We start from the raw sequence: 288358 nt of genomic DNA on the forward strand, positions 1-288358 counted from the left end.
TTGAAAATGCTTTTGTTGAAATTACATCATTTCTCTTGAAGTGGAGTCAGCAACTCTAGATCATTCTTTCAAGAAATATGGTGTCTTAGTTGTCTAGTGCTGCCATAACAGAAATACCACAAGTAGATGGCTTTAACAAAGAGAAATTTATTTTCTCGCAATCTAGTAGGTTACAAGCCCACGTCCAGGGTGTTGGCCCCAAGGGAAAGATTTCTCTCTGTCAGCCTTGGAGGAAGCCTTCCCCTGGTCGAGGAGCTTCTCAGGTGCACGGACACCATGTCTAAAGGACGTGCTCTGCTCCTGGTGCTGCTTTCTTGGTGGTATGAGGTCCCCAACTCTCTGCTTGCTTCCCTTTTCTTTTATCTCTTGAGAGATAAAAGGTGGTACAGGCCACACCACAGGGAAACTCCCTTTACCTTGGATCGGGGAGGTGACCTGAGTGAAGGTGGTGTTACAATCCCACCCTAATCCTCTCAACATAAAATTACAATCACAAAATGGAGGGCATCCATACAATACTGGGAATCATGGCCTAACCAAGTTGATACATGCATATTTGGGGGGACATAATTCAATCCATGACATATGGCTATAAAGTGGAACTGAGAAATGGGGCAATGCCTAGAAAAGGTTGTAAAATTAATCAAGGGCTTATGTATTTATTTAAAGATGGGGAATACTATACCATAATTGGAATAAACCAATAGAAGTGAATTGGTTATGTAAAAAACAGTAATACTCAGGTATTATACAAGAGTAAAATTTTTGAGAAGATGAGGAGAGATTTCCACCATGTTGGAACACCTGTCTGTCAGTTTGTCATACTGTGGGGGCTTATGTGTTGCTGCGATGCTGGAAGCTATGCCACCAGTATTCAGATACCAGTGGGGTCACCCATGGAGGGCAGGTTTCAGCTGAGCTTCCAGACTGAGACAGACTAGGAAGAAGGACCCGGGAGTTTACTTCTGAAAAGCATTAGCTGGTGAAAACCTTATGAATAGCAGCGGAACATTGTCTGATATAGTGCTGGAAGATGAGCCCCCAGGTTGGAAGGCACTCAAAAGATGAATGGGGAAGGGCTGCCTCCTCAAAGTAGAGTCGACCTTAGTGACGTGGATGGAGTAAAGCTTTCAGGACCTTCATTTGCTGATGTGGCACGACTCAAAATGAGAAGAAATAGCTGCAAACATCCATTAATAATCGGAACCTGGAGCGTATGAAGTATATGAATCTAGGAAAATTGGAAATCGTCAAAAATGAAATGGAATGCACAAACATCGATACCCTAGGCATTAGTGAGCTAAAGTGGACTGGTATTGGCCATTTTGAATTGGACAATCATATAGTCTGCTATGCTGGGAATGACAACTCAAAGAGGAATGGTGTTGCATTCATTGTCAAAAAGAACATTTCAAGATCTATCCTGAAGTACAACGCTGTCAGTGCTAGGATAATATCCATATGCCTACAAGGAAGACCAGTTAATATGACTATTATTCAAATTTACGCACCAACCACTAGGGCCAATGATGAAGAAATAGAAGATATTTATCAGCTGCTGCAGTCTGAAATTGATCGAACATGCAATCAAGATGCATTGATAATTACTGGCAATTGGAGTGCGAAAGTTGGAAACAAAGAAGAAGGATCAGTAGTTGGAAAATATGGCCTTGGTGATAGAAACAATGCCAGAGATTGAATGATAGAATTTTGCAAGATCAATGACTTCTTCATTGCAAATACCTTCTTTCATCAACATAAACAGTGACTATACACATGGACCTCGCCAGATGGAGCACGCAGAAATCAAATTGACTACATCTGTGGAAAGAGATGGTGGAAAAGCTCAATATCATCAGTCAGAACAAGGCCAGGGGCTGACTGCAGAACAGACCATCAATTACTCTTATGCAAGTTCAAGCTGAAACTGAAGAAAATCAGAGCAAGTCCACGAGAGTCAAAATATAACCTTGAGTATATCCCACCTGAATTTAGAGACCATCTCAAGAATAGATTTGATGCGTTGAACACTAGTGACCAAAGACCAGAAGAGTTGTGGAATGAAATCAAGGACATCATCCATGAAGAAAGCAAGAAGTCATTGAAAAGAAAGAAGAGACCAAGATGGGTGTCAGAGGAGACTCTGAAGCTTGCCCTTGAGTGTCAAGCAAAAAAAGCAAAAGGAAGAATTGATGAAGTCAAAGAACTGAACAGAAGATTTCAAAGGGCCTCTCCAGAAGACAAAGTAACGTATTATAATGACATGTGCAAAGAGCTGGAGATGGAAAACCAAAAGGGAGGAACACGCTCGGCGTTTCTCAAGCTGAACGAACTGAAGAAAAAATTCAAGCCTCGAGTTGCAATGGTGAAGGATTCCATGGGGAAAATATTAAATGACGCAGGAAGCATCAAAAGAAGATGGAAGGAATACACAGAGTCATTATACCAAAAAGAATTAGTCAATATTCAACCATTTCAAGAGGTGGCATATGATCAGGAACTGATGGTACTGAAGGAAGAAGTCCAAGCTGCTCTGAAGGCACTGGCAAAAAACAAGGCGCCAGGAATTGATGGAATATCAATTGAGATGTTTCAAGAAACAGATGCAGCACAGAAGGTGTTCATTCATCTATGCCAAGAAATATGGAAGACAGCTTCCTGGACAACTGACTGGAAGAGATCCATATTTATGCCTATTCCCAAGAAAGGTGATCCAACCGAATGTGGAAATGATAGAACAATATCATTAATATTGCATGCAAGCAAACTTTTGCTGAAGATCATTCAAAAACGGCTGCAGCAGTATATCAACAGGGAACTTCCAGAAATTCAGGCTGGTTTCAGAAGAGGACTTGGAACCAGGGATATCATTGCTGATGTCAGATGGATCCTGGCTGAAAGCAGAGAATACCAGAAGGATGTTTGCCTGTGTTTTATTGATTATGCAAAGGCATTCGACTGTGTGGATCATAACAAACTATGGATAACACTGCGAAGAATGGGAATTCCAGAACACTTAATTGTACTCATGAGGAACCTTTACACAGATCAAGAGGCAGTTGTTCGGACAGACCAAGGGGATACTGATTGGTTTAAAGTCAGGAAAGGTATGCGTCAGGGTTGTATTCTTTCACCATACCTATTTAATCTGTATGCTGAACAAATAATACGAGAAGCTGGACTATGTGAAGAGGAACGGGGTATCAGGATTGGAGGAAGACTCATTAACAACCTGCGTTATGCAGATGACACAACCTTGCTTGCTGAAAGTGAAGAGGACTTGAAGCACTTAGTAATGAAGATCAAAGACCACAGCCTTCGGTATGGATTGCACCTCAACATAAAAAAAAAAAAAACAACAACATAAAGAAAACAAAAATCCTCACAACTGGACCAATGAGCAACATCATGATAAACGGAGAAAAGATTGAAGTTGTCAAGGATTTCATTTTACTTGGATCCACAATCAACAGCCATGGAAGCAGCAGTCAAGAAATCAAAAGACACATTGCATTGGGCAAATCTGCTGCAAAGGACCTCTTCAAAGTGTTGAAAAGCAAAGACGTCACCCTGAAGACTAAGGTGCGCCTGACCCAAGCCATGATATTTTCAATCACATGTGAAAGCTGGACAATGAATAAAGAAGACCAAAGAAGAGTTGACGCCTTTGAATTGTGGTGTTGGCTAAGAATATTGAATATACCACGGACTGCCAAAAGAACGAACAAATCTGTCTTGGAAGAAGTGTGACCAGAATGCTCTTTAGAGGCAAGGATGGCGAGACTGCATCTTACATACTTTGGACATGTTGTCGGGGGGATCAGTCCCTGGAGAAGGACGTCATGCTTGGCAGAGTACAGCGTCAATGGAAAAGAGGAAGACCCTCAACGAGGTGGATTGACACAGTAGCTGCGACAATGAGCTCAAGCATAACAACGATTGTAAGGATGGTGCAGGACCGGGCAGTGTTTCGTTCTGTTGTGCATGGGGTCGCTATGAGTTGGAACCAACTCAACGGCACCTTACAACAACAACAGCACTAACAGTAGGTTCATGATTTTGTCCCTTGTTACAGGAGAGAAGGCAGATGGAGAGGAAGCTTGGTAGATTCTGTGGCAGGAGACTAGGGAATCCCCCTTTGATTGATTCTATTTGTTGGTAGAACAGAAGGCAAGGTCTTCTGAGAGAGGAACATGTGGAGTCTGTCATGAGAGGAAAAATCAGGAATTATTCACCTAGAGAACAACTGTACTGGAGAAGTGTAGTGCAAAATTGTCATACGTTCACATGGTTTGGTAGGATTTATCCCTTCCTGTAAAAACAACCTTAACAATTTCAACCAACACTTCTCTGTTCCTAGCCCTTACCCTACTGCCACTCCATATCCTTACTCCAACTCAGAAAAATAGAAAACAGAAGAAGAGATTAAGTGAGAACATAATTTTGGGATTCTTTGTAGGATATAAAAATGTATGATATAACTAATTCCCCCAAAATTGGTAGAATAAAATCATAATAAATGCCACTTTTCTCATGCCTTGACCTTAAATTTTATTAAATTTGATGTGCCATACACATTAGACATTTTCCCAATATACTTGTGAAATTAAGGCAGCCTATTTCTCTCTTTGATCAACACCACTTTTAAATGACCTAAGAGACTTACAACAGGTCTGTAAAGCATGTCTCTAATATACCTGTGTCAAAAAGAAAGGCTGTGAATCGGTTTTGTATGGACTTCATTCATTCACTTACCCATTCATGGATTGCTATATGCCACCATACTTCTAGGCACCAAGGTCATAAAAATTATACACAGTGTCTGCTTTGCAAGGACCCACAATCTAGAGAGAGACATATTCAAGAACACAGACAATGGTAATACAGTGTGGAGAATGACTGTAATAAATGTAAGTGCAGGCTACTGTATGAGACAGATGAAGGGCACAAGACCCAGTCTGACAGAGAGAGGGATAGAGGAGGTTGGAAGACATGACACCTGAACTGGGTTGTTATCATGGCTGCAACTTAGCGAGGCGGAAAGGTGGCAGAAGGGCATTCCAGGCACACATTCTGATGAAGTCTGCAAAACTTAGGAAGCATATGGGAGCATAGCAGGGCTGGGGAATGTAATTAGCTCCATATGGGATGGAAGGACAAACAATGAGGCTGGAGACATAGGCATGGGCCCGAGAGCAAAGGTTTTCTGGGGGTCACTGAGGAGGCTGGAGTTTATTACCGAGACGATTGGGAGCTGTTGAAGAATGGTAAGCTTTAATTACATTAAAAGCATTGAATATATTAAGAGCAATCATCAGTCAGATTTGCATTTTGAATGTGACGTTACAGTTTTCAAAGAAGCCCATGCATCAGGGTAAAATTTTTATCTTTATACTCAGATTTTGGAAATGAATTCAAAACTTATCTATCCAACTTTCTGCTGAGAGTTATATTGCATTTGAAGCTCTCTGAGATCATTTCAGAAGAAAGGAAATGCACAAGCGACCGCCGTGTTGAAATTACAGCCCAGATTTATCAGTTCAGACAGCACTTACGGTGTCATACATGGATGAGCTAAGGAAGATGAAGCTAACACCATTAGAAACTATTTGCATATTTTTAAATGCAGCTACCATAAAAAATGTTTGAGGACAATCACTGGGATTTTCTATTCCAAGCTTTTTTTTTTTTTTTTTTTAAGGATGATGGAAACCACCCTATCTATTAGTTCTGGGTTCTGTTTCCACACAACCTCTTCATTCAGATGACCCTGGCTCATGCCATAATGACCCAGTAATACATGAGTTTGACGCTCAACAAACTATTGGCCTGTGGTGTTAATTGCTGCTAACATTTATTTAGCAGCAATGGACGATTATTTACTGCTCTGACATTTATTTCCCCTATTCTCTCCTCAACATGTGAGAGAAAATTCTCCCAAATATTAACCATAAAACTTGAGCTTGCTGGTGTTTAATGTAGTTATAGTAGCCAAATATTAAATGACATAATCATCATTTTACTGTTTTTTTTTTTTCTTTCCTAATTAGCCTAAATCTTTTCCTCTTATGGCCCATAACCCCTCCCTAAGCATACACACACACACACACACACACACACATACACACACGCACATCACTGCCATCCTGCCATTTTTCAATTCAGGCTAACCTTTGGGTCTGTCATCTGAAGGAAGATGCCATTAATAGCAAGAGGTTGTCAAGTCTTTGCTAATTTCCTGCTTAATAAAATTATACTGATGACTCTCTCTGTCTCTGCCTCTGCCTCTTGCTCTTTCTCCCTCCATTCTCCCCACCCCCCTTTCTTCTCTTTCTCTCTTCATGGTGTCTCTGATTTTGTATCTAGCATTTTTCTTGTAATAAGGCGGTGGTACAGATGAATTTTCTTTTGTTGAGATCAGCTGTTGTACTACTTCAGGATCTCGCTGATGGAAAAATAGAAGTTGCTTTTATGAGAATTTAGATAAAGATTTTAATAAACAGCTTCCCAAAATTTTCTATGAAGTGTAGTTCTGTAAGCCAATCTCTAAGAAAAATAGCTTAGATTGACTTGATTGCCTGATTTTTTCTGCATCTACAATTTTTCTGGGTGTCAGTCAGGTTTCTGAAGTTTTGACATCCAAGCATGTCACCCTGTGAGTGGACAGCGATCAAGTCTTTACAATAAGGGAGAGGAGAGAAAGGAGAGGTTATTGCGGTCAAGGATGAGACATAAATTTGTTATAGGGCACCTAGGTCCAAACCATGGATTATCCTTTAGGTTAATCACTTGAACTTTTTAAGTTTTAGTTCTGTTACCTGTGAAATAAAGGTAATATTACCCTGCCTAAACCATACAGAATTATTTAAAAAAAAAAAAAAGTAAAGTTGCAGTGTTTGACCTCCTCCAACATCACAAGGGGAAGGAGAAGATCAACAGCCCAAGGTTGATCCCCATGAGGCTGAGGCCAGGCATGCCTTTTGTACCAATTCTGACACCAACTGTCCCTCCCAAGGCTCTTTGTACTCCTCTACTGGGTTCAATAATTCATTGCAGTGGCCACACAGACGGTACTCACGATTATGGGGACTCTCAGGGAAGTAATGGGTTACCATTCAGGAACACGCGGAATACAGTTCTTCCATAAGAACAGTGCCTTTTCAGCTGTGCTCGCAGGCACATCTCTCCCTGACCCTGGGCCTCTGCCCAAAGGCACTCAGCTTTCTTTCTCTGTGGACTGGGAAGTCCAATGGGCAGTCTCTTGCTGCTGGGTTTCTGCTGCTGGGTCTCTGCTGCTGCTTCTCTCTGCCTTTAGTGTTATAGTTTTCTGTCTCTCTGTCTGCTGGTTCTAGGAGCTTCTCAACTCAGGGATCCCAGGTCCAAAGGACAAACTGGCTCTTTTTCCCTGGTGGTGGTGGTATTTTCTCTCTCCTGCCTCTGGGATGGCTCACCTTAACTCAGCAGGATGGCAAAAAGTGACCAATCCCTTTGGTAGGCCACAGTTACCATATCTGCACAGTCCTGCCCATTCACTTCGGTGGAAGTTACAAGATTATGGCTAGAAAGGCCACAGAAAAGCGACCCATTACACCGCACTATGCATGTCAAAGTAGAACTGTACTCTGTCGTGTTTTCAGTGGCTGATTTTTGAGAAGTAGATTGCTCGATCTGTCTTCCAAGCTGCTTGTGGGTGAACTGGAGCTTCCAACCTTTTGGTTAGCAGCCGAGCGCATAAACCTTTTGCACCACTCAGTGACTCCATACCGAATTACAGAGAATATTAAATAGGCACTGTATGGGAGAGTTTTTTTTAATTCTAAGTGCAAATATTTAGAATATTTTCAATAATAATTGTATGTGCTTCACTAGTGGTACAGCCCTGCCCCATTATCAAACTTAGTGACTCTAAGGAGCAGAAGGGTTTGGTTTTAAGCATACTGATTTGACATTTACTTCCCCTGCCCTCTTTCATCGTTTTGGAGACAACTCTCCCAAGCGTTACCCGTGACTGGAACATCCTGATGTTTTTTATCAGTTGCCATTGAGTTGATTATGACTCATGGAGATCCTGTATGTGTCAGAGTAGAACTGTGTTCCATTGGGCTTTCAATAGTTGTGACCTTTGGAAAGCAGTTAACCAGACCTTTCTTCCAAGGCATCTCTGGGTGGGTTCGAACTGCCAACCTCTCTGTTAGTAGTCCAGTGCTTAATTGTTTGTGCTACCCAGAGACTGCTGATGTTTAAGGTAATTGTAACATTTTAAATTAATACCTTATTGTCAGATGAATCATTATCAGTGAGCTCCATCAATCAATAGCCTGCCAAAGATCAATCACCTTCAAAACCTGATACGGGGGATTGATGCTCCAATCATAAAAAATCATAGGAGCTGATTAATATGTTTGACTATGATGATAATAAAAACATGAACACTTGTTTTGCACCTGCTTCATCATACCTGTGATTTACATAGGATTTCAGCAATGGAGAAAATACGGTCAAATATCCAGACATCTTGTCACCTTATATCAAACATTCATCTATTTGGAAACATTTGGGGCATTTGTATTAATATGCATTAGTCTTTTTTTTTTTTTTGTAGTATATTCTTTTTTAGCTCCTACACAGAATTCATGGCATTATGGAGACCCAATGTAAAGTCATTTTCTTTCTTCCTCATTACAAAGTTTCTAACATTTTTATCTGTTGCATTTTTGGGGATTTTTAAATTACAGTTGTCTGCTGAGGATTATTAAAGTTTGGCAGAGCTGCATACAATAGAGTTGGTCTGATTAAAGACACATTCATGTTAGCTTTATATTTAAGAGCAATGCCGTTTTTTGGAGTCACTTTCTTTTCCTCCATTTTCTAATAGACCAACAAGACCTTGATATAAGTGTCTTGAAGCAGGCACGTTGCTATTTGCCTACAATCTCCTGTTAAATGAATTTCTGTATGAGCATATATTTTTTCTGTTACTTAAGCTTGCCTGGTGACCTAAGGTAATTACAGCAGTCACCTTCCCATTCCTCCTGACATTCCAGTTGCCCAGATTTATTGTTGTTGTTAGGTGCCATCGAGTCCATTCCACCTCATGGCGATCCCATGTACAGTAGAAGGAAACACTGCCCAGTTCTGCGTCATCCTTACAATCCTTCTTATGCTTGAGCCCATTGTTGCAGCTACTGTGTCAATCCATCTCCTTGAGGATCTTCCTCTTCTTTGCTGACTCTCTACCAAGTATGGTGTCCTTCTCCAGGGACTGGTCCTTCCTGATAACATGTCCAAAGTACATGAGGTGAAGTCTTGGCATCCTTGCTTCCAAGGAGCATTCTGGCTGCACTTCTGCCAAGGCAGACTTATTTGATCTTCTGGCAGTCCATAGTATATTCAGTATTCAACAGCATAATTTAAAGGCATCAATTCTTCCATCTCTTTATTCATTGTCCAGCTTTTGCATGTATATGAGGCAACTGAAAATACTGTGGCTTCGGTCAAGAGCACCTTAGTCCTCAAAGTGACATCTTTGCTTTTTAACACTTTAAAGAGGTCCAGATATCCATTACAAAGTCATTTTATTATGATCATCTGCCTTTTTTCTTAGTCCTTTACCAAAGAAAGTTGCATTTCTTGATAAATTGCACCTTCATATTTTCCAGGGAAAAGTAACGGTATACCTTGAAGATCTCTGTTTGGCCTTTTCTGGCTCTGGATGGCTCTGCTTGAGCAAGTCTCAGACCTAACCTCTCTGCCTGGGGGTGGGCCGCCCATCCCACTCCCTTCTATGCCCTACTGCCGTAGGTCCGGTGGAAAGAGCCATGCTCTGGGAGTCAGGAAATCCAAATTATGATCCTGTTACTTTTACCAGGAGTCCCTGGGTGGCTCAAATGGTTAAACACTGAGCTTTTAACTGAAATGTTGGCAGTTCAAACCCACCCAGGGGCACCTTGAAAGAAAGGCCTGGAGATCTGCTTCCAACAGGTCACAGCCATGAAAACCCCATGGAGCAGTTCTACTCTACATACACCTGGTTGCCCTGTGTTGCAATTGACTCAATAGCGATTTTTCTTTTCTAACCAACTACCTACGGGACTATGAGGAAGTCATTTATTCTGTCTGGACTTCAGCCAACTGATCTTTAAAATGAAAATTGAGTTCTAAAGGCCCTTCAGACTCTTTCTTCTTTGGGGTTAAATGCCTAGAAAAATCATACTTTTAGGACAAGTGTTCGCTAAAGGTCCTGCTGAGATTCCTGGCCTCTGTCTTTACACCCCAGGGATGCCTGAGTCATAATGTCCACAGTGTTAAGGGTCTGAGCATTAACCTTCTGATCTAACTTAGCCGCAAACTGCACTGATTCCCATAGACTGACAAGTGTTTGGATAAAGAAGAGCGGTTCTGCAACTCAAAAAAAAAAAAACTCAAGCATTGTCAAATTCAGCCTGGATCAGGATTCTGGGAAAAAAATATTTTAACCAATTATGATGAAGACACTGAGGGAACTCCTAAACAGAACCAGGACAGTGCATGCCTTTCAAATGCACAAAAAATGTAAATCTCTCCTTCAATGCAGAATTTGATTCTAAATTTTAAGTTATAGAAAGGCAGCATTTGGTAATAATGGAATGTTCAAATATAGAGGCTACATTGACTAGTAAAGGGGCACCATTTATTAGTGGTAAAAGCAAAATGAGTTTGGGGAAAATACATTTGTTCAAGGAACTTTTTATCATTCACGAATGCTAGATATTTTTCTGAAGATTTGGTTTTTAAAAATCTAATTTGGATTTAAAATCCCTCCATGAATTTCTCATCTCTCCCCTCTACTTCTCGTCTGTAAAGATGTCTAGATTGGATTAAGGTTTCCTAGCTACAAAATATTCAAATCCACAAACCTAGTGAGCCCTTCTTTTTACAATTATGTCTGTAAAAAGCCTTGGAGCAGAAGGATGAAAAAGCCCAATTTCTCACATGTTGATACATTTGGGTAAGAAAACGGGGTTAATATGTAGCCCAGCTGAAAATATTGGACCTAAGAACGCAAGTGAAATATCCTTCCCCATCAAAGGCAGAAGCAGTTTTCATTTAAAAACAAACAATAAAAAAGAAATAAGGAATTCGAATATCCAGGCTCATCAAGCTTTTATTTGCAGTGGTTCTTAACCAAGGTTGATTTTAACCCTCAGAGGCAGTTGGTAGGATCTGGAGATAATAACTTTGCTTTCCACACAGGAACTGGAGGAGGCGTATGAAGGTTATCTAGTAGGTAGAAGCTAAACATCTTACAGTTCACGGGACGGCTCCCACAACAAAAGAATTATCTGGGCCAAAGAGTCAATAGTGATGCTGTTGAGAACCGTGGTCTGTACACATTGCACTTCGCAATCGTGATTCAGCAAGATGGCAGGAGTGCAGTCACATGGAATGTGATCGTGAGTATATCTTCCTGGTTTTTGTAGCCAAGTCAATGATGTATATACTCAAAACATAAATAAAATAAGAGCAACAAGCAGGAGAAAACTCTAAATTAAAACATACACACACACAATAATTTAACAATATTTCAAACATATAACAAAACAGCACTAGAGGGAAAAATAAAATGTCCCAAGTAACGTTTAGTCCAATATCATTTAATGTCATCATTGGTATTGTTAGGGTTAGATCTTCCATTTTGTAATTTTTTTCTTGCTGTTGTTCCTGTGCTTTGTTTCTCTGTGATCCCTCTCATGCTTTCTTTGAAATTATCTTAAATTTTTTTAGAATCTCATTTTAATCTAGCTCTTAGCTTTGAGCTACACCTCTTTTCATTGGTTGTGGTGGTTGTTCAAGAGATTGCAATTACATCACATTTTTTCACAGTCTATTTATAGTTAATATTATGGTAAAATACATTAGCCTTCAACCATGTAGGTTCATTAATTCTTCAAATATATTTTCTGCTCCATTCTATCTTCTCCTTTTGAAATGTTCATTAACTGTATATCAGAAATTCTAGGATTACTTTACAGTTTCCTAAGATGCTGATCATTTTGTTTTCATTTTTTTTCTCTCTCTTTTTAACATTGGGTATTTTTATTGATCTAACTTCAGTTTCATTAATTATTTTCTCTGTTATCTCCATTCTGTTGTTATGCTCAGTCAATTTTTTATTCCAGATATATATTCTTAGTTATAAAATTTTCATTTGGCTCTGTTTTTATAGTTCTACATTCCTGTTAAAATTTGCTATCTGTCCATTAATAACGAAAATAAATTCCTTTTTCTTACTGAGTGTGGTTATAATAGCTGCAATAAAGGCCTAGTCTGATAAGTCTGATAGTCTTGTGTTATCTCAATTTTGGCCTCTGTTGATTGTCTTTCTCTTGAAAATGCATCAAATTTCCTGTGTATTTATTATGTCAAGAAATTTTGAATTGTGTCCTGGACATTGTGAATGTTAGTTGTAGAGACTGTTCTACGATAGCCAGAAGAGTGTTGATTTTTTTCTTCCGGTTATCTCGGTTAGAATCAACCCTGTTTCATTGTTAGTCTGCAGGAGCTCAGACCTCAGTTCAGTTTTTCTTATCTTTAGCTGGCCACTTTCATTCCGCCCCATGCATGAGTGAGTCAAGGGTCAGCTTGACATTTAAGTAGATCTTTACACGGAAAATTTGTTGTTCCTCTTATCTGTTCTTGTCCTTTCTGGGCTCATCCCCCACTCCCCAACACACCTGTTTGCCCCAGAAACCATCCACTGGTTTCTCAAGCCAAGACTATATAAAATTGGTCAATAAACCCAAAAGCAAACCCAGTGCCGTCAATTCCGACTCATAGCAACCCTATAGGACAGAGTAGAACTGCCCCATAGAGTTTCCAAGGAGTGCCTGTTGCATTTGAACTGCCGACCCTTTGGTTAGCAGCCATAGCGCTTAACCACTACACCTCCAGCATTTCTAAATTGGTCAATAGAAAAGAATAAAATCTAACAACATAAATTATTACTTCATTGCTCGGAAAGGTGACCCTGAAGTACAGTAGAGAAGGAATGTTATTTCTAATAAACGGTGCTGGGTACTTGGATATACATACGGGGGAAAAGTGAATCTTAAATGTTGCTTTATTCATACACATACAAATGAGCCTTGAATCTTAATTTATTCACATACATACAAAAAGATTCAAGGTAAAATAATAAAGCTTCTATAAAATAAGACATTACCTTTATGACCTTACTATAGGAAAAATTTCTGAAATAGTACATAAAAAACATTATCATAAAGGAAAATATTAATAAACTGAGCTTAATGAAAACTTTTGTTTATCAAAATACACCATTAAAAGAGTTAAAGAGCAATCCACAAAGTGAAGGGAGATGTTTACAATACATATATTGCTCAAAGGACTCATACTGAGAATCTAAAAGAACTCTTATAGATCATTATGTAAAATGTAGATAATACAATTAAAAATGGGGGAAAAAAAGCTTAAACAAGAACTTAAAAAAGGCAGAAGACATATCTAAATGACTAATAAACATATGGAAATGTGATCAATTTCCTTAGACATTAGGGAAATGCAAATTAAAATGGTAATGAAATACCACTACATATATATATATATATATATATTTTCTTTACCATACCAGAAGCTTGGCTAAAAGTAAAAAGACTGCAGTGCCAAGTGTGGGTGAGAACATAGAACAATCGCACTCTCATATACTGCTGATGGGAGTGTAATTACTAAAGTCACTTGGAAAACTGACAATATCAAGTAACTGAACCATGCATTCTCTAAGACCCAATAATTCCATTTCTTGATGTATATCCAATGTTGTTATTTTTGTTTGTTGCCGTTGAGTCGATTCCAACTCATGGCGACCCCATGTGTGCAGAATAGAAGAGTTCCATAGGGATTTCAAGGCTGTGATCTTTCAGAAACAGACCACTGGGCCTGTCTTCCGAGGCACCTCTGAGTGAGTATGAAGCACCAACCATTTGGTTAGTAGTAAAGCCCTTAACCTTTGCACCACCCAAGGACTTCATATATATCCAACTGATATGCATATATACATTTTTAATAACCCAACACTAGAAATATCCAAAATTGTGCATTAAGTAGAAACAATATATAAAATGTGGTATATAAACAATATATAAAATGAAGTCTTATAACTCAAAGGAAGAGAGTGAACTACCGCTACAAACACCGAATGGATGAATCTCATGCAAACACGAGTGAAAGAATTCCGACACTAAGGAGTACATACTGTATGACTCCACTGTTACGAATTTCATGAACTGACAAAAGTAGTCTAAATGCCAAAGAAGTTGAAATCAGGTTTAGCACTGAGGAGGGGTGGGGGTGTATTCTGGGAGGGGAAAAAGAGATCTTCGGAGATGTTGACTGCATGGGTGTGTTCACCTTGTGAATATTCCTTGAGCTGTACTCTTATAATTTGTGTTTTTGTTCTTATATATACAATATTGTAAGAAAGGGTAATAAAAAGGTTAATATAAAAGGCTACTAACCTTTTTCCTTACATTTTTGAAGAGCATTTCCTATTGAGACTTAAATTAGTTTGGGCAATGAAGCTGAATGCACCGGTTTCCTTAATTTTTTTTTTTTTTTTCACCAGCTGCCGTCGAGTCCGTTCCTACTCGGCAATCCCGTGTGTGTTAGAGGAGAATTTGCTTCGTAGAGTTTCCAACGGCTGCTTTTTTGGAAGTAGAGCGCCAGGCCTTTCTTCTGAAGTGCCTCTGGGTATGCTTGAAACTCTGAACTTTCCATTAGCAGCTGAGCCTGTTAACCGTTTGCACCGCTCAGGGACTCCAGAGAACTTTTACATAGATGATATTGTGGAGTGTTGCTATGAAACATGTTAAAACAAAATGCACTTTGTTAAATTAATAACAAAATAATGATATGCTGTATTTGGTTGCTTTTTAGTAAAATAATCTATTAGTTAGGATAACACAGAAGACACATACACAAAAAAAAGAAGAAAAAATGGACATGAGAAGTAGAAAGGAACAGTAGAAGAACAGGGAGAAGAAGGAAAACCAGTGAGCCAGCCACTCGCTTTGTTTCAAACTTCATGAAATTAAAACTAAATTTCTATTCTGTTCCTAAATATAGCAAATAAACTCGTCGTGGCGTGTCACGTGTCACTGAATCGGCGAGGTCGATGCTGACTTCGAACTTAGGAAGACCGTATGAATTAAAAGCCTCCGAGAACTCTAGTGGTGTTACCGTCATCCTCTGTTCCTGTTCCTAAAGGGAGAGAAAAGTCTTCCCTGGCCAACTGATCTTATTAAGGGGTTATGTATCTTTTTATTTTTTCACTAAATCCAACTTACACCTATGGTAATGGGTCAAATATTTAAATAGCCTATTGTTGAAAATTACATCATGGCTAAGTTATTTAACTTTGGTAGATGTTGTCTCTCCCAATTATTTTTATTAAGCTATTCCCAAACAACCTAATATGCTTGATACAGAGAAGAGAGAAAATTCATCTTTCTTTTAATCTCTTTAATGTCTAAAGGTATTAAGAATATAACCAAAATTACACTGAAGGATTTTCAAAGACTTTTAAAAAACTGGCTAAGTTATCCATGACTGATCAAAGGGAAAAATGGAGTCTTTCTATTAAATCTTGAAAGAGAAAAGTTTCAAATCCACTATCTGAAGAGTTTCTCAAGCAGTGGCTGCTCTACTGTTTTCTTGTTGAAGAAAACTGATGATGGCTGAATTAGTATAAAACCTTATCTTTTTACAATATAATGAAATAAATCTCCTTTCAAACCCTAAAGCTTGAATTTGGTAGTTCTTTAAAGTGATAGCGTATTTATATTATTCAAATAAAACACAAATGACAGCAGTAGAGAGAAAATATTCTGCTTTATAAGTGCTTTAAACTAAATAAATGAATATTTGTTTCAACTCAACTCACAGATTTCTTAAACAATCTACGAAGCAATCAAAAGCTTCCTTCCATTAAGCTTTGATGTTTTCAGTGACAAATAGACCAGGAAGGCTATGGCTTTCCACCTTAACTTCCATCTGGATGGAGGCCGTGTATATATGCACCAGAGAGCCTCTGCATGAGAAGATGTGGTCAGAACTTGTAATTTCATTGAACAGCTACCTAATTTAGGAAAACACCCATGGGTTGCCAGACTCTGTCAAGAGTAGCAACCCGCACTAGGATGGAGGTTGATAGGAACGGATACAATATCATACAGTGTCTGATGACTATAACTCCAGGGGAAGGCTTAATATATATTGTGCCAGGTGGATCCCTCCAGGGCTACCATCTGTCATGCAAGAGGCCAAAAAAATTCTTCAACATCGCACTATCACATAGGATGGATGAAGAAATAGGCTTTATTGGGAAAAGGGAAATATCACTGCCAACATCAGCAAAGTAGAGGTGAAAGTACCTTCCCCTCCCTGTCCAGTGTCTTATCATTCCACAGAGATTCACATCTGGGCTAAGGCATCTGCTGGGCACACTGTGGGTTTATTTCTAATACAAGGGCACCTTCCCATCTGGAAGTTCCCTTTCTTATACCACAAGCATGAGTAAGGACACTTGGCAGTGGTGGAGCAGATGCTTGGGGCCAGACAATCTGCATTTTGGGGTGTCAGCTATTTCTAGAATTGACTAGAAATACCATCTGCCCAGCACCTGGAATATTTGGGCCTCAGTGATACTGCAACATTTCCAGTAGAGGAAGAGAACCTTTCACCACACTTCTACCCTGACAGGCTGGCTTTTGACCAGCCAACTCCGTGCGCTCCCAGAGGCATGTTGTGACAGTTCTGCTTACTTGCCTACAAAGAGGAGATTCCTGCTTTCAGCTCCTTACTTGATCTTTCGCCTCTGTGTAGGTAAAGTTATAAGTACCATAGACAACAGATAAGTGGAAATTTTGGTGAAGGGTAAGACAGTACACAATACTGGGGAAGCCAGCACAACCTGCATAAAGCAAGGTCACGGTAGCTGCATAGACACATCCAAACTCCCTGAGGGACCGAATAACTAGGCTGAGGGCTGTAGGGACCATAATCCTGAGGAATATCTAGCTCAATTGGCATAACATAGTTTATAAAGAATATGTTCTATATTCTACTTTGGTGAGTAGTGTCTGGAGTTTTAAAAGACTGTGAGAGGCCATCTAGGATACTCCACTGGTCTCACCCCTTCATGACCAGGGAAGAATGAAGAAAACTAAAGATACAAGGGAAAGACTAGTCCAAAGGACTAATGGACCACATCTACCACGGCCTCCACCAGACTGAGTCCAGTACAACTAGATGGTACCCAGATACCACCACTGACTGCTCTGACAGGGATCACAACAGAGGGCCCCGGACAGAGCTGGAGAAAAATGTAGAACAAAATTCTAACTCAAAAGTAAAAAAACAGACTTGCTGGGCTGACAGATACTGGAGAAATCCTGAAAGTATGGCCCCCAGACATCCTGTCAGCTCAGTAATGATGTCACTCCTGAGGTTCACCCTCCAGCCAAAGACTGAACATGCCCATGGAAGAAAAATAAGACTAAAGGGGTGCACCAGCCCTGGGGCAGGGACTGGAAGGCAGGAGGGAACAGAAAAGCTGGTAATAGGGAACCCAGGGTTGAGAAAGGAGAGTGTTGATGTGTCATGGGGTTGTTAACCAATGTAAAAGAACAGTGCATGTACTAACTGTTTGATGAGACACTAATTTGTTCTGTAAACCTTCATCTAAAGTACAAAAAAAAAAAAAAAAAAGACATCCGTACCAAAATCCTTTGTAATTTGAGCAGTTTATCAGTCCTCATATTAATCATATGTTTCCATCCACAGAGGAGCCTACAGCCCAAAGGGGTTAAGCTCACCTTGTGAGTGGTGATAGAATTAGAATCTAAATTTCAAATCCCACTGAGATTACTAAAAATCCTATTACTTTGAAACTGGCACTCTTCTGAAGTTTAGCACTAAATACATCATTGGAAGTTGTCACTCTACACTTTACATGAACGACCCTGCCTTCCATATTCACATGGTCACATTGGGGTTTCAATTAATCTTGCTTTTGGATCCATCCTCCCCTCCTCCCCCACACGACATTCTTTATAAAAAGAAGAGTCTCTCTCCATAGATATTTACTTTTCTTTGTATAAATGTTTATTAAGTCTCTAATGTATTCCAACGAATAAGGAAGATCAAAGAAGAATTGATGCATTTGAATTATGGTGTTGGTGAAGAGTACTGAACATATCTTGGACTGTCGCCAGAAGAATGAACAAATCTGTCTTGGAAGAAGTACAGCCAGAACGCTCCTTAGAAGCAAGGATGGTGAGACTTCTTGCTTACTTCAGGCACGTTATCAGGAGGGACCAGTCTCTGGAGAAGGACACCAGGCTTAGTAAAGTAGAAAGTCAGTGAAAAACAGAAAGACCTCAACCAAATGGATCGACACACTGGCTGCAACAATGGACTCAAACATGGCAATGATTGTGAGGATGGCACAGGACAGTGTTTCTTTCTGTTGTACACAGGGTCACTATGAGTAGGAACCAATTCAAAGGCACCTAACAACAACAACAACTGTATTCCAGGCCCTTTGCATGCAGCAAGATATCCAGGGATTCATTGAATATATTTTCTGTTCTCCAGGTGTATTTAATCTAATAAAAGAGGGAAATGTAAAAAAACAGAGTTATGAGCGAGTGGCTACAGGAGCTTTTTTTTTTTTTTCTCCCTCCACACCTTACCGCCTTCTCTAAGTCTTTCATTTGACTAAGTTGATTTGGGGGATAAGTTAACTCACCTTAACAAAATCATATTGCAGATTATTAATGAGTCTTCCTCCAATCCTGATGCCCCATTCTTCTTCATATAGTCCAGCTTCTCAGATTATTTTCTCAGCATACTAAGTGAATAGGTATGGTGAAAAGGTAGAACGCTGATGCACACCTTTCCTGACATTAAACCACACAGTATCCCTTTGTTCTGTCCAAACGACGGCCTCTTGATCTATATGTACGGGTTCCTCATGAGCACAATTAAGTGTTCTGGAATTCCCATTCTTCACAGTGTTATTCTGTAATTTGTTATGATCCGCATAATGAAATGCCTTTACATAGTCAGTAGAACATACGTAAACGTCTTTCTGATATTCTCTGCTTTCAGCCAAGATCCATCCGACATCAGCAATGATATCTGTTGTTCAACATCCTCTTCTGAATCTGGCTTGGATTCTGGTAGTTCCCTGTGGATGTACTGACACATAAACTCTCCTCTCAGGGCTCCCAGACTGAGATTGCGAGCTCTTGGAACAGATTGCCTAGGTTAGAGAAAGAAGGTATTTTGGAGTAAAATTCATACCTGATACACATGAGATCTCATCCAGAACATCAACGCCTAAATCATGGACTAATTATAGCCTTTAGGATTAGAACATATTTATTTTGAAATAATGACTTATGATTCTATTGGAAAATTGATGTGCAGGGATTAGAAAAAGACTTTCAGAAATCACCGCTGATTGGGGAAAAACACAGGCTTTGGTGAGAGTGTGTTTAAAAGGCTTTTACAGACTGCATTGAAGTCCCCTGAATATGCTCAGATGCTCTATATGCAGAAGGTTCTGGAATGGAGATAGGGAATGATGCTCTGCTCTGTGTTGCTGGTGACATTAGGGTTCCCACCGCCAGCTGCTGTCAAGCCGATTTCGACTGGCGGCCGCCCCATGTATGGCAGAGTAGAACTGTCCTCCACGGGGTTTCCAATGGCTGATCTTTCAGAAGTAGATCCCCAGACCTTTCTCCCAAGGCACCTCTGGATGGATTCAAACCTCCAACATTTTGGTTAGCAGCCCAGCGTGTTAACCGCTTGCACTACCCAGGAACTCCAGGACGTACGCAACTCCCAGAAAAACACTGAGAAAGGGAGGGCCATGAAAAGTAATCTTTAAGGTCTCCATTTCCGTGTTGAATTTTTATAAAAATACTTCCCTCCTCCTCTGTAAAGTAGGGTCAGGCGTGGGGAAGGATAAGAATTGTACCTATTGAAGTAAGTCTGGCCACGCCAATGACAGCTCAGGTCTGAAGCTGGGTAGGCACACGGAAAGGGGTTGCGGAGTAACGAGGAATCTCACAGGTTGTTGAAGAAATGTAAAACAAGTGCGTGATCTGGAAATGAGAGGGTTGGCAAAATGTTAGAAACTCTCAAAGTGAAGAACAATCTAGTGGCTGGCTGAATGTTTGAGTACTTTAGAAAAGAGTTTGAGCGTAGATAAGGTACCATGGTTTAACTTCCTAACTACTTAGAAGAGGCACAGAAATCATATCTGCAAGTATCCTAAGTTCAGAAACTTAGATATGATTCTGGCAATGTTGGTTAGGCCCATGCGGAGCTGCTTCAGGAAAAACCTGCTTTCAGTAAAGTACTGCCTTCCAGTCTAAGTTCAAATGAGAGAGATTTTAAGCTCCTCTCAGCTCCCTTGAATTACTGAAGCTGGGGAAGGAAGGAGAGAAAAAGAAACTAGTTGTCAACATTTGAGTGAGCAAAAAACAAAAAAATCAAACCTGCTGCCATCGAATCCATTCCAACTCATAGAGTAGAATGGAGTAGAACTGCCCCATAGGGCAAGGAGTGGCTGGTGGATTCAAACTGCCAACCTTTTTGTTAGCAGGCGGTACCATTAACCACTGCATCTCCAGGGCTCCATGTGTAAATTTGAAACCAAAAACCTGTTGCCATCGAGTTGATTGCGACTCATAGAGACCCTAAAGGACAGAGTAGAACTGCCCCTATAGGATTTCCAAAACTGTAATCTTTACTGAAGCAGACTGTCACATCTTTCTCCCAAAGAGCAGCTGATGGATTCGAACTGCCAACCTTTTGGCTAGCAGCTGAGTGCATTAACCACTGCACCACCATGGCTCCTGCATGAGAAAAGGCAGACATAACAGCAATGATTTCACAGGAACCAGCCCATGTTCTGTCAGCTAGGGCAAGCTGGCCCTTGACACAGAAATTAAAAGCCCTTACAGCCACTTTGTAGACTTTTAGGAACTCAGGTATGGACGTGTACAGCCCTTACCAAAGCAAGTCACCAAGGGGAGGAGGCCTGACTACTCAGTCAAGAGGACATGCCATTTAGTTTGCCATCAGGAAATGGTGCAAGGCACAATCAAAGAGACTATGAGTGGAAAGACCCCAATTTGGCATGTTAAAATGCCACAGGCCAGCTTGGGGCCAAGAGGCTTGGCATTTCAGAAATGTCTGCTAAAACTTGGGGTGTTGTAAGAGTTTTGTTTTCCTTTGTCTTTCTGGAAGAAGGCATTTCTCTGTCAGTCTATATTCCATGCAGGCAAACCACCATCCGTAATGTTTAGATATGCTTGGAGGGACTCAAGACCTACAGGAAATTCAACAGGTACAGGTACCCTACTGCAAGAATTTAGCTTCGGTTAGCTCTCAGACATGTGGGACCCAGGAGTCGCAAGAGAAAGAGGCCAGAGTAACTATCTGACAACCAATGCAGTAAGGGTGGGGGGAGTCTGCCCACTATGAGGCAGCAACCCTCCCACTCTGCTACCTAATGGAAGGTAGGGCTGCAGGGCTTCCATTCAAGAAACGTCCCAGGGGCCCAGGGCAGAATGAGAGAAGAGACTCCCAAGTGTGGACCATGGACTGCCCTCTCCCAATCTGCGGGGCACAGGGGCAACAAGGACTGTGTCATTCTTTTTCCTTTTTTATCACCGGTACTTGGTGGAATCTACATGCCATAAAATGTGTCCATAGTAAGTGTAAAATGCAATTATTTTTAATAAGTTAGTGGAGTTGTATTATCAACATCTCAATATACCTTTGGAACTGTTCCCTTACCCCCAAACATTTCCTTCATACCCATTTGCACTCACCTTCCTCTTGAATTCCCAGCCCTAGACCGACACTGTTCTGGTTTCTTTCTGAAGATATGTCTTTTTTGGAAATTTCATATAAATGGGATCACACAGTATGTGTTCTTCTGTATCTGGTTCTTTCATTTAGAAAATATTTTTCAGATCAGTCTGTGCATGGATAGTTTGCTCCATCTTATTGTAAAAGAGTAAGTACTTTATCGTAGAGATACACCGTATTTCGTTTATCCACTCACCTGTCGATGGACATTTGGATTGTTTCCTTTTTGGGGGTATTATGAATAAAGCTACTATGTATATTCATGTACATTTGTATACAGTCTTTGTGTGTGTGCATGTTTTCGGTTTTTTTTACTTTTTTTAAATTGTACTTTAGATGAAGATTTACAGAACAAACTAGTTTCTCATCAAACAGTACACACACTGTTGTATGACATAGGTTAACAACCTCATGACATGTCATCACTCTCTCTTCTCAACCCTGAGTTCCTTATTGCCAGCTTTCCTGTTCCCTCCTGCCTTCCTGTCCCTGCCCCAGGGCTGGTGCGCCCCTTTAGTCTTATTTTGTTCCATGGGCCTGTTCAGTCTTTGGCTGGAGGGTGAACCTCAGGAGTGACCTCATTACTGAGCTGAAAGGGTGTCCGGGGGCCATACTTTTAGGGTTTCTCCAGTCTCTGTCAGGCCAGCAAGTCTAGTCTTTCTTTGGGAAGTCTGTGTTTTCATTTATCTTGGGTAAATATCTAGGTGTGGAATTTCTGTGCCAAATGGTAAGTTTATGTTAAAGTTTTTAAGTAACTGCCCATCTGTTTTTCAAAGTGACAGTACCATTTTACATTGGATTCTGACTCGTAACAACCCTGTAGGACAGAGTAGAACTGCCCCGCACAGTTTCCAAGGCTGTAATCTTTACAGAAGCAGACCATTGCCTCTTTCTCCTGCAGACTAGCTGATGGGTTTGAACCACCGACCTTTTGGTTAGCAGCTGAGCGCATTACTGCTGCGCCACCAGGGCTCCTTAGCAATGTATTAGAGTTCTAGTTTCTCTTCACACTCATCAACACCTGGTTTTGTCAATCTTTTGGATTATAGGCTTTCAAATAGATATATAGTGGTTTTAATTTTCATTTCTCTAATGACTATTTTCATGATTTTTCCTATTTGCTTTTAGCTTTCACGTATCTTCTTTGGTGAAATGTCTATTACAATCTTTTGCCCATTTTTCAGTCGGGCTGTTTGACTTCTTATTATTGAATTGTAGTAATTATTTGGTATGCAACTCTTTTATCAGATACAGGCTTTGAAGATATTTCCTCCCAGTCCATGGCTTGTCTTTTTAAAATTGCATGTTTTGAAGCAAAAAGTTTTAATTTTGATAAAGTACAATTTATCATGTTTTCTCTTTTGGGGAGCATACTTTTGGAGTCATATCCAAGAGACCTTTGCCTAGCTCAAGATCTCAAAAATTTCCTCCTGTGTTTTATCCCAGAAATTTTATAGTTTTAGGTCTTACCTTTAGGTCCATGTTTTAGTTTGAGCTGATTTCTTGTGTATGGTGTTAGGTAAGGGTCTAACTCTATTATTTTGCAAATTTATATCCAATTGTTCCGACACTATTTGTTGAAAAGACTATCCTTTTTTCCTTTTGAAATGCCTTGGAATATTTGTAAAAACTCAGCTGACTATAAAAGTAAAAGTTTGTTTCTAGATTTTTCTACTCTGTTCCATTGATCACTAAATTTACCCTTACATCAGCACCACAGTGTCCTGATAGAGTAAGTTTTGATACTGGGTAGTGTGACTTCTATTTATTCTTTGTTTTCAAAATTGCTCTAACTATTGTAAGTTCAGTCCATGTAAGTTTTAGGGTCAGCTTTCCAGTAGCTACAAAGAAGCTTGCTGAGATCATCATTTCTTTTCATAGTTGCATAATATTTTATCACGTAATGTGGTATAATAGAGACAGTTTTCTATCCATGAATATTGAGGTTGTTTCCAATATTTTGCTCTTATAAATAATGATGCAAGAATAATTTTGCAAGTATGTGAATTTTTCCATAGGAAAAAATCAGAAAAGGAATTTCTAGATCAAGGAGTATTAGCATTTGTAATTCGAAAGCTATGACTAGATTGCCCTTCTTGTAACTAAAATAAAAAACACCCATTGCCTTTGAGTCAATTCCTACTCATAATGACCCTACAGGACAGAGTAGAATTCCGTCATAGGGTTTCCAAGGAGCAGCTGGTGAATTCAAACTGCCAAACTTTGGGTTAGCAGCTGAGCTAGTAACCATTCTGCCACCAGAGCATCCTTCACGTAATATGTACCAGTTTCTACTACCACCAACAATATCTGGAAGTGACAATTTCTTCTCACACTTATCAATTTAGTATACTATCACACTTTTGATCTTTTCCAAACCAATCAAGAAAGTGATACCTCGATGACATTTTAATTTGCAGTCCTCCTTTTATTAGTGAGGTTGAACATTATATATTTAAGAAGATTCATTTTACTTCAGCTGTGAACTGCCTTTTCCCAACCAGTACCCACTTTCCTATTAGTTGTTTCTTTGCTTCTTACTGATTCCTTACATATTAGGGAAATTATGCCACTGTCCAAAATGAATTGAAAATAGTTTTTCCAGTTTATTTTTTCTTGTTAATTTGCTTATGAAAGCTTTTGCCTTATATCATCATTTCATGTAATTTAATGTATTAATATTTTCTTTATTAGCTTCAAGGGTTTTGTGTAGTACTTAGAAGAGATCTCTCTGCTTTGGTTTAATAAAATAGTTCCCACATGGCTTCAGCTGGTACTCTTTTGGTTTTATATTTTTATATTAAAATGTTTGATCATTTGGAATTTATCCTGGTGCTAGATGTGATTTACAGAAAGTTTATATTATTTGTAATGACTCTCTGTGTTTCAAACCCATTAATCACCAGCTTTTCCAATTCATTTAAGACATAAATTTTATTACACGGTAGATTTTATTATGCTTTTTTATTTTTTTCACATTCTGGACTTCCCATTTTATCCCACTGATTTTGCAGGCATTTATACACCAATACAACAATTTAGTGATTATAACCTTATAATATATTTATAATATATTTAATACTTTTTATCGTTAGCCTTCCCTCAGCACTCTTATATTTCAGAATTTTTCTGCTTATTCTTGTTCACCTTTCTGCATGAATTAGGGTCAGCTAGTTTAAAAAATCCTTTTGACATCTTACTTGAATAATATTAATATTGGGATAATGTTCCAAGATCTATCCTGAAGGGCAACACTGTCAGTGATAGGATAATATCCATACACCTACAAGGAAGACCAGTTAATACAACTATTATTGAAATTTATGCACCAACTACTAAGGCCAAAGGTGAAGAAATTGAAGATTTTTACCAGCTTCTGCAGTCTGAAATTGATCGAACATGCAATCAGGATGCATTGATAATTACTGGTGATTGGAATGCAAAAGTTGGAAACAAAGAAGAAGGATCACTAGTTGGAAAATATGGCCTAAGTGATAGAAATGATGCCAGAGATTACATGATTGAATTTTGCAAGACCAACAACTTCTTCATTACAAATACCTTTTTTCACCAACATAAATGGCTACTATACACGTGGACCTCGCCAGATGGCATACACAGGAATTAAATTGATTACATCTGTGGAAAGAGGTGATGAAAAAGCTCAATATCATCAGTTAGAACAAGGCCAGGGGCTGACTGCAGAACAGACCATCAATTACTCTTGTGCAAGTTCAAGTTGAAACTGAAGAAAATTAGAATTTAGAGACCATCTCAAGAATAACTTTGACACATTGAACACTGATGACTGAAGACCAGAGGAGTTGTGGAATGACATTAAGGACATCATAAATGAAGAAAGCAAGAGGTCATTAAAAAGACAGGAAAGAAAGAAGAGACCAAAACGGATGCCAAAAGAGACTCTGAAACTTGCTCTTGAACGTTGAGTAACTAAAGTGAAAAGAAGAAATGATGGAGTAATAGAACCGAACGAGAAATTTAAAGGGCGGCTTGAGAAGACAAAGTAAAGTATTATAATGATATGTGCAAAGAAATAAAGGGGACAACATGCTCAGCGTTTGCCAAGCTGAAAGAACTGAAGAAAAATTCAACCCTCGAGTTGCAATAGTGAAGGATTCCATTAGGGAAAATATTAAACAATGCAGGAAGCATTGAAAGAAGATGGAAAGAATACCCAGGGAAATTATACCAAAAAGAATTGGTCATTGTTCAGACATTTCAGGAAGTAGCATATGATCAGGAACTAATGGTACTGGAGGAAGAAGTGCAAGCTGCATTGAAGGCATTGGTGAAAAACAAGGCTCCAGGAATTGATGGAATGTCAATTGAGATGTTTCAACAAATGGATGCAACACTGTAAGCGCTCATTCATCTCTGCCAAGAAATTTGGAAGACAGCAACCTGGCCAACTCACTGGACGAGATCCGTATTTATGCCTATTCCCAAGAAAGGTGATCGAACTGAATGCGGAAATTATTGAGCAATATCATTAATATCACATGCAAGCAAAATTCTGCTGAAGATCATTCAAAAACAGCTGCAGCAGTATATTGACAGGGAACTGCCAGAAATTCAGGCTGGTTTCAGAAGAGGACGTGGAACCAGGGATATCATTGCTGATGTCAGATGGACCCTGGCTGAAAACAGAGAATACCAGAAGGATGTTTACCTGTGTCTTATTGATTATGCAAAGGCATTTGACTGTGTGGATCATGACAAACTATGGATAAGATTGCAAAGAATGGAAATTCCAGAACACTTTAAAGCTCCAGTTCTCACTGCTTTTCAGCAACTTTCCTCTGTGTCTCTTATTTCACATTCCTGGGAAAGAATATGTTTTCCCATGCTCATTTTTCCAATATAGCCTATACAAGTCACTGATTCAATAAGCCATGGCCAGAGGGGTAGACTTAGATGATTTATTGCCCAGTCATTAGGAGTTGTGAGTAGATTCAGATTTTCTGAGACAAGGCTTAGAAGGTATTGGTACTCCAAATCCTTCCTAGAACACATGTCATGATGGAAATTGACCGGGCTGTTTTGTACCAGTCTTGGAAATGTCAATAATTACCTATTTGACCTCAGGCTGTACCAACTGAAATCCCTCAATTATAAATAAGTCTACTTGGGCTATTAGTTGAGCCAACATCTTGTGGGCTCTAATGGCCCATGACTTTACTATGGAAATAAATTAAGTTTATCTAAATACCATGATTGACTGAAACAACTGTGAATTGGTTTATCTTGCTGACACCAGGTAGTAGAGGTGAACTGTCAATGGGTTTGGCGACTAAGTTTAACAAACAGTGGCACATTTGTTATGGTAGTTTGCACTACTGGGCCATTCGTGTAGAAGAGACTTCTAGCTAGACTTAGGAATATGGTGTATTATTTGTGACTTCCATTTCTTTTTGGACAAGGATGTATTTTCTTGTGAACAATCTCACCTTACATTAAGCAATACCTTATTTTATTCATATCTATGACTATAGAAGAAATAAGGAGTAATGCACAAAGATAATTCTATTCTTCAGTTCATGTCAGAAAAAAAACAAAAGCTATAGAACATATATATAAAATAATTTAAAAGGTAGAACTAATTAGTGAATGCAAAACTATGTCCATTGAAAACATAGAAAACAACTTTATTTTACCAACACATACACACTGTCTTTATAGAATCGTATACAAAATTGCAGTAAATTTCAAATAATTTAAATACTGACAAAAAGATTCTCTGATTACGATGTAACAGAACTAAAAAATAAAAAGGAAGAAATAAAGGAAAGATAAAGAAAGAAAGAGATAAAGAAAGAAGAGAGAGAGAAAGAAAACTGCTATCAAAAAGAAATTTTGAAAAGCCTCTTCCTAATTATTTGGTCAAAGAAAAAGTAAAAAAAATCAAAATTGTAGAATATCCAGAAAACAATTAATTGGAATTCTGCATATTGGAATACACAACAATATAGCTAAAGTAGCATGCAGAGGAAAAATCATTCCTTAACTACTTATATTAGTGATCAAGAAAGAATTATAAAATAAAAGCATCCCACTCAAGAGTCTAGAAAAAAGTTAAAACAATCCTTTGAAACATATTTTAAAAAATGAATTAAAGAAAAGGACAGGCATTAATGGTTCGAGAATAAGAAAATTACAGCACTTATAAATAAATCAAAGAACTGTTTCTCAGTAAAAAGAATATAGTGTACTTATACATGTGTTTAGGTCTTCTCGGTAGTGTACAAACATTTTCTTAATAAACGTACATATCACTCTCTGCCTTAACAATTCTTGATAAATTTCTTCTTAGATATTTTATCTTTTTTTTATTTTATTGTATTTTAGGTGAAAGTTTACAGTGCAAATTAGTTTTTTTTTTTTTTTAATTATACACAAATTGTTTTGTGACATTAGTTGCAATCCCCAGAATGCGTTGGCACTCTCTCCCTTTCCCGTTCCACTCTGGGTTCTCCATGTCCATCTGTCCTGTTTTCCTGTCTTGTCCTGCCTTCTCATCTTTGCTTTTGGGCAGATGTTGCCCATTTGGTCTCATATACTTGACTGAACTTAGAAGCACATTCCTCACTTGTGTTATTATTTGTTTCATAGTCCTCTCTAATCTTTGGCTGAAAGGTGGACATTGAGAGTGGCTTCAGTTATGAGTTAGCAGGGTGTCCATGGGCCATGGTGTCGGGGATTCCTCCAGTCTGTTCTTTTTTGGGGGGAATTTGAATTTTGTTCTACATTTTTCTCCTGCTCTGTCCAGGACAAGCTGTTGTGATCCCTGTCAGAGCCATCAGTGGTGGTAGCTGGGCACCATCTAGTTCTTCTGAGAGGTATTTTATCTTTATTGTTGTTGTAACAAGAGTAGATGGGGTATGTTCCCCCATTACATTATTTTATTGGTTGTTTTATTCAGGAAGACTACTGATTTCTGTACATTACTCTTGTACAAATCCTCCTCATAAAAAAAAAAATTTATAGTTAACAAAATTTTTAATTTGATTATCTTGTATTTCTAATGTTGTACCTCTGTTTTCTTTGCCTTATCTAATCATCTTTCTGGAAAATGTTAACTAATAATACTAACAGTGGTCATCCCTGTCTTACTCTTGATTTAAATTGGAATTTTTCTAGCTTTCTTTACTAACAATTATGCAGAATTTTAGGTTTATTTTATTTTATTATATTATAGAAGTACTAATCTACTACAATTTTTTAAGACTTTTTTTCTTTAATAAAAAAGGAATGTTTAATTTTTTTCAAATGCCTTTTCAGCATCTATGGTGATACTCTTGATTTCTTTCTTCTGGATATATTCGTAAGGTAAATTGTGCTGCTAAATTTTCTAATATTTAAGCATTCTTCTATTCCTTTAAAGTCAAGATTTTGAGGGTTGCCATTGAGTCCATGTGCAAAGAAATCTTGGTCAGTAGGTGGAAAGGAGAGCAGAAAAGATACGCAATGAGAAACAGGGATGAGAAAGACCATGCTGAGTCAGAAAGGCCCCAAGAAAGAGAGAGCATAATGAAGGGGGATTAGTTCTAGGCTTTCCCAAGGACTCTCTGGTTTTTCATAAGCCTGCTGTGGGTACTTGACATTACTCCCTGTTTCCTGAGTTACCTTGACTCTTTTTCTCTCAATAAAATAATCCCCATTTAGCCCTAGCAAATGTAGATCAAATATGCCAACAAAAAGCCTGTGCCACTTTTCTAAACTCCACTCCTATGGGGTTGGAAGTGGCTGGGGGTGCAGATAGAGAGTACTAAACTCAAAAAAGAATTTTTGCATCTTTTGTAGCATTTCAAAGTGACACTGAAACGGCTTGCAGAAACACATGAAAGGTGACATTCAAGACATCTATTATTTATATTCTTATTAAACAGTCTGTTTTTATGTAAGCACCTTTGAAATTCACTTCGAATTAGTTTTGGCTTGAAATCCTCCTTGTACCCTGTTGACTGTGCCTGACAGGTTAAATTTTGAACCAATTCCATTTCAGCTTGAGTATATCTTCTAAAAACAAAACAAAACATTAATTATACATACTCACCGTTTTATACCATTCTCATTTTATTGTGTTTTTTTTTTCCTTTTCCGTTGTCTGTTATGTGCCTTGGCAGTAGCTGGACATATTTTCAAGATGATTTAACTATGTTAGGCTTCCAGTATATTCAATAAATAATTCCTTCAATGTGCTGGACTTAAAAGTTAAAGCAGCTTCTTGGGAAATATCATAGATACACGACTATCAGGCTTAGTAGATGACTTGCTTTAATTCCAATTCATTTCATCAAATATTTAGTGAGCACCACCTGCTATAATCAGAACTAACATTGGCATAGCGATTTTACTTATATCACCTCTCATAATCTTCAAGTAAGCCTCAAGAAAGGACATATATTCCTAATTTTATTGGCTTAGAAACAGAAACTCAGAGATATTAGGAAGCTTGCTCCAAAATACACAACTAGGGACTAACAGAATCTAGCCTCAAGTACAGGTCCTCCAACTCTAAATCCTTATACAGTTGTATTAGAACTTGTTGTTTCCCAGCACGCTTACCTACCTAGTGGGGGAAAAAAATAGCTGTACATCATACAGTCTCGGTCCTTAAAGAGAAGACACACTAAGCAACTAAGATCAATGCTAGAAAATATTCAGTAGAGCTACTCAAGGACAACACATCTGGAAGAAGAACAAATAATGAGCTTGCAGTTAATTGATGCCAAATAAAAAGAAAAAAACGTAATTCAAAGTTAAGTCAAGGGAAATGAGTCTTCGTGTTGTGACAAATATTATTTCTCTCATCGTGGAAAGATCCTTAACAGACTTTATCAATTTTCTTCAAGATTAATGCATTCTTTCATTCTCATTCAACATATATTTAGTGAGCATTAAATATGCCTCAGCAAATAAAGCAAGTGCCAACTCTCAATATATTTTTGCTATTGTGTACACATAATTCTCTGTGTATGAATCTGTGGGCCAGGGGTAAACTTTAAAAAACTGACTTAAAGAGCTGGGATATATTTCTCTCTCATGGGAAGCTCTGTTTCACATTCAGAGTGATGCTGAGAATCAAACCATTGTTAGGTTCTTCCATCTTCAATACGTTTGCTTCCAGGGATACTCTGGTTACCGTTATCCTAGCTCTCAAATTGGCAGATGGAGAATAAAAAAAGCAGGGCCCATATCATCTCCTCTTACTTTCTAGTGGAAGAACTTAGACATATGGCTATATCTAGCCCAAAGAGGGCTGGGAAATATAGTCTCTAGCTAGAAAAAAGGAGAGAATAAATTTTGCTGAACAGCTGGAGACATTCATCCTGGTGCATCTATCATATTACGCATCAAGAACATTGCCTCTGGATTGAGATACCCAGGTGAATATGCCAGCTCCTCTACCTACTGAGTGCATGATCTGAGCAAGTTACTTAATCTCTCTAAATCTTTTTCTTATCTGTAGAATAGGTGGTGCAATGGTTAAGAGCTTGGCTGCTAACCAAAAGGTTGGCAGTTGGAATCCACCAGCCGCTCCTTGGGAATCCTATGGGACAGTTCTACTCTGTCCAACAGGGTCACTAGGAGTTGGAATTGACTTAATGGCAATGGGTTTCATTTTGGTTTTTAGAGTTGTAATACTAACATTTACACACCCCCAGTTACAATTTATTGCCTCTCAGCTCCAAATTCACCCTTCAGTACCTGCTCTGAAGTAGTGGACTGGACTTTAAACATTTCTCCTTTACTAAGCAAAATGTAGGAGCCCTGGTGGCACAGTGGTTAAGCCCTTGGCTCTTAAGATTACAGCCTTGGAAAACTTATGGGATAGTTCTGTTCTGTTCAGTAGTGTTGCCATAGGGTAGCTATGAGTCAATCTGCTCCCTGGCAATTGTTATGTATTTATTTATTTATTTTTGGTGGAAGGGGAGGGGCGGTAAGGGAATTGCTATGCTTTGTCAGTAGAGGGCTCTGGAGAGACATTGCAGGAGGAAAAGTTCCTCTTCCTAGTGTACTGAGTTTGCCCTTTTTTGCACCTGCTGTAGTGCAATGTGAAACCCTGGTGGCATAGTGGTTAAAAACTGTGACTGCTAACCGAAGGGTTGGCAGTTCAAATCCACCAGATGCTCCTTGGAAACCCTATGGAGCAGTTCTACTCCGTCCTATAGGGTCGCTAAGAGTCGGAATCTACTCCACCGCAGTGGGTTTGGTTTTTGGGTAGTGCAGTGGTTAAGTGCTGTGCTGTTAATAGAAAGGTTGGTAGCTCTAACCCACTCCCCCCGCCCAGGGTTAGGAAGAAGAAAGACGAGGCGCTCAGTTTCTGTAACAGTTAAAGCCAAGAAAGCCCTGTGGAAGTGTTCTACTCTGTCACATGGAGTCGTCATGAGTCGGAATTGACTCCATGGCACCCAACAACAACAACAGGCACGGTTGGCCAGCACTGCAGATGTGCAGGGATATCCTATGCTGCTCTGGGAGAACCGTGCCCCAGAACATGCAGTCTTCTGTGAGCCTCGTACCTGCCTCACTGCAGCCCACGTGATGTCGACACTAATGCACTCCAGTGTTTGGGCCAGCAGCAGCACCAACTCCCTCTACATACCTCCCACCAGCCTCTATCCACTTGTACCCTAGAGATTTGTTTCCCGTGTCCCTGCCAATGTGGACGCTGCCCCACAGGCTACATGATGCTGCTGTCCTGACAGCAAGCAGGCCCTTCATGTCCTGACTCCCTCTGTATACCCAACCAAGGGCCACCTCTTCTCCTTCGCAGTAAGGAGAAGTACATATGGGAGGACCTTCTGTTTTCTCCTGTGCAGTGACTGTGGCTTAGCTTTGGCCTGGGCAACCCAACAGAATTTTCCACCATCCAGTGTACTGCAACCACATCTCGTTAAATAAGGTCTGAACTCCAGCCTTGAGGAAGGGGTCTTGTCTCAAGGCAGTCATTCCTCACCTACTTCCCCTCAGCCCCAGTGGGATTCAAGGTTCTTCAACTTTCTCTCTATATCTTTATAGTTACTCTCCTCTCATAGCTTTATGATTCTTTATATTAAACATCCTTTGTTCAAATTATTGAGTATTGCCTGTCTCCCGACTGGACCCACACTGATGCACCTAGCTTCTAACGTTTATTTTTGTGAGAATTTAAGAAATTTCTCCATTCTAAAACCTAACAAACACTATTCCTGGTGTGTACTAAGTTTCTAATAAATATTAATGCTGTCATCAGCATCACCTTCATTAGCAGCAGTGGGTTCTCCGTCGTCACTAAAAGCTGCAGACGTGATATGAATTCCTTCATTCAAAACTTATTACTCATGGTTAAAAGAACGAAGCCAAAAAATATACATATGTATATTTAGGGAGCTACTTAAACTTTGTGTCCTGGCTTTCCTATACCAATTCCCTGCTCCATAGTGACTGTTAACGTGATGCAAATCACCTCTAATCCCACTACCAGAATTACTATTAATATTAGTGTGCCCATGGCAAGTCATTTTGGATTTCCTTATTTAAAAAATTTATTAAATACCCTGCCCTGCCTATCTGGGTGTTTTGATCTAGAATAAAATGAGTTAAGTTTTTATGTACCAAAATAGAGAATAAAGTGCTGTCACTGTATAAGACTTTATTACTATGGTGGGAGGGTCCATTTAGAAAGAAATGTCCCCTGTAGCAAAGAGAGTTCCCATCTTATCTGCCTTTTGATTAAAAGTCAGTATAGTGGATTTTGGAGAATCCACTTTTGAATAAAAATAAGCTGCACTAAGAGTCTTTTATTTTTCCTTGAAAGTTTTATTTCATCTCTTTGTGTATGAAAAACTCATCAAGCCTGAGTAAAAGAAGAAACGATTCATTCTGGCTGTGATCTGTGGTGCCGGAATTTCTGTAAGTAGCATAACCGGATTAAAAAGCTAAACTAATGAAACACCCTCATCATTAGGATCTGAATGGAAAGGTCATATCCAGCCTTTTCCATGAAGAGGATCGCTAGAGACCAGTCGATATCAAAATGGAGATATTTGCCTTGCGCACTGTTCAGTGGAGTAGAGCATTGTGATCAAGTTGACTAGGTCTTTAACAAACTTCCTATCATTGTCTTATTTACTTCTTTTGTGAATACTGCTCGCTGCGCATAAGAGGCCTCCCTGTGTCTTTCAGATCCATCGTTAAACCCAGATGTATGCTTGTGGTTGTCAGGTGCTGTTGACTCATAGTGATCCCACGTGACTGAGCAGAACTGCCCCATAGGGTTCTCTGGGCTGTAAGCACTACAGGAGCAGATTGTCATGTCTTCCTGCCATAGAGCTGCTGAGTGGGTTTGAATCACCAACCTTTTGGTTAGCAGCCAAGTGCTTAACTGTTTCGCCACCAGAGCTCCTTGAGGTGAGCTTACTAGGTGTGTTAAACATAACCTAGGTCATTATAATTAACCAATATTTACTAATTGCATACTATATGCCAAACGCCATTTTCTTGTTCTTAAGAAACTGATAGTGTTGTTGAGGAAAAAGATAAGTGACCCCACCAAAAGGAAAATATTGCACGGTATAAGCAAAAAGTGCTATAAACCCCTTGCCATTGAGTCGATTCCAACACATAGCAACGCTATAGGACAGAGTAGAACTGCCCCATAAAGTTTCCAAGGACTGGCTGGTGGATTCGAACTGCTGACCTTTTGGTTAGCAGCCAAACTCTTAAACACTGCACCATAGGAAGTCAATTATAAGGAGGTAGAACATGTGAGCTCATGCACAGAAATGTGAATGTGAACATTTAAAGGAACGGGAGACTAATATTAAGTTGATAATGGTCTTTAAAGGTGGTTAAATAGAAGCCATTTATGTTTGTATAAACATCTTGGTTGGCTTGGATATACAACAGACAGCCTGTAGAGGAGTCTTGGGATAAGAGCTGAAGATAATTTAATATTTGTTTATATTGTCTAAGAAGAATTAGGAGCCCTGGAGGTGCAGTGGTTAACAGCTTGGTTGCTAACCCAAAGGTCAGCAGTTTGAGTCCACCAGCCACTCCTTGGAAGCCCTGTGGGGCAGTTTTACTCTTCCTATATGGTCACTATGAGTTGGAATCGACTCCATGGCATACAAAAACAAGAATTAGAATATACCAGGGATAATTCAGCAAGGAGGTAGTAAGAAAATGAAATACAAGAGAAGACAGAGGACACACATTTGTGTCAAAGAAATCATGAAAAATGCTTATAAATATGCAGAGAATTAAATTATTCTTTTTTATTGTAATGGATGAGAGCTTTTATCAATCTCTTAAGGGGCAGGAGAACTGTAAATGTTGTATGATGTTCCATGTTATGTGTCACAGACATATGTATTTATCTCATAATATCTAAGTGCTGCTCCCTCACATATGTAAGCCCCCTTGCAGGTAGTTAAGTCCACATGCCCAGTTCTGGCTAATAAGCTATGAGAAAATGTGATGTATGCCAAGTCTGGGCCAAGGCATTTAAGGGAGGGCGAGAATTCTCCAATATCTCTTTTCTCATGCTGCTGAGCACAGGAAGCCATGATACAAAAAAAAAAAATAGTGCCGAAATATGGAAGCAGATTGGATTCCTGAATCACTTGTCAGAACGAAACTGTCTTGAACAAGTGGATGTAAAGCAAACACCCTTTAATCAAGGAATAAATCCTTTTTAGTGTGTTAATCTACTGAAAGTTTAGGGTTAATTTATTTCCACAGCTTACCATAGCCTATCCTGAGTACAGCGTGTTAAATAGATGCAGTGAATTACAACAAAAATGATGAAATGAATAGAAATATTTAGACAGAAAGGACAGCTTGAGTTGTGGGATATTAGTAGTTGTGAGGAACACCCACACCCTCAATACCAGGAACAGGGAATGATACGCAAATGGCCTGAACTGATGTGAGTTTTTTTTTTTTTGTTGTCCTGACAATTTGGAATCATGACATAGAGATGCTAGTCAGTCTGTTGGGTTTATAAAGCAGGAAATGAAGTAAACGCCAAGAACTGGGTGATAATGTTTGGCTTAAATGGGCATTTGGAACAGAGAAATCTAGAGTGTAGACAGAGAGAGAAGAAAAAAACAGAAAGCAGATATGAAAGCCATTTCTGTGAAGGGAAGGGGGAAAGTAAAACACAGAAAGATAAACAACATTAGAGAGAAATAAAACCAAGAAGTCTGACCACCTTGGTTCTGGCTAGATGTAAGCAAAAATGGCAGAAACCATGTAAGCTAGAAGGCAGTGGTTAACATATTAAAAGTGCTGAAAGAAAAAAAAAGTCAGCCAAATATTTTATATCTAGCAAAACTATCCAACAAAAATTAAAACTAAATTAAAACATTCCCAGATAAACAAAAGCTGAGGGGATTTATCACTAGCAGGCCTGCCTTACAAGAAATAATAAAAGAAGTCCTTCAAACTGAAAATGAAAAGACCATAGACAGTAACTTGGATCACACAAGAAATAAAGAGCACAAGTAAAGGTAACTACACAGGTAAATATCAAAGAGAGTATAAATGCATTTTTTGTTTCTAATTCTTTTTTCTACCTGATTTAAAAGATAAGTACATAATGCAATAGCCCTAAATCTAAATTTATGGGAACACAAAGCCTAAAAATGCATTTTTTGACAGTAACAGAACAAAAGAGGGGAAAGAGGACAAGAGCTATAAAAGAGCAAAATTTTTGTATGGCATTAAAATTGTGTTGATGTCAATCCAAACTTGATTGGTATAAATTAAGATATTAACAGTAATCCTCAAAGCAAATACTAATACCATAACTAAAAAATATGTAGTAAAAGAAATGACAAGGACTGAAAATGCTTCACTAGAAAATATCTTTTAAACCAAAAAAAGGCAGTAATGGGGGAAATGGAACCCTGGTGGCACAGTGGTTAATAGCTTAGCTGCTAACCAAAAGGTCAGCAGTTCAAATCCTCCAGCCGCTTCTTGGAAACCCTATTAGGCAGTTCTACCCTGAACTATAGGGTTGCTATGAGTTGGAATCAACTAGAAGGCAATGGGTTTGGATTTTTGGCTTAGTTGAGGAAATAAGAAACTAACAAAATATAATAAATATTTTCTTATGTGTGACCAAATGATACACATAAATTCTATCTTATTAGTCATTACAGTAAATGTAAATAAACTCTGCAATTAAAAGGCACACTGGCAGAATGGATAAAAAGATAGGATTCAACTGTATGCTGTATAGAAGAGAGGTACTTTAGATTCAAATACAAAAATAGGTTGAAAACAAAAGAATGGAAAAAGATATACAATGTAAACAATAAACCAGAAGAACATAGAAGGGGTATAGTAATATCAGTCTTTAAGTCAAAAATTATTACTAGAGACAAAGAAGGACATTTTGTAATTATAAAAGTGTCAATCCTTGAATATAACAATTATAAACATACATGTGCCCACCAAGAGAGTCCCAGAAATAAACGAAGCAAAAATTGACAAAATTGAGGGGAAAAATAGACAATTAAAAAATAATAGTTGGAGACTTCAATACCCAACTCTCAATAACAAATCGAACAACTAGGTAGATCACTAAGGAAACAGAAGAATTGAACAACACTATGAACCAACTACACTGAACAGACATCTAAAGAATTGTCTGCTCAACAACAGCAGAATGCATATTCTAATCAAGTGCGCATGGAACTTTCTCCAGAATAGATCATATATTGTGCCATAAAACAAGTCCCAATAAGTTTAAAGGAATTGAAATCATACAAAGTATCTTCCCTACTCACAATGGAATAAAATTAGAAATAAAAAGAAGAAAATTTGGGGAACTTCCAAATATATGGAAATTACAAACACACTTCTAAATAATTAATCAAAGAAAAAATGAGAAGGGAAATTAGGAAATAGTTTCAAATGAATTTTTTTAAGAAGCATGGAGCGTAGCAAAAACAGTGTTCAGAGGGGAATTTATAGCTGTAAGTGCCTAATTTAGACAAGAATAAAGACCTCAAATTAATAATCCAAACTTCTACCTTAAGAAACTAGAAAAGGAAGAGCAAACAAAGCCCAAAGCAAGCAAAAGGGAGGAAATGATGGAGACTGGGGTGAAAAGAAATAGAGAATAGAAACGCAATACAGAAAACCAACAAAACCGAAAGGCAATTCTTTGAGAAGTTCTACAAAATTAACAGATCTTTAGTTTTTTTTTTTTTTTTTTTTAGTTAGACTGTCCAAAGAGAGAGCTAGAGAGAGAGAGAGAGCTCAAGTGACTGAAATCAGGAATGAAAGAGGAGACGTTACTGTCCATCTTACAGAAATAAAAGGGTTATAGGAAATACTACAGAAGTAAAAAGAGCTATACTTCATATCCACCAGGATGGTTATAATTAAAAAGATGACAATAACAAGTGTTGGCAAGGGTGTGAAAAAGTTGGAACCCTCGTACACTGCTGTCACAAATGTAAAGTGAGGCAGTTACTTTGGAAAACAATTTTGTAGTTCTTCAAAAATTAAACCTAGAGTTACCATATGACTCAGCAATTCCACCCGTCGATATGTACTCAAGGTAAATGAAATGATGTGTTCGTATAAAAACTGGCACATGAATGTTCACAGCAACATTATTCATAAGAGTCAAATGTGGAAACAACCCAAGTTTCCACCCACAGTTGAATGGATAAACAAAATATAATGCAAACATACAATGGGATATTACACAGTCAGAAAAATTAATGAAGTACTCCTACATGCTACGACATGAGTAAGCTGTGAAAACATTACGCTTCATGGAAGAAGCCAGACACAGAACACCACACATTGTATTATTCCACTTACATGAAATACCCAGAATAGGCAAAGCCACAGAGACAGTAAAGTAAATTAGTTATTGCTACACAATGGAGAAGGGCAGGGTAGGAAGTGAGTGCTAATGGGTATGGGTTTCTTTTGGGGGTAGTAAAAATGTTCTGTATTACATAATGGTGATAGTTATGAATACATTAAAAACTGCTCAATAATATACTTAAATGGCAAATTTTACGGTATTAAAATTGAATCTCAATAAAAAGAAATAAATAGACAAATGTAGGAAGTCCTGAGTTGCAGTTGAGATCCATTCCTAACTGTATCTAAGTCCTTGAGTTGAATTTGTAGGTGAGTCAGAACAGGTGCATAGGGTTCTTATTTACCTTTACTATATTGGTGGTTCAGTGGTTAAGAGCTCAGCTGCCAACCAAAAAAGTCAGCAGTTCAAACCCACCAGCCACTCCTTGGAAACCCTATGGGGAAGTTCAACTCTGTCCTATAGGGGCACTATGAGTTGGAATCAACTCAACGGCAACAGGTTTTGTTTTGTTTTTTAGGTTTTTACTGCAAGAAAATGCTTGAAGGCTTTTCAATGATTTAAAAGCTGCATGCGCATAAAGTGAAGGTGACTGTGATAGAACATTGTTGTGAGTAGAGGTTGGTTCAGTCGTTTCAAAGTGAGGGCAAATTTACATAACCTGAAATGGGGCAAGTACAGGTTGCCCGGGAGTAAGTCGGATGTTCGTAACTTGGGGACTGTCTACGTCTTGGTTCTTTACGAATTTCTCTCCTTAGTGTTGGGGCTCATCAAGGCAGCTGTACTTACAGTTCTGGGTTTGTAGTTTACCCCTGCATCCTTCTGATATATCATATTTCTCTTTTGGGTAAAATAGTGAATAAAAGTTATCTTCTTTGCAATCAAATCATTTCTAAGAGAGGAATCATGGGACGAGAGTTTAAGGCATTTTGAAATGAGACACTGGAGATCTCAATGCTCTGATAAGGAGTTCTGTATGTAGTTGAAAGCTATTAAAGGGTTTTAAGCAAGGGTCTAGTGTGACCAAAACAATCTTATGGGAAGATTAATCTGGCACCAGTGAGCAGTATGAATTAGAGGCAGACCCTTCCTGCTCTGAATGGTGCTGGGAACTATTCGTCAAATACATTACTTTCCACAGTTGCCATATGGGATTTTTCATCTGCAATAAACTGTAGAGATCTGAATATGTGTGACAGAATTATCTACTTGTTTCGATAAAAGAAAATTCCTGTCTTTCTTTGAATGCTGTTTTTGCCTGATTGGATATTGTGTCATAGAATCATGGAATAAAAAGTTTTAGAGCAGGAAGGAAAGGTTTAGCTCAATTTTCTCATTTTCAGATAAGGAAAGTGAGGTCGGGAGAGTTTAAATGACTTTTTCAGGGTCATAAAATGAATTAATTCATTAAGATTTGGCTCAGAAAAAATAAGGAAAAAACTTAGGAAGTAGTTGAATATCTTCAGCCCTATTTTCATCCTTCAATGATTCTTCATAATTTGGGCTGTTATATTTAATATGCTTATATTTTCTTTTGTGTCTTGAATGTCCGTGTTGTTTCTTTTCATAGACTGTAATTTTTGAAGTTAGATGTCATAGGCTTTACTACATTTATTATTGTAGTCTTCATGTTGTTTATAATATTATCATGCCTACAGTGACTAAAAAAAAAAATTTTTTTTTTTTTTTTACAGTGACTGCTCAATGTATACTGGACAGATGAGTGAAGAAATGAATAAACCTCTTTCTAGTCACTGGATACAATCTAAGAAGGAATGACTTCAATGTCTAGGCTAATATCTTAATTTCCTGAAAGATCTCATATGACTGTCACATAGATTAGTGAAATACTGGAAACACTGCAGAATATGCCATGCTTTTCACATTTATAGTTATTATACCACAAAAGAAAAATTGGTGTGGGAGGGGAGTTCTGAGGGTAAATATATTTGCACAGTATTGGTCTGAAGAAAGTCAAGCAGGGTTTCTTGCTGCAGTTTTTCAGAGATGTGATACACTAACATTCACTGTGAGTCTCCAAAAGACCTACATAAGATTTTCTCTCTGAACAACTTCTGAAAGTAGCATTCTAGGTAACATATTTTTGGAAATATTTATCTACTTTTTAATTTTTATCTTAACTTCCAGATTAGGGCTGCTGTTAAGAATGGTGGCATCGAATGTGTCTCTTTTAATCCTTTCTGATTCCCAACAACCCTATTCATTCATCTGAAAGGCTAAAGCTTCTAATGAAGATGCTTTTTTCATTATCTAAACTCTTTCTACTAATGATGCTGAATGAAGTGGCAGCTCTTTAAATCAGTGACATCCACACACTGATGAAAGCACCCCGACTGTATTGTGATGAAGTTCTCATCAGACAAGAAAGAATTTATAAAAATTAAGAAAAGGTACTGTATCTCTATAAAGCTAAAGTCATTTAAGAATTCTTATTCTGAGACCACACTCTTTATTTTTAAATTGATGATGAGAATTCATGGGACCCTTTTTGTTTGTTTGTTTTTTGCTTACTTAGTAAAACAAAAAGTTAATCTGGGTGATCCTATGAAACGTTTTCAAGGTGTTATTGGTCTGTCACCCCCCAATAGCCTGAAAATTGCTGCAGTCCCTCATATTTGGGCATATACTTCCGACCTTTCCTATTTTAATCTTTGCCCTTGTAAAACTTTTCATATTTGTTTTTTAAGAGGTATGATATTATAACCTCAAGAAAAAAAAAAAAACTCAGTTCAACTGATGATGAATAAAGGAAGATCCTCTCAACTAAAGTCCAGACAACTTGATGAAAGACTTGGGAAAGTGGGTTTGGTATGTTTTTTTTTTTTTGGTATAGGCAAAAGGGAGCTCTGATGGTGCAGTGGTTAAAAGCTTAGCTGCTAACCAAATGGTTGAGAGTTCAAATTCACCAGCCACTCCTTGAAAACCCAGTGGGGCAGTTCTACTCTGTCATATAGGGTCGCTATGAGTCAGAATTGGCTCGATAGCAACAGGTTTGATTTTTTTTTGGTATAGGCAAAAGTAGAGATCACTAGAACAAAACATTGGTTCAATAGGAACAAAACATTGGTCAATAAGAACAAGTAATGACAGAAAATCTTGATTTTATTTATGGTTAGTTACTAAACTGGTAGAGCAAGACAGTGTAATAGACTTAACTGTCTTGACTTGAGCTAGACACACATTTGAAAGTTTTTCAATGACCAGAACCAGTTCCAGTTCAACTCCTGGTGACCCTATGTATGTCAGAGTAGAGAACTGTGCTCCATAAGGTTTCCAATGGCTGGTTTTTCAGAAGTAGATTGCCAAGCCTTTCTTCAGAGACTTGGTGGACTTGAACTTCTAACCTTTCAGTTAGCACCTGAGCACGTTAACAGTTTGTACCACCCTCTCCGATGACAGGGTTATTGAAAAGACTGGGATAATTAAGTGTACTTTACACAATTTACTAACAAACTTCTTTGATGACACCATAGCATTGGTCTCAGCACTCAGATATTACTGGTTCCTTCTCCATCTTCTCATTTCTGTATTCCACAACTTGTCAGCTGAGATATGCCCACTCTTTCTTTTCTTCTGTTTGAATGATTAATTTTTGTTGTTGCCAGATTTTCTGAGTAGTGTGTGGTCTGCCCTGTTTATTGCATGCATTAAAATGCTAATCATGAGTTGGGCTTATTAAATAACTCACCTTCCTTCCCTGGAAGAGAATCACAGCTTAACACATCTCAATTTTCACTCAACCTTACCACATCTTTTCAGATTCTGAATTGCAGTAAGTTCCTGTCAGAAAAAAGGATACTGTCAATCATGTTTATCATGATTTTTGTCATCCTACCTGCATTCTATCTTTGTAAGTCTCCAGCTATGAGTTTGTCAGTGGCAGTAAGAGATGATGTCCCACTGAGAGAAATGTTTTGACGTAGACAGACAGTACTGAGAGAGAATGAACAATGGCAGATTGCATTAAAATACCCTTGTTCTAACACACTATTATAGCATGAGACAAAATGTTGGGTATTATGCTAAAAGACAAATTGAATTCCTTACAATATATCGTCTAAATCAATTCTGTCTTTGAGTACATAGACTCAACTACATTAGAATACATTTACTATTGAATCAGGACCATTAAAAACAAAACATTTAAGTTAGATTAATTCAGTAGTTATGATTGGTGTCTCTGTGCTCAAACTCCCAATCTCCTCTCCTCACACACAATCCAGCCATGTTTCTGAGACTTCCAGTAGTGGCTTCACTGTTCTGTCTCCCCATTTAACTCATGGACCTAGCTATCCCCTAGCCCAACAGGACCTAATATGACAACATTAACATCTGCCAACATTTATCAATAAATGTTATCGGGAAAATGAACAAAGGAATGAGGATTGTAATATATACATGTAGGGAAAGATATTTGGAAGGGTGAATGACCTTGCTTGTGTCCTCCTGTTGCTCAGAATGCAAGTGGTTTATTGAGTTTCCCCATGCCTCCACCCTTACCCACTACATTTTCAGTTCTATTCTACACCTCAGTTCTATTAATAATACTCTCGTTGTACTCTGAAATTGAGTGCAAAGTGTCATAGCATGACAAGACACTATCTGAAGGCAGAGAATATTCAGTCCTTAGGATGTAGCTGGGATGTTCTGCCGCTGTCACACGGGCATCCAACTAACACTCGCCCAAGTTTCAACTTCACATGGACAGCACAGTGGGCAACGTTTTTTTGGGACCTCAATTAGCCACTAGCTGCTTTCATAGTTTAATTATTTTTTTAATGTTTGAACCTTTTATGAAGTAATACAACCACACAGTTAAAAGATAAAACAAAACAACAAAAAAACAAACTCACTGCCGTCGAGTCGATTCCAACTCATAACAACCCTATATGACAGAATAGAACTGCCCCACAGAGTTTCCAAGGATCGCTTGGTGGATTTGAACTGCTCACCTTTTGATTAGCAGTTGTAGCATTTAACCAGTACACCACCAGGGGTTTCCACAGTTAAACCATTAAATAAAATTAAAAATTTTACAATTAAAATTAGATTTTAATCTTACCATGCCCCACCCCAAAACCATCCCTCAAACGACCATTTTAAATTTTGTGTTTGCTTCTTCTGGTGTAATCTTCATATTTTTAAATAATATGCTTTGCTGCTATTTCTTGAAGTATGTTTCAGACATTATCAGGTTCTGGAGAAAGACTACCTGGGTGGCTGCCTTAGGTTCTCTGGAGAAACAGAGTCAATTATATATATATATAGAGAGCGAGAGAGAGAGAAATTGGCTCATGTGTGTGTGGAGGCCAGCAAGTCCAAAAATCTGTAGGTCACGTAACAGACTGAAAATTCTAGCAGCCTTGTATCCTAAATCTGTAGGTCAGGCAAAGGTGGAGAGGAAGAACTCTGCAAGATGGCTACTTATAGCTTGGAGGCAGAATCCTACCTTGAGAAACCAGTTTTTCTTTTAAGACCTTCAACTGATTGGATGAGACCCATACACCTTATGGAGGATAGTCTGCTTCACTTAAGGCCAATTGATTTAATCACATGTAACCACTATATAATAACATCTAGTGTTTGACCAAACAATTGGGCACCTTAGCCTAACCAAATTAACACCTAAAAGTAACCATTGCAGCAGCACTAGGCTAGTGACTTAGCACAGCTGTACCTCCATTTCCTCATCTGTAAAAGGAATAATATCAATACCATATATAACTGGTGAGGTCGTGAAATGAAATAACAAGAGTGAAAGTGGTTAGAACCTCCTGGTATATAGTAAGCACAGAGTACATGTTGTTTGTTATTGATGCCATCATTATTAATCACAATTTTATTATTCTTTCTAGTTAATTCACTTTATAACATGAGGCTGTATTGTTCTAATTCCACCCTCATAATGTGTTATATATTAGGCACTGTGAACATCTGCTGAGTCCTACGAGATTTTTAAGTGCTTATGCTTGAAATTTGAAAAATAAGATTCGTTCCCAAATATAAAAACTGCAAAAGTGAAAATAATAACTGCTTAATTGATTGCAAACTTTAACATTATGTTAATTAGTCAACTGTAAACGTATTTGAAATTATCTGTAAGTCTTATGAAATATGTTGCTGTTGTTGTTAGGTGCCGTCCAGTCAGTTCCAACTCAGAGCGACCCTATGTACAACAGAACAAAACACTGCCAGGTCCTGCACCATCTTCACAATCCTCGTTATGCCTGAGTCCATTGTTGCAGCCACTGTGTCAATCCATCTCATTGAGGGTCTTCCTCTTTTTCACTGACCTTCTATTTTGCTGAGCATAAAGTTCTTCTCCAGTGACTGATCCCTCCTGATAATATGTCCAAAGTATGTGAGATGTAGTCTCACCATCTTTGCTTCTAAAGAACATCCTGGCTGTACTTCTAAGACAGATTTGTTTGTTCTTTTAACAGTCCGTGGTACATTCAATATTCTTCACCAACTCCATAACTCAAAGGCTTCAATTCTTCTTTGGTCTTCCTTATTCATTGTCCAGCTTTTCCATGCATGTGAGGAGATTGAAAACACCATGGCTTGGGTCAGGCGCGTGTTAGTCTTCAAGGTGACATCTTTACTTTTCAACTCTTAAAGAGGTCTTTTGTAACATACGTACATTTTAATATTATGACATGTATTGGAACCTTCAAAGACCATGTCATATTTTCCCAGTACAGTCATGTATCTCTTTACTTGAACAATAATCAAGGTTCACAGTATTTTCACTCTGATATTGTACCTTAGGAAATTTTTATAAAGCATTTCCTTTTTCTCTATGGTTAATAGCTGCCTAATTTTTTAACATGCATAATTTTCTCTGTACACATTATTTTCTACTGTGTCCCATCAGATCATCTTTTCTCATGAGTAACTCCTCCTCCAGAGATCTCTTTCCAAGAGCTCTTCTCCTAAGCCTCTCAAGACTTACTCCTCCCTAGAGGGGTTAAGAGCTTGGCTGCTAATCAAAAGCTTGGCAGTTCGAATCCACCAACCGCTCCTTGGAAACCCTATGGGGCAGTTCTACTCTGTCCTGTAGGGTTGCTGTGAATTGAAATCAACTCAACGGCAATGGGTTTTTCGGGTTTAGAGCTACTTCACAGCTGCAGTTCCAGGAAGTCTCTTCATCATTAACTCTACTGACTATACTCTAGCCTGAATTCCATTTCTTCCTCTGCCTTGTTTGATCCCCTCATTTCTCTGAAAGTACATCTTCAAGTAACTTACTAAGAAAAAGTTCATGGAAAATAATTTAACAACAACAAACAGTATATCTGAAAATGTCATTACCTCAATCTTCAGAAAAGGTTAGCTACATAATCTTCTAGGATAAAACTCATTTTCTTTCAAAATTTAGGAAATATTTCTCCATAATTTTAACAACCAGTAATTTTGATGCAAAATCAGCTGCCAGTCTGATTATCATTTCTTTGTAGGTAACCAATTTTTTCGTTCAAAAATGTTTCAGAACTATATCGTTACAGCTGATGTTCATGATGGTTTTTATGTTTCCTTACTTTTTTTTTTTTTTAATTTAGGACCTCCTACTGGCCCTTGGAATCTTGGAACTGAAAATGTTTCCATTATTTCTTGGAAAATTTCTTCTAGTCTTTTTTCTCCTTTGTTTTCTTTTGGAACTCTTATCCATCATTTCTCATCAATCTATCCTCACTTATTCTATTACTATATAGTTTAGTCTTTTTCTGGTTAAAATGATTTGTTTCACGCAAACAGGTACAAATAAATACATACTTCACATTTGTAGTGTCTCAGAGCATACTTAATATAAACAAAATGCTGCTTTTTTGCCCCATTTTAGAAAATATGCTACCTGTTGTGATTTCAGAAAATACTCAGCACTCAGGCCCTTGTATTAAATCTTGCTGGCTCCTGAGAAATTGCTTCACGTCTTGCTATTGTTATTTGGTAATTCTGAAGGATCATGTTGGGGTTGTGCTCTCTTTTTGGCTTTTACATGTACTGGAAACATTTCTTCCCCTCCTGTAATTATGTCTAAGTTTTCAGTGATGGGGGTCCTGATATCTGTTTTTATCACTGGTATTATCTGGATATCAATCAGTAAAAGTGCTGGCTCTGACCAGGATAGCACATGCTTGCTATCTGAGAGGCAAAGACAAAATGTGATCAGAACTGCACAGTCAAGAGACCCTAAGAGTGAATGGATGTGTTTCCACCTAATGCATTTGTATTTTTAGAGATGTTCTAGAATATAAACTTGTTGATGGAAGTCTATTATTAGCTTTTATATAGGGTATGTAAGTGTGAAAATAACAGGATAAAATTATTCTCTGTTGCTAGGTGTTTTTCTTATTTTCTAGTACTCTACTTTCTTCAAACATGAACCCTGCAAAAATAGGTTTAAAGAGCTCTGTCCTCAAAAAACTAAATCAAAAGCAAATTTTACAGACAACCATGAGTACAGCTAAAATCTAAAGCCGATGAATGATATGTGTTAAAACCTATAAATAAATAAATAATTTTAGAAATCAAAATGGCTGCTTACTTTTTGAGAGTTTTAGCTATTTCAACTTACAGTATATTATAAGAATCCTCTAAAACCCCATAAAATATTGCACTTGCAAATATTATAGATTCCAGGCACTTCCTTCTACTTTGTCAGTCCTTGCTCCAAAGTTACTCAGTTTACAAGTTACTCCAGAGGCATTGAGCTGGCAGCAGGGATTGTAGAACTCAACAGAGACCGTAATAGACCCTACCTCCCCCCCACCAAAGACTCCACACACACACACACACAAAAGAAAAAAACAGTTGCTGTTTAGTCAATTCCAACTTATTGCAACCCCATTATGTCAGAATAGAACCGTGTTCCACAGGGTTTTTAATGGCTGAGATCTTTTGGAAGCAGATTGCTAGGAATTTCTTCCAAGGTGCCTCTGGGTGAACTCAAACCACCAACCTTTTGGTTAGTAGATGAGGCTGTGAACATTTGTGCCAACCAGGGAGTCCTAGTAGACTCCACAGAAGAAGACATTTCCCAGACTGCATAATAAAAATGTTCTAGGCTAGGCATCAGAAAAATGGTGTTCACATCTCAGCCAGTGAGAAATCGGATACACTGATTAGCTTCTGATCACCTTTTCTCAAAGGACAGATGTAAATTTTAATAGATAGGAACTAGATGCAATTCAAATTAGAAATTATGTGCTGACAAAATCCAAACTAAGAAGGGCCAAGTAGGTGTTAGCAGCGAATACAGTAAAAGTTGCAAAAGCCGGAAGCTGTGTAGGGCAGAAACCTATCAGAGAAGGAAACCTAAAATATTTTCCACTAAAATGAGCAATAGAAAAGTGGTAAGACTGCACCCTGTCAAAGCTGGAAAACTTGAGCAACCCAGAAAAACAAAGCAGTCCTGTCGAGTTCTGGCTCTCGAAGGCTTCACTGCATTACACTGTCGGAGCATTATCGAGGGACTGATTTAATTCATGGAGGAAATTGTCTATAGTATTAAAGAAGAATTATTTGTGAAGACAGGGACACAGGAATAGTGGTATACCAGTGGAGTGGCCTCATAGGGCAGACAGGAAACTCAGAAACTTGACACTGGTTGGAAGGTCTAAATGCTAAAGCTGATGGGCCAACATCTGAGTATAATGCCACGTATCATTCCTATGTCTAACTCAATGGATAAAAGCTCCAAGCAAGTCATTCCAACAGGAGTCCTCCTTGAGGTCAACTATCATGCCGATGCTTCTCAGAAGTTTGGCTCTCCTCTCATCTCGTCCACTCAGGGATTGTCTGTCTTATTCTGGACAGTGTTCTAGATGCAGTCTGCAGCTCCAGGAACCTGACCTGCTTTTCTCTCCAGCACCAAATGGTCATAAAACTTATTCCCACCCTTGATCTCCCCCTATCTTTGAGTGACATGAGGAAGAAGGGCCAAGAAAGAGGCTTAATCTCTTTTTACTTCTAGTTTTGCTTCCTAACTGACCTTTGAGTAAAACAAACTGCCTCAAAGGAGAGTTAGAGCCCTTAATTAGCATTTTAAAATCCTACTCAAAACTGGTACAATAAGGCTCTAAGTCTTTAGCTTTGCCTCTAATCTAAATCCTTGAAATATTGTTGAGTGGTTTGTAATTTTGTTGTTGTTGTTCTCTCTCCTCAGCATTAATCCATTCTCTTTGTTTAAATTACTTCTGATTATCCTAGGATGCTTTTAGAATTAGGAGAGTGTCTCGGTGTCCTATGAAATTTTCAAGCAGGAAAAAGCTTAGCTGACTGCACCTTTCATTTAGTTCACAGTATTCTCTGATGGAAAAAAATCCATCTGTTTATTAATGTTAAGAAAATGAGCAGACAAAGCATTAAGGTATAGAACCGCTTCCACCACACACACACCACCACAGTGACATTGATTGACTTTCTCTAACAGCTCGCAATTCTGTTCTCTTGCTTTCTGCAGCCCTAAAAAACCTGCATGATGTAGCTAGTATAATGCCACCTGTATGTTTCTTAGAAGTAGACTGAATAACTATTTGTAAGTGCATCAAGTCGATTAGCAAGCACAATAGTGCTCTAGATAGGCACAGAAGTCTAACCTTCTTTTCAACTTGTAATTTATTCAGACATGCTTTTTATGGGGTGACAACAATAGTTTATTTAAGTCCAAAAGAAGAGAACATTCTTCATGAGCATTCTCATACCATCGAGTTCCTCTGCTCTGGCACCATCCTACAGAATTAAACCAGAACCAAATCCGTTGCTGTCAAGTTGATTTTGACTCTTGGTGACCCCATGTATTACAGAGTAGGGCTTTCTTGGCTGTAATCTTTACAGAAGCAGATCACCAGGCTTTTCTTCTGTGTTCTTTAAAGCCAGCATATCCATGGTACCGAAACCAGGTAAGGACACCACACACACACACAAAAAATACAGACCTATATCCCTCATGAACGTAGATGCAAAAGCCCTCAACAAAATTCTAGCCAGTAGAATTCAACAACATATCAAAAAAAATAATTCATCATCACCAAGTGAGATTCTTACCAGGTATGCAGGGATGGTTCAATATTAGTAAAACAATTAATGTAAACCATCATATAAATAAAAGACAAGAATCACATGATCTTATCAATTGATGCAGAAGAGGCATTTGACAAAGCCCAACACCCATCATGATAAAAACTCTCAGCAAAAGAGGAATAGAAGGAAAATTCCTCAACATAATAAAGGGCATTTATACAAAGCCAACAGCCAATATCATCCTAAATGGAGAGAGTCTGAAAGCATTCCCTTGAGAAGGGGAACCAGACAAGGATGCCCTTTATCACACCACTCTTATTCAACATTGTGCTGGAGGCCCTAGCCAGAGCAATTAGGCTAGATAAAGAAATAAAGGGCGTCCAGATTGGTAAGGAAGAAGTAAAAGTATCTCTATTTGCAGGTGGCATGGTCTTATACACAGAAAACCCTAAAGAATCCTAAAAAAAAAACTACTGAAACTAATAGAGGAATTCGGCAGAGTATCAGGATACAAGATAAACATAGAAAAATCAGTTGGATTCCTCTACACCAACAAAAAGAACATTGAAGAGGAAATCACCAAATCAATGCCACTTACAATAGCCCCCAAGAAGATAAAATACTTAGGAATAAATCTAACCAAGAGACATAAAAGACCTTTACAAAGAAAACTACAAGACACAACTGCAAGGAACCAAAAGAGACCTACGTATGTGGAAAAACATACCTTGCTTGTGGATAGGAAGACACAACATTGTAAAAATGTCTCTTCTACCCAAAGTGATCTATAGATACAATGCAATCCTGATCCAAATTCCAACGACATTTTTTAATGAGATGGAGAACAAATCACCAACTTCATATGGAAGGGAGAGAGGTCCTGAATAAGTAAAGCATTACTAAAAAAGAAGAATAAAGTAGGTGGCCTCACAGTACCTGATTTTAGAGCCTATTATACTGCCACAGCTGTCAAAACAGCCTGGTACTGGTACAGCTACAAATACATAGACCAATGGAACAGACTAGAGAATCCAGACATAAATCCATCCACATATGAGCAGTTGATATTTGACAAAGGCCCAAAGAAGTCTTTTCAGTGGGGAAAAGACAGTCTCTTTAACAAATGGTTCTGCCGTAACTGGGTATCATCTGCAAAAAAATGAAACAAGACCCTTACCTCACACCATGCACAAAAACTAACTCAAGATGGATCAAAGACCTAAATATAAAATCTAAAACGGTGAAGATCATGGAGGGAAAATGCTAGGAGCCCTAATACACGGCATAAACAGTATATAAAACGTTACTAACAATGCATAAACACCAGAAGAGAAACTAGATAACTGGGAGCTCCTGAAAATCAAACACTTATGCTCATCCAAAGACTTCACCAAAAGAGTAAAAAGGTTACCTACAGACTGGGAAAAAGTTTTTGGATATGACAATTCTGATCAGCATCTAATCTCTAAAATCTACATGATAATTTAAAACCTCAACAACAAGAAGACAAATAACCCAATTAAAAAATGGGCAAAGGATATGAACAGGCACTTCATCAAAGAAGACATTCAGGCAGCTAACAGATACATGAGGAAATGCTCACGATCATTAGCCATTAGAGAAATGCAAATCAAAACTACAATGAGATTTCATCTCACTCCAACAAATTAACCCAAAAAACACAAAATAATAAATGTTGGAGAGTTTTTGGAGAGACTGGAACACTTATACACTGCTGGTGGGAATGTAAAATGATACAAACACTTTGAAAATCAATTTGGAGCTTCCTTAAAAAGCTAGAGATAGAGCTACCATATGATACAGCAATCCCACTCGTTGGAATACATCCTATAGAATTAAGAGCCTTTACACGAACAGATATATGTGCAGCCATGTTCACTGCAGCACTGTTTACAATAGCAAAAAGATGGAAGCAACCAAGGTGCCCATCAACAGATGAATGGATAAATAAATCACGGTATATTCACATAATGGAATACTAAGCAATAATTAAGAACAGGGATGAATCCATGAAACATCTCATGACATGGCGAAATCTGGAAGGCATTATGCTGAGTGAAATTAGTCAGTTGCAAAAGGACAAATATTGTATGAGACCACTATTATAAGAACTTAAGAAATAGTTTAAACACAGAAGAAAACGTTCTTTGGTGGTTACGAGGGTGGGGAGGGAGGGAGAGAGGTATTCATTAATTAGATAGTAAACAAGAACTATTTTAGGGGAAGGGAAAGACAACACACAATACCAGCAAGGTCAGCACAACTGGACTAAACCAAAAGCAAAGAAGTTTCCTGAATAAGACCAAATGCTTTGAAGGCCAGAGTAGCAGGGTTGGGGGTCTGGAGACCAGGGTTTCAGGGGACATCTAGGTCAATTGACATAACAAAATGTATTAAGAAAATGTTCTGCATCCTACTTTGGTGAGTGGCATCTGGGGTCTTAAACACTAGCAAGTGGCCATATAAGATGCATCAATTGGTCTCCACCCACCTGGAGCAAAGGAAAATGAAGAACACCGAAGACACAAGGTGAATATGAGCCCATGAGACAGAAGGGGCCACATAAACCAGACTATATCAGCCTGAGACCAGACGAACTAAATGGTGCCTGGCTTCAACGGATGACTGCCCTAACAGGGAACACAGCAGAGAATCCCTGATGGAGCGGGGAAGCAATGGGATGCAGACCTCAATTTCTTGTAAAAAGACCAGACTTAATGGTCTGACTGAGACTAATGAGACCCAGGAGGTTATGGACCTTCTGTTAGCCCAAGGCTGGAACCTTTCCCTAAGCCAACTCTTCAGACGGGGATTGGACTGGACTATAAGAAAATGATACTGGTGAGGAGTGAGCTTCTTGGCTATAGTAGACACATGAGACTATGTTGGCAGCTCCTTTCTGGAGGCGAGATGAGAAGGCAGAGGGGGACAGGAGCTGGTTGAACGGACACGGGGAATACACAGTGGAGAGAAGGATTGTGCTGTCCCATTAGGGGGAGAGCAGCTCGCAGTACATAGCAAGGTGTATTCAAGATTTTGTGTGAAAGACTGACTTGATTTGTAAACTTTCACTTAAAGCACAACAAATTAAAAAAAAAAAAAAAATAGAGCCAGGCTGCTAACCAAAAGGTTGGCAGTTTGAAACTACCAACCGCTGCTTGGAAACCCTAAGGGGCAGTTCTACTCTGTTGTATAGAGTCATTATGAGTAGGAATTGACCAGACAGCAACGTTTTTTTTTTTTTTTTAAATAATTTATGAAGCATTTTTAGAAATTAAAGTTCAAATTGAATTGGCTCCTTGGTAACTAATGATAAAATAAACAAGTATGTCTACCGCCAGAAGGTCTACACACAGGGTTGGCAATAATAAAAAGACAGAAAGTATAAAATATATTGTATAAGAAGGCCAGTTTGTTGACCCTAGAAAGTTGAAACTTGGGCCACACTGACTCAAAAGCTGCCTGGGTTTCCAGAGTACAGTAAGGAATCTCCACCCCCACCCCCAACTGGCCCCAACCCGGGTTGTGATGGTAGTAGCCTCCAAATAAGGAAGTTCAGGTAATATTTTGTAACAAATGCAAATATCAGTATCCGGAAGCAGTTCACCAAGTGGTAAACACTATCCTCTCTTCCGTCCTCAGAGCACAGATCTGATTATGTATTGATTGGATTTTCAAAGTGGGGCCTTCGGTTTAAAAAAGGACCCTCAGGGAAGTTGCCTGATGAAAACTCTGTTTCAATATTATACTGGTACACAGCAAACATGGTAACAAAAATACAAGAGTGAACATCATAAAACAGCACAGGACGCACAGGCTTGCAATCTGGACAGGCCAATTTAGAAATGAAGCGCTCTCCTGTGTATGAAAATCAAATCATTTTGGGCTGTGTTGGCCTAGAGCAGCCAAGAGATTTTTCTAGTCCTAGGGCCTTTTTGTATCATTGCTTACCTCTAATTGCTTATTGGCTCAGCAAATTTAATGCAGAAGAGTCATCGGACAAGCCCAGGCATACACTGATTAGCCACTCCATTGTTTCTGACTCTTTGTTAAATGCAGAGCTGCTGTGATACCATCCACAACCACCTCCATTGTAATATCCTAACATAAAAGCCGACTCAACTGCGGCATCTGACATCACCCCTCCCACTGTGCATTTCACAGGACAGTACATTTATCTCTTCAACAGAAAATTTGTGCAAAACCTGATCTAGAACAAGGAGCCTTCTTAGTTTAAAAACTTTATATTTTTAATTATGAAAATAAAATACATCAATTTAAACAAATTTGGAACTCACACACACAAATGAGAACACATAAAAATTCTCCTGAAATCTCATTAAATGGATAAAAGTATTATTAAAATTTAGATTTAAAAAGCGTCTAGTCGGAATTGACTCAATGGCAGTGGGTTTGGAAGCCCTGGTGACATAGTGGTTAAGGGCTCAGCTGCTAAATCAAAAAGTAGGCAGTTCGAATCCACCAGGTGCTCCTTGGAAACCCTCTGGGGCAGTTCTACTTTGTCCTATAGGGTTACTATGAGTCAGAATCACAACCGGTTTCTGGTTTTTTACTCTTTTCTAGTGTCGATTGTTTTGTAAAGTTCAAATTTCACAGAGCTTAGAAATAAATCTGTTTGCATCCAAGGCACCTCATTCAGAATGGTTAGATTGGATTCAATAATTTTTCTATGTTCTCGAATGCCTTTTTAACAATGAAGAGATTTGGGAGCATCTTTCTATAACTACAGAATTAAGCTACTAAACTCTCTTATAGCATCTCTCTCTTCAAGGTTATTAGCCTCTTGAAAACACCTAGGTGTGTCAGCACTGGAGATGTGAACATCAGCTCCGACTGAAATGCTAACTATCAATGAAGTAGACACAGAGCCAACCAGGTTAAGTCATGGGAGGGCACTCAACACTGATAATCTGTATTGCTCCCTCTGTTTACTCACACGTTCAGAGGGATACGTGAGTTATATATATACATATATATTTGTGTGTGTGTTAGCTATCCATGATGGAACTTCTTTTTAAATGCGACTGTACTATTAGCAATTGAACACAAAATGGTGTATGCCATTGCAGCGGAATGCGATGAACCGGATTGTAAAATTTTTAGTGGATGTGGGCTACGTTTTCTACAAAAATAATATTTCGCATATACTGCAATAAGGAAAATGAGTCAGTGAGCTTAGCAGTTTCAATAAAAAAAAAAAAAATTTACAATAATCAGTGTAAAATTCTATTGATCTCCCACAATGAAAAACTGACTCTCACCAATTTTGCTTTAAACAGCTCATACGTCAAGTTTGGTGCTTATTTTGTAATAAATGCTGTAATTATAAACGAACAAATGAAAAGATGTCATAAAAGAAAATTTAATGATCAGAAAGCAAATATTATAACAAATTACTATATTCTATTTTTAGATAGATCTTTCATCTATAACATGTTATAATTAAAAACATTTCTTTCTAGTCTTTGCTTTTACAAATTCTTCAGTGATTTTGTCACAATTAAGCTGCTGAACGTTATCTGTTTCCAGACATAATTAGGACAATGAATTGAGTCTTTCTTGAATCTTTGTCATACACTGAGGGTTTTTGGGTCACTTCAGGGATGAAAATGAGCACTCTGTTGTGTAGTTTGTGATCACTGAAGTTAGGAATATGCAGAAAGCAATTTTGACATTGGGAAATACGCATCGTATTTTATCTTCTACCATGGAATCATGCGTGTCTACATGAGTAAAATTTGTCTTTCTTCAATCTGTAACTTAGTTCTCATGTAACAATGAAATTATCGCACTTCTCTGTTAAGGTCTGCGTTTAAGTCATTGAGCTAAGTCTACACTAATTTCTTGCGTGCCTTCATGCATTCTTCATCAGGTGTATTCACATTGTTTAAGAAGGAAAATTTATTTGAAAGAACTTCATACACTTTTTCATCCTTCTTTTCACACAAGATTCAAAGTGCATCAATGATGGTAGCGTGTGTGGTTACTGGAAATTGATCTCTGGTACTCAGTGCTTCTAGAACACTTCGGTCATTTACTTGTTTCTTTCTAACGCCTCTGCAACGGTGAACGCTTGATAATCAGTATTCGATGGTATTTGCTTTGTTTCGTCTCCAAAATCTCCTCTTCAGTATGCAGGTATCCTGTTAATGACTGGGGGTGATTTGTATATGTCTTTAAACACAGTTCAAACAACTTTGTGCATGACTGCCCTTGTGGCCCTGCGTGGACGTCATTTCCAAAGGGCACATTCTCAAGCACGGGAGCTGGTGTCCCTTTCATTTAGTGCTCTGCTAGTTCCCTTCCACTGGCACTCTCTTTTACTTGTGTCCTGTTTGCTTGGCATCTATGGGTCTTTGCTTTAGACAACTGGTGCCCCTGTTTTGCTGATGCCCTAAGCATGTGGTTACCTTGCTTATTGGGTAATCTGTCACTGGATAGACACTATGTTACTTGATTCTCTGGATTTTTTATGATTTACTCTTTGAGTTCTGGTGCCCAGAACCTAGTGTATACATAAAGCAAATAGAATAAATACAACAAAGAAAAATAGTATTTTAGGCATAAACTTTCACTATGTCTAAAATTGGGCTCCTGGTATTTCACTACTCTCTCTCTCCTCCCCACATTTAGTTTCGGGTCCAGAATTTCCTGTCTCAGTGAATGGCGATACCCCCAAACAAACGAGCAGACCTGAAACCTGGAAGCCTCAACACCTCCCTGCCCCTCATCTTCTCATGTCCAAGCTCTTACCACCTCATGCCATTAGTATTTCCTAATATCACTCAATCTATCCACTTCTTTCCTTCATTACCTCCTTAGTCCAAACGACATCATGTCCCACCAACAACGCTCTCCTAAATGGTCCTTTTATACTCACGTATCCTACTTTGCCTTCTGATCTACTTTCAACACCACAGTCAGAATACACATCTGATCGTGTCACATCCCAACCTAATCCTTGTCTACACTATCCATTTACCTCTCACGGTTACCTCCAGCCACACTGGCATCTTTGTTTTTTTTTCAGTTTCTATTACATAGAAACAGTTTCTATGTAGGTAATACGTATCTCCTTCCAAGTGGTTTTCATGCTTGCATCCCTTTATTCCTTTGTATAATAAACTGATTATTGTCTGTGTCCCTCACTGGTGTATACGTTTTTTGAGAGCAAGGACAATTATTGCTTCTTGGTGTTCCCATCTTAGCACCGTGCCTGACATATAGTCACTGATCAATAATACTGATTAACTGATCAAACGAACAGTTTGTACATAAGTTCATAAGTAATTGTATCAAAATTTTGCACATTGCTAAAATACGAGATTTATTTGGTTTAAGCAATTGATTATAGGTAGAATAATGTTTGGGATTAACGTTTTCATTCATTGACTTATCTATTGACCTATTTATTTCAAAAACATTTATTTGCAAAAGAACAGTGACAAATCCTGGACAAATGGTAAAAAATAGTGCCTTCAGAAACATACCAATGAGTAGGGAGGCTAAGAGATGTCTTATGCCTTTAGAAATACCTACAATATGAAGCAGTTGGTGATGAGTTCCTAAAGATATACCAACAACATGCCTTAGGAATTCAGAAGAGGCACAGAATTTTATATTTGCTATTTGATCCAGAAAGACCTCATGGAGAAAGTTGCACCTGAACTGGACCTTGAAAAATGGATAGGATTTCAATAGGTAACAAATGGAAGAGGAATAGAGGGACATAACTGGGTCTGTGTGTAGGGGGCGGGGGTGGACCTTTCATGCCTTTTTTTTTTTTCTATTCATGGTACAAGGAGCGATTTTTTTAATACAGTTTTAATGCTCCATCACTGGAATGCTAAGACATTTGCTTAATTTATGGGAATTAAGAAACAGAATATTTGAAATCAAAACCATTTCAGGAAATCTAGAAATTATGGTCAATGGAGGGAGAGGACATCAAAGGATAAAGAAATGACATGAAGAAAGATAATCTTTTATAACGGGAAACCTGGGGACACACTTTAAAAGGTGTCCTCCCAGAAATGAATGGAAGAGAGGCCAGTTGGGAGGCCATGAATGTGCAAATAAGATGCTCTGAGGGTGAAAGTTGAGAAGTTTGAGTCCATCCAGAAGCACTTTGGAAGAAAGTCCTAGTTATCTATTTCCAAAAAATTAGTCACTGAAAACTCTGTGGAACACAGTTCGCTCTTACACACATGGGGTCACCATGAATTGGGGTTCACTCAACAGCAACTGGCTCTGGTTAGGAGCAATGAGCATGAAAAGGGAGGGAAAGCTCCTGAGACACATCAAGGAAAGAATATACAGGAACTCACAATAGACTGAATTTGCAAAGTGAGAGGAAGGATTCCAAACCTCGTGTCCAAATTCCAGGGAGAAAACTGGTGACAAGAACAATAATAGAAAACCTAGGAGTGTATTCTTATTGGGAGGAAGGACAATTTTTTTTTAGACATTGTCATTATCTTGGCAAGGCACAGCCTACCTCCTCATTTCTGCTGCAGATCGAAGGACAGGGATACAGTGTGAAGCTTATGTGGGATCCCACTGCAGGAGAAACTAAATAGGACCAGTGAGAAGTTAAAGCACTTTGGTTTCCACAGGGCTGAAATTGCTGCACTTAGTCTAGTCAACAGGGCTGTTTTTCACTAATGTAGGACTCTCCTGTGAGCCAAGGGATGGGACACAGTAGACGGGGCTAAACCAGTACCCGCCATGGCACCATTGATGGAATTTGGTCAGAGTGGGAGCCAAGCTCCTCAGCCTTCACTGTACCGTGTGATCATATGAGAAACTTTAAAAAATATATTCATGTCTGGGTCCCACTTACAGAGATTCCAATTCAATAAGTCTGGGATGGGGTCTGGGTTTGCGTTTTGTTTCGTTTTTAAGTAAGTGGAAACTACTGGTTAGACTATAAAGGGATTTTCATGGCATTATTGGGCCATGGAAACTTGATGGCACAGTGGTTAAGTGCTTGCTTGCTAACCAAAAGGCTAGTGGTTCCAATCTGCCAGCCACTCTGTCAGAGAAAGATGTGGCAGTCTGCTTCCACGAAGATTTACAGCCTTGGAAACTACCCTGTACTATAGGGCAGCTATAAGTTGGAGTTGACTCCATAGCAACACATTTGATTTGATTTTGAGTATTGGGCCATGAGGTGAGAGGAGATAAACTGCAAACCATCTCTAGAGAAGAACTGAGCAAAGAGAGAAGGCAAACTGAGGTAAAGTCCTCCACAACTTTTCTATCACTGCACCCTGTTCATGTTTTCTGCTTAGCACTTAGCACAATTTGTAATTAAATATTTATCTGTTCATTCATTTTTCTGGTTTATTGTCTGTTTCTCCCATTGGAATGTTATCTATATGAGAGCCCAGGTCTTGGTGTTTATTCTCCACTGATTACCTAGCCCAATTCTCGGCTCATAGATGATAATAAGTATTTATTGATGAATGAACAGATAAAGTCAATTAAAATACCTGGCAATAAAGTAATTAGGTGGTGCTGCATATGTTTTCAAAAAGAGAATGACTCAGGGAGGTAAATATCCCTCAAAACCCCAGTCACTAAAACGAAAAGCTGAAGATTTCATTTATAAGATGGTCCATGTGCTCAAAGTAGGAAAGGATCATGCATGGATGTATGTAAGCCAAGTAAACCCAACCACTTCCAAAATTTATTCAAGTAGCGGAATACCTAGATGACATGTTGCCATTTAGTGTAGAACAACTTAGTCCTTTTTATGCTTTAACAAGACTTTTTTTTAGCAAAAAAAAAAAAAAAAAAGTAACTCCGTGTATTACCATTAAAAAAAAAACTGACACAGAAGTGCTTACAAAAATACCTCATGGGGGAGGGGGCAGGCGGCAAACACAAACGGTGCACATTATTTGTGTAAAAATACAGTATGTATCTTTTCGTTTATGTATTTTAAACACATGAAATATTTTTTAAAAATCACACTTAAAAAAGGAAAGATAAATTGCCCTTCAAGTTTTCTTAGAGTATATATTTGCTTCTGCTGGAAAGCAGATGCACGGGAGGAAACACTGAGAGTTTAAAAATAATGGGAAATGGAAAGCTTAAAATTGGGAAATGTTTATCTAGTGTTTTTTTTTTTTCCTTGTAAATTTATGATATATTGTTTAAGCTCTGGTGCCCAGAGCCTAGTGTACATATAAGGCATTTAGAGAAAACAAGTCTTTCTTCAATTTAGCAGCCTTAACTCCTTGATTCAGCTTGTTGAACACAAGTGTTCCATGGGGCCATGTAGGGAGCAATACTGATTGATCTGTGTATAGACCGCCAATGTTGACATTAGTAACATCCTGTAGAACTCTTGAAGAAATGTACTTTACACTCAAAGAATAAGTCAGTGACAACTTTATTTTGGCCTTCGTGTTTGTGATCTGATGCTGGTTAACAGGCCTATCTAAATCCCAAGCAAAAAAAAATCATAGATCTTGGCTAGATGAACACTGAAAGAAAGTTCAAGCTCAAATTAGATTTCCTAATTTTACGATTTTAACTGGGCTACTCTTTATGCTGTCTAAACTTAATATCCTTAAATATTTAACTAGTTTCATGTTAATGAAATGATAAATTATAGATGCTTCCAAAACATACTCTCAATCATTTTTTATTTCTGTTGTCGCCATTAAAAAAATAACTTGGGAATAAGCTGTAAATACTACTGTCATTACTAGCTTGGATGTTCCTTCTAACCTAAATGAGTTGTAATTTTCAAAGGCATTTGGAAGTCACTGGAATTCTTCATTTCTGGAAAATCAGAAGTGTTTTGTGTATACTAAAAATAATTTCTCAGACTATGTGTGCTGAAAGATCAGATTTTTTTTTTAAATGTCCATGCCATCTGGGATTTATACTTTTTTAAAATACTTGAAATCGAATTACTGGAAAAATAAAACAGAAACTCAAAAATATATAATAAAGCCCCAACTTTTTTATGAGAGTCAACAGGTATAAAATAACTCACAATTATTCATTCAAATGACTATAAATGTTTCTAAGGCTCAGTTTCTTTACTTATCTCATCTCAGAATGGTAACAGTTTACAAGCCTGCACTGGCCCATGGACCACACTCTGAGTAGCACTGTATTCATATGCTTTCTAGAATCGAACGAAAATATTCTTATGACTACATGCTTGAAAAAACAATATGTAATTCTTGGTATTGTTTAGCCATTACAGAAGTCTGTTTTCATATATTCTTCCTTATCTGGCGGATTTTGCATCTTACATCCAGATTTAAGTCTACACATTGCTTAGGGACTCATCAAGAACAATGATTTGGAGAGTTTTAGGTTAGCGAACAGAAGATGCAACACTCATGTCAGAAAAATGTTCTAAATTTTATCAGATAGCTTTTTAGAAATCCCTATTTAATTTTTTTCTTCCAATATTTGACCCTTGAGCAGAATATCAAATCTTCTTAAAGGAAATAAAGGATAAAATTTTTTTGATCCAGATTTATTATACCATATGTGCAAAATAAGATTCCAATATTCTTTTATTAAATTTCTTAGCCCTGAGGGGTATCTCCTGTCCAATTTGAAAGGATTTAGCATTTATAATTTTGGGGACTATATAATCAATGCCAAGAGAAAGATTTTGAATTATTAGGCCAGTGAATTTTGGACAGTCTAGAATATCAAGACAAGTAGTTTAAACACTCACTTTCAGACTGAATTATGTTTATTAACTACACCCACTCCTCACTTATTGACATGGTTAGGTTCCAAAGACCAGGTCATTATGTGAAAATGAAAGAGGACAATATCAGGTCACAAAATGGAGGATGACTCCATCATTACATAATTATCAAATTACATCATTACATAACTATCAAACCACTGAGAATTTTGGCCCAGCCAAGCTGACTCGTAACTTTAATCATCGTAGCCAGTGTTACTCTTGCCTTGAACCTTGGCAATTGTACTGCCAGACTTACATTGTTAATGCACAAAATAGTTGGATAGTAGATTTTTTGCTATTGTCATAACTGAGAGAGTCAGTAAGCGAGAAGTAGGTGTACTTAGGTCGGAAAATTGCTCAAAATTCCCAGATAAGAACAAGTAAGGGACTGCATCCATACTGTTGACAAAGATTCCGTTGAACATATCAAAAAAGTCTTTATTAAACACTACTATTTTTACATCAGATGATAAAGTGACAGTGAACTTACCTTTTTCTGCTGACATTTCTACCAAATCCATGTGACAGAAGCAGTTACATCTGATACACTTTATGGTGGTTACTAAATTTTCAGTGTCAGCTCCAATCTATACAGCGATACTTGCCTAAAATTTGTCATTGCTACTTATGATTGAGTATAGAGGTCAGAAGAAAAAAGAAATGAACACATACTCACGCGTGTGTGCGCACACACACACACGCACATGGATTCTTAAAAGCACAACAAAAAGGCTTGCCTGACATAAGCCCCTCCAAATGTTTTTCTTTATTTCTCTCTCAGCTCTCACTGAGAAGCATCTGAGAGAGCTGAAAACTAGGTGCACTTTTAAAACTTAGCATCTTCACTACAATGTAGAAGACAATGTTCTTGGTTACACCTTACCGTGAGCTCCTGTTTCATAATGATGCTTGCAAGCATCTTGACCATAACACCTCACTTTCCTTAGTACCCTGTAGACTAAATTTCTGAAAACTTCTTAAAATTCCTTCTTCTGAAGCTGACAATAAGATTCTTCTCTTATAAAAATTACCTGTATTTCTTTTATGATGATAATACTATCAGGTGAATCCAAATTCTGGATCTGTGAGCCACTCGTGCTAAAATCGTTCTAGATTTTTCTATTTTTCTAACTGGTATTATTCATAGACCTCAGCACTCTTGCACTGTTTGTATTTCTCTCCTCCTTGCTCCTTTGGACATTTTGGGTTAATTTTGTTCAATATGGAGACTAGTTTTGTATTCTTATATTTTAAAAAGCTCAACTAAAGATTTGTGGCACAGAGATCATTTTTCTCCCTATCTAACTATCAGGCTGATGAATCTGATTTGTACAATCATCGCCTTATTTTGTCCATGATTTTATTCAGAGTCTTTTCACGAAACACTGTATTTTTCCACCATGAAAATATCTCGTCCACTCTATCACTTGTAGAGTAGTTATTCTGGTCTGCTAGCCCAGCTCGTGCAGACCATTAGTTTATAATGTGTTGAGAGACATAGTTTCAACTGCATGCTAACTAAACATGCTCTCACGTTTAGATAGCATGATTAGGTTTCTGAAATTCTGTTTACCCTAAAGATCTTCGGGTGAATCACGATTCCAAGACTCCCCGAAAGTCTGAAATAACTTAAGAATCACCACCACTACCAGTTGTTTTCGAACTGATTCTGACTCATGATGACCCCATGTGTGTCAGAGGAGAAACGTGCTCTGCAGGCTGGTTTTTTGAAACGTGCTCTTCAATGGCTGGTTTTTTGAAAGTAGATCCTCAGGCCTTCATTCTGAGGGAGCTCTGAGTGGACCCACACCTCTAGCCTTCCAGTTATCAGCCAAGAGCATTAACAATTTGTACTACCCAGGGACTCCAAATTTAAGTATACCTATGTGTAAACATTTTTCTGATATTTTGTGTGACCATATAATTTATCATCCAAACCATGATGATAAATTCTGGCAATAACAAGGAGGTCTATAAATAATTACACTGCAACAACAGGCAAAAGCTAGAACCATCTTGCATGAAACAGGGCATATTGTTAGCTTATGGATATATGGCATGAAAGAAACCATGCCACTGCTCCCATCAAATAGATTATCTTCATTATTTACATACAGTATTTTTGAGAAAAATAAGTTACAAGTTTTTTGTGTATGCTAAACATTTTTTCTAGCTTGCTAAATCCCCTCTCCTGTAGTGTTTAAGTAACTGACTGTTCAGTTTCTATGAAGTCAAAAATAAAGATTGTGCCATATACATTAACAACCCTGGAAGGTTTTCCTGGTCTAACTGCTGTTAGATTTACTCCATATAGCTTTCACTATGCATGCATGTCCTCTGCTGTTCGCTAGTTTTGTTCTTAATTTGGCATTTTGCCCTTTCTCTGTGTTATGATGGATACTTGTCCCCTTTACTTACCATCTTAGTTCTTCAAACATTTTGAGGCACATTCCACCCTTTACAAAACGCTCTCAAAAAGAAAATACAAAAGAAAGAGAAAGGAAGGAAGGAAGGAAGGAAGGAAGGAAGGAAGGAAGGAAGGAAGGAAGGAAGGAAGGAAGGAAGGAAGGAAGGAAGGAAGGAAGGCAGGCAGGCAGGCAGGCAGGCAGGCAGGCAGGCAGGCAGGCAGGCAGGCAGGCAGGCAGGCAGGCAGGCAGGAGGCAGGCAGGCAGGAAGGCAGGAAGGCAGGAAGGAAGGAAACAGGAAAGGAGGGAAGCAGGAAAGGAGGGAGGCAGGAAAGGAGAAAGCAAATAGACCTGACTGTTTTCCACAAACATCCACCCTGCAGAGACATCAGTAGAAAGTCAAGCCTCTGGTATAATGCTCTCCATCAGCAGGAGAACATAAAGAAAAAATAAATCAGAAGTAAAATTTCTCTTTTTCATAAAGTACCTTTTCAGAAGGCATTTGAGACTACATTTGTCTTAGTTATCTAGTGCTGCTATAACAGAATTACCAAACGCGTGGATGGCTTTAACAAAGAGAAATTTATTGTCTCACAGTCTAGGAGGCTAAAACTCCAAATTCAGGATGCCAATTCCAGCGGAAGGCTTTCTCTCTGTGTCAGCTCTGGAGGAAGGTCCTTGTCATTAATCTTCCGCTGGTCTAGTAGCTTCTCAGCACAGGGACCCCAGGTTCAAAGGATGCACTCCTCTCCTGTTTCTTCATTCTTGGTGATAAGAGGTCCTCCTGTCTCTCTGCTCTGTTCTTTCTTTTATATCTCAGAAGAGATTGACTCAAGATACAAGCTCATCTTGCCTTATTAACATAACTGCCTCTAATTCTGCGTCATTAACATCATAATGGAAACCCTAGTGGTATAGTGGTTAAGTGCTACGGCTGCTAACCAAAGGGTCAGCAGTTCGAATCTGCCAGGCGCTCCTTGGAAACTCTATGGGGCACTTCTACTCTGTCCGATAGGGTCGCTATGAGTCGGAATCGACTCGACGGAACTGGGTAACATCATAGAGGTAGGATTTATAATACCTAGGAAAATCACATCAGATGACAAAATGGTGGACAATCACACAATACTGGGAATCATGACCTAGCCAAGTTGACAAACTTTTTGGGGGGACACAATTCAGCCCATAACATACCTTTATCTTTTTTTTTTTTGAGGAAGGTGCAATTAATCATGGAAAAATTTTTTTTTGTACTCACATTCAGAAAGTAGCATTTAAAATGCAAGATTTTAAAATAGAAGTTTTCCCCACAAATGCTAAATAGAAAAGCAGGTGATCAAAAGACAGGGTCTATACGACACAGAGAAAATTTGCAGGTGGCTCAGTGAAAGAAAGCACTAGGTTTTTTAAGAAAATCAAGTACCAACACACAGGTAAGAAGCCATAGCTGAGCAGGGGCAGAGAAACTCTTTCAACCCGGTTTTGGCTTGAGATGTCCAATGAAATGTCTTTTGACCTTTATTTCTAGACTTCAAAGTAATTGAAAGAAAGCAATTGAGAAGGGATTTAGCAAGCCAGAAAAGGCCCCTAAGTGTAAATAATATGTGTAATGTATTTTATGAGAGTGGTTTTTGGCTTCTTTTATGTCATATATCTGTAGGTTCGAGTGCCTTTGGGTAGAAGATCTGAGGTTTGGGATGAGCTAAGAAGCTGAGATATCAGGATATTCTGATAAAAGTTGTCTAAAGAAAGAAATCACTCACCTACAAAGAAAAAGGTAAATAACTGTAGGTGACTTTTTTTTTTTTTAATGATAGTGAGGTTAGCGTGGTGACAGTTTTTGCTTTGTCTATAAATGTGAGTGGGTAGTAAAAATGAGTTTAAAAGAAAAAGGTAAGAAAAATGTGGAATAGCTTTCCCAATTTTTTTCTAACAACTAATATAGTGTTTGCTGCTTACTCCCTTGCCACCTTATTGCAATACCCAGTGGGACAAAAGCAGAGAAGGCAGCACAATTGGGGGTATTTACTAGAATTTAGGTTCTGAAATTTTTTAAAAAAGCTCCTTTTATTTTCTTACTGTAAACAAAATAAATAGTAATACAGTACATTGTTCCAAGGCCATCACAATAGCAATGTTTTAAAGGAAACATTATTAGGAAGAAAAAAAAAAGAGTTTAAATTCTTTATACTGTGGATAATGGACTTTAGGATGATTCCCAAACTTCAGTGAGCATAAAAAATCAAAATGGAAGTTTGTTTTAAAAATTTTTATTCTTAAGTCATCTTTACAGAGATTCTGATTCTTTAAACCTGAAATGTGGCCAAAGCACTTGTATTATTATCTTTGCATCTTGGGTAATTCTTATTCAGCCTATTTCAGCTTGATTGTGTCCCATACCACAATCCTTCAGTCCACCCATTTCCGCCAGCAATGGTGGACACCTCCAAGCAGGCTGTCAGCATCCCTCCTCAAACATGAACAGCTAGCTCCTCTCCACTCTACTGCCTCAGGGCTTTCTGCAAAGCGGAAGGAAGCTGCTTGTCCTGTAGCCACGAGATCCAGAGGCACATGGGAGCTAACATTCTAAGGGCAACCCTAAACCAATGGGAAATGAAAGTCAGTGGACAAAGTCCCCAAGCTCTGATCATTTAAAGAGACAATTCTGATGTGTACTCTACAAAGTTCCTTAGAGGTCCCAAGAGGATTGAGCTCTAGCTGCCCATGATGGTAACCAGCTTAGTAGCCTACCTCTTCATATCTCTCTGTGCTACTTTTTTAGTCATTCACTAATTCTTTCTTTAACTGTATCTAATCTGCTGTTTAATTCACCCACTGATATTTTGTTCCTGTTGTTTAACCAATTTTATTTTTCATTTCTGAAAGTTCTAGCTGGTTTTTTTTTTTCAAATCCGCATGATTATTTTTTATAGTTTTTTTATTGCTTAAACCCTGGTGGCATAGTGGTTAAGTGCTACGGCTGCTAACCAAAGGGTCGGCAGTATGAATCCGCCAGGTGCTCCTTGGAAACTGTGGGGCAGTTCTACTCTGTCCTAGAGGGTCGCTATGAGTTGGAATCGACTAGACGGCAGTGGGTTTTAGGTTTTATTCCTTGTTAGTTTATGTAATTTCATCCATTTAAATATATTTCTGGAGGAATGATTTTATATTGTATATCTGATCATTATGATTATCTGAAATTATTGGGGTCTTAAATCTGTTGCTCTTGTTTCAGCTTCTTCCCACCCATGTGTCTTGTCTCTTTGTGTGTTTGGTGATCTTTTTTGAATTCTCTTAATCAGTGGAAAATCTGGGGCCATAAAATTAGGATGATTTTCTTCAGACAGGATATGCATTGCCTCCTCTAGGATCCAAGGTGTGTTAGCAGCCAGGGCCTACATTAGCTTCTTTCTAAGACCCTGGCAATAATGCTCTATTTCCTGCTCTAGGATCCAAGGTGTTAGCAACCAGGGCCTGTATTAGCCTCTTTTCAAGACCCCAACAATGATGTTGTTCAGGTTCATCTTCCCTATATGGTCATTAGCCTGTAGTCTAGCTTCCTGATTGCAATAAGGATGTTGGCACTTGCCCAGATGGCACATTTACCTTTATCTGGCTCGTATAGCTCATCTCTTAGATTAGATTTCGGCTCATTACTCTTTTCGAGATAGGAGTGTTTTTTGAGTATTTTTCTTTATATATATGGCCCTTGAGGGCCATTCAAAAAAAAACCTAGTCCCCATATTACCGAAAGTAGAATTCTTCAAGAATGTTTTCAAAGGGAGTCTTTCTGTGCTCAACCTACAGGACTTTGTATGCCTCAAAATACTTTTATTTTAATTAAAAAACTTGTAAATATAATTATACATATGTAACTAGGCTCAGATTTCTCTTCTTCAACACTTGAGACTATTACTCAATTGGCAATCTGATTCTTTTTGCCAGGTAATTTGTGTGGTTTTTATAGAAGCTTTTAAAATGTTCTCATTGTCTTTCATGTTCTTACATTTCACTCTAATGTATCGACGTGTGAGTGTTTTCTTATCTATCCCATATAGTCTTCTGTGAGTCCTTTCAATCTGAAGTTGCACTTATATTTATTTCTTGGAAGCTATCAGTTATTATTTCTTCATATATTTCCTTCCCCTTGTTTATTATTTTTTTTTTCTATTCTTCTTGAAAGGAGACAATCCATGAGTGACAGCACTTTTATTTCTCCCCTGTATATTTTATGCCTTCTTTTTTTCCTTCCCAGTAACTTCAAGACATGCTCACTAATATGTAGTTAGCAATTTAACCTATTCAAAGATAAGCATAATCGGTGCATGATGGTTATCCCAACCATACAATATGATATACGGAAAGGTCCTACTTGTACTCTAGTGGATAAAAACAATAGATACAACCAAGTATCTTGAGTTTTATCTTAGCATTTAGCCCTTAAATGAAAGTCAGTAAACATGGATTAACATGATTGTCTTAGTAAATTTATTTTCTCACAGTTCTGTAGGCTAAAAGTTCAAATCAGGGCCTCGGCCATGTTGATTCTGTCTTTGAGCCTTTCTCCCAGTTTCTGGTGTCTCCTATTGTTTCTTGGCACTCCTTGGCATCTATTTTCCCCATGTTTGTCTCCCTGTTTCTATCATGGTCTTTTTATAACTCAAAAACTGATTTGGTTTAGGATCCACCCTACCTTGTCACTAACATATCATCTTATAATGCAAGTACTCCATACATTAAGCAATTAAATATTTAAATATATTATATAGCAAAAATTACACATCAAAACAATTTCTAGATAAAATCCTATAAACAGCTTACTGTTAAGGACCTGCTCCCTGTTGTTGTTGGGTGCCATTGAATCAGTTCCAACCCATAGCGACCCTATGTACAACATAATGAAACACTGCCCACTCCTGCATCATCCTTACGATCATTGTTATGCTTGAGCCCATTGTTATAGCCACAGTGTCAATCCATCTCGTTGAGGGTCTTCCTCTTTTCACTGACCCTGTACTTTACCAAGTATGATGTCCTTCTCCAGGGACTGGTTCCTCCTGACAACATGTCCAAAGTATGTAAGACACAGTCTCACTGTCCTTGCTTCTAAGGAGCATTCTTGTTGTACTTCTCCCAAGACAGATTTGTTTGTTCTTTTGGCAGTCCCTGGTATATTCAATATTCTTCTCCAACACCGCAATTCAAAGGCATCAATTCTTCCTCGGCCTTCCTTATTCATTGTCCAGCTTTCACATGCATATGATGTGATTGAAAATACCATTGCTTGGGTCAGGAGCACCTTAGTCTTCAGGGTGACATCTTTGCTCTTCAACACTTTGAAGAGGTCCTTTGCAGCAGACTTGTCCAATGCAATGTATCTTTTGATTTCTTGACTGCTGCTTCCATAGCTGTTGATTGTGGATCCAAGTAAAATGGAATCCTTGACAACTTCAATCTTTTCTCCGTTTATCACAATGTTGCTTGTTGATCCAGTTTTGAGGATTTTTGTTTTCTTTATGTTGAGATGTAATCCATACTGAAGGCTGTGGTCTTAGATTTTCATTAGTAAGTGCTTCAAACCTCTTCACTTTCAGTGAGCAAGGTTGTGTCATCTGCATAACGCAGGTTGTTAATGAGTCTTCCTCCAATCCTGGTGCCCTGTTCTTCTTCATATGGTCCAGCTTCTCGGATTATTTGCTAAGCATATAGATTGAATAGGTATGGTGAAAGGGCACAACCCTGAAGCACCACTTTCCTGACTTTGAACCACTCAGTATCCCTTTGTTCTGTCCGAACAACTGCCTCTTGATCTATGCACAGGTTCCTCATGAGCACAATTAAGTGTTTTGGAATTCCCATTCTTAACAATGTTATCCATAATTAGTTATGATGCACACAGTCAAATGCCTCTGCATAGTCAATAAAACACAGGTAAATGTCATTCTGATATTCTCTGATTTCAGCCAGGATCCATCTGACATCAGCAATGATATCCCTGATTCTACGTCCTCTTCTGAATCCAGCCTGAATTTGTGGCAGTTCCCTGTCATATACGGCTGCAGTCGCTTTTGAATGACCTTCAGCAAAATTTTGCTTGCATGTTTTTGTTTTTTGTTTTGGGTTGTGATATTAATGATATTGTTTGGTAATTTCTGCATTTGGTTGGATCACATTTCTTGGGAATAAGCATAAATAAGAATCTCTTCCAGTCAGTTGGCCAGGAAGCTGTCTTCTGTATTTCTTGGCATAGATGAGTGAGCACTTCCAGTGCTGCATCTGTTTGTTGAAACATCTGAATTGATATTCTGTCAATTCCTGGAATATCACCTTACACTTTTAAATTTAGTAATACCAAGCTGCCTGTAGAACTTGTTTTGATCTCTGATTTTTCCTCAGGCTCCTTCTTCTTCCTGCATCACCTTTCTTAACATTTTTTACCTGGCTAATTCATTCTGGCATGCTCATTTCAGCACCTCCTCTGCAAAGCCTATCCTGTACCTCCTGGTAGGGCTATGTGGATTGCCTCTCATCTTCCCTAGAACTCTGAGCAAACCACTCATCTTTTACCACATAGTTCTGAAACCATCATCCTCTTGTCTGTGTGACAGACTTATGTACCAGACTGTTACCGCCTTCAGGTAAAGGCCATGGGTTCTTCACCTTTGGACACCCAGCACACAGCAAGGTGCATGCCACATAAAAACATGTCACACAAGTGGTGCTCAATTAACACGTGCTGAGCTGAAGTAAAAATAAAAAAGGGAGGGTAGCAATTCATCAACAGTCTTAATCCACCTTCTTCTCTCCAGGACCATCAGTCAAGTACATCGTTGAAGCATTTATGGCTGCTATGCTTGTTTCAGGGAGCTCTGGTGGCATAGTGGTTAAGAGCTACAGCCTTGAAAACTCTGTGGGACAGTTCTACTCTGTCCTATAGGGTCGCTATGAGTCTGAATCAACTCGACGGCAAAGCGTTTGGTTTTCTTGGTTTTATGCTTGTTTCAAGCCACTCAGGACACAGAGATACACATCTTTCTCCTCTTTTAAGAAAGAAACTTTAAATACAATGCACAGGAGAAAAAGCATCTTATAAAACTCTATCCAATTATGTCCAAGTGTCAGGCCTGTTGCAAGGAAAGAGGTTCTTGGGAAGACTGGGTGGTATTGACCTTTGAGAACTATCCTCTGACAACAGCTGGTGCTTACTAGAATGTAATCCTCCTCCGGATTCATGCTTCTCTCTCCTCATTCTAACGCTCAGCCTAGCCTTCAGCACAAATCTTTGCAATCACTTCTTGGGTATATCCTAAAATATCCCTAAGGTTTCTTTGGGGCTCAATTTAAAAAAACAGAATCTGTTCAGTGAATGAAATAAATAATGGATAAGACAGGTAGAAATCTCTCTCATTAGAGAGTTCACTCATAATTCAAAACTTGTCATAAGAATCTTGGCCGTTCTACCAAAGAGAATAAGTAGGTTTTGAGTGAGCTGGGACCCATGACCAGTTTTTGCACTGTAAACTCTCCTTCGCACTGGCTTAGCGTGTCTATTACAGAATAGAAATAATGGTGCTGCCTTCCCCCCCAAGCCCATATCTATGGCGAATCTGATTATTTTAGCCTCCTTGCTGGCCATTAATTGTTCTTATGGCAGCCTTAAATCATACAATATTTAGCATTGATCTTAAAATAGGCAGAACAATTGTCTGCTGTTCTTAATGTGGGACCATTTCATGCACAAGGGCATCGTCAATACTTACTGAGATGCAGGGATTAAATGATGCTCAAAAGGGGGCTTTTCAGTAGTTACAAAATACTATTTTGGCTTAATTTTTGAGGCATACGTAAAACACATGTCAATGTCATCAGGCTTTGACAGATAAAAACTAATGAATGCTAACTAAGCATTGAATGGTTCATAATACGCTACCAAAAATGCTCATGACCAAACGTTTTCCATCAACTGACAGCAGAAATATGGATTTCACTGGAAAATGCAGAAAAAAAATTGATAGATTCTTGATTTCTCGCTCTTCCTGCCTTTTCCCCAAATTTATAGATTCTTAGACAAACATTAGGCTAATGCAAAATACAAGCCTTTTCTTAAGCTTGGTGGGGTCTTTTCTTGCCTGCACAAACTGTCCCTGATTCTCTTTGAGGCATTTTTAATAGCATTTAAGCTTCATAGAGTAGTTAGACAAAATTGCACACAGGTATGAGAGAAACTCTTTAATTCTTTTTCATGCCAATTAGCTATTATCCCAGAAGTGCTGCAGAGTTCCTATACTACATACATTTCAGAATTACCTGAAGCAGAAGTTTCTTGCCTTTTATTTCTTTCTAAGAACTAGTACTCAGAATGTGCCTGGTCTCAGTATGCTACTGAACTGACAGCCTAGAGTCCACTGTCCTTACCCAGGTCCTGAATCAAGTGGTTCAAGAGCATTTTCTCCAAATGGAGTGTAATATTTGGCTCATATTCACATCTCCCTTCCAGCTTATAACACTTTTAAGAGGATACATCTCACCTATGTCTTATGGGAATTTTTCTGTCTCTTGCAAATGAGCTGCATAGTTGTATGAAAGAAATAATTCAGATTATGTAGATTAAAAATTTCTTAAAACATAAAACTGTGTTAATTATAAGGAAAGAAGGAGAGATGGAGTTGTGGGTAAGTGTCCCTTGAAATAACAGAAAAATTAAGTAATAACCCAATAATAGCTTTCAAATATGTAGCCTGAACCCACCGTGAACTATATAGTTTGAGATGAGGTCAGTTATAATAATTCAGGCCAGAATTCTTGTCTGAAAATCTCTGGAGAGTTGAACCAGATAAATCATTCTGACTTATAGTGTATAGTGATAGCTGTAGAGAAATTACATAAATTAATTAGAGGATCCATGGAAAATCTGACCTGTAAGGCTTAGTTAGGAGCCCCGGTGGTGAGCGGTTAAAGTGCTCCGCTGCTAACCAAAAGTCGGCGGTTTGAACCCACTAAGCGCTCCGTGGGAGAAAGATGTGACAGTCTGCTTCCATAAAGATTACAGCCTTGGAAACCCTATACGACAGTTCTACTCTGTCCTGTAGGGTTGCTGTGAACTGGAATCGGCTTGACGGCAGTGGGTTTCATTTGGTTTTGGTTTAAGGATTAGTTAATTGTCAATTAAAAAACAATCCATGTGCTGATTCTATACCCAATACACAAATAAAATAAAAATGGTGTGGTAGATTCACTCTCAGTACTGTGCCAACTATTTCTCTGTGCTCTCTATGCATAAGAGAGCTGCAAACTACATTTCCCAAAATTCCATGAAGCTTGGACAGCTTGCCCAGGTGGAAATTGGACACCATGTAGATTTCTATTCTTTTGGTAGTTGTTGTTGGCAAGAATGGTTTCAGAGATGCTGGGTTTTTCTGCGCAGTGTTCCAGGTTCCAGTCTCCCCTGCTCTCTTCTTAGATGTCAAACAGCAATTGTGACAAGAGGGCTTCCTGATTCTGGCATTGCTGTGATAACAGTGTTTTTAAAGTGACTATTTCTAATGAGAACTCCTAACTGCCCGCCATTCTTTTATCAGTTGCCAAATGAATTGATTTCAACTCACGGCAATCCCATGTGGATCAGAGTGGAACTATGAGTCAAAGTGTTTTCGATGGCTGATTTTCAGACGTAGGTTGCCAGGACTTTCTTCTGTGGTTACCTCTAGGTAGATTCAGTTTGAACCACCAACCCTTCTGTTAGCAGCCAAGGGCGTGAACAGTATTCAGCACTCAGTGAATCAGTCAGTTTCTCCTCAGGCAAGCCAGTATTAAGCCGCGGAGCACAATCCTTTAGCCCGTTTTGTTAGCACTCAATTCTCTACATTAGAACCATTCCACCTTAGAGTGGTTTCCGTTTCCTGCAAATGAAACTTGACTGAGAGGTGTAATTAACAAAACACTAAATACAAAACTTTCAAGGTTATAGATGAAACACACAACCACATGGAACATAAAAATTCCAGTAGAACAAAGAAGTTTTAAAATAGGAAATATATCATTTTAGAAGAAAGATGAAATATGTATTCTATTTTTATTCTATTAGTTAATTATTAATATTAGTTAATTATTAATATTCCATTAGTAAAAGTAAATGAGATCAAATCATCTTTTTAAAGAAAAAGACACCATACGAAGTGTCAAAAAGCCTTGTACCTAAGAAATGGTAATTAATTGAGTCAGATCAGGGTTAAAAGAAAGAAAATTTTATAAAGATATTACAGTAAAATGGTAACAAAATAGAGATTCATCAAAGATTGATTTCAAGAGAGAAATCATTCAAAAAGACAGAAAGAGACACCATCTTAGGAAAAAGGATATACAATTAATAGATAAATCTACAAAGAATTATAAATTGTTTATGAATAAAGAATTATAAAGTGGTATTAATCTTTACGTATCAAAATTATAGGTAACAGGTTTTCTTAAAAAACAGGTTTTCCTAGATCCTTGAAATAGAAGAAACTTCTTGGAACCAACTGAAATAACAACTCTGACTATAATAATCAGCATGAAGCTGGTTGCTATGAGAAGGAGGTCAAATATACACCGATTCTCTCACTTCTCCGCCATTTCTGTCACCAGCTATTTCCCCCGTGACACTCCTTCTCTGTTAATTTCAATAATTCATTGCAATAGAACTCACAGAAATGCCATAACTGCAATAACAACTCTAATATAACAGAGAAGGATATAAACAGAAACAAAGATATTCATAGGGCAAGGTTTGGGAGAGGTCCTGGCACAGGGCTTCCACATCTCAAGGAGACCCTCTTAACGTTGCAAAGGGGGCCCCTTACCCTTCCTGGAAACCAGTGTTCATTCTCACTGACCAGGAAACTTTCAAACTGGAAACTCAATTAATTCAATTGGAAGGTTTGGCTATTGGTCACTCCTCTCAGCTTTTGGCTGGGGTTTGATCTTTACACTCTGCTGCCACTGTCTGCGTCCACTGGTCTCTACCTCTCCTGGTACCATTGTACCCACTGCCTTCATTGCTGTCATAGGTTTACCTGGTCTGGGAGGTTCATAGCCCAGGGCCCCATGTCTAAAGGATGTGCTCCCCTCCTGGATCTTGTTGATCAAGAGGCCCCATCTGAGGCTCTGCATTTTAAGATTTTTATCAGCCCGAAAGGGTAAAGTCAACTGTTTTTCTGAGCAGGCTCCCCCAGCTGATCCCAGTAAAGGTCAGACTGTGTGGGGCCTCCCAGCTAACTCCAATAAAGATTATCTGTTTTTTTTTTTTTTTTTACTAGGGAGACCCCCCTCAACCAATTCCTGTAAAGATCAGACCTGGTGAAGCTTTGGAACCAGGACCAAAAGGTCAAATTGTTTTTAGGTATTGTAATTCCACACTGTACAATGCTATTTACCCAACTGATGAAGTTCTATTCAATTTCTAGTTTGCCAAAAAGTTATAATTAGGTGTTAAATTTTATCAAATACTTTTTTTTTGCACATTTTGAGATGATGATAAAATTTTTTTTTATTTCCCTTAATGTTATGAATTATATAGATTGATTTTTGAATGCTGAACCAACTTTTTGAGTTAAGATAAACTATACTTGATCATGATGCCTTCCTTAAATATTTTATGTGTGGTTAAATTTAACTTGCTATTATTTTATTGAGGATGTTTGTCTATGTTCATGAGCTTTATTGATCTGAATTTCTTTTTTTGTGATGGCTTTGTAAGATTTTTCAGTTAGGTTTGAACCTAACGGCACCAAATGACTTTGTACTTATTTGTACCAAATGAGCTGGTAATCATTCTTCCCCTTTCAAGTTTCTGTAAGAGTTTGCATAAGATTGATACTATTTTTTCCTTACATATTTGATAGAATTCAGCATTGCAACAATCTGCTCCTAGAATTTTCTATTTGGGAATGTTACTAATTAAAAATTCAGTATCTATTATAAACAAAAGGATATTCAGGTATTTTCCTTACATCAGTTTTATAAAATACTTTTTCAAAGACTGTCCATTTTCTCTAAGTTAAAAATTTCTTGGCATAAGGTTGACACTATTTTATTGCCCATTTAATATCTATAGTGATATTGCTTTTTTAATTACTTATATTTTCGATTTGTGTATAACTTAATTTTTTTAATTGTTTGAAATTGCTGTGAATTAACTTTATTAATCTTTTCAAAGAATAGCCTAAGTTAATTTTGGCTTCTGCTCTTATCTTTATTGTGTTCTCTTTTTTTTACTTATTTTGTGTTTAATGGGCTTTTCTTTCTATAGCGTCTTAGAGTAGAAACTTAGAGTCATTGATTTTAAACCTTTCTTTACTAATGTATTTAAATAATAATTTTCCCACTATACAAATCTTTACTAACATCCCACAAATTTTAATACGTTAAACTTTCAATGTCAATTTTGATATCCTGGATGAATTACAAATAACTTGGTTTACTTTTTAAATATTTGGATGTTTGCTAGACATTGTGTTGCTCTCTTTTTTAAAAAATAGTTTAATTCCATTGTGACCAAAGAATCTATTCTGTAAGATTTCAATAATTTAAATTTTTTTGAGATTTATTTTCAGATTATGTAGATTAAAAAGTTCATGAATATATTTTTCCTCATGATATGTCTTCCATGTATAGTTAGAGAGAATGTGCATTCAGTCATTCTAGTTTTTTGAAAAAAAAATTAATAGGGTCAAAATTTGCTTCTAGTGTTGTTCAGCTCTTCTATTTCCTTAAGGATTTTTTGTTTTCATATAATTGTTCTACATGTTACATAGAGATATTAAAATTTTCATCTATTTTTCCTTTAAATTTCAATTTTTGCTTTGTGTATTTTGAAACTCTTGTTATTAGGTGCATACAAAGTTAGGACTGTTACGTGAGAATTATTATGCATACAGAGTTAAGATTGTTATTAGGTGCATACGAAGTTAGAATTGTTAGATTGAATTGAGCTTTTAGTAATTATTAAATGTCCTGTTTTATCTTTGGTAATACTCCTTGTCTTGAAGTTTACATTGTCTGACGTTAATATACCCATGCTAACTTGCTTATGGAAACCCTGGTGGCATAGTGGTTAAGTGCTATGGCTGCTAACCAAGAGGACAGCAATTCGAATCCGCCAGGAGCTCCTTGGAAACCCTATGGGGCAGTTCTACTCTGTCCTATAGGGTCGCTATGAGTCAGAATCTGCTCGACGGCAGTGGGTTTGGGTAACTTGCTTATACTTACTATATGCATGATTTATTATTTTCCAATCTTTTACTTTCAACCTGTGTTCTCATATTTATAGTGCATCTCCTGTAGATAGGTTATAGTTAAAGCTTGTTTGTTTGTTTTATCGCATCAGGTAATGTTGTTATTTGCCATCACATTGATTCTGACACATGGCAACCCCAAGTATACAGTGTAGAACTGCTCCAAAGGGTTTTTAAGGCTGAGATCTTTCAAAAGTAGGTCGTCAGGCCTGTCTTCCAAGCCGCTTCTGGGTGAGTTTGAACCACCAACTTTTTAACTAGTAGTTGAGTGCTTACCTGTTTGCACCACCTAGGCCCTTAGTCAGGTGATAGCTACCTTTTAATTGAAATGTTTAGTCAATTTACATTTCAGGTAATGATCTATATGGTTGGGTTTAAATCTGTCATCTTGGTATTTTCTATTTGTCCCTTCTGTTTTTTATGTCTCTGTTCCTCTTTTCAAGTCTTATTTTTAATTAGTCAAATGTTTTTCTTTAATCTTCCATTTTACTTCTTCTATTGTTTTTTAGTTGTTGTTGTGTGCTGTGGAGTCGATTTCAACTCATGGTAACTTTATATGACAGAGAAGAACTGCCCCACTTGGTTTCCTAGGCTGTATTCTTTACAGCAGCAGCTCACCAGGTCTTTTCTCTTGTGGAGCCACTGGGTGGGTTCGAACCTCTGACCTTTCAGTTAGCAGCCAAGCACTTAACTATTGTGCCACAAGGGCTCCTTTTTTTTTTTTTTTGTTAAGGTCTACGTGTCTTTTTTATGTTTTAGAGGTTACCTTATGGATTAAAATATGACTTCTTAAATTATCACCACTTTTTTACTTAGGATTAATATTGTACATGTCAAACTTCGAAAAGTATAACTCCATTTACTCATCCTATGTGATAATATTGTTATATATTTTACTTCTGTATAAATTAACAATCCCATCACACTATGATAATATTTTCATTTGAATTTGTCTTTTTAGAAAATTCATTTGTACCAAAAGGTCTGTAATACCTAAGCTAATTTGATTTATATTCTAATATTTCTAGGGGAAGGCGGCACAATGGAATTGCATTCAGAGTGAGCCATAAAAAAAAAAAAAATCTAATCCTGTATGGATAGTAATCTTTATAAAGAGGGTTTCTAGAAGCAAGCAGAAGAGATGAACACCCATGGATGGGAGAAAGGCGAATATTCTTCATGCAGCTATGGCTTCCCTTCTAATTTCGACAAGGAGAAAACCTACATTTGTGTTTGCTTTCCTTGTTTTATGCTTCCATCTTTAATATTTTATTATTTCAAAACGTATGTAAGCAATGTAATCTGACCCTTTTTGTGTGGAAAAACACATATCAGAGGATTAGTTGCTCTGTAAATGGAGTGAATGTTAATGAACAATATTGCAATTTTCTCAAATGGAAATAAACATATTGAAACATTTTCTTCTGCCTGAGCTCCCTGTGGTTCACCCAACAGTGATACAACTCAGCTTCATTTCTTGAGAAGCCTACAAGCAGAAAGGCTTTAAAGCTAAGCACTAATTATTACATATTGTTGCTGTGTAAAAATCCAAACATTAACTGGAGTTATGATTACTTAGCATTAACAGGGCCTCTGGGTGTACAGACATCAGCACTTTGTATTTTCTTCTCCCCTTTTATCTAAAAAGCTATTTGGAATAAAAGCAGCAGACCATGTTCCACTAAAGTAGACAGAAGATATGTATGGAATGGTGGGAAGCCCAGAATACCAAAATGGAATCTCCTTAGCCGTTTTATTTATATAGTGTTTTTACTACTTTGCAAAATTAAGGGAAAGGATATATTGCCTTTAGAATCCTTAATTAACTGAAAAGAGGAAAAGTAGTAGCTTTCATAAGATTTCAAAGCCAGGGATTTTCAAATTTTAGGATGATGATTATCAGTTGGGAACTTTATTTAAAATGCATATAACTTGATCACATTCCCAGAGATTCTTTTTCACTGTGTCTCAGATGAGGACCAGAAATCTGTATGTTAAGAAAAATCCAAGGAGATTCTTTTGTGTGTTGTTCTAGGACCACATTTTCAGAAACACAACCTCAAAGATTTCTGAATAAAGATGGTGGGATAAATCCAGATCACAGAATCCCCTCCCCAATACTTAATGAAAGCAGCAATGACAACATTTTACAACATATGCCAGGAACATGCAAACAAGGAGCACCACCAACTTGTGTTATGAACTTCCAAAACTGGCAGCAATGAAAGGAAACAAAAGTTGAGAGTGATGATGGATATTTATAAATATAGTAATCTAAAGTAAACTTAAGAAACTAAGGGAATACCCTCTTCTTTTTTTTTATCTTCTGAATGCGGCTACATGGAAATGGTGCTGATGAAAGCGAGGTGAAACGAAGGAAGCGATACTCAATAATCAACATACCTGACTCTTTCTTAGGGAAGCAAAGTCATTGAATTGGGGGATGATCCAAAGCTAATAGGTACCCCTGCTTGAGAATAAGATATACATCCCAACTGGTAGCATGAACGCTGATCTACTTAACAAAATCTCAGAAGGGAATGTTGAGCCCAGTCTTAACAACAAAGATACACACTATCTTATCTGGATTCCCCAAACCCCCTTCTCCACCCCAACCTCACAGCTTAAGCCCAGAATAATAGAAAAAACAAGAATAGCTAGCCCCCAAACCGTAGCTACAAGGAGAAAGATAAATTTGCTCTCATTAAATTGGAGAAAATAGGAAGTCTGAATAGAGAAGCCTGTATTAAAAAAAAAAGCATGGCCAAAATGCAAAGAAGTGTCATGACAAATCTGCTCGCATGCTATCGGAAAGAAAGAGAAGGAGAGGAAAGACAAAAGAAGGGACATAGCATTTGGAATATAGATCAAGCATCCAGTCTTGGGGAAAATGAAAATACTTCCTTGAGTGTTTCATGTTGAAGAATAAAGACATAGTACCATGAAAAGTAGAGCTAAAAAGTCATAGAGTTAAATAAGAGAATGATATTAAGTAGAGATTTTAGAGAATTTAAATACTTACAGTAAGACTATTACACCAATAATTAAATAACTTTGAAACAACTAGAAATAAAAAAGAGACACTGAAAAATCAAATCTAGTGAGCTGTAAGAAGGATGAGATATTCATGGTGATTTCAGAAGAAAAACAGACAAGCAAATCAAGGGAAATGAAAAATAAAATAGGAAGATAAAATACAAGAATCTGAAATAGGATAATTTGTGTCGTTAATGTAAAAACTCAAACATGTAGAAAACATACGAAGGAGAAAGATTTACAAATATGTAATAGAATAAAAATTTGTTGAAATAAATGAAAAAACTAAGTTCTGTTCAAAAGAAATTTCTGTTCTAGAAAAATAAATTGAAGAACTACTTACATAATATTTATTCTACTTACTGTCTAAACTTTAAGAAGAAAGAAAGTTTTTCTAGGCCTCTGGGAAATAAAAACAAACTAAGCTGAGGGAAGCAGAACAAGACTGTTCTCAATTTCTAAATATCATTTTCTGAGTGAAGAGTAATGTCATTCACCCACAATTACAGATGTTTATAATGTCTAAATGTGGTGCCAAACATTCCCAGCTTCCCTTACAGTTAGGGTGAACCCTAACAAGTTCTGGCTAAAGGGTAAGACCTCAGACAATACAGCCCCAGTGAGCACATTTTGATAGAAATACTACATGATGAAATCCATTTAAAAGATGAATCAAAACAAAAAACTGAGAACTGGAAAACCAAACCTGCTGCCATTGAGTCGATTCGGACTCATAACTGCCCTACAGGACAGAGTAGAACTGGTCCACAGGGTTTCTAAGGAGCAGCTGGTGGATTCAAACTGCCGACCTTTCGGTTAGCAGCCTAGCTCTTAACCACTGCACCACCAAGGCTCCAACTGAAAGAGGATGCTATGAAAGTTTTTGAGGTAAAAAACACACAGGAGCCAACTTGAATGGATTTTAACTGGCCAAAGCTGGGACAAGTAGAGCATTAAAAGGAATAGTGACTATAATGAATTGAAACATCAAATATGTTAAAATCCATGAGATTAAAAAAAAAAAATTGCTGTTGAGTCGATTCCACCTCATAGCGACCCCATAGGACACAGTAGAACTGCCCCATAGGGTTTCCAAGGAGCACCTGGTGAATATGAACTGCTGACCTCTGGTTAGCAGCTGAGCTCTTAACTACTGAACCACCAGGGCTTAGAGAGATCAGAATTAAAACACATAAACATGAACTCCCCAGGTGACTGATGTTGTTAGGTCATCACCGTATTCTGAAAACTGTCAAGTAAAAGGAAAGCATCGAGGATGTTTTTTGCCATTCCTGTACAATTGTGCAGCAGAGTAACAAAACATGTGATCATGGGGATTCTTCTTTATAAAATTTCAGATAATAAATGAAGAAGGAAGGACAAAACATCACCATTGTGCAAACTCAGTAAAAATAACGGACCAACAGCAACAGCCATCAGTAGCTCACAATACCATTTGAAGAAAGGCTGACGGGAACTTCACAGAAGATGAATCAAGCTGGTTAGTATTTGAATCTCTTGAACAACCTTAATAACACAAAAAAAGAGACACTGAACATCGTGTGCTTCCTAATGGTATGCTATAGAAAATGCACAGTACCAACTATGAAGTATCCTTGCAAAATATAAAATAAAAAAATGAACCTCAATCTGATAAAGCCTATAGAATGTGGCTACTAGTTTAAAGGCAACGAATGGGATAAAAAGAACATACTAAATGTCACCACAGGGATGAAATTAGCAAAATCCCATTGTGAAAAATTTCATAAGGCAAATGACCTGATTTCTTCAACAGCTACACGGAGGAATGGAAGAGGAAGATAATAAAGACGATCAAGTCATTTTATTGGTACAAGTTCCCTATGTGGGGTAAATAATCCTCCTGTTTGTGTAGGATAGCCCCAGGTTGTCTTAGGCTGGCTTCTGTAGAGAAGCAAAACCAGTAAAGCATATAAATATATATATATACAGAGAGAGAGATTTATATCAAGGAAATGGCTCACACAGTTGTAGAGGCTGTAGTATTCCAAGTTCATGGGTCAGGATAGAGGTTTCTCCTGATTTACGTAGCCACAGGGGCTGGCAAACCCAAGATCGGCAGGTCAGAGAGCATAGTTATTGCTTACAGGCTGTGAAGATAGATGAATCCCAATATTGGAAGGCAAGACTGCAGGGGAGCTGCTAGGCTAAGTCCCAGAAACCAGAGATCATGTGAACAGGAGGATCCAGAATGAGCAAAAGCCCCCGAGCCCTACTAGAATGTGTGCCCACACTCAATGCAGGCCACACGCCCAAGGAAACTCCTCTTCAACCAGTTGGCTACTCACAGCAGATCCCATCATGGGTGTGATCACATATCAAAGCTCAATGGGGAGGTGACCACAACATCACAAGACTACCGAAACACTGAGAATCATGCCCAGCCAAGTTGACACACAATCTTAACATCACACAGGTTTTCTCTGTTGTTTTTTGGTTTTGTTTTTCCAGAGTAATTATTATAGCACCCTTTTTCACTCTCAGAAGTGTCCTGGGTTGTATGATGGAATATATTGTCACCCTACCCAAGAACCTCCATCATCTAACAAAATACTTAACCAACATATCACACGTCCACCTACGTTTCTATTTTGTAAAGATCACAAGAGAATAAAGATCGTAACCGACCACCAAGAGTTGAAGGGCAAGAGAAGACTTAGTTTTCTCTGACCAAACAACAGACAGGATTGAGACTTACAATGGCATCAGGCTTGCTAGGATGAAGACTTTCAAACAAGAGGGAACATGCAGAGCCTCTGGGGAGGGTACCCTAGATCATTCCATCATCAAGAACCCTGAATCAATTGAAATCAAAGCTCAATCTTGAGCCATTGATCACCAGTGGGGTAGGAAACCTCAGGGTTCAAACTCAATGATTCCTGTCAATGTTCTCTTCAGCCCTATAGGATTTTTTACCCAGTTTTGGTGACAGACGTAAGGCAATAAAATGCAAAAACTGAAGCCACAATTTGGGGAGCCCAAAGGTCCCTGGGTAGTGCTAACAGTTTGCTCTTTTTTACTAACATAGTGGTTGGCAGTTTGAACCTACCCAGCAGTGCTGTGGAAGACAGGACTGGCAATCTGTTTCTGTAAAGATTACAGCCAGGAGAACTCTACAGAACAGTTCTACTGTAATACATGGGGTCACCCCATGAGTCAAAATTGACTTGAAGGTGGTTTTCGAAGGGGGGAGGGCAGTTAATCAGAGGGGTGAAGTCCATGGGTGGTGCAAATAGTTAATGTGCTTGGGTGCTAACCAAAAGGTTGGAAGATTGAGTCTACCCAAAGGCACCTGGGAAGAAAGATCTGGTGACCTACTTCCGAAAAATAGCCATTGGAAACCCTGTGGAGCACAGTTCTACTCCAACACACGAGGGGTCGCCATGAGTTGGAATCAACCCGAGGGTAACTGGTTTTTAATAACAGGGCAGACACCTGATGGGAAGAAGGCTCTCTTGTCTCTCTGAGAGAAGCACAAATAATTATAGGATGAAAAGTTCATCCTGGGCATAGGCGGCCACCAGTGTGCCATTTACAGTGGAATACCAGGAGGGGCAAATACACAGGCTATGGCTAGGGTCTGTAGGGTCGCTATGAGTCAGAATCGACTCGACAGCAAAGGGTTTTTTTTTTTTTTTATGGATAAGCCTGGAGTGGTGGAGGTAGGAATGGATGAGGTCTACTAGTACCAAACGTGTAATGACCACCAAGAAGACGCAGCAACCAGACTAAGGAAAGAGGAAAGACTTGGAAGATTTGAAGTCCCAGTTATTCTGTTGTATGTGGAATTGGAGTTCAATACATACACATTTTAAATTTCTATTATAATTATTACTTACATTTGAGTCTTTTCTCCCAGTGCAGTTAGGCTCAGGGAAATAAGGGTTTCACAAAGAAACACAGAAACTATAATACAGAAGGAAATCAATCCCTTTTTTCCTTAATGTTAAACATTATTATCTTATGCTCGTTTACAGATACTTTTTTTTTTTTTTTAGTCACTGGAAGGTGTGATCATAATCTTCTGATTTGATTGAAGTCCTTTCTATGTTCCTGAGCTGGGAGCATATTTAAACTCATTGGCAGATCACTTTAATTGCTTACACTAGTCTCTGATTTTTTTTTTTTTTAACATATATTAATGTTGGTAACACAGACAAGTAGGCTTTGTCAGAAAGTAGAAATGTAATGTTGCTATCGTGTTTTTATATATTGTAGAAAAACCTCAAAAACTCTACCACCAATCATGTTTCATGATATCCAGTTGTTATAAGGATACTGTCTTAGTTATCTAGTGTTGCTCTAACAGAAAGACCACAAGCGGATGGCTTTAACAAAGAAAAATCTATTCTCTGACAGTCTAGGAGGATAGAAGTCTGAATTCAGGGTGCCAACTCCAGGGGAAGGCTTTCTCTCTCTGTTGACTCTGGAGGATGGTCCTTGTAATCAATCTCCCCCTGGTCTGGGAGCTTCTCAGTGCAGGACCCCAGGTCCAAAGGACGTGCCATTCTCCTCGCTCTTGTTTCTCGGTGATATGAGGTTTCCCTGTCTCTGTGCTCTCTTCTTTTTTTAATATCTCAAAAGAGATTGACTTAAGACATAACCTAATCTTGTAGATTGAGTCCTGCCTCATTAACTTGACTGCTGCTAATCCCATCTCATCAATATCATAGAGACAGGATTTTCAACACACAGTAAAATCATATCAAATGACAAAATGATGGACACACACAATACTGGGAATCATGGCCTAGCCAAGTTGACAGACATTTTTGGGGAACACAATTCAATCCATGATAGCTACTGTTTGCTTGGAGCAGATGGATGAGCTCCTGGAATACTGGCTTTTAAAACTTCTTTCCCCTTTGTGAACAGGTCTTCCTTGGTTAGCTTACAGCTTCCCACATTTCAAATGATGTTAACATTACTTAATATCACAATAAATAGAGTGGGAATTAGAACTAATGTATAAATCTAGCAAGTTGGTAATATTCTTCCACATAAATTTTTCTTTCAAAATGATGTCTTTTCTTAAATTATTCTGGGGAGGAAAGGCATGGTGATCTACTTCTAAAAATCAGCCACTGAAAAACCTCCAGACTGCCCTTGGGCTGTCCCTAATGTACTAAGCTTGCCTAAGGGTGTTTCTGCCCCTCGCCCTCAGGGATGTCAAATCACCCACCTTTCTTTGCTCCTTTGATAAGGTGTATACTTCCAAACAGAGCATTGCTTGAACTCTTCTAGTGATATTAGGCTTGATTGACTTGATGCTAAGAGTTAGAATCAGGTAGGGATTAAAAATAAATACATAAAATATTTTTAAATTGCTAAAAGGAGCAAGTGAATGCTAGCAAACAAATTACCTCTGTGGAGCACCTAGTCAGAGCCAGGAAGCGGATCTCAAACTCAGCAGTGGGTTATTTTATCTCCAGCAGTCAGGAGGCATTTGCTTATTTGCAAACATGGGAAATCGGGAGCAATATTGCTCCATTTCTCTGATTAAAATTGAAGAGATGGAGGCTTTTGAAAGGCGGATGTGGCTGAAGTGAAAGCATCAGGCAAGCTGCTTCCCCCAAAAGACCAAGAGAAACGAAGAAAATGACAGTAAAAAAACGTTCACCCGCACTACCGCAGTGCTCTGCCTGCCTGTAGACATGTGAAATATTTCTTCCTTCCCAGGACTATTGACAGATGATGGTAAAATTTCATTCTATCTACGAAATGGTGATTATATTACCTGTCAGCTGCCTACCAAATAGGGACATGGAGAGGATTAATGAGGATCTAGGTGCTACACTGATCGTTACCATAGAAATGCATAGATAAGCAGGGTAGCAAAAAAGACGAGTCATCTGCAATATTTTTTAGCCTATGGCTGACAATAATGGGAAGACAGGATGTCTCTTTGCATTAAGGAACCCAATAGATTAGCATGTCCATGGCTCTATATTGCTCTGCAGCCATCTCATGTGTGTGGGGGTGGGGTGGGGGTGGGGGTGGGTATGGGTGTATAACTTTTGCAGAACCATCAGCCAGGCTCTAAAAGAGTTCTAGCAGAACTGATTCAGCCCAATGTTCAGTGGACTTTTGTGACCTCAAGCAACCCCATGGCCCTGCAGACAACTGGGGCATAAAATATTCCTCTCTGTCAACTCAGTGTTTTCATAAACATCCTGGCTTTTAACTCTGTCCCCACACCCCATTTCATAGGCATGTATTGGGACTTTTCTCCTTCCCTTTCTGTGATTTGCTCTTCTGGAAAATAAACTTGAACACCCTGGTTTTTACTTCAGATATCCATGTGAGGCCATTCTACACAACTACCCCAAGTCTTATATCTATACTTTTTGATATTAAATGAGGACAAGGTCAAACCCAGACCAGGAACATAGAAGAATGGACAAAGAGTGGGGAGATGGCAACCACCCTGTCTTAGGACTTTGTGGCTTTGACTGTTTGCCACAACCCTGACTGCACCTGAATTTTAAGAATGAGGGTTATTTTGGTGGTCCAGGGGTGCCCAGAAGAAGGAGCACAGGGCTCAGCAGCAAGGGTGGTGGAGCTCTTTGCAAAGGAAAAGCTGAGCAGAGACTTGCCACTCCAAGGCCAGTGAAACTGTCAGAACCATGGGCTGGAATCACAGAGTGAAGCTGATATGGACTTGCATTATCTGCACGCAATACAGAGGTACAATCATAGGATTTTGGTGTGTGTATGTGTGTGATGCATGCATGAATTAGGGTGTGAGAATGTTGGGGTCAGAGTCACTGCTATCCAAAGCAGAGGCAAAAACCTAGCCAGGAACAAGGAAGCAACACTGGAGGTGGAGGATCATTGGTGAGGAAAAGCTGCTTGGTAGCAAGACCCCGGAGGACTAGGCAAGCCAGTGGGTAAGAGTGAGGGGGTTTTCCCTGCTGAGCTAAAGGAAGCAGCCCCACTGACAGCCCATCTGACAATATTGTGCAAATTAGAAAGAGGTGCTGCTTCCCCTGAACATTTTTCCTCCTCAATAGCTGAAAGATTCCTATAATAAGCATACACATCTCCGATGACTATGAAGCACCCAGTACTCCTTGGAGTTGTGCAACGCACAGCCTGCACAATCCTAAGTGGCAACCTGGAGTAGTAGTTGTTGTTGCTGCTGCCACTTCTAGGAAGCTGATTTCTGTGATGGGCGCCTTTGTGGCACAGCCTATATATCAAGAAGAACAGGGAGCAGTTTAGCAGCAGTGAGGGTCTGAGACAAAGTTATCCAAGTGGCACTGAGTAAGCCTGTGCTTGCCAGGATCTCCATGGACCTAAAACAGCTGGGCCTGTGCAAAACTCCTCAGGTCCCCCAAGGACTCAACCCTCCTGTGTGAACATTTGGAGATGACTGGTCGTGGCTCAAAGATTAGAGGCCACTAGACTCCCTCGAATGCCTCTAATAGAAAAAGGGAGAGTTTGCAAAGTAATGGGCTAAACATTTATTTCAGGAATTCATTAAAATAACAGCCATATGGACTCAAGATAAGGTGAGAAAGTAAATACAGATGAAACTCACCTAGTCAGAAAAAGCGAGTTTGGGTCAACGAAGGACTCAGCAGAAAGACTTCTATCTGTCTGTCTGTCTATCTGTTTGTCTCTCTTTTCCCTCAAGTACACGTGCTCTCAGAAACTCCACACACACCCACGCACACATATACAGACACACACACGCACTCACATCCTGAAAGCCGGCTGTTCCTCATTTATGGGTGGGAATTCACCATCTCTGATCTACTTCCCAATGTTTAAATGTAGAAAAATAGAAATGTCCATAAATAATCAATGTAATCTTAGAGAAGAGTTGCTTAAATCCAAATGTGTTTGTTCCAGCAGGCTAAGCTTCATCGTGACTTTCCTTCACATCGTAGGAAGGAGAAGGCCACTCATGCCAAGCCCAAGTGAGCCAGCACACTCACGTGCCTCAGCAGCACTTTACACCGCTGACTGAAGGCTGAAGCGTTTTGCCATCTGGGCGACGTGGGTGGTATGCTTTAAGTTTGGTGCTTATGTCTCTGGAAACAGAAATATAACCATTCAGTTTGTTTAGCTGACTTCCTCCTTTATATTAGAAAGGGAGATACAGATGATGGGAAACAACAATTCTAAGACAATGTCTATGCGTTACTGCAACACCCTGTAAAAACACATTGGTTTCCACGTTTCTACTCCAGAAAATCTTCTCACATGTTGCTGAGGCGAAATGATTCCTCAATATCTAGTCAATCCAGGACAAAAAAAAGAAGAGAAGTCATTCAAGTGGAAGAAAATTACTCAAACTCAATTGGCTTCATGTAGAAGTGGCCCAAGAGTCAAGAGAGAAAGAAAATACTAAGATAAGAAGTATGGAGAAATTGCTTTAATTCTGGCAGGGTCCAGATGGGCTGAAGTCAGAACTTGGCTCCCTGATTTGCATAGATTTTTTCTCTCTGGGCCACATGGAGGCCATTCCCACATCCAAGGGAGGCTTCTGAATTCAAACAAGTCGTGCTTGTGACCTCTGGTCCATCTCTCAGCCTCACGCAGATGTTTCCTTTCATGGACCTGGAAGAAATAATCATATCACTCAAGTTCAGATGTTCACCTGGGGAATTAACTAACATTTCAAAAGCTCTTCTTCTAAGAGCCGTGCTATGCAAAAGGAAAGTAGATCCTACATGCAACACAGCAGTTTGTGAAAGCAGGCTCCCCAGTGTGGAAAGAACATGCAGGAGATCTGACTGCCAGTCTTAGCTCTGCCACTGGTTAGCAGCAGAATCTTGAATAAGTCACTAAAACACTCTGAGTCTCTACTTCCTCAGCTATAAAGCAAAACATCCATATCTCAGGGACGTGTCTATGCTAACATACTCTTCTGCTTTGACCAGTGCACACACATGCACACACAGAGAGAGAGACAGAGAGATGTCATTGTTGTTAGGAGCTGTCGAATCGATTTTGGACTCATAGCAACCCCATGTGACGAAGTAGAACTGCTCCCAAGGGTTTTCTAGGCTGTAATCTTTACAAGAGCAGGTTTCCGGGTCTTTCTCCCGTGCTGCTGAGCTTTCAGTTAGCAGCGAGCTCTTAATCATTGTGCCACCAGGGATCCTTAGATAGAGAGAGAGTCAAGTAAACAGACAGATGGTCTTTGGAAATCTGGTGAGATGAAGAAGTGTTTTACATAAAGATTCTCCATTTTATTGACAAACATTAAATATGTCGAGAGATGAAATAAAAATTAATACTGCGTAAAGTCTTTGCAGGAGCCCTGGTGGTGCAGTGGTTTAGAGCTCAGCTGCAAACCAAAAGGTGGGTTCTAATCCACTGCTGCCCTTTGGAAACCCTATGGGGCAGTTCTACTCTGTCCTATAGGGTCACTATGAGTCAGCAATGAGTTTTGTTTAAAGTGATTGCCACCAATGTACAAGTACCTTGGTTGAGGTCATTTTCAAATCCTATCAACTGATGACACTTTGCTGTGCATTTAAAAAATGTTGTTGTTTTTAGGTGCTGTTGAGTTGGTTGCGACTCATAGCGAGTCTACGCACAACAGAATGAAACACTGCCCGGTCCTGAGCCATCCTAACAATCCTTGTTATGCTTGAGCTCATTGTTGCAGCCACTGTGTCAATCCACCTCACTGAGGGCGTTCCTCTTTTCCATTGACCCTGTACTCTGCCAAGTATGATGTCCTTCTCCATGGAATGATCCCTCCTAACAACATGTCCAAAGTATGTAAGATGCAGTCTCTCCATCCTTCCTTCTAAGGAGCACTCTGGTTGTACTTCTTCCAAGACAGATTTGTTCATTCTTTTGGCAGTCCATGGTATATTCAATATTCTTCTCCAACGCTACAATTCAAAGGTGTCAATTCTTCTTCAGCCTTCCTTATTCATTGCCCAGCTTTCACATGCATGTGATGCGATTGAAAATACCATGGCTTGGGTCAGGTGCACCTTAGTCTTCAAGGTGACATCTTTGCTCTTCAACACTTTAAAAAATAGATTATTGAAATACAAGATTGAATAAATGTTTTAATATGCCACCAGGGTTTCCTTAAAATTCATATCTGATGCAAAAATTATTTGTAAATGTAAACTTCATCTCACTTACTTTGGACACGCTATTAGGAGGGACCAGTCCCTGGAGAAGGACTTCAGACTTGGTAAAGTAGAGAGTCAGAGAAAAAAAAGGAAGAACTTCAACCAGATGGACTGACACAGTGGCTCCAACAATAGGCTCAAACATAGCAATGATTGTGAGGATGGCACAGGAGGGGGCAGTGTTTCCTTCTGTTGTATATAGGGTCATTATGAGTCAGAATTGACTCAACGGCACCTAACAACAGCAACAACAAATGAAAAATGAATAGAAAGAGGTAGCCAGTTGATTTTTAACTTAACACATCTTTATTAATATATTCATTTAGCAAATATGTATTCACTCCATACTATGTGCTGGTTGCTGTGCTGGGGATACCACAGGGAATTATAAAGAATAAGTCCCTGCTCTCACAGAGTCTGAATTCCGGTGGGAGAAAGGTGGTAATAGATAAACCTATACACACCTATCAAGCAGACATATCTGCTTTAAAGCAAAAGAAAGTAAGGTAAGGATATGAATAATGGTGGAGAGGAAGCCTTTTTAGGTAGTGCGGTTGCTGTATCAAAGTGGTGCTCCCTACCCATCTCCTCTCGGCACTTCCTCTGCACTCCAAAGGCCAATGGCTGGGAGCATCTGCAGCTCTCACAGGCCTTTCGTCCCCTACAGTAGCACGTGAGGCTTTCTCACAGCGCAAGCCACACGTGCTGGAGAGTTCACGATCCCAAAAGCAGCCTGCAGCCAAGGACAGTCAGGGAGTTTTGAATAAACACTCTAGCTTACTCACCCTTTAAGGCAAAATTAACTCTGAGTTATGTTCTCCACTGTCTCCCAGACTTTCCCTGGTGGCTAAGCTCCAATTGCCCACTTGACTGATAACACAGCCTATATTACCTTCCTTCACCTTCCTGTCTCCTTCCCACCTCCTCTACATGTGCTTCCTGCCCTCCATGCACGGGGAACGAAATGCAGCCCAACCCTGGGCCATCGCCATGATCGAGCACAGATCAGGTCAGTTGGGTTCCCCAGGCTTTTCACTGGCTGATTTTCTGGAAGCAGATCACCAGCCCTTTCTTTCTAGTCTGTCTAAGCCTGGAAACTCCCTGAAACCTGTACAGCGTCAGAGCATAAGCCTCCGCTGACACACAGGTGGTGGCTGCACATGAGGTGCATTAGCTGGGAATCGAACCCAGGTCTCCTGCATGGAAGGCAAGAAGCCTACCACTAAACTACCAATGGTTTATCCACATAGAACTACTTAAACTCTAATCCAGTCAGCTTCTGTGGAAACCCAGAAAGGAAGACCTCACTGATCAGAGACCTGACTCAAGTGAGTGACCACGCTACTACATGGGGTCTTCTCAGACAGAGAGAGGGGGGTGGACAAAGACCCTGAGGTGAGAGGGTGGACAGGCAGGATGCCAGGGGCTGTGACAGAAGCCATCAGTAAGTGGAAACTGGCCTTACAGAAATCACAGTCCAAAGGAGGAGGCAAACAAAAGAATCAAAGAAGACTGAGATAAGCATTATTTAGCAACTTGGAGAACAACAGAAGGAGAGATTGTTTTACCTCTGAGGGCTTGAGAAAGTTGCCGAGAGGAGATAACATTTAAAAAGGACTTTGAAGAACTTTAAGGGACTGGAAAGCTATTTCAGGTCAAGGAAGCTTCAGGAACAAAGAAAAGGAATTTGCAGGACTTGCCCCAACTTTCAGGAAAGTGGGGGCAGAGAAATAACATATCGCTTACCTGTGGCAACGTGCATATGACTATTTTCATTTTACTTTACTAAGCCTTTGTTTAAGAGTTCATACCAAGGCTGCTGGTGGCGCAGTGATTAAGTGCTTGTTAAGGTCAGCGGTTCAAACCCACCAGCCACTCCACTTCCCTAAAGATTACAGCCTTAGAAACCCTATAGAGCAGTTCTACTATAGGTCTATTAAAAAAACCTATGTAGAATCTCTATAGTGTCTCTACGAGTTGGGGTTTCTGTGCAGAAAAAACTGAAGTGGAAGAAAAGAGAATCCTTATTTTAAATAAGCACTTGCTACCTTCTTTAAAATAAGGGTTCTATTCTGAAAAGACAAGCCATGCATGTATGGAACAATAGAAAAATGATAGAGGTTGGCTATAGCAAGGACCTGCTCGTGGAACGCGGTCCGCAGGTGTTCAAAGTGAAGGAACCATCGTAGGACATTGATATTGTCGCTTTATGGGGAGAAGTTTTGAGCTGCTCCTTGCTTGTCATCAATGTCAGTTAGCCATTAACTGACACCTTAACATGCTCCCAAGTGTTGTTCAGCAGGTCAGCAGGTCCGGGGAGGAATCCCTGCTCTACAACAAACTGGCCATGTCCTCAGTGGTAGTAACCTCTCCATGTCTCGTTTTCCTTCCTGTCATTGCCAAGCATGGTGTCTGCCACGTACTTAGCACTCTACTAAACATTACCTATTGTTTACTCTGTCTCTTCCTCCTCCTCTTCTCACTTTTATTACTGCTACCAGGGTGTCCTTTCTTTTAAGAAGACTGACTTATGTTCTTAATGCAGTACCAGAAATACCACAAGTGGGTGGATCTCACAAACAGAAATTTATTATCTCACATTTCAGGAGGCTAGAAGTCCGAATTCAGGGTGCCAGATCTAGGCAAGGCTATTCTGTTCACTCTGGGGGTATTCCTTGTCTCAATTTTTTCCAGTGCTCTCTCGGCATTTCTTGGTGTTCATGCGGTGTCTGCCTTCCCTGTTTTTGTTTGTCTCTGTGCCTCATCAGCTCTTTTTGTATCTCAAAAATAATTTGCTTAAGACAAAGAATACACTGATAAAACTTCATTAACATAACAAAGAAAACCCTATTCCCAAATGGGATAACATCCACATGTATACCAGAACTCATTGCCATTCAGTTGATTCAGACTCACAGTGACACTATAGGACAGAGCAGAACTGCCGCATAGAGTTTCCAAGGAGCAGCTGGTGGATTCGAACTGCCGATCTTTTGGCTAACAGCTGAGCTGTTAACCACTATGCCATCAGGGCTCCATTCACATGTACAGGGGTTAGGATTCACAGCACATGTTTTAATCAAAAAACAAAACCAAATCCATTGCCGTGGAGTCGATTCTGACTCATAGCAACCCCACAGGACAGAGTAGAACCGCCCCATTGGTGTTTCAAGGAGCAGCTGGTAGATTCAAACTGCTGACTTTTGGTTAGCAGCTCAGGGACACACTTCATTCCACAGTAAAGAGACTACTTCTAATTTCTTTCAGCAAAGCCTGTTCTTGGCCTGCAATGAAGAACAGTCATTGACCCCATATCTTAGCCAGGATGCCCTTCAACATGTAAGCAACCACATTTTTAGGATTATAACTGACTTCCTGGTGACACTTCTCCTCTAGCATTTATTTTCTTTTATTTCTACAATCCACTTTCTGCTAATCTTCTGTAGCTGGTGCACACATGTATGTGTGCACGTGAGCATGCATGCACACACACACCCTCACCGAACATTCTAAAGCACATACAAACACATACTGAACGCAATTATTAAAGGAAATGAGTAATGACTTTTTTCATCTGTAAAATATGGATAATAATAGTACCTACTCCTGAGGACTGCTTTGAGGATAAAATAAATTAATATAAGTAACTCTTTAAAATATGCCTGGCCCCATAGTGTTAGCTGTTATTAATAGCTTTAACATTCAGTCACTTGCAGCTTGAAGTAATATTTTTCCCATATGTGGCTGTTAATATTAACTTCTAATATCCAGATTATTAAATGGTTCTATGTACTTAGAAGTTGCTACAATTGCCAAAGAGGGAAATATCACACCAACTAAAATACCCACGTAGATTATTAAAGGAACAGGCTCTTGATTGACAGAGCAATTATCTTGTCCCTAAATGAACATTTTCTACCATTTATAAAACCGTCCCATCCATGTCCAATTTCCTCTGTTCAATAGCTCTCATATTTCATCAATCTTTTTTGTGTTTCCCATGTCATTGGCTCTTAGGTCTTTGTCAGTTAGAATAGACAACTAAATAACACCAACAGTTTCATTGTCGTTAGTTGGCTGAGAAATTCAATTGAAAACATTTTTCTGGAAGATTGCTCACTTATAATATTTTCAACACTTTAACATTTATGCTTCTTGTAATTAACAATCTTTAAAAACCCACTGATGATTCAAAAGTACAAAAATGAACATAAGGTTTGCTCTGAAAGCCAAAGCTGATAATTGGAGAAATTGGTCTGAATTTTTATACTGTTTGGAGAACCTCTTGACATTTCTTTCTTATCTACAGAGGGAAGGGGGAAGTGCTGTTATTTATTCAATTAGAAATATATTATCAAGAACCAAAGATTAAATGGTGATGTGTAATAAATTTTAGTCTATCTGTGGGGGTTTCTAACTCAGGACAACTTCTCACCGCCACCTAGAACATTTCAGCCAATTCCTTCTGCAGTTAACCTGGGTTTAACTCAATAAGTATATTTCTCACTTTACTACTCAGACTAACAACTACATTCAGGAAGGTTGATATGCAATAAAAAATATTATAAGTAAAATTAAAACAACAATCTTCTCCTTTAGAAAACTCTACAGAAATTACCTTGAGATTGTGTGTTCTGTTGGATAATTAATTTCATTGTTCTCTTCTTGGTGTTCAGATTTGAAATCTGTCTGAAAGAGTGAAGTGTCTGTAGAGTGCGCAGATACCTGTGTCGTTGTTAGGTGCTGTCAAGTTGGCTCTCCCCAGCACTGTCCACGACTGTCTTCTGAGGTCCTTTCCCCAGCAAGTTCAGTCCTGCATTACCTACTCCTCTCCCACCCAACCCACATTTCTGTCATCCATATAATACTACACGTGGGTTGGGCATTTTATTGTCACTAATTTTTCTTTCTTTTCTATATCACCAAATAAAGTTTTATCTCCTTAAGGGCAGGGACCATTTCATGAACCTCTTTTGACCCCCAGCAGCATTAAGCACAGGGACATACACCATTAAAATATAGATAGACAGACAGATAGATAGGCAGATAGATGATGATGAGGGTTATGTGATTTAACTATAAACAATGACCATAATTTTCATAAATTGATTCCAAACATTAGTCTCAATATTTTATAGTCGACCTGTTTCTGTGTTCCTTTCAAAACCCCATAAAATAATAACATTCTTTGTTTTAAAATGTAGGCTATAGAAGTAATGGAAATGTAAGTAGATCTGATTTAAACTAGCAAGCATTGCAGCAGAGCACAAGTCAAAATAAGCAATGCCTTCTAGTTCTATAAAAAAAGTTGTTAGGGAGGGTAGGCAAAGCCTGACCAACACAATTTTGAGTTTTTCACATGTATCACAGACTTCAAATGTCAACTAAAACTTTATCTGAAAGCGTATTACTAGTATTTCAAGCCATTTTCAGAAATGGCTTTCAATTAAAATGTTAACGGCATTTCTCCATTTCTACTCTTTTTCAGCAATGCAAATTCTTGCTTGAAATATAACTTCATTTATTTCCAGCCAGTTTACATAAAAAGGATCCAAGGTTGTTGCCTCTAGAGTTTGCAAGAGGGGGAAAGAGGAATACCTAGAAACAAAGAAAATGAAAAACTGTTTTTATATACAAAGATTGGGAAATTATACCTTTCCAACCTTCAAAATGATTTTGAAATCTAGGGGACTCGTTGACTCAACTTGAAAACAGAGTTATTTCTCACATTTTCTGTAACACATGAATATTGTTGGCTATAATTATGGATCTATAGATTTTTAAATTTTCAAATCTGAAAAATAGGAATTCAAGTTGTAAGCCCTTTCTGAAGAAATGATGAGGAAAGAATGAGAGAGCTTTTACTGACATCCTTATCTAAGCAGACAAACCAAGCGGCACCAGGCTTTACACCAGCGATTCTCAAAATTTAAGTAAGAGGCATGTAGCAAGTTGAGTAAAAACAGGTTCCTGAGCCCCTCCTTCCAGAAGATCTAGTGACCTATTCTTTGAGAAACTGGTTTATATTCTTGAGATTATTAACCTGAGGTCATTAAATTTCTTGGAAAATTCAAAAGTGCAAGGTCAAGAAAACCAAACCAAACCAAGTGCCATCGAGTCGATTCTGACTCATAGCGACCCTATAGGACAGAGTAGAACTGCCCTATAGAGTTTCCAAGGAGTGCCTGGTGGATTTGAACTGCCAACCCTTTGGTTAGCAGCCATAGCACTTAAGCACTACGCCACCAGGGTTTCCTCAAGGTCAAGAGAGGTATGAAAAGTTGGGGTTCTTATTTTAAAGAATTATCGTTTCTATTATATCTTTTTTTTTTTATCTTTCAATGGGGCATCCCAACAAGGTGTATAGAACCAATAAAATGTGTGCTCTCCCTAAAGTAGACAGTACTATAAAATACCCACGGAGCCCTCTTGTTATCATATCGTTTAAAATGTAAAAAATACAGATCTCATAGAGAAGTTTCCATGCTTCCCAACCACTCTGTTCCCCTCCCTGGAAGCAACCAACGTTATCAGTTTCTTCTGTGACCTTCCAGAGTGTGTGCATAGGTAATGAAAAACATTCTTCCCACACTTGCTTTGGACACAAATAATATCATGCTCTATGCACTGTTTTATACCTTTTTTTTTTTTTCACTTAGTATATGTTGAAGATACTTTCGTATCAGTTCATAAATTCCTCAATCTTTTTTTTTTTTTTTTTTTCTTTTTGGGGTTGCTTAGTATTTCATTGCGTGTCTTGGAAGAAAGTCCCGGCCATCTACTTCTGAAAAATCAGCCACTGAAAACCTCCTGGAGCATAGATCTGCTCTGACATACATGGGGTTGCCATGAGTCAGAAACAACTTGACTAGTATTCCATTTATGGCTTTTATACTTTTAACTGAGGAAAGAGAGAATGCATCTATCACAGGGGGTGGATCACTGTGTGGTGTACAGTGCAGACCACTGTGCATGGTAGGGTGTAGATCATTGGGTAGTGTAGATGGTTACAGTGTAGTGAGTGGGTTACTGGGTGTACACTGGGCACTGTAGGCTGTAGATTGCTGTGCAGCACCATGTAGATCACTGTACAGCATAGGGAGCAGATCAGTGTGCAGTGTGAGGTGTAGATTGCTGTATACTGTAGGAAGCATGTCACTGTATATGGTATAGATCCCTGTGTAGTGTAGGGAGTAGGTCACTGGTGAGCGTAGCATGTAGATAGCTGTACATGGCCAGGAGATCACTGTGTGATGTAGGTCCCTATGGAGTGTGGAGAATAGATCCCTGTGCCTTCTAGAGAGTAGATCACTCTGCAATGTATGTTATAGATCACTGAGCAGTGTGGGGTGTAGATCACTGAGAAGCTCATCTGAATTTAAAGGTCATTCTCTTGTACATAATGATCCTTTAAGTTGGAGCAATCTGTTTTCCAGCATTGGCTTTTCTTTAGTGTCCTTCCTGTGTCTTTGATGGCGAGACATCTCAAAAGCAGGTTTGCTGAGCACCCACAGTGTGCAGGCATCACAGAGCATAAAGGTCACAGAGGACTTGATGCCAACATAGCATGCTTTACAGTCTGGTGGGGTGGTAAGCCGCAGGGAGTATTAGTGAAAACATTTACAGTTGAATTTAATAATGACCGAGGCACAACCTTCACTGGAAAAAGCAATCAGTGAGTGGTAAAGGTTTATTAGAGGGAAGAGGGTGGGATTCATAGGGAAGGTGGATTCAGAGCTCTTTATTGTGGGCAGGGGGAGCCAGGTGATGGAAATAAGAAGTTTATGCAAGGCTTGTTTGAAGTATCAAGCTTAAGGTAAGAGATGAGCTTAGAACACCATTTCCCTCAACATGTGGTCAAGGACCATGTGTACCCTTATCATCTGGGGCAGTCTCTTTTTAAAAGCAGACTTTTGAGTCCCACCCCAGACCCACTGAATGATTCCGGGAATATGCATTTTTAACACATCATCCCAGGTGATTATTAACTGCACTAAGGTTTGAGAACTGCTGGCAAAATGACCAAGATACACGTGCAGGTCTGTAGAAACGAGATGGAAGCTGTGGGAAGGCAGAGAGTGAGTCTGATGAGGAAGTTGTACTGCCCATCCCTGGTGTACTTACTTATACTCAGGGCTGATGCTGAGGCCATGAGCGTGAGCAAAGTGGAGATAAGCACTGCTTGAAAATGGACTTGAGAATGTTAAGAAGAAAAAGCAAGGCATGATGAGGACCTTTGAAGACAGCACTGCCAAGCCGATTTGGGAATAGATCCAGGCCTTCCTCGGTCTCACTCCTCTTTTCCCGAGAGGACTGAAGGGTGGGTGGCATGGTGGATAGTCTGGGATTTTCTTCTTTGAGCTGGAAGCAGGAAATTGGGCCCTGCTAGCGATGAAACACAGATAATAAATCTCACTACTTCTCAGACGTTATGAAAAAACACATATCCACCAATTTTATGGTAATTCTCAGTGCTTCCAAGCATGTAATTCCCCAGACGGAGAACTTTTAACGCAGTTTCACTGCCTGTGGAATTAACCTAAAGCTTCTCCACACAGTGTCATCCATTGTGTCTCCTCACACACCTTCTAGTCTTGGCTTCCACCTATTTCTATACATACCACAAACGAACACTTCTCTGTCATGCCTGTCCCTTTGTCCCTGTTGTCATCTGCAGCCAGAGGGCCTCCCCGCCTGTTCCACCAGACAACCTGCCATCCTTCCATCTTTTCAAATCCTGCCTGCCTTATCCTTCAAACCCCATCTCAAACACCAACTGTTTCATAAAACCTTTGTGATCCCACCTGATCCCCCTTCTCTCCAAATCCTCATAACCTTTTATGAGGATTTATTACCTCCTACCTGCTTTTTTTACCTGCTCTTCTGGTTATTTGCGCACTAACCTATCCCTCTGCCTGGGCTGGAGGCTCCCTAGAATGAGTTCGATGCTCTCATCTTTTCTAAAATCCCTCCTGAACCTTATAGAGCAGCCTACATATAGTAGTTGCTCAGTAAATACTCATTGAATGAAATTGGACTCAGTAAATCCTTCAAGGCTCACTATGATATGCAGAATAAAAATAACTTATTAATTTCAGAACTGTCCTGCTTAGCGAAAACATGAATAAGGCATCGAAAACCTTATTGAAATATAGGTAACTTGCATTAGTCACTCGCTGTCGTTGTCAGGCAGAGTAGGGTTTCCTAAACCTGGGATTTCCCGCATGATTTGTAAAGCAGAGGTAGGCTTCTCCCGTCCACTCTAGTCTGCTCTTTTCACCCATCAGGCGGTGACAGCACCAACCTGTGAATACTTGGGGAGGCAGAAACCCAAGTCAGCTAGTCTCTTTGTCTAGACACAGGGCTATTCATGGAAACTGCATATTCATGATGCCAGTGAGTATCAGCTGACAGCATGAGCAAAAATGATTGATTGCCCATTTCTCCATGAGAGCACAGTTTGGAACAAAAAGCCTGATTATAAAACCACGGACATAAAAACAGAACGCAGCTGATGGTGTCTTCGATTATGAGCTGAAAGTTTTCTGCTAACTTCATCCTGAGTTCTTCCTTCCCATGGTCAGGCACCCTGTGATTACACTTGACTGACAGGCCTTGGAAGCCACGCTTGTTAACTTACAAATTAGCCACTAAGTGCCTTATGAAGGGTTCTTGGGCTTCCCTAGGCATGGCCTTTGGTAGTTTAAGGACTCTGGCCTACTGGATTTGGAGAGAAATTATTCTATCAGCTCTGCACAATCTGGGAAATCTTGTACCAGCTTCGGAGAACTCCAAATGCCTCTGATCAGCCCGTCTTTTGATTGAATTCAGAAATTCTCTGTTGCCTCCAGCTGGCCATTTCTAAAGCTTCAAAGTGATGTAGCTTATGGAAACCCTGAGCTGGAACTGGTGTGCACAGAAAAAGACAAGACATATAAATCTTCATTCCTGTGTGAAGAGCTATAGCGTGTATTCTCGGCAGGCAAATACACGAACTATTGCAACGGAGACACTCTAGTGAGAGCAGAAATATAGTTTTTACCTTTTTCTTCCTTTTTTAAAACACCACTGTGGCTGGAAACATAAGACAGATGAAAATAATTTGTGCAAACAACAAAGAAGTTCAATAGTCTTTTACATTCTTTTTTCCCTTGTATTGATGGAAACATAGGGAGACAAGGAGTTTCATGTGACTCTGGGCCAGAAACACTCATTCAGTCCTCTTCCAAGGAGTTGGTATAAGTATAAAGTTAAGACAGAAGAAAAAGAAAATACCTAGAGTCAGAAAGTGTTATGCATTACAGCACGTTCTCACTTCAAGTAAGGAGAGGGACAGTGCCATTTCTTAGGCTCCTACCATCTCACAGCCTGCCAATTGTACGAGAGTACTAGAACCAGACTGTGGGTCCCTCATGCTTCACCAGGATCTACATCCACTTGCCCTGCCTAACCTCTGGTACCGTTCACCTCTGCACAGTCTCCCAGTGTTTTGTAGTGGATTTTGTGCCTAGAGTTTTAAGTTTTTTTTTTCACATTTTCATGTCGAATACTCTCAGTTTCAGAGAAAGGGGAAATAAAGGGTACAGTGAGGATGCAGAAAGTTGGGGATCTCTGGTCGGAGTACCCATCAAAGCAAACTTTTGGGGAAGCAGCTTTTGAAATGGTCCTGACCTTTGACTCTGTAAGTCTACTTCAGAGAATCTAGTCTTAGGACACAATCCAATTTGTGAAGAGGTACTCAAGAAAAATATGATTATTTAATCATTTGAGACACCCTTACCCTCTTGCAAATTTAGAACTTCTCTATGGTGGTAGCCACCACGTATTAGCTGAGGAGCTCCATGAGCTGACTGGCCCGTGTATTGAAAAGATTCTTTAGGTAGATGTGGCAATCACCGCGCACTCATATGCCAGGCATTTTAGAAGGCATATCTCTTCTAATCTGTACACTAACTCTTTGAAATTACTGTCTCCATTTTCCAATTGACAAACAGAAGTACAGAAAAGTTCACTGACACCTATATGACAAGCTAGTAATTGGCAGGACACTGAGTTTTGCACCCAGGCATTCCAAGTCCATGGCTTGAGTGTTTAACAACTTTCTTTTACTGCAAGAGACACTGAAGAATATGCACCCCCTCACCACCTACAGGCTCACACGGCCCATTCCTCACTGACACTCACTGCCGTGGTCAGTCACGAGAGTCCATCCGACTGTGTTGTAGCCCTTAGTGATGAGGGTACAAAATGGCTGAGAACTGTTGCGTTCATCAGGTCAGATCCCAGAGAGATTTAGGTCCTCAATGCCCAGGGACTCTTACCCTGATAAACTGATGTGTCCTTATAGCTTTCCTTGTAATGATGTTTCCGCCTGGCTTAATAGTGGAAAATTGTTGTTGTTGTTAGCCGCTGTCCAGTTGCCCCTGACTCATGGCGACCCCATGTACAACAGAGCAAAATGCTGCCTGGTCCTTACGATCGGTGGTGGATCAGGCCTCTGTAATCCATGGGGTTTTCATTGGTTGATTTTCAGAAGTAGATCACCAAGCCTTTCTTCCTAGTCTTTCTTAGTCTGGATGCTAATTCAACATCATAACAACTCACAAGCCTCCAGCGACAGATGGCTGACGGCTGGGCATGAGATGTTTTGGCAGAAAGCTGAACCTGGTTCTCCTGCATAGAAGACGAGAATTCTACTACGGAACTACCACTTCCTCCATTAATAGCTGAACACTTACAAGAAATTGATTCATTTTTATTTTAAATCAATAGAATCGGTCAGGATCCTGGGTCATCACTTTTGCCATCAGTTCATTCATAAAACCTACACTGTGACAGGCACTTTCCTGTGAGCCATAGCATTGTTGTAGTTTTTAGATGCCATTGAGTCAGCTCCGACTCACAGAGTCCCATGTATAACAGAACAAAACATCGTTCAGTCCTGTGCCATCCTCACAATAGCAGGTATATTTAAGCCCATCATTGCAGCCACTATATCAATCCATCTCAATATTTTTTCTTAGAAGATAGCTCTTTCTACACACACGAAAAAATCAGAACAGAGGAACAAAGAAAAAAAAATCAGAATAGAGGAACAAAGAAAATGTCAGCAGCACAAAAAAAAAGCCCTACAAAATAACAGCGATAAACTCACACTTATCAATAACCACACTGAATTGCAAAGGGCTTAAATGTACCCATAAAGAGACAGAGAGTGACAGAATGGATAAAAAAAATCAGGAACCATCAACATGCTGTCTATAAGAGACACACCTTAGAAACAAAGACATAAATTATTAAAAATCAAAGGATGGAAAAAAAATCAGAATATACATTTATGTGTCATTAATAGAGGATTCTGGTTAATCTTAAGATAATTGACTCTTTTAGTACATGTTCCTTGTACATTAATATTTAAATCAATTGCTTATCCACTCAATAGTCATCAGTTAACAGAAGGAGGCAGGGAAAACCAAGCTGGATTTTTTTTTTTTTTTTAATGTGTTATAGATAAGACAAAAATGACATAGAAGGCGGAAAATATTTTTTAAAGCCACATGGAAGAGACCCACATATTTGAAAAATGATTTATTTTACATATAATTGCAACATGCAATGTAGTTTAGAATTTTCAGGTCCCTTACAGGAGCATTCAAAGTTAAAATGTTTACTTTGATAAGGAAAACCTACTCGTGTATAGAGCCCTGGTGGCACAGTGGTTAAGCATTTATTTTAGCTGCTAACCAAAAGGTTGGCAACTTGAATCTACCAGCCGCTCCTTGGAAACCCTATAGGGCAAATCTACTCTGTCCTGTAGGGTCACTATGAGTGGGAATTGACTCGATGGCAATGGGTATATTCATACCTATCCAAACATTTAATTAATAAAACATTGTTTTGTTCAATTTTCAAGCAATCTCTTTATAACAGTTTTAAAATTAAGTACCCATTTAACAAAAGTCACCAACATCTTGTCCTCTTAGAGTTCATCTGGGCTCTCAAGGGTGACAGCAACTGGAAGAAGATTCTGTAACTGAAGGGTCCATTGACAGCCTCAGTACTACTTGGGTTCAACCTCTCTCTTCAAATATGGGAGCCAGGAATAACTTTTCCAGCCAGTCCAGATACAGAAACACTCAGATAGGGGCACTCTCAGGAGAAACAGCAAGGAGAAATTTGCCCAGGTGCCTCCTCTGGCCAAACACTCATATACCTCTCTCAGGTGGGATCACAGAGGTAAAACTCTGGGGGCTTTTAGAAAAGTGTTGTTCAAAACAAATAATGATAATTGCAGAAGAATTATCTTTCCCTGTCACAGTTTGCCACTTTCTGACTCTGCATGTGACCTTGGACTCCCTCCCTCAAGCCTTATTGTTCTCGTCAGTAAAAAAAGAAAATAATATTTACATCCTAAGATTGTGATGACGAGTGTATGGGAGTAGTGTATTTAAGAAGTACCTGGGCGGTGCAATGATTAACGCACTTGACTACTAACCAAAAGGTTGGAGGTTCCAGTCCAGCCGGAGGCACCTCGGAGAAAGGCCTAGTAATCTACTTCCAAAAAATCAGCCATTTAAAGCCTTACGGAGAACAACTCTACTCTGACGCACATGGGGTCATCGTGAGTTGGAACTGACTGGACAGAAACTGGTTTTTTAGTGTATGTAAAACACCATGCTCAATGTATCTTAGACCCCCTATTTTCTCCTCCTCTCCCCAGCTTTCTTGATTAGGTGGGAATCCCAAAGGTGAGTGAGAGAAGAATTTCTTATTGTGATTTGATGCTGGACATAATGCATTGTCGTAGTTGTTAAGTGCCATTGAGTCAGTTCCGACTTGTAGAGCCCCGTGTATAACAGAACAAAACATCGCTCAGTCCTGTGCCTTCCTCACAATAGTAGGCATATTTAAGCCCATCATTGCACCCACTATATCAATCCATCTTGTTGAGGGGCCCCCTCTTCTTCACTGACCCTCTACCAAGCATGGTGTCCTCCTCCAGGAATTGGTTCCTCCTGATAACATGTCCAAAGTAAGCAAGACAAAGTCTTGCCATTCTCACTGCTAAGGAGCATTCTGGTTGTACATTTCCAAGCCAGATTTATTTATTCTTCTGGCGGTCTACGGTACATTCAAGCCAGTATGTGCCTGGCAGTTTGTTGTACTCTGGTGGCTTGCGTGTTGCTGTGATGCTGGAACTTGTGCCACCAGTATTTCAAACACCAGTAGGGCCACCCATGGTGGACAGGTTTTGGAGGAGCTTCTAGGCTAAGACAGACTATAAGGCCTGGCGATCTACTTCTGAAAAAAAAAAAGAATCCGGTGAAAACCTTATGGATAGCAGCAGAACATTGAACATCCCATAATGCATTAGCTATGAAATAACAATACAAGCACCGTATTCCTTTATGCGCTGTTTGCTAGTTTTCAAAACAGAACCGTTTCTCTTATACCATCTGATCCTCACAGAAATCCTGCTAAATGATCCTAAAAGATGCCATCGATGAAGCTGTGGATTTAAAGAATTGTGAAAAGATGTGGTGCGTGACTAGGCCAGAAGATGAGGACAAAGGATTTAAACTGTGAAAAGGAAAAAAACAAAATGCTTTTTAACGTTTTCTTTGCAGGGAGATGACTGTTCCCCCAGCCTCTGCGGGTGCGCGCATGCGCCTGCCTTTTGAGCCACGTACAGAATGGCGGCGCGCACAGGAGGGGAAGACCGGAGGGAGCCGAGGCCGAGGCCCAGAGATAGTTCTCGAAGAGAAGAGAATAATTATGCAGTATCTGCACCGCCTGGGTATGGATTACCCGTGGTAAGAAATTCATCACAGGTGCCTGCCTTCCCTCCACCCTCTCCTCCTCGCTCCCACATGCAAACGCAGAGTGTGCAGGCCTTTCTCTGGACACAGGGAACGCAGAAGCAGGAGGACAGAATGACGGGAAATGGAAGGTGAGGGAAAGTGAGGCAGCCAAGGGTATCCCAAGGCAGCTGGTTTGGGATGGAAAATAAAGGCACTTGAATTTGTTTATACTTGACAGCTGCAGAAATGCGAGACCCTGAATAGACTGTGTCAAAAAAGGAATTACGCTGTCTTCCTTGTGAAGCTTAGGAAGCACTGGAGGGGGGTGGAGGGCCGTGGAGACAGTCTCCTCACCTCCCTCAGTCAGTCACGATGGAATTTAACACCTCACCTGTGCTGTACCGGCGTTGAAATCCTTTTAAGAAAGCTATTTATGAAGACATAGGCTGAATTTACATAACAGCTTGGGGAGAACATGACACATTTTTAATATCTGAAATAGCAAATGCCTGAAATCTTACTAAAGATGGCCTTTGCTGCTTCATCAAAGCAGGTTATTTATAAACCTGTAAAGTTTAAGTTGAATCCAATGTAAGTGACAATGGCCAGGGGATTGGATGCCCGGGGACCTCCCTTGTCTCTTGCATTACCCATCCCCTGGGCTTGTAGGCACGTGGGACTCACGCGCAGAAAGACTGCCTCTCCCTGTTCTTAATTGGGTCCCCAAAGCACAGTGCCTCCTCAGGCATTCTTTTAAGTACAGATCTTCATACCTCATCAGTGGGTAGCGGTTATTTCTTTTGCTTTGAGACAATTTTCAGAAAAGTGAAAGGCAAATATACATCTGGAAAAGACCGTACTTCTTCAAGGAGAGTGGCGGGGCAGGCATATTTCTGTCTTTTCTAAAAAAAAAAAAAGGGGGGGGGGACGGTAATTAATGGCTGTGTTCCTGGGATCTGTAGCTCTGAAAAAGAGGATGCATAGTCCCTCCATCAGGAAGGGAGAAGGAAGCAAAAAGGGTAAACGTGAGTGGTAACAACTTGTCGGAGACAGCACCAGCCCTGGACTTTAGTGCTGTCTTGGCTCAGCAGTTCTCGCTTTTTTCAACATTTTTTTTTTAATTTACTTTCACTGATTATAAACGTAATGCATGCTCATTACAGAAATAAGTGTAAACGGCAAAGTATAAAAATGAATAAATCTAAAATTAACCTGTAACGATACCACCAGTACGCCCTGACAATGAACATTTTGATGCATTTTATTCCAATCATTTATTATTTGTTTTTAAATATCAGTATTAGAGTTTCTGATCATTGTTTCTTAATTTAACCCCATAAAAAAATCAGTTGCTGTCAAGTCAGCTCCAACTCATGGCAACCCCATGTGTGTCAGAGAAGAACTGTGCTCCGCAGGGTCTTCAGTGGCTGATTTTTCAGACATAGATAGCCAGGACTTTCTTCCGAGTCACCTGTGAATGGAGACTCAAACCTCCAACCTTTCAGTCAGCAGCCATAGCCCTCTACAGGGGAGTAACTTACTACACTACCTTATATCCTTCTACAACATTGATGTTAGAGTCTATACAACATTCCATTAGGTACACACCATTGTGTGGCTATTTCAGTATGAATTTCATGAATATCCTCTTTTATGGATATTTAAATTGTTTCTTTTTTTGTTAATATAAAGAATTTTTTCATAAGAATTTATATAAATATAAATACTTGCCTCATTTTTTCAATTACTTCCTTATAATAGATTTCTAAAATTAGAATTGCAGGATTAAATACATGGGAATATTTCTATTTTCAGGCTCAGGTAGTTCCTTAGAGACATAGCTCACATAGCCCAATTTTCCTTTTCTTGGTATTTTGGTTAGCAGCTGAGCACATAAACTGTTTTTATTACCCCCCAAATCAAAAAATTTATTGCCATCAAGTTGATTCCAACTCATAGCAACTCTATAGGACAGAGCAGAACTGGCCAATATGGCTTCCAAGGTTATAATCTTTCCTGGAGCAGATTGCCACATCTTTCACCTACAAGACTGGTGGGTTCAAACTGCTGACCTTTCAGTTAGCAGCTGAATGCTTAACCACTGTGTGACCAGGGCTCCTCTTAAAAAAAAAAAAAAAAATCTTAACCACGCCCAAAAACCAAAAAACCAAACCTGTTGCTGTCGAGTTGATTCGGACTCATAGCTACCCTATAGGACAGAATAGAACTGCCCCATATGGTTGAACTGCTGACCTTTTGGTTAGTAGCCATAGCACCTAACCACTAAGCAACCATACCCAGAGGCAGGATTAAATAGCTGCTTTTTAATGATTGGTTCAGAACTTCTAAGAAAATCTGACCAAAATTCTCCTCTGCACCATTCTGAAATTCCTTTAACAAGAAACCAAGTCTTTTATTACAAAATAGTTGTAAATCTTATGTTGTAAATAGTTACGGGGAAGAAACTCTTTAACTTAAATTCATGAGGTACGTATCATATTATTTCTTTTAAATGATGTGTCTCATTCCAATATCAGCATAATTTTTGTAAATATGAAGAGAGCAGAGCCGTAAGTTCCAATTTTGGTAGGAAAGAAAAGATACTCAGCCCAGACCTCCACAAAAAAAAAAAAAAAAAACTTTAAGGATTCACCTCCTACTTAATTAAGATCCTGGGTTAAGTGCTCTGCTGCTGACCAAAAGATTGGTAGTTTGATCCCACCCAACAGCTCCAAGGGAGAAAGATGTGGTGATCTGCTACCATAAAGATTACAGCCTAGAACACCCTATGGCGAATTTCTGCTTTGTCATTTGGGGTCTTTATGAGTCAGAATCTACTCCATGGCACCTAACGTCAGCAACAAAGTACCTGCATTGAGGGACTTCTGCTTCAGCTAAGTTAATTTGATAGAGACTGGATGTACTCCCCCCTGCCCCCCGCCTGAAGCAGCAACAACAGAAAATATGAGATAAAATATATGTAACAATGGTTTTCAGGACACTGGATGTTAGATGACGTCTTAGTCATCTAGTGCTGCTATAACAGAAATACCACAAGTGGATGGTTTTAGCAAAGAGAAATTTCTCCTCTCACAGTCTAGTAGTCTAGAAGTTCAAATTCACGGCATTAGCTCCAGGGAAAGGCTTTCTATGTTGACTCTGGAGGAAAGTCCTTGTCATCAGTCTTCCAAAGGACGCACTCTGCTCCTGGCACTGCTTTCTTGGTGGCATCAGGTCCCCCATTCTCTCCTCACTTCCATTTCCTTCTATCTCTCCTGACACAAAAGGTGGTGCAGGTCACACTCCAGGGAAACTCCCTTTACATTGGATCAGGGATGTGACCTGAGCAAGGATGTTACATCCTTCCCTAATCCTCTCCAACATAATCCTATCTTGCCTCATTAACCACAGGTAGAGATTAGGATTTACAACATACAGGAGAATTATATCAATCACAAAATGGAGGACAACCACGCAATACTGGGAATCATGGCCTAACCAAGTTGATACATATTTTGGGGGGACACAGTACAATCCATGACAGGTGACAAGTGGGAATGATTCCCAGAGAGATGAAAAACAGATAAGTTTTAGGATTGCCCAAGTTTATTGCCTACAAGGAGTTTCTAAGCTACAGTCCTGAGAAGGGAAACCCAAGTGGAAACCAGCAGATACCCTAAGTTGAAAAGTTAGAGTTGAGAGTCTGCGAAGACCAGAGCAATTAGAAATCAAAGGACAGATGCCAAGGAATAGGGGACTGCACAGAGAAGGAAACCCAGGGACCTGCAAAGAGTTCCCCTGAGTATTCAGCAGAATTCTGATCACATGAGGAACCTACTCAAGACCGTGAAAAGAAATAGCCAGAAGGAATAGAGGAAACCGTTCCCAAAGTTGGCGTAGGCATGGGAATAGAACATATTCCCACCATCTAGACTGGAAACTTCACAATTCATGGAGGATTCAGTAGCATAATAATCAAAGGGGACTTGCCTCAGTAATGGGGAATAATTGTCCCTGGACTAAAAGGTAGTCTGGATATTATTCACAAAAAAGAATTCAGTTCTGATACATGCTATGACATAGATGAACCTTGAAAACATTATGCTGAGTGAAAGCAGTCAGACACAAAAGGACAAATACTGCATGATTCCAATTAAGCAAAATATCTGGAACAGGCAAATGTATTAATGGTTACAAGGAGTAGAAGGGAGGGGAAGCGGGGAGTCATTATTTAGGCGGCACTGAGTTTCTGTTAAAGGTGATGGAAAAATTTGGAAATGGATAGTGGTGATGGCTGTACAACATGGCGAATGTCATTAATGCCATTGAATTGCACACGTAAAAGTGGTTAAAAACACAAATGTCTTGTTATGTACATTTCACCACAATAAACTGTACACACAGATATAAAAAGTATTATATAGGAAAAAAATTGTAATATTGTGGTAAAAAATTAAAATAAAAAAGCTACTCTGGTTCTACATATGCTATCTTAAAAGCAAGACACAAATAGTTCAAACAGTTTCCAAGTTATTTAATTATGTGCCAGAACAAATCTCAAGACTATTAATAGGCATACAGAAATATCCAACACAAAACAAGGTAAAATTCATTTGGAGTTGCTATAAGTCAAAAATCAACTTGACAACACCTAACAATAACTATATATATGTACCTGTATATATATTCTTAATATTTAAATCTCTTTAAAATATAATTTACTGTTTTAAAAAATAATAACAAGGTATTTTGGGATTTATAACATATGTATAAGTAAAATGTATGACAAAAGTAGCATAAAGGCTTACAGGGAAGAAACGGAGTAATACTATTAAAAGGTTCTTACACCGTATGTGAAGTGCTATGTTGCTGTTGCTGTGTGTTGTTGAGTTGATTTAGACTCATAGTGATCCCATATGACAGAGTAGAACCGTCCCGTACGGCTTCCTAGGCTGTAATCTTTATAGAAGAAGATCTCCAGGCCTTTTTTCCCTCCCACAGAGCAGCTGGTAGGTTCAAACCACCAGCCTTTCGGTTAGCAGCTGAACACTTAAACATTGCACCACCAGGGCTCCTTAAGTGCTATAATAGTACTTAAAGATACACTGTGAAAAGTTAAAATATATAGACTAAAAATATTAAAAAACCAAAACCGAACCTGTTGCCGTCAAGTTGATTCCAGCTCATAGCGACCCTATAGAACAGAGTAGAACTCCCCATAGAGTTTTTCCAAGGAGCTCCTGATAGATTTGAACTGCTGACCTTTTGGTTAGCAGCCATAGCTCTTAACTACTACACCACCCAATGTGCCACCAGCGTTTCCAAAAATACTAAAGCAGCCATTAAAATAATAAAACAAAGCATAATAGCTAATAAGCCACCAAAAGAGATAAAAAAGAATCCTAAAAATTAAAAAAAATAATAATAATATAAGGTAGCACAAAAAAAGAAGAGGAAGTAATGGAATAAATGAAAGAAATAGAAAATAAGCAGCAAAATTATAGACTTGAACCTAACCCTATCAGCAATCACATTGTTTTAAATTGTCAGATTGGGTTTAAAAAGCAAGACCCAAATATAAATAAATAAATATAAAGACACAAATAGATTGAAAGTAAAGGATAGAAAAAATTATATTAACACTAATCAAAAGAAACCTGAAGTGGCTATATCAATATCAAAGAAAATTACCAGGGATAAAGAAGGTCCTTCCATAATGATAAGCCCTGGAGCCCTGCTGCTAACCAAAAGGTGAGCAGTTCAAATCCATCAGCAGCTCCTTGGAAACTCTATGGAGCAGTTCTTATGAGTCCTACAGAATAGTTATGAGTTGGAATCAACTCAATAGCAATGGGTTTCCATAATGATAGAAGATCTAATTGTTAAGAAAAATAATATTCCTAAACACTGCTGCATCTATAATAGTGGTTCAAAAATGCATGAGCAAAACTGTTAGAATTGCAAGGAAAAACAGAAATTCATAATTGTAGTCATCAATTTCAGCAATGATCTCGTAATATTTGATAGAACAAGTAAGGATTGGTAAGGATATAGAAACTTGAACAACACTATCAGCCAACTTGACCTAACTGACATTTATATAACATTTGATCCAACAACAGCAGAATAAACATTCTTTTCAAGTGCACGTGAAACATACCAAGATAAACTATATTCAGGACCATGAAATGAATCCCAATAAATTTGAAGATTTTAAGTCATACAAAGTATGTTATTCTACCACAGTGGAATTAAATAAGAAATCAGTAACAGAGAAGCATTGAAAAATATCACATAACCCACTTCAAAATAACTCATGAATAATAATAAAAAAAAAAAAACCAAAAGATAAAATGGAATTATTTTTAACTAAATAAAAATAAAACACAACATTTGAATATTTGTGGGATGCCACTAAAGCGGTAATTAGGGGAAATTTTATAACATTAGGGTCACTATATAAAGGAGCCCTGGAGGCACAGTGGCTAAGTGTTCAGCTGTTAACCAAAAGGGCAGCAGTTCAAATCCACCAGCCGCTCCTTGGGCACTCTATGGGGCAGTCATACTCTGTCCTGTAGGGTTTCTATGAGTCAAAATTTTCTCAGTGTCAACAGGTATACAACTAGTAGGGTTACTATGAGTCAGAATTGACTCGATGGCAATGGATTTGTTTTTTTTTGTTTGTTTAAGTATCAATATTAAAAAAAGAAGAAAGAAAGGTCTTCAACTAAGGACCATAGCCTGTGTCTTAAAAAAAACAAATTAGCCGGACTGAGTCCAGTACAACTAGATGGCGTCTAGCTACCATCACTGACTGCTCTGACAGGGATCACAATAGAGGGTCCCTGACAGAGCTGGAGAAAAATGTAGAACAAAATTCTAACTGAAAAAGAAAGATCAGGCTTGCTGGCCTGACAGAGACTGGAGAAACTCTGAGAGCATGGTCCCTGGACACCCTTTCAGCTCAGTAATGAAGTCATTCCTGAGGTTCACCCTTCAGCCAAAGATTGGACAGGCCCATAAAACAAAAAGAGACTAAAAGGGCACACCAGCCCAGGGGCAAGGACTAGAAGGCAGAAAGGGACAGGAAAGCTGGTAATAGGGAACCCAAGGTTGAGAAGGGAGAGTGCTGACACGTCATGAGGTTGATAACCAATGATTAAAACAATATGTGTATTAACTGTTTAGTGAGAAACTAGTTTGTTCTGTAAACCTTCACCTAAAATACAAGAAAAAAAGAACAAGTTATATTCAAAATAAGACCATAAATATCACAGAAGAATCAGTTGGGGAAAAAAAAAAAAAAAGCAACAACTCAGTGAGACCAAATGCTAGTTCTTTGAGAAAAGTCAATAAAATCAATAAAACTCTAACCTGACTGTTTAGGAAAAAAAAAAAAAGAGAAGACTTAAATTACCAATATCAGGAATGAGAGAGGTGATATTACTAAAGATTCTAACAAAGAGAACAAAAGAATATTATCAACTACTGTATGCCAATACATTTGTCAACCTTGATAAATGGAAGAATTTCTTGAAAGACACAAACTAACTAAAGCCAACTCGAGAAGACAGGCCAAACTGAACCTGTTGCCATTGAGTTGATTCCGACTTGTAGCGACCCTACAGCAGGTAAGCTGAATAGTCATACACCTCTTAAATGAAATTTGTAGTTTAAAATATTGGAAACAACCAAGAGGACAACAAATACCTCCAGACCCAGATGGCCTCACTAGCAAATTCTATCAAACATTAAGGAAGAAATAAAACCAGCTCTACACAATCTCTTTGAGAAATTAGAAGAAAAAAGAACACATCCAGGTTTATTTTGTGAGGCCAGTATTACCCTAATACCAAAACCAGGCAAAAATGTTACAAGAAAAGAAAACAACATATCAGTATCCCTCATGAACATAACAACAAAAATGCTAAACAAAATTTTGACAAATTAATTCAACAGTATACAAAAAGGATAATTCATCACAACAAAGTGTGATTTATCCAAGCAATATAGAAGGAAACTTCCTCAGCTTGATAAAGAACAATTATGAAAAAATTAATCTTTCCCTCTAAGATTAGGAACAAGTCAAGATGCCTGCTCTTACCTGTGCTATTCAGCATTGTACTGGAGCTTCTAGCCGGTGCAATAAGGCAAGGAAAGAAAGAAAAGCCACCCAGATTGGAAAAGAAAAAGTAAACTATCTTTGCTCTCAGATGACATGATGGTCTGTGTAGAATACCTGATGAAATCTACTAAAAAGCTACTAATACTAATAAGTGAGTTTAAGTATTAGTAACAGTCGAAATACTGAAATTAAAAAAATATGATTTATAATAGCATCAAAATATAAAATATCTTGGGATTAACCTAAAAAAAGTGGTGGAAGACCTACATACTAAAAACTACAAAATATTTGAGGAATTAAATAATACTTAAATAAATAGAGTTGTACCTTGTTCATGGGCCAGAGGACAATACTGTTAAGATGACTATCTTCCCTAGGTAGATCTATAAATTAGATGTAATCCCAATCAAAATGCCAGCAGGCATTTTATACATTTTATAGAAATTGAGAGCTGATTATAAAATTCATACAGCAATGCAAAGGACCTACAGTAACCAGAACAACTTTGAAAAAAAAAAAAAAGAACAAAATCTGAAGATAAACACCACCTGACTTTAAGACTTATTGTAAAGCTCCAGTATTCAAGATAGTGTGGTTGTGACATAAACTTGACAAATAGATCAATGGAACAGAACAGGAAGTCCATAAATGCACTCACACATGATGCATGGACAACTGAAATTTGACAAGAATTCAAAGACAATTCAGTGGAGAAAGGATAGTCTTTTTCAATAAATGGTGCTAGAAAAATTTCATAGGTATATGGAAAAAAAAAAAGCTTGAATTCCTGCTTCACATCACATGTACGAATTAAGATGGATTTTAAACCGAAATATAAAACTAAAATCTATTAAAAAAAAATTCTAGAAGAAAATATAGGAGAAAAGTTGTAACATTGGGTTAGGAAAGCTTTCTTAAAAATGCCATCAAACGCATAATCTACTAGAAATAATTGATAAATTGGACTTGATTAAAATTGGAAATTTCTGCTCTTCTAAAGACACTGTTAGAGAATGAAAAGACAAGCTACAAACTGGAATGAAATAGTTGAAAAACATATATATGATAAAAACACTTGTATCCAGAATATATAAAGAACATTAAAAAAAATCTACAAAAATGGTACAAACGACTCAATAAAAAATTTGAACAGACACATCATGAAAGAAAACATACAGATGAAAAGTAAACACATGAAAAAATGCTTAGCATTAGTCATTAAGGTAATGGATATTAAAACTACAGGGAAATGCCAGTACAGATGGTTAAAATCAACTGGTCATAACAAGTGTTGGTGAAGATGTAGAAGAATGGGAGCGCTAGTACACTGTGGCAATGTGAAATAGCACAGTCGTCTTGGAAAATAGTTCAACAGTTTCTTAAAAAGTTAAACATCCCCCTACGATATGATCCAGCCAGCCCATTCTCAGCTATTTATCGAAGAGAAAATTAAGCCTACGTTCATACAAAGACATGTACCGGAAAGTTTACAGTGGCTTAATTTGTAGTAGCTCCAAACTGGAAACAACCGAAATATCCATCAACAGATGAACTGATAAACAAATGTTGACGTATGGTACGATGGAATACTACTCAGCAATAAGAAAGGAGCAAAGTACTGATACACACAGCCACATGGACGAATCTTAGGATAATTACACTGAGTAAAAGAAGTCAGACAAAAAATTTAAAGAAGTATTTATTGTTTGATTCCATTATATAAAGTTTTAGAAATGCAAACTAATGTATTGTGACAGGATGCCAATCAGTGTTTATGTGGGGACAAGATGTGGGAGAGTGGTAGGCGGATGAAGAAGGGATTATAAAGGGACTCAAGGAAACATTTATAGATTACACATATTTTCACTGTTTTGATTGTGGTGATGGTTTCACAGTTGTATGACATATAAATATGTCAAAACTTATCAGATTGTACATTTTACATGGTATAACTTATTGTGTGCCAGTTATAACAAATGAACTTGCACTGAATCCTCACTAACTCAGCCTGATATTCAGTTTTTCAAAAATCAGAACCTCATTGACTCCTTATTTTTAGTTTATTTCTTATTGTTTCCTAAAACAAAGCTTCTATTCAAGTTATGTAGGTCCTTCAACTTTCTCCATGTGATACCCAGTACCACCATAAGACCCAAGTAAGAGGGTCCTCTGCCCTGGGCCACCTACTTTTAAGGACTCCACTTATTACACACGCACTTCAATACACTGAAGCAAGATTCCATGATTGCTTTTGTCACTTGGAATCCAGCACACAGCTCTGGAACCTCCAGCCCAAACCATAAATAGCCACTCTCATGATTAGGGCAGGTCAGCCCCCAGGAAAACCTTCTCTTGATCTCTTGCCTTATGTCCTCAAAATAAAACCCAACCATGTCATGCACTCCTATCATTTAAAAAAAAAAAAAAAAAAAAATGCTTTCACTGGAAAATTCTGTTTGTTTATTTATAAAGCTGCAGTTTTGCCAATTCATTTATCTGTGATCCCAGGCTCCACACTGATTTGCCAAGTCCCCAAGAATCAGGGCCAAGTTTCCCCTCCCTGCTGAGAACTCAGCATGAGACCTGCATCTCCCCTGTGGTCTCTTTCTAGTTCTTATTTCTTCAGCACATACATGCAAACCCATGTGTCTTAGTTATCTAGAGCTGCTACAATAGAAATACCACAAGTGAATGGCTTTAACAAAGAAAAATTTATTCTCTCACAGTCTAGGAGACTAGAAGCCCAAATTCAGGGTGCCAGGTCCACGGGAAGGCTTTCTCTCTCTGTCGGCTCTGGAGGAAGGTCTTTGTCATCAATCTTGCCAGGTCGATGTGCTTCTCAGCTCAGGGGCCCTGGATCCTACTCCTGGTACTACTTTTCGTAGAAGTATGAGGTCTCCTTGCCTCTCTGCTTCTTTCTTTTATATCTCAAAAGAGATTGACTCAAAATACAATCTAATCGTGTAGATTGCATCCTGCCTTATTAACACAGCTGCCTCTAACCCTGCCTTATTAACATCATAGAGGCATGATTTACAACACTTGGGAAAATCACATCAGATGGCAAAATGGCGGACAATCACACAATACTGGGAATCATGGCCTAACCAAGTTGATAGTTATTTTAGGGGGACACAATTTAGTCTGTGACACCATGGCATGTAGTAGCCTCCAAACCAAGAACTCCCCAGTCTTGTAGACTGTTTATCTGATAATTTGCCACTACTATCACCTGGGAAGTCAAAAGGAGCTTCATCTAAGCTTTCTTTCTTCCTCTTTCCTACCTTTGTTTCTAAGAACTTTTCTGGCTAAACACACAAACAATTGCTGCCGAGTCGATTTCAACCCACAGAGACTGAATGTCAGAGTATAACTGTGCTCCATAGGATTTTCAGTGGCTGATTTTTCAGAAGCACATAAGATCAGGCCTTTCTTCAGAGGTGCCTCTGGGTAGGCTTGAACTTCTAGTGTTCCAGTTAGCAGCAGAGTGTGTTAACTGCAAGACCCAGGGACTCTTGCTTAACACACAAATTCTCTAAAATTGTTCACTCTTTTAATGGCTTTACTCCTAATCTTGCCTATCAGGTCTCCTGACTAACTTTCCATCACACTTCCACACGGCCCAGTCTTGGGAGAGCATTTGTTTTAGTTTCTTCATGTAAGATATCTTCACATCCGGTAGCATTTCTTCACTGAATGCAAGTTCAACATCTCTGATTTTATCAGACTGAACATTTCCCCAAATCCTTGGGGCACTGGGTTTTGAGTTTTACTTGTAATGCCCCCCTTGACTAATAAATCTCTTCTTACCACCAAGACTTCTTCAGGCTTTTTTCATGCTTTGAGCATATGGCCGTGACTCAAACCCATGAAATCTTAATCTTTGAATGTTAAACTGACAAAGAAACATCACATTGTCCCTGCCAACAACTCCAAACTATGGATTGCCCGTAATTGTACCTATACACCTTGTCTAAATATTATTTTCATGGCTGTTAACTTGTCTGGAGTAAAGTTTTCAGTGTTTAATGTAAACCTTGATTTATTTTTTATCTAGTTGTCTTTCGTCTTTTTCATTGAGTAGTATTACTATCCCTTAATCATACTTTTCTACAGCAGGAAATTTTTGTCTTTGGCTGATTGCGTACACCTGGAGATGATACAGCTTGGATTTTCTAAATTGGTTCTCTTTGTAGAATAGCCTATTTATTATCACAGTACAAGTTATTTCACTTCATAGCCCTGCTAAAGTTTTAACATAATTAAACAGATTAGGAAAAAAAAATTAGGGATCCTATGTTTATTTGGGCCTAGAGAAATACCCCCCACATATCTGTCAGTTAGTCATATTGAGGGGGCTTGTGTGTTGCTGTGATGCTGGAAGCTATGCCACTGGTATTCAGATACTGACAGGGTCACCCACAGAGGACAGGTTTCAGTGAGCTTGCAGACTAAGACAGACTAGGAAGAAGGACCCGGCAGTCTACTTCTGAAAAAATTAGTGAAAACCTTATGAATAGCAGAGGAAAATTGTCTGATATAGGGCCAAAAGATGAGCCCCCCAGGTTGGAAGGCACTCAAAAGATGACTGGGGAAGAGCTGCCTTCTCAAAGTAGAGTCGACCTTAATGACGTGGATGGAGTCAAGCTTTCAGGACCTTCATTTACTGATGTGGCACGACTCAAAACGAGAAAAAACAGCTGCAAACGTTCATCAATAATCAGAACCTAGAATGTACAAAGTATGAATCTAGGAAATATGGAAATAGTCGAAAATGAAATGGAACTCATAAACATCGATATCCTAGATATTCGTAAGCTGAAAGGGACTGGTACTGCCCATTTTGAATTGGACAATCATATAGTCTACTATGCTAGGAATGACATCTTGAAAATGAATGATGTTGCATTTGTCCTCAAAAAGAACATTTCAAGATCTATTCTGAAGCGCAACACTCAGTGATAGGATAATATTCCTACAGTTACAAGGGAGACCAGTTAATATGACTATTATTCAAATTTATGCACCAACCATTAAGGCCAAAGATGAAGAAATTGAAGATTTTTATCAGCTTCTGCAGTCTGAAATTGATCAAACATGGAATCAGGATGCATTGATAATTACTGGTGATTGGAATGCAAAAGTTGGAAACAAAGAAGAAGGTTCAGTAATTGGAAAATATGGCCTTGGTGATAGAAACAGTCCTGGAGATCACATGATAGGATTTTGCAAGACCAGCTTTTTCATTGCAAATACCTTTTTTCACCAGCGTAAACAGTGACTGTACTTCTAGACCTCACCAGATAGAATACACAGGAATCAAATCGACTACATCTGTGTAAAGAAGCAATAGAAAAGCTCAATATCATCAGTCAGAACAAGGCCAGGGGCCAACTGTGGAACAGACCATCAGTTGCTCATATGCAAGTTCAAGTTGAAACTGAATAAAATCAGAGCAAGTCCATTAAAGCCAAAATACAACCTTGCATATTTCCCACCTGAATTTAGAGACCACCTCAAGAATAGATTTGACGCCTTGAACACTGATGATTGAAGACCGGACAAGTTCTGAAATGACATCAAGGACATCATACAAGAAGAAAGCAAGAGACCATTGAAAAGACAGGAAAGAAAGAAAAGACCAAGTTGGATGTCAGAGGAGACTCTGAAACTTGCTCTCGGATGTCAAACAGCTAAAGCAAAAGGAAGAAATGATAAAGTAAAAGAACTGAACAGAAGATTTCAAAGAGTGGCTCCAGAAAACAAAGTAAAGTATTATAGTGACATGTGCAAATAGCTGGAGATAGAAAACCAAAAGGCAAGAACAACCTCGGCGTTTCTCAAGCTGAAAGAACTGAAGAAAAAATTCAAGCCTTGAGTTGCAATAGTGAAGGATTCTATGGGGAGAATATTAAATGATGCAGAAGGCATCAAAAGAAGATGAAAGGGCTACACAGAGTCATTATACCAAAAAGAATTAGTCAACGTTCAACCACTCCTAGAAGTAGCATATGATCAGGAACCAATGGTGCTGAGGGAGGAAGTCCAAGCTGCACTGAAGGCACTGATGAAGAACAAGGCTCCAGGAATTGACAGAATATCAATTGAGATGCTTCAACAAACAGATGCAGAGCTGGAAGTACTCACCCATCTATGCCAAGAAATTTGCAAGACAGCTACCTGGCCAACCAACTGGAAGAGATCCATATTTATGCCTATTTCCGAAAAAGGTGATCCAACTGAACATGGAAATTTTCGAACAATATCATTAATGTCATACATAAGTAAAATTTTGCTGAAGATCATTCAAAAGTGGCTGCAGCAGTATATTGACAGGGAACTGCCAGAAATTCAGGCCGGGTTTAGAACAGGACGTGGAACCAGGGATATCATTGCTGATGTCGGATGGATCCTGGCTGAAAGCAGAGAACACCAGAAGGATGCTTACCTGTGTTCTATTGACTATGCAGAGGCATTCGACTGTGTGGATCATAACAAACTATGGGTAACACTGCGAAGAATGGGAATTCCACAACACTTAATTGTGCTCATGAAGAACCTGTACATAGATCAAGAGGCAGCTGTTCGGACAGAACAAGAGGATACTGATTGGTTTAAAGTCAGGAAAGGTGTGAGTCAGGGTTGTATCCTTTCACCATACCTGTTCAATCTGTATGCTGAGTAAATAATCCCAGAAGCTGGACTATACGAAGAAGAACAGGGCATCAGGATTGGAGGAAGACTCATAAACAACCTGTGTTATGCGGATGACACAACCTTGCTTGCTGAAAGTGAAGAGGACCTGAAGCACTTACTGATGAAGATCAAAGACCAGAGCTTTCAGTATGGATTGCACCTCAACATAAAGAAAACAAAAGTCCTCACAACTGGACCAATAAGCCACACCGTGATAAACAGAGAAAAGATTGAAGTTGTCAAGGATTTCATTTTACTTGGATCTGCAATCAACAGCTATGGAAGTAGCAGTCAAGAAATCAAAAGATGCATTGCATTGGGCAAATCTGCTGCAAAAGACCTCTTTAAGGTGTTGAAAAACAAAGATGTCACCTTGAAGACTAAGGTGCGCCTGACCGAAGCCACGGTATTTTCAATCACATCATATGCATGTGAAAGCTGACCCAAGCGACGGTATTTTCAATCACATCATATGCATGTGAAAGGAATAAGGAAGGTGGAAGAAGAAATGATGCCTTTGAATTGTGGTGTTGGCGAAGAATATTGAATATACCATGGACTGCCAAAAGAATAAACAAATCTGTCTTGGAAGAATTACTACCAGAATGTTCCTTAGAAGCAAGGATGGCGGGACTGTGTCTTACATACTTTGGACATGTTGTCGGGAGAGATCAAGCCTGGAGAAGGATATCATGCTTGGTAAAGTACAGGGTCAGCAGAAAAGAGGAAGTCCCTCTACGAGATGGATTGACACAATGGAGGCAAAATGGGCTCAAGCATAACAACGATTGTTAAGATGGCGCAGGACCAGACAGTGTTTCATTCTGTGGTACACAGGGTCACTACGAGTCAGAACTGACTCAACGGCACCTAACATCAACAAGAACAACAAGAGAAATATGGTCACTAAAGAGAAGGAAAGAGGACCTAGTAAGGGGCACTTTAAGAATGTTCATTCCTGAACAGTGGCCCTGATGGTATAGTAGATGTGTCCTCCTTCCTCTTTTGGAGAAATGACAAATTATTTTTCATTTTTTTTTCCTAAAAATATTTCAAAAATAATTTAAATACTAGGTGCAATTCATTTGACAAAAATACGAAACAGAAATACAGAAATGCTAACACAGCCCAAAGGTTTATTCACAGAAGCTAATTAACCAACCGGGAATATCAAAATCAGGGACAATAAGGAAATTATAAGAGGGAGGCAATCTGTAGGGGAAAACAGGAACATAGTGAAAGGAAAGAAGAAAAACGTGAGGTGGATGTGAAAATCACTAAACATAAACCATAGTTGCCATGGGACTGAAGACAGATCTTATGTGCTAACAGCAGCTCCCCTTTACGGAGCGAAGCATTTCTGAACATTTATTTACTTTTAGAAAGCAGGTATTATCCCATAAAGCAAAGGAATCTTCTTCTTGAAGAAGTAATCCTGAACCCCCCACACGGGGGATTAACCTGTAAGCAAGGTACGCGCAGGTTTACTTGTGCTTACTTACTGATCTTTAGGGCACCGTTTGACCTGTGCTCTACAGGTTCATAAATAAGCACAAGAAGCCCGTGTATACCTGGCTTATTAGGTAATCCATGCCTGCATATACATATGTGTGCACAAAATATATTGACATATGGGAGGAAAATGTATCGTTCAGGATTTCTAAAGAGTCTGAACATTTTTAATTTCTAAGAATATTCAGGAGCATGCCTTTCTTTTCTGTCATTTCATACAACTCTATTGATTTCCAAAAATATGTTGTCTATTTAAATGCTTCCAGTCTTCCAGCATTGAAATATAATTTGCAGAGGTAAAACTGTGAATAGCCATTTACTATATAGAGTCTGTATGCGCTGCACGCTGTGTTATAGCTTTAGGGGGAAAATAAAGACATAGAACATACGATTTCTCCAGTCAGGGTTTATAGAATGTAGAACAGTTGAGTAACAGTGCAAGTGGTGTAACGAATGAAAATATGATTACATGCCAACAAAATCATATAGGCTATAGAGAATAAGTGCAGCAACTTAAAAGAGAACAATTTTGCTGTGGGGGGAACTGGATGAGTGTAATTTAGGTAAACAGGGAAGAGGACTTGTTAATGCTCAGAAAAAGTGTAAGTAGAGGTCTGGTGGTGTCAATACAGGAGAGGATAATCGTATTGCTGGAGGACAACTGAGCTGATGATTCTATTTGGAGGACGAGATCTAACGCTAGTTGAGAGGCAGAGAAGAACCCAGGAGTAAAAATTCATTAAATTCATAAACTGAATCAATTCTCCATAAGCTCCTTCACTTCTCTAACCACAATAGTCCAAGAAATAGCGTGGATATTTATGATGAAATGATATCTTATCCACAGAGACTAAGGTAAGGACATTCCTGGGGTGTCAAAGGAAAAGTCAGTTATAAGAGCTCAAATGGGGTGCTATGTGGGTTTTTGTATTGGCCACTACCTTAGTCAACATGTGTGCAAACAAAGCAACTAAAAATAAAGGGGAAAGAAAGAATTGTTAGACTGAAACTGCATTGAGAATGGATGTTTCATGGATAATGAAAGGATTCCTTGGATATTGTAGTTCCGGGTTGTTACCGGTATGACTAGGCAATGTTATCTTCATTTCTTCATTGTCATGGCAAAATCAGTATGATGAATATGAAATTAACAATTCAAGATGGTTCTTCCTGAAGGTTAACAACTGTACAAGTTGCTCTGAGGGAAGAAAGCAGGGGTAATGTTTCTGAAACTCATTGGGCATCACAGGAAACCTGGGGTGGGGCCCAGGAATCTGCTTTCTAACACGCATCTCAGGTGCAGTTGGCCTTCCAGGTATTGACAGTAAAAGAGGAAATATTATGTACATTACCACTTATATTCATAAGTATTAAACAGGTTCAGTGTGAAAGTGCTTATCTATCAATAGGTAAATAGCCTAAAATAATTTATGTATGTTTTGACTACAACCGTTGGTCAATGGTCTCAATTTAAATAGTCCAATTATTGGCTGAGTTTTGTGTTTTTACACCTTGTCTCAACCAGCTTTGGAAATTAGGTGATAAATGAAAATGGACCTTCTTAAGTCCATTGCTAAGGTTTTAAAGAAAGAGGCTGAACATTATACTGATTTTTTAAAAAACACTCGCTATTCCCAGGAAACTACTGTGCAGCTGCATGCTTATTCATTTAGCCCAAGTCCTGTGTCATCAAGTATAAGCTGCTCTCAAACTAAGGTCCTTTTCTCTGTTGACATTTGTCATTCATTTGACTTCTACCATCACATACAGCTTGCTTTTTTAACTGTTGAGGAAGTGGTAAGATACTGGGCCTTGGAGACATATTTGTTGGTTGTAACTGGGGAGGGTGAGGATACCAACTATTCACCTCTTTGAGCAGGACCCAGCATTTGGAAAAAAAAATACAGAGTGCAGCGTAGTGAGTTACTATTATATGCCCTTCTAGCCATGATCATGTAACTCTCACAAAATGATTGGGTGGGACTATGTAAATAAGGTACTCCTGGGACCCTTGTAGGGGATTGGTCATTTTGCCTCCCACTAGGCATAAAGGGAGCCAATCTCAGAGACTTGGTGTGTGTGTGGTGGGGGGGGGGGCGTCATTACCATTGAGAAGAGCCAGGAACAGAGAATGTCATTTGGCCCCAGGGTCCCTGTGCTGAGAACCTCCTAGACCCAGGAGACAGAGAAAGCTGTAATGCTGTAGGTGGCAGCAGTGTGAGACAGCCAGGAGACTGGTGTGAGACTGTATGGTAGGCTTCCTGGCCCACCAGAGAAAAAGAGAAGAAAGCCTTCAGGCAGGAGGCTTCCTGGTGGAGTGGGGTGCCTGTGGGCACATGTTGGTGGAGCTAAGTGTGCCAACCTATGGAGAGAGCTGAATGTCCTTGGGCAGGAGGCTTCCTGGTAGAGTGGGGTGACTCTGGGGATTTATAGATAGAGCTAAAGAGCTTTGTAACATTTGCCCAAGCAGGACCGAGGGCTGAGGGCTGAGGGCCGAGAGAGAGGCCTGCCTGCAGGCACGACTGAGAAGAAGCTGTCCTGATCGAAGAACTGTATCCTGTTACTTCCCTAATAAACCCCATAATTGTGAGTGTGGTCTGTGAGTTCTGTGTGGCTATTGCAATGAATTATTGAACCCAGCAGAGAAGTAGAGAGTGCCTTGGAAGGGAAAGCTGGTATTAGAATTGGTAAAAAGGCTGGAAGAGATGGCTGGTGTCAAAATTGGTAAAAAAAAAAAAACTATGAACTCCACCTCATGGGAATCAGCTTTGGGCTGATACCGGCCATTATTCCCCCCTGAAATTAGACAGGTCCTGATGTTACTACTACTGTTGGCATTTCACACAGACACAAACATACAAAGGAGTCAGAAAATAATCCATATGAAAAGGACAATTAAAGCTGAAGGAAGATACAGCTTGTCACTAGTGTCACATGATGCTGGGAGCCTTACTTTCCTTTTGATTTCCATCACCTGCCTCTTGTATCAGTCTATCGTCTCTCTTCCTCACACTGACTATGCTCCTCCACAAATGCTTGGAAGGGGCAGGCAGTTCACGGCTTTGGAGTGATAGTGTGAACTAGTGTTGGCAAAAGATGTCTTCGTACAAGATCACCCAGAAAATTGAGGACAGTGACTGAGCTAGAAATTCAGTTTTACTCTTTCCTGTTTTATCCCGTTTTAAGGAGTCCCTGGGTGGTAGAAATGGTTAATATATTTGACTACTAGCCAAAAGTTTGGTTGTTCAAGTCCACGCGGAGGCACCTAGGAAGAAAGGCCTGGTGATCTGCTTTTGAAAAATTAGCCATTTAATAATGAATAAATAAAATTTCAAAAAAACAAACAAAAAAGAAAAATCCGCCATTGAAAGCCCTCTGGAGTATGGTTCTACTCTGACGCACATGGGGTCTTTATGAATCGGAGTGGATGACAACTAGCTTGGTGTTTGATTATCCTGTTTTAGCCAAGTGGTAATCATAGCTGAAAGTGATTCTATGCTTTAATGCCCTGGCTAAAGGAGACAGAGATGGGTTTGGTCTTTACCTCTTGCTTTGTCTGCAAAGCTAGCTAGCTAGTTAATAGATTCGCCTATTTATAAATTTTATCTTAATATTTTATAATACATGAAGCTTTAGAGACTATACTCCTGAGACTATTGTTGTATCTTAAAAGCACTATATGGGACAATTTCTGTCTTTTTTCACAAAGTACAATCTTAGACCTTGGCTTAGCAAGTTGAATTGACCTTGCCTTTGCATTGGATACTGTCGTGAGGGTTAAGATACCCTGAGGTTTTATTCAGATTGAGACACCCCTTCCTTCCGTACTGCACCAGCCAGGACCCTGGGCTCTGTCACTCCTACAGCTGTTGCTGTCAGGAGCTGCTTGGCAGGTAGTGGTTTTTTTTGGCTGGGAAATGAGCTTCTGTCAGTCTTTGTGACATTTTGCTCCCATCTCTAAGTAACAATTTCTGGAAAGCAGGGAGATGCTCCAGTATTTGCTGCTGTAGGGATTATAGTTTAAAGTCATTAACAGGTAATACAAATTTGTGCCCACTCCAAAGTAAACTGATTCAACAGAATGCAGAAATTATTGAACAATATGATGAAATCACACAGACTTCAAATTTTGCTGAAGATCATTCCAAAATGGTTGTGGCAGTACATCGACAGGGAACTGCCAGAAATTAAAGCTGGATTCAGAAGAGGACGTGGAACGAGGGATATCATTGCTAATGTCAGATGGATCTTGACTGAAAGCAGAGAATACCAGAAAGATGTTTACCTGTGTTTTATTGACTATGCAAAGGCATTTGACTCTATGGATTATAACAAATTATAGACAACATTGTGAAGAATGGGAATTCCAGAACACTTAACTGTACTCATGCAGAACCTTTACCTAGACCAAGAAGCAGTTGTTCAAACAGAAAAGGGGGATATTGCATAGTTTAAAGTCAGGAAAGGTGTGCGCCAGGGTTGTATCCTTTCACCATACTCATTCAATCTGTGTGCTGAGCAAATAATCCGAGAAGGTGGACAATATGAAGAAGAACGGGGCACCAGAATTGGAGGAAGATTCATTAACAACAACCTGTGGTATGCAGATGACACAGCTTTGCTTGCTGAAATCGAAGAGGATTTGAAACACTTACTGATGGAGATCAAAGACCACAGACTTCAGCATGGATTACACTTCAACAAAAAGAAAACAAAAATACAACTTGACCAATAAGCAACATCATGATAAATGGAGAAAATATTGACGTTGTCAAGGATTTCATTTACTTGGATCCACAATCAACGCCCATAGAAGCAACAGTCAATAAATCAAATGATGTATTGAGCAAATCTGCTGCAAGAGACCTCTGTAAAGTGGTAAAAAGCAAAGATGTCACTTTGAGGACTAAGGTGTGCCTGGCTCAAGCCACGATATTTTCAGTTGCCTCGTATGCATGTGAAAGCTGGACAAGGAATAAGGAAGACCAAAGAAGAGAGGATGTATTTGAATTACGGTGTTGGCGAAGGATATTGAATATACCATGGACTGCCAGAAAAATGAACAAATCTGTCTTGGAAGAAGTACAGCCAGAGGCTCCTTAGAAGTGAGGATGGCAAGACTTCATCTCATGTTCAGACACCTTATTAGGAGGGTCCAGTCCCGGGAGAAGGTCATCATGCTTGGTAAAGTAGAATGTCAGCAAAAAAGAGGAAGACCCTCAACAAGATGGCTGCAACAGTGGGCTCAAACAAATGATTGTGAGAATGGCACAAGACTGGGCAGTGTTTCTTTCTACGGGTTGTTATGAGTCAGAACCAACTCAACGGCACCTAACAGCAATAACAACAATGACAGGTGACAAGACAAAAATGTTTAAGTACACAGAATCGCTTTGTTTGTTTTTGCTCTGCTGGCCTCAGTGGGTATACATACACATGTATATACGTACATGCTTTAAAAACAGCCACATATAAACTGTGACTTACCCCGGAACTGGATCTGTAGACATAGAAACATGAGCTTTCACAGTTCAATAAAACTCCTTCAATGCAGCTTTCCCAAAGACACAAAATTGCTGCTAATCTTGTAAAAGAAGCCTAAGAGAAGTTCTTACTCAAAACAGGATTCTTTTATACTCATCTCCCATAATTTGAAAGACTCACAATCTTTTGCTTTAGAGTTTGATCACACAGATATGGATTTGTAAAGAAAAAGCCCATGACGACTTTTTAAAAAAAATTGTTCATGCACTTTGAATTGGGCTGAAATTTAGCTGTGATTCAAATATTAGTAAAACTCAGTTTTTTTTTAAGAAAACTAATATTTACCAAGCTGGTCATAGGTACTTGATGTTCGAAGGCTAAGACAAAATCCCTGGTTTAAAAAAAAAAAAAAAAGATTACTCTTTAGTCAAGGAAGCAATACATTAGACAATAAATAAGTGTTTATCTTTGGAATAACGTGTCAGAAATACTGTAAACCAAATTGTGATCAGTGAGCATTATGAACTCAGCAGACCTGAAAAACAACAATATTACTTTATCAATCTTTTTTCTCTTTCTTAGGATCTGTCTTTGGGTGACCTTTGCCATGCCTCCAAATTTGACATTATACTGAAGTTGTAGAACTGGGTGTCCTCCTGATACTGCAAGGACCCTATTCCACTATGCCTGCCTGTCTGCCTCTATAACGGGGCTTGAGAATATTTCAGCAATCCTTTCCTACACCTATTCCATGGACTTGAACTAAAGCCCAGAACTGGGAAGGAGACTCTGAAATTTGCTGTTTGACCATTTAATGCCGATGGTCTGTCTCGGCCTCTTCATGTTGTCTTCTTCTTGATTTCCTTTGCTGGAAACCACTACTGATGGGCTTCCCTCATACTACCTGCCTGCCAGTCTTGGATATCACCTCTTCCTTTCTGAGCAACACTCAGGTAGACCAATAGCTGGGAATGCCCTCTGGCATTTTCCCTAAACTACCAGGCAGAGTAGGTTGCAGGTTCTAGCCCTTCTCACTCTATGAAGTCCAAGCTAAGCAGTCCTTCAGTGTTTAGTCATGTCTGTCAAGGTCACAAGATAGAACAAAACCTGTGTGAACTAGATTGGCCAGGGAAGGTACTATGATTTGGACCCTAAAAAATCAGTACGATTTAGAAAATAAAGTTAGGAGGAAACATAAATCTATCTGGATGTTCAGCAACTATTCAGAGACATCATCAATTAGAAAGAATAACATTACACACTACTGGAAAAACTATCCAGAAATCTAACAAAGAAAAAAACATAAACTTGTCAGAATTATTTCACTTGAGGGAAAATAATATTGATGGTTTGGGTCCGTGTGTTTTTTTTTAGAAATATGCAAAAGAAAACAAGAATGTATCAAATACCTACTAAATGTCCAAGATTACTATTAAGATAATCTATAGTATAGTATTATCTGTACTTAAAAAATAAGATTTTTTGAGATCTCAAGAAATACTATGTCACAAATCTTGTTACTGATAGAATGAAAGTTCAAATTCAGGTAGGTCACATTCAAAGCTTTAAAGCCAACATAGCCCGTTTGAGCTAAACTGAGAAAGTGGGCAAGTTCTAGGCCCAACCACTTCAGACAGGCTGCAGGATTGCCAATGCCCTAGACATGTAGTCCTATTATTCTTTCATTATGGGGGTAAATATTACTTATTAACACTAGAAGGTTCTAGTGACCCTCATTAAGACATAAGCATACTCTTAAATGTTGTACTTGATCATTCTTTTAATGTGGAAGGGAACAACAAAAGAACAAATTCTTCTTTGTGACCCTAAAGACAAGCTCTAAACCAGATCTTAATATTCAGTGGTAGAGAGATTTTCCAAACATTTAACCAAGCAGCCAGGATGGAATTTCACTTTGGAAGCCAACTCTTAACCACTGTGTATAATTAGAAGCCCAGTCTCTCTTCCAACAGAGTTAATGAGAAAAGCAAGTAGACTTGCCACCCCGAAGACTTGAGGCTTTGTGTTAGCCTCTCGGTACAGCTTGGCTTCTGTAATTCTCCCCATCTTGGGATGAGACTTCATCAGAGAGTGAGTCTGACTTCCCATGTCTAGGCCAGTCTAATAAGAACCTTCCAGAAAAGTTGCATGATTGACTCCCCAAATAAATAGCCACCTCTCACCCACCTCTGGTGGAACAATGTTTAAGCACTTGGCTGCTAACCAAAAGGTTGGTGGTTCTATCCTACCCAGTGGCTTTGCAGGAAAAATACCTCCCAATCTTCTCCTGTAAAGATTACAGCCTAGGAAACCTATGGGACAGCTCTACTCTGTCACATGAGGTTGCTATGAGTCAAAAATAGACTCAATGGCACCTAACAACAATATCAACACCCACCTCATATTCTAGAAGCTAAAATTCATCCTCAAAGCAAGATGAGGATTTGAAAGTCACCAAAAATTCATTGATTGGAGACTAATGAAAAAAGAAAATCCATGATCTTCAGGTCCTTGAATTGGTTTATCTCATTATTCTCGATAACGTCTTTTCGTTACTTCCCAACACTGTTCCCCATGCCACACATGCCACACACCCAGAGCAATCATTTGGAAACTCAACTGGATCCCTGACATCTGATGATGAGCTTGGCACAATAATAGCTGGTCCAATGCTTCTAAATACCAAGCAAGGAATACTTAGAAAGAAGTCACTTACTGTCACCAAGAGCCACCAATTATACATGTCTCAGAAATACCTTATTTGGTATAAACTTAAGTCATCCATTCCTTCTTATCAATACCATATTTTTACACAAATAATGTTACATGTTGCTGTAAAAAAAAAAAAAAAGTATAGCATGCTTAAGAAAACGTTTGGAGAGGGGGAGGGAGAGGTTGGCAAAAAATAGGTATATATAGCATGTGCATTTGCATAAAAATAAGGCATTTCTGTTATTCAACAAGAAAGGAGAATCTGAGGGCTTTCAATGCATAAATCACTAAGGTATTTCTGGGCTGGAATTCTTTGTATTTAATTTTAATTATTATCCTTCCTTGTTGCCTTGCAGTCAATTCCAACTCTTAGTGACCCTATTGGACAGACTAGAACTGCACCATAGGGTTTCCAAGTAGCAGCTGGTGGATTCAAACTGCTGACCTTTTGGTTTGCAGCCAAGTGATTAACCATCACCCTCCCTTAACTTATTGTCACCAAATATTTCACAGGCCACAGGAGGGGAAGTAAAACACGTTTGCAGGTTTACTGAAGAAGTCAGGCCTCTTACAGTAAAATTTCAGTTTGATTTTTGTTTGGAGCCATTTGCTAGTTTGCTTCTTTTTCCTGTAGGTACTCACATTTTGCCCTACTTGCTTCTCTTTCTCACTTCCGTGACCTACTCTCCCATCTGGATTCTTTGAATCCCAGGTTGTCCCCACAGATTAGAATAAGAGACTCTCCAGTTTTCCCCCAACTGGATTCCTCTAAAACAAGTATAAATTTTTTTTTTTTTAAGCTGTTAGGGGAGTTTCTTGAATTTAAATGAGATAATACTCTTTGGTAATCAAAACTGAGAATGTGAAACTGAGATAATTACAGAAAAACTTAAGACAGTATCAGTGAGTCTGCACTCTGTTCTTCGTTGTAATGCCAGCATGGTTACAGCTGGATTCTTGAGTCTCCCTTCTTAAACACTTTTCTGTGATAACGATAATTTCTAAGCTATTTGTGATTAACCTGACTAACCCTGTTTCTGTTGGTTCAGGTTGGCACTTTGACAGGGCAGTGATAAGGGATCTTCAGATAATCACCTCCATCTGCGATAGCACCATCTCTTCCTGATGCAAACATCTTACTCTTAGAATTATTTATAAACTAGTACCAAATGCCTACTGTGTGTTAGACACCATGCTAAGCACTGGAAAGTCAAAAGGAATTAAGACAGCAGATACTTCCTTGGGTGAGGAAGGAGATACCTTTCTGGCCCCAGAATAGAATTCCCTGTCTTTAGGGTTTCCTAAACTGATACTGCGGTTATTTTCTGGAAGACCTTTGAAGTCTACTTTTCTTTAACTTAGTTTCTTCTCTAATGTGCAGGTTTTTGATAGGTGGATGTTGGCTTTTTTCCAATATTGATAAGTCTCTACTATGGTTTTATTTTGCTACCATCTATGTGGCATCCTGGGATTCTGACTTCTTTAATCAACCAATTGTTTCAATATCGGCCTCTTCTTATTTCAAAGCTCTGTCCTCTTGTTGGGGTTCCCATTAATTTTCTATTTGGGGTTTGAAGGACACTCCTAGTTCCCAGTTCACTAAAAAAGGAGAAATAGCAAATGTCTCCTGAGTTAGGTGAAAAGGTATGTACTTCTTGACTCAGGTTGCTAAGCTCAGACCCTTCTCTGTGTTTGCATGGAGCCGTCTAAAGAAGTCATTGCTCCACCTTGTCTTTCCTATTCATACAGTCACCCACAGCTTATCTTCAGAGTTTTACGAAGACAGATTATCATATACCAACAGTTGTTGTTGTTAGGTGCTTTCGAGTCGTAGAGGCCCCAAGTGCAACAGAAAGAAACACTGCCCCGTCCTGCACCAGTCTCATGATTGTTGTTGTGCTTGAGCCCATTGTTGCAGCCACTGTTTCAATCCCTCTCATTGAGGGTCTTCCTCTTTTTCACTGACCCTGTACTTTACCAAGTGTGATGTCCTTCTCCAGGAATGGGTTCCCCCTGATAACATGTCCGAAGTATGTGAGATGAAGTCTTGCCATCCTTGCTTCTAAGGAACATTCTGGTGTACTTCCTCCCAAACAGATTTGTTCGTTCTTTTGGCAGTCCAGGGTATATTCGGCATTTTTCACCAACATGATAACTCAAAGGCATCAATTCTTCCATCTTCCTTATTCCTTGTCCAGCTTTCTCATCCGTATGAAGTGACTGAAAATACCATGGCTTGTGTCAGGCACACCTTAAGTCCTTAAAGTGACATCTTTGCTTTTTTAGCACTTTAAAGAGGTCTTTTGCAGAAGATTTGCCCAATGCAAGAGTTAAAAAAAATAAACACAATATTAGCAAGCAGAAAAGGAGGGTGAATTCCCTCAAATACTTTCTACTTCTCCCGAAGAATGTATTATTATCATCCCTAAAAACTAAACCAAACAGGCAGGACTATAAGGTTTCACCCCACCGGTAAATGAAAGATAAAAATAATAATCAAACTTCATTCAGAGATGAATTTTGGCTCCAAAAATAACAGTTAGCCATTCTTCACCTCCCCTGACAATAAAGTGCTTAGTTTAAGATACATCATAAAATATTTGAAATTCTCAATACAAATATTTCTGGACACTGCAGTATTGTGAAATCTCTTTCAACATAGTTTAGCCTCAGTTATTTAGTGATGGTTTAAGTATAGTTCTATCTGGAAATAGACTGGCTTACTTTCAAAACCCCATATAATATGTGCTAACGGATTTGCTGACATTGGATTCCATTTGCCTGACTGTTGATTTTGCACTGTTGGAGTTTTAGACATGGGTTTTTTTAATTGTTTGATATAATTCAATATATATATATATATATTTTACCTAGCTAATCATTACACCATCTCTGCTGGAAATTAATCTGACTTAATGAAAACTAATCTCTTATTTTTTAGGGCCTCTGGGCTGTACCAGAAGTATAAGCTACACAGAAAACTGAGAGTGAAATACCTTACCAGCAACTAGGTACTTCTCAGAAAATATGGAGGGAACAGTAGTTCCTTAATATTTTGTTGGTGTAGATTCTAGTGCAAAGGAATTACTACAGATGTGGGTGCTTCTGAACTGGAGAGTCTGGGAGCAGTTCTGAGAATAGATGGGCATCTACAGAGAGAGTGGCCCCCAAAATGGTTCTTGCTTTATATTTTGTCTCTTCAGAACCATCTATTAGATCATTTCTTTTACATAGTGATTTAGAATATACACATCCAGTATGTGCGTGAAAATGTATGTTTTTTGCTGATTAGCAATATCAAGGAATTAATATCTACTGTCTTCTCCATATGTGTGAAAAGAATTTTAGCAAGTCATTTTTCCCAATTCCTCTGCCTCCCCTCCCTTGTTTCGCTTCTATCATCTTGGATTTTAGACCTAACTTGTTCCATAATATTAAGTAATTAAAGTTCTTAGCCCATTGTAAACGCTTAATAAAGAGCAGTATCACTGATACCAAATTATGCATGTTCCCTTTCAAAATGTTTTTGTATTTGCAAGGTTTTAGAACAGCAAAAGCTTATAACTCATTTTTGTTAACTAGCTTTTTTTGTTCTTGCTGTTGTTAGGTGTTGTCAGGTCGGTTCCAACTCATTGCAATCCTGTGTGCAAAAGAATGAAACACCGCCTGGTCCATCCTCACAATCGCTGCTATGTTTGAGCCCATTGTTGCAGCCGCCGTGTCAATCTGTCTCGTTGAGGCTCTTCCTCCTTTTTGCTGACCCTATACTTTACCAAGCATGATGTCCTTCTCCAGGAACTAGAGGCAATTGAAAATATCACGACTTAGATCAGGCGCACCTTAGTCCTCAAGGTGACATCTTCGTTTTTGAACATTTTAAAAAGGTCTTTTGTAGCAGGTTTGCCCAATACGATACGTACTTTGATTTCTTGACTGCTGCTTTTTTAGTCTCTCTTAATTTTTTTATACTGTATTTCCTCACTATTGAATTATTTGATTCTTACTTCAGTTGTCTGAAATATACGTTTTTCCAGGAAGCCCTTATTGATGGACCTCTTTATGAATCCTCCTCTGACAAAAAGCTCTTTTACTGTACATTTGCACATGAATAGCAACTTGGAAAACTTGCGTTGTAACAGGTCAGTTTTGAAGGATGTGGACACTATTTAGTACTGAAGAGAGGTCCAAGGCCATACCGTCCAATCGTAGTTGAATAATCATGGATTGTTCTTTTTCTGCCTTAAAATGAAAAAGTTTCAGATTGGTAAGTATTATCTTTTTTATTCATTTTAGTTGATTCTTGGTGGCCCTTGTGATCTGTAGACTTACTCAAAAGGTTTTTTCTATTATTTTGAGAATTATTTTTGCTCCATGTCCTCTCATTTTTAAGAGCCCTATAAAATTTTAGATTGTGTTCCCAGGATATTTCTGCCCTTTTTCTCATGTTTTCCCCTGTTTTCTTCTTTTCTTTTTTTTTTCCTTTAAATTCTCAATTGTGTCCTAGAAGAGAGAACTTTATAATATTTTAATGTAAACACCATATTATATGTGATATATATATATGTATGTATATATATGGGAAACCCTGGTGGCATAGTGGTTAAGTGCTACGGCTGCTAACCAAAGGGTCGGCAGTTCAAATCTGCCAGGCGCTCCTTGGAAACTCTCTGGGGCAGTTCTACTCTGTCCTATAGGGTCGCTATGAGTCGGAATTGACTCGGCGGCACTGGGTTTGGTTTGGTATATATATGTGTCTATATATATAAATACTTTTCATTTAAACTTCTCTTTTCACAGATTTTTGTTTACCTTAATATTAATGATTCTTCAACTTTCTTGGTGGGAGTACTAATCCAAAATTTTCTACATTTCTTACAATAAGTCTATTTCAGAGAGAATTATTTACTCTAAGTTTTCAGAATGTTCTCTTTTTGAACTGCAGCATCTCCTCATGCATAATTATTTTTTCTGTTTCTTTTATTATGGAGACCTATATTGTTTGGAACCCTGGTGGCACAGTGGTTAAGAAAGAGTTCAGCTGCTAATCAAAAGCTCAGCAGTTTGAATCCACCAACTGGTCTTTGGAAACCCTATTGGGCAGCTCTGCTCTGTCCTATAGGGTCTCTATGATTTGGAATAGACTCAATGGCAGTGGGTTTGGTTTATATTGCTATATCTGTATTTCCTTACAAGAAAGAAAGAGTTGAGAGACAGCATGTCAGAAATTGGCTGGTTCCTAAAGATCCAAATAAGGTTCTTCTTGTTGTTAGGTGCCATCGAGTCAATTCCAACAACACAGAAGGAAACACTGCCCGGTCCTGCACCAGCCTCAGAATTGTTGCTTTGCTTGTGCCCATTGTTGCAGCCACTGTTTTAATCCACCTTTTTGAGGGCCTTCCTCTTTTTCGCTGACCCTCTACTTTACCAAGCATGATGTTCTTCTCCAGGGACTGATCCCTCTTGATAACATGTCCAAAATATGTGAGAAGTAGTCTCACCATCCTTGCTTCTAAGGAGCATTCTGGTTGTACTTCTTCTGAGACAGATTTGTTCATTCTTTTGGCAAACCATGATATATTCTATATTCTTTGCCAAAACCACTATTCAAAGGTGTCAATTCTTCTTCTGTCTTCCTTATTCATTGTCCAGTTTTCCCATTCATAGCAGGCGATTGAAAACACCGTGTCTTGGGTTAGGCGCACCTTAGTCCTCAAGGTGACATCTTTGCTCTTCAACACTTTAAAGAGGTCTTTTTTGCAGCCGATTTGCCCAATACAATGCATCTTTTGATTTCTTGACTGCTGCTTCCATGGCTGTTGATTGTGGATCCAAGTAAAATGAAATCCTTGACAACTTCAATCTTTTCTCCTTTTATCATGATGTTGCTCATTGGTCCAGTTGTGAGGATTTTTGTTTACTTTATGCTGAGGTGTAATCCATACTGAAGGCTGTGGTCTTTGATCTTCATCAGTAAGTGCTTCAAGTCCTCTTCACTTTCAGCAAGCAAGGTTGTGTCATCTCCATAAAGCATGTTTTAAATGACTCTTCTACCAGTCCTGACGCCCCGTTCTTCTTCTGTAGTCCAGCTTCTTGGATTATTTGTTTGGCATACAGATTGAATAGGTATGGTGAAAGGATACAACCCTGATGCACACCTTTCCTGACTTTAAACCAATCAGTATCCCCTTGTTCTGTCCGAACAGCTGCCTCTTGATCTATGTGAAGGTTCCTCATGAGCACAATTAAGTGTTCTGGAATTTCCATTCTTTGCAATGTTATCCATAGTTTGTTATGATCCACACAGTCAAATGCCTTTGCATAATCAATAAAACACAGGTAAACATCCTTCTGGTATTCTCTGCTTTCAGCCAGGATCCATCTGACATCAGCAATAATATACCTGGTTCCACATCCTCTTCTGAAACCAGCCTGAATTTCTGGCAGTTCCCTGTCGATATACTGCTGCAGCCGTTTTTGAATGATCTTCAGCAAAATTTTGCTTGCATGTGATATTAATGATATTGATCTATAATTTCCACATTTGGTTGGATCACCTTTCTTGGGAATAGGCATAAATACGGATCTCTTCCAGTTGGTTGGCCAGGTAGCTGTCTTCCAAATTTCTTGGCTTAGATGAGTGAGCACTTCCAGCCCTGCATCTGTTTGTTGAAACATCTCAATTGGTATTCCATCAATTCCTGGAGGCTTATTTTGTGCCAATGCCTTTAGTGCAGCTTGGACTGCTTCCTTCAGGACCATCGGTTCCTGATCATATGTTACCTCCTGAAATGGTTGAACATTGACCATTTCTTTTTGGTACAGTAACTCTGTGTATTCCTCCCATCTTCTTTTGATCATTCCTGCATCATTTAATATTTTTCCTGTAGAATCCTTCAGTATTGAAACTTGAGGTTTGAACTTTTTTCTTCAGTTCTTTCAGCTTGAGAAATGCTGAGCATGTTCTCCCCTTTTGATTTTCTATCTCCAGATCTTTGCACATGTTATCATGATACTTTATTTTGTCTTTTCAAGCTGACTTTTGAAATCTTCTGTTCAGCTCTTTTTCTTCATCATTTTTTCCTTTTGCTTTTGCTACTTGACATTCAAGAGCAAGTTTCAGAGTCTCTTCTGAATCCGTATAGGTCTTTTCTTTTTCTCCTGTCTTTTTAATGACCTCTTACTTTCTTCATGTATGATGTCCTTGATGTCATTGCACAACTCGTCTGGTCTTTGGTCATTAGTGTTCAACATGTCAAATGCATTCTCGAGATGGTCTCTAAGTTCAGGTGGGATATACTTAAGTTTGTACTTTGGCTCTTGTGGAGTTGTTCTAAAAAAGTTAAGAAAGAAGCCTGTTCTCTGGAGCCTGTTCTCTGCTTATTGTGACTGACAAACTGGGGAACACCTTCCTGCACTTGTGATATTGCTAGATCATGCAATGGGCTTCATTTGGTTTCTTTCACAGGCAATGGACTTATGAAGAAAAAAGAATGGCACTGAGTACCAGCTAAGTTCATGCAAAAATTGAGCATCTGCAGATATTTTTAGAAAGGTTTCCATGTGCCCAGTCATTCCTCTTACCACTCACTCCTTCTTTACTATTCTTTTTAGTTCCAGAAAAGTATAATTTGAATTAATTCCATTGCTTTTACAGCCCCTTCCCTTTGGGTATATTCCCATTATAATAAAAGGCATAATGGGATTCTTTACTCATCAAAATCTTATGACAGATGACCAAGGCCAAGATTTTGTGAACTTGACTTTAAAGGAGTGAGATTCACCAACACAAAGTTTAGCAATTCTGTCTTTTTTATTAGACGTAGCCATGCTGTTGGGATCCCTATGGTTCCAGATCTGTGGCTGGGAAACGGGAACCCATATCTAAAGCAAAATAAAGAGTTTGTAGGTAGCTTCAGTTCTCTCAAGAGTGGTATTAGTTGAAATGAAACCTTAATCTTTGCACATTACCGGTTGCCACTGAGTCGGTTCCAACTCATAGCAACCCTATAGGACAGAGTAGAATGGCCCAATAGAGTTTCCAAGGAGCAGCTGGTGGATTTGAACTGGCAACCTTTTGGTTAGCAGCCATAGCTCCAAGGTCACAATGGATGGTGTTTTTCTGCAGCTTTTCTAAGAGGGATACAACATTGACCTCTAATTGCCATCTTGTACACCTTTAAAAAATTTTTTAGATTGGTTAAAAGATCTTCAGGCTATATAATTCTTCACCTTCAGCATATTCCAAATGAGCATGATGCATGATAAGAAGCCTTTCAGTGGCCCCTGCCTCCTTGTACTTATGACCTTCTAATTCCCTCCTCTTGCATATGAGCTGGAATTATTGATATGTTTCTAATAAATAGAATATCTCAAAGGGGATGTCATTCTTGCAATTAAGTTTTAAAAGACTGTGGCTTTCACCTCTGAAACATTCTTGCTTTCTCTTGACTCACTTGCCCTGGGGGAAGTCAGCTGCCATGTCATAAAGTAGTTTTGTACAAAGTTTTGTATGGTGGAGGAGTGAGGCCTGCCCAGAACCACTTGAATGAGTTTAGAAGTAGATCCCCTAAACGTGACCTTCAGATGAGCCCACAGCTCGGGCTAAGAGCTTGACTACAAACTCATGAGAAATTTTGTGCCAGATACATCCAGCTAAGCCAAACCTGAATTTTTGACCCATAGAAACTGTGAGATTATAAACATTTACTAAAAGTCATTAAATTTTGAGATAATTTGTTATGTAGCAATTGATAATGAATGTACCAGTCACTGTGACTGTCTTCATTTAGTTCTGTGACATAGCCTTAGAGTAAAAGCAGCAAGCATGTCATTCGTTTATTCATTTATTCTACTTTCTCCTGATCCTGGTTTTTTATATAGGTATCTAATCCACACCAAAAACTATTGCTGTCAAGTCAATTCCAACTCCTAGTGACCCTGTAGGACAGAGTAAAACTGCCCCACAGGGTTTCCAAGGTTATAAATCTTTACGGAATCAGACTGCCACATCTTCCTCTCTCGGAGCGGGCTGATGGGCTCGAACTACTGACCTTTTGTTTAGCAATCGAGCACTTAACCACTGCACCACCAGGGCCCCTTTAGAGATATCTAGAGGTATCTATCTATCTGTCTGTCTGTCTATCTGGAGGTGTCTAGAGATGAAGAGTCCCTGGGTAATGCAAACACTTAATGCTCTTGGCTACTAGCCCAAAGACTAGAGATTTGAATTCACCCAGAGGCACCTTGGAAGAAAGACCTGATGATCTACTTTCAAAAAAATCAGCCACTGAAAATCTTATGGAGCACAGTTCTACTCTGACACATACGGAGTTGCCATGAGTAGGAATCGACTCGAAGGCAACTGATGCTCATGTAGAAATAAACAAGTCTCAACCCATATCGTGTTTACAGTCAATCAGACCATTTGCTATAAAACTTAGGAGCACCTCTACTGAGGAGAAAGGAAGAGACAAATAAGGAAAAGAAAGGAAGGGAAGGAACCTAATATTTTAATGTCAACTCTAACAAGTACTGTTCTAGGCACTTTCATGTATTTCATTCAATGAATACAACAATCTCTTGAGATTTATAAGAAAATTAGTGTCCCTGCTTCATATATAAGGACACTGAGGCTAATAAAGCTGTAGTGGCTTTTACAAGTATCATTGGCTAATAAATGACCGACCTACAAGCCAAATCAGATCTGTCTTTTTTTTTTTCTTGTTTCTACCTGACACATTTGCAGAAGTTGTACTAAGTTAAAATCCTACATTTTTGTTAATAATTTGAAGACTAACTAGAATTTTCTGAATGTGCACAAGGCAGTAGACATAGAATTAGAAATTATTTCACTAATAGATTATAAATAAACTCCAGCATGACTAGGCAGAGATAAGGGAAAACACACAATATGTAAAAATAATTCTAGCAAAAAGTGCAAGTTAGCAAATGTTTCAGAAAGGACAATACAGTCAAGTCCCATTCATTCATGTATAATATAAATGTGTTATAAACTCAGCTATTCATTAAAATAAAAATAACCTGAAGAGCAACGTACATTACACAGCATCAGAGAAGTCAAGAGGAATTTATTAAGCCAAACTGAAAGTAGCAACAATCTTCACTTTATATAAATTTTTTAAAAATCTTTCTCTGTAATGGTAGAGAAGCAGCCAGTATGAGTGGTATATGTATTTCCCCAGCTTTTTGTTGCGTTAAAATGTACTCCTATGGTGCCCATGTACACATGGTTTTGTCTGGTTTTGGCTGCTTCCTTGTACTTTTCTGCATTTTCTTCAATAAGCTATTACACTCATAATTATAAAAAATAAAATTTAAAGGAAAATAAAAACAGAACCATATACTTTTTTGTTCTATGTGATTTTTCCATTGCCAAAATCTCTGGTGAGAACCTGCCCACAAGGAGTGAGTCATATTATTGGGACATTCTACATTGTCCTCTGAATTATCATAGTTCATTGACTCAAAGACAAACATCTTTGCACATTTTAACATCTCTTGATTTGGAATGTATATTTTAACCAATGTCATAGCATAGTTAAGTCGGCAGCATTTTTTTTTTCTTCCTCAGTGGTGCATAAAATAATAATGTCTCAAAATTGATGGCATCTCCGAAAGGATGAAAGATGGACTATATTTGAGATACTTGCACCACAATTACCCACTTTTAGGGGAATTTCTCACATATATGGACCCAGATAAGTGGTTTTTTTTTTTTTTGGTTTTTTACTCTGACCAGAGCTGCATTGTTCAGCGTGCACATCTCAAAAAGAGGAGGTCCATGAATAAACAAATCCCAAAATTGCATGGCCTCACTCAAAATAATGAGCTGTGCAAGTCATCATCTCTTCCCTACTGAATTGAAATTAGCACATACTATTATATGCATACTCTTTGTCTAGGATTAATTCCATTCTGGAAAGCCTGGTGGCAGAGTGGTTAAGTGCTACAGCTACTAACCAAGAGGTTGGCAGTTCAAATCTGCCAGGTGCTCCTTGGAAACTCTATGGGGCAGTTCTACTCTGTCCTATAGGGTGGCTATGAGTCAGAATTGACTAGACAGCAGTGGGTGTTGGTAGGTTTAATTCCATTCTGACCTGTGATGTCCATAGCTATTTATTGTTGACTAATATCCCTTGTGTGGCACTGGATGTTGTCTGTTGCATTCTCTGTCCTTTCTCGTATTTGTATGTCTCATTTCTCTATTAATCTCTTCTAATTGTCTCTTCCTTTGTAGTGATGGCTTGTGACATTTGCAGCAGTTAGATTCCATGTTCCATCACCTAACACCAGCTCCAGAATTGCAGAATTTAAGCACCAGTCTCTTGGAGAATTCTGGGGAACCTACTGGAAGTCCCCTACCATCTTCCTCTTTGGAAGCACTTAGTTCCCCATATTGAATAACTTTCTGCCTGAAATAACTGGAATAATGCATTAGTTTCATGTGGCTGCTGTTAAAAATTACCACAAACTTGGTGGCTTAAAACAAGAGAAACTTACTCTCTCACAGTTCCAGAGGTCCGAAGTCTGAAATAAAATTTTCAGCAGGGCCTCATGCCTTCTGGAGGCTCTATGGGAGACTTTGTTACTTGCTTCTTCCAGTTTCTGGTGACTTCCTGCACTCCTCGGCTTTTGGGCACATGTCTCCAATCTCTGTCCCCATCTTGACCTCACCTTCATCTCTGTGTGTGTGTCAGACCTTCCTTTGGTTCTCTCTTACAAGGACTGTTGTAAAGGCATTTAGGACTCATACAGATAATCCAGGATAATCTCCTTATCTAAGAACTTTCATTTAATTACATCTGCAGACTCTTTCTCCAAATAAGGTAACATTCACCGGTTCTTGGGATTAGGATGTATACATATCTTTGAAAGACATTATCAGCCTCCCACAAGTAGGCTCTGTTTCCTGTACTGAATCCTGCCTATTAGAGTTTGTAAACTTGGCTTTGGCCGTTGGGGCAAGCATTATGTACCATGGCAAATGAGTGAGCAGTGAAACTCATCAGGAAATAGTAAAAGAATGGCCTTAGTTCCTTTCAGTTCTCATGAAGCTTGGTTCTAAGTATTTTTTCACATATATATTAATTCCTGTGAGATTCTGAGGCCCTCATATTGACTAGAAGCAAAAATGGATATCATATTAGTACCTGCCTCATAAGAAAGCCCCAGTGGCACAATAGTTAAGTATTCAACTGCTTACCAAAATGGCTCCATGGGAGAAAGATGTAGCAGTCTGCTTCCATAAAGAAACCCTATGGAGCAGTTATACTCTGGTCCGATACGGGGTCGCCATGAATTGGGATTCAACTTGATGGTGATTTTTTTTTTTTACCTGGCGATTAAATGAAACAGCATTATAAGTACTGGCATGTGGTAGATACCAATAAGCGTTAGCTACTTACTATCGTTGTTGCTGTTGTTATCTCCTCCTTAGAAATACTTGTTCTCTCCTCTTTAAAAAAAAAAAAAAAAAAAGGACTAGATCACTGATAGAGGTTGTCAACCCCAGTAGTCATTTTAGAAGTATACAATTGAACAACATGTTTTAAATTGTAAAATATGCTCACTTTGTTTGTGTATAATCAGATTTCTACACTGAAACTAGCAAAGAGTGGTATGTGTCCATGTATAAAACCAAACCAAACCAAACCCAGTGCCATCGAGTCGATTCCGACTCATAGCGACCCTATAGGACAGGGCAGAACTGCCCCATAGAGTTTCCAAGGAGCGCCTGGCAGATTCGAACTGCCAACCCTTTGGTTAGCAGCCGTAGTACTTAACCACTACGCCACCAGGGTTTCCGTGTCTGTGTGTACGTGTGTATTAACATGTGTGTCTGTGGATCTGTTTATTTTAGAAGAAGGATCACTGTGGGACTACTGGGACTTGAAGTTATAGGAAGGTACATGGTCAGTTAGGGTATCTCAGTGACTAAAACAGTTTAGGAGATTGGAGATGTAGAGCTTAAAGATCCCATACTGCCAAATGACTCATCAATACCTATTGTTTTATAACCACTTTCTTCAAAAGAAGACATCTTCACCTTCTCCACTAGAGACATGATTTCAGCACTCAGACACTGATTTCAGTGACATCTCTATTAAAAAAAAAAGAAAGCAGAACTTGGATGGATTCCATCTCTATAAGTCAGGAGACTGAGGAAGCATATTTCCTTTAGATTTTCTTCAAGAATTTTGCAGAAACAAATAGAATTTCCAGGAGTTAAACTTTTTTTTTCCTTTGCTTTTTTGGCAAATAGAAGTGGCGGTATCCTTCCTTAGACCCATTGTTTATGCCTGAAAAAACATGGTTGTATAAGGCACTTATCTAGGACCCCCTGGGAAGCCTAGGAAGCTGTATATCCAATTTTATTTGACTGAAAGAAAACAAAATCTTTGGAGAGCTGAACCATTGTTAGATTACAAGCTATTTTGTCTGGCTAAAGTAAGGAACATTTATTGCAAATAACAATGTTCTCCACTCCCTAAAATAGTCTTTGGACTTCTATTTGACCTTTAAGAAACCTTGATGTGATGGTTAAGTGGTCAGCTGCTAACCAAAAGGTCGGTGGTTTGAACCCACCAGGTTCATCACCGGAGAAAGATGTGGCAGTCTGCTTCCATAAAGATTGCTGTTGTTAAGTTCTGTTGAGTTAGTTCTGACTAATAGCGAACCTATGTACAACAGAACAGAACACTGCCCAGTCCTGCACCATCCTCACAATCGCTGCTATGTTTGAGCCCACTCTTGGAACTACTGTGTCAATCTATCTCGTCAAGGGTCTTCCTCTTTTTCGCTAACCCTCTACCTTACCAAGCATGATATCCTTCTCCAGGGCCTGGTCCCTCCTGATAACATGTTCCAAGTATATGAGATGAAGTCTCTCCATTCTTGCTTCAAAGCAGCACTTTGGCTGTATACTTTGGCTGTACTTCCTGCAGGACAGACTTAGTTCGTTCTTCTGGCAGTCCATGGTATGTTCAATATTTTTCACCAACACCATAATTCAAAGGCATCAATTCTTCTTCAGTCTTCCTGATTCATTGTCCAGCTTTCGCATGCATATGAGGTGATTGAAAAAACCATGGCTTGCATAAGGCACACTTTGTCCTCAAGGTAACATCTTCACTTTTTAATATTTTAAAGAGGCCTCTTGCAGCAGATTTGCCCAATGCAATATTTAATTATTTACTACTACTTCCGTAGGCATTGATTGTGCATCCAAGTAAAATGAAATCCTTGAAAACATCATTATTTTCTCCATCTATCATAATGTTGCTTATTAGTCAGTTGTAAGGATTTTTGTTTTCTTGCATAAAGATTACAACCTTTGAAACCCTATGGGGCAGTCCTACTCTGTTTTGCAGGGTTGCTGTAAGTCAGAATCGACTTGAATGCAATGTTATTTATTTATTATCTTTAGTAATGCCTATGGGATAAATAAGTATATCAATATTTTAAGAACTTCAGAATCTTTTCAACATTCCTCCCCTTCTCAGGAAAAATAGCCTTCCTAAGCCATTTTAGAACACAAGCTTTTTTTTTTTTCCTACCAAATAAAAATTTTAAAACTATTTGAGTTAAAATATAGCACAGAAAAGCCTTACAGAGGTCATTTAAAAATCTACCTTTCTCTCCCCATAAAAAATATAAGACTCTCCATAAAAATACAAGAACATGACAATAACAACTCTTCTTTACCAGTCACACCAGAGAGGAGAATCAAGGGTCTGGGATACAATCAAAGAGATTTTTGTTTGTGGCCCCACCCAGGCTCCATGGACTGACTCTAAGCCTAGTAACTCTTTGATTTACATCCATCTGTGATGAATGGATGGTACAATCAAGTCCACAACTGACGCATTCCAGAAAAACAAGAACTTCTGATGAACAGAACTGAACCTTCTCCAATGCTAATATTCTTTGGCCACAGCTAACTCCAAAGAAGGCTGAGTATCTCTCTTCACACTTAAGGACTGGTGATTATTGTTTTTGTAACCTTGTGTGCAGCAAAATCTATTTTTCTTGTGTTTTACCTCAAGATGGAATCCCCTCTGCCATATTATTCTCTTTTGACCTATCTCCCACTGCTATCCTCCTTTCAAAACATTCCACAATACCATGTAGAATACGTGTTTTGTGATTAACACACTCTCGTCTGCATCCTAAGAGCCCTGGTTGTTAAGAGTTTGGCTGCTAACCAAAAGGTCAGCCATTCAAATTCACCAGCCACTCCTTGAAAACCCTATGGAGCAGTTCTACTCTGTCTTATAGGGTCGCTATGAGTAGGAATCTACTTGAAGGCAACAGGTTTGGGTTTCTTTTTTTTTTTGGTATCTACATCCTCAAATTCTTCCCTAACTGTTCTTTTTACCTTCTGACCTCAGTAGAAAACTGGCTCTTTCTAGAGGAAACCATATCCACTCTATTCTCTCAAGGGGAAAGTGCTCTTTTCCTTCTCTGCTTTATAGTAGTTTATAGGACAGTGGTACAGGAATTCTTCATGTAACAAGTCCTTATTGTAAAATAAAGACTAATTACATGAAGAAATATTTGACAGTCCCATCTTGGGGGGAGAAAAAGTGCTCCTTTGTGACCTATGTCATTCTATATCACTCTATCTTCCTTTTCATCTTGGACTTCTATGACTCCCTGTTATTTACCCCATTCAATGAACACTTGGGCCCAAGGTCAACAATCATTTCTATACCACAAGTCATGCCATTGATAGAGTAATGTTGGATGGAGAACACTCCATTCAACATATTGATTTCCCAGGTCCTTGAAACCTTCAATGGCCTTCTCAACTTTAGTTTAGCCACGGTCTCCCTTCTCTCTCACCAGGAATGAGAAGATGCAGTACTGAGGGGAAATGGCTGGAAGTCTCATTCTCTTGGGACTCAGAAGTAGAGAACTGCCAAGGCCAGGATCTCTCTGTATTTTACATAGATCATGTGTTACTATGCAAATTAACTTCAGTGTTCATCCATGAAACCCCCAAATTCTTGAGGGAAACATGCAAAATAGGCTCTAATCTGCAGCTGAGCAATATCTTTGTATTTAACCCTGCTGCCATAGAGTTAATTCTGACTCATAGTGACCCTATAGGACAGAGTAAAACTGCCCCATAGAGTTTCCAAGCCGTAACTAGTGGACTCGAACTGCTAAACTTCTGGTTAGCAGCCATAGCTCTTAACCATTGCATCACCAGGAATATAGGGCCAATGGTAACACATGTGAGGGACATGCTTCATAGTTTAACCATGGAAATGAAGCTAATGGACACATCAGGCCAAAAGCAAACATGAGAAGGCAGGAAGGGACAGGAAAACTGGACAAATGGAAAAGGGAATCTGCTGTGGAGAAGACGAGAGTGTTGGTGAATCACGGGGTTGTCAACCAATGTCACAGAACAATTTGTGTATTAACTGTTTAATGAGAAACTAATTTGCTCTGTAAACTTCCACCTAGATCATGATTTTAAGAAATTAAAAAAAAAAAGATTCTGTATGTCAATAAATAGTATTAAATTATTTTATAAAGTAAGAAATCATCCATTTACTTATTTTTATGTTACTTATGTTTCCTCTAACACTGGATTTTTATGTTTGAGTTTTCCATAAAGTGAGTTTTGATCATATTGCATATTATTATTTTGTAATTGAGGTAAGATTTTTTTTATATATATAAGAACTGGAAATGACGTCCCAAAAGAGTAAAGCAACTTCCTAAGGTCATAAAGAAGGCAAAGAACTCAGCATATAATCCGCCTTAAAAAAAAACCAAACCCACTGCCGTCGAGTCGATGCCGCCTTAGCATCTATTAGGGTTTATCTGCCTACTGAAACATTCGCTGATCTGTTTCGTCTTCATAATTATTAATGTTATGCAGGTGTGCAAATATTAACCCATGCTGCTTGTTTATCCAAGCAGTCAAAATAAATAAAATAGGAAAGCCGCAATATTTAAATTTAGCTCATTTTATTTAATGGAGCTCATTTTACATTTTAACCACCACCAAGAGCAAAAGGGTAAAAACAACACCAGGCTTGGGATTTGATTAATTTTGTTTCATGGCTCAAATTAAGAATTAATCCATTTCTCTCTTGATAAATATGCAGAGAAAATTATAAAATGACTCTTGATTTTCTTGGGCCTTTGAATCAACCTATTTTCTTACTATTTTGAGTGAAGTGCTGAAGGGGCTTAGTTTTTAATCAATTTTCATTCTCACTGTTAACATCCTTGGCAGACAAAAAAAAATATATAGAACATGAGTTTCTTATTTATTTAACGTTCATCCCTAGGATGTCAGCTACTTATTATGTTTTTTTGTGCTCCCTTCAGGTACTTACATAACTATAAAGGTTTTAAGTGTTCCCATCTGAAGCTATGTTGTCATTAATCAGTTGTCACCACTCACCTATTGTATCAAGTCTTTTAAAACCAACTTACTCTGGCAAAATTCCACAATTGATGGTCTTCATTTCCTTCTACTTAAAATTCTCTGCCTTGGCTTTCCTGCTAATCTTTGTATTTTGTATTTTAAAGAATCTAGTAAGAATGAAGAAATGATGGACTATGTATTCAATTATTTCTTATGCTTCGTGGTGATGGTGAACAATGTATTTACTGGGCCAAAGTGATTCATAATATTCCTCTTTCCTCTCTACCTTCAGCAAATATTATCTAAGCCCTTGCCAAATGCTAGATGCTGGGCATACAGAAGTGAGTAAGAAAAGATCCAGTTTTTAAGCTACCCACAGTTTAGTGAGCAATACTTAGAAAAATCACAGTATAACATGGTAAGTCCTAAAGTCAATGCATATATAAAATATTAAGAAGGAACCAAAGAAAACATAATTAGTTGGGAATAACACTTGGCCTAGACCTTGAAAGAGATGTAGGGATTTGTCAAATGGAGAGTTGAAGAAAATGTATAAAACTATCCATGATATTAAGATATATATATGTGTCTGTGTATAATAGGTATATATATATATATATATATATATATATATATATAAAGCCCTGGCAGAGTAGTGGCTAAGTATTTGGCTGCTAACTGAAAGGTCAAGGTTAGAACCCACTAGCTGCCCTGTGGAAGAAAGATGTGGCAGCCTGCTTCAGCAAAGATTTACAGACTTGGAAACTCTACGGGGCAATACTACTCTGTCCTGTAGTTTTGCCATAAGTCAGAATTGCTTGACAGCACACAACAGCCTGGTGGTGTAGTGGTTACAAGCTATGGCTGCTAACCAAAAGGTCGTCAGTTCGAACCAACCAGGCACTCCTTGGAAACTCCATGGGGCAGTTCTACTCTGGCCTGTAGGGTTGCTATGAGTCGGAATCGACGGCAACAGATTTGGATTTTTGGGGGATATATATATATATATCTCCTGGAAAAACAATTAGATTTATCAAGTGGAAATAGAAGTCACCTGAAAATCAGGATTTGGAATCACTGAAGAGTGGGAGCATAGGCATCATTGAATTTCATTTTTCTGTAAGTTTGCAGAATTATCTGCGTACAACAAGGGACTAAAGGTGAGATTTTGTTCCCTAAAAATTTAAGTGAAGTACGGATCATAGACTCCCGGGTTCTTGAAGATCATCATTCTATGCAAAGTTGTTAACATCCCCCCAAACCAGGTTGTTTATACTCAAGAAATGAGTGGCCAGGTTTTTTGTCTGCATTTTGTCATGCCTTTAACCGTTGATAAATGTTGAACAACCACACCCACAATGCTATTGTAACATTCTACACTTGAGACAGAAAAAAAAAAAAACAACCAAACCCACTGCCATCGAGTCAATTTCCACTCATAATGACCCCAGAGTACAGGGTAGAACTACTTCATAAGGTTTCCAAGGAGTGGCTGGTGGATTTGAACTGCTGACTTTTTTTTTTTTAATAGTTTTTATTGTGCTTTAAGTGAAAGTTTGCAAATCAAGTCAGTCTCTCACATATAAACTTACATACACTTTCCTACATACTCCCATTTACTCTCCCCCTAATGAGTCAGCCTGCTCCCTCCTTCCAGTTTCTCCTTTCATGACGGTTTTGCCAGTTTCTAACCCTCTCAACCCTCCCATCTCCCCTCCAGACAGGAGATGCCAACACAGTCTCAAGTGTCCACCTGATACAAGTAGCTCACTCCTCATCAGCAACTCTCTCCAATCCATTGTCTAGTCCATTCCATGTCTGATGAGTTGTCTTCGGGAATGGTTCCTATCCTGGGCCAACAGAAGGTTTGGGGACCATGACTGCCGGGATTCCTCTAGTCCCACTCAGACCATTAAGTCTGGTCTTTTTATGAGAATTTGGGGTCTGCATCCCACTGTTCTGCTGCTCCCTCAGAGGTTCTCAGTTGTGCTCCCTGTCAGGACAGTTATTGGTTGTGGCCAGGCATCATCTAGTTCTTCTGGTCTCAGGATGATGTAAGTCTCTAGTTCATGTGGCCCTTTCTATCTCTTGGGCTCATAGTTATCGTGTGACCTTGGTGTTCTTCATTCTCCTTTGATCCAGGTGGGTTGAGACCAATTGATGCATCTTAGATGGCTGCTTGTTAGCATTTAAGACCCCAGACACCACACTTCAAAGTGGGATGCAGAATGTTTTCTTAATAGAATTTATTTTGCCAGTTGACTTAGATGTCCCCTGTAGCCATAGTCCCCAAACCCCCACCCTTACTCCGCTGACCTTCTAAGCATTCAGTTTATCCCGGAAACTTCTTTGCTTTTGGTCCAGTCCAGTTGAGCTGACCTTCCGTGTATTGAGTATTGTCCTTCCCTTCACCTAAAGTAGTTCCTATCTACTATGTAATCAGTAAATAACCCTCTTCCACCCTCCCTCCCTCCCCTCCTCGTAACCACAAAAGTATGTGTTCTTCTCAGTTTATACTATTAATAGTGGTCTTATACAATATTTGTCCTTTTGCCTCTGGCTAATTTCACTCAGCATAATGCCTTCCAGGTTCCTCCATGTTATGAAATGTTTCACAGATTCCTCACTGTTCTTTATCGATGCATAGTATTCCATTGTGTGAATATACCATAATTTATTTATCCATTCATCCATTGATGGACACTTTGGTTGCTTCCAGTGCTGCAATAAACATGGGTGTGCATATATCTGTTCGTGTAAAGGCCCTTATTTCTCTAGGATATATTCCGAGGAGTGAGATTTCTGGGTTGTATGGTAGTTCTATTTCTAACTTTTTAAGGAAACGCCAGAGAGATTTCCAAAGCGGTTGTACCATTTTACATTCCCACCAGCAGCGTATAAGAGTTCCAATTTCTCCGCAGCCTCTCCAACATTTACTATTTTGTGTTTTTTGGATTAATGCCAGCCTTGTTGGAGTGAGATGGAATCTCATCGTAGTTTTAATTTGCATTTCTCTAATGGCTAATGATCGAGAGCATTTTCTCATGTATCTGTTAGCTGCCTGAATATCTTCTTTAGTAAAGTGCGTGTTCATATCCTTTGCCCAATTTTTAATTGGGTTGTTTATCTTTTTGTGGTTGAGTTTTAACAGAATCATATAGATTTTAGAGATCAGGCGCTGGTCAGAGATGTCATAGCTGAAAATTCTTTCCCAATCTGTAGGTGGTCTTTTTACTCTTTTGGTGAAGTCTTTAGATGAGCATAGGTGTTTGATTTTTAGGAGCTCCCAGTTATCTGGTTTCTCTTCGTCATTTTTAGTAATGTTTTGTATTCTGTTTATGCCCTGTATTAGGGCTCCTAAGGTTGTCCCTATTTTTTCTTCCATGATCTTTATCGTTTTAGTCTTTATGCTTAGGTCTTTGATCCACTTGGAGTTAGTTTTTGTGCATGGTGTGAGGTATGGGTCCTGTTTCATTTTTTTGCAAATGGATATCCAGTTATGCCAGCACTGTTTATTAAAAAGACTGTCTTTTCCCCAATTAGCTGGTATTAGGCCTTTGTCAAATATCAGCTGCTCATATGTGGATGGATTTATACCTGGGTTCTCAATTCTGTTCCATTGGTCTATGTGCCTGTTGTTGTACCAGTACCAGGCTGTTTTGACTACCGTGGCTGTATAATAGGTTCTAAAATCAGGTAGAGCAAGGCCTCCCACTTTCTTCTTCTTTTTCAGTAATGCTTTACTTATCCAGAGCTTCTTTCCCTTCCATATGAAGTTGGTGATTTGTTTCTCCATCACATTAAAAAATTTCGTTGCAATTTGGATCAGAAGTGCATTGTATGTATAGATGGCTTTTGGTAGAATAGACATTTTTACTATGTTAAGTCTTCCCATCCATGAGCAGGGTATGTTTTTCCACTTAAGTAGGTCCTTTTTAGTTTCTTGTAGTAGTACTTTGTAGTTTTCTTTGTATAGGTCTTTTACATCTTTGGTAAGATTTATTCCTAAGTATTTTATCTTCTTGGGGGCTACTGTGAATGGTATTGATTTGGTTATTTCCTCTTCGATGTTCTTTTTGTTGATGTAGAGGAATCCAAGTGATTTTTGTATGTTTATCTTGTAACCTGAAACTCTGCCGAACTCTTCTATTACTTTCAGTAGTTTTCTTGAGGATTCCCTAGGGTTTTCTGTGTATAAGATCATGTCATCTGCAAATAGAAATAATTTTACTTCTTCCTTGCCAATCCGGATGCCCTTTATTTCTTTGTCTAGCCTAATTGCTCTGGTTAGGACCTCTAGCACAATGTTGAATAAGAGAGGTGATAAAGTGCATCTTTGTCTGGTTCCCATTCTCAGGGGAAATGCTTTGAGGCTCTCTCCATTTAGAATGATGTTGGCTGTTGGCTTTGTATAGATGCCCTTTATTATGTTGAGGAATTTTCCTTCAATTCCTATTTTGCTGAGAGTTTTTATCATAAATGGGTGTTGGACTTTGTCAAATGCCTTTTCTGCATCAATTGATAAGATCATGTGGTTTTTGTCTTTTGTTTTATTTATATGGTGGATTACATTAACGGTTTTTCTAATATTGAACCAACCTTGCATACCTGGTATAGATCCCACTTGGTCGTGCTGGATTATTTTTTTGATATGTTGTTGAATTCTACTGGCCAGAATTTTGTTGAGGATTTTTGCATCTATGTTCATGAAGGATATAGGTCTGTAATTTTCTTTTTTTGTGGTTGAACTGCCGACTTTTGATTAGCGCTGATATCTTAACCACTGCACCACCAGGGTGCCAAATGTTGTAGTGAAAAACTCAAAGGAATGCTCTGCAACAGTGTGACCTGTATGAAGTTGGCAGAATAACCAACGAGTCGTAGAAGTAAATGACTATCCAAAAGCCTCTCTGTGTGCTTAAACAAAGGGCCACATGCTGTACTTAGATTCAAAAGATTACTTTGAGAAGGGGGTAATAATGTTAATAGTAACGGTAATAATAGCTAATGTTTAGAGTCCTTTCCATGTGTTAAGGAGCCCTGGTGGCATAGTGGTTAAGCACTCAGCTGCTAACCAAAAGGCTGGCAGTTTGAACCCAGCAGTGGCTCCTCAAGAGAAAGATGTGGCAGTCTGCTTCTGTAAAGATGACAGCCTTGGAAACCCTACGAGGCAGTTCTACTCTGTCCTATAGGGTTGCTATGAGTCAGCAATGGGTTTTTTGGTTTACCATGTATACCTATCCCCCACTTTTCTAGAAGTTCAATTCACGCCCTTCACTTTTACGAAAGACCTACATTAATACCTGTTTTCACTAACTGAAACAAATCAGAAGAGGGTTTTCCCTTTTAAGAAACAATGCAAAAAGCAGACATAGTGTTCAGCATTTGTTTTGCAGCAAGCCATTAAAGAGGCAGTGCGAACCCTGGAGCAGGGAGACTGGCCCTTCAACCCAGCCCCATGTGCCATTGCCAGCCAGGCTACCGGAGCTCCCATCATCTCAACCACCATCTCTCAGTCTTCTAACTTGCTCATCATCTTCCTGATCCTGGTAAGTGAAACTATGCTGTACATACATTATTTCTGCATTATACAGGGTGTATATTTATCATATCATTCCTGATTTTACTAGATGGTAGTGTTATATGTGTTATTTGAAATGATTTGGTAGGTTATTTTTTGGGTCGGAGAATGCTCAAAAATTTTTCCCATATAAATTAATGCTAATTGCTTCCTCTCTTTACACCATTTCAGCTTACAAAAAGTTTCATAGGAATGCTGTATTTTTCAATGGTGTAGGAAACCTGTATTAGGCACTGTGCTAAGTATTTACTCGAGTAATTTATCTCCGCAACCTGTATGAAAGTACTATTATTATCGTTCTCCAGTTTGCAAATCAGGAAACTAAAATCAGCATGTAAACTGAAATTCAAACCAATCACTCTGACTCTGGGTCCGACCTATCGACCCCTGACAAAACTCAACTGCTTCATATGAGAAATTTCAGTGTACAAGAAAGTTAACATGAGTTACTGCAATGATGTAAGCCCCCCCCAGCCCCCCCGCCAAAAGAGCTAATGTGACTTTGTTGTTGTTGTCATTGCCCTGGAGTCGATTCTGACTTACAGGGACTCCATGTGTGTCAGAGTAGGCGTTTGTTCCATAGGGTTTCCAGTGACTGATTTTTAAGAAATCGATAACCAGACCTGTCTTCCAAGGTACCTATGGATGGACTCAAATCTCTAAGCTTTCTGAAATTCAGCGCTAGAAGTGTTTAATTCCAATCTTCTCTATGTGAGTAGGATCAAATCTAAAGTTCATTTCTTGTTGTTAGTTGCCGTCCAGTGGATTCTGACTCGTGTTAGAGTTTCATTTTAAGGAAGACAAACCGGAGCCTATACAGGGTGATTATGTACTTAAACACAGCTAGTTCCAGGTGTCTGTCAGTTTGTCATACTGTGGGGGCTTATATGTTGCCATGGTATTGGAAGCTGTGCCACCAGTATTCAGATACTAACAGGGTCACCCATGGCAGACAGGTTTCGGCTGAGCTTCCAGACGAAGACAGACTTGGAAGACGGACCCGGTAGTCGACTTCTGAAAAGAATTAACCAGTGAAAACCTTGTGAATAGCAGTGGAACATTGTCTGATATAGTGCTGGAAGATGAGCCCCCCAGGTTGGAAGGCACTCAAAAGACAACTGGGGAAGAGCTGCCTCCTCAAAGTAGAGTCGACGTTAATGATATGGATGGAGTCAAGCTTTCAGGACCTTCATCTGCTGATGTAGCATGACTCAAAATGAGAAAAAACAGCTGCAAACGTCCATTAATAATCAAAACCTGGAATGTACAAAGTATGAATCTAAGAAAATTGGAAATCATCAAAAATGAAATGGAACACACAAACATCAATATCCTAGCTGTTAATGAGCTGAAATGGACTGGTATTGGCCATTTTCAATCAGACAATCATATGTTCTACTATGCCGGGAATGTCTACTTGAAGAGAAATGATGTTGCATTCATCATCAAAAAGAACATTTCGTGATCTATCCTGAAGTACAATGCTGTCAGTAATAGGATAATATCCATGGGCCTACAAGGAACACCAGTTAATACAACTATTATTCACATTTATGGGCCAATCACTAAGTCCAAAGAAAAAGAAATTGAAGATTTTTACCAGCTTCTGCAGTCTGAAATTGATGGAACATGCGATCAGGATGCATTGATAATTACTGGTGATTGGAATGCAACACTTGGAAACAAAGAAGGATCAGTAGTTGGAAAATATGGCCTTGGTGATAGAAATGATGCCGGAGATCCCATGATAGAATTTTGCAACACCAACGACTTCTTCACTGCAAATACCTTTCTTCACCAACATAAATGGTGACTACACACGTGGACCTCACCAGACAGAATACACAGGAAACAAATCTACTACATCTGTGGGAAGATACGATGGAAAAGTTCAATATCGCCAGTCAGAACAAGGCCAGGGGCCGACTGAAGAACACATCATCAATTACTCATATGCAAGTTCAAGTTGAAACAGAAGAAAATCAGAACAAGTCCACGAGAGCCAAAATACAACATTGAGTATATCCCACCTGAATTTGGAGACCACGTCAAGAATAGACTTGATGCGTTGAACACTGAAGACCAGACGAGTTGTGGAATGACATCAAGGACATCATACATGAAGGAAGCAAGAGGTCACTGAAAAGACAGGAAAGAAAGAAAAGATCAAAATGGATGTCAGAAGAGACTCTGAAACTTGCTCTTGAACTTTGAGCAGCTAAAGGAAAAGGAAGAAATAATGAAGTAAAGGAACTGAACAAAAGATTTCAAAGGGTGGCTTGAGAAGACAAAGTAAAGTATTATAATGACATGTGCAAAGATCTGGAGATAGAAAACCAAAAGAGAAGAGCAGGCTTGGCATTTCTCAAGCTAAAAGAACTGAAGAAAAAATTCAAGTCTTGAGTTGCAATAGTGAGGGACTCCACGGGGAAAATATTAAATGACGCAGGAAGCATCAAAAGAAGATGGAAAGAATACCCAGAGTCATTACACCGAAAAGAATTGGTCAACGTTCAAACATTTTAAGAGATGGCATATGATTAGAAAACAATGGTACTGAAGGAAGAAGTCCAAGCTACACTGAGGCATTGGTGAAAAACACGTCTCCAGGAGCTGATGGAATACCCACTGAGATGTTTCAACAAATGGATGCAGCGCTGGAAGTACTCACTTGTCTATGCCAAGAGATTTGGCCTAGACCTGGTCAACTGACCGGAAGAGATCCATATTTATGCCTACTCCCAAGAAAGGTGATCCAACCAAATATGGAAATTATCAAATGATATCATTAATATCACACACAAGTAAAATTTTGCTGAAGATCATTCAAAAGCAGCTGCAGCAGTATATCAACAGGCAACTGCTGAAAATTCAAGCCGGATTCAGAAGAGGACGTGGAACCAGGGATATCATCGCTGATGTCAGATGGGTCCTGGCTGAAAGCGGAGAATAGCAGAAAGATGTTTACCTGTGTTTTATGGACTATGCAAAGGCATTCGACTGCCTGGATTATACCAAATTATGGATAACATTGCCAAGAATGGGAATTCTGGAACGCTTAATCATGCTCATGAGGAACCTATACACAGATCAAGAGACAGAACAAGGGGATACTGTGTGGTTTAAAGTCAGGAAAGCTGTGCATCGGGGTTGTATCCTTACACCATACCTATTCAATCTGTACGCTAAGCAAATAATACGAGAAGCTGGACTATATGAAGAAGAACGGGGCATCAGGATTGGAGGAAGACTCATTAACAACCTGCATTATGCAGATGACACAACCTTGCTTGCTAAAAATGAAGAAGACTTGAAGCACTCAACTGATGGAGATCAAAGACCACAGCCTTCAGTATGGATTACATCTCAACATAAAAAAGAAAGAAAGAAAGAAAACAAAAATCCTCACAACTGGACCAATAAGCAACATCATGATAAATGGAAAAAAGATTGAAGTTGTCAAGAATTTCGTTTTACTTGGATCTGCAATCAACAGCTATGGAAGCAGCAGTCAAGAAATCAAGAGACGCATTGTGTTGGGCAAATCTGCTGCGAAAGACCTCTTTAAAGTGTTGAAAAGCAAATATGTCACCTTGAAGACTAAGGTGTGCCTGACCCAAGACATGGTCTTTTTCAATGGCATCATATGTATGCAAAAGCTGGACAATGAATAAGGAAGACTGAGGAAGAATTGACCCCTTTGAATTATAATGTTGGCGAAGAATATTGAATACACCATGGATTGCCAAAAGAATGAACAAATCTGTCTTGGAAGGAGTACAACCAGATTGCTCCAATGGCGAGATTATGTCTTACATAATCTGGCCATGTTGTTCAGAAGGGATCAGTCCCTGAGAAGGTCATCATGCTTGGTAAAGTACAAGGTCAGAAAAAAAGAGGAAGACCTCAATGAGATAGATTGACACAGTGACTGCAACAATGGGCTCAAGCATAACAACAATTGTGAGCATGGGATAGGACCAGGCAGCTCTTCGTTCTGTAGTACATACAGTCGCTATGAATCGGAACTGACTTGACAGCACTTAACAACAGCAAATTACAGGTACCGAGTACATCTCATCTTGTCCAAACACAACACCAGAAATAGCAATTTGATATTGAGATAGTTGTGAACGTTTCTGACTTGACACCAGCACTCTGTTTAGAATCTACAGGACACCTCATGTTATCCTCCTTTATCATCTATATTTATTGGTTATTACAGGAAAGAGAAGCTTCTCCTCCCCTGCCTGGTCACCTCTTTGTATCCTCAAGTCTACCCTGCTTTGCGTTTCCTCTTCCTTGTCCCATGCTCCCACAGTCAGGACCTTCACCCCCAGTAACTGTTTCTACAGTGCTCCAGAGCTTCTACTCCACGGTAGCCAAACAGCACATCAGATTTTCTCCTCCACCTCTTAGTTCACCTCTTAATTGATGGGATTTCAGGCAGGGTCCCAAAGATGAAGAAAGATCATTTTCTGGCCATCTGGAGTCAGTTTCTCTCAAGTTGTTATCCCTACTTTTAATAGCCTTTCTTCTTTTCCCACTTTTGAAAGCACAAATTCTCTAGACAAGCTTCAACGTTTTTAACAGCTTTTAACTCACAGAATCCCTGTATTACTGGATGGCACAGTAATCACATTTATTTTTTTCAGGCTTTACTATTCACGAATAGAGGATTAGGAGCTAGAGAGGTGCTGAGGGAATAAGACGGCAGGTGGAGAGATATGGACCAGGAAGTTATGCCTCTTATGGGGGCCCCATGGATGTGACGAGCCCCTGAAATGGGCATTCAGTGCCAAGCAACAATGCAGAGCCTACGATTTTGAAAGTTTGGTAGGTAAACCTAGAAAAAAGAAAACATAAATTTTTTTATTCAAAGCTAAAAGATGTTTGTTAAAGATATTTTTAATTTTTTATTAGTAAATCTTTAATGTATTCCTTTCACAAATTAAAAAACTGTATACAGAGTACAAATATGTCCTTTTCATAACCCCACCACCAATCAATCACCTCCACAGAGGTTACAGTTGCCATGGAGTCCATTCCAACTCACGTTGACCCCATGTGTATCAGAGTAGGACTGTACTCCATAAGGTTTTCAGTGGCTGATTTCGGGGAAGTAAATCTTCAGGCCTTTCTTCCAAGGTGCCTCTAGGTGGATTTTAAACCACCAACCTTTTGGTTAGCATCTGAGTGTGTTAACCATTTGCACTACCCAGGGACTACATATATATATATACACACACACACACATATGTATACACACACACGTACACACACATGTAATATATAGAATTGTTTGAAAAACAAAATTTATCATTCTGCACTCAGGAAAAAAATCTCTGATCAAAAAAAAAGAAAAGACAGTTTCCTGTTATTGAAACATCACCAGTATAATGTAAATGCAAAACAAAGACCCTTCCTAAAATAAAGCTTCAAGAATTTAAAAATGTTTTGAAGGTGGTTTGTTTAATATATATATATATATACATTTTATATATATAATACTGTTGTTATTTAGGTGTCCTCAAGTTGGTTCTGACTCACAGCGACCCTGTGTACAACACAATGAAACACTGCCTGGTTGTGCACCATCCTCACAATTGTAATGCTTAAGCCCATTGTTGCAGCCACTGTGTCAATCTATCTCATTGAGGGTCTTCCTCTATTTCACTGACACTCTACCAAGCATGATGTCCTTCTCCAGGGACTGATCCCTCCTGACAACATGCCCAAAGTATGTAAGATGTAGTCTCGCCATCTTTGCTTCTAAGGAGTATTCTGGTCGTGCTTCTTCCGAGACAGATTTGTTCATTCTTTTGGCAGTCCGTGGTATATTCAGTATTTTTCGCCAACACCACAATTCAAAGGCATCAGTTCTTCTTCAGTCTTACTTATCTTTCGTTCAGCTTTTGCATGCACCGGAGACGACTGAAAATACCACAGCTTGGATCATGTGCACCTTAGTGTTCAAGGTGACATCTTTGCTTTTCAACACTTTAAAGAGGGCTTTTGCAGCAGATTTGCCCAATGCAATGCATCTTTTGATTTCTTGACTGCTGCTTCCAAGAGTGTTGATTGTGGATCCTAGTAAAATGAAATCCTTGACAACTTCAATCTTTCACCTGTTTATCTGGATGTTGCTTACTGATCCAGTTTCGAGGATTTTTGTTTTCTTTATGTTGAGGTGTAATCCATACTGAAGGCTGTGGTCTTTGATCTTCATCAGTAAGTGCTTTAAGTCCTCTTCAGTTTCAGCAAGGAAGGTTGTGTCATCTGCATAACACAGGTTGTTAATGAGTCTTCCTCAAACCCTGATGCCCTGTTCTTCTTCATATAGTCCAGCTTCTCAGATTATTTGCTAAGTGTATAGATTGAATAGGTACGGTGTAAGGATACAGCCCAGCCACACACCTTTCCTGACTTTAAACCACGCAGTATCCCCTTGTTCTGTTTGAACCACCTCACGAGCACGATTAAGTGTTCTGGAATTCCTATTCTTGGCAACGTTATCCATAATTCAGTATGATCTACAGAGTCAAATGCCTTTGCATAGTCAATAAAACTCAGGTAAACATCTTTCTGGTATTCTTTGCTTTCGGCCAGGATCCATCTGACACCAGCCATGATACCCTGGTTCCACAACTTCTTCTGAATCTGGCTTGAGTTTCTGGCAGTTCCTGATGATACACTGCTGCAGCCAGTTTTGAATGATCTTCAGCAAAATTTTACTTGTGTGTGATATTAATGGTATTGTTTGATAATTTCTGCATTCGGTTGGATCGCCTTTCTTGGGAATAGGCATAAATATGGATCTCTTCCAGTTGGTTGACCAGGTAGCTGTCTTCCAAATTTTTTGGCATAGATAAGTGAGTACTTACAGTGCTGCATCCATTTGTTCAAACATCTCAAGGGGTATTCTGTCAATTCCTGGAGCCTTGTTTTTTGCCAATGCCTTCAGTGCAGTTTGGACTTCTTTCTTCAGTACCATTGGTTCCTGCTCATATGGTACCTCCTGAAATAGTTGAATGTCTACCGATTCTTTTTGGCATAATGACTCTGGGTATTCCTTCCATCTTCTTTTGATGCTTCCTGCATATGGTACCTCCTGAAATAGTTGAATGTCTACCGATTCTTTTTGGCATAATGACTCTGGGTATTCCTTCCATCTTCTTTTGATGCTTCCTGCGTCGTTTAATGTTTTCCCCATAGAATCCTTCAATATTGCAACTTGAGGCTTGAATTTTTTCTTTAATTCTTTCAGCATGAGAAATGGTGAGCATGTTTTTCCCTTTTGGTTTTCCTTCACTGGGTCTTTGCACATGTCATTATAATACTTTACTTTGTCTTCTCGAGCTGTCCTTTGGAATCTTCTGTTCAATTATTTCACTTCATTATTTTTTCCTTTTGGTTTAGTTACTTGATATTCTACAGCAAGTTTGAGAGTCTCTTCTGACATCTATTTTGGTCTTTTCTTTCCTGTCTTTTTTATGACCTTTTGCTTTCTTCATAGGTGATGTCCTTGATGTCATTCCACAAATCATCTGATCTTTGGTCATCAGTGTTCAATGTATTAAACCTATTCTTGAGATGGTCTCTAAATTCAGATGGGATATACTCAAGTTCGTACTTTGCCTCTCAGAGACTTGTTCTAATTTTCTTTGGTTCCAGTTTGATCTGTTCCACAGTTGGCCCTTGTCCTTGCTCTGACTGATGATATTGAGCTTTTCCCTCATCTCTTCCTACAGATGTAGTCAATTTGATTCCTGTGTATTCCATCTGGCAAGGTCCACTGTATAGTCACCATTTACGTTGGTGACAAAAGGTATTTGCAATGAAAAATCCCTGGTGTTACAAATTCTATCATGGGATCTCTGACATTGTTTCTATCACCAAGGCCATATTTTCCAACTACCAATCCTTCTTTTTTGTTTTCAACTTTTGCATTCCAATCTCCAGTAATTATCAATGCATCCTGATTGCATGTTCCATCAATTTCAGACTGTAGAAGTTGGTAAGAAACTTCAATGTCTTCATCTTTGGCCTTATGGCTATATATGTAATATATAACATGAATTAAATTAGTAATTAAGTAAAACAGAGAAAGTTATAAATGGAAGGATTCATTGACTGAAATGATAATGATGAAAGTCTTTATAACATCACTCCAAGCCTCATATCTCAAGAAAACAATATATAAACAAAGACATAGAGAGTTATAATAGCATCATTAATAATGATTGTTTAATAAATATATTTTGATCCTTGTATCCTACAAATGAGAATGTATGTTCTTTTCAATGGTTTATGGAATATTTATGCACCTTATTTATTCAAGTATCAGACTACAAGGATAATTTCAATAAATTATGCAAGTCAGAAAATTATGACATTTTATTTAATTAAAATGCAAAAAAATACCCCACAAAAACTAGAAATTTATAACACATGTCTAACCCCCAAAGTTTCAACCACTTAGAAACCTGAAACACACCTAACTCTCCTGAATAACCTAAGTTAAAGAAATATATAATTGCAGCTCTTTAGATATGAATACGGGCTAAAGACAAACCTATAATCAGAGGAAAATTCATAGTAATACTGGTAGGCTTTATGTTCCATTTCTAGCCTCCAGCCAGAATTTTCCATAACATAACCACTGCATAAATGGCTAAAAATATATCGACATATTTACGGAAATAGTCTTCAGATGAGATTTAAAATATAATGTTTTGGAAATGGAATACAATAGTTTGTTTCCATACATTGTAGTGAACAACTATTTAATTAGAAATTGTGGGGAAAAAATTAAGTTTCTGACCTGCAAATAACATCAATGCCCAGCTATATTCATTAAGAATGATTTTATTGTGAGATGAGACTTTCTGAAACTTCAGCAAAAGATGATGTTGTTTTCATGTCCTTGCTTGTTGCCTGATGAACTAGCAATCAAACCCCTTAGAAAACATAAAAAGGTCCTTGACTCACTTGAGCCTGTATTACACTTGATTAGTGAAAGGAGGGTCATTGGGGAGGGGACTCAGCTGGGAAAATAGCTCAGGTTGTAAAAATAGAAATAAAAGTAGACCTTTCTCTGGAGCTCAAAGACAAAAGGAAGAGGTGGCAGGGAGGTCTCAGCTCATTCACGTTGGAAGATAACCTAGGATTTCTCACGAAAACTAGGAGAGGGTCGTCTATAGGGCCTCACCTCCACTACTCTTCTCTCTTTCCGACACTTCCTATGATAAGCAATCCAAAACAGCTGGGAAGCAGAAGAATGTTTTCAGAGTACGACTTGCATTCATTTGAAAGAAATCGAGATAAAGATAGGGAATACCTGGGGGTGGAGAGAGGCATAAAACAAAGACACCGTGAAATACACAAGAAACAAATATATGGGAAGGTAGCTTATATTATTTTATACATGATCTCTGGAGAACCCAGTTTCTATAGGGAAAATTACCAACAAGAACCTGGTCAAGGTTGGCCCTCTTGTTAGACACAGTACAGAGATGATTGCTTTTTCCTGGGCGCAAGGGTAGTCACATTTCGCAAAAGTTTGGCATGAGAAGACAGTTCAGTCAAAGGGAGTTTCAAGAGTTTGTTGTAGAGAAGAATAGCTCCTCTCATGAGAAATGCAAAGATGCTCTAGGGTGAAGGGGTGGGGATTAGAAAGAGAATAGATGAGCTTCAGAATCATAAGAGTAGGGGAGCTGGCATCTATTCTCCCAGGGACATTTTTTCTTTTCTTTTAATTGGGTCTGGTCCCAGCAAATCCCTTTGCCAGATAACACACTGGAGTAGAGAAAGCACTATTTCAGCAGCATTATTGAAAAATATTCTATCTTACCGCCAAAACTGAGGCAGAAATGCCAAGACTTTTATTCCCAAAGAAGAACTGACTGGCAGCCAAGCATGTGCTGGGTTTGCTTGGTATGAGGGAGTGGTAATGAGAAGAGAAAGAAAATTCACACAATATAAAATGATACAAGACAAAAGGACTTCAAGCCGAATTTGCAATATTAAGCACACTTCTTATTACCCAGGGAAAAAAAAAAAAGAGAGCCTTCAAAAAAGATAAGCTGCTGAATTTTAAGCAAAAAGTTTAATGTATTCCAATTGACGTTACCCCTGAGGCCCAGGATGTCTTGTGTTTCTTCTCTCCAGCAGCTGTCCTCTAACACAAAGGACCAGCGACTGAGAGAAGTAAAAAAAGAAGCTTCTTGTCAGAGGTCTTTGACCTGTTCTAATTCCTTTGGCCTGCAAGACCAATTTGTTGTTAGCCAAGCAAAAGGGATAAAAAAGGAGAGCTTTAAAAAGTGCACCACATTGATTAGCAATTCCTGACGGGATATTTGCATTACCTCAGAGCACCCTGAGTTCATTTAAGGGATGTTACAAATTCTGAAATCAAAACCAAGGAAATCCACTTTAATTTTAAAGGAAAACATACCTCATATCACTTTAATACTTGGGGAAGGGAACCAGGTCTTGTGAAAACAATAAGTAATAATAAAATATCATAAGTGGAAAATGCTGGAATATTCTAAAACTCATTTAGATTGGAGTAATTAGTAGATAAGTATGTAAGTAACTTAGGAGAATGTGCAAGTTGACAGGAACACACGTATAATCTGTTGAGCCACAAACTAAATCAACTGTCTATTAAAAAAAAAAGCGTGGATAATGCTTCTGCAAATTTTAAAGACAGTTTTCTCCTTTGTCCAACTCTTTCATGGCTGTTTTATGCTCTTGACTTGTAAATATGTCATCATTCTGTCTAAATGGTGGGTATTAAGGAAGGTCTCCTGGGTGGCACAAACACTTAAGAGCTTTGCTACTAACATAAAGTTGAAAGGTCCACGTTCACCCAGAAGAACCTCAGAAGAAAGGCCTGGCAATCTGCTTTTAAAAATCAGCCATTGAAACCCCTATAGAGCACATTCTACTGTGCCACACACATGGAATCACCATGAGTCATAATCGACTCCATGGTAATTGGTTTGGTTTTCCTGGTTTGACTATTAAGGAGGAAGGACAGATTTTGAGAATGCTTGCTCAAATCAACTGTGGATGGGAAAAGCCTTAGCAGTATTATGGGAAGTTCACTGAGTTTTCCAAGGGAAAGCTCCTCAATCTGGGCTGAGAGGACAAACCCCCCTGGGAACACACAGGACCCAGCTCCAAACCCACAATTAGAGGGCAGGTGGCTTCTCAAACTTGCCTCAGTTGGAGGCCTTAACATGCTTCCAACAGTTTCCTTCTAGGAAAAGCACAGCAGGAACACCAAAAACCAAACCTGTTGCCATGGAGTGGATTCTGACTCATAGCGACCCTATAGGATGGAGTAGAACTGCCCCATAAAGTTTCCAAGAAATGGCTGGTGGATTCAAACTGCCAACCTTTTGGTTAGCAGCCAAGCTCCTAATCACTGCGCCACCAGGGCTCCACAGCAAGAGTAAGGCCTTGCAAAAGTTGTCCGTTAGGAACTTCCCAAGCGTGTGCTTAAAAAGTCTCGCCTGGGCAAATATAACAAAACATCACGAGTGCTTCAACTCAGCCAGCTCCTCTTTCCTCTGTAGATTTTACCCCTCCTTTAATCTCCCTCTCTTCAATCTGACATCATCTTCTTTATCCTGAAATCACCCACAAATACCAGAGCAGCATAAAGTGTACTGTGGTCTCTGAAGCGAGGACCAGATTAGGAAGGAAAAAATTATTTGAGCAAAATTCGATTCTGGTGGTATTGGCAGGCAAGGAGGCTCATAAAGAGTGAAGCCAGTCCCACAGATTTGCAAACACAGACTGACTCACAAAGGCAGGGCTAATTGCATTTGAATTGCTCCATTATACCAACCACCAGGCTGACGCACAGAATGGTCTTAATTTAAAGCAAAATGTTTTTCATTGCCTTAGTGTTGGCAAAATGGAGATAGCTTATAGAATTGAAATATTAGGATCATTTCATCTGCAATCTCATTATAGGGCAGGTACGATGGAGAAATGAAACAAGGAAGGTGGCTAGGGAGATAGAGGAAGGAACACAAAGGATTTTAGGTTGAGTCAATAATGTGACCAGTTATTGAAGTTGAAGGCAAGTGCCATCCTTTAACTATGAAGGTGGCCCTGCCTTCGCCAGAGCAGCTACAGGGATTGATTTTCTTAGCAGTGGCGGTGATGACTTTTGTGAGGAGTTGACTACACTAATTGCCCTTGCTGACTCAGAGCCCTGGATCTCTGTCACCAGGAAGAACGTCCATACACCCCACTGCAGGCAATGGATGAGGGGCTGTGGGGAGATTTACCTGGATCTCCGCACCCCTCTCCCACAATGTTCCATCCCACCCTGCCCCAACCCACCAGACGCTGCCGTCTGGACTCTCCTCACCACCTCCCCTACTAGTCGTGGTTTCCATCTCCACCCGTGAAGCTCCACTGCTGACAAGTGCCAACTTGACTCATGTTGTGAGCACACATTTGTCCAGTCGATACACATGATCGTGCCAGACTGACAAAGCTTCAAGATTCTGCTTCAACAATGTGATCATCATGAACTTTCTCCACTCTCACTGTTCAGAAAATAAGCCATATAGAAAAGAAGACATAGCCTTTTGAGGCTGGATGCAGGTACAGACAGGTATGTTGAGGCTAGAAATAGTAGTTCTCAAAGCATGGTCCCTGGACCTGCATGCAGCATTAGCTTCACATGGAAACTTGTTAGAAATGCAGATTCTCAGGCCTTACCCTGGAGTCCAGCAATCTGTGTTCTAAAAGGCCATCCAGCTTAAGTTCGAAAACCACTAAGCTACAAGGCCTTTTACATACAGTCACAACATCTCTCTTCTATTTCTCTTCCTGGAGTATACTTCCCCTTTTATCTATTTGGGGGGGGAAAAAAAAACCCTCCTGACCTTTCAGAGCCCAGCTCAAGCTTCAACTCTGAATTCTTTTCAAAGTCTCAGACCTTGGGGCTCTCGTCATGACCACCTATCACAATTCTTAAGCAGTACTTTGAGAGCCTTTGTTTTCCAGGCTCTTCCATCGGGTAATCCTCAGTATCCTTAGCACCGACAATGTGAATTACCCATTCTAAAAACTTGAATGGATTGGAAAATGAAACAGAACCTGTAAAATATCAACAGTTGGATTTTTTTCCCCCACCGTCACTACAGTTGACACCTTCAAGTGAAGGCATAAATAGAGGTTAAAAAAAAAAAGGTAAGAGGGTGGATGAGTAAGACAGAAATTCTAGCATGTCGCTTACTAGGTTATATTGTTGAAGAGTATATAGAGAGAACTGTTCTCACGATTAGGGTTAGTAGTGGAATGAGCTATCTCGAGAGAATACGCTCACCTTCGCTAAGGTGTTCTTCTAATTGCAGATGGTCGATGATAAGTATGAGTTGGCATTGGAGATAAATACCAATCAGCTTGAGAAAATTGCTTGGAGAGCTGTGTTAAGAAGCATTATAGTTGGATCTGGGATCAGCCAGACAATTCCAATGCGGATTAGTAATGTCTGCCCTGAGTATAAGAAGTGGGGGATATGGTGCCATGCAATTGGCTTACCTGGGCCAGTGATGCTAAAGATATGCTTTATGTGGCATGTGGTAGAATTATATTAAATGACCTTTCAAAAACATAAATTTCATGCACCTCTGATTAAAAACAAGAATTTTTAGGTAGAAGGTGCTATGGAAATACGCTATATTATTATTCCATTTTTAACACTGTTGTTAATGATGAGCCACTATAGACAAAGATCTATGTTGGGGATAAGTGACTTAGGCCAAGGGTCAAGTGGAGCAGGCAGTCTCACCACCGCCAGATTTGTAAGTCCATATTTAATGCCCTGACATACCTCAGGGGTCCACTAACTAAGGAAGAATCACAAAACACTTGGTGAAAATAAATTATTAACAGGAAAGTAATTAGAGTTCTTTTAAAAAAACAATCTATCTTGATTAGTGTAAAAGAGCTTAGATGAATGGTTCTCTATAAGATGAAATAATCATTGTTTCCATCATTGCCACTGTCAGTGCTGTGTTTAATTATTTACAAGCCATGGGAGGGATGGAGAGTTCAGGATGGCTACTTTAAGATAGGAGACCTGGTGGCACAGTGCTTAAGAGCTTTTGGCTGCTAACCAAAAGGTCGGCAGTTGGAAATCCACCAGCTGCTTCTTGGAAACCCTATGGGACAGCTCAAACCTTGGACAGGCATTTTAATAAAAATTCCCTTTCAACTGAGGCTTTCCTCTCTTTATAGGGGGTGGGATAGTGAAGATGTAAAAGTGCCCAGAAAAAAATCACATGATTATTTTGTTTTAGAGGCAGATGGAAAATAGAAACTTTCTAAAACATGATCTGGAGAATTAAAGATTGATTTGGAAGGTTATTTTCTGAGCTAACTATAAAACCACTCACATGGTGTTTCTGAGGTTCTAAGTTACGAAAGCCACCATTCAATGTGTATAGCTACAAGGATCCCAAATGTCAGGCCCATGACCAAATGTCAGGCCCCTTCCCTGACAATAGTTACTTGATTGGGTTATTTTTGAGTATTGCTATCTCCTTACTACAGGGAGAACATTCTTTGCATAAATCACTTATAGGGAGTGGCAGAAAATCTTTTAAGGTATGCCTTTGAATGTACGCACTTTTACACCGTGCCATTATTTAATACATACAGGAAAAAAGAGACCTTCGTTTTCCAGCCCGATGACATAATAAGGAGCCCTGGTAGTGCAGTGGTTAAGAGCTCCGCTGCTAACCGGAGGTCAGCTGTTTAAATCCACCAACCGCTCCTTGGAAACCCTACGGGGCAGTACTGCTCTGTCCTATAGGGTCACTAATGAAGGCAGTGCGTTTGGTTTTGGGTTTGACTGACATAATGAAAGGAGTAGCTCCACTTCAGCAGAACCAACAATGGGTATAAGTAAATACCATGAGAAATTTTTCTTTAGATTCTTCTTTCTTTGGGTAGATATTTAAAGAGAGCCACTCAATAGACTTTGTGTAAGTCTCTGAACTTAAATCTTGGTTTCCGTATCTATAAAATGGGAAAATATTATGTACCTTACAGAGTTATTATGAGGATTTCATGAGGCAACATATAAAGAATTCAGGGCTGTATCTGTCACAATGCAAGTACTCAAAAAATATTAGTTATGTTCCTTAATAACTTTCTTTCATTTGCATTTCTAAGATGTAAACCCTCTCATCTAGAGATTCAGCCCTCATCTAAACCTTAGGGGAGAGCATAACGTACTCAAGGCCAACACTGAGATTCATTAGGAAGTCACCCCCACTGCAAGGCCACTCCTGACCTCAAATTCTAAGCCAAATAACCTCATTCCTAACTGGTTATTCAGGTCCAGTCTCCTCTTTCTAGCTAGCTCTGATAACCAGATTCCTAATCACAGTGCCAAAGTTCCAGTCCCAGTAGTGACCATGCTACTCAATCTGGGACATCAGTCTTCCATTGTCTTAGCCATTTCTTCCTCATATCTCCATCCTGAAGTCCTACTCCTGGAAATTTCCCAGGGACTAGGGTTACGCTACATGTGTCAAACCTCCTCGATGTCAGGCACCTGCCTAAATTTCTAAGTATGACTTCTCTTATGTGCTGCTTGGCACTATTTCACCTTCTGTGATGACAACTTCTGTCCAATGGCCTGACGTTAACAGTCTGTCTAGACCAATACCTTCTGTCTATGTTCTTACCCTTTGATTACCAGATTCTGATAGCTGGATTGGATATATTCCTAGAAATTAATGCTGCTTTTTTCCCACACCAGTGCAGGCAAGACTGGAACCAGCCCTTTCTAGAGTGCCTTGTTTCGCCAAATTCAACCACGTTTTTGCTGGATATACCAGGCATATATATTTACTTCTTCACCGAATGTTTATTAGGCACATACTATATGCCAAACACTGTTCTGGGCAGGGAACAAAATAAAATCGCTGCCACCACGGAGCTTACATTCTAGCGGGGGAGACTGACAAAAGGCAAATATGTTGGGTATTTGCCGTTAGCCCATCCAAATCTACCCTATGTCCCTGATACTGAACTCTGTGGACTGTTTCAGCTAGCTCCTTTGCCTCAGGCTTCCAGATGGGTTTGGACAATAGGAAGCACAGGCAGGAGCACAGAGGAAAAGGAAAAGAAAGATGGGATATTTATCCCCTCAGCTCCTTCCCTTCCAGGCCACCATTTCTCGGTGACTACATTCCTCTAAGTCTTTTAACTCCAGCCACAACTTCTGTCCGGCAGCTCTCATAGCTACAGCTCTCAGTGGGTTCTGGCAACTTCTCTCTCCCCTTGTCCCTTTAGGCCTCACTGTGGTGATAATGCTTTAGTCTTTCTACCCTCAATTACTTCATCATTCCTTGTTGGGTTCCTTTTATCCTGCCCACATTTTTAAATAGTCCCTTATTACGCTCTCTTAAAGTAAACCCATTTGAATGTGCCATCATTTACTGCTAGAGCCCTGACTACTACACTAAGCAAAGATATTTATAATATTGTGTCAGACTGTGGTGAATTAAAATATTAAGCAGAGCAGGGTAGACATTACGTAAGAGAGCTCTCTTAGAAAAGAGTGGTCAATGAAGACCTATCATAGTAGGTGACATTTTAGGAAAGCCGTGAATGACTTGAAATAGGGTTTGAAGATACCCTAAAGTCCTAATCAGACTGTTCTGGGCCGTAGCTGGAAGAGGGTGACTTGAGGTCAAGAAGAAGCACCCTCCCTCACAGCAAAATTTCTTGATGATTAAATTTCCAGATGTCCTTTGCTATATGGCATGTCCAGAATGATTCTGTTTTATATCTGACTGGCCCTGAAACTGTGCACTTGCTCTGACTCTATCTCCTGAGAAACCAAAATGAAAGGAATTTACAATGACCCTCAGAAGACTACCCTGGACTACCATGCCAAGACCCACCTATATAACCTGCTTTCACTATCACCTCTGTGGACCGCGTGACTCAAATCGTATCTATTTACAATAAGTATATTCTGTTACACTAATCTCTGGTGTTTCTCTGCACATTTAGGTTTTAACAGGCTACCAGATAACATACAGGGTGCCCAGTTAAATTTGGGTTTCAGATAAACAATTCTTTTTTTTTTTTTTTCAGTATAAATATGTCCCAGGTATTGCATGGGGCATACTTATACTAAAGAATGATTTGTTGTTCATCTGAAAAATTCAAATCTAGCTGGGTTCCCTGTGTTTTTATTCGCTAAATTTGGTAACCCCCATTTGAAGACATGAAAACCTTATGAATATCTGGGGGAAGAACATATCAGTGAGAGCAAATAGCAAGTACAGAGGCTAACTAGATGGGAACATACTAGGTGAAGCTAAGGAATACCAAGAAAGAATATGCCTGGTGTACATTGTATTGTATAATGTACTATTGTATGTTGTTAGTGGCCCATAGTATGTTATTGGATAGAGGAGGAAGAAAGGCTTAAAATCCTGGTTCATCTTTCCCTGGCCTGTGATTTCTCTCCTCTCTCAGGTGTCAAACTCAGTTCCTTATGTTAATTAAATTGGTAGCGAAAAGGAAGAGGGTGGGGGGGAATCAAATGCCACAGCCCTAAGTACAGCAATAACAAATGAATGTGACAATTACTTGAAAGTGGCCAATATAATTTTATGAACAAATACCAACTCTTATGCAAACCATATGCAAATGAACTAGATGCTCTTCTAACTCTTACAGCTGGGTATAATTCTGGAAAACCCTTAGGAGAGCTGTACTGTTTGCTGGGCTCCTGCAGGTACATGAACTAACAGTCAGTTGGAGGCATACTCAGGGACAGATTATCCAACAAGCAAGGTAAGCACAGGCTCACTTGTGCTTATTTACTAATCTGTAGTAAACAGTTTCACATGGAGTTTACTTTGATGTGGTGTGGTGAAACCCATGTGAAATTGTTCTCTACAGAGTAGTAAATAAGCACAAGTAAGCCCATGCTTACCTTGCTTATGGGATAATCCACCCATGGGCATACTAACCATGCAAAACCCATGTTGTTGTTGTTAGGTGCCATCGAGTCAGTTCTGACTCATAGCGACCCTATGCACAACAGAACAAAACACTGCCCGGTCCTGCACCATCCTTACAATCCGTTGTTATGCCTGAGCTCATTGTTGCAGCCACTGTGTTAATCCACCTCTTTGAGGGTCTGCCAAGCATGATGTCCTTCTCCAGGGACTGATCCCTTCTGACAACATGTCCAAAGTATGTAAGAGGCAGTCTCACCAGCCTTGCTTCTAAGGAACATTCTGGTTGTACTTCTTCCAAGACAGATTTGTTCGTTCTTTTGGCAGTCCATGGTATATTCAATATTCTTCAACAGCACCACAATTCAAAGGGGTCAACTCTTCTTCGGTCTTCCTTATTCATTGTCTAGCTTTCACATGCATATGATGTGATTGAAAATACCATGGCTTGGGTCAGGCGCACCTTAGTCTTCAAGGTGACATCTTTGCTCTTCAACACTTTGAAGAGGTTTTTTGCAGCAGATTTACCCAATGCAATGTGTCTTTTGATTTCTTGACTGCTGCTTCCATGGCTGTTGATTGTGGATCCAAGTAAAATGAAATCCTTGACAACTTCAATCTTTTCTCCGTTTATCATGACGTTGCTCATTGGTCCAGTTGTGAGGATTTTTGTTTTCTTTATATTGAGGTGTAATCCATACTGAAGGCTGTGGTCTTTGATCTTCATTAGTAAGTGCTTCAAGTCCTCTTCACTTTCAGCAAGCAAGGTTGTGTCATCTGCATAACGCAGGTTGTTAATGAGTCTTCCTCCAATCTTGACGCCCCATTCTTCTTCATATAGTCCAGCTTCTCGTATTATTTGTTCAGCATACAGATTAAATAGGTATGGTGAAAGAATACAACGCTGCCACACACCTTTCCTGACTTTAAGCCAATCAGTATCCCCTTGTTCTGCCTGAACAACTGCCTCTTGATCTATGTGAAGTTTCCTCATGAGCACAATTAAGTGTTCTGGAATTCCCATTCTTCGCAGTGTTATCCATAGTTTGGTATGATCCACACAGTCAAATGCCTTTGCATAATCAATAAAACACAGGTAAACATCCTTCTGGTATTCTCTGTTTTCAGCCAGGGTCCATCTGACATCAGCAATGATATCCCTGGTTCCACGTCCTCTTCTGAAACCAGCCTGAATTTCTGGCAATTTCCTGTTGATATACTGCTGCAGCCGTTTGTGAATGATCTTCAGCAGAATTTTGCTTGCGTGTGATACTAATGATTCCAGAAACCCAGTGCCGTCAAGTCGATTCCCACTCATACATTGTTCCATAATTTCCACATTCTGTTGGATCACCTTTCTTGCGTATAGGCATAAATATGGATCTCTTCCAATCAGTTGGCCAGGAAGCTGTCTTCCATATTTCTTGGCATAGACGTGTGAGCACCTTCAGCGCTGCATCTGTTTGTTGAAACATCTCAATTGATATTTCATCAATTCCTGGAGCCTTGTTTTTCGCCAATGCCTTCAGAGCAGCTTGGACTTCTTCCTTCAGTACCATTGGTTCCTGATCATATGCCACTTCTTGAAATGTTTGAATATCGACTAATTCTTTTTTTTTTTTTTTTATTCCTTCCATCTTCTTTTGATGTTTCCTGCGTCGTTTAATATTTTCCCCATGGAATCCTTCACTATTGCAACTCGAGGCTTGAATTTTTTCTTCAGTTCTTTCAGCTTGAGAAACGCCAAGCGTGTTCTTCCCTTTCAGTTTTCCATCTCCAGCTCTTTGCACCTGTCATTATAATACTTTGTCTTCTGGAGAGGCCCTTTGAAATCTTCTGTTCAGTTCTTTGACTTCATCAATTCTTCCTTTTGCTTTAGCTGCTTGACGCTCAAGAGCAAGTTTCAGAGTCTCTTCTGACATCCATCTTGGTGTTTTCTTTCTTTCCCATAGGAGAGGAAAAACTCACCATTAAAAAAACAATTTCATAGCACCCTCCACTGACCCAGAAATTTGCCTCTGTGGGGTGCTCACATAGGCCCACTCATTTTATTCTTCCAAAAACCTTGGTGAAAACCAAACCCATTGCTGACAATTCTGACTCATAGTGACCCTATAGGACAAAATAGAACTGTCTCATAGAGTTTCTTCAGAAGCAGAGTGCCATAACTTTCTCCCATGGAGTGGCTGGTGGGTTTGAACTGCTGACATTTTGGTTAGCAGCCAATCACTTAACCACTGCCTCACCAAAGTATCATATGCGTAAAACAGAATGACCAAGACTTTACTCACAAGGCATAAGATCAAACCACTGATTCAGTACAAGAAGTAAACTGGTTGTTTGACTCAAAGTTCTCAATGGATCTGGCAATTTAGTGTGAAAACAGAGAGCTGCAAGTCAAGAAAACAAATCACATTAAGGTAATGTTACTGAAGTGTTTTTAAAAAAACAGATTGACATAGTTTGCTTCATTATTAATTTTTTAAATGAGATTTAGCAGAGGGCCAAATAACTACTATGATTTTGAAGTGGTGATGATTGTCAATAATGTTTTGAGATATCTGAAGCAACTGTAATGTGATATAAAATTATCTCTGATAATTTCCACATTTGCTGGGATCACCTTTCTTGGGAATAGGCATAAATATAGATCTCTTCTGTCAGTTGGCCAGGTAGCTGTCTTCCAAATTTCTCGGCATAGAGGAGTGAGTACTTCCTGTGCTGCATCAGTTTGTTGAAACATCTCAATTGATATTCCATCAATTCCTGGAGCCTTGTTTTTCTCCAATGCCTTCAATGTAGCTTAGACTTCTTCCTTCAGTACCATTGGTTCCTGCTCATATGGTACCTCCTGAAATGGTTGAATGTCGACCAATTATTTTGGGTATAGTGATTCTGTGTATTCCTTCCATCTTCTTTTGATGCTTCCTGAGTTGTCTAATATTCTCTCCATAGAATCCTTCAATATTGCAACTCGAGGCTTGAATTTTTTCAATTCTTTCAGCTTGAGAAATGCCGAGTATGTTCTTCCCTTTTAGTTTTCCATCACCAGCTTTTATGTCATTATACTTTATTTTGTCTTCTCTAACCGCCCTTTGAAATCTTCTGTTCAGCTCTTTTACTTCATCATTTCTTCCTTTCGCTTTAGCTACTCTGCATTCAAGAGTAAGTTTCAGAGTCTCTTCTGACATCATTTTGGTCTTTTCTTTCTTTCCTGTCTTTTTAACAACCTCTTGATCTCTCCACGTATGATGCCCTTGATGTCATTCCACAACTGCTCTGGTTTTCGGTCATTACTGTTCAAAGAGTCAAATCTATCCTTAAGATTGTCTCTAAATTCAGGTGGGATATACTCAGTGTTGTACTTTGGCTCTCGTGGACTTATTCTTATTTTCCTCAGTTTCAACTTGAGCTTGCATATGAGCAACTAATGGTCTGCTCCGCAGTCAGCCCCTGGCCTTATTCTAACTGATGATATTGACCTTTTCCATTGTCTCTTTCCACAGATGTAGTCGATTTGATTCCCACATATTCCATCTGGCGAGGTCCATGTTTATCATTACCATTTATGTTGGTGAAAAAAGTATTTGCGATGAAGAAGTCATTGGTGTTGCAAAATTCTATCATGGGGTCTCTGACATCATTTCTGTCACCAAGGCCATATTTTCCAACTATCAATCCTTCTTCTTTGTTTCCAACTTTTACATTCCAATCACCAGTAATTATCAATGCATCCTAATTGCATGTTCAATCAATTTCAGACTGCAGAAGTTGGTGAAAATCTTCTATTTCTTCATCTTTGGTCTTAGTGGTTGGTGTGTAAATTTGAATAACAGTCATATTAACTGGTCTTCCTTGTGGGTGTAAGGATATTATCCTATCACTGACAGCATTGTACTTCAGGATAGATCTTGAAATGTTCTTTTTGACAATGAATGCGACACCATTCCTCTTCAAGTTGTCATTCCCGGCATAGTAGGCCACATGATTGTCCCATTCAAAATGGCCAATACCAGTCCATTTCAGCTCACTAATGCCTAGGATATCAATGTTTATGCATTCCATTTCATTTTTGATGATTTCCAACTTTCCTAGATTCATACTTTGTACATTCCAGGTTTTGATTATTAATGGATATTTGCAGCTGTTTCTACTCATTTTGAGTCATTCCACATCAGCAAATGAAGATTCTGAAAGCTTGACTCCATCTATATCATTAAGGTCATCTCTACTTTGTGGAGGCAGCTCTTCTCCAGTCGTCTTCTGAGTGCTTTCCAATCTGGGGGGCTCATCTTCTGACACTATATCAGACAATGTTCTGCTGCTATTCATGAGGTTTTCACTGGCTAATTCTTTTCAGAAGTAGACTGCCAAGAGTCCTTCCTAGTCTTAGTCTGAAGCTCAGCTGAAACCTGCCATGAGTGACCCTGTTGGTATACATACTTTGGACATGTTGCCAGTAGGGATCAGTCCTTGGAGAAAGACATCATGCTTGGTAAAGTACAGGGTCAGCAGAAAAGAGGAAGACCCTCAATGAGATGGATTGACACCGTGGCTGCAACAGTGGGCTCAAGCATGACAACGATTGTGAGCATGGTGCGGGACCAGGCAGTGTTTCGTTCTGTGGTATATAGGGTGACTGTGAATCGGAACTGACTCCATGGCACCTAACAACAACAACAACATAAAGCAAATAGTGAAAATAAAGATGCCTCCCAACAATATTCAAGTTCACAGGCACCCTTAATTCTCTCCCAGATTCAGGGTAAAGATCATGTGTTAAAGATAACAGCAAAGTTCAGTGAGCTTCTCTTAATTCCAAGCTGTAAAACAAGTAAAGTTTCTTTTTTTATTTGTGAGCAGGCCTCATTGAGGAAAAAATAAATATAAGATCTGTAATGCTTCAGTAATTAAATAAGATTTTTAATTCAAATATCTGATCCAGTAATGGCTTGCAATCTTTTTTCCCCCCCAAGACAGGATGACTACAACTTTCTCCTTTCCTTTTGTTTTTTTCTGTTGCTATAAAAAAAAAAATTCATTTTATAGTTATTCATATGAAATTATTTCTCTTTACAAGATTTATATTCCAATATCTATGTTTTCAGGTATTGTTAGAGCTTCTTTTATGACTAAATATACAAAAACAGGAAAAGAAACCTAAAAATATAGTTCAAGCAAACTGAATCTGTAGAATGAACTGAATTATAAGAAATAGTCATTTATCTGGTACTAAAAATGTTTTTTCCATTGATTTTTTTTTTTTAATAAGCAGCATTTCTTTAAATCATAGAAAGAAAATCATTCCTTAAAGATCCAGCATATTTTGCAGGCAACACCACTATTAATGCTTAAGCTCTGAATTGTAATAACTTTACCCTTTGACATCTGTGTACACTAATGAAGCACACCATATGGAAAACAGCATGCTGAATGGGGCCCCACAAGAAGACTCTTTGTTCATTAAGATAAGATTCACTACTCACAGATGATTATTAGTATTTTCCAAGTTATACGGTAATAGTTTTGAGAATAGGCATCTCCATCCCTTTGGGTCTTATGTAATACAAAATTGATTCTTAAACCAAATAAGCAAAACAAAAGAACAGTATGAGTTGATCCCTCACTGGCATGGTGTTTCGGGTCAGTTAACCAGAAGAAGATTCTAAGACAAAAGTTTGTGTGGACGAGGTTTATGGGTGAGTATTCTCAAGATCAACACCTGTGGAAGAGCACAGAGCAGAGGGAAAAATAGGCTGCAGTGCAGTCAGAAAGCTCAGCCAATCCCACCGGAAGCACCGGAGCTGAAATGGCCCCGAAAGTACTCTAGATTGGGGCAAAGGTAAACCCAGTAACCCAGCGTCATCAAGTTGATTCCGACTCATAGGGGCGAAGGTACCAGGCCTTAAACCCTCACATCAAATAAACTTAGAACGCAGGTTGCCCCTGAAATGAAAGTGTGATCTGAAGCAAGGCAACTCTTTAGCAGAGAATGACTGTTGCGAAAAGGGGCTCAGCTGCAAGCTGCCAGCCATAATTACTTAAACACCTTACCCTTTGAGAAACAAAATGGACAAAATTTTATTTGCATCTTTTGTCACTTCTATGGTAACAAGACTTTCTATTGTAGTCCTAATCAAGACTAATCTTACTGCCGATAAACGAGGAAAAAAGACTTCTCAGCTTGTTTTATGAAGTTAGAATAACCTTGATATAAAGCCTTGACAAGGAAATTACAAGAAAAAAATTACAGACCAATATCCCTCATAAATAAAAAAAAAAAAATACAGACATAAAATTGCTCAATAAAATCTTAGAAAATTAAACTCAGGAATGTAATATGTATGTATAAAGTAAATGTCATAAAATAATAAATGTTACTTTATCTATCTATGTATGTTTTTATTGGTTTGTTTGCTTATTTATATCAATGCCTAGGAGCATTTATCTAGGAAATACAAAGTTGGTTATACATATTAAAAATCAGACAACATAATTCTCATTAACAGAATGAAGAGAAAAACCACATGTTATGTGTTGCATAGTGTCCTCCACCCTCCAAAACGCCTGTTGGAATCCCTGTACCTGTGGGTGTCATAATGTTTAGAAACAGAGCTTTCTTTGTTACATTAATGAAGCCATATCAGTGTAGGGTGTGTCTCAAACCCAGTCATATCTGAGTTATAAAAAGAACAGATCTGACACAGAAGCAGGTACAAACTGGGAGAGACAGGTGCCAGATGAGGATTGCAAAGAACTGAGAAATGCCCAGGGCTATCAGCAAGGAAGGAATAGCCATGACTGAGCTGCTGATTGGGACTTTTAGCCTCCAGAACAGTGAGAAAGTGAATTTCTGTTCTTTAAAGCTGCCGCTTGGGCTATTTCTGTTACAGCAACGCTGGGAAACTAAGGCACCACATCATTATCCCAAATTATGCAGAAAAATCATTTTAAGAAGCCCAACACCTATTCATTGTAAAACCTCTTAGCTAACAGGGAATAAAGAGAACTTGTACAAATTAATAAAAGCATGTTCATAAAATCTACAGCTGAAAATATTCTTAATGGCAATGTATTTACTGTTTTATCCCTAAGATTGGGAATAATGGAGCCCTGGTGGTATAGTGGTTAGGGGCTCGGCTGCTAACCAAAGGTTGGCAGTTCAAATCTACCAGCCACTCCCTGAAAACTCTATGAAGCAGTTCTACTCTGTCCTATAGGGTCACTATGAGTCGGAATTGACTCGATGGCAATGAGTATGGGAATAAGGCAGGGTTGTTTGCTTTCACCAAGGTTTCTGGGTGGTGAAAACCGTTTGCACTCAACTACTGACCTAAAGGTTGGTGGTTCAAACCCACCCAGGGGCACCACAGAAGAAAGGCCTGTCAATCTGCTTCCACAAAGATTACAGCCAAGAAAGCCCTACGGTGGGTTTTTTTGTAACATGTAAGATGGCTATGAGTCAGAATTAGCTCGGCGACAATGGGCTTGGTTTTTGTTTTGATTTGCTTTCAACATTTCTGTTCAATGTTTGTACCTGAGGTCCTAGCTAATGCAGTGAGTTAAGAAATAAATTGCATAAATACGGGAAAGAAACAAGATAAACTTTCATTACTCACAGACGACATTATGATCTACATAGAACACCCTTAAGGATGTACACAATCTGTTTTAGAAATAATAAGATGACAGGATACAAAATTTGATATGAAAATCAATTAAATTTCTATATTCTAGTAACAAACATTTGGAAAATAAAACATAAAAGCAATGCCAATTACAATGGCATCAAAAAACATGAAATGCCTAGGAATTAATTTAACGAAAAATATGCAAGACCTTCACATTGGAAACTATAAAACACTGCTAGGAAAAATTAAACAAAACTTAAATAAAAGCGATTTGGAGCCCTGGTGACATAGTGGTTAAGAGCTCACTGCTAAACACCTATGCTCATCCAAAGACTTCACCAAAAGAGTAAAAAGACTACCTACAGACTGGGAAAAAGTTTTTAGCTCTGACCTTTCTGATCAGCGCCTGAGCTCTAAAATCTACATGATACTGCAAAAACTCACCTACAAAAAGACAAATAACCCAATTAAAAAATGGGCAAAAGATATGAATAGATACTTCACTAAAGAAGACATTCAGGTAGCTAACAGGTACATGAGGAAACGTTCATGATCATTAGCCATTAGAGAAATGCAGATCAAAACTACAATGAGATTTCATCTCACACCAAGAAGGCTGGCATTAATCCAAAAAACACAAACTAATAAATGTTGGAGAGGCTGTGGAGAGACTGGAACGCTTACACACTGCTGGTGGGAATGTAAAATGGCACAACCACTTTGGAAATCGATTTGGCTATGAGTCAGAATCAACTCAACAGCAATGGGTATGTGTAGATGCTATATTTTTTTTGTCCATTTGTCAATCAATGAACTTAACTGGAATTTGTCTCATGTTTTTCCCATCAATAGACTGGGATTATATGTTTTGGAAAGAAAGACCACAGAGTTAAATTGCTATTTCCCTCACCTCATAATAAGGGTCCATACAATCAATATAATATCACTGATCACCTGGCTGAGGTAGGGTTTGTTAGGTTTCTTCACTGCAAAGTTACTCTTTTTCTCCCACTTTCTATACTGTTTTCTTTGGAAGGAAGTTACTATATGTAGCACACACTTAAGGAGTAAAGAGTATATTCCATCTCCTTGAGGGTGGAGTATCTACATATATTATTTGGAATTCTTCTTTCTTTCTTTCTTAGACAACACATTAAAGTGTATACACTATTCTTACCTTGTTGCTATTAAGTGTCATGGAGTCGATTCTGACTCATAGCAGCCCCTATATACAACAGAAGGAAACACTGCCCCGTCCTGCCCTATCTCCACAATTGTTGCTATGTTTGAGCCCAATGTAACCTATTTTAAGTGCCTTCCAACCTGAGGGGCTCATCTTCCAGTACTATATCAGACAATGCTCTGCTGCTATTCATAATGTTTTCACTGGCCGATATTTTTTAGAAGTAGATCGCCAGATCCATCTTCCTTGTCGTCTTAGCCCAGGAGCTCTGCTGAAACCCATCCACCATGGATGACTCTGTGGTTATTTGAAATACTGGTGGCATAGCTTCCAGCATCACAGCAACACGCAAGCCACCATAGTGAGTCAAACAGACAGATGGGTGATGAGGTGACTATGAATGTTTGCTTAAAAGGGCCGCTCTGCATGCTTGCTCACAAGGCTACTCTACATATTTCATTAGTCTAGAAGAGGGACGTCAGCTGAGAAGTCTGTGCATACAGAGTTGCATACAGGACATTTTTTCTGACACCCATGTGTCATGAGGGTGCACATGCACTGTGCAGAGGGAATCTCGCAATGTACCATGTGCACCGGCAGGTGTGGCATCTGCTACATCTACCTGGGGACTCACCGTGACTCTCACAGTGGTGGGTCGGGGCTGCTGTAAGAGTTGTCCTCAGTACAAAGTTTAGGCTGAAGCAAGAAGTTCATTTTCAGAACAGAGCTGTATGGTGTGTTTATCCAGTTGCTGTTTAACTAGCACTTTGTCAATTTGAGGCCATATGCCAATAAGAGCCCCAAGAAAAGTTGTGGGGCATAAGTGCAACGTGGGAGAAATGATTGGAGAACCTCAGCTTCTCCGAAGACAAAGAATGTGTCTGACCTCAAGGGGTCAGTAGAGCTGACTCATCATATGCTGTCAGCCTGCATAGCTCTGGGGCACTGCCGTGTATCAGCATTCATGGCTGACAGGGACACATTTATAACTGTCAAGGGACCTGTTGCTTGTATTCAGAGAGTGTATACTGATGATGTAAGGAATGTTTATTGTCCTACACTTCTTCGTCCTGCCAAAAGAACTAAATATGATGGATTTATGGGTCAACTTTTAGGTCTGCCATGTTGACTATCAATTTAGTTCAGCTAGAGTTTGTAGCAACCAGTTTAGATAATATTTGCTATTTTGGTATCTCTCTCTCTCTTTTTTTTTTTTTTTTGGTAGCAAGCTATTTCTTCTTTATTGATATTGCAATAAGCAAGGTTTTTAGTATAGCTTAACTTGAACATAATTTTGTGCATTCTTATAATTGTTTTAATTACAAACTTCTGACTTGTGATTGGAGGGCAAATAAGTCAAAAGGAACCCATTGTTAGTGGGGGGGGGAGCATTAATTATGGTATTATTTGTCAACTTTGAAAAGAAAAAAGAAATGGTTCAAATCACATTAACCTCTAGAGTGTTTAGAGAGTAGCACACACAATATATTGAGGAAAAAAGAACCATCACAGGATATTTTTTCAGATGACTTGTACTTGTTGCAAGTAAATGCCTGAATAAGTGCAGGCCTTTTGGTTTCTAAGTTGTGAGAGTTTTAAAGACGTTCACGTGTGAAGGAGTAACGTTATGTTTGGCTGAGCAATTGGGAACAAAAGAATAGGAGAAACAGAAGAGAATCAGGGAGTTGGGGTGACGAAATCTATAGTCAAGTTTGGGGAGATGATTCCCCTCTCAGGTGATACTTCTGGCTGCCATATACACTTACACACGTGTCTTAGTTTCTAAATGCTGCTATAACAAAAAATACCACAAGTGGATGGCGTTAAAGAACAGGAACATATTCTCTCACAGTTCTGGAGGCTAAAAAGCCAAATCAGAGTCTCAGCTTTGTTGATTCCTTCTGTGGACCTCTCTCCTAGTTTCTGGTGATTGCCAGCAACCCTTGGTGCTCCTTTGCTACTTTTAGATGCATCTGTGATGTCGCCCCCTGCGTGTGTCACTGTGCCCATTATGCTCTTTCTATAAGACAGCACTGAGAAGGAGTTAGGTTTAGTACCCACCCTACTTTGGGAGGAGCCCTGGTGGTGCAGTGGTTAAGAGCTCAGCTGCTAACCAAAAGGCCAACAATTTGAATCCACCAGCTGCTTCTTGGAAAGCCTATGGGGCAGTTCTGCTCTGTCCCATAGGGTCGCTATGAGTCAGAAGTGACTCAACAGCAACGAGTTCAATGGGTCTACTTTGGTATGACCTCAGTAACATAACAAAAGAATGCCCCCATTCCTAAACAGGGTCACATTTACAGGTATAGGGGTTAGGACTTCCACATAACTTTGGGGGGCACAATTCAATCCATAGCACCATTTCTCATAAGACCGAATCACATGATGTGGGAGATCCTCTCATAGAAGTCTAGGTAACTGTAGGTCTTTCAACCCAACACACAACAAATATCAATCCTAAATCATAGTGGCAGCAACAAGAGCACTTCCTAGTGTAAGGTCTCAGACCAACTGCCATCAAGTCAATTCCAACTCACAGCCACCTGTAGGACAAAGTAGAACTACCCCATAGGGTTTCCAAGGCTGTGATTTTTATGGAAGCGGATTGCCACATCTTTACCCCATAGAGCAGCTGGTGGGTTCAAACTGCTGACCTTTCGATTAGCAGCTGAGCGCTTAACCACTGCTCTACCAGGGCTCCTTTACGGTAAGATACCAGCATCAAAATCCAGAGATCAGCAAATATCTCCTCTAATGGCTTACATTGCCTGCGCTCGGAAATTGAGAAGTTTCTGGGTCTTCCTCCCTTGAGGAGTGCAAAGCAAACCCTTCCAAGGCACAACTTGACCGAAAACTACCTGGAGATATTTGACCCTTGTCCCAACTCAGATCCACTAGATAAAATAATAATCTACCAAATATTTGTTAATTATAGTTCTTATATTTCAATCCTTTGTAAAATATCTGTCACTGTGCCAAACCCATAATAATAGGAATTAAGCTCATTTTAATTCTCTGTCTTCAACCTTGATGATAAAAGTTCTTGTTACTAGCTTGTATCTTGAAAGCATTTTACTGGGGAGATTTCTGACTATGTTATAATTCTTAAATTATTTGTTACAGTTAGGCAAGTGAGGAATAAGATATTAAACAATTTCAAAATGTTTACTTCTAATACATATTGGCTTTACATATCCTGAACTAAATGAATTTATCAACCAAGGCTCAATTCATGAGATGATTGCAGTCTGTTTATTTATGTGCTCTTCTCAGAATAAAAACTCAGCATTAGTACATACATGGTACTGAATACATCTCAACCACAAATTTTCTCAAATCTATAAAATCTTTAAACCTGGAGGGTAGGCAAAAAGGCCACAGCTGTACTTGGAGATGTATACATTTCTTGGAATAGCCCTGGGATGAGATATACATCCATTAATGTGCTGTTACCCGACTTTAGCAAGGAGGCCAGCATCCCACTAGAACAAAGCAAGGATTCTGCTGCTGTTTTTTTCATCATGCCTCCAGAATTTGGGGACAAATCAGGACAGTTCCATATTCAGGTACAAGTCCAGGTTCCTTCACAAAGAATGGCAATGTACCAGTCAAGAACTTTGAGAGGAATTCTTACATTTGTTTCTTTTGAAATGTGGAATGAATGCTTTCCTATTTCCTCATGTCCTGGAATAGCTGAGTGAGCAAACATTTCAAACTTTAACATTTTTTTTCTCACTAGTCATAAAAAACACACAAACACACACACATACTTATATATACCATATATTCATACATATATATGTATAAATATATGTACGTGTCTGTCAGTTTGTCATACTGTAGGGGCTTGCATGTTGTGATGCTGGAAGCTATGCCACTGGTATTCAAATACCAGAAGAGTCACCTTTCAGACTAACAGACTAGGAAGATGGACCCAGCAGCCTACTTCTCAAAAGATTTAGCCAGTGAAAACCTTATGAATAGTAGCAGAACATGGTTTGATATAGTGCCAGAAGATGAGCCCCCCAGATTGGAAGGCACTCAAAAGATGACTAAGAAGAGCTCAGGATAGAGTCAACCTTAATGATGTGGACAGAGTCAAGCTTTTGGGGCCTTCATTTGCTGATGTGTCACGACTCAAAATGAGAAGAAACAGCTGCAAATACCCATTAATAATCAGAATGTGGAATGTACAAAGCATGAATCTAGGAAAATTGGAAGTCATCAAAAATGAAATGGAATGCATAAACATTGATATCCTAGGCATTAGTGAGCTGAAATAGACTGGTATTGGCTGTTCTGAATCAGACAATCATATGGTCTACTATGCCAGGAAGGGCGACTTGAAGAGGAATGGCATTGCATTCATCACCAAAAAGAGCTTTTGAAGATCTATCCTTAAGTACAACACTGTCAGTGATAGGATAATATCCATGTGCCTACAAGGAAGACGAGTTAAAACAACTATTATTCACATTTATGGGCCAATCACTAAGTCCAAAGAAAAAGAAATTGAATTTATGCACTAACCAATAAGGCCAAAGATGAAGAAATTGAAAATTTTTACCGACTTCTGCAGTCTAAAATTGAATTGTACGTATGAAGAGTGTTGAAAAGACAAATTATTTGTTACAAATTTACTTACCACAATAATGATAATAATAAAAGAAAAAAAAAAGAACAGTAATTTATATGTTTCTGTTAATCCGAATAGACACATGTGATTTTTTCTGGTGTAGTAAATAGAAAAATAGCAATAGAGATTTACTTACTTGGTGACCATCATCCTTGAGATGAATCCTGTGTCACAATGCCAGAAGGCTGTAAGTCATAACGGTGTGCTTCCTAGTTCAAAAATAAACCGTTAATAAAAATTGCGTGGCAGGGGCAGGGGCAGGGCCAAGAAGGTGGAGTAGTCAGACACCTCCAGTGTTCCCTCTTACAACAAAGACCTGAAAAAACAAGTGAATCGATTATATATATGGTGAGCTAGGAGCCCTGAACATCAAAGGTAAAGTTAAGAAATCAGACAAGCAGCAAGGGGAGGGAGAAATGGCTCAGAAACAGAGAGGAGTTGCTGGACCTGACTGAGCAGGAACAGGCACCCCTTAGCCTGATCCCCTCGTGTGACCGCAGCAGGGCCAGTGGTAGTGTTCGGGACACTGTTTGCTTAGCCACTGAGAGCAAGCAACACAGCATCTACTCATGCCTCTGGAATCAGCAAAGAACAGTGCTCTCGGCAAAGGATAAGTGCTTGAGTCTAATTTACTGTGCAGATCTAAAAGCACCCCTTTTGAAAGAACTCTCTCCCATTTATCTGATACCTCCTCCATCTGCACCTGTCCCCGAGCTGGATTCAGTGGCAGTCAAAGTCTCTGGGCCAGATATAGGTCCTGTTGCATCCTCTGAGCCATTCTCCTAGTATTGGAGAAGGAACAAAGTAACAAATGGAGAAGAAATAATCTGCTGGCTCCCCTAAACTGGGAACTCAGGGCAGAAGTGGCTCCTCTCCAGACACAAGTGGTCCGCGGACTTAGAATGCCTTTCACCCCTGCAGGTACCCATGTGGGCCCAATTCAGCAGCTAGGCCCTTGTTGGCACAGTGCAAGGGTGTATGTACCTAAGGTGTGACCTTAACTCTTTTGGCTGTGCGGTGGAGAGGTGGGTTTTTGACACTGGACACTGCTCTTCCTATTAAGCAGGGTCCTCACCTAACCACATCAGGGGCCCGAGGACTGGTGGCTCCATCCATGCCACCTAGCTACCAGCAACAGGGGTCCAAGGGTAAGTGGTACCTCCCAGTACTTACAGCTGGGTCTGACTGCAGAGCCCACCCACCTGTGTGCTCTAGGGAACAGGGATGCACCTTCCTCAAAGACACTCAGGGGGCAGTTGTCAGCCCCCTACCTTGCTCAGAGTTTGACCCCCCACTGTAACCAGATGCCTGTGAATACACCAATCACCACTGCTTCTCTAAGATGGTAGGTAAGAGCCTGTACTACACACTTGATGACCAACTACCTGGACACCTGAGCTGAACCCATACAAGAAAAGTGAGTGGACTCCAGGGCTCATAAAATTTGTAACAGCTCTAGCTATCTGATGACAGGATTAGAGCTTCAAAGGTGACAAAAATCAAGCCAGCTCACTTGAGCAGCCTATTTGGGTATATCAAAACAAAACAAGAAGCTAGGACAAAGTAAGCAAACGTAAAATAAATTAATACAATAACATAGATGTAAGTCAATATCAAATCACATAAAGAAGCAGACCATGATAGCTTCAACAAGCTCCTAAAACAAAGAATCAAGGAATCTTCTAGAAGAAGATATATTCCTTGAATTACCAGAGGTAGAATATAAAAGGTTAATATATAGAACTCTTCAAGATATCAGGAAGGAGATCAGGCAAAATGCAGAACAAGCCAAGAAACACACAGATAAACCACTCAAGGAAATTCAGAAGGTTATTCAAGAGTATAATAAAAAATTTAATAGGCTGCGGGAATCCATAGAGAGACAGAAATCAGAAATTCAGAATATTAACAACATTTCAGAATTAGACAACTCAATAAAAAGTCAGAGGAGCAGAATTGAGGAAATTGAGGTCAGAATTAGTGAGATAAAAGACTTGGCACCAATATATGAAAAAATCCAATAAAACAAGTTTTTTAAAAATGAAGAAACTCTAAGAATCGTGTGGGATTCTATCCAGAGAAATAACCTACGAGTGATTGGAGTACCAGAACAGGGAGGAAAAAAACAAAAAATAAAGAGAGAATTGTTGAAGATTTGTTGACAGAAAATTTCCCTGATATCATGAAAGATGAGAAGATATCTATCCAAGAAGCTCATTGAATCCTACACAAGGTAGATCCTAAAAGAAAGTCAACAAGACATAATCAAACTTGCCAAAACCAAAGATAAAGGGAGAAATTTAATAGTTGCTAAGGATAAACAAAAAGTTTCTACAAAGGACAGTCAATAAGAATAAACTTGGACTACTCAGCAGAAATGATGCAGGCAAGAAGGCAATTAGATGCCATATATAAAGCCTTGAAGGAAAAAAAAAAATTGTCAGCCAAGAATCATATATCCAGCAAAACTGTCTCTCAAATATTAAGGTGAAATTAGAACATTTCCAGATAAATAGAAGTTTAGATAATTTTCAAAAACCACACCAAAACTACAAGAAAAACTAAAGGAAGTCCACTGGTTAGAAAATCAATAACATCAGATAACAATTCAAGACTAGAACACAGGACACAGCAACCAGATATCAACCCAGACAGAGAAATCACAAAAACAAATAAAGATAAAAAAAAGTTCAAAACAGGGAAACAGCGATGGCATTATATATATAAAAGATGATATTAAATCAATAAAGAGGGACTAAAAAATGTACTCACAAATCTATCAGATGAAGAGGAAGTCAAGGTGATACAGAGAGATAAAAGTTTGGGCTAAACCTAGAAAAATAGAGATAAATAATAAGGTAACCACAAAGGAGACTAACAATCCTACACATCAAAATAAAATACAAGAAAAACGTAAAGACTCAGCAAATACAAAATCAACAACAATGAAAAAGAGGAAAAGACAAAACTACTCAGCACAAAAAAATGAAGTGGAAAAAATAGACTATCAGCAACACACAGAACAAAAGACATCAAAATGACAGGACTAAACTCATACCTATCCATAATTATGCTTAATGTAAATGGACTAAATGCACCAATAAAGAGACAGAGAGTGGCAGAATGGATAAAAAAAACATGATCTGTCTATACGCTGCCTAAAGGGACATACCTTAGGCTAAAAGACATAAACGATGTAAAACTCAAAGGTTGGAAAAATATATATATCAAGCAAACAACGATCAAAACAGATCAGGAGTGGCAATGCTAATTTCTGACGAAATAGATTTTAAAGTTAAGTCCACCATAAAGGATAAGGAAGGACATTATATAATGATTAAAGGAAGAATATACCAGGAGGATATAACCATAGTAAATATTTCTGCACCCAGTGACGGGGCTTCAGGATACATAAAACAAACTCTAACATCACTGAAAAGCGAGATAGACAGCTCCACAATAAATAGTAGGAGACTTCAACACACCACTTTTGGTAAAGGACAGAACATCCTGAAAGAAGCTCAGTGAAGACACAGAAGATCTAAATGCCACAGTCAACCAATTTAACCTCATAGACATATACAGAACACTCCACCCAACAGCAGCCAAGTATACTTTCTTCTCTAGAATAGACCACATGTTAGGTCATAGAGCAAGCCTCAACAGAATCCAAAACATCGAAATATTACAAAGCATCTTTTCTGACCATTATGCCATAAAAGCAGAAAAGTCAGGGAAAAGAAATAAAACACTTGGAAACTGAACAACACCTTGCTCAAAAACTACTGAGTTACAGAAGAAATTAAGAATGGAATAAAGAAATTCATAGGATCCAATGAGAATGAAAACACTTCCTATCAGAACCTTTGGGACACAGCTAAAGCAGTGCTCAGAGGCCAATTTATATCAATAAATGCACACATCCAAAAAGAAGAAAGGACCAAAATCAAAGAATCATCCCTACAACTTGAACAAATAGAAAGAGAACAACAAAAGGTCTCAGACACCAGAAGAAGGCAAATAATAAAAGTTAGAGAAGAATTAAATGAAATAGAGAACACAAAAACAATTGAAAGAGCTAACAAGACCAAAAGCTGGTTCTTTGAAAAGATTAACTAAATCGATAAATCATGGGCCAAACTGACAAAAAAAAAAAAAAAACAGAAGACGAGGCAAATAGCCTGAATAAGAATTGAGATGGGCTATATCACAACAGAACGAACTGAAGTTAAAAGAATCCTGTCAGATTACTATGAAAAATTGTACTCTAACAAATTTGAAAGCCTAGAAGAAATGGACAAATTTAGAGACACACACTACCTACCTAAACTAATACAAGCAGACGTAGAACAACTAAATAAACCCATAACAAAAGAAGAGATTGAAACGGTAATTAAAAAAAACTCCCAACAAAAAAAGTCCTGGCCCTGACAGCATCACTGGAGAATTCTACCAAACTTTCAGAGAAGCGTTAACACCGATACTACTAACGTATTTCAGAGCATAGAAAAGGATGGAATACTCCCACACTCATTATATGAAGCCAACATTTCCCTGATACCAAAACCAGGTAAAGACACCACAAAAACAGAAAATCACACACCAATATCCCTCATGAACTTAGATGCAAAAATCTTCAACAAAATTCTAGGCAATAGAATTCAACAACATATCAAAAATGTAATTCACCATGACCAAGTAGGATTCATACCAGGTATGCAAGGGTGGTTCAACATGAGAAAAACAATGTAAACCATCATATAAATAAAACAAAAGACAAGAATCACATGATCTTATCAGTTGATGCAGAAAAGGTATTTGACAAAGTCCAACACCCATTCATGATAAAAACTCTCAGCAAAATAGGAATAGAAGGGAAATCCTCAACATGATACAGGGCATTTGTACAAAGCCAACGGCCAACATCATCCTAAAGGGAGAGAGCCTGAAAGCATTCCCCTTGAGAAGGGGAACCAGACAAGGATGCCCTTTATCACCACTCTTATTCAACATTGTGCTGGAGGTTCTAGCCAGAGTAATTAGGCTAGATAAAGAAAAAAGGGGCATTGAACTGGTAAAGAAGAAGTAAAAGTATCTCTATTTGCAGATGACATGGTCTTATACACAGAAAACCCTAAAGAATCCTCAGGAACACTACTGAAACTAATTGAAGAGTTTAGTAAGAGTATCGGGATACAAGATAAACATACAAAAATCAGTTGAATTCCTCTACACCAACAAAGAGAACTTCAAAGAGTAAATCACCAAATCAATACCATTTACAGTAGCCCCCAAGAAGATAAAATACTTAGGAATAAATCTAACTGGAGACATCAAAGACCCATGCAAAGAAAACTACAAGACACTACTGCAAGAAAGCAAAAGAGACCTACAGAAGTGGAAAAACATACCTTGCTCATGGATAGGAAGACCTAACATTGTAAAAATGTCTATTCTACCCAAAGTGATCTATAGATACAATGCAATCCTGATCCAAATACCGATGACATTTTTTAATGAGATGGAGAAACAAATCGCCAACTTCATATGGAAGGGAAAGAGGTCCCAGATAAGTAAAGTATTACTGAACAAGGAGAACAAAGTAGGAGGCCTCACACTACCTGATTTTAGAAACTATTATACTGCCACGGTAGTCAAAGCAGCCTGGTACTGGTACAACAACAGATACTTAGATCAATGGAACAAAATTCACAATCCAGACAAAAATCCATCCGTATATGAGCAGCTTTGACAAAGACCCAAAGTCTCATTAAAAAATGATGCTTGCATAACTGGATGTTGTTGTTGTTAGGTGCCATCAAGGCGGTTCTGACTCATAGCCACCCTATGCACAACAGAACAAAACACTGCCCAGTCCTGCGCCATCCTTACAATCCTTGTTACGCTTGAGCTCATTGTTGCAGCCACTATGTCAGTCCACCTCTTTGAGGGTCTTCCTCTTTTCCGCTGACCCTGTCCTCTGCCAAGCATGATGTCCTTCTCCAGGGACTGATCTTCCTGACAAAATATCGGAAGTATGTAAGACGCAATCTCACCATCCTTGCCTCTAAGGAGCATTCTGGCCACACTTCTTCCAAGACAGATTTGTTCATTCTTTTGGCAGTCCACGGTATATTCAATGTTCTTCGCCAACACCACGATTCAAAGGCCTCAATTCTTCTTAGGTCTTCCTTATTCATTGTCCAGCTTTCACATGCATATGATGTGATTAAAAATACCATGGCTTGGATCAGGCGCACCTTAGTCTTCAGGGTGACATCTTTGCTCTTCAACACTTTGAAGAGGTCATTTGCAGCAGATTTACCCAATGCAATGCGTCTTTTGATTTCTTGACTGCTCCTTCCATGGCTGTTGATTGTGGATCCAAGTAAAATGAAATCCTTGACAACTTCAATCTTTTCTCCGTTTATCATGATGTTGCTCATTGGTCCAGTTGTGAGGATTTTTGTTTTCTTTATGTTGAGGTGTAATCCATACTGAAGGCTGTGGTCTTTGATCTTCATTAGCAAGTGCTTCAAGTCCTCTTCACTTTCAGCAAGCAAGGTTGTGTCATCTGCATAACGCAGGTTGTTAATGAGTCTTCCTCCAATCCTGATGCTCCATTCTTCTTCATATAGTCCAGCTTCTCGTATTATTTGTTCAGCATACAGATTAAATAGGTATGGTGAAAGAATACAACCCTGATGCACACCTTTCCTGACTTTAAGCCAATCAGTATCCCCTTGTTCTGCCTGAACAACTGCCTCTTGATCTATGTAAAGGTTCCTCATGAGCACAATTAAGTGTTCTGGAATTCCCATTCTTCGCAGTGTTATCCATAGTTTGGTATGATCCACACAGTCAAACGGCTTTGCATAATCAATAAAACACAGGTAAACATCCTTCTGGTATTCTCTGTTTTCAGCCAGGGTGCATCTGACATTAGCAATGATATCCCTGGTTCCACATCCTCTTCTGAAACCGGCCTGAATTTCTGGCAGTTCCCTGTTGATATACTGCTGCAGCCGTTTTTGAATGATCTTCAGCAGAATTTTGCTTGCGTGTGATATTAATCATATTGTTCTATAATTTCCACATTTGGTTGGATCACCTTTCTTGGGTATAGGCATAAATATGGATTTCTCCCAGTCAGTTGTCCAGGAAGCTGTCTTCCATATTTCTTGGCATAGACAAGTGAGCACCTCCAGCCCTGCATCTGTTTGTTGAAACGTCTCAATTGATATTCTATCAATTCCTGGAGCCTTGTTTTTCGCCAATGCCTTCAGAGCAGCTTGGACTTCTTCCTTCAGTACCATTGGTTCCTGATCATATGCCACCTCTTGAAATGGTTGAATATCGACTAATTCTTTTTTTTTTTTTTTATTCCTTCCATCTTCTTTTGATGCTTCCTGCGTCGTTTAATATTTTCCACATGGAATCCTTCACTATTGCAATCGAGGCTTGAATTTTTTCTTCAGTTCTTTCAGCTTGAGAAACACTGAGCGTGTTCTTTCCTTTTGGTTTTCCATCTCCAGCTCTTTGCACCTGTCATTATAATACTTTACTTTGTCTTCTCAAGAGGCCCTTTGAAATCTTCTGTTCAGTTCTTTGACTTCATCAATTCCTCCTTTTGCTTTAGCTGCTCGATGCTCAAGAGCAAGTTTCAGAGTCTCCTCTGACATCCATCTTGGTCTTTTCTTTCTTTCCTGTCTTTTCAGTAACCTCTTGCTTTCTTCATGGATGATGTCCTTGATGGCATTCCACAACTCATCTGGTCTGTAGTCACTAGTGTTCAATGTGTCAAATTTATTCTTCAGATGGTCTCTAAATTCAGGTGGGATATATTCAAGGTCATATTTTGGCTCTCGTGGACTTGCTCTAATTTTCTTCAGTTTCAGCGTGAACTTGCATATGAGCAATTGATGGTCTGTTCCACAGTCAGCCCCTGGCCTTGTTCTGAATGATGATATTGAGGTTTTCCATGATCTCTTTCCACAGACGTAGTCTATGTGATTTCTGTGTGCTCCATCTGGCGAGGTCCATGTGTATAGTCACTTTTTATGTTGTTGAAAGAAAGTATTTGCAATGAAGATGTCGTTGGTCTTGCAAAATTATATCATTCGATCTCCGGCATTGTTTCTATCACCAAGGCCATATTTTCCAATTACGGATCCTTCTTCTTTGCTTCCAGCTCTTGCATTCCAATTGCCAGTAATTATCAATGCGTCTTGATTGCATGTTCGATCAGTCTCAGACTGCGGCAGCTGATAAAAATCTTCTGTTTCCTCACCTTTGGCTCTAGTGTTTGGTGTGTAAATTTGAATAATAGTCGTATTAACTGGTCTTCCTTGTAGACATATGGATATTATCCTATCACTGACAGCGTTGTACTTCAGGATAGGTCTCGAAACATTCTTTTTGACGATGAATCCAACACCTTTCCTCTTCGAGTTGTCATTCCCAGCATAGTAGAGTATATGATTGTCCGATTCAAAATGACCACTACCAGTCCATTTCAGCTCACTAATGCCTAGGATATTGATGTTTATGCATTCCATTTCATTTTTGACGATTTCCAATTTTCCTAGATTCATACTTCGTACGCTCCAGGTTCCGATTATTAATGGATGTTTGCAGCTATTTCTTCTCATTTTGAGTCATGCCACATCAGCAAATGAAGGTCCCAAAAGCTTTACTCCATACATGTCATTAAGGTCGACTCTACTTTGAGGAGGCAGCTCTTCCCCATTCATCTTTTGAGTGCCTTCCAACCTGGGGGGCTCATCTTCCAGCACTATATCAGACAATGTTCCGCTGCTATTCATAAGGTTTTCACTGGCTAATGCTTTTCAGAAGTAGACTGCTGGGTCCTTCTGCCTAGTCGGTCTTAGTCTGGAAGCTCAGGTGAAACCTGTCCTCCATGGGCGACCCTGCTGGTATCTGAATGCCGGTGGCATAGCTTCCAGCATCACAGCAACACACAAGCCCCCACAGTATGACAAACTAACAGACACGTGGGGGAAATTGGATATCCATCTACAAAAAAATGAAACAAGACCCATGTGTCACACCATACACAAAAACTAAGTCAAAATGGATCAAAGACCTAAACATAAAATCTACAATGATAAAGATCATGGAAGAAAAAAGAGGGACAACACTGGGAACCCTAAAACAATGCATAAACAGTACACGAAACATTACTAACATTGCACAAGCACCAGTAGATAAACTAGATAACTGGAAGCTCCTAAAAATCAAACACTAATGCTCATCCAAAGACTTCATCAAAAGAATATAAAAAGATTACCTACAGACTGGGAAAAATTTTGGCTATGACATTTCTCATCAGTGTCTGATCTCTAAAATCTACATGATACTGCAAAAATTCAACTACAAAAAGGCAAATAACCCAATTAAAAAATGAGCAAAGGATATGAACAGGCACTTCACCAAAGAAGACATTCGGGTGGCTAACAGATACATGAGGAAATGCTCCAGATCATTAGCTGTTAGAAAAATCCAAATAAAAAATACATGGGGTATCATCTCACCCCAACAAGGCTGGCATTACTCCAAAAACAAAAATAATAGATGTTAGAGAGGTTGTGGAGTGATTGGAACACTTATACACTGCTGTTGGGAACGTAAAATGGTACAACTACTTTGGATATCGATTTGGTGCTTCCTTAAAAAGCTAGAAATAGAACTACCATATGATCCTGCAATCCCACTTCTTGGAATATATCCTAGAGAAATAAGAGCCTTTACACGAACAGATATATGCACACCCATGTTCATTGCAGCACTGTTTACAATAGCGAAAAAGGTGAAAGCAACCAAGGTGCCCATCAACGGATGAATGAGTAAATAAATTATGGTATATTCACATAGCAGTATACTATGCAACGATTAAGAACAAGGATGAATCCATGAAACATCTCATGACATGGATGAATATGGAAGGCATTATGCTGAGTGAAATTAGTTGCAGATGGACAAATATTGTATGAGGCCACTATTATAAGAACTCAAGAAAAAGTTTAAACACAGAAGGAAATACTCTTTAATGGTTATTAGGGTGGGGAACAAGGGAGGGGGTATTCACTAATGAGATAGTAGACAAGAACCATTTTAGGTGAAGGGAAAGACAACGCACAATACAGGAGAGATCAGCACAACTGGACTAAACCAAAAGCAAAGAAGTTCTCTGAATACAAGTGAGCTCAGGGATGGGGGTCTGGGCATCATGGTTTCGGAGGACATCAGGTTAATCGACATAACAAAATGTATAAAGAAAACGTTCTGCATCTTACTTTGGAGAGTGGCTTCTGGGGTCTTCAACGCTAGCAAGTGGCCATGTAAGATGTGTCAATTTGTTTTAACTCACCTGGAGCAAAGGAGAATGAAGAACACCAAAGATATAAGGTAAAGATGAGCCCAAGGGACAGAAAGAGCCACATATACTAGAATCCACATCAGACTGAGACCAGAAGGACTAGATAGTGCCTGGCTACCACCGATAACTGCCCTGACAAGGAATACAACAGTGAATCCCTGATGGAGCAGAAAAGTGGGATGCAGATCTCAAATTGTCATAAAAAGACCAGATTTAATGGTCCACCTGAGACTAGAGGGACCCGGGAGTCATGGTTCACAAACCCTCTGTTAGCCAAAGACTGAAACCATTCCTGAAGCCAAGTCTTCAGACAGGGATTGGACTAGACTATAAGATAATGATACTGGTGACTAGTGAGTTTCTTGGCTCAAGTAGACACGAGACTATGTGGGCAGCTCCTGTCTGGAGGCGAGATGAGAAGGTAGAGGGGGTCTGGAGCTGGTTTAATGGGCAGGATGAATACAGGGTGGAGAGGAGGAGTGTGCTGTCTTACTAGGGGAGAGCAGCTAGGAGTACATAGCAAGGTATGTATAAGTTTCTGTATGAGAGACTGACTTGATTTGTAAACTTTCACGTAAACACACACACACACACAGAAAGTAGGCATGAGAAGCATTGCCCTTATCCTTTCTGAAAGATTTCTCATACCACCTCCTTAGCTATAAAATCAGAAAATAATTCTTCAGGAGTCATGCTTACAAGATTTTATTTTCTGGGAAGATAGAAACTTTCCTGGGTAGGGGGTTGGGAGAGCTGGTTAATGCAGAATGAGAGGTTCCCTTTTTCTTTCAGTGGCTTAGAAATAAAGTTTTTGTTTTGTTTTGTTTTTTCCTTTGCTTCATTAACTGAAGAGTCTGCTTAATTCCCCAAAACCTATCTTTTCTATAGTCATATGACTGATTTCCCACTTTCATGGTTTGATGCTGCAACAGAGGTGAATTTTGTGGACTAGATGGGCGGTATAAGTTATTGCAAGCTCTTTTGAGACCATAGGTTCAAATCTCATATGGGTGAAGACTATGTCTCTGACCACGCACTAAAGATCCTTAAAATGGCCTTATCACTTTGACCCATTCTACTCTTAGGAATACATCATTCAGAAATAATCAGAAATGTGAATAAAGATTTATGAGCCAACAGCTTTATCATCTGTATTTAGATTATAACAAAAAATAGAAACAACTAAAATATACAGCAGTAAATAGGTAAACAATAAAATTACTTGTGATATATTCATATAAAGAAATATTATAGAGCCATTAAAATAGCCTTCCAGGAATATTTAATGACATAGAAAATGCTCCTATGCAATATTAAGTGAAAGATGGTATTCAAACTCTGGGGACCATGCGCAGCGAAAAAGGCAATACCCTAAAAGAACATAAACCCAATTAGCAAATATCTCTAGATAATGCAATTGTAGTGATTTGTAGTTTCTCCTTTTGATCTTATTATTTTCCAAATTTATATGGAGAGTATTACTACTTTTCTAATAAGAAAATCATTACCTAAAATAAATCTTCCATTGATACTTAATGAATCATATTCTGGCATATATTAAAGGATAAACACTAAGTACAAAGTTAAACCTGGGTTCTTTTCCACAGATTTCTAGGCCACCTTAAAGTCACAAAATGAAGTATGCTGTAACCTACTGTAGAGAGAATCTGGGGTGTGTGTGTGTGTGTGTGTTTTGAGGAAACGGACAAAAGACAGCTGAACAAAAATGCAATGAAAGTACCCTTTGTAATCATTCCTTTGCTTACACTGACTTTGTAATCCCAGACAAGACCATCTGAAAAACTGGAATAACTATAAGTATTAAGAAGTTATTTTGAAAAGCATGTAAGGTGTTGAGTATAATACCTGGTTCGTAGCAAGTTTGTATTTCTATCATTCTGTCATTTCGATTAGAAGTGTCATGAATTGAATTATGTCCCCCCCAAAATGTGTGTATTAACTTGGTTAGGCCATGATTCCCAGTATTCTGTGGTTGTCCTCCATTTTGTGATTGTAATTTTATGTTAAAGAGGATTAAGGTGGGATTGTAACACCCTTATCAAATCACATCCCTGACCCGATGTAAAGGGAATTTCCCTGTGGTGTGGCCTGCACCACCTTTTATCTCTCAAGAGATAAAAGGAAAGGGAAGCTAGCAGACAGGGGGGACTTCATACCATGAAGAAGGCAGTACCAGGAGCAGAGAGTGTCCTTTGGACCCGGGGTTCCTACGCAGAGAATCTCCTAGTCCAGGGAAAGATTGACGGCAAGGACCTTTCTCCAGAGCCAACAGAAGAAAGCCTTCCCCTAGAGCCGATGCTCTGAATTTGGACTTTTAGCCTACTAGACTGTGAGAAAATAAATTTCTCTTTGTTGAAGCCATCTACTTGTGGTATTTCTGTTGTAGTAGTACTAGATGACTAAGACAAGGAGGCACCAGGATCAGGCTGGTCGTGGACTGCTAGCCACAGTGGATGTGACCAGGGTGTCAGTGCTGCTTCTTACTATTCCTCCTTCTCCTCGAACAAACTTCTTGAACATGTTCTCGTTTGACTGGCTTTTCCTCCTGCTTTGACTTCTTGCAGGGACCCCAACGGGTGAGATGTTGTGGAAGAAGATGGAGTAACACAGCACATGCCACGTGGGCAGCTAGAAAGTAATGGACTGCAGCTAAGAAAGAGCTCCGTCCAGTTCTGATAACTGCAGTGGGGTCAGGAGCATCCCATACCACCACAGTATCAAACAAGACAAAACTTAGAGGTGAGACATGAAGACACTTATGGCCTTGTGGGATCAGGGCCTGGCTCTCAGAATAAATTTAAGGATAATTAAAAGAGTAGATTTCTCTGTAAATGAATGAAGCACTCTAATTATTTTATAAGGTCACTAAGAGTCAGAATCAACTTGACAGAAATGGGTTTTATTTTGTTTTGGTTTGTTTTTAACCACAAAAACAAAACAAGCTAAAATACAAATTAAATAGAGAATATCAATACGTAAATACTTGGTGTAACATCTCATTTGGAGCCCTGGTGATGCATTGGTTAAGATTTTGGCTGCTAATCAAAAGGGCAGCAGTTTAAATCCACCAGTAGCTTCCTGGAAACCCTATGGAGCAGCTCTCTTCTGCTCTATAGGGTCGCTATGAGTCAGAATTGACTGTACGGCAACTGGCTGGGTTTTTGGTTTTTTAATATCTCATTTATGTATATGCCCATATATTCTGAGGCAACATTCATTGTCTAAATGCATAGCTAAGACCTAAGGTATGCACAATAATGCACAAATACAACTAATCAGGACAAAAATGCGTTCACAAAATTTGAAATCCACGCACAGGTACCATGAACTCTTATTCTAGACATCACAGATATAAACTCAGGTTTCTGATAAGGCAGATGCCACGTGCCCTCTCAGACGAACCCCAGGACAGAGGCACTCAGGCCCCCAGATGCCAGGGTGTGGCCCACACAGCTCTCCTGAGCCTGTTTACCCGCAGCTGAAGCAGCTTACGCCTCCTTCTCTGGTGGTCAGTCTGCATCCAATGACTGAGCAATGAGAGCAGATAATGGCTTAGTCCTCTTGATCCAATTTGGGATAACTGCAAACCTCCCCAGGGCTCCCTGCAGGACCCGCTGAGGCCTTTGTTGTGACTGTGATCATACCCAGCTTCTTTCTCCCTTTGCCCAATCCTGCTGCCTTCATCCTCTCCACACTTTGATCCCAACAACACTCCTCAATAAACTCCCTGCACCCAAGTCTCTGCCCCAGCATCTGCTTTCTGGAACACCTGACCTACAGCATCTGGCTTCCAGCCCATATCGAATCAGAAGCAGCATATTAGAATGGCTAAGTCAGAACTGCTAGAAGCAGAACACCTAGTCACCTAAAATCCTGGTGGGTAAGGGCAGGACAGTAATTAAGAAGCCAGAAACTATAAAAAAAAAAAAAAAAAAAAATGGACAGGCAAAAATTATATAGCAATATGGCTCCATTCAGTGTAGTTATAAATAACGTTCTATAATTCAGTACCCCCTAAGGCACACTGGTGGTGCAGTGGTTGAAGAACCCGGCTGCTAACCGGAGCCACCAGTGGATCTGCAGGTGAAAGATGTGGCAGCCGGCGTCTGTGAAGATTAACAGCCTTGGAACCCTCATGGACCTACAGGGTTGCTCTGAGTCAGAATCGCCTGGACGGCAGTGCGTTAGGCTTTTAAGGCGCTATAAACTATCAATGATAATAAACATTGGTCCAGAGACATAAAGAAATAATTCATTTATGCTCAGTTGTTTGTTTGAAAAATTTAGGAACTAAGTAATACTATTTGTATATATTTTCTTCAAAAAAATAATATAAAATAAAATGTGTTGGGCTGACACTGCAGCATAGTAGGAAAAAGATGGTGATTTCTAAAAAATGTTGGGCTAATTGGATATTTATATGGAAAACCTAATAGCCTTGACTTTTACCTCACACCATACATAAAAATCAATTCCATAAGTATTTCAGATCTAAATATGAAAGAAAAAAATACAAGTTTTAGAAGACAACATAAACAAACAAACAAACAAAACCAAATCCAATGCTGTCGAGCTGATTTGGACTTAGAGCAACCCTATAGGACAGAGTAGAACTGCCCCATAGAGCTTGCAAGGAGAGGCTGGTGGATTTGAACTGCTGACCTTTTAGGAGTACTTTTTTCATTATGTTGGAGAAGGCAAAAATTACTTAAGCAGGGCACAAGAAGTGCTAATCATTAAAGAAAGAAAGAAAAAAAAAGGACCACATTAAAATAAACAACTTCAGTTCACCAAAGGTCATCATTAAGACCATTAAATACTTGCATACTCCATGCCCCAGCAATACCTCTTTAGAAGAATGGTCTCCAAAATGTGTACATGTTTTCATCAAAATGCATGTATAACAATGGTCACAATATAACTATTTATGATATCCAGAAACTGGAAACTCTCCAAATGCCCATTAACACTGAATTGGTTAAACAGTGTGTCCCATACTCACAATGGAATACTATAATACAATGTGAATATAAATAATGTAGGTGAATCTCACAAACATGGTAGCAAATGAAAGAAGGCAGACATAGTAGACTACATAGGGTATAATTCCATTTATAAAAGGTATAAAAATAGGTTAAACTAATCTAAGCTGTTAAAAGTCAGATAGTGGACCCATTGGTGGGAAGAAGCGTCTAGAAGGAGGCATGAGGGGGAATTCTGGAGCCGCTGATATGTTCTGTTTCTTGACCTAGGTGCTGGTAATACAGGGACTTTGTGTTTGTGAAACTTTATTTATAATATGTACACTTTTTCCCACATAAAAGTACATTTCAGAAAAAGGTTAGAAATGCACTTCCCCTTAAATGATTAAAATTTTATTTTTGCCAAACTCATTTATAATGAGATGTTACTGTAATTCAGGTGGTATTAGATCAAGAGGGAAGGATGGGCTGAGAGAGGGAGGTTGATTGTTAGATTCACGCCTGTGTGCCTCTTCTCCTACCCTCCCGACAAAGGCTCTTTGTTACAGTTTGGAAGGTCATTGAAGGACCAATATTGGGAGCACAGTTTCACAGAAAAAGCCTGGAGCCACGCCGGGCAGGCCTATCTGGTTAGCTCAAGAAATTATGAAAGGAAGACAAGAAAGACAAGACAACTAAGGCAAGAAATTGTGATTTGAAAAATAAAGAGAGAAAATCAGCATATGGAAGACTCATTATTATAGAAACTCCTAATTAACCTAAATATCACACTAAATGCTTCACAACTGCCTTGTTGTTGCTGTTATAATTAGGGGCCATCGAGTCTTCTCTGCTGACTTGCTTGGTGCCTGTTATCCCTTCTTTCTCTCCAATTTCTCTCATTTGTAATAGAAATGTCCAGCTTGTGCCTGTTCCAACATTGTATTTTGGAAGCAGATGATTTGTATCCTAGATTTCATAGATGAAGAGGAATTTTGGATTTTGGACTTGGAGTTGATTTAAGACTTTTGCTGTGATATGATGGGGTGGCTATGTTTTACATGTGGCAAGGACATGAATTTTGGGGGTCCAAAATTTTTTTTTTAAAGGGTGGAATGTCATGGATTGAATTGTGTCCCCAGAAAATATGTGTATCAATTTGGCTAGACCATGATTCCCAGTACTGAGTGATATTTACCACTTTGTCATCTGATGTGATTTTGGTATGTGCAGTAAATTCACCATCTATGATGTTAATGAGGTAGAACAGGCGGCAGTTACGTTAATGAGGCAGGACTCAACCTACGAGATTGGATTGCATCTTGAGCCAATCTCATTTGAGATATAAGAGAGAAGTGAGCAGAGCTAATGCCATCAAGAAAGCAGTGCCAGGAGCAGAGCACGTCCTTTGGACCCAGGGTTCCTGCACAGAGAAGCTGGTAGTCCAGGGAAAGATTGATGACAAGGGCTTTCCTCCAGAGCAGACAGAAAGAGCCTTCCCCTGGAACTGACACCCTGAATTTGGACTTCTAGTCTACTAGCCAGTGAAAGAATAAACTTCTGTTTACTAAAGCCGTCCACCTGTGGCTCTGTCACGGCAGCGCTAGGTGGCTAAGATACTCTACGTACAACAGAATGAATTATTGCCTGGTCCTGCCCCATCCGCACGATATTACACCCAACTGTTATACCCCCTCTCTTTTTCAACGAAGCTGAGTTTGAGATTTAGAAAACTGTGTTTAAAGCATGCACATGCATATGTGAGTGTGTGTGCTAGTGTGAGTGTGTATGCGAGTGTGAGAGTATGTGTGAGTGTGAGAGTATGTGGGTGCATGTGTGTAAAACCTTTCTTTGAATACACTGGGATCACTTTCTTCTTTCCACTTTTGTTTAGATGATACACTGGGGATTGATAAGCAGTCCGTCATTGGTATTTTGGAGACATTTTTTGAGTGGATGTCTCCTTATAGACTTCTTCCTGGCCTGGATATTCTCACTCGCAAGACAGGGCGCAGCATGCCAGGTTCACCGCATTTAGCAGAGTTATTTAGCAGTGAAAGTGTTAAGCAGTAGGGGCAGATGGAGCATATTTATTGACTGAATTCCCCGTAGCCATTACCTTCAATTGTTGAGAAGTGAAGTTTATCGGAATAGTCATCTATATCAGCACTTTATAAAGCTTAGCTGTGGAGCTAGAAAAGAGGTGTGGTGTTATGTTTAAAAACGAAAAATAGAAAATCAATTTTTCCCTAAGTCCTCAGCAGTGTTATAGTGAGATGGAAAGTGTCCGTGGTTAGCTAGTTAGAAGCTACCCGGGTGGTATACTTCCCCAGCAGAAACGGACAGAGGCCTGGATGGAAATGGGTTATTTCCTCTGGCTCCTCCCCATGCTGAGTGGCTGCCAAAAGTGAAGTTGCTCACTTCTTGCTTTACTCACTGGTAACTGCCGGTACACCACCCCACCAAACATTCAGCACACCACGTTCAGGCTGAAGAAGCTGCTCTGACCTCTTACAACAGCCCCCTGGACTGGACTGGGTATATTTCTAAACATCTCCATGTCAAGAACATTCAGCACATAGGAGGGGACACATCTTTTATCTTTCCAGGAAATAGCTTTTTTTTTCCCCTTTTTCCTGACAGTTCTCTGAGAAAAGGGGTAATAAGAATCCACTCAAGATGAGTATGAAGGCAATTACCTCTCACTTTCCCGAGATCCCCTTCTGAAGCAAGAAGGTTGAGACTTAGAGAAACCACCAAATGCTGCTCCAGGTGATGGCTGGCGGCTCCCTGTCATTTCTGTCTTATGAGAGGGCTTCATTTCTGTTCTCTGGTGTAGCCCTCTTTAGACTGTACACTTGTACAACCTTGCAATGATGAAAGTGATTGTCCTTGGCACTGCCATGACCCTCTCAATTGCTCACTTTACAAGAGTTGGGGCAAAAGGGACCTTTCATGGCATTGATACTTTGCACATATTGTAACATCCTAATTTTATGAGAAGAAGCTCACTAGGATCAAGAATTTATTTCAGTGGCTATTGAGTTTGTAAGACTTTCTATTTGGTCTTGTTTCATTGAAATTGCACTTAAAGGGGTAACTTACCTAGTCACATGGAAGGAAATGTGGAAGGAATACAATCTCTCTCCAGATTTTCAAGGTCATGTTAACTTTTTGTTTGTTTGCTTTGCCAAATGCTATGCATCTAGAAGACGAGTTCCAAACTATTGCTAACACCTTATGATTTGAGGGTGCTGAGCCCTGGTGGTGCAGTGGTTAACCAAAAGTTTGGAAGTTTGAATCCACTAGCTATTCCTTGAAGACTCTATGGGGCAGTTCTGCTCTGTTCTATAGTGTTGTTATGAGTCGGAACCGACTCGACAGCAGTGAGTTTGGTTTTGGGGGAGGTATATTGTTTTCAAAGAATTTTCAGGAAATTCCTCTCATTAGGTTTCTGATTTAAGGTAACAGCTGTTGTCTTCCCTTCACAGATGTTGAAACTAAGGCTTAGGGAGAGTATGTGACTTGTTGACAATTTAGCCTGTTTAGTCTCTAACCCTCTTGCTATTAGTATGTGTCTCTCTGTTGTCTGTCTTTAACCCCAGTATTGTAGGAATGAATATTCATGGAAAGGCCATTGGTGTGAATTGACTTACTTCTTTCTCCTTTTATACAGGAACTCCACTCTCTAACAATTGTCCCTGGTGTACCTCAACAATTTTAAGCCAGTGAAAACTGGCTTCTAATCACATATGGAAACGAATGAGGTAGAACACACCAATCACGCCGTTTAGCATTGTACCCCTGAAGTCACAGGAAACCCTCAACCGTCCAAAACAGACCATGGTCCTGGAAAATAGAATGTCACCTGTGAGAGGGTTGCCTAGCCAGCTTCTCTTCAGTGTTAGATTTTTTCCCAAAGCATCCATTTTATTTGAGTGCCCTTCTCTCCCCACTGGAACACCTAACTATATGACTTTCTTAAAGCCTAGGAAATAACTTCTTGTATTAGACACAAGCAAAATGTGTTCCTCAGAAACGTACTAATAGGACAATTTTATGAAACATAATACCTTTGGTTATTCACCAGTGAACCGTTCGATAAGGAACAAAATGAAAGAATATTATGGTGATTAGAGAAGTGTAGAAATAGAAAAATAAAACCATTTGTTTACTAAAGTTTCCTTCACTGTTCCATTATGAAGAAAGGCATTAGATCAATATATTTCTTTTTAGTTAAAAAGTTCAAGGCTGGTTAAACAGATGAATTCTTGGGAGAACTATCTTATTTTCACTTCATACAAAAGCCTTGTATGGAAAGCATACATCTCATCATATATTTTTTTACAGTAAACAATGTTCATAAAATTCCAGTCCAGATTATAACCCCAAACTGAGTCACATCACACTTCAGTAAGCAGATTTGGATACGGAAAGAGTTTTTGCCAAAAAAGAGTGAGATAGAGCAAAAACGATCTAACTAGGGAAAAGGAAGGGGAGTAAAGGACCAAAAATGACCACCAGAGATGGCAATTCTTGAATTCTTCTGTTTCTGTCAATTTATGGAAAGAAGCTAGGACTGCTTGCTTTTTTTGTTGTTTATTTGTTTTTCTTGTTGTGGAGCCCCAGTGGTGCAGTAGTTAATTGCTTGGCTGCTAACAAAAAAGGTCATCAGTTCGAATCCACCAGCTGCTCCTTGGAAACCATACGGGGCAGTTCTACTTTAGGGTTGCTGTGAGTCTGAATAGACTTGACGGCAAAGGGTTTTTTGTTTGGCTTCTTGCTGTAGGCGCTAAGTTCAGATTCAAAGGAAAAACTTTACTGTACACAAAATGATTCATACTTTGCTTAATCCCAAATAACCCCCACACAAGCATTTCAAGCGTATTTCAACAAGTAACCTGCTAGGGGCTCATTGCTTCTCTTAAAATCCTACCTGCTTTATTCAAGCTTTAGAGAAAGGCTTTCTTAAAAAGAAAGAGCAAAGAAGACACAGGAGAGGCAAGGAAAGGAAGAGAGGTAAAATAAACTCAGATACAGAACAAAATCCAGTGTGGCAGTGTACTGGCCTTTTTATTGTTTTGTCTTCACTCTGTATTAAACTACGAAATGCAGAATTTGAGCAGTTTTCCTTTAAAAACTATTCAGTGTAGTGATTCGACTAACAGACAAATGCTCTCTATTTTGTAACCTGAGGGAAAATTATAAATAGATTTCCTGTTTTCCTCAACTATAGAGAACCTGAAACCTCAAATGACTGAGATTATTTTTCTAGATTGTACGATAATAATTGAATCCATTATCATGACCTTGTGGTGTTGCAAGATGCTGTAATGGTTTCAAAATCGGTACAAAAAGATAATGGTATTCAGTGCCTCCTTGGTTCTAAAATGCATTTTTCCCCAATATTTTAAATCTTTGCGTAGTATCAATCTGCGTGCAGGATACTGTTGTAATATTTAGTTAATGGGAAAACTTGAGGTGGAGAGCATCTACTGGATAAGGGATAATTGACCTCGGAATAAGTTAACAGTGTGCTCACGCTTGTCAATATTTAACAGCGAGCTCTCAGAGTGAGGAGGTGGGGAGACCCTGATTACAGTCTGACTGTTTCCTGGGGTAGATCCTACCACAGTGGCTGATTCAAACTATCCAGGATGTCACTGGATGTCGAGTTGGGAAGAGACGAACAAAAGTATATCATTTTCAAATTCACCAGCCACTCCTTGGAAACCCCATGGGACAGTTCTACTCTGTCCTATAGGGTCACTATGAGTTAGAATCAACTCGGCAGTGAGTTTTTAGTATACGTGTATGATAAAAAATATATATATAAATAATTTCAAGAACATAGGTAATAGTAAAAGGTAAAACAATTAGCAAGTGATGACTTTTTCGCACTCATTAGCTGCGTTTTTAATAAAATGGATTTAACTGCAATTTAATTTTTAATAATGACCATGTTTAACACCCACACACAACATTCCTGAAAATTTAATGAGTACTCTTGAAAGTCACTAAAAACTGGCTCCAGCACACTGCGGATTGGAAGACAAGTGCTTATGAAAAACAAACAAAATACATATTTTAACTTAGTCTTTGGGAAGCTGTCATTCATTACAAGCATCTGAAAACATGCTGCCTCAGTAGCCAATTCAACTGACTTTTATCAAGTGTCCACCCTGCTGCACTAGCAATTACGTTTAGCTATTGGTAGATACAATGACGTGTCGGAGATGGCTTCTGCCCTCAAGAAGCTCACTATCTACAGTACAGGACAGGTCTGTACCAGGGCAGACTGGGTGACTGCCATATAACAGGGGTCCATGCACAATGCTACAAACTAAAAAAACCAAACCCATTGCCATCGAGTCGGTTCCAACTCATAGTGACCCTATAGGACAGAGTAAAACTGCCCTATAGAGTTTCCAAGGAGTTCCTTGTGGATTTGTACTGCTGACTTTTTGGTTAGTAGCCGCAGTACTTAACCATTATGCCACCAAGGTTTATGATGCTATATGGAGAACTCAATCCTTAGAGTTGGGATCAAGAGAGTACATTACATTTAGTCTTCAAAGGATGAGCAAGGTGAGCCATTTCAGGGGAAGAGAAAAGGCATAAGGACATGCTGTGTAAGGACACAGAATATGCAACTCAAAACTAGTATTAGTAGGCGAGCACTTTTCATAAGGAGCCCCTGGGTGATGTAAAGGGTTAACATGTTCGGCTGCTAACAGAAAGTTGGAAGTTTGAGTCCACTCAGATGTGCTTTGAAAGAAAGACATGGCGATCTACTTTCAAAAAAATCAGCATTGTTTTGGGAACACAATTCTACTCTGAAATACATGGGTCGCCATGAGCTGGAGTCAAGTTGACAACTGTGCCCTGGATTTTTCTCAATGTTTATTTTTTTTCAAGTGAAGGAGCTGTGGTTAAGGCCATACCTTAAGTACAAATTTTAGTCTCATTATATTTTAGCTCAAATGGGGATTTACTTAACCTCTCTTTCCTCTGTAGAAGCATATCTAATGGGGTAATGTATCTAAAACTTAGCGTAGTACCTGTCACACTGTCTGCACTCAGTAACTGAAAAAGGGAGAGAAGCAGGAGGAGGGCAGGGGGAAGTGGGCACAGGAAAAGGGGAGGAAGAGATAATTACTTGTCAGGAACTGTTGCTTAAGGACTGATTTCTCTCTTTCCAAAATAAATGCTTGGATGGTGTTTCATTAGCATTTGTCAGGATGGGGAAGGATCAGTGAAGCCACTTTTAGGTCTGCAGCCAGCCGGAATTTGGAAGACTTCAAAGTGTTAACCTCTAACTCTGTCTACATTTCGTGTATCTCTCATCCTGCCCAAGTTTCCAGCCTGGCTTGAGTTTCCCCAAATTTTCTTGTACAGGTATACATCAACATTTGGGGCAATTGTCTCGTGGAAACAGTTGCTGAACATTCACTGGTGGTTTTCTAGGCGGCCTCAAGACCTCCTGGGGTTCTGTTGAGCTCTTTTCCAATGAGACGTGAAATGATTTCCAGGTGTTCAAAATTGAACCAGAGAGGGGAGTAGCATCATTACATGTTATATGTGGCTTGTGGGCAAGTATTTTAGCTCACTCTCTCAGCCAATACTGTGTGCTTTGCCAGTTTGTCACTTGGGTACAATTAGGTGAGTTTTACTTGTATATTAGTGCAGTTGTTTGTTTTGAATAGCACCACGAGCCAACCAGCCAGGCTCAATGATACTGTCTTTAACATAAGGTGCATGTGTTGATTATAACAAGGACCAGACAAATTAAATCAAGACTTCTGGACAGAATTTAGTTTTTAAATTCCTTGGGAAACACACTCGGTGATCTGTTTCAGGATGCATGCTGGATTCAAATTGTGGAAGGTCTTCCGGTTCCTAAGATCAATGAAGCGGAAACACTGAGATGTGGGTAAAGAGCCTTCTAACACCTCAAGATGTTGTTTTCTCCTTTAAATTCACCAAATGATGTTCCTAGTGCCTTGCAATTAGCCTAACCTGAGAAATCTGTTTCCTTCGATGAAGTATGTGACATTTAAATATTGTCATTTTAGAAATAAGAACAACTTCCAGATTCAAGTTCTCTTTACGGGAAACTCAATGCCTTTGGCATGATGCTCACTTCCCTTAAAACAAAAAATATCTCTTTTGGATGTTTTCCAGCATGAGATATAGTGCTCTGAATCTTTTTAAAACTGATTGAAATTTTATCTTAATTTATGTGGCAAAATATGGCACAGAAAGAATTTTTAATGGCATGTATAATTTGGGGCTAATCGTCATAGCACTGTAAATACTAAGTCAAATAGAAGTGAACTTTTTATATTTTTAAGTATGCTTCTCTGTTGTATATAATGGGGAAGCAGTTATTTTTAAATAGATAAATGATTTTAAAAAGCTGTCCCATATATTAAAATATAGGATGTGGTTTTTTATAGGTTGCAAAACTTTTTTTTTGAGTATCAGGTGTATTTGTCTAATTGGTTGACACATTTTTGTCATGTCCAGTATTTTTGTTGAAACTATCTAACAACCCTAGACATTACCAAATTACCTTTTTTTTTTTTTCAATTACGACACCCAGAGGACCTATTGGAATTAAATAAGAAACAGGGTACATTTATGTCTGGACAGAAAATAAATTGGCATGAAAAGCACTGGATGGATAGCAGGCAATGTACGGCAATAGAAAAGACAGCCACCAAGTAACCAGGCCCTGCATATCTGAAGATAAAGGAAAGCAGGAGATTCCTAAACAGGGTGAAGTACTAAAAGAGAGAGAGAGACAAAGACAGAGAGAAATAGGGAAAGAGAAACTCTAAAAAGTTTTGAGTACTGAAGAGACACATGGGTACTTCAAATATTTGCTGTCCATTGTGAAACCACTAACCATATGTGGCTATTAAAATTTATATTAGTTGAAAATAAATTAAATAAAAAATACAGTTCCTTAGTCACAGTAGTTATATTTCAAGTGCTTAATAGCCACATGTGTGGCTAGTGACTACTATAGTAGACAGATAGATATGGTGTATTTCCATCACTGCAGAAATTATGATAAACAGGGATGATGGACGGCACTCCACTGTATCCCATATAAAAATAAAATTAACACATATATAAATGAGTACCTAATGTGCAAGTTAATTCTGTTGCTTGATGCGGGGGAGGAGATTGGCTCAGACTCAGGGACATTGCTTCACGGTATTGTAACTAAAATAATTATGGGGACCTTTATTTCTGAGCAATGGAAAAACCCACTGCTCAACAGTGAGCACAACACAGGAGAACTCTTTGTACAGGGGAAAAAATTTTTCTACAAAAAGGAAGGGATACAGGGAGCTGTTGCCCAACACAGACATAGCCAGCATGGAAGGAAGCAAAGACTTCCTAACAATTAGTCCATAAGACTCACCATTTGAAGACAGTGTAAAAGCAAAATCTAGACGTAGGGACCTGAAGCCTGAACTACAAATTCAACATACTACCATACATGGTGTAAGACCTGAGCAACTGGGAACAAACAGAAGAGGATCTGTATCGCCAAGATTGTTCCATAAGTTGAAATGAAAGGAACTAGAGACTCATCTCAGTAGACAGCACACATCCTTTATCATTATTAGTTACGTACAAGTCTACATGTTGTTGTTGTTATGTGCCATAGAGTCAATTCTGACTCATAGAGATCCTATGTACGACAGAACACAACACTGCCCTGTTCTGCGCCACCCTCACTATCATCGCTTTGCTTGAATCCATTGTGGCAGCCACTGTGTCGACCCATCTCATCAAGGGTCTTCCTCTTTTTCATTGACCCTCTCCTTGACCAAGCATGATGTCCTTCTCCAGGGACTAGTCCCTCCTGATAACACGTCCAAAGTATGTGAGACAAAGTCTTACCATCCTGCTTCTAAGCATAATCAAATCGAAGAGAGAGTTTCAGAGATCTTTAGGACTCTGAAAGCATAGAATTTGGTGGCTGATAAGCTAGGGGAGCGGGAGTGGTTGGACAAGGAGAAGTATGGGATGAAGCCAGGGTTCAGGCTTAGATGTCTGTAAGTGGGTGACTAACAGGACCATTCACAGAGATGGCATTTCCTGGAGCACACAAGGCTTACAAAGGAAAGCTGAAAGTTCACACAGCAGTGTGATCAATTGCCAAACATATTTCAAAAACAATAAATATATCAGGCTTACAGGTGGCAGTAACACTTCATTGGGATGTACAATTAAGATTTTTGAAGAAGATAGAGTTTGACTTTGATCCTGAAACTTATTTTGTCCTACCACCCAAATCCTTCTTTCCAGGTGAGAAACAGTGAACTGAAGACAGTGATTTCATCGAAGGTGAGTGGTCGAGAAGAGTCACCTTGTCCATTGTTCTCTTTCTCTCTCTCACTCTCAGCAGCATGAATATATAGGAATAGATACTTATTCATGGAAGAAGGTGAGGAAAGCAAAATGACAGAAATACAGGTAAGGGGACAGGTTGAGTCAGTTGTGCCAGAATGCAAGTTTTGGAAGCAAGACTTAGAGATGTGGTTGAAACTGTAGAATGGGGAAATGATGTGGGGGCCTTCTGTGGGATAAAGGGTTCAGGATTCTCCTGCAGGTCAGGAGAAACCACCTGAGATCTATTCCTTGGAAAATACAAACAAAAGAGGAACCTAAATAATTAAAGCAGCAATTTAGATGGATTCGTTTATGAGCTAAAGACTAGGGGTTATGTTCTGAAACAGAAGAGTTTTCTCATTGACTATTTTTGGGTAGACTTCATCTCTTCTCAACGATAAAATCATAGGCAGTCTTTACTGCTAGTTTTCTAGTTGCTTCACAGGGCAATTTGAGAGGGACTTACTGCAGTTATATTTTGTAATGGCAACTGCCTCACTTAAGCACCAATTCCTAGTTCAGGAGATTTTCGCCTATAAGCTTTCACTGAATAAATACATAGAGTAGATGTAGATGTAGATATAGACATTACAAAACCAAAAAAAAAAAAAAAAAACCCGTTGCCATCAAGTCGATTCTGACTCATAGCAACCCTATAGAACAGAGTAGAACTGCACCATAGAGTTTCCAAGGAGCGCCTGGCAGATTTGAACCACCAACCTCTTGGTTAGCAGCCGTAGCACTGAACCACTACACCACCAGGTTTCCGGATATTACAAAGGCAAAAAAATAAGTCCCAACTGTGTCCAACAACAACAGATGATGACTGATAATGATCACTTGTGCAGCATCACTTGGAACTATGACCTTCGCTCCCAAGGAGAAAAACTTCTGTACTGAAAAATTATTTCACTCTATTTCTCCCTTCTTCTCCACTTATTAATAGAAAACTGGAATCCTAAGGTCTCTCGATTTTCAACTTTTGTTTCCTAATCTATCAAAACTGATTTGATTTAATTTTTTTCCAGAGATTAACAGTTTTTACTTCTTATTCAACTTTACTGAGTAGTAGTATGAAAGACTTGGTCTGAAATAAATACACTACTCTGGTCACGCTGACTTTTCCTTTACATTCTATGTACCTGCTTCGGGAACTAGCACTACTCTTCCCTAGACAAAAGGCTCTTCCCCCAGACCTTTTACATGGTTCTTCTTACCTCATTCCATTTGTTTCTCCTCTCCAAGGATACAGCCTCAGACAGACTTTCTCATCCAAACTAATACAGCATCTCATAGCCTGTCACTTTCTAACCCTCTATCCTGCCTTACTTTTCTTCAAAACACTTACCATATCATGATAACACAATATATATGTATTTATTTGATAATTGTTGTTTTCTCTTACTGGAATATAAACTGCAAGAGAACAAAGACTTTTACAGTTTTGTCACCTCCATTGCCCATAGCCTAGAAGAGTACCTAGCACATGAAAAACATTCAATAAATATTTAAATAAAGAATGCTCAAGGAAATCCATTTATTAAGCAAAGAGTTATTTTAGTATGCAAATAATCAACCCTCAATTTATCTTACCCATGAAAAATTGAGTAAGTTGAAGTTGAGGTGTCTTTTATCAAGAAAGCTACTAATTGGTTAATTCTTCAGAAGAGAAACAGGAAGCTGCTGCTGGTGAAGACTCAACCTACTTGTAGTTGAGCCTGGGAGTTAATGAAGGAATTGCCAAGGAGATAAACAAAGGGGACCGACAACAAAAGCTCAAGTCTAACATGAAATACAGACTGATTAGACGTGAAGTAAGACTACTTACTGAATGGGCTTGAAGGAAAGAAAAATCCTTACCTGTCATGCTCCATTTTAGCTAACTTGATTATACCATGTGCCAGGTAATTTTCTCCTGGAAGAGTGGAGCAATCAAACTAAATGGACTTATTCTGATTATTCAGGGTCGTTGTGCAGTAGCCACAAAGGAAAAGAAATGAGGAAAGAAGCTTAGCAAAAACCTAATGAGGTATGCTTAACTTGTATAGCGTTTTCCAGTGTCTCATGGGACTAAACTGAAGAAGAGTTTGCATGGTTGGACAGGTAGGGTGTGATCCATTAGAGTTTCCAACTCTATTCTACAGTGTGAATTAAAGGACACCAGAATGGGATAAACTATAGCTTGAACGGAGAATATATTTTACGAAACGGGCCCTCGCTACAGTCCAGTTCAAATACATTACCTATTGTAATGACATTTAAAAAAATATATTTCCTGAACACAACTATGAAAATGAAAGGATCATATAAACATAAAACTAAGAGATCTATAAATATATATAAAGTATATATTTTCAAATGAAAGCTGCTAAAGTTAGGGAGAGGTTTTCTATGGTCCTGTCAATGGGCAAGAAATTACTTCCAGGTGAATATGACAGTCATACCTTAGGCTTTGAGTAGACTAAGAAGGGACCAGTAGGCTGGAAGACAACAAGAGGCTGGGGGAGATCCCAGGCAATGTATATGAAGGAGCAAAGGCTTTGGTACCAAAGAGACCTGGTTCCCACTACCAAGAGTGCTTCTTACTAGCTGACATTGAGAAGTCCCTCCACCATTCTAATCCCCTTCCTTCCTTAAAACTGGCATAATACTTTTGTCATACACACAGAATATGTAAAGTACCTAGAATAGTAACTTCACAGGCTCGATAATTGACTGCTATTGCTATCATCTTCATCACCATCATCACCACCACCACCATCATCATCCTCATCTTCGTTAATAGAAAGAAAGGAATCCAAAAAGAAAAGTCTCCTTTTGCAGCAAGAACCTTAAAATGTAAAATCTGTGGGGCTCAAGTGATCTGCACCCTTTTTAAGCTCATGGTAAGACTTGTGGCATGTGAATCCATGACCTAATTTTTCTCAGAAACATCCCTCCCCCTTTCTGTGCTGTGCTCAGATCACAAAGGGGATGGCTTAAGCTATATTTCTCAGACTCATTGCTCAGCTGGTTCCCAAAGGGAGATACCAGCAGGATACAGGAGGACAGGAAAAAGGGGACTTATTTTTTTTTTTTTTTTTTTGCCTTTGTAATATCCGGAAACCTGGTGGTGTAGTGGTTCAGTGCTACGGCTGCTAACCAAGAGGTTGGTGGTTCAAATCTGCCAGGCGCTCCTTGGAAACTCTATGGTGCAGTTCTACTCTGTTCTTATTCCTGGCTTCCCCAACTCTGCCAGGTAGTCCCCATTCCCTGAACATAATAAGCCCTTTCAGAGTCCCCTTTCGCTGTACTCTGTGCTTAGAGTATCTGCCTCCCACCACAGTTCTTCCTTAAATACTCAGATATTTCAAAAAATGCTATTTAAATTTCAAGACCTACTTTTGAATGTCACCTTCTGTATGTAGTTTTCTGAGATGATCTTATCTATATTTAGGTTTTTCCTACCATCAACTTTTCCTAGTCATTGCACTTTATCTCTGTGGACATTAGTTTCTTACTTGTTAAATGAGGAAATTGGACTAAATCACTAGTTCTGAAACCTGTCACAAATCAGCAAGATGTGAGGAGGTCGTTGAAAATACAGATTCACTAATCTGCACCACAATTCCAATGAACTGAAACTTCTCCAGAGAAAAAGACGGGAAGAGAGAACCGGAGTCTGAGAAGCCATACACCTAACAAATGATGGATTGTATGCAGCCAGCCTTACAACAGTCAGACAACCAGGTGGTGTCTCAGATGAGCTCAAACCTAAAAATACTTTTTTTTTTTTTTTTAATTAACTTGATTTGAATTGCCATCAGAACAAAATGTAATACTGTCATTCAGTTCTATGGCATTGATTTAAATTGAATATTGACTTTTAATATTCCATGAACTGTGTTAAAGGTACTAAAGATATGAAAATAAAACATGAGACAAGGTATGTACCTGTGAAAGAACTTACTCTTTATAGCACAGAACCTTGTCCAAGCCAGTAGTAAAGGATCCTGAGTTTTTTGACACACCCAGACCCAATCTGACGGGGAAGCTATACCAACATTCCAGACTGTAACCTACAGATTGTATTGTTGCACTAGGCATACAGGGCAACAGTTAAAGCTGTTTACCAAAAAAAGTGATTTAATACCAAACAGGTTACGTGCAAATGTATATATAAAAACCAAACTAAACCCGTTGATGTCCAGTCGATTCTGACTCATACATATACATATTTTTTTCAATGTAGAGTAGTAGAGATGCTTGTACCTTCTCAAATGATGGGATATATTTTTCTGAAAGACTGAGAGATCAGAAAAGTGAAAAGCATGAATGATTTTTCTCCACTACCCAAATCCCCAAATCAAGAGGAAAGAACAGAGAAGAGTAAGGTTTACCTGCTGCCCTGATTGAAGGCTGTTTTCCAAGCCAGTCTTGTTGAAACATTTCTGAGAGTGCAAAGAGTCTGGCAATCAAGTCACTTCATGATTTCATTTACCTTGATTAGCGTAGCAATTTGCTATACCTTCCTCAAGAAATGCTAATCAATTTTAGCAACTAGTAGAGTGAAAACACCACAAACATTGCTCTCATGGCCCTAAACTGCTAATCAATTTTGAAAAGCTAAATCAATCTGCATTTTACACTGCCATTTCTCACTTGACATTTTTAATATCTCTCATGACTCTGATCTGAGGAATGAGTTTTCATGCCAAATGATGGGCTAAAATGATACTGCATTTTGATATAAGGATTTTTGTTTCATCCTCCTTGCACATACTTCTCTGACTTGTAAAACCCTGGTGCCGGTGTGTGTGCAAGAGACAGCAAATTATTCTGATACTCAAGGTCATTGCAAGGTAGTTGCTCTTCTATGCCTTGCTTGAGAAGGGGAGTTGCTACACTTATAAAATACTAGTTTAAATATATGAATGAGATAGTGGTGGGTTATTAATTAAATGGTAAGACTATTAAAGGCTTCAGGCTTCTAAAAGGGAATGGATTGCAGGAATCATCTATTCCAATCCCTATCTTAGCTGGAGAAACAAAGTCACACAAGTAGATAGTCACAGTGTCATCAACTGCACTCAGGTCTATCCAGACCAGGGCTAACGGCCCATATCATGCATGGAAATTTTCCCCACACATGCTTTGGGGCGTATGAAATTACTACCAAAGGGAATTGAGAGGGCTCTGATGTTCCACGTTAGCCATATGCCCTGCAAAACTGCCCCTCTTAGGTAATTTCCAGATGCCACTGATCTCATCATACCACCAAATGCTTTCAATATTTGAGGTAAACATTGCTTCCTAAATTAACATTTCTTTGTCTCGGCTGTGAGTAGACTACACTTTTTTTTTTCCTTTTTAGCAATTGAATTAAATCAGCAACCATCTGGATTTTCCAGCAATAACACATTTATTAGATGAAGATTGGGACAGCTCTTTGGAAATGAGGTCTGAAGACCAAATTCCTGCATGGAACGATTCATACATTAACAGAGTCTGGAGATAAAATGTACTCTGAAATTCTCTGCTTAATTATCGATATTTGTATATCAAACTTAAATTGTTATGTCTAAGGCCTAGGAGCTGTGGATTACTGAATCAGGCACACGAGGCTCCATTAGGAGGGCCATGACAAGCCCAGGAATGAAAAATAAGGGATGGGGCCGACCTTTAGGTCAGGGATTCCAAAAGGAAGCAGAAGTCAAAAGCCAAGACATCAGCCTGGAATTAAGCAATACAGAAGTCCCAAAGACTAGGGTGAGGCAAGTGGCAGAATCAGGCTAGCAGGCTAGCAGTAACAGAATGAAAGCAGCAAAAAGATTGTGTTACTTGTGAGTTCTGAGACAGGAGGTAAATGAGAGTTGTTTTTTTTGTTTGTTTGTTTTTGTTTTTCCTGTAGTGAGGATCTGCAGGTGAACAATTTCCCCAGATTTTGCTGTTTCTTAAAATGGCTTTATTTCACTTTCATTCTCGAAGGATATTTTCACATTAAAGAGTTCTGGGTTGGCAGTTAGCCCTTTCAGCACTAAGGATGTATTCCACTGTCTTCTGGCTTTCCTTGTTTCTATTGAGAAGAGAGCTGTCTGTCTAATATAAAAAAAAATATGAGGAGTAGCAAAATGCATATGTACTGTTATGTATCTGGAGCCCTGGTGGGGAAGTGGTTAAGAGCTCAGACTGTTTACCAAAAGGTCAACAGTTTGAATCTACCTTGAATCCTTGGAAACCCTATGGGACAGTTCTACTCTGTCCTCTTTGGTCACTATGAGTCAAAATTGGCTCTATAGAAAAGGGTTGTTTTTTTCGGTTTTCTAATGTATTTCACCCAAGAGACTTACTGATAGAAGAGGGAAACATAATAACTTTGCAGTGAAGAAACCTCAGAGACACCATTATAACCAAGTGACTGTAGTTATTATCTATAGTAATGGGACAAACTGACATCATGTGTCCCCTCATAATAGAGTCCCTGGGTGGTACATATATATGGTTAAGCATTCAGCTATGAACCAAATGGTTGGTGGTTTGAATCCACCCAGAGGCATCTCAGAAGAAAGGGTTGGTGATCTTCTGAAAGGTTATATGGAGCACAGTTCTACTCTGAAACACAATGGGTCTCCATGAGTTATTAGAATTGACTCAATGGCAACTACTTTGCTTTATTTTGTTTTGTGTTTGTTTGTTTGCTTTGGTCTCCTTATATGATGTACAGTGAATAGTAAAACATCACTTCTGTGGTAATCCTGCCTATGCTGCATAACCTGAATTTAATCATGAGAAATCAGTCAACAAATTCAAAGGGAAAGATAGTCTGCAAAATACCTGTCCTCTTTTCTTTAAAACTGTTGATATCATAAAATGTAAAGAAAGACACAAGAACTTGTTCAGATCAAAGGAGGTTAAGGAGCCATGAGAACTTAATGGAACACATGATCCAGTGTTTTCTTTTGCTGTAAAGAAAACTACTGGGATACTTGATAAAATCTGATTAAGGTCCATAGATTGGGTAATAGTATGACACGAATGTTACTTTCCTATTTTTTTAGTAACTGTACTGTTGTTTTGTAAGATAATGTCCTTGTTTTAAGGACACACTGAACTATTCAGAGGTAAATGAGCAATAACTAATAATCAGTAAATAATTGACTCTCAAACAACTCAGAAGAAAATGAGGCATGTGTGCGTGTCTGTGTGTGTGCGCTTGAGAGAGAGAGAGAGAGAAGAATAAAGCAAATGTGGTAAAAAGTACATGTTTGAGGAATCTGTGTGAAGGACATATGGGAATTATTTGTCCTTTTTTTTTTTTTAAATCTATTTTATAAAAAATCCAGTGCCGTCGAGTCGATTCCGACTCATAGCGACCCTATAGGACAGAGTAGAACTGCCCCATAGATCTATTTTATAGTTCTGAAATTATGTAAAAATGAAAAGCTAAAAGAAAAAATACAAAACAAAACAGAGACAAACAATTAAAACAACAGAAAGCAATAACGAATCAGAGATCCTGGAAGATGCTACTCTTTTTAATGACAATTCCAATGCCTTATTTATTACTAAGACTCAAGTAAAATCTTCAAAAAATAAACATATACACAAATATTACTTATATAAAATTATAACATATTGAAGGCTTAAAATATACATAGAATTAAAATACACAACTGTAGTATAAAGCTTAGCTTAAAAAAAAAGCCAATTTCGACTCATGATGACCTCATGAATGTCAGAACAGAACTGTGCTCCATAGGTTTTTCATAGCTGTTTTTTTGAAGTAGATCATCAGGCCTTTCCTTGGAGATGCCTCTGGGTAGACTTGAACTGCCAAACTTCTGGTTAGCAGCCGCGTACTTTAACTGTTTGCACCACGCAGGGACTAAACCTTAGTAAGGGGATACGTAAAGTTAAGGAGTTCTAAATTACTTTTTCAGGGATAGGATAAAAGTACAAAGGAGAAGTTGGCTTGATAATTCAAGGATACCTGCTGTGATCTTCAGTAACAACTGAAAGAACAACAAAAGGGACTAGAACTACCAATGAGAAGAAATTGATTTTAAAAATATTCAATACATAAGCAAGCAAGAAGGGAGGAAAAAAGAACATAGGACCAGCGGAACAACAACAACAAAAAGCAAAGAGCAAAATGGTAGGTTTACATGAATTTATCAGTAATTAGAGTAATTGAAAATAAACTATATGCTGCAATTAAAGGAAAAAAGTATAAGACCACTCTTTGAAAAGTTACAAGATGCTGGTTATAATTGATACATCAACATAACTGAAAGCTACATGGAAGTTGAGTATAAAAGAATGGAAAAGCATACCCTACAAGGACTAAAAGAAAGTAGGCAGAGACATAAAACAGGTTTTAGGCAAACTATGCAACAGATAAAGAGGCATGTTTCATAACGATAAAAGTTCAAGTAAAGAACAACATTCTAAATTTGTATGCATCTACTAATACAGCCTCGAAAAATATAAAGCAAAATTCAACAAATCTAAAAGCATATATAAACAAATATATAACCGCTCAGTAATCTCTCAGTAATTTATAACACGATCTGAGATTTTTTGCACATTCACATAGATAATTTGAACTACATGACTGACAAATGACCTCACTGACATTTATAGAACACTGCATTCATTTATTGCAAAACACATGTTCTTTCAAGCATACACATAAAATTTATAAAAATTGACCATCTGAAGGGCCATTAATAATATCTCAGGGATATGAAGGGTTTTAATCATAAAGTATGTAGCTGACCACAAAACAATAAAGTTAGGAATGAATAACAAAAAGATAAATGAAAAAAATCCTATATTTTGGAAATTAATATGCTGAATAACCCATGGGTCAAAAAGCAAATCATGATAAAATACAGAAGATATTCTAAACTAATTAATAAATACAATGTAATATATAAAAACTTGTGAGATACAGCAAAGATCATGTGTATAAAGAAATAATAACTTTAAATCAAATATTAGAAAAGAAAACCTGAAAATCAATGAGCAAGAATTCATCTCAAAGTGTTAGGAAAAATAATAATTAAACTTAAGGAAAAAAAAGAAAACAAGCATACGATAAATAGGATTAACGAAGCCTAAAGTTAGCCCTCTGAAAAACTGAATAACACTGATAAATATCTGGTGAGACTAACCAAGAAAAAAAACGTAGGGACTTAAAAATCTACTAGTGGTAAGGAAAAAAGGAACCATCCCCAAACATCTTACAGATATTAAAAATTAATAAGAGAATATAATCAAGAATTTTATGCCAATGCATTTAAAATTTAGATGAAATCATCAAATTCTTAGAAAAATAATGTCTATCATATCTACCTTAAGAAACAGAAAATATGAATTGTTTTGTATCTATTAAATAAAATTTGTCCTTGTTTTATAACTTTACAACAAAATAGTTGTAGGCCCTGATGGCTTGCTTCATTGGTAAATCATGTGAAACATTTAAGGAAAAAATAACACCAATTATACAAAACTCTTCCGGGGAATAAACAAAAGAGAACAGTTTCCAATCTTTTTTTTAAGTCAACATAATCCTAATATTAAAATTTGACAAGGTCCCTCCCCTTTTCCATACCACAAAGTGAACTTTACTTTGCTCTATCCTGTGGTTTTCTAAATTATTTCTGTGTTTCAACGTCTAGTTCAAATCCTATTACCTTCAAAAGGTGTCCCCCAATTACTCTAAGCCACACTGAATTCATCTTAAACACCATAAAAGTGCATCTAATTCATGTAATTCTAGAGCTGAAAAGGGCCTTTGAGACCGTCTCCTGAAATCCTAGCCTGTTGCTCTTGCTGTCGTTTTAATATAGAGTTCTTTGCTTTTTTGAAATAATTTTGAACAGTATCGTAGAAAAATACCTTCACCCCTTAACCTCGTAATGATGATCACAATATATAAAATAAGAAGACTAATGCAATGACCTTAACCTAAAATATTCACTTTTCCCAAGTGGCTCTTTCGCTTATCCTTGTTACTTTATATTATGGAATAGGAACTAGCTCTTATTATGTATGCTCAGCTGCTAACCAAAAGGTTGGCAGTTTGAACCCACCAAGCAGCTCCACAAGAGAAAAAACCTGGAGATCTGCTCCCATAAAGATTACAGCCTAGAAAACCCTATGGGGAAGTTCTACTCTGTGCCGTGGGGCCGGTGTGAGTCGAAATTGACTGGACAGCACTTAGCAACAATGTGTCAGGTACTTCTGTAAACCAGGTACATACAATTTACATACCTTCATTTATTTAATCTTAACCATAATCCTATAAACCAGATATATCGGTTCACAGTGCTGACAGGAAACAGACTGCATACTCAATGGGAAGTTAAAGGCACATTAATGAAGGAACGATTTACAAATGTGTCATCAGGATTAAGGGAGCAAAAAAGACGTCAATAGAACACTCAGGGTCTAGGGCTAAAGACCAAGTAGAGGAAACAGTGTTATCAGAACTCCCGTTGGCCATAGACAGGGGTCTGGGTCCAGAATAGAGGACCACAGCCATGGCTCAAGAAGCACAAAATGAGGAGAGAATAAACACCCCACTGCTTTCAAAACCCCTGCTGCTATTTCCCCTTGGCTGAATCTAATCAAAGTCAGAGAGCAGGGGAATCCAGGTGGCATAATCCCTGAAAGTCCACCTTGGAGCATAGAACTGAGAAGGGTGGAAAAGCAGATTTGAAGAGGCAAGTGGAGAATGACTAGCTCACCAAGTATCTCTGGAGCAGTCTTTTCACGTTTTATCTGTTTGTTTTTTAACAAGTAAAGTTAAAATGGAAAATGAAAGCAAACGCCCCTGGTGGCACAGCTGTTAAGAGCTACAGCTGCTAACCAAAAGGTCAGCAGTTTGAATCTACCAGTCGTTCCTTGGAAACCCTATGGGCCAGTTCAACTCTGTCCTATAGGGTCGCTATAAATTGGAATTGACTCAAAGGGCAACAGGCTTGATTTTTGGTTCATGCAAATACCAAATGTCATTGTTTAACGTAACACTTACAATTCGGCTCATTCTTCAATTAGGTTGCTTTCCTCTATGGATGACTTTGCAATGGCAAAAGACAAAGGACACTCAGGCAGGGACTTGCTTACCAAGCTCCTGATCATGGCACACTCATATGAAGATAGGTTTCTAACGAAAATGCTAAGGGATCCTATGACTCTAACAGAGTCACTGAAGTCTTCACATCTGCAGCCTTGTGCACACGCCACCACTGTGGAAGTGACATCAGCTTTAGGTTAAGGTGTGAAAGCCTTCCTGCCATCACCTAGTGACTGAGGTACCATTCTAACCACGCTTACAAGTTGCACTAGTGTGTGAAGAGTTGAGGTAGGCATTTGCCTCAGCAGCTCCTTGGAGCCTAAAACCTGAGGACTGCCAAAGTAATGTGACAGCCACCACTTGGTGACAAAGATAACAGCCAGGAGAAGCCAGCCAGAAAGAATTTCATTCTTGCAGTTAAGTGTTAGCTCTGCAGCTAACCAAAATATGCCTGTCCCTGAGATGAAATCTGCTTGAGAGAAGAAGAGTCAGAAGTGGCCGGCGATACTTGCATCAGCAATAATGAACTTCGTTATCATTAGAGGGCATATTTTGCGAATCTGTTTCACCCCCTAAGTTTCTTCATCCCCACTGGCATCGCCTTATATCAGGCTTCCTGCATTGATTGCCCCAATTAGAGCGATAACCTGCTCATCAGTCTCCCAGGTACCAGCAATACCACTTTCAATAGAGCCTCTACATTTGCAGAAAATCAAATTCAAAATGTAAATTGATCCTATCTTAACACCTTCAGTGGTTGCCCACTGACTTGTGGATAAAGTTCATACCATTTCTTTTTTATTTAGTATGACAGTGTCTCAAGTTGTGACTGATCCTTACTTCAACTCTGATTCACCCCTTATACGTACACTCACATACACACACACACCGAGTCTGTTAAACCATAGCCATCCGAAAGTTCTTGCAGTTACAATAATCTTGCTCTATCTCCCTGAGCCTATAAACACGTTCCCTCCACCTACATCATCACGTGACCCACCTTTTTTCACTGGCTATCTTCTATCTTTCCTTCTATTCCAGCTCCTCCAGGAAGCTCCCTGAACCCATCAGTCTAGGTTAGAAACGCCTTCTACATGATCCCATAGAGCCCTCACTTTCTACAATGCTCTGAAAATATCTGTCTCCACTGTTTGTTTGGGAAACATTCGAGGATCAGGCTTTTGTCTTTCACCTACACATTTTGTATCGGTTATCTATTTCCCCCAAATAATGCTACATATCAAACAACCATAAAAACCTCAGTGGCATACAATACGAAACATTCATTTTTGCTCACAAATCTAGGCTTGGTAGACAGTTCTGCTGATCCTGGCTGGGCTTTCTCATGTACCTGCGATCAGCTGGGAGGTTAGATAGGAGGTGATTCGCTAGAATGGCCACAGTTGGGACAATTTGTCTCTGCTCCACGTGATCTCTCATTCTCCAGCAGGCTAGCTTGGGCTTGTTGCCATGGTGCAGGTGAAGGTCTAGAGAGAGCAGACACACACAAGGCACCTTGAGGCTTAATATCAGAACTGGAACATCTGATGCATTTTTTTGACCAAAGCAAGACACAAAGCCAACCTAGGAGTAATAGACTCCTCCTCTTGATGAGAGAAACTGAAAAGTCACTTTATAAAGGTCATAGCTATAGATAGTCATTAGTGAGGCCATAGATTTAATCTATCTGTGACATTATCTCTAGTACCTACTCAATGTCTGGATGCTAAGGAAACGCCTGTTGAATTAATGAAGTTTGAGGAAAACGGAAATAAGTATCTTAAGGTTTACATGTCACCAATGACATTAATATGACTGTGGAATCTGGCAACTTGATACTCATGAGCTTGGCTGGCAAAGCTGGAGCCAGACAGCAGGTGCACACGGAATGTGCCCCATATCACTCTAGGAGTGCTGAACGAGGAATGTGGATTTTCCACAGTGAGCATGTTCCTGAGAACCCTTCTGATTCTGCCTGAGTCTCAATACCTGGACCTGAAGGGCTTAAAAAAAAAAAAAAACCCACTGCTGTCGAGTTGATTCCGACTCACAGTGACCCGATAGGACAGAGTAGAACTGCCCCATAGAGTTTCCAAGGAGCACCTGGTGGATTCGAACTGCTGACCTTTTGGTTGGCAGCCATAGCACTTAACCACTACACCCCCAGGGTTTCCCTGAAGGGCTTAGACAGAGGGAAAGTGGAGAAAAGGAGCAAGTGGAGTTTAGTAGGAAATGCTCTATTACAAAATTATCTTGAGCCCAAGGAAAAATGATGATAAACACAGCCAGCGCTTGAATCTCCCTTGTCTAATTCTCCACTCTCCCCCCTCCACCTTGCTCTCACTTCTCCTCCCTCATCCTCATTTAAAGTACTCATTTCTGTAAAAAAAAATACTTCAAAGACCTATTTTCAACATTATGATTGAAGAGTGATGTATGTCAGAACATCCATTGAAATGCAACGACATTTCACACCCATCCATCCTCTTCTCTTTCCTCACCTCTATACATCTCTCCTCCCTTAGTGTTCTTTCTCTACTCACTCCAAATCTATGTATTATGTTTTTGCCAGGGTTTCTCACTGAGGCCACAATTAGTATTTTGGAAGGGGAAGGGATTGGGTAATTTCTCAATTTGTAGGACTGATCCAGGATTACAGAGCATTTAAGAAAAGCGAACTTACCCAACAATTGCCCATGGTATTTCCAGTTAGTATGACAATTCAAAACACCCAGACATTTCTGACATCCCCACTAGAAATCCAACACCACAGCCCTGATTGAGAGTTTGAGCACCTTTTTTCTTCTTTCAAGTTTTGCACATTAATCCAAGGTAACTATTCAATCCAGCTCTATAAGGCCACCAGTTAGCCATTTTTTGGTCAGTCACAACTGATTGTTTCAATGTAAGCATGTGCTCTCTTGCTCTAGTTGCAAGTCTGAGTGGAAAGCTAAGATTCCCAGTGGGGAAAGGAACTCCAAAATACAACAGTGCCCAAACATTCCCATCCCTGGGTCAGTCTCTCTCCCTTTTTCTGCCTAGCAACCCATCTGTATCTTACCTCTTGACCTCATTCTTGCCTTCTCATTTGCTTACTGCCTCTCTCTTTACTATTAAAAATAAAAATAAAAACTAAATCCATTGTTGTTGAGTTGATTCCAACTCATAGCGACCTTATAGGACAGGGTAGAACTGCCCCAATAGGGTTTCCAAGGCCATAAATCATTATTGAATCAGAATGCCACATCTTTCTCCCACAGAATAGCTAGTGGGTTTGAACCGGTTAGCAGCCAAATGCTTAACCATTACAACACCAGGACCTATCACCCAAAACAAACCCATTGCCGTTGAGTTGATTCTGACTCATAGAGGGTTTCCAAGGCTGTAATCTTTACAAAAGAAGACTGCCACGTCTTTCTCCCACAGAACAGCTGATGGATTCGAACCACTGACCTCCAGGTTAGCAGCTGAGTACTTAACCACTTTCCACCAGGGCTCCTTTCTTTACCTATAACCTGCCCCCAAAACTCCAGCTTGCCTTTGCCTACACTGTACCATCATGGCCTTCTACCTCCTGCCTATTCTGTTTCCCCCAGTACTTGTACTCTTACATGGATAAATAACCATTCGATATAATTTTGCTGAAATCAAAAAATTTCAGAGAAGCAGCATTATATACAAGAATACAAGAAATAGTTTACAAACCATAGGGATGGATAGTGTTGCAGCACACATTCATATCCAGAGATAGCTAAAGAGTAGACACAGTTTGGCTTGGCAAGCAACACTGAAGGCTCACAGACCCTGGTTCATTTATCTGGGCACCATGACTTAATTGAACCATTTCCTGAGCAGTTCTGGAATGGTTTGGCTGCTAGAGCTGGCAGGGCTTTTAATCCAGTCAAGAACCAGCTTTCCAATCCTCCCTTTGGGTATTTTTACCTAACTCCATACCTGTTTCCCACACTGTAAGCCTTGGCTCATGCTGTGGCTGCGTTAGCTCCTCTGAATCCTGTCCTGGCCCCCAACACGTTGGAGAGAGAAACCCATCCGTAAAGACCCCGAAAACTACACCTTCGAACTCTTTTCACCCTCCTACAAGTTCTCTAATTATTACCCCTCTCCATGTCTATTATTCCACATAACTTGCCTAAAACATTATCAGTAGCTGGACTACCTTTTTCCTTGAGCGAGGGTAATATCTTTGCTTATTATTCTAAATCAGTACAAGAAAGAGAAGAAAACTTGTATTTATAATCATACTGTGTCCGTCTTCTGAGGGAGCGGCACCATTATCCTTTCGACTACATAGCTTTTGGTTTTGCAAATACATGAATGAGTCGCTTCCTTATGAAAAGATGAGCCTCAGGACATGGCTCAGAAAATGGAGGAATAAGAGCTGTTCGATCAATATGATAAAGTGATACATTGGGCTTTCTGGAAGCGAAGAATTGGAGATGCCCAGCAACAAAGCAGAAGCAAAGGTTCTACAGAGGGTTTAGGCCAGCAATAATGACCAAGGGGCGTTTTAGGAATGTGAGTGTCTAAAATCAGATTTGAAGATTCTGTGATGTCATCTTGTTCCTTTTGGCGCAGCGTAGCAACGTTTAATAACGCATGCTCCCTACTCGAATTTTGGAGTCAGACTGCTCATGTTTAAATCCTGCTCTGCCAATTAGTGATTTTGTGACTCTAAGTAAGGAGTCCCTGGGCGATACAAATGCTCAAGCACTTGACTACTCACCAAAACGTTGGTGGTTCCAACCCACCCAGCAGCACCTTGGAAGAAAGGTTTGGCAACTTGCTTCCCAAAGGTCATAGCCTTGAAAATTCAATGAAGTGCAGTTCTATTCTATAACATACGGGGTTGCCATCAGTCCAAATCGACTTGACAGCAACTTTTTTGTTTGTTTTTAAACAAGTTATTACTTAAACCTCTTAGCGCCTCAGTCTCCTCATTTATAAAACGGTCATCATAATAATGCCTAATTCATAGGGTTGTTATGAGTATTAAATAAATTAATTTTGGCAAAGCCTGGCCTATTGTAAGTTTTGTCAAATTTAAAAGGCAAATAAACTAAAGTAGGTAGAAGCAGGCACACAGAGCCATAAGTAATTAGAAAAACCACCCAACCCCAGAAAGGCTGGGATGCTAGGTGTCTCGCTTTACATGTTACAGTGAATTTCATATGAATCTAAGCGGACCAGGTCACTTCAGCTGATATCTGGGTGACTTGCAGCCATGTTGTTTATTGGCCACCATGATGTTTTCAGGGCTGGGGCCACTTCTACTTTCTGCCAAGTTACTGTTTCCGGTCTGAGAAGCTCCAAGATTCATAGGAGCAGATTCTGAGCCCAGTGCTTACCCAAGCTACTTTTCTCAGTTGATCCTGGTGGCTGCTCATGGAACAATTGGAAATGTATTAGCCAAGATTCCTAGCAATGTTCTCGGCAACAGAAACGGACTCTGGCTGATAAAAGCAGAAAAGGAAATTGTTTTTTTAAATGTTGGGTAGCTTCCAGAGTCACAGAGCAGCCAGGAGAATCAGGCTCAGAAAACGAGCAGGAACAAGGGAGTCTGGGCAGAAGACTCAGTCACAGTCAAAATCTGCCCACAAAGCCAGTGCTGTGAAGATGCTGTGGAACACTGAATGCCTCAGTTGACGCAGAGGCTGTTGGGACAGCAACCTGCACCCTCCTGCTGGAGCCAGTGCTGCCCTGGAAAACTGGACTTTGCTGTTGCTGCTGCTACCACCACCCACCACCAAGGCAGCTTCTCTGCTGTCCTACATCGTTGAGTCACTGGCTCCCAGTTCAAAATCCATGGTGGTAGCTCTGATCGGCCAAGCCAAGTCACATGCTTTGGCTCTAACCGCAAAGGAGGCAGGAAAGCCAGCAGCTGACATTTTCACCTGCTGTGATGGAAGTGTCTTAGAAAACGTGCAGCCAGAATGCTTCTTAGAAGTGAGAATGGTGAGACTTTGTCTCACGTACTTTGGACACGTGATCAGGAGGGACCAGTCCCTAGAGAAGGACATCATGCTTGGTAAAGTAGAGGATCATCAAAAAAGAGAATGACCTTCAAAGAGATGGATTGAACACAGTGGCTGCAACAATGGGCTGAAACATCACAACAACTGTGAAGATGGTGCAGAATGGTGCAGCATTTCGTTCTGTTGTACATAGGGTCACTGTGAGTCAGAACCAACTGGACAGCACCTAGCAACAACAACAACAAAATAGTGGGAGGCAGGCTATGCCTCTATCAAAACTCACAAGGTGCAGGTTTTCTTATAGATGGAGAAGTAAGCGCGGGTGCTGGGCAGCAAAGACAAACAGGAATGTCTAATGCATGCAGCAAGCTTGAGCATCTTGTGCTGCTTATCCAAGTAGCCAGACATTTGTGGGGCTACCAGCCATCAGAGCCGGGTGAACGTGTAACTTATTGCCCAAGCTGTGAGACACTTGAGAGTAAAATTATCCCATTTAAGTACTTTTGGTATATTTATTAATTGAATGGTAACCTGGTTTTATTATATTATTATGTCAACCTATAGAACAATTATATCTTAAAACTATTTTTAAAGTAAAATTATATATGTGTATATATTCATGCATATGCATGTCTTAGTCATCTAGTACTGCTATAACAGAAATATCACAAGTGAATGGCTTTAACAACAACAAAAAAATTCACAGTCCAGCAGGTTAGAAGCCCAAATCCAGGGCGCGGGCTCCAGGGGAAGGCTTTCTCTCTCTGTCAGCTCTGGAGGAAGGTCCTTGTCATCAGTCTTCCCTTGGTCTGGGAGCATCTCAGCGCAGGAACCTCAGGTCCAAAAGATGCACTCTTCTCCCAGCACTTCTTTCTTGGTGATATGAGAGCCCCATGTCTCTCTGCTCACTTCTCTCTTTTATATCTCAAAAGAGATTGTCTTAAGACACTAATCTTGTAGATTTCATCAATATAACTGCCACTAATCCATCTCATTTCATCATAGAGATAGGATTTACAACACACAGGAAAATCACATCAGATGACAAAATGGTAGGCAGTCATACAATACTGGGAATCATGACCTAGCCAAGTTGAGAGATATTTTGGGGGGACACAGTTCAATCCATGACAATACACATACATATATATATATATATATATATATATATATATATATATATATATATATCTTAAGTAAAATTTTTAGCTGAATCTTAAAAAGTCATATTATATATATGTATATACAAGACAGTCATGCTTAGAACATAGTCACATACTTTAATCAGCTTAGAGATGATTTCAATATAGTCTTACTGTTTTTAAATGTTTTTTACAAAATTACCTGCAATATTCTCCTATAAAATTTAATGGTTAATGCATTCGAAATTGTTGGCACCTTTTCTCCTCTGGAGACGGTAATATTTTTAAAGGAGAAAACACTCTTTCTACTACTAGTGCCGTGGCACCTGATAAACTTAGAGGAAATTCTATTATCTGGAGAATATTCTCAATTAAAATTATTTTCATATCTAAAAGAATATTCCATTCAGAATCTTTCTTCAATAAATATTTTTACAATATGAAAGTTATGTTTATTATTCTTTGAAATGTTGTGCCAAATTTAGAAATACAAAATTGTAGCTCTCCTCACTTTTATTATATGTTGGATGAGAATACAAATATTCCAATTAAAAATAGAATCACCAAGCCCAGAAATATATACACATAAATATAAAAAAATATAGTCAACCAATTTTTGACAAAGAAACAAAGGAAATTCAATGGAGAAAGAATAGTCTTTGAAATGGTGCTGGAACAACTGGACATGTAAAGGTAAAAAATAAGTAAATCTAGACACAGAGCTTACATCTTTCTCAAAAACTAACTAGTATATATATACATATACATATGCATATACATATACATATACATATACATATACATATACATATACATATACATATACATATACATATACATATACATATACATATACATATACATATACATATACATATACATATACATATACATATACATATACATATACATATACATATACATATACATATACATATACATATACATATACATATACATATACATATACATATACATATACATATACATACCTAAATATAAGGTATATAAGCAAGATCGAAGAAAAATTGATGCCTTTGAATTGTGGTGTTGGCGAAGAATATTGAATATACTGTAGACTGCCAAAAGAATGAGCAAATCTGTCTTGGAAGAAGTACAACCAGAGTGCTCCTTAGAAGCAAGGATGGTGACACTGTGTTTTACACACTTTGGACATGTTGTCAGGAGGGATCAGTCCCTGGAGAAGGGCATCAGGCTTAGTAAAGTACAGGGTCAGCAAAAAAGAGGAAGACTCTCAATGAGATTGATTGACACAGTGGCTGCAACAATGGGCTCAAGCATAACAATTGTAAGGATGGCACAGGACCGGGCAGTGTTTTGTTCTGTGGTACATAGGGTGGCTATGAGTCGGAACTGGCTAAATAGCACCGAACAACAACCACAATATCTAAACATAAGACAAAAAACTGTAAAACTCCCAGAAGATAACATAGCAGAAAATCTAGATGACCTTGGGTTTGGTGATGACTTTTTATATATGACATTGAAAGCATGATTGATGATTGAAAAAATTAATAAATTCAACTTCATTAAAATTAAAAACTTCTCTGTAAAAGACACTGTTAAGAGAATTAAAAGACAAGTCACAAAGTGAGAGAAAATATTTGTGAAACACATACCTAATAAAGGGTATGTATCCAAAAGATATAAAGAACTCTTAAAACTCAACAATAAGAAAAGAAACAACACAGTTACAAAATGGGCAAAAGACCTGAACAGACCACAAAAGATATGTGGATGGCAAATAAACATGAAAGGCACAATCAAACTTTAGATGACTTGTTTACAAAAAAAAATCAATATCATCCAGGACACTTAGGTTGATTTAAAGAATAATTCTTTATAAAGGCTCAAATATTTCTAAAATCTGATGCATAATGAGCAGCAAAGAAAGATCATATTGCAAGGCTAAAGTTGTATTAATTAATTAATTTGTTGGTTTAGAGTCAAAATCAGCTTCATCATAAAAAAGTATGACTATTTTATAAATATATTCACAAATATATAAAGGTATAAATATATAAAATTTTGTAAATTTTGGCAACTACATTTTTCTGTTTCAATGGGTAGAATAACACATCCTGGTTGGATAAAATCATGATCTATATTCTGCTACAGCTAGTTTTAAATACATTTCTACTCTATAGACTTTTTAACTTGGGTAAGTATATTGGTTTCTATGCCCCAGTAAAAATTATATCCATGTAGTTATCACGAAAACAAATAATTTTATCTTCAATATTTAATTTTAATTTATGAAGCCAAAGTAAAGCTTTTGGACTTTTTTTTTTTTTTTTTACAAATTATGCCAGATATTTCACAAAGTACGCCAGATATTTCATCTTTGGTCATAAAAAAAAAAAAAAAAAAGAAAAAAAAGTCCAAAAGATTTACCTTGGCTTCTTAAACTGGGTTAAAAAAATCAAATTATGTTCAGCGCTGTCTTAACTGATTTTATATTTAAAGCATCTGATGTTACTGATTAAAGCTGAAATCATGTAGCTTTTTGCCAAGTTCTTCTTCTGCTAATGCAGCTAATATACTAATAGTTATCAGCTCATTTTTTCATACATTCATAAAATACCTTGCAATAAAAATGTGCACAATTGATTGTAACATCAAAGTTTGATCTAAATGAAATGCCATGCTTCACAGAGTAATATGTAACACACCTTCTACAACTGCACTTAATAAAGCATCATCTTTGAGCACAGACTTCTTTAATAACTACATCTAAAAAAAAACATCTACTCCTCACTAAATGACTGTCTCGTTATCTGACATTTCACATTTACAATAGTAAAAAATTTACTATCCAACTATTTTGTATGTTAAAGACATACGCCTGGCAGTAACCAATGTTGAGGTGTGAGGTGAGAGTAATGCTAGCTACAGTAGTTAAGGTTATGTGTCAACTTGGTTGAGCCATGATTCTCAGTGGTTTGGCAGTTATGTAATGATGTAATTCAGCAATTATGTAATGATGTAGTTATCCTCCATTTTGTGAGCTTATGTGGTCATCCTCCATTTTTGCATAATGCCAATATTTGCATAATGACCTGGTCTCTGGAACCTAACCATGTTGATAAGAGAAGAGTGAGTGTAACTTATAAAACAGGTTCTGATGTTTCTTTAACAGATTAGTGTCTTCTTGTTGCAAGTGTTCCATGAAATCATTACACCCTAATCCAAACCCCAAAACCAAACCCATTGCCACCAAATTGATTCCAACCCATAGACACCCTGATAACGAATGAACTGAACCCGTTGCCATCATGTCAATTCTGACTCATAGTGACCCTATAGGACAGAGTAGAACTGCCCCATAGAGTTTCCAAGGAGCACCTGGTGGATTTGAACTGCTGACCTTTTGTTTAGCAACCATAGCACTTGACCACTATGCCATCAGGGTTTCCAGACACACTGATAGTGGTTAGCAAATATGCTTTAAAAAGCTCTGTAACATGAACATGTCCAATTCTCTTAGAAACAAAAATTTAATCTTTATTTTTCATTATACTGTCACTTTCACTTGCCAAATTCATGACTGCTGTAAGGATTGATTGCAAAACAAAAACACAAACAATCAAATAAATGAAGTTCTGTACCACACATACAAGACACACCTCTATAGAAAGAGGCTGTATTTGTTCTTTACACTCTTTATAAGCAGACTGCTCAGTTTCTATCTCCATCACATATTTCATGGGACCTAGTAAATAATTCCCCCAGCTTCTCACTGGCAAAGCCCTAGCACTACTGATGCTAGCACAGGAGAAGAGTTGAATACTTTTCTCACCAGCACCCAAGACCAGAAAGAATAAGCCTTCCCTAGTCACCCATGTCTCAACCTGCTTGGTTGCATCAGTGAGCAGCTGAATACTGGCATTGAAAGGAGGTAGTTATTTATTATAAAACCAGAAATGGCCAGCAAAAGAAAGACAGATTATTACTGGTCATTTTTCATATTTAATTACATGTTACAAGGACATTTTCTTTACTGCACATGTTTCACACGCTACTACACAAAACCATGGCAGAGTTGGAAGGACAAACTCAGGGTCTCAAAATCTACCCTGACTTATTTCAACGGAACCATTAATACCATTTGCAGCCGGTGATTGCATCTGGTGCAAATTCCCAATGCCCTAGATCATTTGCATTATTAGGGCTCAAGCCAAGGGCTGGGAAGCTACATTAGGACATCATGTCAGATCCTAAGGGAAACCTGGGTGGAGTAGTGGTTAAGTGCTACAGCTGCTAACCAAAAGGTTGGCAGATCAAATCTGCCAGGCACTCCTTGGAAACTCTACAGGGCAGTTCTACTCTGTCCTATAGGGTCACTATGAGTCAGAATTGACTCGACAGCAGAGGGTTTGGTGGTTTTGGACAGATCCTAAATCCTAAAATTATCTGAAGGTTAAGTTCTTCATAAGATATGAGTTAGGGTTCTCTCTCACATATGTGAGAATATGTGCCTTTTTCTAACAGCATTGGATATGGAATCGCCCGGAGACCAACACATAAACCCAGTGCCATCGAGTCAATTCCAACTCATAGCTACCCTATAGGACAGAGTAGAACTGCCCCCATAGGTTTCTGAGGAGCAGCTAGTGGATTCCAACTGCAGACCTTATGTTAGCAGCCAAGCTCTTAACCACTGCACCACCAGGGCTCCAAACCAACACACACACTCATATATGTTCAATGGGTTAGTCAGCATGCTACAGTTAAAGTGGCAATTTTTCTAAAGTGTTATGGCTCTCATACTTAAAAGAAGTTCTGATAATAGAACTGGTGTTTTTCTTTGATTATAGAGATGACTTGATTATGAGTATGTTTGAGATAGAGAATGTAAAATATCAAAATCAGAGTGACCGGTGAAGCTAAATATAAAAATTGACCTTCTTAGGAGTCCATATACTTATACAATTGTATCTCAGTCTTACATTTCCCATTTTTAATAGGATTGCCTTTTCAGGAAAAAAAAAATATATATATATATATATATATAGAAATAGACTCACAATATGGAGATGTTTTCTCCCAAACTCTTTTATGGCTTATAACCAATTCTTCAATCTCCAGCAGCTTAAACATCCCCTGAATATGCTGGTTGCATTTCAGGATAGGATCTACTAATTATAGATAGTTTTAGTTTTTTCCTCAGGCAGATAATAGTCCCAGCATGTTACAAAGATTTTAGACTTCAGTAGAATTTACAAGAAAGAACAACGCTTTTAGCACTGAGATGATGTTTTCTTTCTTTCTGTTTTGATATAAGAATGGAAATCCTGGTGGCACAGTGTTTAAGAGGTCGGCTGCTAACCAAAAAGTCAGCAGTTTGAATCCACTAACCGCTCCTTGGAAACCCTATGAGGCAGTTCTCCCCTGTCCTGTAGGGTCACTATGAGTCGGAATTGACTTGATGACAAAGAGTTTTATATATAAGAATAAAAAGATATTAACTACAGGAAGTTTCCACAGGAATCTTATCTAAATTTGCTATTAAGACTTGGAATTAGAATCAGGCTTCTGGATAACATTAACTTAAAAAAATAGATATATATATGTACTACGTATTGTTTTATTAAATATATAGATAATACATAAATGATATATATTAAATTAAATGCTTATTTTATTAAATATATATTTAAAAATTAAAATATATACATACACACACGTATATATATTTCCCTACTATCTCTGTCCTAGATTCTAAGTGTGTCTGACTGATACAATATGACAATAAATGTAAATCACAAAAATGCCCAGAATCATTATTTAACTTCTAACTCTAAACAGTGGGAAGCACAAACAATCATGTCGGGAATGTGCAGAAATTTATAGGTTATCTGGCTTGTTTTAAGCCAGCTGGAGAATTTTTAAAAGTAAAACACTTCCCAAAAGCATGCAAACAGTGTGCCGGGTTACAATAAAATGTGTAACGGCTATTTAATTTGTGTTAATAAACAGCCACCGATCAGGTTTTGAAAACCAGAAGTTCTTTTAAAAGTAGCATATAGAACAAAAGAACCCTGAGGGATCCCGAGAATTGTTTTCAAGTAGCAGGCCTTCTGCAAGTTTATTGATTGATAGCTTCCAAAGAGAAGGCCACATAGTATATCTAACCTCACATGCATATTACATGGGGCGAGATAGGCTTAATCGGCATGAGGGATACAAACACAGTAAGACGGCCATCAACGGGATGAAAACGCTGCTGAGGAAGAACAAGGTGTTGGGTAAAAAGGCCGTTGAAGGAGGAGCACAGGCGGGGAGTTTAAGAATAAAGTATTTAAGGAAAGAACAACATGTTTGGAAAGCGAATTGTGTAAATGGCTAAAATGGTGCCCCAAATGATTTTCATTTGGGAAAAGGCTGTGGAAATGGCCAGGGATACAAAAATGAGAGAGGAAGAATGAGGTCCTAGAGAACTCAACCATTTTCCAGAAAATAATAATGCCCATTAGAGGCCAATAGCCTGCTGCACACACCACTTCCCAGCAACTGCCCTCCCCCTTAGATGGAGGCTTTGCTCCACTCAAATGGACAGAACTAAGACTTTTGGCTGCCTTTTCTCTTCCATCAGGGGAAAAAAAGAATTTTTTTCAAACTGTAATAGCTCAAAAAATCACCTTTCTATGATTAAAGGAGAAAGAGAACCAGATTTGTTATATTAATCATCAAAATGATACCTAAGAGCTGAAAATAACCAAAGAATAATCATCACCGTTCAGCGTGCTCTGCTATGCGGTGAAGGATATGTCAGCAAACCCATCCCAAATCTTCGTATTCGGTGGTTCAGAACCTGGCTTGCTCCGAGCTGAACTGTTCTGCAGTTCAAGGAAGTTGCATTTAGTGCATTTTAAAATAAATTGCAGACTCATTTCCAAGCTACTGAAATGTAAGAGAGTAGAATGGCAGGTCGGGGGAGATACAGATTGGGGTTATGTAGTGTTTGCTATCTCTGCTTTTGTTGCTTCTTTAAGATACAGACGCCTTTCTACTTTTAAACAAATCTTGCAAACGGCCTAAGGAAAAAGAGTAAGTCAACAGCTCCTCATAGAAATAGGATCATGGTTCAAGGCAAGGCGAGCTCGTCCCTATTTCTGACTTCTAGGTTCTTTCCCGTTGCTTCTTCATTTTGCAAAAGCCTGAGGCACAAAGTAAATTCTCTACAGCCTGAGAAAAGGCCGGCGTCTAGACCTGCATCAACGAAGACGACTAAACGGGATAGTTCGAAACGTAAATATGATTTGTCTGGAGTAGCTGTGGACCTTCTCAAAGTAAGTTGATCAGACAATCAGTATATCAACATTTATGTTTGCATCTATGATGTACCTGATCCAGGTGATAACTGTCCAACCCTTCCCTTGGCTAAATCCAGGAACTGTATTTATCGTAATCCAAGACCTGATAAGGAATGGCCATCTAAGAAGTTTGCACTCAGGGTTATTAATTTTAGTCTATTTCAAATCTAACTGAATTTTGGCTGTTGTTTTCAGGAAGAGATAAAAGCTGCAGTTTAGGGGAAATTGGTTTTAAAAACCCTGCCGCGGGCTTTGATCAGAAAAGCAGGCTCTCCAAAGCTTAACGAAATTCAGGGTTGTTTTCTCAGCACATTCTGCCAGTGAACAGGGGTGTAAGGGTGTGCGTGCGCAGCTGGGCTGGAGGATACATTTACAGCCTTCTCAACCCCTCAAGTTTTGTTCTCACAAAGGTGAACTTGGTCCACTCCAGATTACTTTCAATGAAGCTTTTGGAGACTCAGAAAATCTGGAAAATATATTACACATTTCTAATCTTCCTGTTACGCTTATTTCACGGTAACTGGTGCAAATGTGTCTCAAAATGACTCTCCTCATAAAAAAAGTGTCAACATCCCATGGTTTTTATTTTTCTAGAAAGGCTTCTGTGCTAAAAGGCTCTGAGAAAAAACACTCACCCTCTTCATCATTCACTTCAGTTGTCTTAGAATGTTATCCGCTCCTCCAAGACAATCCAGGAGAAGTTGTGCAGAGATTTGTCCGGAATTTTTATTCCAAAGTAGTAGCTATTTTTCAGAACTGTGGCTTCTTATCCAATGTCATCAGGCAATTTATTTTATGCAGCATTTACCATGTGAAGCATCGCACAATCTCCCGAAGACATGATAGTAAATGAAAGATGACTCACCACCTGAGACACAGACGGTATTCTCGTATGGACACACACACACAAAAAAAGGGAAAGCAAAGACAGAGGGAAAAGAGAACAGGAAGGGAGAGAAAACAGCATCGAAAGAGAAAATTGCAAATTAGGGCTTTAGTAGCTGAGAAAGTAAAGGATATCTAAGACTGAAATTCCTGCAGGAGACAAATATTATCTCTCCACTGACTCCTGCCTCTACCTGGAACTTCTCAAAGACCTATCTCCCAGGGGTAACCATCTCCCCTCCCTCAGATCCAACAGAGCAGCTGCAAAGCTGGGTGATAAAGGCTCTAGTAGAGGTCTCAGTAATGGATCTGGCGTGGCTGTGTACCTTGGAGGACGTCATGCTTTGCGGCCCACCTTACCAACTGAGGTCTTGTCCCAGCAAAGCTGAATTTATCCTCTAAGTATTGCTACTTGCAAGATCTTCTCAGGCATCCCTTGAAGGGCTCAAGGCCTGTATGCCTTGCTAACGAACTGATTATTCATGGTTTATGAAGCATTTACATGTTGCCCTGCATTAAGTACATGATTATCCTGGCAAAAAAAATAAGTTTTATTTTTCTAAGATGATTTTGCTTTTAGGGATTCATCAAAACTCTTTTGCTCTTCTTTAACAGCAGTTCTCAGAGTAGCAGTCGGAAAAAGCTTGACATAAACTGAGAGACAAGTTGGCCTAGTAAATGGCAAGAAGGGATGTCAAGTTTGTATGCAAAAAAATGAAACAGACAGGAGGTCAGTTAGTACAGAGATTGGTTAAGGAGTCAAGTGTTTCAGTCCAAACAAGGGCTCAGAGCCCAGGAAAGCAGCACAGAAGAATCTTCCAGAAGTAATACCCCAACAGAGGAGATCTTGCAGGGCCAGGGAAGGAAGGATCCTGGCTATGGACTGGGAGAACATGAGACAAGTGGTGCTGGCATGGAAGAACTGGGTTAGAGGGACTAACAGCTCTAAAGCAGGCCCAGAGACAAAAGGAATCAGGGGCAGCTGTATTAGATTTTTATTGCTGTGTGACAATTTCCACACACTAGACCACAAAATAAATACCCATTTATTATCTCACAGTTTCTGCAGACCAGGGTTACGGGCTTGGTTTAGCTGGCTCTTCTACTCAGGGTGTCACGTAATTGGAATTACGATATTGGCCAGGCTGCACTCCTTCAGAAGCTGTAGCTTTTCTTCCAAGATCGTGCAGATGTTGACAGAATTTGGTTCTTTGCAGTTGTAGGACTGAGATTTTCTCTTTATTCCTGGCCATCAGCTGAGGGTGACTCGGAGCTCCTGGAGGTCACCTGTCATTTCCTGCCATGGGGCCCTCTCCACAACATGGCAGCTTGTTACTTTAAGGCCAGTAGGACAACATCTGCTGCAGCTTTGAATCTCTCTGACTTCCGTATCTCTGACCTCCAGAACCTCTTTTTAAAAGGCTTACCTGATTAGGTGAGGCTCACCTACACTCAGAGAAAGGGAACTAAATGAGGCATGCACGTTTCAGGGTAGGAATCTTGGAAGGCATCTTAGAATTCTGCCTACCACACAGCTTAACTAAATGAATGAGTGAATAACTAAATGAATGAATGAACAAGCAAGGGTGGGGGAGAAATGGAGAGAAACAAGAAGGCACACACGGGAAGATGGGCATATAGGCAGAGAGAAAGGAAAATGACTAAACAATCTAAAAAGACCATAGCGGGGAATGGAATAAAGAGACTTAGTAGATAGAACAGGAGATTCATACAGAAGGGGACACATAGATCTTCACGGATACTTCCAGGAGCAACACTTAAAACTGCTGAGCAGGACCCAGAAAACTGTGCCCTCTGCAATGGTCGTATGTGTCTTGGGAAGAGTGGGCAGCCAACTATTGGCAGGTGCACAATGGCAGGAAGGAGGAGAGAGGGCAGGGATATGCTGATGGCCTACTATGTGTCAGACTTTGTTTTATAAAGTTTCATCTATATTACTTTATTTAATCCTCCCAATATTCCAATAACATATATTCACTCTTTTACAAATGAGTGAATTGAGACTAAAGGAGCCCTTGTAGTACAATGGTTAAAGCACTCGGCTGCTAACCGAAAGGTTGATGGTTCATACCCACCCAGCATCTTCACGGCCGAAAGGCCTGGCAATCTGCTCCCATAAAGACTGCAACCAAGAAAACCCTCTGGGGTGTTTCTACTCCATTACATGGGTTTGCCATGAGTCAAAATCAAGTCAACAGCACCTAACAACAAAAAATTGAGACTCAGAGAAATCCAGAGAGTGGTGCAAGTTTACACAAAGACAGATACAAGTTTGAATCTGCACAGCAGAGTTCATGCTCAAAGTCAGGCTCCCAGAACTGTGTGTATCAAATCTGAGTGATATTCTCCCTTTAAGGGGGAACAATTCTCACCAAACATCAATGTTATTTTTATCATGCTGTTACTTATCATGTTACTTATCACGCAGTTTGAATCCAACAGGTGCTCCTTGGAAACTCTATCAGGCAGTTCTACTCTGTCCTATAGGGGGGTTACTTAAATACATAAAAAAACAAAACAAAACAAAAACTGGGTATAGAATATGTAATGTATCTAGCTCCTATACAGTAATGAATTTGATATTAGTTTACAAATTCCATGTAAATAAAATGACACAACCAATACAACTTAAATCACCATTTTACAAAATCTAAGGTCACCTTATTTTGCTAAAATAAAACCAACAGTTTTGGTTTCAGTAGAAGAAAGGCACATCGTGTTTTCTATTTCCTGTTGTCAACTTGATTCTTTTCTTTTTGATATAAAACGGATTATCATTCGAGTCACCGAAATTCTTTTTCTCATTTAATAATAAACTCATTTTTGATCTCTGATTTTTTGATCTTTCAGTCAATTTTATAGAAGAACCTAATTCAATACCAAAAGTTTAAAAAGAAAAGAAGCAAAAAAAACAAACAAAAACACTATCTACAGGAGTATGATTAGATTTTTTGTTTTTTTTTACAAAATTGCTGTAATGTCCTACTGTATAAGTTGGTACAGTAGAGTCACATGTTTCATAGGGGTTAGGTTCTAAAGACAGTGCACAAGGCAAAAATCATTTTTAGCCAAAATTACTCTTTAAAAATATGACTCTTTAGATTTAATGCAGCCTTGAGGGGCCTCATGGACCCTGAGACTCTATGAGGAGACATTAGACACATCTCCATCTCACTCGGGTAGAAGTTCACACTGATAGAAGTTCATTATGTAGAATGGCAGATGTTATGGATTGAATTGTATCCCCCAAAAATATATGTCAACTTGGCTAAGCCATGATTTACAGTAATGTGTCATTGTCCTCCATTTTGTGATGGATGTAATTATTCTATGTGTTGTCAATCCTAACCTCTATGATGTTAATGGGGGCCCTGGTGGCACAGTGGATACGCATTTGGCTGCTGACCAAAAGGTCAGCAGTTCAAATCCATCAACCACTTCTCGGAAACCTCATGCAGCAGCTCTACTCTGTACTATAGGGTTGTTATGAGTTGAAATCGACCAGATGGCAATGTGCTTGGTTTTATGATTTAATGAGGCAGAATTAGAGGCAACTATGTTCATGAGAAAGGACATAATCTATAGGATTAGGTTGTATTTTGGGTCAATCTCTTTTAAGATATAAAAGAGAGAAGCCAGCAGAGAGGAGAGGGATCTCTTACCACCAAGGAAGAAAAGCTGGGAGAGGAGCACATTCTTTGGACCTGGGGTCCCTGTGCTAAGAAACTCCTAGACCCAGGGGAAGATTGGTGCCAAGACCTTCCCCTAGAGTCAACAGAGACAGGAAGCCTTCCCCTGGAGCTAGCACCCTGAATTGGAAAGTCTAGACTCCTAGACTGTAAGAGAATAAATTTCTGTTTGTTAAAGCCATCCACCTGTGGTATTTCTGTTTAGCAGCACTAGATAACTAAAATAGCAGACGAGTGTTCTCTGTTATTTAAATTTTATATTTCTCTCTTTTTCCTTCCTTCTCCCTTCCCTCCATCTCTTCTTTCCTCCCTTCCTTCCTCCCTCCGTTCCTTTCCTTTTTACAAGCATTTACACGTAAGAGAATGTGTTTTAAAAATAAAGATAATATTTAGAAATGAGAGGTCATTATCTATGCAATTTACTCTCAAACTGTTCAGAAAAAAGTTAAAAAATATATAGAGATAGAGACAGAGATATAGGTAAGAGAGAGAGAGATCAAATAAGTGTGGAGAAATGTTAAAAGCATGTAAATCTAGGTAACATGTATATGGAAGTTCATTATAATATTCTGGCAATTTTCCTGCTTTTGGATTTTTCTAAATAAAAAATTTAATTAAATTAAAAGAAAATAACATTCTTTTTGGCAAAATGCTGGGGTAATATTACTTGAAATACTAAGCACCTTTGTGGGCATTCTTTCCATTTTTGTCATTTTTTTCTCGTGCTGCTATAAACTAAGTTACATAAATTTTATAATTCACATAAATTGTAAACAAAGTATGCTTCTATTTATAATTTATTTCAGTGGTAAAATAATACTATGGAAGGATTTTTTTTGTAAATGGTTATCTAACATCTCTCCAATGTTAGCAAGCGTGGGGGAAAAGAAGTGGGCAAAAGGTGGTCTTTTATCATGTACAAAGCACTGTTCTTACCAACTATCTAGAAAGCTCTATTAATATTTAATATCCTATAATATATGCGCCTCATTGTAAAATGTTTCTGTTATATTTTGTTCTTGTTGTTTTGCAATATTTGCAGTCTGAACATTCTCTTAAACAAACATACACACCTGACCACACATATCACCTCCTAATCTCCCAATTTCTATTATTTTCATCCCCATTCTCACGGACTCCCTGACACAGATTCTCCAAGGAATCTTTGATTCATCCCTCTCTCGAAACTCTAAACTTTGGCTGTAGTTCAATATTTCACTAAGACCAAAGTCCCATACTACACCATTGTGCAAATAAGGAAAAGACTCTTCTTCCAGGGGTGTCATTTGGAGAGCAGAGAGCTGGATGGTGTTCAACGGCCACTCACTGCTTAACAGAGTATCCATGTTGCAGACACAATATGCACAGTCATAGTCTAACTGATAAGTTCAGTGTATCATTGCTTCTCATTTGGCAGGCCATGTTAGTCTCCTACGGAAACCCTGGTGGTGCAGTGGTTAAGTGCTACAGCTGCTAACCAAAAGGTCGGCAGTTCAAAGCTGCCAGGCACTCCTTGGAAACTCTACAGGGCAGTTCGACTCTGTCCTATGGGGTCACTATGAGTCAGAATCAACTCAAAGGCAGTGGGTTGGTTTTATTAGTCTCTTAACTAATCTCTACCTCATTCTCCCATCACAGCCGTTCATCCTAACAGCTGCTGCTAGATTATCCTCCTAAAGCACAGTCTGTTCATATAAACACACGCCCAGAACTTTCACTAGCTTTACCTGGCTACCACCAAATGGAGATCATGCTCATCCATCTTGTATTTAAGGTTTCAACTGCAGCATACATTTCCAGTTTCAATTGTCACTATACCTCTACATAAGCCCAAGGCTCTGATAAAGCATTCCCTAGACATGAATTGGGCTTTCCCATCTATTTCACTGGTCAAAATCTTATACGCATGCCAAGGCCCTTCTGGAATACACTCTAGTACTTGGTACTTTTTGCTCCTCTCTGACCTTTTTCATTTTTCATAGTGGCATCCAGATTGTACCTCTCTTATGGTACGTACTTTATAATAATTTTATTGTAACCATTACTCATTTTTCCTTACAGAATATTTATTAATGCAACCCCAGTATCAATATTATACTGTGAGCTCAGGGACTACCACGAACATATATTTTTTTTTCTTTTTTTTATTGTACTTAGATGAAGATTTTCAGAACAAACTAGCTTCTCATTAAACAGTTAGTACACATATAGTTTTATGACATTGGTTAACAATTCCATGAAACGTCAACACTCTCCTTTCTTGACCTTGGGTTCCCTATTACCAAATTTCCTGTCCCCTCCTGCCTTCTAGTCCTTGCCCCTGGGCTGGTGTGCCCTTTTATTCTTGTTTTGTTTTATGGGCCTGTCTGATCTTTGGATAAAGGGTGAACTTTAGAAGTGACTTCATTACTGAGCTGAAAGGGTGTCCAGGGAACATACTCTCAGGGTTTCTCCAGTGTCTGTGAAGCCAGTAAGTCTGGTCTTTTTTTGTGAGTTAGAATTTTGTTCTACATTTTCCCCCAGCTCTGTCTGGGACCCTCTATTGTGATTCCTGTCCGAGCAGTCAGTGGTGGTACTGGTCACTATCTGGTTGTACTGACTCAGTCTGGTGGAGGCCATGGTAGTTGTGGTCCATTAGTCCTCTGGACTAACCTTTCCCTTGTATCTTTAATTTTCTTCATTCTCCCTTGCTCCTAAAGGGGTGAGACCAGTGAAGTATCCTAGATAGATAGTCTTTTAAGACCCCAGACGCTACTCACCAAAGTAGAAAGTAGAATATTTTCTTTATAAACTATGTTGTATGTCAATTGAGCTAGATGTTCCCAAGACCACGGTCCCCACAGCCCTCACCCCAGTAATTCAGTCCCTCAGGAGTTTGGATGTATCTATGGAGTTTTATGACATTGCCTTGGACAAGTTGTGCTGGCTTCACGAGTATTGTGTACTGTCTTATCCTTCACCAAAGTTACCACTCATCTATCGTCTATTTAGTGTTTTTCCATCTCCACCCTTTCCCTCCCTCGAAACCATCAAACATTGTTTCTTTTTGTGTTTAAACGTTTTCATGAGTTTTTACAGTACTGTTCTCATACAATATTTGTCCTTTTGTGATTGACTTATTCCAGTCAGCATAATACCCTCTAGATTCATCCATGTTATGATATGCTTTGCAGATTCATCATTGTTTGTTATCCTTGTGTGGTACTCCATTATGTGTACGTACCATTGTTTGTTTAACCATTCATATGTTGATGGGCATCCAGTTTGTTTCCATCTTTTTGCTATTGTGAGCAATGCTGCAATGAACATGGGTGTGCATATGTCTATTAATGTGACAGCTCTTATTTCTCTAGGATATATTCCAAGGAGTGGGATTGCTGGATTATATGGTATTTCTATTTCTAAGGAAGCACCATATCAGTTTTCCAAAATCATTGTACCATTTTGCATCCCCACCAGCTGTGCATAAGAGTTCTGATCTCCCCACAGCCTCTCCAACACTTGTTATTTTCTGTTTTTTTTTTTTTGCCAGTAATGCTGGGGTGAGATGATATCTCATTGTGGTTTTGATTTGCCTTTCTCTAATGGCTAGTGAGGAAACCCTGGTGGTGTAGCGGTTAAGTGCGACAGCTGCTAACCAAAGGGTCAGCAGTTTGAATCCGCCAGGTGCTCCTTGGAAACTCTACGGGGCAGTTCTACTCTGTCACTATGAGTCGGAATCGACTAGACGGCACTGGGTTTGATTTTGGTTTGGTAATGGCTAGTGATTGTGAACATTTCCTCACGTGTCTGTTAGCCACTTGATTGTCTTCTTTGGTGAAGTGTCTGTTCATTTCCTTAGCCCTTTTTTAAATTGGATTATTTGTCTTTTTGTTGTAGAGGTGTTGGATTTTCCTGTAGGTTTTAGAGATTAGACCTTTGTCGGATTTGTAATAGCCAATTTTTTTTCCCCAGTCTGTAGATTCTCTTTTTCCTCTTTCGGTGAAGTCTTTTGATAAGAATAAGTGTTGAATTTTAGAAGATCCCAGTTATCTAGTGTATCTTCTGGAGTTTGTGTTGTTAGTCATGGTTTATATTCTGTTAATACTGTGTATTAGGGGCTGTAGCATTGATCCTAATTTTTCTTCTATGATCTTTATAGTTTTTGGTTTTATATTTAGGCCTTTGATCCGTTTTGAATTAGTTTTTGAGTATGGTGTGAGGTATGGGTCTGTTTCATTTTTTTGCAGATGGACATACAGTTTTGCCAGTACCATTTGTTAAAAAGACTGCCTTCCCCCATTTGATGGATTCGGGCCCTTGTCCGAGAGCAGGTGACCATAGGTGGATGGATTTACATCTGGGTTCTCAATTCTGTTCCATTGGTAAATGTATTTGTCATTGTACCAATACCAGGCTGTTTTGACTACTACTGTAGCTGTTTAGTAGGTTCTGAGGTCAGGTAGTGTGAGGCCTCCTACTTTATTCTTCTTCAGTAGTGCTTTACTTATTCAGGGCCACTTCCCTTTACATATAAAGTTAATGATTAGTTTTTCCCTCCCCTTAAAAAATGTTGCTGGTATTTTCAGAATGGCATTGTATTTGTAGATTACTTTGGGTAGAATTGTCATTTTCACAATGTTGAGTCTACCTATTCATGAGCATTGTATGTTTTTCCATTTACATAGATCTCTTTTGGTTTCTTGCAGGAACGTTTTGTAGTTTTCTTTGTATAGGTCTTTTACATCCCTGGTTGAATTTATTCCTAAGTATTTTATTTTGGGGGGGCTAAAAAAAAAAAAAAAATTTTTTTTTTTTTATGATAAATGGTTTTGTTTTTCTGATTTTTTTTTTTTTTTGTCATTCTCTTTATTGGTGTATAGGAATACAACTGATTTTTGTATGTTTGTCTTGTATCCTGCACTCTGCTGAATCTTTCTATTAGTTCCAGTAGTTGTCCCGTGGAGTCTTTTGGGTTTTCTATGTATAGTGCCATATCATCTGGAAATGGGAACAGTTTTACTTCTTCCTTATCAGTTTGGATGCTCTTTATTTCTTTTTCTTGCCTTATCGCTCTAGCTAGGACTTCCACACAATGTTAAATAAGAGTGGTGATAAAGGACACCCGTGTCCTGTTCTTGTTCTCAAGGGGAATGTTTTCAGCCTCTCTCCATTAAGAATGATGTTGGCTGTTTGCTTTGTATAGATGCCCTTCATTATGTTGAGAAATTTCCCTTCTATACCTATTTTATTGAGAGTTTTTATGAGGAATGGGTGTTGGACTTTGTCAAATGCCTTTTCTGGGTCAATTGAAATGATCATATGATTCTTTCTTTTATTTATGTGCTGTATTACGTTGATTGATTTTCTAATGTTGAACCACCCTTGCATACCTGGTATGAATCATACTTAGTTGTGGAGTACTATTTTTTTTGCTATGATGCTGGATTATATTGGCTAGAATTTTGTTGAGAATTTTTGCATCTATAGTCATAAAAAATACTGGTATGTAATTTTCTTTTCTTGTGGTTTCTTTTCCTGGTTTTGGTATCAGAGTTATGCTGGCTTCATAGATTAAATTTGGAAGTATCCCTTCCTTTTCTATATTCTGAAATAGTTCGAGTAGTACTGGTGTATGCTTTTCTCTGAATGTTTGGTAAAATTCTCCAGTGAAGCCATCTGGGCTAGGGCTTTTTTTGGCGGGGGGGGGAAGTTTTTTTTTTTTTTCATTACCTTTTCGATTTCTTCTCTTGTTATAGGTCTGTTCACATGTTCAACATCTTTTGTGTTAGTTTGGGTAGGTAGTGTGTTTCTAGAAATGTAACCATTTCCTGTAGGTTTTCAAATTTGCTAGAGCATAGTTTTTCATAATTCTCTGCTATGATCTTTTTTATTTCAGTTGGATCTGTTGTAATACCCCCTATTTCATTTCTTATTTGGGTTGTTTGCATCCTGTCATGTTTTTCTTTTGTCATTTTGGCCAGTGGTTTGTCGATTTTCTTCACCCTTTCAAAGAACCAGCTTTTGGTTTTGTTGATTCTTTCCCCGGTTTTTGATTCTCTGTTTCATTTATTTCTTCCCTTATCTTTATTATTTCCTTTTTTCTGGTGGCTATGGGCTTCTTTTGCTGTGCTATATTTGTTCAAGCTGTGTAGCTAATGTTTTGATTTTGTCCCTTTCTTGTTTTTGATGTGTGCATCTGTTGCTATAAATTGACGTCTGAGGACTGCCTTTGCTGCATCCCAAGGTTTTGGTATGATGTGTTTTTATTCTCATTTGATTGTAGGGATTTTTTGATTCCATCTCTGATTTCTTGTATTACCCAGTGGTTTTTAAGCAGGGTGTTATTCAGTTTCCATTTAATTGATTTTTTTTTCCTTGCTCTTCCTATTGTTAATTTTTACTTTATGGACTTGTGATCAGAGGAGACACTTTGTATTATCTCAATGTTTCGGATTTTGTTGAGGGTTGCTTTGTGGCCTAAGATGTGGTCTATTCTGAAGAACATTCCATGTGCATTGGAAAATAATGTGTACTTTGCATCTGTTGGGTGGAATGTTCAATATATGTTTATGAGTTCAAGTTGACTAATTGTGACCTTTAGCTCTTCTGTATCTTTTTTGAGTTTCTGTCTAGATGTTCTGTCCTTTACCGAGAGTGGTGTGTTGAAGTTTCCCGCTATTACTATGGAACCCAGTTCCTCTTTTCAGTGCTGTTAGAGTTTGTTTTCTGTATTTTAGAGCCCCGTCATTGGGTGCATAGACATTTATTATGGGTATGTCTTCATGAAGAATCATTGCTCTAATCATTATATAATGCTCTTCTTTGTCTTTTATGTTGGATTTTGTTTTAAAGTCTATTTTATCTGAGATTAATATTGCCACTCCTGCTCTTTTTTGGTAACTGTTTGCTTGATATATTTTTTTCCATCCTTTGATTTTTAATAAATTTATATCTTTGTTTCTAAGATATGTCTCTTGTAGACAGCGTATTGATGGGTCCTGTTTTCTTATCAGTTCTGTCACTCTCTGTCTCTTTATGGGTGCATTTAGACCATTTAGGTTCAGCATAATTATTGATGGGTATGAATTTATTGTTGTCATTTTGTAGTGCCTTTTTTTTGTGGTGCTGATGTTTTCTTTGTTCCTGTTCCTCTTCTGTGCTGAATTCCTTTTGTTTAAGCATTTTTTTCTATTTCTTTTATTTTTATAAATTTTGTTTTTACTGAGACTTTATGTTTTTGTTCTTTATTTTGGTGAATAGGTTTGTTAACTTTCTTTTCATTTACCTTGAAATTTATCCTTATCTTCCTAGGTTTGAACCATTCTTTTATTACTTGGTATCACCTTGCCTTCCTCTCCATTAGAAAGTTCTACACCTACACCATTTATTCCCTCTTTTATTGTTCTGGCATTGTTGTCTTTTACAGATTAACCTCTTTGGATTCCCCGTTGTAAATCTTTTCACTTTGAATAGTCCTTGAGAGTTCATTTCCTGGGTTGGTATCTGGCTGGTGCAATCTTGCCTCCTAGATTCAGGCTGTGATCTGATGTTGTTTGTTCTCAAGCAGAAGGACTCCCTTTAATAATTCTTGTAAGTTTGGTTTGGTTTTTACATATTCCCTTAATTTCTGCTTATCTGGAAATGTCCTAATTTCACCATCATATTTGAACAAGAGTTTTGCAGCATATATTATTCTTGATTGGCAATTTTTTTTTTCTTTCAAGGTTTTATACATGTCGTTCCATTGCCTCCTTGCCTACATGGTTTCTGATGAATAATCAGAGCTTAGTCTTGTTGTTTTCCCTCTGTATGTGACTTTTAGTTTTCTCAAGCTTGTCTCAGGATTCTTTCTTTGTCTTTGATTTTAGTGAGTGTGATTATGATATGCCTTGGTGATTTTCTTTTGAGGTCTATCCTATATGGGGTTTGTTGAGCTTCTTGAATGGTCAGTTTTTCATCTTTCATGATATTAGGGGAATTTTCTGTCAGTAATCCTTCAGTGATCTTTTCTGTGTTTTCCATTTTATCCCCCTGTTATGGAACTCCAATTACTTGCAAATTTTGCTTTTGATTGTATCTCACATCATTCTCAGGGTTTCTTCATTTTTCTTTGTTCTTTCTGGTTTTTCCTGAAAGTGGCATCCAAATATTTGTCTTCAATATCATTGCTCCTCTTTTCCATTGTTTCAAACCTGTTCCTCAGACATTCTATGACACTGTCAATTTCTGGACCAGGTTGTTTTGAACCCAACCCAGCCTAAAGAGAACAACTCAATAAACTAGACCCCCCAACCCTAAAAAAAAAAAAAAAAAATCTATAGAATGAATTTGCAGGAGTGAGATTGGAAAGATGAGATTTGTGGTGCTTCTTCCTCTTGGGCATTTGTCAATTCTGAATGAAGTCTTAAAAGTTTTAGAAGCTAAGCAGAATTTCCAGCTGGAGAGGCAGATTAGAGATAAGAATGTGCCAAAGCAGAAGGGCCATTTAAATATGGCAGACTTTCAGCTGGGACAAGAAATGCTACCTCGGAGTAAGTGAGAACCAAAAATACACCAACTCTCCAAGGGACCAAAGCCTAGCTTTCAGTAACCTCAGGACCAGCATAAGATGATTTAGAATCTCTAGTCTTATTTTCTCAATGCTTATTAGAAAGAATAGCAAAAATCTTATAAAGGAAAAAGATTATTCAAAAGCTTAAATTGTCTCTACCATTTTCACATACAAGATCTGCATTCAATCAAAAATAACAAAGTTTAAAAATAACAAGAAAAAAAGGATAAAAACCAAGAGAAAAGCAGGCAACAGAAACAAATCCACAAAACATTTAAATAATGAGATAGAACGGAGCATAACATTATGTTCAAGAAATATTTTTTAAAAAGGTGGAATATTTTGACTGGTTATTGAAAACTATCATAAAAAAAGGATAAAATGAAATTCTGCAACCTAAGAAATACTATAATGAAACCTTACCCTTTCATGGGATAAACATTCATCCATCTACAATTTCCACCTCTCAGGTTTCTTGGGAAGTTACTTTCCCACTGACAGTACATACTGCTGGCAAGTGGGAACCTGTATAACTGTTAGAAATGGAAAAAGTAGGCATGTGCCACAAATTACCATTTTTACAGGGTATTGTGTGAGGTGTTGCATCCTGGAGGTGTGATTGTGCAAAACTTTTGCATCTTTTGGCATTTGTACAGTTTGTGTTTCTCATGATGGTTCCATGTTTGTGTGAATACTGCATTTTCAGGTTCCATATATTGTATGCACCAGTCAAAGGACCTAAAAGTCAATGCAGAGGGCAGGAGGGATATATGTGTCCCACATGGTATATATTAAAATCCATATTAATTACCTACCAAAAATTCGGGCACTTTGAATTTTTCAGCATGCATTCCATTAATGAAAAAAGAAAATTACAAATGGAAAATAATTCAGATATGAAAGGGCTAAATTAGGAATTCATTGAATGGGTTTAAAAATAGATTAATGCTCCTCAAAAGAGAGTGAACTAAAAAATAGGTTAAAAGAAAATAATCCATATTATTAAAGAAAAGAATGAAAAAATATAGAAAAGAACATAGGATATACATGGAATATGGTAAAGTGCTCTGTAATGTGGGAACTCAGAAGGAAAGGAAAGAGTGAATTGACGAGGCAATATTTGAAGAGTTAATAGCTGAAAATTTTCCAGAATGGACAAAATATACAAAGCAATAGATTGAATAAGTTCTACTAAGTCCAAGTAAGGTAAACACACGCACACACAACAACGACAGCAACTACAAAATCCTGTCCATAGGCATAGCATAGTAAGACTGTTAAAAAACAAAGATGAGAAAAAAATGCAAAAATTTTCAAGGGAAAATACATTATCCCTCAAAAGAGCAACAATAAGACTTGACTTCTCTAGAAAAACCAGTAAATCAGAAGGCAATAAAGTATCTTCAAACTGCAAGAGGGAAAAAAAAAAAAAAAGATTCCAAACTAGATTTTTACATCCAGTGAAAATATCTTTTAAAATTGAAAATGGAATAAGAACATTTTCAGGCAAACAAAAAAGTAAGATAATTTGTCATCAGCAGACCTGCACTAATGAATACATTAATGATGAAATTCAGACAGAAGGAACATATTCCCAGATGGCAGTTCAGATACGTAATGAGAAGCAATTGAAAGTATAAATATATGTGAAAATCTATACGCACATTAGGAGACACAACATAGGAGACACAACAATAATAATGTTGTGGGATCTAAATTATAAGACACATACATAGCACATGAGTTGGTGGAGGTGAGTAAACGTGCTTAAGTTTATTAAGTTCCTTGTATTTTTCAGAACATCTCTGGGTAACGAAAACAATTAAGTATTTGACTACTATCCAAAAGGTTGGCAGTTTGAAACCACCCAGAGGCACCGTGGAAGACCAAAAAAAAAAAAACCCCGTTACCTTTGAGTCAATTCCCACACACAGAGACCCTATAGGACAGAGTAGAAGTGCCCTCGTAGGATTTCCAAAAAGCAGCTGGTAGATTTGAACTGCCAACTTTTTGGTTAGCAGCCATAACACTTAACCACTGTGCTACCCGGGCTCTCCTTGGAAGACAGACCTGGCAATATGCTTCCAAAAGGTCACAGCCTAGAAAACCCTATGGAGCATTCTACTCTGTGAGCACAGGATTGCCATGAGTCAGAATTGACTCAATGGCAACTAACAACAGCAACAATACTCTTCAGAGCAGAGTGAAAGTACGTGTGGTAATCCCTTAAAGTAACCACTAAAAAATAGTAAAAACGTATATAGCTGACAAGTCAACAGACCTAGGAAAAAAGAGAAAAAACAAACAGAATGATTAAAAAAAAATACTTCAATACTTCAAAAGAAGGAAAAGAGTGAGTGGGATATAAAATATGTGGGACAAATAAAAAACAGATAGAAAGATGGAAGACTTAAAACAGAATGTATGTCATTTCATTCGATGTAGACAACGTAAACGTTCTAATTAAAGGACAAGGATGGGGATGTAGTCTTACTCCTGCTTTCTGGGAAGATGGCACTTTAACAGTATGAGAATAACTCATTACATTACAAAATCATATTTTAAAAGTTGCTTCCACCAGATTTAGAGGAACACAGTTTCCAGAGGGAGAAAAAACTTCCAGAGATTAGTTGAGGATCTTCAGCTATTCTGTCACTGGAATCATTTGCCGACTCTGAGCAGGGGTAGAGGCTGAGGAACTGGGCTTTGCTAATAGAAGGAGGTCTGGCATAATGGTTAAGAACTCAACTGCTAAACAAAAAATCTACAGTTCAAATTTACCAGTTGCTCTTTTTTTTTTTTTTTCTTTGGAAACCTATGGGGCAGTTCTGTTCTGTCCTATAGGGTTACTATGAGTCGGAATCGATGCGACAGCAGTGGGTTTTGTTTTGTTTTGTTTTGTTTGTTTTTTGGTACCAAGGACAGAGTGTTAACCTGGAATGGCAAAGGGGAAGCTGGAGGGGCCAGTTTCCTCTCTCAAATGATTGATGAGGTCTGAAGCTGTATGGGCTGGTTGGCTAAAAAGAGAGACTAAAAGTAGGCTAGAGTGAAATTTTCTCTAGTTTAACAGTGCTGATGAGACAAAGATCTCCCATTGGGATGGGGTCTCTGAGAAAAAAACTAGATGAATGTAGAAAATGCTGGAACAAATGATGAATTGGCATTGGCAACCTGTGGCTTATCTTACTGTGTGGTACTATTGGGAGAGTAAAGACTAGAGGAGGCACAAAAGGACAGCTGGAGTGGTGTTAAAATTTTGCCTCTTCATCCAGGTAGTGGTAACATAGATACAGTTCATTTATACAAATTCATCAAGCTATATACTTACAATGTGAGCCCTTTTTTTGTACTTAAGTTATACTTCAATAAAACATAAATAAAGGCAACATTTGTCAGATTGAGTTTAAAATTTTAAAATATACAGCCTTATGCTACTTAAAAGGAGCCCTAGTGGCTCAGTGGTTAAGAACTCCACTACTAACCAAAATGTCAGCTGTTCGAATCCACCAGCTGCTCCTTGGAAACCCTATGGGACAGTTCTACTCCGTACTATAGGATCACTATGAGGCAGAATCCACTTGGTGGCAATGGTCTTTTTTTTTTTTTTTTTTGGCTACTTAAAAAAACACACACTTTATTTAATGTATACAGGAAGGTTAAAATTAAAGGAAGTTGGTGTTGCTATAATTAATTTAAAACAAAATGAATAGTAAGTCAACAACTCATTACCAGAGATAAAGAAGGAAAATTCACAATGATAAATTCAAATTACTACGAAGATACAAAATTCTAAATTTGTTTGTATATATATTCAAAAATATTCACAGAATTAAACAGGTAAATCGAAAATCACAATAGAAAAATTTTTAACACACATCACTGAGTATATGCAAGAACAAGCAGAGGGAAAAAAAGTCAATAAGTACATTAAAGATTTGAAGGGCACCATTAACCAACTTGACCTAACTGACATACATAGAATACGTACTCAGCTACTATAGAATATACATTTTTTCATCTGTGCATGAAACATTTACTGAAATTGTACACTCAGCCATAAAGCAAGCTTCATTAAAGTTTAAAAAATTGGATTATGCAAAGTAAAGTTTCTGACCAAATTACAACAACAAAATTAATAAAAAGAAAAGAATAACAAAATTTTAACAAGAAATTCTCTATGTTTTGGAAAATAATGCAAAGCAGTTTTAAATAATCCAAGGGCCAAGCAATATCACAATAGAAATTTTGAAGCAAATTATAATGAAAACAAGACAGAACAAAAATTGATGGATGTAACTGAAGTCAGCCTGTAGCCTTAACTGCATATATTAGATAATAAAAAAGTCATCAGTGACTTAAACAACCATTCTAAGAAGGTGGTTAAAATAAATAAATAAATACACCCAACAGTAGACGAAAGAAAATTATAAAGATAAGAGCAGAGTATAATGGAAGAGAAAACAAATGTACACCGAAGAGCAAAAACTCAATTTTTGGAGAGCCTAACAAAATTGATAAACCACCGCTAAGACAGATCAAGAATAAGTGAGAAACTGAAAAATTACGAATATCAGAAATGAAAAAGTGATATTCTACCAATTCCACAGATCTTAGATACTGTAAGATAATATTATGAATAACTTCAATCTACAGGATTGATGAAATTTTTAATAAAATAAATTCTTAAAAATAACACAATGAAACAAAATCTAAAAGGTGTCATATCTATTAAAGACTTTAAATAAGTAATTTAAAACAATCCCATAAATAAAATTATAAACCCACCAATTCACCATTACTGAATTGTACCAAACTCTTTTAGGAGAAAAACCACTAGATTTACCCCCATCTCATCCAGAAAATAGAAGAAAAGGGCTCATTTCTCAACTTGCTTTGAGTACAACTTAAGCTTGATACCAGTTCCTAAGAAGACCATCATAGGAACATCAAGAATGCCTAAATCCAGGCTCTTTCAAGGAGTATATGGAAAAGTCCTAAACAAAATATTAACCAACTGAGTATATTGTAATATAAAAAGGATAACACATCCTAGCCAAATTAGATGTATTCCTGGAGATCAAGGTTGGAAATCAATAAACGTAGTTTTTCACTAACATATTCAAGCAGAAAATAGTATTATGAATCCAATAGATGCAAGAAAACATTTTGATAAAGGGAACTTTCTTAATTTGATGCAAAGTGTATACAAAAACCTTACAGCAAATACATTTGATGATAACTTATTAAAATATTTCCCTTTAAAATAAGCAGTAAGACAAGTTTGCCTGCCTTATCACTTCTGTTCAACATTCTACTGGTGGTGATAGCAATTGAAATAAGGCAAGAAAAAGAAATGCCACTTAGGGAAAAATATAAAACTGTCATTTTTCAGAGATCAAATGCGTATATATAGGAATTCCAAAGGAAATTATAGGTAAACCATTAGAATTAATGCATCAGTTTAAGAAGCATGCTAGATACAGAAAACAGCAACTGTATACAAACAGCAATTACACTTAAATAAAATAGAAATAATTATTTTAAAAATGAAAATTTTTTAAGATGCAATATACAATAGCATCAAAAAACATTAAATACATAAGAATTAATTCAATGAATGACATGTTAGCTCCCTACAGAGAAAACACTAAAATATTATTTTTTAAAAAAGAGCAAAATAAAAGGAGGGATAATTTGTGTTCATGAGTTTAAAAACTAAAAATTGTACAAGTGTCAACTTTTCCCAAGCTATTTTACAGAGTCCTGCCATCCTAATCAAAACGCTATCAGGGATTATTATTTTGATGAGTGAATTCTAAAATTTATACGGAAATGAAAAGCCAAGAATTATCAGTTTGTGCCACCTTTTATTCTTGCTGGGACCTTAACTTACTGTTAGGGATTCAATTATGTTTCCCAAAAATGTGTGTTGTAAATCTTAACTTCTTTGGGTTATGCCTATGGTTATAAGCCCATTTGTGAATGGGTTTTCTTTGTTATGTTAATGAGGCAGGATTAGTGTAAATCTATCTTGAGTTAATCTCTTTTGAGATACTAAAGAGATTAAACAAGTGAGCAGACCAGAGATGGGGTAAGAGACACCAAGACACATGGATATCTCCAAGGAAGCAGAAGCTGAAGAGACAAGGACCTTCCTCCAGAGCTGACAGACAGAAAGACTTCCCCTTGAGCCGGCTCTATGAATTCAGATTTCTAGCCTCATAAACCGTGAGAAAATAAAGTTCTCTTTGTTAAAGCCATCCAGTTGTAGTATTTCTGTTACAGCAGCACTAGATAACTAAGACACTCATTCATTCTGTCTCATCCTGCAATTATATCCCTAAATATAAAGTCAACAGAAATATACTTACGCCCCAAAAGAATGGGATAAGAATGTTCACGGCCACATTACTTATAATAGCTAAAAACTGGAAACAGTGTAACAGATTTATTAGAGGTGGTGGTAATTACTACAACAAAATACTACGCAGCAATTAAAAAGAACACATAACCACTACACTCAATAAGATGGATGAGTCCCACAAATATAATGTTGAGTAAAGAAGTTATTCACAAAGAATATACAATGTGTGATTGCATTTATAAAAAGTACAAAACCAAGCAGCCATCTAAGGTACAATTGGTCTCTAGTCACCTGGAGCAATAGAGGAAGAAGGAAAGTCAGGAACGGGAGGAGGAAATGGAATGCATGGCTGATTGTCTCCATGAATAATTACCCCCTTTGCCATTAGTCCATAAGAACTACTACCAATACGGTACATACTGATCAAAGATTCTAAAGCAGAATCCTGATCAAAAGGGGTAAAAATACAGAACAGAATTATAATTTTTATGGAATCCAAATATTCTGTAGCCATTGACTTTAGAAGAACCCCTGAAACTATTGTCCTGAGATAGTCATTAACCCTAATAATTTAACCCAAAATATCCTCTGAAGTCTTCTTTAAACCAAACAACAGTCTTGCTTAACTAGTAAAGAATATCTGCCATGAGCATTGCACTCTTTTAGATAACATTGTATATGGGATCAAATTGATAACAGCAAATTAAAAGTTTAGAAAGGAAGTTTAGAGGGGAATGAATTTATATGTCAGTGGGGGAGGAAGAATTCAGAAAAGGAGGGTGAGAACGGCTGCAAAATTTGGAAAGTGTACCCAGTGCCACTGCGTTGTACATGTAGAAATTGTTGAGTTGATGTATGTTTTGATGTGTATATTTTCAACAACATCAAAAAAAAAGTTCAAAACCAGAAGCAACTAATCTATGGAGCTAAATCTAAGTAGGAGGTTATCTCTGGAGAAGCTGAACGGGTAGGAATTAGGAGAATACGTGGGGAACTTTCCGGCATGCTGGTTATTTCATTTCTTGATGTGAGAATCAATCTGTTCACTTACTGATAACTCACTGGGCACACTTTCTATAATAAAAATTATTTCAAATAAAAAGTAAATGCAATCCATTGATTTTATTCTTCCTGTTATTGTTGATGCTCTTTTAATAGAGTTAGATATTATGGGCTTTAGTTTCTCTTGATAAACAGTGGGAAGACGCAGATTCCTTTTCTAAAGGCTTCCATGAGATTTTAATCTTTTTTAAAGAGTAAACTCAAAGAATAATTTGAATAAAGTAAGTAATTTGAAGATACAGGAAGAGATAGAAAATTAAGTGCAGGAAGTTCTGAAGAATAGTGGGATAACTTTCAGGGGAAAGAGATACGAAATGAAGACTATCGACTACTGCCGTTAGTAACAACAAATACAGCTGCTGGTCTAACCTACGAAAGGACTTGGGGAAGCAACATGGCGGAAAGTGTGGGCTATAAGTTGGCAGACCTGAATTCAGATCCAAGTATTGGCTATTTACATTCCGTGGATTGTTATGAATTTTATATAAAAATACTGTATGTGAAACTATCTAGCACATAGTAGAATTTTTTTAAATAAATATATACACCCAGAAGACACAGCCCCTGGACTCTCTGTTAGTCCAAAACTAAAACCATTCCTGAAACCAACTCTTCAGACAAAGATTAGACTGGACTGTAAGACATAAAATGATACTCACGAAGAGTGTGTTTCTCAGCTCAAGTAGATACATGAGACTAAATGGGCAGCTCCTGTCCGGAGGCAAGATGAGAAGGCAGAAAGGGACAGGAGCTGGTTGAATGGACACGGGAAATCTGGGGTAGAAAGGAGGAGTGTGCTGTCACATTGTAGGGAGAGCAGCTAGGGTCATATAACAATGTGTGCATAAATTTTTGTATGAGAAGCTGACTTTCACTTAAAAAAAAAAAAGCACAATAAAAAAAGAAGAAAAAAAAATTATCTACATGAGCATAAATTGACAACAGTTAATCCAAAGCACAGAAGAAAACTTTAAAGGGCAGGGAGGCTACATTAATGCTGATAAAACAATATGCATGAGTAGAGATAATGAGAATGGTGACAGTGTGAAGAATGTTACCAGTGTTATTGAACTGTTCATGTAGTAATTGTGAATGGATGTGTGTTTGGCTGTGTGTATTGCCACCAAAAATACGTAAAATATTTTTTAAATAAATAAATACAAATAAGTTAGTTAACACAGTCTATTTACTCTTAATTATGATTAACTGATACAATTAGTTTAAGTCATGCTTAAATTTTTATGTTCTGTACTTCATTTCAAATGAATTTTTAAATTGAAAGAAAAAAAAACGCTAAAGCATATAATCTATTCTGAAACCCGGCAGCAGAAATAAAGCTCCTGTAATTAATGTAGATAAAATGATTATTAATCATATTCCCCCAACTCTATGTGCAATCAAAAATGATATTTGCTTCAGCTGTCTTTCAGCTTTGTCATTTCATGCTTGAGTAATATTGGAAAAGAACCTCTTTAGTTGCCTGCCATATCAAGATTAGCGGATACTAGAGTCGTCAACTCCTTCTCATGAAAGTTTTCAAAATTTATCCATCATTCTCAACTTTTAACATCAACTAATTAACCTTTCTTGTTGGTGCAGGAAATTAAAGTCAGAGATTTTGGGGCAAGTAAAAGCATTTTCGTAGTTATGGGCCACTTACAATATTGTGATAAAGTAATTCCAAGGAATTAATTCCTAGGCCTGTGTATAGGGTTGCCAGATAAAATACAGAGCTTCCAGTTAAATCTGAATTTCAGATAAATAACAAATCATGTTTTAGTAAAAGAAAATTGAATGGGGCATACTTACACTAAACAATTATTGATCATTTCTTTCAAATTTAACTGGCTGTCCTGTATTTTTATTTGATATGTCTGGCAAACCTACCTATAGTAGTCATCAGCAAATCTGGAATAGCAGTCATAAAACCCATAGTCTAAAGCTATCTTGCCAAAGAAAGAATAGAGTCCCCCCATAATTTATGCCGTAATTATTATTGCAAAGTATTCATTGTCCCTTTTGTAACACACATTTTACACGATGGTTGAATTATTTAAGAAGAAAAAAAATTTTTTAACTGACATATTTCAAATATTCCAGTACAATGCTACTCAAAGTATATTCTGCAGGCGGATGCCAATTCTTGCCCAGATACTGAGTTTGGGCTAGAATATAAACCAAGTTCATCAGCTATTAGGCACAGTGTTTATTCCGCTGGCATTTTTTCTGATAGCGAGACTTCCTCGATGAAGGAAGTATTGTGTTGATTTCATTTCTAGCCCAAGTTGGTTATCTCGACATGATTCAGTACCAAAGAACTCAAGGACTGGCTGGTTACTTAAAGAAACCCGAAAGTAAATTTGTTTGTGAATGATTCTTCTGTGGATTTAGTAATAGGGCCTTCATATATGAGGATGCATCCGTAACAGTGGAAATTTTAATACGGTACACTCAACTTTCATGTAGATCCTGAAAATGTTGTGCCAAGGGATCATAAGTAACATAAAATAAACAGGAATGCGTCAGTCAGCAAATTTATGTGTAGATTCCTATTCTATTGTTTAGAAAATAACCGTATACTTCTTCAAATACAACCCTGTGACTATCTCTCATAATGTGAAAATACTGATGAAATAAAAATGAATTATCTTATAAAAACCATCATTTATTGAGTACTTGCCATGTGCAAGGGGTAGTTCTAAGTGCTTTATTTTAGTTAATTCATTTAATCTCCTCTGAGGAATGCAAGTTTCTTGTGTTCACACATAGTCGAAAGTTCAGCATATTATTTAATAAGAAAGTGTAAGAATCACATTAAACTTAGGAGATTTCAGTTCAAATAAAATTGGCAATAAGAATGTAAACTTGACTCTAATTAATGGATTTCCTTGAAGTTTTTCCCTGTTTTGTTCCCCAACTCTCATTTATTTCCAACATCAACACAAACGAATAGCCTAAATATAACAAGTGCAATGGAAGAAAAAAGATTAACGTAGTACTTAAATTTTTACTTTATTACTAATGTTTATTTGGAGCCCTGGTGGCACAGTAGTTAAGTACTAGGCTGCTAACCAAAAGTCTGTGGTTGGAACCCACCAGCCGCTCAGCAGGAGAAAGATGTGGCAGCCTGCTTCCATAAAGATTACAGCCTAGAAAAGCCTATGGGCAGTTTTACCCTGCCCTATAGAGTCTCTGTGAGTCAGAATCGACTCAACAACACTGGATTGCCCTGGTGGTGCAGTGGTTAAGAGCTCCACTGCTAAACAGTCGGCAGTTGAATCCACCAGTCACTCCTTGGAAACCCCATAGGGCAGTTGTACTCTGTGCTATAGGGCTGTTATGAGTCAGAATCAAGTCCACAGCAACGGGTTTTGGTTACGTTATTTTAGAAGATCAAGTGGTGGGAAAAATCAGGTACAGCAGAAAAAAATGATGCATTTTTAAAGGCAAATGCTTTCAAATGAGAGATGACTGAATTCTCAGGTTACAGTTCTACAGAGTTGTGTATGTGTGTGTGTGTACGTGCATCTGCATGAGTGAGTGTGTGTGCCCACCGGCAAGGTACATGGGCTGGGAAAGATCCTGACAGGGGAGTGTAGAGACTGATCCAAAGAGGACACCTAAGAGAGGGCATTAAAAGTATGAAGAAAGACTTGGAATGAAAGGGAATGAAGGCTTTAAAATTGACTAGAAGGAATACATAGAAAAATAGATAAACAATGAAAAGGCTAGTGTCTTGACTGTAAAGGATTCAGGAACTTAAAGACCATAAGAAGAAGAGGAATTATAAGTAACTAGAAAGAGACCTGGTGCAGTGATTACAAGCTCAGCTGCTAACCAAAAGGTCAGCAGTTTGAACCCACCAGCTGCCCTTGGAAACCCTGTGCAGCAGTTCTACTCTAAACCCTATGGGGCAGTTCTACCTTGTCCTACAAGGTCGCTATTAGCTGGAATCGACTCCACCGCAATGGGTTTGGTTTGATTTTGGTTTAGAAAAACTACCCAAATCAGCAGATCAAAACACTTTGAAAAAATTATATTTGGAGCAAGGACAACAAAGAGAGAATTGTCCCATTGTTAGAAACAATCTGACTGATGACAAGGGAAAGTTGGATCTTGCTATTTTGTTGCTAGCTTCAATGTGGAGGAAAATAGCTTTGAGACTGAAGAGAATGAAACAACCACTTATAAGAGTGAACTGAAGCATAAGCTACATGAAAATGTGTGTGTATGTATGTTTGTGTACACATGTATGTATATTTGCATGTGTACACACACACATGCCTTATTATTAATTGCCGTCAACTGTGACTCATCGTGACCCTGTAAGTGCAGAACAGAACTGCTCCATAGCACTTTTAATGATGTGGCTTCTTGGAAGCAGGTTACCAGGCCTGTCTTCCCAGGTGCCTCTAAATGGGTTCGAACCAACAAGCTTTTAGCTAGTAGTCCCGTGCTTAACTGTTTACACCACCCAGTGACTCCTATATGCCCATATGAGTTGCCTTATGCCAAAAAATGAATTATATGCCAGTCACTGAGGAAATTATGAATGAAATCACCAATCCTCCATCAATGATCTCTAATGAATGGTGAAGAGCAAGACAGATAAAGAATAAGTAGGCAGAATAAATGTGGCTCTACCTTTAAAAGCAGCAAGTGAGATGGGCATAAGCTATAATTAACTCAGCTTTTGTCCAGGACACTCTAGGAGTATGTATAAAAGGAAGGCATATCGCTAAGATCCAGAACAAGTCATGTCATACTAACTTCATTTCATTTTAACAGAATTTTTAAATTGGTATATTGCAGACTTGCTGTGGGTATTACATATTTCTAGTTCATGATTTAATGTGGAGTGGTCTTTTATGATATCTTTAAGGGTACATCAAGATGCATGAGCTGAATGACAGCGTTGAGTGAACTGCAGTTGGCTTTGCAACCATGAAGACAATGATGAAGGAAATTATGTCGATCTGCAAAGAAGTTTCTAGAGACAAACTGAAGGGCTCGAATTCAAATTTAGAGACGTGATCATCAAACGCCTGGCCTTTTTAAAGCTCAGCAAAAGAATAAATGCATTCTTTGATTGAATCGGGACACCCTTCCAAAATAACCGGATGGGACAAAATCATAGACTAAACCTGACAAGTTGAAATTTAATAGAGAAAGATGACAGGACCTGCATTTGGGTCCAAAAAATAACATTTGAAAAGGAAGATGGAACAAATATTGCTTCGCTGCAGCACATAGGGACAAAATTCGTACAAATCACTGGTGAGGTGCAACTGCCAAAGAAGATAATGAGCTTATGGATTGCATTAATTAAAATCTAGCACCTCATCAACAGACATCATAATTCTCCTTCACATGATTGCACAGATTTCACATAACCTTTAGGAGAGTAGTTCGTACCTGGTAGTAAGTAACAAAGGGTTCAGAGCCAAGTGAACAGGAAGATAGGAGGATTCAAAATCAAGGTGTATGAAGATAAACACCAAGGGATGTTGTGATGAAAACTATATGTTCCCCTCCTAGTCCCCTTTACCTGGCCAGCACACCTGTTCTACTGAGCGCCGACTACTAAGGGTTACAGATGTCCTCTGACCCCTCTTCTTTGAATTGCACTTAACCAAACAGGAGCTCCTCACCTGTAAAGGTTCATCCCACCACTCCCCTGTTCCCTCTCCTCCCTCCCATGCTCACTGTCACTCCAGGAGCAAGTCTGCAGCCCATGACTGGCACAGAGTCCAGATCCCTTACCTCAAGGTGAGACCAATTTTGTAATATAATTTGTGCTCTAGGTACATAGATATAACTTGTCTTTAAGAGCTAGACATGTTGCATTTTATCACTCAGTTGAAAGATATAGTATAAATAATTAAAAAAATGAAAACACAAGTAAAGAACTGCTAGAGAAAATTCATTACCAAAAAAATATCTTGCCCTCCACTAACCTCAAGTAAAGTGAGCACTTTTATGGTGTTGCAGGTGGGCAGTGGAATGAATTTACAAGCAGTCTAGCAACTGCTATGCTCAACAGTTACTGTTGATCCGCTCTAATGCCCACCTTTAAAAATATGACTACTAAAATGTTGGTGGGAAAATTGAGAATTAGGTATTTAAAATGTTTAGATTTATCCTTACATATCAGACATTTAATTTTTAGTGGTGCCCAAATTTATTATCTCTTTCAGCTAAATATTGATTTTTAACATTCAGTATTTTGCCAAATAATGTGTTTTTTTAACTCATACACACACACAGAAAAAAATTTCCTTTAAACAATACTTACTATGTGTGTTATGCCCTGACATTTCTTATTTTATGCTTTACTTGTTTAAATGACCCATTAAGTTCATTTTACAGCTAATAACAGATTGAGACCATGATGTTCAATAACACCAGACTATGAGTCAGAATTGACTCGAAAGCAATGGGATTCAAAGACCCCAATGGCCCTTCAAACATTAGGACCTAGTGTCTATTTTAACATAAAGAAAATTACACCTTAAAACTCAACCTCACACTAAAAATTCCTGGAGGTCAGAGAGAGTGGACTTCCCTGAGTACTTGGTGAGATAAAACGTATAATCCAGATGTCAGCTGAGCCACCATCATTCCTCAGAAATCTAGATTTGATTAGCTTTGATCACTTCCCCACCCCCAGCCACCTATCCCAGGTCTTATAAAAATTTGAATTCTCCTGTTTGATTTTTGCAAACTTCTGGATGCTTGCTAGGTCCCTGAGTGGCACGAAGAGTTCAGCACTCCACTACTGACTGAAAGGTTGGAGGTTTGAATCCACCCGGAAGCACCTTGGAAGAAGGCTTAGTGTTCTGCTCCCATAACAATTACAGCCAAGAAAATCTTACGAAGCACAGTCCTACTCAGTAACAAGTAAAGTCATGGGGGTTAGAACTAACTCAACGGCAGCAGGTTTGTTTTGTTTTATTTATTTATTTTTTATTTTTGATGCTTACTTTCTTAAAAGAGCCTATGTTTTATAGGCAGTATTTCCCCCAAGTAATCCATTCACTCAAAGCATTTCTAAGGAATGTAGAGTACAGTTACTATTTATTTGGAGGAGTCCTAAAAAAGAGTAACTCAACAGAAATGAAAACATTGACATCATGGGCATTACCATTGGAGACACTTGCTGGCCACTCCACAACCAGGGAGTTTCACTAGTCCCTCTGCCATTCTCCATCTTTCTGGATTCCTGACCTCCTGTCTTCCCCTCTCTAATCCTCATCCCTTGCTTTATACAAATTCTCCTCACTGGTGCTACTAAACTTACACACTTCTCAGTGAAGGTCGTGGTATATTCCAGTGCCTTCCACTCACAAGAGCCCTTCTCTGGGGCAGGTGAGGTTACAGATACCAACACTGCTGGTCTTCTACATTTGTTTGCTTCTACTATAATTCTACCTTAAAGGGTGATTTTAAGAATTGACAGGAGGAGATGTGTCTAGGAGATAAAGGAACCAACTGAGTCAGCATGTCCCAAAGTGGGCTGAGCACAACTTTGCCAGCCTGGAGCAGGAAGATACAGAGAACAGGCACCAATACAGAGCTGGGCAAAGCTGAGCCAGAAATTTGCCAATGCCACCGAGATGTGGAGGTTAAAGTAGTAGAGATAAGGCCTGATGGAGCAGGTGGAAGTGAGATTGGCCTATTGATTTGAACCTGAGAGGGCAAAGCAGGAGCTAGACATTACATGCCCTAACGAGCCTGTTCTGGAACTTGAAGGTTATTGAGAATGGCAGAGAGTGGTGTGGAGGGTTTACATGGACAAAAGTGAAAGGGCAGTGAATCTCCACCAGGAGCCAGTCAACTTCTGGATGACAGAGACAAGCTTGACACCCACCTGGGTGGGCATTCTGATTTGTCTTTTACTAAATTGGCTCATTGGGGGTGGAAATTTATGACACTCCCTTATATACCTATCATCATAAAGAATGTTATTTCAACTAAGATGTATTGGACATTAAAAAAAATGTTTCTAAACTAATCATTTTCTTTCTCTTACCTGTATCATTTTTTCCTCTCTTCTCTTATTCTTCAGTTGTTACTTACAAGAATCTGTATTCTGTTCTGTAAGGTCACTGTGAGTCGGAACCAACTCAACGGCACCTAACAACAACAGAGGTACAGAAGGGGAAATAAAATACATGCAAAGTAAGTTTCTAATAGAAAAAAAATAGAAATAACCTTTTATTGTTAATTTATAGTCCTGATCTTGGCTACTTATCCTTTTTCTTCAGAGATAACCAAAAAAAAAAAAAAGTTTTCCCTCACCAATCAACCCTAACCAATGCTTATTTCTATTCAAAAAATAAATTTCACCAACTGGCTCAAACTTTCACCAGCTTCCTGAATAGCCATGAATTAAGGCACACAAATGAATCAACCACACCAGTGTACTGGGCTGAGACAACCCTGGTTTTAGATCAATAAATACCACTAAACTACTTTCCATAAATTATTTTTAAAGTGGTGCATTTTTCACAAATACTAGGCAAAACGGTTATTTACAAAGCAGGAAAAAAGCAAATTAAAATCTTCCCAAGTCGGAGGGGCAGTTTCAGACCAACAAATGGTGAAACAAATATTTTCCTTTACTGAAACATTCATCAAGTAATTTCAATATAGAAAACAATGGGAAGATCTTCTTTTCAAACAAATGATGAGTAATGGGGGAAAAAAGCTATAATTAGATCTGAAAGACTGCACCAAATGTTACTTTCCACAGACTGAAAGGCACAGACTCAGTTACTCGGTCTTGGGTTGCTGAACATTAGGGGAAAATGCGAGGAATCAGCTCAGTGTACCTTTGTACAACCACCAAAAAACATTCTCATGTGGAAAATCTTAAAAATATAAACATGAAGGCAATTGACTCAGTATTAAAGATTAGCCAGAGATGCCCATTAGCTCATGTTTGTTTGAATACAAGAAATGACTAATAGGCATAAAGGATGTTTATGACAAAATAAAAACATGACAACTGGTCAAAGGGTAAAAGTCTCTTTTAAAAAAGAAATTCCATGAAGTGCTTAGTCTAGAGAGAAGGGTTTTTCAAACTTGTAGCCATGAAAACAAAGAGTGAAGTTGATAAATCAGATTGAAAGGTGTTCAAAGTGATCTAATATATTTTTAAATCAACAGAATTTGCTAGTGGATTGGATATTGATTTTTGGACTCCAACACTTTTTGGGGGATGCAATTTGGGACACAATTCAATCTATAACAACCTGTTTCTAGATTTTAAATAAAATTTTAAAGAAGAATTGCCAACATCAAGAACTTTTAGAATATTCTGCAGGCTTAGCACCACTTCTAGAAGTGTTCAAAACTGTGTGGAGACATGAGAGAATCCCTGGAGTAAATAGCCTCTCTAGGCAACTATTTTGCACAATAATTATCTGTTTTAAAGCCATGCCGCTTATAGGGATTATGGGATTCAATAAAAAGGAACCTCTGTACTTGTCTTCTGCATTTCCCCCCTTTCTGGCAAGCTACCTCCACTCTCAGTGAAGACCCCACTCACATCCCTCCTTATTCATGCTTCCATCCGTCTACCAACCAATACTTATTATGCCAAGTGTTATGCTTGGCACCTGGGATACAAAAGTAAAAAGGACAGTTATCTCCTCTCATTGTTCTTCATTTAGGTTAGGAGAGAGGCAATAAATAGACAATTAAGCACAGTAAGAGAGATGCTGAGATAGAGGAAACCATAGGTCCTATGGAGGAACATCTAACTAGGCCAGGATAGTTGTGATTCAAAGAAATCACAGTCCCAGAAGAAAGAACTAGTCAATAGTCTGTAAGTTTGCTAAATGGTGGATGCTCGGCAGGAGGAGAGTCTTGTTAGAACAATCATAGGATAGATGAGGTAATGGTAGGAAAATCGATTAGCAAATGATTGGTTTACATGGATGTTCCCTTCAATGGAGTATAAGCTCCCAACAGCAAATGTTACGTCTGATTCAGTTTTTGTATCTCTGGGGCATGACCCAATGCCTGGCATATTGGGCCTAATTGTTGCTAAATAGGAAACCCTGGTGGCATAGTGGTTAAGAGCTATGGCTGCTAATCAAAAGGCTGGCAGTTCAAATCCACCAGGCACTACTTGGAAACCCTATGGGACAGTTCTACTCCTATAGGGTCACTAGGAGTTGGAATCAACTTGATGGCAATGGGCTTGGTTTTTTTTTTTTGGTTGCTAAATAAATGCTTGTTGGAGTGAGTGAATTGTTACTGTACTTGAAATGATAAATGAATTTACTTGTGGGGAAAAAAAATTAAAGCTCCATCCTTAAATAATGCCTCATAGGAAAGGGTCTATTTTTCTGTGTTTGGCCATTTTTGACTTTTGATAATCAGTTGTGGTGGCCAACAAATTCTAGGTATTGGAGTTAATCAAATTTCTGACAGACAAACCACATTATACCAGATAAAATTATGTGATAAGAGCTTACAATAAGAAAACAACTTGGGAGATATAGAACCCTGGAGAAGAATATGAAGATATGGGCTATTTTAAAGTAAAAAATGAAGAAAATTGCTTAATTTTTAAATAATAAAGTTAGTTGCTGCATAAGATATCTGTAAATGAGTGAGTCTCCTTGCTCTTTATGTAACTTGGTTATAGTGCATTAGAAGAAGGGGTTGGATGAAAATTCAACACAATATAAGTACTTCTTATCTAATAAAGTGTCTGTTACAATGGTAGTTCCAGAGAACAGGGTTAGTAGTGAATATATGATGCTTTCTTAAAAAAAAAAAACATAAAAAGTTTTTGCCACCAAATGTAAGACTACAAACCCATGAAATAATTTGAAGGTAATAATTATATATCCAGTTGCTGAATTGACTGCTTTTTGAAGATTCCTTCTTTTTGGCCACAATGATAATATCAGATTACCCTGTACTGCCTTTAAATAAAGGAAGCCTACCCTGAGCCAAATGAAAAAGTTTACCATTGACATTAATGTATTGAATATTTGCTCCTATATACCGAAATGACAAAGATGAGTTAAGCATGGTCCTTATTCTTAAAGAATTCATGGCCTAGTAGGGGAAGATAAACATGTGAACTAAGAAGGCCAATAAAGGATATCAGAGAGCATGGAGGAATTGCGGGTCACATCCATCTGAGGGCTAGAGAGGGGAGGTTCTATGGAGGGATGATAATACAAAAAGGACTTTGGGATCTGAATCAGTCTCTCCTTATTTCCAACAGAGCAAAGAGTGTCCAGAGGGAAATTCCTTCAGCAGAGAGAACTATAGGAGTGAAGATATGGAAGTATGAAGCAACTCTCCTGTCGTGGTTAAAGTAAAGCTCTCAGGGAATAAAAAGCCCGGTGAAAGATTGGGGAGGACCAAGGGAATAGAGGTCTGGGCAAAGCAGAACTTGCCTGACAGAAACTGTGGAATCAGGCCGTGGAAAGGCTTTCCAGGAAGGAAGGAAACTAGTGGGATTAGTATTTTTAAAAGATAACTCTGGCAACTATGAGAAGATGGGTGGAGGTCAGAACCAGGGGATCTGGGGCAGCTTCCCACCTTCCCTTTTAAATATCATTTTATTCATTCCCTTTTAAATTTTGAATTTTAATTGTATCATGTGCCTCCAGATGTAATACTTTGAGAAGGCCACAACATCACATATGCAGTATTCTGACCAGTTAGGTGGGGCCATATGAGTATTTCTGACTACCATAATAGGCTGTAAGGAGAAGTGAGCAGGGTCTCCAGGCTGAAGCAGAAAAGGATGCTTGGTTCTCCACTCCCTCTACCTCTGTCCAGGTGGCCAAGAAGAGATTTCATAGTCCAGATGATGTAGGTACAAGACGGTTGAGCCCCCATCAGACTGGATCTTTGAGTGAATGAGTAGGGCGGAGACCAGTCCAACCTACATGGGACGTGTAACGTGAGTAAAATATACACTTGCGTCAAGGCACTGAGTTTTGTACGATGTTTGCTACCATAGCATAATTTAGCCTATCTTGACCCATACACTTCAATATATTGTTCACCTAGAAGCATTCCAAAAACTCAAAAATCTAATCATACAAAATGTTGATAAGGCTATGGAGAAATAGGCACACTAATACATTAGGGCTTCAATACATTACTGGTGGGAAGTTTAAGTTCGTGCAAATCAAACAGAAGACACTTAGACTATATCAATCAAAATCATAAACGCATTTACATCATTGCTCGGAGGCTCCATTTTTAGATATTTTTCCTACAAATACACAAGTGTGAAATAAGGCTATTTATTGCAGCATTGTTTTTAATAGGAAAAAAAATGAACGCAATCTAAGTATCCTTCAACAGAAGACTGGTTATTTAAACTACAGTGTATCCACAAAAAAAGAATGAGGAAATGCTTTGTGTATTCAATTGGAATGCTACCTAAGACATATCTGTAGGTAAAAATTATCAAAATGAAGAAATGTGATTTCAATGATACGATATTTAATAAGGCTCGTGCGTTGTATTTACATACAATTTCCCCAGAAGGATAAATAAGAAACTAATACCTAAAGAAAGAGAAAACAATTGTGTGTGTGTGTGTGTGTGTGTGTGTGTGTGTACGAAGAGAGGGGAGTCTCTGAGTGGAGCAAAGGGTGAATGCACTCAGGTGCTAACCCAAAGGTTGTTGATTCAAGTCCACCAGAGGCGTCTCTGAAGAAGAGCCAGGCGACCTACACCATCTACTTCTGAAAAATGAGCCGCTGAAAACGTATGTGCACAGTCCCACTCTGACACCCGTAGGTCACCATGCATCGGAATCAACTCAATAGCAGCTTTTTTTTTTAAATACGTGTATGCAAACACACACACACACATATTATGTAGAATCCTGAAGTGACCTCCGTGATCCCCGTTTCCGCGGTCTGTTTAAGCGGGACCTAGGACTTATTTCTACCCAGCAGAATGTGGCAAAGATGAAGACTATGACAAAAGTTATTAGGGTCTCAAATCAGTTGATATGGGTCTACCAAAAGAGAGACTACCCTGGTTCCAAATCAAATCAAACCCACTGCCGTCAGTCGATTCTGACTCATAGCGACCCCACAGGTTTCCAAGGCTGCAAATCTTCACAGGAGCAGACTGCCGTATCCTTCTCTCTGGGAGCTGCCGGTGGTTTCGCACTGCCTATCAGGTAGCAGTTGAGCGCTTTAACCACCGCACCACCAGGGCTGACTTATTCAGCTGAGTCCTTTAAAAGGGGAGCCGGGCCTTCCTGAGAGTTAGAGACTTTGCTGGGTTTGTGGAGGCAAGCTCTTATGATATAAGGTACCCGGGGGGCAAGGCCATGTGCAGGGACTACACCTTCCTCCAGGAGCTGGAGGCCTCAGTCCTGTAGTCACCTGTAGTCACAGGGAACTGAATTTTGCCAACAACCAAGTGAGCTTAGAAGGGGACCCTGAGTTCCGGAAAGCAACACCACAGCCCAGGTTACACCATGATCCTAGCCTTGGGAAACTCTGACCAGAGCACCCAGCTCCACCGTATCCAGACTTCTGTCCCACAGAAACTGTGAGATAATAAATGTGATTTTTTTAAGTTGCTAAGTTTGCAGCTATAGAAAACTAAACGGAGGCATGCATATTTGTGTGTGTTTGTATGCACATGCACATGTATACATCTGTAAAGACTTGTACATTGCGTATACATACAGTTTCCCCAGAAGGCTGAATAGGAAGCTAGTAAAAAAAAAAAAAAAACAGTAGCTACCTGCTGTGGGTACTGGAAGCTGAACAGGGACGGAACGTGGGGTGGGTGGGAAGGGGGCTTTTCATTGTCTTCCCTTTTATAATTTTTTTATGCTTAAATCATGTAAATGCGTTAGCTATTCAAAATAATTAAAGGCATGGGAAATCGGTACAGGCCGAGGACACATCTTTTGTGTCAGGTGTGTTCTCCACCTTCCGGTTTCTGTTTGACTTCCATTCCCCTGAGGGAGGTGAAACAGAGCTGGAAAATAGAAGGATGGACGGGTGGGAGGGATGTGGGCAAGCAGAGATGATTGGGAAGGAATTAGGCTGAAAGCACTTCAATTTCTAAGGATTTTTTTTTTTTTTTAACAGCAAAGGATCGCTAGGGGAACAGATAAAAAGGACGCAGAAGCACTGATCCCTGACCAGGCTACAAATGAATCTGCATTTCATGGATAAAAGTTTCGTTCTAAATATGAAGCTAATTTTAAGCAGTTTGTCCTACTTCACGATTTGAAAGGAAATTTTAATTCTATTATTTGATCCAAATTGGATTTATGTCAAACACTGGACCACATAATTTTCACTTTCATCTAATGCATGTGGAAGAAAGTTGTGTGGAAAGGTGGGTTGAGCTAAACTTCGGTATTCAAATTCGGTAAAACGCTTTTGGAGAGCTGCGAAGAAACGTTTACCTGTTGGTATAAGTGAGGTTTGAGATGTCAAATCTATGAGACACGTCATAAAGTAGCATAACTGATTTTTTTTTTTTTTTTTTTTAACCTGTGGGCTCCAGTTCACACAACCAAAAGGATTCTGATCCCTTCCAAGGGTCTCCTTGAGGAGACTGTGTTTCATTCTAATGGAGCTGCTATTACGTGGGTGCTTGGAACACCTACTTGAAAGTCATACCTAGAAACTTGTTGTTTGTTCTTTTACATTTTCTCAGTGATCTCTGGAGCCCTGGTTGTGCAATGGTTAAGTGTTTGGCTGCTAACCAAAAGGTCAGCAGTTCAAATCCACCAGCTACTCCTTGGAAATCCTATGAGGCAGTTCTACTCTGTCCTATAGGGTCACTATCCTTTGACATATATTTAATATTTGTAAATTATCAAAATTAATTCAGACTGCTGTATTGGGATAATGAAGGCGGAGGAGAAGGCCTCTAGCATTAACTGAGTTTCTACGAGGTAGAAAGCAAGACTTTCACATTCTCTGTTTTATCTGCTCCTCACAATAACCCCACAAGAAAAGTACCGTTACCTCTACTTAGCAGGAAACGGAAACTTCTTGTTCTTAGCTGCCTTTGAGTCAACTTCGACCCCTGGTGACCCTGTGTAAAATAGAACAAAATATTGCCATTTCCTACATCATCTTCATGACCACTGCTATGCTTAAGTCCGCTGTTGTAGCCACTGTGTATTTTGAGTGCCTTCCAACCTGTGAGACTCATCTTCCATCACTGTGTCAGATAACATTCTGTTGCAGTCAGTAGGTTTTCATTGGCTAATTTTTAGAGGTAGATTGCCAGGTCTTTCTTCCTGATCTGTTTTAGTCTGGAAGCACCACTGAAACCTGTCTACCATGGGTGACCCTGCTGGTAACAGAAACACTGGTGGCATGCAAGCCACCCCAGTACAACCTGACAGGTGAGGGACTCAAACCTAGATAAGGTAAATAATTTACTTTAGGCTACAGCTAGGAAAAGACCCAATCAGACTTCAAACCAGGCCTGTTTTATTCTAAAATTCAAAATAATATTACTCTTTCCCCCATAGTATTGATAAAATATTTAAGGTTAAAAAATAGTCAAAGGTGGCCATGAATTAATTAGAAAATCCCGTAGGGTGGGCAGATGGACAACTGTTGATATCAGAGGGGAGGACTACACCAGTGCAGAGTCAGGAGCCACCAGGCCACTCCTTGGCAGGCCAGTAGAAGCATTTGCACAAATGATGAGGTCCTTGCAAAATCCAGAGAGAGCAGCCACTCCAGCAAGGATGGTCATTCACCCCTGCAGAGTATTTGCACTGTACTTGCAACTAGGAAAACAAAGGTTTGTCCCCAAGTCCCCAGTAGACACTGGAGAAGAAGACAACTAAATGAGCCAACACATTCCAGAGAGTCCTATAGAAACAGCAGTGAGCAAAGTACATCAACAGGAACCAAGGGAAGGGCATACAAAATCCTGGGCTGTCTGCCGTGGTCTGCTCGGGGACACGGAGTCGCACGCACTCTACAACAGAGACAGCTTGTCCTGAAGGGCCTGCGCTAACAAAGGCAGTCCTGTCGTCTCTGTTAACTCCACGATAGGGGCAAGTCTTCCCCCGTCCACCAACCTCCATCTGGGGCAATTTCTGAGGGAGCACCCACGTGTTCTTCACTGGGATGATTTTTCTTTTGGTTTTCCTTTGGATATTTTTGTTTGTTTGTTGTTGTCTTTTGTTTGTGAATTATAAGGGCTGGCAAGCGCCTGTCTTAGTATTTAATTGTCCCGTTGAGGTCATGTGGGATTTTCCTATGCTTGCCCATCTGTCAGGAAATTAGGTTACTAGTGCTGAGTTTCACTGAGGCCTCCTGCTCGGAGGGTCCCCACCTCCTACCTATTCTCATCCCCTTTCCTTCTAGCTAGGCTTCTGTTGTAGTTTCTTAGTGCGCCTTTACAGAAATACCACAAGTGGGTGGCTTTAAAGAACAGAAATTTATTTTCTCATAGTTTAAGAGAGTGGAAGCCCAAATTCAGGACACTGGCTCTAGGGGAAGGCTCTCTCCCTTTTGGCTCTGGGGGAAGATCCTTGTCTTCTCCAGTGTTTCTGGGTTCCCTGGCAATCTTCATGTGGCATCTGTCTTCACCAGTCGTGCTTCCTTGTCTCTGTGTCTATGCAGTTCTATAACTCAGAAGTGATTAGGTTTAGAACACACCCTACACTAATATGGCCTCATTAACCTAACAAAAAAGCTGTTCCCAAATGGATTATATCTGCAGGTATAAGGGTTAGAATTCCATCACATGTTTTTGGGACACACAACTCAATCCACAACAACATCCTTACAAAATCTACTACTGGCTCTGTTTTTTCAGACTCTGCCCACCTCAGTAAGCCTGTTCTGGCTTTTCCTAACCTGCTGTGTCCCACTGAGGTTAGAACTGGGCCAGCCCACTCTTGTCCTGAGATGGCATTGATCTGCCAGTGCAAACTCTAATGAGCAGGGAAAGGTTTTCCGGAAACCACAAATGCCCCATAAAAACCCAGTAAAACCCATAAAGAGGCTCACAAATTGTGCCCCTCTTTACTGCTTATAGTCACCAGTTTGCTGTTCCTGCAGGACATCACATCTTTGCAAGTCTCGACCTAGCCCAACCTTCGAGCAGCTGATCTCTGATGCTGCTACTTCAAGAATTCCAACAATCATCACCGCTCAAGGCACACTGTGGTTACCCGTCTTTAGCCCAAAGTATCTGCAGCCTGTGGAATTTCCTAGTGCTTCAGAAGGATGGCATTTGCAAGGATCCCAGACACAGAGCTTTATTTTGACAAAGCCCTGATTAACACAGAATGAACTGTATAAATTACTTCAAAAAGATTGTCAACATTTTCAGACATCAATATCTGAGTCGGATGATAAATAATCATCAGTCACTATTTCCGGGGCATTGTTTTTAGAAGCCAGGAAGATAAGATCATCCAGAAGCCGACATTCCTACCGGGGAAATCACATGAACTAATCACTTAAGTAACCAGTTGCCATCAAGTCAACTCCAAACCATGGTGACCCCGTATGTGTCAGATTACAACTATGGCCCGTCGGGCCTTCAATGGCTTAATTTTTGGGAAGTAGATTGCCAGTCCTTTTTTTACAGGTGCCTTTTTTTTTTTAGGTAGACTTGTACCTCCAGCCTTCTGGAGTGCATTACCTGTCTGCACCCTGCAGGGATTCCACGTGTTAATAAGGATGATAATTTCAGGTGCTGCTGAGTGCCATGATAAAGATAAAAGAGAGCAATGCGGTAGAGAGGGTATTTGCAGAGCTGCTTTAAGGCTTCTCTAAGGAAGAAAACTTAGTTGAGATCTAAATTTGAGAATGAGGCAGTCACGTCAAGATATGAGGAAATATTACAGGAAGAGCGGTCAGTAAGTATAAAAGTCCTTACTCAATTTTAATAAGCAAACTCTTCATGGAGCTAAAGAGGAATAAAGCACAGGAGATAAAAAGGGGAGGTGGGGTTTGAGAGTTGGGTAAGGAGCAACTCAGGTAAGACCCAGTAGGATGGGTGAGGAGTTGGGATTTTTTTCTAAGTATAATGTGAAATCATTAGAGAGTTTTAACCAAGACAGGAACATGATTTATACATGGTTTAGAAAAATCCCTCAAGCTACTCTGGAGAAAATAAACTCTGTGTGTGAGAGCTGGGAGAGTAGTGTTGTCCTAATCAGACATTAGGATGGCTTGAAGGATAACTGTAAAGTTAGAAATGCTAAAAAATGGTAGCAGTCAGGACTAAGACCCCAGATGACACCAAAGTGGGATGCAGAACATTTTCTTAATGAACTTTGTTATGCCGATTGACCTAGATGTCCCCGAAGCCATGGTCCCCAGACCCCTGCCCCTGCTACTCAATCCCTCGAAGTTTTTGCTTGTATACAGGAAACTTCTTACTTTTTGATTAGTCCAGTTGTGCTGGCTTCCCCTCTATCGTTTGTTGTCCTTCCCTTCACCTAAGATAATTCTTAGGCTAGTCATCATAGCAACCCTATAGGACAGAGTAGAACTGCCCCACAGAGTTTCCAAGGAGTGCCTGGTAGATTTGAACTGCCAACCTCTTGGTTAGCAGCCGTAGCACTTAACCACTATGCCACCAGGGTTTCCAAGACACAGAAAAGGATACATAAATCAGAGACAACAGACTACTCTGTTCTATAGGGTCACTATGAGTTGGAATCGTCTCAACGGCAGTGGGTTTGTTTGTTTTTTTTTGTTGCTGTTGTTGTTATCTAGTTAGTTAATACCCCTCTCCCACCCCTCCCACCCTCATAACCATCAAAGAATGATTTCTTCTGTGTTTAAACCATTTCTTGAGTTCTTTTAATAAAGATCTCATACAATATTTGTCATTTTGTAACTAACCAATTTCACTCAGCATAATGTTTTCCAGGTTCATCCATGTTATGTTTCTCAGACTCATCATTGTTCTTTATTGTTGCGTAGCTTTCCATTGTGTGAATATACCATAATTTGTTTATCCATTCGTCCATTGATGGGCATCTAGGTTATTTCTATCTTTTCGCTATTCTGAACAGTGCTGCAATGAACAAGGGTGTGCATGTATCTACTCAAGTGACAGCTCTTATTTCTCTAGCATACCTTCCAAGGAGTGGAATTGCTGCATAGAATGGTATTCTATAACTAGCTTTTTAAGGAAGTGCCAAATCAATTTCCAATATGGTTGTACCATTTCACATTCCCACCAGTAGTGTATAAGTGCTCCAGTCTCTCCACAACCCCTTCAACATTTATTATTTTGTGTTTTTTGGATTGATGCTAGCCTTGTTGGGGTGACATGGTATCTCACTCTAGTTTTGCTTTGCATTTCTCTAACGGCTAATGATCGTGAGCATTTCCTCATGTGTATGTTAGCCACCTGAGTGTCTTCTTTTTTGAATTGCCTGTTCATATCCTTTGCCCATTTTTTAATTGGTTTATTTGTCTTTTTATTGTTGAGGTTTTGCACTATCTTGTAGAATTTAGAGATTAGAAGCTGATCGGATTTGTTGTAGCCAAAATTTTTGTCCCAATCTGTAGATTGTCTTTTTTGCTGTTTTAATGAAGTCTTTTTTGGTGAGGATAAGTGTTTGATTTTTAGGAGCTCCCAGTTGTCTAGCTTATCTACTGGTGTTTGTGCATTGTTAGTTATGTTTTGTATTCTGTTTATGTCATGTATTAGGGCTCCTGGAGTTGTCCCTATTTTTTCTTCCATGATCTTTATCGTTTTAGGTTTTATATCTAGTTCTTTAATCCATTTTGAGTTAGTTTTTGTGCATGGTATGAGGTATGGGTCTTGCTTCATTTTTTTGCAGATGGATATCCAGTTATGCCAGCACCATTTGTTAAAGAGCTTGTCTTTTCCCCAGTTAACAGACTTTGGGCCTCTGTCAATATCAGCTGCCCATAGGTGGATGAATTCACATCTGGATTCTCAATTCTGCTCCACTGGTCTATGTATCTGTTGTTCTACAAGTACCAGGCTGTTTTGACTGCCGTGGCAGTATAATAGGTTCTAAAATCAGGTAGCGTGAGGCCTCCCACTTTGTTCTTCTTCAGTAATGATTTACTTATCCGGGGCCCCTTCCCTTTCCATATGACGTTGGTGATTTATTTCTCCATCTCATTAAAAAGTGCCACTGGAATTTAGAACAGGATTGCATTGTATCTGTAGGCTGCTTTGGGTAGAATAGACATTTTCACAATGTTGAGTCTTCCTATCCATGAGCAAGGTATGTTTTTCCACTTATGTAGGTCTTTTTTGGTTTCTTGCAGTAGTGTCTTGTAGTTTTCTTTGTATAGGTCTTTTACATCTCTGGTTAGATTTATACCTAAGTATTTTATCCTCTTGGGGGCTATTGTAAATGTTATTGATTTGGTGGTTTTCTCATCGAAGTTCTCTTTGTTGGCATAGAGGAATACAACTGCTTTTTGTATGTTTATCTTTTATCTTGAAACTTCTCTGAACTCTTCTATTAGTTTCAGTAGTTTTCTTGTGGATTCTTTTGGGTTTTCTGGGTATAAGATCCTATCATCTGCAAATAGAGATACTTTGACTTCTTCCTTACTAATTTGGATGACCTTTATCTCTTTTTCTAGCCTAATTGCTCTGGCTAGGACCTCCAGCACAATGTAGAATAAGAGTGATAAAGGTCATCCTTGTCTGGTTCCCATTCTCAAGGGGAATGATTCAGACTCCCTCCATTTAGGATGATGTTGTCTGTTAGTTTTGTATAAATGCCCTTCATTATATTGAAGAATTTCCTTTCTATTCCTATTTTGCTGGGAGTGTTTATCATGGATGGGTGTTGAACTTTGTCAAATGCCCTTTCTGCAACAATTGATAAGATCATGTGGTTCTTGTCTTTTATTTAAGCAATGGATTACATTGATTGTTTTTCTGAGGTTGAGCCATTCCTGCATACCTGGTATGAATCCCACTTGGTCATGATGAATTACTTTTTTGATATATTGTTGAATTCTATTGGCTAGAATTTTGCTGAGAATTTTTGTGTCTAAGTTCATTAGGGATGTTTGTTTGTAATTTTCTTTTTTGTGGTGTCTTTACCTGGTTTTCATATCAGAGGTTATGCTTGCTTCACAGAATGAGTTTGTGAGTGTTCCATCCTTTTCAATGAAATACCTTTAGTAGTAGTGGTATTAACTCTTCTCTGAAAGCTTGGTAGAATTCTCCAGTAAAGCTGTCAGGACTGGGGCTTTTTTTTTGTTGGGAATTTTTTAATTACCTTTTAGATCTCTTCTTTCGTTATGGGTTTATTTAGTTGCTCTACCTCTGTGTGTTAGTTTAGGTAGGCAGTGTATTTCTAGAAATTTTTCCATTTCCTCTAGGTTTTCAAATTTGTTAGAGTACAATTTTTCATAGTATTCTATTATGATTCTTTTAATTTCATTTGAGTCTGTTGTGATATCACCCATCTCATTTCTTATTCCAGTTATTTGCTTCCTTTCCTGTTTTTCTTTTGCCAGTTTGACCAAAGGTTTATCTATTTTGTTGATCTTTTCAAAGAACCAGCTTTTGGTTTTGTTAACTCTTTCAATTGTTTTTCTACTTTCTATTTCATTTAATTCTGCTCTAATTTTTTTTTATTTCTTTTCTTCTCTTGCCCAAGGGCTTCTTTTGATGCTTTCTTTCTATTTATTTGAGTTGTAGGGTTAATGTTTTGCTTTTGGCCCTGTCTTTCTTTTGGATATGTGCATTTATTGCTATAAATTGACTCTGAGCACTGCTTTTGCTGTGTCCCAAAAATTCTGGCAGGATATGATTTCATTCTCATTTGATTCTGTGAATTTCTTTATTCCGTTCTTAATTTTTCTATAACCCAGTAGTTTTTGAGCAAGGTGTTGTTCAGTTTCCTTGTATTTGATTTTTTTTTCCTTGCTTTTTCTGTTATTGATTTCTACTTTTATGGCTTTATGGTCAGAAAAGATGCTTTGTAATATTTTGATCTTTTGCATTCTGTTAAGACTTGCTTTATGACCTAATATGTGGTCTATCCTGGAGAAAGATACATGAGCACTGGAAAAGAAAATATACTTGGCTGCTGTTAGGTGTAGTGTCCTGTTTATGTCTATGAGATCAAGTTGGTTGATTGGGGCATTTAGATCTTCCTTATCTTTATTGAGCTTCTTTCTGGATGTTCTGTCCTTTACTGGAAGTGGTGTGTTGAAGTCCACTACTATTATTGTGGAGCTGTCTATCTCTCTTTTCAGTGGTGTTAGAGTTTGCTTTACATACTTTGGAGCCCTGTCATTGGGTGTGTAAATATTTATTATGGTTATTACAAACCAGACAAAGGTCTAATCTCTAAAATCTATAAGAAAATCCAATACCTCTACAACAAAAAGACAAATAATCCTATTTAAAAATGGACAAAGTATATGAAAACACACTTCACCAAAGAAGACAGTCAAGCAGCCAACAGACACATGAGGAAATGCTCACGATCTCTAGCCACCAGAGAAATGCAAATCAAAACCAAAATGAGATACCACCTCACCCCAGCATTACTGGCATGAATTAATAGAACATAAAATAACAAATGTTGGAGAGGCTGCAGGGAGATTGGAACTCTTATGCCTTACTGGTGGCAATGCAAAATGATACAACCATTTTGGAAAATGATATGGCACTTCCTTCGAAAGCTAGAAAGAGAAATACCATATGATCCAGCAATCCCACTCCTAGGAATATATCTTAGAGAAATAAGAGTCATCACATGAACAGATATATGTACATCCATATTCATTGCAGCATTGTTCACAATAGCAAAAAGATGGAAACAATGTACATGCCCATCAGCAGATGAATGGATAAACAAACTGTGGTACATATACACAATGGAGTATTATACAATGATAAAGAACAATGATGAATCTGTGAAGCATCACATAACATGGATGCATCTGGAGGACATTATGCTGAGTGAAATAAGTCAATCACAAAAGAACAAATATTGTATGAGACCACTACTGTAAAAACTCATGAAAAGGTTTACATACAAAAAGAAACAATTTTTGTTGGTTATGAGGGTGAGGAGGGGTAGGGATGGAAAAATACTTATTAGGCAGTAGATAAGCAATAACTTTGGTGAAGGGTAAGACAGTACACTATACTGGGGAAGCCAGCACAGCCTGTACAAGGCAGGGCCACAGTAGCTCCATAGACACACCCAAACTCCCTGAGGGACCAAATTGCTGGGCTGAGGGCTGTGGGGACCACGGTCTCAGGGAACATCTAGCTTAATTGGCATGGGTGGAGCCACCAGTCCTCAGGCCCCTGATGTGAGTAGGTGAGGACCCTGCTTAATGGGCAGAGCAATGTCAAATGTCGTGAACCTACCACTCCACCATACAGCCGATACAGTGACGTTAGGCTTCAGACATATACCCTGTTGTACTGTGCTAATGGGGGCCTACGCTGTTGAAATGGGCCCACACAGGTCTATGCAGGGGTGAAAGGCATTCAAAGGCCATGGACCCCTTATGCCTGTACCTAGACAAAAGAGCTGTACCTGCCCTGAGTTCCAGCTTAGGGGAGCTGGCAAATTATTTTTTCCTGCTTGTTAATTTTTTCCCTCTCTCAGGCAACAAGAATGGTTCAGGGCATGTGACAGGCCCTAATTCTGGACCAGGGGAAGCAGCAATCAACAATTACTGAAGCCGGCCTGGGACCCGATGCAGAGCAGGGAGAGAGTTTCTTCCCAAATGGGTGTTTTTTGATCTGCGTGGTACATTAGACGCATGTACTTATCTTTTTCCTATTGAGGGCCACTTCTCCTTGGTTCTGGAGGGTTGAGCAGACTCTCCACTTCTCGGTCCCTCCCATTGTGGAAAACGAGTCCCAAATACCACTGCTTGCCTTTCCACGCTCGTTAGCAGATACAGCCTGCAGGATGCCAGTTCCTGCCAGGTCAGGCCTGGCAACTCTTCACTGCTTCTAAACCATCTCTCCCTCCCCTGCCACTCAGTCCAAATCCTTAACTTTGCCTTTGATGTTCATAGCATCTAGATTGTCGTTTATAATCAATTCACTTGTTTTTTCAAGTCTTTGTTGTAAGAGGGACCACCAGAAGCATCTGACTGCTCCACCATTTAGTCCCTGCCTTGTGCAATATTTTGAGATTGGCTTTTTTTACCCAGCGAAGTATCTTTGACGTCCATCCAATTTGTTGCATGTATCAATAGCTCATTCGTATTTATTGCTGAGTGTATTTCATGATATGGATGTACCATAGTTTACCAATTCACCTGTTGAGGGGTATTTTGGTTTTTTTCCAGTTTTGAGTATTACGAATAAAGCTGTGGGAACAATTGTGTACAGGTTTCATTTCTCTGGGATAAATTCACAGAAGTGAAATTGCTGGTGCCCAGCTGCTAATCAAAATGTGGGTAGTTAGAATCCACAAGCTGCTCCATGGGAGAAAAATGTGGCATTCTCTTTCCATAAAGATTACAGCCTTGAAAACCCTATGCGGCAGTTCTACACTGTCCTATGGGGTTGTTATGAGTTAGAATTGACTCAACAGCGAGTTTCTTTCTTTCTTTTTTTTTTAAATAGTAAATGCCTGTATACTCTTGTAAGAAACTGTCAAAATATTTTCTGGAGTGGCTTTACCATTTTACATCCCCACATGCAATATCTGAGAAATCCAATTTCTCTGCATCTTCACCTTCATTTGGTATTGTCACTACCTGTCATCACATACTTGCTCTGACACATCTTCTGTACACTTGGTTAAATCATGTCATCTCTCTGAGCCTCAGTTTCTTCATTTGTAAATCCCTTCATCATGAGATTATTATAATAGTAAGTGAGATAAAGAATATAAAGTGTTCCCCACTGCATCTGACACATCATAAGGACTTATTACATGGAAGATGCTAAGCTTGTCTGACTAGATCAGTCTAGTGGAGACACTGATCCTTTCACATAACTCATTACATGGGCTCTCAGTTGCCTCATATAGGACATACAAGGACTTCATTCTTGTGAAACTGAGTGAAGGTTAGGGGATATGTATCTACAACTAACTCAGGTTATTTTGGTCACAAAATGTGTTCTCATGAAAGTCTTTGTGAGAAGCTGTAGGAGGGACATTCCCTACAGCTTACCCCTTTCAAAGAACTCTGAGAAATAATCTATTAATGAAAATAATCAAAGGAAGTGTTTTACTATAGCCAAATCAATGATTAATATATATTAACCAAATGGAAAGGGTCAGCTTGGAAATACATGAAGATGAGATCAGAAAAGCAAATTTGACATTTCTCTACCCAATACAATCCACGAGTGGGGATCCCCAGAGCATAAACTTGACTCTGAGGCCCAGAGGCATAAATACAGGGATTATTGTAGGTGTAGGTTCTCCATTAAAGCTTCCAGCTCACTCCTTTTGTTCTGGCTGCATGCTTATTCCCAGAGCAAGCATCCACTTACAATCTGGTTTCCCTAGAAGTTTTCCTATAGGAAAAAATGTTCTGGTCAAAATCCTCTGTGAAAATTGACTCCATTCTGTGAAATAGTCTGGTTTATGCATCAACTTCCTGTGAGTTTAAATAGTCAAAATCATTCCCCCAGAAAGTGATCATTTCTATGTCTTGACCCTGGTATCTGCCCAGTTTGGGAAATCAGACTGGATCTGATGGGGATATCACAAGGGAACACTTGGTGCTGCCTTGCCCCAGCCCACTCCCTTTATCTCTCTGAACATCTAACTATAAAAGAAGCTGGGGCAAATGACCTAATACCAACCCAGATTTTACCTTTACAAAACTTACATCCCACAAGGAGTGTAACTGTTTCAACAGGAGGAAGTTATTCCTAAAAGTGAAGAGTAAGAGTTGATTCAAATTTTATATGACCTACTTGCTGAATTAAATATTTATTGGACACAAGAAATAATGAACCTATATTTAGGTATTACCATTCCTCCCCTGAGTGCACAAGAGACCAGATCCCATGCATAGAGCCAGCAGGCAAAATGATGTAGTCAGGGCCAACTTCATTTGGCACAGTACTTAAGGTCCCATGAAAATATTTTAATTGCTTTTAAAATAAAAAAAAAATTAAGACAATACTAATGAATATATAATAATGAATCCTACACAAAAACAAAACAACTGCCGTTGAGTTGATTCTGACTCATGATGACTCTATAGGATAGACTAGAACTGCCCCGTAGGGTTTCCAAGGCTGTAAATCTTTACAGAAGCAGACTGCCACATTTTTCTCCCTTGAAGTGGCTGGTGGGTTTCAACCACCTACTTTTTGGTTAGCAGCCAAGTGCTTTAACCACTGCACCACCACAGCAGTGGAGTTGTTTTTTTGTTTGTTTGTTTTTATACCAATGTACAAACCAACCAACAAACCCCATTGCTGTTGAGTAGATTCCGACTCATAGCGACCCTATAGGATAGAGTAGAACAGCCCCATATTGCTTCCAAAGAGCGCCTGGTGGATGTACTTGAAAAAAAAAAAAAAACTCTCTCTTTATATATAACTCAGTGCCGTCGAGTCGATTCCGACTCATAGCAATCCTATGTATATTATATACATAAAAAAAAAAATTTTTTTTCAACAACATATATATATATATATACACACACATACATATATATGTGGTCAAAAAACCAAACCTGTTGCAATCGAGCCAATTCCAACTCATAGTGACACTATAAACACAGTAGAACTGCCCCACAGGGTTTCCAAGGCTGTAACCTTTACAGAAGCAGACTGCCACATCTTTCTCCCATGGAGTAGCTGGTGGTTTCCAACTGCCCACATTTTGGTTAGCAGCTGAGCACTTAACCACTGTGTCAACAGTGTTCCTCATAGATATTAAACCACTGCCACCAAGTTCATTATGACTCATAGCAATCCCATAGGGTTTCCAAGGCTCCTTTTATATATATGTTATTATTGTTGTTAGGTGCTGTCTAGTCAGTTCCGGCTCATAGCGACCCTATGCATAACAGAACAAAACAGTGCTCGCTTTTGTGCCATCCTCACAATTGTTGCTATGTTTAAGCCCGTTGTTGCAGCCGCCGTGTCAATCTGTCCTGTTGAGGGTCTTCCTCTTTTTCACTGACCCTGTACTTTACCAAGCATGACAACCTTCTTCTTCAGGGATTGATCCCTTATGATAACATTTCCAAAGTACACGAGATAAATTCTCGCCATCCTTGCTTCTAAGGACCGTCCTGGTTGTATTTCTTCCAAGACAGATTTGTTCATTCTTTTGGCAGTTCATGCTATATTCAACATTCTTTGCCAAAACCACAATTCAAAGCCATGAATTCTTCTTCAGTCTTCCTTATTCATTGCACATGCACATGAGGCAATTGAAAACACTATGGCTAGGGTCAGGCACACCTTAGTCCTCAAGGTAACACCTTTGCTTTTCAACACTTTGAAAAGGTCCTTTGCAGAAGATTTGCCCGATGCAATACATCTTTTGATTTCTTGACTGCTGCTTCCACGGGTGTTGATTGTGGATCCAAGTAAAATGAAATCCTTGACAACCTCAACCTTTTCTCTGTTTACTGTGGTCTTGCTTATTGGCCCATTTGTGAGGATTTTTGTTTTCTTTATTTTGAGGTATAATCCATACTGAAGGCTGTGGTCTTTGATCTTCATCAGTAAGTTCTTTAAGTCCTCTTCACTTTCAGCAAGCAAGGTTGTGTCATCTGCATAATGCAGGTTGTTAATGAGTCTTCCTCCAATCCTGATGCCCCTTTCTTCTTCATATATTCCAGCGTCTTGGATTATTTGCTCAGCATACAGATTGAATAGGTATGGGGAAACGATACAACCCTGACGCACACCTTTCCTGACTTTAAACCATGCAGTGTCCCCTTGTTCTGTTCAAACGACTGCCTCTTGATCCATGTACTGATTCCTCATGAGCACGATGAAGAGTTCTGGAATTCCCATTCTCTGCAATGTTATTCATAATTTGTTATGATCCACACTGTCAAATGCCTTAGCATAGTCAATAAAACACAGGTAAACATCTTTCTGGTGTTCTCTGCTTTCAGCCAGGATCCATTTGACATCAACAATGATATCCCTGGTTCCACGTTCTCTTCTAAATCTGGCTTTTATTTCTGCCAGGTCCCTGTCGATATACTGCTGTAGCGGCTTTTGAATTATCTTCAACAACACTTTGTTTGCATGTGATATTAATGATATTGTTTGATAATTTCCAGTGCTGCATCCATTTGTTGAAACATCTCAGTTGGTATTCTGTCAATTCTTGAAGCCTTGTTTTTCACCAGTGTCTTCAATGTACCGTGGCCTTCTTTCTTCAGTGTCATGGGTTCCTGATCATATGTTAGCTCCTGAAATGGTTGAACATCAACCAGCTCTTTTTGGTATAGTGACTCTGTGTATTCCTTCTATCTTCTTTTGATGCTTCCTTGGTCATTTAATATTTTTCCCATAGAATCCTTTAGTATTGCAACTTGAGGCTTGAATTTTTTCTTCAGTTCTTTCAGCTCGAGAAATGCAGAGAATGTCCTTCCTGTTTGGTTTTCTATCTCCAGCTCTCTGTGCACGTCATCATCATACTTTACTTTGTCTTCTGGAGCTGCTCTTTGAAACCTTTTGTTCAGCTCTTTTACTTCATCATTTTTTTCCTTTTGCTTTAGCTACTAGATGTTTAAAAACAAGTTTCAGAGTCTCTTCTGACACCCATTTAGGTCTTTTCTTTCTCTCCTGTCCTTTTCACGACCTCTTGCTTTCTTCATATATGATGTCTTTGACGTCATTCCACAACTCTTCTGGTTTTTGGTCATTAGTATTCAATGCATCAAATCTATTCTGGAGATGGTCCCTAAATTCAGGTGGGATATACTTAAGGTCATACTTCGGCTCTCGTGGACTTGTTCTAATTTTCTTCAGTTTCAACTTGAACTTGCATATAAGTATTGATGGTCTGATCTGCATTTGACCCCTGGACTTATTCTAACTGATTATATTGAGCTTTTCCATTGTCTTTTCCCACAGAAATAGTCTATTTGATTCCTGTGTATTTTGTCCGGTGAGTTCCAAGTGTATCGTCACCGTTTATGTTGCTAAAAAAAGGTATTTGCAATGAAGAAGTCGTTGGTCTTGCAAAATTCTATCGTGTGGTCTCCAGCATTGTTTCTATCACCAGGCCACATTTTTCAACTACTGATCCTTCTTTGTTTCCAACTTTTGCATTTCAATCACCAGTAATTATCAGTGCATGCTGATTGTGTCTTCAATCAATTTCGGACTGCAAAAGTTGGTAAAAATCTTCAATATTTTCAACTTTGGCATTAGTGGTTGGTGGGTAAATTTGAATAATAGTCCGCTTAACTCATTTTCTTTGTAGACATAGGGATATTATCCTATCATTGACAACGTTGTACTTCAGGATAGATCCTGAAGTATACTTTTTGAAGATGAATGCAACACCATTCCTCTTCAAGTTGTCATTTCTGGCATCGTAGACCATATGATTGTCTGATTCAAAATGGCCAATACCAGTCCATTTCAGCTCACTAATGCTTAGAATATCAATCTTTATGCATTCCATTTCATTAATGATGATTTTCAATTTTCCTAGATTCATACTTCGTACATTCCAGGTTGCAATTATTGATGGATGTTTGCAGCTGTTTCTTCTCATTTTGAGTTGTGCCACATTGGCAAACGAAGGTTCTGAAGGGTTGACTCCACCCACATCATTAAGGTCAACTCTACTTTGAGGAGGCAGCTCTTCCTCAGAGATATTTTGAGTAACATCCACCTGAAGGGTTCATCTTCTGGCACTATATCAGACAATGTCCGGCTGCTATTCATAAGGTTTTCGCTGGTTAATTCTTTTCAGAAGTGGACCGAGGGGTCCTTCTTACTAGTCTGTCTGAGTCTGGAGGCTCAACTGAAACCTGTCCACCATGGGTGACCCTCCTTGTATTTGAATACCAGTAGCATAGCTTCCAGTATCACAGCAGCACACAAACCCCCACAGTATGACAAATTGATAGACTCGTGGGGGCCTTATATATATGTGTGTGTGTGTGTGTGTGTGTGTGTGTGTGTGTGTGTATAACATATAAATAAATACAGGAGCCCTGTTGGCATGGTGGTTAAGAGCTAAGCCTACTAACCAAAAGGTAATCAGTCTGAATCCACCAGCCGATCCTTGGATACCCTATGGGGCAGTACTACTCTGTTCTATAGGGCCACTACGAGTCAGAATTGATTCAATGGCAATGCGTTTTTAAGTTTTATATAAATATGTGTATTTCGGGGATATATATTTGTGTGTATTATATTTTCTTAAAGATATAGTGGCCCATGAAGGCAAAAATGCCAGAGGCCTACAAAAGTTAGGATGTATCCATGACATAATTAATGTGCTGATAGTGTCAGCTCAATAAATATCTGCTCAATGAATGAATCAACATGACTTTAGAGCACTGATCACATTAAAGTTAAAGGGCTAATGTGCTGCCTCCAACCTGAGTAGCTACAGATCCCTTTAAAAAAAAAAAAAATCCCCGAATACCAGAAACATCCACTTACCAGGGTGGCTTGGAGCCTCCTGGCTGTTTGGACCAGAGGCAGTGCATCGAGTATATGTTCGTGGTACACAACAGATGTTCAGACCTATACTTGAATGGGTTCATTGTTTCATCATGGTTCTTCCAAATGATCTATTGATCTATTCCATATCTCATAAGTTTCTGGTTTATAATCAATCACAAAGGCATGTACTTAAAATGTGTGTATAACAATACAGCAATATGCTCAGTGTTACCTTTCCAAAACCCTTAGTTTTCTTTGGGATCTTTGATCAGGCTGTAGGTCTGCAATTGTCCCAAATGATACACCCTTAGCTTCCATCAGACAGATTTACCCACACTTCCCTGAAATGCCACTCAATTTCCCACTACAGGGCCTTTTTTCCCCACAATTCCATACCGTGAGAAATCTTTCTCCATTCTATATACCATCTGGATGATGCCTAACTTTCAAGAGACATCTCAGTTCTCATCTTCTTTAGGAAGAACATTGGACTGAATGTCACTGGACATACAAAAGTGAGTCAACTGGGAGTCTTATCTTTCCAAAACTTACTGTCTAATATCATTGTAATTCAAGATAGAATATTTTTAGTAAAATACTAGAGACAATCAAGGAGTGTTCTATAGGACCCCAGAGAATCTTCTTAATGCAAAATATAATCATTTGTCAGCTTGCTGAAAATTCTTTGCCTTGATTATAAAAAAAAAAAAATAGGTATCAGAATATTGTATCTGTAACAAATAATTGACTTATCTTCAGTCTTTTCTAAGAAAATGGAAACATTTGAAATTCAAATATGTTTGTGGAATGTACCTACTCTGTCATTTACTCATGGGCACTTTTAACTTTAAAAGAAAGGCAGACATTATTCCCTTATTAAAAAAAAAGTGACTTACTTCCACAGCAGAGACACAAATTGCAGATTAGAGGTGTTTTAAATGGTGTTTTCCTCATCACCAGCAATTTAATCTAGTGTGAAGAGCAAGAGCTCTGCAGTTGGATAGTCTTGGGTTCTGCCACTTAATAGAAAGTAAATTGGGCAAATCACTGGAATTCCCTGAGCCTCAGCTTTTAAGGACCACACTATTTACCCCATAGGATCACCATGAGGACTAAATAAGATCATGGATGTAAATGTCATGGCACAGAGGAGTATATGGTCAATAAACGGTAGTTTTTTTTTTTTTTAATACTAGTCTGTTCATCTTTTATCCAAGACAGATGTACTACACATTGATTTTCTATGTTCCATATTTTCATTATGCTCCTGTACTATACCGTTTTCAAAATTCCTTGGGTGACATCATTTTGCTGCATTTGGTATGACAACCATAAATTTATGTGTATGTGTATGTGTGGGCACGTGTATCCTTGGAATTGAGATAGACTTACATTCTTTATATTAATTCTTTAAATTCACACAAAATATGTGGCATACTTCAAAATGTATCTTACATGATTGTACATTTACTACAAAAACAGCATATTAACTTGAAAATATATGAGACTTTATCAAGGGAATCTTATTCGCGGTTTCATCATTAAAACTCATCATTCTTAATCAGGTTAAAAATGTGTTTTAAGTTCTGTCCAGCCTCACGTCAAGGACAGGTACGTTAACAGGTTCTTC

Source organism: Elephas maximus, chromosome 17 (genome assembly GCF_024166365.1).
Source record: "Elephas maximus indicus isolate mEleMax1 chromosome 17, mEleMax1 primary haplotype, whole genome shotgun sequence".
Taxonomy (NCBI): domain Eukaryota; kingdom Metazoa; phylum Chordata; class Mammalia; order Proboscidea; family Elephantidae; genus Elephas; species Elephas maximus.